The sequence below is a fragment of the Hyperolius riggenbachi genome, chromosome 7, assembly GCF_040937935.1.
Source record: "Hyperolius riggenbachi isolate aHypRig1 chromosome 7, aHypRig1.pri, whole genome shotgun sequence".
NCBI classification, from domain to species: Eukaryota; Metazoa; Chordata; class Amphibia; order Anura; family Hyperoliidae; genus Hyperolius; species Hyperolius riggenbachi.
In genome coordinates this window covers 157,429,873-157,718,230 of record NC_090652.1, presented here as the reverse complement: position 1 = coordinate 157,718,230, position 288,358 = coordinate 157,429,873, and the positions used below count along the sequence as shown (strand labels likewise).

The 288,358-nt window shown below is 44.0% G+C and overlaps 1 protein-coding gene across 1 annotated transcript; it reads right to left on the bottom strand.

The window, feature by feature from the left end:
• Positions 1 to 96,457: 96,457 nt before the first annotated feature.
• Positions 96,458 to 261,787, bottom strand: GPR139 (G protein-coupled receptor 139). The gene is made up of 2 exons (XM_068246861.1): positions 261,676 to 261,787; positions 96,458 to 97,392 (listed from the first exon to the last, which is right to left on the bottom strand). Exons 1-2 carry the CDS (start codon positions 261,785 to 261,787, stop codon positions 96,458 to 96,460), a joined length of 1,047 nt encoding a protein of 348 aa, XP_068102962.1.
• Between the last annotated feature and the right edge of the window lie 26,571 nt (positions 261,788 to 288,358).

The window sequence follows — 288,358 nt, the reverse complement described above, 5'->3', positions numbered from 1 at the left end:
GATTCTATTACGACATGATGGGGGGGCCCAAATCAGTTACTTTGCTTAGGGCCCCATTTAGCCTTAATCCGGCTCTGGCGCCAGCCTGAGTGCATGCAGCTCAACAGTAGGGCATGAAATTGTCATAAATGCCATAGACAGGGACATATCTTCTTCGGTAGAAGGATCTGTGCATGTACAGTGTCTAGCAGTATCATTGTGAACAACTGCTATTGGTGGCTCAGTCTTGCAGAGTGTTGTTAAGGGGCGACAGCCTTGTTTTAGCATAAATAAGGCTGCTCCTCATCTCGATTTTGGTCGAAACCCTGACAGGCACATATACCACGTACCGCAGAAACAAATTCAGGGGAGCCTCTACAGGGTGTATGTGACTACGCAAAATAATGCATTTTTTTTTCAGACTCAGATCTCTGCTTTTAACATAGCTGTAGGAATAGTAGTGGTTCCTGGATGGTTGGTCTGCAGTTAGTATTTGCATGAGAGAGTGCGAAGGGTTAGTTAATTTTGCTGTTTGATTGGCACATCCACCTTTAGCACTTCCATTCCACCTTACTGAAAGAGGAACTGTAACCACAGATTGAACTTCATCCCAATCAGTAGCTCATACCCCATTTCCCATAAGAAATCTCTACCTTCTCTCAAATAGAGAATCAGGGGAGTCTGTATAGTTGATATTGTGGTGAAACCCCTTCCCCCAGTGTCATGTCAGGACCTAGGTCTTGACAGTTTCTTATCTCTGGGCTAGATATATCAAAGCATTGCCAACAGTTTTTTTTTCTTCTTAAACAGTTCTAACCAGCAGGGGAAACTGTTCTGCATGATAATAAGAAACTTTTTAAATCCCACTTAATAGCGTCAGTTTAGTGTGGATTTCTAAAACTGCACTCCAGTTAAGAAAAGTGCAAATCCATTCCTAAACTGCCGCAGATTAAGAAGTGCTTAATAGCACTTCTATAGATTGCGCAGTGTAGCCTAGGTGGGATTTGTGAAGTGCTCCTCCCACCTGCTGAGTTCCTTACTCAGAGCCTGTTGGTATTAATACAGCAGATGTAGTGGTTACTTCCCCAACAACAATTTCCCTCACACACTGCACTCCTTACATCTTAACCACTTGCCGACCGCGCACTCATGACGCGCGTCGGCAAAGTGGCAGCTGCAGGACCAGCGACCAGCGACGCAGTTCTGCGTCGCCGGCTGCAGGCTAATTAATCAGGAAGCAGCCGCTCGCGCGAGCGCCTGCTTCCTGTCAATTCACGGCGGGGGGCTCCGTGAATAGCCTGCGGGCCGCCGATCGCGGCTCGCAGGCTAAATGTAAACACAAGCGGAAATAATCCGATTTGTTTACATTGTACGGCGCTGCTGCGCAGCAGCGCCGTAAGGCAGGTCGGCGATCCCCGGCCAATCAGCGGCCGGGGATCGCCGCCATGTGACAGGGGACAGCCTGTCACTGGCTGCACAGGGTGGATAGCGTCCTGTGCAGCCCAGATTGCCAGGGGGGACAGGGATGAGAGGGAGGGGGGGGATTTCGCCGCAGAGGGGGGATTTGAGGTGCCCCCCCTCGCAACACCCAGGCAGGCAGGAGCGATCAGACCCCCCTAGCACATCATCCCCCTAGTGGGGAAAAAAGGGGGGCGATCTGGTCGCTCTGCCTGCACCCTGATCTGTGCTGGGGGCTGCACAGCCCACCCAGCACAGATCAGCTAAAACAGCGCTGGTCCTTAAGGGGGGGTAAAGGGTGGGTCCTCAAGTGGTTAAAGGAAATTGCACTAGTAATTTCTTAAAGAGGAACTCCAGTGAAAATAATGTAATTAAAAAAGTGCTTCATTTTTACAATAATTATGTATAAATGATTTAGTCAGTGTTTGCCCATTGTAAAATCTTTTAAATCCCTGATGTACATTCTGACATTTATCACATGGTGACTTTTTTACAGCTGGCAGGTGATGTAGCTGCTGCTTGCTGTTTTGGCAGTTGGAAACAACAGCCTGTAAACATCTATTTCCCACAATGCAACAAGGTTCACAGACAGGTAACTGCCAGGAGTACCATGGTCCTGAGAGTTTCTTGTGGGAGGGGTTTCACCACAATATCACAATATCAGCCATACAGAGCCCCCTGATGATCCGTTTGTGAAAATGAATAGATTTCTCATGTAAAAGGGGCTATCAGCTACTGATTGGGATGAAGTTCAATTCTTGGTCACGGTTTCTCTTTAAGATGTCTGAGACAGTTCTTCTTGGATTTCTAAAAACCTACCAATATTTTCTGTCAGCCAATCTTGATAAATGTCCCTCTGTAAGCCTTGTTGCAATGTGGAAAATAACAGCTGTTTCCAACTGCCAAGCAACCAGTGTCTCCCTCTGTGCATATATATGCCTATTAAAAAACAACATTTTAGACTATCACATTGTTAGGGGTTGTGGTTATAGATAATGGCAGTTGGTGCTGTCTGGTTTTTCCATGTCTGCCAGCAGTAAAGATGATTATGTACAGGCTGATTGTGGATCAAAAAATATGAACAAATTACACAGCGACTATCAATCATTTCTTGAACTCTTTTCTATGTTTTAACTTCTCACTTTGCAATGTATTGATTATTTTTCCCCCTTTTCACTAAAATTCCTCTTTAAAGGCTTGTTCACACTATGAGCGCTTGTGTATTTTTCTAAGTGTTGGCGATTTGTGAAATTGCCCTAAAAGCGTTTGTGCATAGAGATGTCCCAAACGGTCCGGCCGAAAACTTATTTGCGCAAACATCACTGGTTCGTGTCGAATCGCGAACTTTTACGTGGGTTCGATCCGCCCCTATACTACATAATTGGGCTAAACTTTGACCCTCTACATCACAGTCAGCAGGCACATGGCAGCCAATCAGGCTGCACTCCCTCCTGGAGCCCCCTCCTTTATAAAAGGCAGCAGCGTCGGCCATGTTCTCACTCACAGTGCTGCTGTATTAGTGAGAGAAGGGAGAGGCATTGGATAGATAGGGAAAGCTTAGTTAGGAGGTCTGTTAGCTTGCTGCTTGCTGATACTTATTGGTAAAAAAACACCCCAAAACAGCTCTTTTGAGAGCTAATGTTCTTGTGATGTGTTTTTTTTTTGTGTGGCCCACTGACACTTGAATATACAGCCCTGTCTGTCGCAGCTGGCCCTTGCTAATTGCTATACTGTGCCAGGCTCAGCACATTCAGTGCCTACCTTTTCGCTGCACCTGTGTGTGTGGCAGCTGCACATTTGTAATACCAGTCTGTGCCGTGCATACCTTTCACTGCACCTGTGTAACAGCACGCAGTTTTATATACCAGTCACTGCATACCTGTTCACTGTACCTGTGTGTGTGACAGCTGCAAATTTGTAATACCAGTAACTGCATACCTTTTACTGCACCAGTGTGACCGCAGATTGTTGTACCAGCAGTCACCTTTTCATTGCACCTGTGTGACCGCACATTGTTGTACCAGCATTCACTGCAACCTTTTCACTGCATCTGTATAACCGCACATCGTATTAGTCAAGTCAGTGCATACCTTTCACTTCATCCCCCCCTAATATGGACAAAACAAAAGGCAAAGGCAGAGCCAGAGGCAGGCCACCAGCAGGTCTGTTCGAGGTCGTGCTGTCATGATTTCGTGCGGCCCTCGACCAACGTACAGTGTTCAGAAGAAGGCATGTGCCATCCACCCCCAATATTGTCAGGACGTAGTTTACTATTTAACACCGAACACCTCATCTTCCTCAGCTTCCGCATGGAAGCGTGACATATCTTCCTCCTCCTGCTCTGTTTCTGGCACCCCTCTTAACACTCCGTCGGCATCCATCACCAAAGTGCCAACATCCCAGGGCTCAGCGGTGTGGAAATTTTGTGTGTGTCTGCCTCAGATGAGAGCAATGCCATCTGTACTCTCTGCCACTGAAAATTGAGGCGTGGAAAGACCAAGACCCACATAGGGACAACTGCCTTATGAAGGCACATGATGAAAAAGCACAAACTGCAATGGGATGACCACCTGATGAAAAGCAGCACACAAAAGCAAAGCCACACACCGCAGTGGAAGATACCAGGCTGCAATTATTTCTCAAAAAAAGACGATACCCAAACTGTACCGTGATGTTGAAAGGCAAGTGGTGTCATCTCTGGCACACAGCGTTGGGCCAAGGGTCCATCTGATCATGGATGCCTGGTCTGCAAAGCACGGTCAAGCCTGCACGAAGACAGTCCCCACACACAGCATCTCTGCCTGCACGCCGTGTGACTGCCTGCCCCATGACTAAGTCGGTCCCCACACAGCATCTCTACCTGCAGGCCACTTGACTGCCTTCTCCGCCACCTCCAACAGGGTCCAGGACTCCAGATGGATTCCTGAATTTTTATAGCGGCCGCTATAATAATTTTTCTGGTGCGTGTACATGCCTGCCTAGTTTTTCTGGCTGCACTGCTGCTGCAACAACAAAACAAAAGGCATGTACATGTGTCAATTCCCCTTCGTGCCGCGGTGAAGGGGCTTGCGTATCACAATGAAGCAATGACCGGCTAAATTAGTGTGTTGGGGTTGGGGGGCATACTTGACCCAAGGAGATAATAAGGTTGTTGCTTCATTGCGCTATGTCGAGAAGAATAGGTAAGTGTGGCACTCCCAATTGGACAGATGGAGAATCTGTGGGAAATACTCTGTCGGGCCAAACAACCCCCACTGGACGTTCTCCTGTGCACATGCAATGCAATCACATAAGCCACTGACGTGTGCTTCGTACAAAAGGGTCAGGAAGGAGGAATGTCAAGTAAATCTTTGTTATGAAGAAGCAGCTATGAGCACCCTCCGTCATTCAACTTCATTTATTATGCAGAGTGGAAAACATGTGTGACATTGGAGACATCAAGCAAACATCACCTGATCGTGTAGCAGTTGCAAGTGCGGGGGTGGAAGTGGGTGTTCAGGGCTGCAAAGGGGTCGGCGACGGCCGTTTCGTGTCCAACAGGACGCTTAGTCACGCTGCGTTCCACACAAACGTTGCTTCATTGTGGACAAACCAAATTCGATTAGCTGGACACTCAGTCACTGTTCTGTCATTCAGCTACCTCAGCTCGACCATATGGGCTTGAAAACTGCCATCACCTGCACTCTCGCCATGGTGCGCACCAGTCGAGCACGGCCGTCACTACACAAACAGCTGTTTGCAGTGCGTTACACAGTGAGTTTAGTCTGTCAGTGTGAAACAGTACACTAATTACACTACCTGATTGATGTATACACATGCAAGATGTTTTAAAGCACTTTAGGCCTCCTATTTAGCAATGCAATGTGATTTCTGCCTTTAAACCCTGCTGTGCGTAAAATCCGGATTTTTCCCCTGGACTTTTAGCTTGTATCCCACTCCGCCAAGCCCCCCCCCTACAGGTGTTAGACCCCTTGAAACATCTTTTCCATCACTTTTGTGGCCAGAATTAGTGTTTCTAGTTTTGAAAGTTCGCCTGCCCACTGAAGTGTATGGTGGTTCGCGAAGTTCGCCGGTTAGTGAACTTTTTCGCATGTTCGCGTTCGAGGTTCACAAACCTAAAATCAGAGGTTCACGACAACTCTACTTGTGCAATGATTCCCTATGAGAGTGTTCACATATGAGCAGTTCGATTACGATCAGCTTCCAAAAGCGCTACCTGTACCATTTTCTGAGGGCTTTGGCTCAATGGAAGGTATAACGAAATCCTGAGTGATTTCGCAAGCGCTTTTAAGAATAAATACATTGTATTTATTCTTTTCCGGGTCAAAGAGTTCACTAACTGACTGATGTCAGGAAGTGAAAATCTCAATCGCTCATCAAAAGCGCTTACAAAAGCGATTACACAAAATTGGCCAATGCTCAGAAAATGCCAGGAATCGCTTGAAAAAATCATGCACAAAAACACTCAGCACTTGTGATCACGCTTGTGATTTATAATGTGAACATAGCCTAAGTGTCCTCACTTGGGGCGATTAGCCTGGAATCTGTGTCATTCTTGCATTTATAATCCTTATGGCTAAGATTAAATCCAAAGCTCCATCTCTCTCTGTCCTGTAACCATTGTCAGCATTTACACAGTTCATGCTGTTGTGTATATGGTGTAGTATGGATGTATATTGTAGTGTGTAAGTGGGATTAGTATGAAACACAATCTGTCCCAAGAGAGGATGTTGGGATATGTGCTCCTAAGCTTTTGATAGGTTGATGCACTGTATGCTTGCTTGTTGCATTATGCATGTTATAGGGCCAGAGTTAGGACACATACAAATTCAAGGACACCTCTACGTGGTGCATGTGACCATGTAAAATAATGCAATTTTTTTGTGTGCAAACCAAGACCTCTGCTTGGGTTTACTAGGAAGTTGTGACACAGTACTTGGGGTCACTGGATCAGTTTGCTCTTTAATCCAATTGTCCCCAGTCCTCTCCTGCATTACACACTGTAGACCGCATTTACCAATTGTTGGAGAAAGATTGCAAGGACAGTAAAACAATCAGTGACAAAATTGCTGTTTATGTTGCCTGGGCTACACAGAAGTGATAGATGACTGCTGCTTGTCATTCTGTGTTCTGACTAACCTTTTCACAAACAGCACATTACAAAGCATGCACTTCATCTCAGTACTGCCCCAAACATACCTTCCATTTTCCAGAAACCTTTTTTTTTGTTATAAAATGTAAGAATTTCAGTTATTATTGAGAATGTGAGGATTTCAGTCATTATTGTACCTATTGTCACCTCCGCCTGTACTTTCTGCCAGTATGTATTATTTCCATTCTTCCTTTACTTTGCTGATATATTTTGTAGTGCACACTAGTTTCTGCTGAATAAATTACTGAAAACCTCTCTTATATAAAATACAGAGTCTGCCCATTTGCCCACAGAAATAAAAATGCCTTACAAGGAAATATCTTGTTCTTTTTTTCCTGGTAAAAATAAATGGTTACTGTTGCTGTTTAAAAAAAACAAAAATACAAAAAAAAAAAAAAAAACATATGCATTTACCATGTATGCACACACATTCCCTCGACTGATATTAATTCCAGTGCTGTTTTGTATGTTGAATTTGACTGTGTGCTTCAGATCAGCTGGCATTTCTTGTGGTGTTACTACAACTATGCCATAAGGACATTGGAAAACAGAGGCACACAGGTAAGGTGTGCCACCCCACACTACTTTTTTTCTGGATGTATTTTAGAAGTTTACTCTGCTCAGAATGAAAACTGCATCCTCTACATTGTGGCCGCACTTGTGGCATTTTCTACCCAGAGGTTTTTAGTAAAGGTGCATACACACACCCAGTTTTGAATGGACAATGATTGGGCAATTTTATTTTAACAGATTTGAACTGCTATGAACAGATTGTGTAGGTAAGCTATCATACTACATAAAAGTTGAAAAATTGGCCAATCAATGGGCAATCAAAATTGGATGTGTCTACGTACCCTTAGAGTGGTGACACATAATACAAGAAAGCTGTTTGATTTTACTTTTTTTCTATAAAATCGATTAGTTTTTTCAAAAAGATAGAACGTTTTTTTTTTATTTGAGAAATTTGAGAAATGTAATCCTGTTTTTTTCTATATAAGGCAGGGGTGGTGGAAAATTCTCATCATTTTTTTCACAAAATGTAAAGAAATATTGTTAGTATCCTAATTTTTTGGACCCAAGCAATTTCTTTCACAATTTTTAAATCTTTTTTCAGATTTGAGGAAAAAATGTAACAGAGGTGTGTGATACTTTGGTCAGATTTTTCATATGTTGCAATCAATCTAAAAATTGATTGTAGTTCTTATATTGAGAACATTTATTAAAAAATAGAGTTAAGTGGACCTGATCACTGCAGTGATTTTATAAAATATATAAAACAACCCTAACCTAAAGTAAATAGAGGGGGCCAATAGGAAGGTGAAAAGCATTACTTTACCCTGTCTGTATGTACTCCACCATTTTCACATCCAGAGCTGCAGCAGTTTCAGATGCCTGCGCAGTATTGCGCATCACCGCAATGTACCCTGAGATATGTAGTACTGTATCTCCTTGCGGCATCGTGGAACATGTGCTACTGCCATGGACTCTTCAAATTGCGGTACCTGTGGGAGTGTATACAGACGGGGAAGGGGGGTGTAACTTCTCTTAGGAGTGGTTTGTTTTATATATTTTATTAAATCATTGCTCTGGTCCCTATAAACAAAGATTCAGATTGAGCAACGCTGATGCACTAGCCTATTAGAGCATACCACACGTTGCTTTGTCTGTCACTATGTTCTGTTATCTGTTGACAGTGCCTTTGTTAAAGCAGTAGGATCAGCCATACTATGCCAGGAAAAAAAAAACAAATATATAAGTAGATATATACTTGATCTACAGGATCTTCTCAAAAAATTTGCATATTGTGATAAAGTTCATTATTTTCTGTAATGTACTGATAAACATTAGACTTTCATATATTTTAGATTCAAAAATCCAAAAATCCAGAAACCAACACCAGGAGGAGGAAAAGGAAACACAGAGCGTGAAGTCTGGGACTATAAGCTGTAGCTTGCCTTGTCCTGATCTTCTACTCCCTTATATGGGTTCCCTTTCCTTTTCTTCCCTCCTTTTCTTTTTTTTTTCTTCTTCTGACACGCACCCTTCTTTATGATGGTGCCAGAACAGACTTGGGCGACTATGAACGAAGGTCCTGGTACACAGGACCCAAAAGTGCATTGGGCACTGTTGACCCATTAATAAATGGATCAATTGTAATATGTGCTGGGGATAGACTAGGAGGGGGCAGATCCGCTCCCTGTCCTGGAGACTCAGGCACATACAAAGTTTATGTAAGTCGCCCAGTCGGTGTTTCTGGCAAATCAGCTCGGAACCTGGGTTACGGTATATCCTCTTTCCCGGCCCCTCCCCCTCTTTTTCAACGTATAGGTAACATGGGTTTCGCGGCTATATGTAATAGACTGCGACCATGTACCCAGTGGGGATCTTCTCCCCTATTCCCTCCTGTTAGGGTCGTATGTAAACCCCCCCCCCCTTGTTTTCTGTAGTGTAGGACAAACGACACAAAAAACATAAAAAATAAGGCAAAGGAAAAAACCTTATAACCAAGAGGATCCCTCCGGGAACTTCAGTAGGTAGTTGGCAGCCGGAACTACATAAGAGATAATGTACCACAGGGTCTCCTTCGAGATTGGCAGGGTTACCCCCAGTCTTTTTAACAGGGTTTTGGGGTCCTTTAGGGACTTTTATAATAATAAAAAGGTGTGTTTAACATATTGGGCAATGTGTTAGTACAAGGACAGTAAGGGAACGTTACTTCATGTCATTATGGGCGTACACACTATGTTCACAAAAAGGTTTTTATTGCATGAAAATAAGCACAATGTTTAAACAAGCACAAGCCACTTTAATGTAGTTTTAAATGATCGATGTTATAGCACAGTAATGTTTATCCTGAGCACTTTGATTATGAGCACTGCAATTTTGTATTGTATGCCACTTGAAGTACACAATGTGTCTGTCGCCATAGCGACCAGAATCGCTGCATACGCTTGCTGCGTCTAGCTTATGCGGCGTACTATCATTCTTCGCCGCTGATACGGCGTGGCCCCGCCCCCTCACCCCCGACCCCTGTGACATCACTCCTTAGACCAATCACGAGCGCCGAGGGTGCGGCTTCCAGATCGTATACAGGAAGCCGCATGGCGCTATGATGATTACAAGACACAAGCACGTGAACAAGCACCAGTCAGGCGCGAAACGGCGTAGTGCAGTCTCCCCACCCTGGTCACCCAAATCCCGGTACACCTCAGCACAGATACCTGGAACAGGTTTGACACTATCAAGAGCTGCAATTATGTATGTATCATGTTTGGCATGAAGATGAATTAAAGCGGAACAAGGTGACAGTTGCCCGGCTCGTTTTGATGTACCAAAAGTGCGTCTTATACGGCGGAAAATAAGGTAAGTTTAGGACTTTTGCTAGTTTACTTCTGTAAGACTAGCGACAGGTATAGTTTAAAATCAAGCTTGCATGCAAACTTTCTATTTGCTCATCAATGAGAATAATATAGATTTTTCTGCTCTGTTGTACTAGATTCTGCTAGGAAACAGAGACACATTGGCTTATTTTGCAACATTATCATCAAACAATTTCAAGCCAGCACCAGAGAATAAACAAGCATATGGGCAACACTTAAGAAGTCTCTAAGCTGTTCTATACATATTGTCGATCTGCAAAAGATTCTCTCTGTCTTTTTCTGATAACAAATGCAGCATCTACTCAATAATAGTCAACTCCAAAAAATCATCATCAATCTCCATAAAGACCAAAAAGCAATTCTAGGCATGGGGATGTATTTGTGCTCCATAAATATGTATGAGGCAGCAGTTTCATTTTGTAGTGAATGATTAGTATGTAAATGCATGTGCCCATAATAGCATGTTTCCCCAAGTTATGTCACACAACTTCTTTCTTGTCTTGGTCTTAGAAAATAATTGGTTTTGCTCAGATTCTGGCATTTTTTATCGATGGAAAGTGTACAGTGAGACAATGCAGGAGTTTTTTCAAGGAACTTGACTGTTATGTGTATATTGCTAATAGCATATATCACATATAGTTTTGTCTGAGCAATCAGCCTCTTTGAAATATAAATTTTTCTAATCTTTTTCCAAAAGCAAAATAAGGTAGGTTAGCTAGTGAGTTTTTAGGAAAGCTAACCAGAAAATATGTGGGCAGTCAATGCCAACCTTGTATTTCAAGGCTAAATGTCCATGGCTGTTACCATCATCCCTAGTTCACTATTGAAGATAATCTGACTTATGTCTTTCAAAATGTTAGTGAAAAATGGCACCATCCTCTATGCAGTGTATAGGAACCAACCTGTGGCTGACTATTGGCATTAAGTGGCAGTACCACTTGGGATGTGTTTTCCATTTTCAGTTGTGGCAAAACGCAGCTGTAAAGTTTCCCATTCATTACTCAATTTGCGACATTGATATCCAGCTGATACGATCATAATGATCTGTCAAAAAAGGTTGTGACGATTGATCCAGCATGCAGGAAAGATTTCTCTCAAAATGGTTGGTTAGGTGCACCATGATAGCGGTGTTTGATATTCCGTGAAGTGTTGGACTTCCAGCCAGTATCCTCCCAAGCATAATATATCTCGCACTCCTCCTTACCTGGAATGTGGTGAATATGAGAGAAAACACACACAAACATGGGAAGAACATTTAAATTCCATGCAGATTCCTTGCAGATAATGTTCTGGCTCAGGAAAAAATACACGCAGTATTTTATTTCCAATTGATATTACAAACTACTAAATTATGATTGTTATTGATAGAATCTCGTTTTAGTAAATGCTGATATAGTAAACCTTTGGATATCGTAAACTCAATCTCCACAGTTCCAGACCATGCACCTCTATGCATAGACAATGTATGAGCAATTCTGATATAGTAAACTTAACCACTTTACCACCAGGGGCGTAGAAACACGTACCGCCCCTGGTGATACCGCCGCTGTACGCGCTTCCGCTCGCTCCCGCTCACGCTCGTGCACGCCGCCCGCCGCCCGCTCACCCGGAGATCAATGAACGGGAAAACCATTCCCGTTCGTCGATCTCAGCCCCCCAGCAATGATCGACTGCTTCTATGAGAAGCAGCGCGATCATTGTGATTTTCCCAGCCTCATTGTGCTTCCTGTAAGCGTACTTCCAGACGCTTACAAGTCGCATGAACAAAAAATTACTGTGGCCATCTTATGGCCAAATAGTAAAACTACATCCAAAACCATTTTTCATAAATAAATACCTAGTTTTACATTATACATTAACTCATTACCTCCCACACGCCCCCAATTTTTTTTTTTTGTAATAAAAAGAAAAAAAAAATGACAATTAAAAAAAAATACATAAATAGTTACCTTAGGGACTGAACTCTTTAAATATTTATGTCAAGAGGGTATAACACTGTTACTTTATAAACTATGGGCTTGTAATTAGGGATGGACGCAAAACTGAAAAAAATGCACCTTCATTTCCAAATAAAATATTGGCGCCAAACATTGTGATAGGGACATAATTTAAATGGTGTAATAACCGGGACAATGGGCAAATACAATACGTGGGTTTTAATTATGGAGGCATGTATTATTTTAAAGCTATAATTGCCGAAAACTGAGAAATAATGAATTTTTTCCGTTGTTTTCTTATTCTTCCTGTTAAAATGCATTTACATTAAAGTAGCTCTTAGCCAAATGTACCACCCAAAGAAAGCCTAATTGGTGCCTGTTCAGTAAGCCAGCACCTATTTAGTAGGAGACCTTGGGCAAAACTCCCTAACACTGCTACTGCCTATAGAGCGCGTCCTAATGGCTGCAGCTCTGGCCCTTTGAGTCCGCCAGGAGAAAAGCGCGATATAAATGTTCTGTGTCTGTTTGTTTGTTTGTTTTGTTTGTTTTGGTGGCGGAAAAAACAAGATATAGATCAATTCATTGTGATAAGTAATGATAAAGTTATAGACGAATTAATGGAAGGAGCGCTGAAAGGTTAAAATTGCTCTTGTGGTCAAGTGGTTAAGATATAGTGAATTACTTGATCAGGTCCCTTGAAGTTTACTATCAGGGGATTTTACTGTACAATCAATACTATGACCAATTATTTTATAACCAACTAAAAACTAACAAACCAAATCTTACTACAAAAGCCAGATGATCAGCAGCAGTGTGCAAGATCTGCTATCTTGCCTTCATTGGCCACCACATCTTTTCAGATGATTGTTGCTATATCTGTGGGTGTCGTATTGTTAGTGTTGCCACATATTCGCTTGTGGCTAGATAAGGCAATTGCAGCATGGCATTTCTTGCCACATTTGTATTTGTTGCATCACCTAGAACACATTTTTGAAGACACAAACTTGCCCAACATTCGTGACCCCTCTCAAACGCATCGAGCATCATCCACAGGAACAAAACAGGTTATTACATGTGGAGCTTGGTAGGTTGCAGGAGATACTGGCTTGTTCAGGTTGCACCCTACTGTCGCCACCGCTACTCCAGATCCATTGCCCCCTCTGCCAACATATGCCGCACCGAAGTCCATCTTCTCCGCAGTAGCTACAGTTAGGGTCTTTATCCCTAAGCATGGGGTCCACGTTATACCTCGTAAAACTGGGTGCCTGCCGAACTTAGCCACCCACACACTCCAGCCTACTAAAGTGAGGGGTGCCCACCCCTGTGGTGAGGACGCGCCAAATAGGAATCACCTGGGGGGGAGCAAATTTTATTTTAATCTATTCCTGTATTGCAGATCTATCTTTCAATCAAATATTATTGATCGTAATAGCAAAAACAAAATTAAGTGGTAAGTGAGTAGTATATGGCCATCTTAACACCTTTTTTGGAGCACTCTGCAGGGATTGTATGTCTATGAGAGGATAATTCCATCCAGGCCAGCCAGAAGAGCATCTGTCATCTGTTTTCCCTAGGTTTTTTACTGGCACAGGTTGATGTGTTTGTGTGAGGTTGTAATAGGGTTATGTTTTGAGGCTGCTGTAGATGTGGTTAAGTGTTTAGCAATATTCAGCTCAAGTTATTACACTGGATATAAAGAATGCAGATCTGCAAAGGTCTCTTGGGCAATATAATCCAACCTACAACACGAAATGAAAACTGCCCAGGTGCTTGAAGGAATATTGTGTGAACAATTGTCCTTTAAATTAAATAATGAAATTTCCATTTCATACTGAAGGATTTCATGTATAGAAATAGAAGCAGTTTGTGAGGTGATTACCCTTCTACTTCAGCTGCAATGCAATTTATATTGGAAACAATCAGATTTCTATTATTAAATTCTGCTTATGGCTTACCTATACTGTACTTCATTACCTAAAATAAAATTGCTTATTCAGCAGTGCACTATGCCATAGCATATTGTACATGCTCAATCTGGGCCAGAACATTATCTGTGCAGAGTTTGTATGTCCTTCCTGTGTTTGTGTGGGTTTCCCTTGGGCGTTTTTGTTTCCTCTCACATCCGTAAAACATACAATCGTGTGGTAAGTTATTGGTCTATTGATCTTTGATTATGATAGAGACAATGGGCTATGACTATGGTGAGGATTAGATTGTGGGATCCTCTGAAGGACTTTTAGTGACATGACTGTGGACTGTAAATTGCTGAAAAAATATGTCATTGCTACATAAATATATACTGTAACAATAACAAGACAAAAACATACTTGCAACCTGTCCTTATAACTGATCTTTCCAAACAATGACTAACCATAACCATTCTCCAGATGGCCAATCCTATCTTCTTTCTTATCTCTAACCCTAAACATCCACCCCAATGCCTAAGCCCTAACCTAACCACCACCCTCCAATGCCTAACCAGAACCAAGTTTACCTTCATACCAACTCTCATTAGACAGTGAAAAAACGAAATTAAAGCTAAAACCCCTGATTACTCACCAGGACGTAACTAAGACCAACCGGGCCCCCCTGCAGAAATTTTGAGCGGGCCCCCTACCCCCCTGTGGCCCGCTCGGGCCGTTTTAGGGGGGCTGGAGGGGTTGCAGCATGAGGGGAAAGCTATGGCCACGCTCGGCAGGGAAGGGGGGACGGCCCCCCCCTCCCTCACCTCGGGCTCTCCCCTCTGTGCTCCCCTCCAGCTTCAATAAAAATATGTGTACAGCGGCGGGCAGCGGCAGCTACATACCTTCTGCGCGCTCCAAGAAGGAAGTCGCGTCAGAGGCTAGAGAGAGAAGCGTCCACGCTGGAGCGCAAGGAAGGTATGTAGTATGTAGCTGTCACTGCCCGCCGCTGCACACATATGGTTATTGAAGCTGGAGGGGTGCGCAGAGGGGAGAGCCTGAGGTGAGGGAGGGGGAGGGGACCGTCCCCCCTCCCCGCCGAGTGTGGCCATAGCTTTTCCACTCATGCTGCAACCCCTCCAGCCCCCCCCCCCCCAAAAACGGCCCTGAGCAGGCCTCAGGGGTGGCCCGGGCCCCCCCGCGGGAGCATGGGCTGCAGCCCCTATTGTTACACCCATGTTACTCACCTAAGTCAAAAGTTCAGTTCTGAATCCAATAATGAAAGTGGTGCCAAAACCATCCCACTGAGACTTACTGAGCTGGGATCACACTGCATAGTACTGAGGCAAGGGAAGTATGTAAGTAACCACTCCCATTTCTTTCAGTGCTATATGATGTTGCCACTATGGCTGAGGTGCTGCATTCATTTCAATGTAGCATTTGCAGACTCTACACTGGAATATATGGAATTATCTTAAAGTACGCCTGAAGTGAGAGGGATATGGAGGCTGTCATATTTATTTTCTTTTAAACAATACCAGTTGCTGATCTCTTTGGTTGCAGTAGAATCTGAATCACACACCTGAAACAAGCATGGGGTTAATCCAGTCAGACTTCACTCAGAACTCCCTGATCTGCATGCTTGTTCAGGGTAGTAAACCGCTGCCCGATGTTTTGAAGTAATAAACTTATTTGTCAAGCTGCAAGAGCTGGCAGCTTGACAATGAAGTTTGTTACTTGCAAACAGCGGGCTGTAGATGTTTTCAAGCCCATCTCTGACATGTGATTTTAATTGCATGTTCACAATACTTTTTCTAAAGCAGTGGTGCTGGCAATTGTACTGTTTCTGATCCTGGAAGGCAACAGGATCTTATCAGCTAGAGCACGCTTTGTTTCCATTGGAGTGCTGATTCCAACACGTTTCGAATTTAGCAGGACAGACAGGCATTGTTTTAAAGAAAATACATATGGGGGCCTCTATATCCCTATTACTTCAAGCATCCTTTAATATGCTTTAACTGAAATTTGCTGAAAAGTTATTGATTTTGTTGGTGTTGTGCTATTGCAATTACCGTATTTTCTGGACCATAAGATACAGCAAGGTTTAGGTCTAGGTTTAGAAAACAAAACCAGGAGAACAAAAATATATACTAAACCTGGTGCGTCCATGGTGAAGGGGCATCCTGTGGATTATACCCCCTTTGTACCTCATGTCCCCTTGTGTCTCCCTGTGTCCTCCCCTCCCCCCTTGTATCCTCCTCTGTCTTCCTTGTGTCCTCCTCTATGTTTCTTTGTGTCCCCCTTGTGTCTTCCTCTATGTCCCTTTGTGTACCCCTTGTGTCCTCCTCTATGCTCCTTTGTGTCCCCTTGTGTCCTCCATTTGTCCCCCTGTGTTCTCCCCTGCATGGGCACAGTACACTGCGGCGGGTTGGAGGTTCGTATTGGCAGGCGTTCACAAGTTCACAAGGAACTCCCTGCATTTGGACTATAAGACACAGTGAGTTTTTTCTCAACTTTTGTGGGAGAAAAAGGGAGTCGTATAGTCCAAAAAATACAGTATGTGCACACAGAAAGAACTATTACTAAACCTAGACTGTCCAGGTGTTTTTTCCCCAGGATTTATTGAAAAAAGTGAGTGCACACTGCTGGAAGCCTCACTCGTTTATATGTTAAAGTATACCAGGGGCTTGATTCTCTAAAGAGTGCTAACTGTTAGCACTCACGTGGTAAGCAGTTAGCACGCGAGGTGCCGTGCGCGCATCTTTACGCACGCAAAGTTTCGCGCCCGCCCGGTAACTACTGTTTGCACGCGAAAGCACGGACTTTGCGCACGAACAGGCGCGCGCAAAGTCCGCACCTGACTCAGATAGGAAGTGACTACAGTGTGACCCTCACCGATAAGTAATTCCCCTTTTTATCTCTTTCTTGCTCTCAGAAGCCATTTTCTGCTAGGAAAGTTTTTTATAGTTGGAATTACTTATCAGGTTCACACTGTAGTCACTTCCTGTCTGAGTCAGGACTGAGTTAGCTACTTACATACCTGATATTTAACTCTTTCAGACAGAGAAAGAAAAAAAGGAGCACAGCCTAGTTATTTGTGTGCTAGGCATTGTACATACACATGTCTCTCTCATCATGTCACATGTCACTTCGGGTATCCTTTAAAAGGAATTTAATATGCCAGCCTTCATGTCCCTCTCACTTCAGGTGTGCTTGAACCTTTTGGCAACCATCTATTAACCTCCCTGGCGGTAAGCCCGTGCTGAGCACGGGCTATGCCGCCGGGAGGCACCGCTCAGGCCCCGCTGGGCCGATTTGCATAATTTTTTTTTTGCTACACGCAGCTAGCACTTTGCTAGCTGCGTGTAGCATCTGATCGCCGCCGCTACCCGCCGATCCGCCGCAATTCCTCTCGCCGCGGCCGCCCCCCCCCCCAGACCCCGTGCGCTGCCTGGCCAATCAGTGCCAGGCAGCGCTATGGGGCAGATCGGAGTCCCCTCTGACGTCACGACGTCGATGACGTCGGTGACGTCATCCCGCCCGTCGCCATGGCGACGGGGGAAGCCCTCCAGGAGATCCCGTTCTTTGAACAGGATCTCCTGATCTCCGATCGCCGGAGGCGATCGGAGGGGCTGGGGGGATGCCGCTGAGCAGCGGCTATCATGTAGCGAGACTTTGTCTCGCTACATGAAAAAAAAAAAAAAAAAATTAAAAAAAAAGATTTGCTGCCCCCTGGCGGATTTTTTGCAAACCGCCAGGGGGGTTAAGGTACTTCCTTGATGATAAAAAATAATTCAAAATGTTGCGCTTACCATAAGGACTGTGTTAGAAAAGAGAAGCTTAGGTGAGTGGATATCTAGGACACATAATAGAATGCAACTTATGTGCTGCATTTAGGAAATTAAGATCTAGCCTGTTATGAACATATTACATGTTCCACCAATGGCAATGACTTTCTGTATTGGGGACAGAAAACCTGGCAGTCTTGGCTGACTACAGCTTATCTGCGTTTTCTGAATGGTTTCCTGATATTCATAGGAACATGCCCTTGGGTGCTAAAATCAGAGGGGCAGGACTTGGAGAGATAGGAGGTATGAAGCTCGAGGGACATGCCTACCAATAAATCCAATTAGAATTCTTAGTAAAAAACATAATATTTTATGAAATACTCATCCTAACAACTATAAATCTAAATAGTAGCTGTGAAAAGAGGAGTGGCCAACTCTCATACTCATACAGCACTCACACTACACCACACAATAGTTGCCTACTCAGTTGCAACCATCAATACTAAATATAAATCTTAGCCAAGGCTTAGATTTTATATATAGGCCTATAAAGTCCTGGGTAATTGAATGCAACAAAAAAGCCACCCGCGGCCGCACGGCCGCAATAAATATAACGCCAGGGTGGATAATAGAGTTCTGAATGCAGCCTCTGTACTTTATAAATAATGCAAAGTTTTGTTCATTGTGCATATATTAGTTCATTATTGTTATTACCTGGTTTGCTTTGTTTTGCAAAGCTGTTTTCCTGTGTGAACTTTCGATGTAGCTTGAAAAGTTGAACTGCAGTCTGTGAACTCTGCAAATCTCAGAGGGGATGGGAGTGGCAACAGCCAGTCTTTCGCTGTGAACACAGAGCCGACCTTGCCCATCTCCTTTGTGATGCCAAGAGAGATTACCTCTTTGTGGTCAGCACTGCAATGCTATAGCTCTGCACATTCTTATCAATTTCTGTCTACTTCCTCCATGATCATTGTGTGATAAAGCTTGTACTATTCCCACACTCACCACTGTGTATTTATAACAAAAAATAGCCGTGAGGATGGGTTCTTATTCCAGGCAGGGCAAGTTGATGAGAGGTACAAATAGCTTTTTATAAAATTGTAGTGCCTACCACAAAGAGTTACTCTCTATTAGGGGTGTCAGGAGATCGGTTAGGTCATACACTTTGTGCTGTGGAAGGAACATCTTGCTTTCCATGCAAAAATGAGCTACGGGATGCAGCCTGCCAGAAGTCAAACAAATACTTTCAACATATTTTTTGCATAAAGTAAGCCCGGATTTCCACTTATGCTGAGTGGCCATCTCACCGAGATGGACGCCGGCACTTGTTTTCTGTGATTATGCATCCGAATCCCTCTAGCCATGTCATGCACAGCTATGGGGATTCAGATGTAAGAAGATCTGTGACAGTGCTTCAGTTTTTTCTGTCTTACTGGCGAATTCGGAAGCAGCCTATTGATTTCCTAGCACAGCAACAGTTTCTTCCCTTCCTTCAGGGGGGAGCTCTTCTTAATGCAGAACCACATTAATTCTGAAAAAGCTAGAACTTGAAAACATTATTGCACAGAACTGGAACTGGAAAATGAATGCGTCATCCCATTTTCCAATTACTGTAAAACCTTGGATTGAGTGTAACTTGGTTTAAAGAGACTCTGTAACAAATTTTTCAGCCTTAGTTCTTCTATCCTATAAGTTCCTATGCCTGTTCTAATGTGCTCTGGCTTACTGCAGCCTTTCCTAATTGCACTGTCTCTGTAATAAATCTTATCTTCTTTCCTCTGTCGTGTCTGTCGGGCTAAGGCTTGATTGTGTGGAATGTGCAGGGCTGCTTGTGATTGGATAGAAGCGATACACACCCTCTGCAGGCCCCCTGCACACTCTGTATGACTCACACACTCTGTTTATGTGAACCTATCACAAGCTGGTTAGTTTGTTTGTAAACACTGCCTAAAACTGTTAATTACAAGCCAGGATTGCAGCAGAGAGTGGCAGAAACAGCACAGAGGGGCCCAGGAGAAAATAAGGAATAGAATGGTATGCTTTTTAGTGTAAGAATATTAGAGTACAGATTCTCTTTAAGAGTGCTTTGCAATACAAGCAAAACTTTGTGAAATTTTGACTTGATATACAAGCAATATCTTTATATACTGTACAAGCAAGAACATTTTTTTTTTCATGCGTCACATCATCACAACTGAGCTGATAGTTCTTCTCCCTGGCGCTGCAGGAGTGTACTTAACCTCCCTGGCGGTTAATTTATTTTGCCAAATGGGCAAAAATCCTTTTTTTTTAATTTTTTTTTTGTTTCATGTAAAGCTACCAGAATCAGAATCAGAATCAGCTTTATTCGCCAAGTACGTGGAATGACGTACACGGAATTGTTTTTGGTACACATGGCATGGCAGTCGAACATATACAAACATAGCATAACCTCTTCCGCCGCTGCGCGCACAGCACTTTGAATGGGGCGAATCGCCCAAACAGAGCCTGAGAAATCCTCCTGCGCGGCATAGCCCGAGCTCAGCTCGGGCTTGCCGCCACGGAGGTTAATTGTACTTAAAGGGAACCTTAACTGTAAACAAATAATGAGTTTTACTTACCTGGGCATCTACCAGCCCCCTGCAGCCATCCTGTGCCCTTGCAGTCACTCATGGCTCCTCTGGTCCCCCGCTGCCAGCTAGTTTCATTTTTTGCCATCTGGGAGTCGGCCAACCGCCATGCGTACGTTTTTACGCATCCCTGCTGGTGCAGGAAGCTATTGCAGACATCAACAAGTACATTTTTACGCGTTGCGGGTATAATGCGTAAAATTACAACTGTAACGCCTAAAAATGTACTTGTTGATGTCTGCAATAGCTTCCTGCACTAGCAGGAATGCGTAAAAATGTATGCATGGCGGCCGAAACGAAACTAGCTGGCATCGGGGGACCAGAGGAGCCATGAGTGACTGCGAGGGCACAGGATGGCTGCAGGGGGCTGGTAGATGCCCCAGGTAAGTAAAACTCATTTTTTGTTTACAGTTAAGGTTCCCTTTAATCTGAGTGTAGAGACTGCAAAGTCACATTTCCATGAAATAGAAGTTCCTTAAAGCCACACTTAAGAAAAAGGTTGGGGAAAGCCAATAGATGGCAATGATTCCGTTAGGTACAGTGGAAGTCTTGTTTACATTTTTATTTTACACTATTTTAATAACTGTTTTTGGATGGTGGAACAAATCAACTAGGTTTCCATTAATTCTTATGGGGAAATTCACTTTGATATAAGAGTGCTTTGGATTACAACCATGTTTCCGAATCAAAATATGCTCGCAAACTAAGGTTCCGCTATATTTTAATTCCTATACTGCCCTTGATTTGTAATTATCTATACTGTCTATCCTTGTATCATTATGGCCTCAATTCACTAAGATAATGCTGGAGATAATAAGGCAAGCGAAAACTTACTACCACACATCGATCTTGCCTTATTAAAAATAATCTGTACTGTCCGATTTGTACAATAAAAAATATACTAATCGAGTCCCTGTGATCTCCAGGATCCCTCTTTGCTGTCTCCACCACTCCCCGTCACGATCCTGGCTTTTAATATAAAGTTTTAGGCAGTGATTACAAACAAAAAACATGGCCACACACATACACTACAGGGAGTGCAGAATTATTAGGCAAATTAGTATTTTGACCACATCATCCTCTTTATGCATGTTGTCTTACTCCAAGCTGTATAGGCTCGAAAGCCTACTACCAGTTAAGCATATTAGGTGATGTGCATCTCTGTAATGAGAAGGGGTGTGGTCTAATGACATCAACACCCTATATCAGATGTGCATAATTATTAGGCAACTTCCTTTCCTTTGGCAAAATGGGTCAAAAGAAGGACTTGACAGGCTCAGAAAAGTCAAAAATAGTGAGATATCTTGCAAAGGGATGCAGCACTCTTACAATGGCAAAACTTCTGAAGCGTGATCATCGAACAATCAAGCGTTTCATTCAAAATAGTCAACAGGGTCGCAAGAAGTGTGTGGAAAAACCAAGGCTCAAAATAACCCCATGAACTGAGAAAAGTCAAGCGTGCAGCTGCCAAGATGCCACTTGCCACCAGTTTGGCCATATTTCAGAGCTGCAACATCACTGGAGTGCTCAAAAGCACAAGGTGTGCAATACTCAGAGACATGGCCAAGGTAAGAAAGGCTGAAAGACGACCACCACTGAACAAGACACACAAGCTGAAACGTCAACACTGGGCCAAGAAATATCTCAAGACTGATTTTTCTAAGGTTTTATGGACTGATGGTCATTGATGGGCCAGATGGATGGGCCCGTGGCTGGATTGGTAAAGGGCAGAGAGCTCCAATCCGACTCAGATGCCAGCAAGGTGGAGGTACTGGTTTGGGCTGGTATCATCAAAGATGAGCTTGTGGGGCCTTTTCGGGTTGAGAATGGAGTCAAGCTCAACTCCCAGTCCTACTGCCAGTTTCTGGAAGACACCTTCTTCAAGCAGTGGTACAGGAAGAAGTCTGCATCCTTCAAGAAAAACATGATTTTCATGCAGGACAATGCTCCATCACACGCATCCAAGTACTCCACAGCGTCGCTGGCAAGAAAGGGTATAAAAGGAGAAAAACTAATGACATGGCCTCCTTGTTCACCTGATCTGAACCCCATTGAGAACCTGTGGTCCATCATAAAATGTGAGATTTACAAGGAGGGAAAACAGTACACCTCTCTGAACAGTGTCTGGGAGGCTGTGGTTGCTGCTGCATGCAATTTTGATGGTGAACAGATCAAAACACTGACAGAATCCATGGATGGCAGGCTTTTGAGTGTCCTTGCAAAGAAAGGTGGCTATATTGGTCACTGATTTGTTTTTGTTTTGTTTTTGAATGTCAGACTCAGAAATGTATATTTGTGAATGTTGAGATGTTATATTGGTTTCACTGGTAAAAATAAATAATTGAAATGGGTATATATTTGTTTTTTGTTAAGTTGCCTAATAATTATGCACAGTAACAGTCAGCTGCACACACAGATATCCCCCTAAAATAGCTAAAACTAAAAACAACTACTTTCAAAAATATTCAGCTTTGATATTAATGAGTTTTTTGGGTTCATTGAGAACATGGTTGTTGTTCAATAATAAAATTATTCCTCAAAAATACCACTTGCCCAATAATTCTGCACTCCCTGTAATATGTGTGTGCGTATATATATATATATATATATATATATATATATATATATATATATATATATATATATATATATATACAGAGGGTGCTGCAGCACACAACAGGAAAACAGTGACAGGGGCTCTTGGTTACGCTTTAACGCGTTTAAGCTCACCAACTGCGCCAAAGTGTCCCCGATCTGGTGAGTCCTACTCTAACCAGCCAAAAGTGCTAGTTTTTATCAATGGTTCCCACTAGAACGCTGATAAAAACTAGCATTTTTGCCTGGTTAGAGTAGGATTCACCAGATCGGGGACACTTTGGCGCAGTTGGTGAGCTTAAAAGTGTTAAAGCGTAACCAAGAGCCCCTGTCACTGTTTTCCTGTTGTGTGCTGCTGTACCCTCTGTATTTATATATTTCTTATGGAGTCTGGGGACCTCCAGTGCTGCGTGCATGCTTTGCATAGTATTGCATGTAATTTGGTTAGTGCTGCTCATCCCTCGGCTTATATTATTTTCCCCTGTGAGCGTGCATAACCACACCCATCTCTAGCACAGTTAAGCATATAAATTAGCGGTGCTCATAGTTCAGTTAGCAGCTAGTAGAAGGTGAGGTGTTTTTAATTTCATTTCTCCCATTTAGCTGACCCCTGGGCTTTTGGCATGGTTCCCACTAGAACGCTGATAAAAATTAGCACTTTTGCCTGGTTAGAGTAGGACTCACCAGATCGGGGACACTTTGGCGCAGTTGGTGAGCTTAAACGTGTTAAAGCGTAACCAAGAGCCCCTGTCACTGTTTTCCTGTTGTGTGCTGCAGCACCCTCTGTATTTATATATTTCTTATGGAGTTTGGGGTTCTCCAGTGCTGCGTGCATGCTTTGCATAGTATTGCAGAAAATTCTGTTTGTGCTGCTCATCCCTTGGCTTATATATATATATATATATATATATATATATATATATATATATATATATATATACAGGATCTTCTCAAAAAATTAGCATATTGTGATTAAGTTCATTATTTTCTGTAATGTACTGATAAACATTAGACTTTCATATATTTTAGATTCAAATACACACAACTGAAGTAGTTCAAGCCTTTTATTGTTTTAATATTGATGATTTTGGCATACAGCTCATGAAAACCCAAATTTCCTATCTCAAAAAATTAGCATATTTCATCCGACCAATAAAAGAAAAGTGTTTTTAAAACCTGAACCTCATAGAGAATCTGTGGGATATTGTGAAGAGGAAGTTGAGAGACGCAAGACCCAACACTCTGGATGAGCTCAAAGTGAATGTTTACCAATTAAAAAATAAAAAAGTCAGTGTGAGGCTTGGTGGTGTATTCTCCACAGTCAGCATGCAACGCATGAGCTGGCGTGGAGGAGGTACACACACCAGCACAAGGAAACAGGCTATCCCTAGTATAGTGGAGGGGAGGACTGACTCCAATAGGAGATTGTGGCGCACAGAGCCGGTGCTGATCTGACAGCCACAAACAATACTTTCGTTATAACGTCTCAGCGCAAAGTAGCGCTGAGCACATAAACCAGAACTGAGGAGATCAGGACAGGTAGACAGAATGAACGCTTGCTAGCTAGCGGCTACTTAGCGACAGCAAGCGTCCAAAACCAGACAGACTGGAATGAGGCAGCCAATGCGATGCGGCGATGGCGTGCCTCACAAAGACAGGACAGGATAGTCAGAAAATAGCAGGATTAAGATAGATGAACGTAACACAGATAAATATACAATAAGTATGTTTTCCTAGCGTATTACAATTACAGCTATCAATGAAACTATTTGTTACGTCTGACTAACATATGTATATATCGGCAATGAACCGATATATGACATAAGCAGGAACGCTGACTAGGAATGGAGTAACACAGGGAACAGGACTCAGAAGGATTCGCTATCTCTTCGCAGAGATGAACGCAATCCACAAACAGTAACAGAACAGGATTCAGAAGGATTCGTTATCTCTTCGCAGAGATGAACGCAATCCACAAACGGTACAGAACAGGATTCAGAAGGATTCGTTATCTCTTCGCAGAGATGAACGCAATCCACAAACAGGACCAGGAACAGGATAACTAGCTCAGCACGGGTGTTCACGGTACGCGCAAACTACCAAAACGTGCTGGAAAACTGACTAACTGAACACAGGATATAAACAGTTCGTGTACGTATACATCAGCGACACTGATGTATCACGTAACACAAATACAAGGAAAATAATAAACGTGCTGGTATGCATATATATTGGCAATGAACCAATATATGATGCAAAGACCAGCAAAGTATCTTTAACAAGAAACACGATCGGGGGCTAAAGCGACAGCAAGGCAGGCTTAAGCTGAAGCTATGAAAACCCAAGGAAACCCTGCAGGAAGCAGATCTTTATACTGAGGTCATCCAATGGGAGCAGACATGCAGATTCCCACACAGGTGAATGATAATCAGTCACAAGCTGACAGCAGGGAAAGACAGACAAAGCTATGCAACTTGCATGGAAAGACATCAGGACTACCTGAGCTGCAGCACTACTTCCAGCAATAGCTGCTGCAGCAGCGATCATTACAGTACCCCCGCCTTTAAAAGCGGATTCCAGACGCTTTTCAAAACTGAAATTTCCAACAAAACAGTCTGACTGATAATTCATGATGACCGGGACAGCCCGGCAAGACCGAATTCCAGAATCAGTCCCCACAAGACTGGACCCATCAGAACCAGAACCTACAGAACCATGGCCATCAGTACTACAAGCCCCAATGTGACACCCATCAGAACCATGATTTCCAGAAGAAAGCCCTCCGAAATTCCCTGAGCGATACCCACCGCCTTCCAGGAACCGTTCAGAAACGCCAAAGCCTTTGCAATGCCCACCGGTACTGTCTTTACCAACACAAAACCCACTGTTGAACCAGTCCAAGGCACCAGGACAAGTTTTCTCAGAGACCTCCCAGAACACCTTGAAGCTCCAAAGAGATCCCCATAGGTCAGAATGCCCCTTAGGCTCACATGGAGAACTATCAAGAACCCCTATGGAACCTAGGGCAATTCCCGAGTCAGGGCCACAAGGACAAACATCAATATCAGGGCTTTCAGGGACCAGAACCATCTCTGGGCATGCAGGCAGACTGGCAACATCAGAACATGTTCCCACTAAGGAAGCATCAGAGCACGCTAACACCTTAAACACACTTGGGCATTCTGGCACACAAAGAACATCTGGGCACACTGGCACAAGAGAAACCTCTGGGCATGTCAAGGAACTGTGAGCCTCAGGGTCAGCCAAGACAGGACCAAAACCAGGACTGGCCAAAAAAAAATCATCATGACTAGACTTCGCAACTACTGGATTTTTACACGAGAATGCAGGATCAGACTTAGATGTCGCTGATTCCAGCAAAGTCAGTAACAAATCAGATTCAGGGGCACTAACAAGACAGGACAAATCTTCTGATGTATGCACTGAACCAGATAGGGACTCCACAACTACCTCTGGACTGGACAGAGACTCATCTAATACACTGGATTGGAGATCATGAGGCGCTGCAGAACAAGTCAGCATTGCAGCAGCCCCCACTGGACTAGGCAAAACTGAGGAATTCCCTGGACAGGAAGGGGACTCTGGAACCTCTGCCACAGCGGCCAGAGAACCAGAATCTTTCAGGATACAGGGCTGGGTTTCAGGAACACACATCAGACCGGACTGAAATTCTGAGATTTCTATTATTTTGACCAGAGAATCAGAATTATCCATGTTACAGGGCAAGACTTCTGAAACATTCAGAGGACAGGGCTGGAGTTCCTCGGCTGTTACAACACTGGAGAGGGACTCAACATTGGTTAAATCAGACTGTGTACAGGGCAAGGTATCTAACACAATTGCTGACGAGGACAATATTTCAATGGCTTCTGCTTTGCTGGGCAGAAATTCACCAAGTTTTATTAGAGCAGACTGTAATTCCAAAACAGCTGCTAGACAAGTGAATATTACTGCAACACCAACTGAGGTAAGCAGTGCCTCAGACCCTTCTGCTAGAGGGTTTGAAATATCCAAAGTACTGGGTGAAGCATAAGACTCTGCGACCACAGCTTCACTGGACAGGATCACTGAACAGTCCATATTGCAGGGCAAAACCATGGAAGCACCTGCTGGACAGCATAATGATTCTGTGACCTGAGTTTCATTGGAGAGATCTACTGCACAATTCATGGTACAGGGCAAATTTACTGGAAGATTTTCTGAACAAGGTAATAATTCTGCGATTTCAGGTTCACATAGCAGATGCTCTGAGCTATTCATGAAACTAGAGTGAGGTGTAGAAACAGGAAGATCAAGACACAATGTTTGCGCATCTGAATCACCATTCATTTGTTAAATTGGAAAATTCAGATGCCGGGGTTCTGATGTTTCTAGACGGAATTGCTGGGACTCGGAAACTGATGTAGTGCATCTATTGGCATCTGCTGGATCAGACAGGAGTTGAACTTTATTAACACAGGTAATTTCTGCAGAAGTGTTTGCAGAGACAGGCAAGATTTTTCTGGTGTCTGTTTCACTAAACAAAGAGTCATGAGTACTGGCTAGGCTGGACTCGGAAGTCAGCAGGACCTCTGGATTCTCTGCTGAGAAATTTGCGCAGGGCAAGGTTAAGAATGTATCAGTGGCTTCTGTTTTACTGGGAAGTAACACTGAGTTATCCATGGTACAGGGTGGAATTGCAGGAACTTCAATTTCACACAAAAAGAGCTCCGAATCACCTGCTGAATCAGCCAAAGGTGCTGAAGCAGGCGGGTCAGAACGCCAAATTTGCGAATTCGGAGTCACATAAAAATCATCCAAAATCAGTTCCCACACATCAATCAAGGGAGCCACACAGTCATACCTACACACACCAGCCTCTATTAGGTTATAGGCTGACTTAATGCATGCGTTCAATACCATTTCACTTTTTGCACTGTAAAATTGACAAAATGAACTTGAATCATTCTTCCATTCACAGACCAGGGCTTCCATCTCTCCCCTCTCGAATGGAGGATCCCATGCATACTTAACAGCGAAACATTTAGGCTGATCACAGTCTGCAGATATGATTGTGGCAGGCACATGTATAGGGTTAATTAGCAGGTGATTGGCAGATTCCTTATTCTTAAGAATCTCCAATACCTGTAGCAAGTGTTGAACTGTAGTGTATGCAAACTTCCCTTGGTTCACAAATAAGTTGATTTGTTCAATACTCTGTAATATCTCATCATAATCATACTCAGATAATTCTTTTAAACAAAAATCTTTATTTTCCCTAGCCAGGGAGGAAAGTTCATTAGTAGTTTCATAAGTCCATTTAACTCCCCTGAAAGACAATTGCATTTCATTATCTGTTAATGGCAGAATCTCATTATAGGTCTCAGTCGCTAAGGATAACGATTCTGCAGATTGGACACGTTTCTTAGAACGTTTGCGTTTTGCCTTTGACCTTGCGGTTTTTGGTGATTTATTCAAAGCTGCAGGAAAATTATCAGTAACACTTTCTGCTTGCTGCTCATTCTTGCAAGCAATTGAAGGAGCAGCTGATTGGCCTGCTGCCAGGAGTTCATTAAGAGGAAAAGGCAATGGATCTATGCGCAACCAGTTATGGATCACAAACGCTAGAAATTCCAGTGGTCTCTCTTTCAAATCGGAATGATTGAGAACATCAAATGCCCACTGGAATAATTCCCCTTTAAACAAAATATAACTTAGTTGGAGTGCCCAGGTTGAAACAGGAGTCGCTTGGAGATCAGGATTGGTCAGGAACCTGGCACATTCAGAGAAAAACTCATTTTCTGTTTCAGAGCGAAGTTCTTCAAATTTCTTAAAGGAACAGGAACCATAATTAACAGTGTCATACTTTCTGGGAATCCCCCCCACAATGGGGATTGGTAATAGGGTTTTCATAATGTGAGGCTTGGTGGTGTATTCTCCACAGTCAGCATGCAACGCATGAGCTGGCGTGGAGGAGGTACACACACCAGCACAAGGAAACAGGCTATCCCTAGTATAGTGGAGGGGAGGACTGACTCCAATAGGAGATTGTGGCGCACAGAGCCGGTGCTGATCTGACAGCCACAAACAATACTTTCGTTATAACGTCTCAGCGCAAAGTAGCGCTGAGCACATAAACCAGAACTGAGGAGATCAGGACAGGTAGACAGAATGAACGCTTGCTAGCTAGCGGCTACTTAGCGACAGCAAGCGTCCAAAACCAGACAGACTGGAATGAGGCAGCCAATGCGATGCGGCGATGGCGTGCCTCACAAAGACAGGACAGGATAGTCAGAAAATAGCAGGATTAAGATAGATGAACGTAACACAGATAAATATACAATAAGTATGTTTTCCTAGCGTATTACAATTACAGCTATCAATGAAACTATTTGTTACGTCTGACTAACATATGTATATATCGGCAATGAACCGATATATGACATAAGCAGGAACGCTGACTAGGAATGGAGTAACACAGGGAACAGGACTCAGAAGGATTCGCTATCTCTTCGCAGAGATGAACGCAATCCACAAACAGTAACAGAACAGGATTCAGAAGGATTCGTTATCTCTTCGCAGAGATGAACGCAATCCACAAACGGTACAGAACAGGATTCAGAAGGATTCGTTATCTCTTCGCAGAGATGAACGCAATCCACAAACAGGACCAGGAACAGGATAACTAGCTCAGCACGGGTGTTCACGGTACGCGCAAACTACCAAAACGTGCTGGAAAACTGACTAACTGAACACAGGATATAAACAGTTCGTGTACGTATACATCAGCGACACTGATGTATCACGTAACACAAATACAAGGAAAATAATAAACGTGCTGGTATGCATATATATTGGCAATGAACCAATATATGATGCAAAGACCAGCAAAGTATCTTTAACAAGAAACACGATCGGGGGCTAAAGCGACAGCAAGGCAGGCTTAAGCTGAAGCTATGAAAACCCAAGGAAACCCTGCAGGAAGCAGATCTTTATACTGAGGTCATCCAATGGGAGCAGACATGCAGATTCCCACACAGGTGAATGATAATCAGTCACAAGCTGACAGCAGGGAAAGACAGACAAAGCTATGCAACTTGCATGGAAAGACATCAGGACTACCTGAGCTGCAGCACTACTTCCAGCAATAGCTGCTGCAGCAGCGATCATTACAGTCAGATACTCACCTAAGGAGAGGAAAGGCTCGGTCCTAATGAGCCTTCCCTCTCCTCTCCCGGTGCCCGGTCCCGCGCAGGATCCCCCGTAGCAGTATTCGACCAGTTCGGTCAAATACTGCCACTTCCGCAGCCGAAGGGAGCTTTCGGAAGCCTTCCGGAGCACTAGGGCTCCCGAAGACGGGCCGCTACATACTACGCATGCGCGAGCGCCCTCTATGACGCACTCGCGCGTGCGTAGTATGGAGCGGCCCGTCTTCGGAAGCCCAAGTGCTCCCGAAGACCTTCGAAGTCCCTGCGGCGTCGGACGCGAACGGGGGAGCCAGAGCAGCACCAAGGGCACCTGGAGAGGAGAGGGAAGGCTCATTAGGACCGAGCCTTCCCTCTCCTTAGGTGAGTATCTAACTTTTTTATTTTTTAATTGGTAACCACTGGCTTTAAGGCCGCTATCGAAGCATCCTGGGCCTCCATAACACCTGAGCAGTGCCACGGGCTGATTGCCTCCATGCCACGCCGCATTGAAGCAGTCATTTCTGCAAAAGGATTCCCGACCAAGTATTGAGTGCATAACTGAACATAATTATTTGAAGGTTGACTTTTTTTGTTTTAAAAACACTTTTCTTTTATTGGTCGGATGAAATATGCTAATTTTTTGAGATAGGAAATTTGGGTTTTCATGAGCTGTATGCCAAAATCATCAATATTAAAACAATAAAAGGCTTGAACTACTTCAGTTGTGTGTATTTGAATCAAAAATATATGAAAGTCTAATGTTTATCAGTACATTACAGAAAATAATGAACTTTATCACAATATGCTAATTTTTCGAGAAAATCCTGTATATATATATATATATATATATATATATATATATATATATATATAGCAACAAAATTGATACGCTGAATGGAAGGTCTCACTTACCAAGAAAGGTTAGATAAACTGGGTTTATTTAGTCTAGGGAAAAGACGCCTTAGAGGGGATCTAATTAACATGTATAATTACATCAGTAGGCAATATAAAAGCTTGGCGGGTGAGCTTTTCGTCCCTAGGCCTTCTCAAAGGACTAGAGGACATGATCTGCGCATGGAGAAAAAAAGTTTTAGCCATTTATTTAGGAAAGGGTTCTTTACAGTAAGAGTGATTAAGATGTGGAATGCATTGCCACAGGAAGTAGTTATGGCAAATTCTATACCTGCATTTAAAGGGGGCTTAGATGCTTTCCTTGCGTTGAAAGACATCCATGGCTACAATTACTAGGTAATGCTCAGGGATGTTAATCCAGGGATTTTATCTGATTGCCATCTGGAGTCGGGAAGGAACTTTTTTCCCTTTTGGGGCTAATTGGACCATGCCTTGTAAGGGTTTTTCGCCTTCCTCTGGATCAAAAAGGATATGTGAGGTAGCAGGCTGGTGTTGTACTTTGTTCTCTGATTGAACTCGATGGACGTATGTCTTTTTTCAACCCAAATAACTATGTAATACATATATATATATATACACTATATATATATATATATATATATATATATATATATATATATACACACAGGGGGTTGCAAAAGTATTCGGCCCCCTTGAAGTTTTCCACATTTTGTCATTTTACTGCCTCAAACATGAATCAATTTTATTGGAATTCCACATGAAAAACCAACACAAAGTGGTGTACACATGAGAAGTGGAACGAAAATCATACATGATTCCAAATATTTTTTTACAAATAAATAACTGCAAAGTGGTGTGTGCATAATTATTCGGCCCCCTTTGATCTGAGTGCAGTCAGTTGCCTAATAGACATTGCCTGATGAGTGCTAATGACTAAATAGAGTGCACCTGTGTGTAATCTAATGGCAGTACAAATACAGCTGCTCTGTGAGGGCCTCAAATGTTGTCTAAGGGAATATTGGGAGCAACAACACCGTGAAGTCCAAAGAACACACAAGACAGGTCAGGGATCAAGTTATTGAGAAATTTAAAGCAGGCTTAGGCTACAAAAAGATTTCCAATGCCTTGAACATCCCACGGAACACTGTTCAAGTGATCATTCAGAAATGGAAGGAGTATGGTACAACTGTAAACCTACCAAGACAAGGCCATCCACCTAAACTCACAGGCCGAACAAGGAGAGCGCTGATCAGAAATGCAGTCAAGAGGCCCATGGTGACTCTGGACGAGCTGCAGAGATCTACAGCTCAGGTGGGAGACTCTGTCCATGGGACAACTATTAGTCATGCACTGTACAAAGTTGGCCTTTATGGAAGAGTGGCAAGAAGAAAGGCATTGTTAATAGAGTTGGGCCGAACGGTTCGCCGGCGAACGTGGTTCGCGCGAACTTAGGTGGTTCGCGTGCGGGTACCGCACGCGAACGTTTTGCGGAAGAAGTTCGGTTCGCCCCATAATGCACCTGAGGGTCAACTTTGACCCTCTACATCACAGTCAGCAGGCCCAGTGTAGCCAATTAGGCTACACTAGCCCCTGGAGCCCCACCCCCCTTATATAAGGCAGGCAGCGGCGGCCATTACGGCCACTCGTGTGCCTGCATTAGTGAGAGTAGGGCGAGCTGCTGCAGTCTCTCATATAGGGAAAGATTAGTTAGGCTTAACTTCTTCCTGGCTGCATACCTGTTCTGTTCAGTGAGCCCTCAGCCCACTGCATACCTGTACTGTGATCCTGCCACTGCATACCTGTTCAGTGATCCTGCCACTGCATACCTGTTCTGTGAACCCACCCACCACCACTGCATACCTGTTCAGTGATCCTGCCACTGCATACCTGTTCTGTGAACCCACCCACCACCACTGCATACCTGTTCAGTGATCCTGCCACTGCATACCTGTTCTGTGAACCCACCCACCACCACTGCATACCTGTTCAGTGATCCTGCCACTGCATACCTGTTCTGTGAACCCACCCACCACTGCATACCTGTTCAGTGATCCTGCTGCCACTGCATACCTGTTCTGTGAACCCACCCACCACTGCATACCTGTTCAGTGATCCTGCCACTGCATACTTGTTCTGTGAACCCACCCACCACCACTGCATACCTGTTCAGTGATCCTGCCACTGCATACCTGTTCTGTGAACCCACCACTGCATACCTGTTCTGTGAACCCACCACTGCATACCTGTTCAGTGAACCCGCCACTGCATACCTGTTCTGTTCAGTGGACCCGCCACTGTATACCTGTTTAGTGAACCCGCCACTGCATACCTGTTCTGTTCAGTGGAGTTTGGTGTGTCAGTGTGAAGCAGTACCTTAATTACACTACCTGATTGATGTATACACATGCAAGATGTTTTAAAGCACTTTAGGCCTGTCATTTAGCATTCAATGTGATTTCTGCCCTTAAAACGCTGCTTTTCGTCAAATCCAGATTTTCCCGGGGACTTTTGGCGTGTATCCCACTCCGCCATGCCCCCCTCCAGGTGTTAGACCCCTTGAAACATCTTTTCCATCACTTTTGTGGCCAGCATAATTATTTTTTTTTTCAAAGTTCGCATCCCCATTGAACTCTATTGCGGTTCGCGAACTTTAATGCGAACCGAACCTTCCGCGGAAGTTCGCGAACCCGGTTCGCGAACCTAAAATCGGAGGTTCGGCCCAACTCTAATTGTTAACAGAAAGCATAAGAAGTCCTGTTTGCAGTTTGCCACAAGCCATGTGGGGGACACAGCAACCATGTGGAAGAAGGTGCTCTGGTCAGATGAGACCAAAATGGAACTTTTTGGCCAAAATGCAAAACGCTATGTGTGGCGGAAAACTGCACATCACTCTGAACACACCATCCCCACTGTCAAATATTAGCAATTTTAACAGTATCCAGCGCTCACCAGTATAAAACAGTGTACACTCCAGTAATATGGAGGAGCCTATAGAGTGATAATGGTTGTCGTCAACAAAAAATTGTCTCACTAAGTCTCAATTAACACTTCAAAATTTATTAATGTCTGCTTACAAAACCCACTACAAACCCTCATGAAAACGAGCCAAAGAGTATATACCAGCCTAGCATACACAGCCGGCCGTGTCAATCACACTGCACAAACATACAGCACCATACAATCACAGAGCTATACTCCCGGGAGTTTCCAGTTAAAGCGTCTCTCTATGATGTGTAATTTATGGCCTTGGATCTAGGTCGTATCCAGCAATGCGCATAAGTTATAATAAAGAGTCCCAGTAACTTCCAGATGCAATCTTCACATATAAATGTAAGCAATTGTCAACTGCTGCGCTGTCTTGCCGTATAGCGTCATATATAGATTCAGGGGGAGTGAGGGTTAGCATGCAATATTGTTAGTCCATGCAGCGGGGGAATCCCAGTTAGCAGTTATAACAACTTGTTCAAAGCCAGCATTCAAGCATTAGTTAAGCCAGTGACACTTGGAGGGCTCAGCCCAATCATCGCAGTGTTTACCACTTCTCTTATATGCATGCATATACTGTGCTGCAGTGCCCTGCGGGCTCTCACCACCTCCTCGGGTTTGTCAGTCGTTCCTTGTAACTCTTTGGGCCCCCTCCGGCTATTGCTCGCCTCCGCCTCCTCTCAACCCCATACAGCGCCAGCAGCAGTTCACGTATCTTTGGATCCATGCGCCATAACACGTGCAGCGTGTGACGTCACTCCAGCTCGTCCCCGTAACTAGTATCGCCCGCCCCACTGGCTTCCTTAGACGGTCACATGGGCAGCGCCGTCACGTTACTTTTAAAAGCCATCCTCTCCTGCCCATTTGCGTATCTCCGCCTCTGCCCTTCGGCAATTGGTCAGTCAGTTCCCCATCACATAGTGCAGCAACAGAAGATCAGAGCGCTGTATAGGGGGCTCTTTTGAAAAAGTGTCCACATTTTTGGACACAAATCTAAAGGGATACGTGAACTGGCACTGTATGGGGTTGAGAGGAGGCGGAGGCAAGCAATAGCCGGAGGGGGCCCGAAGAGTTACAAGGAACGACTGACAAACCCGAGGAGGTGGTGAGAGCCCGCAGGGCACTGCAGCACAGGATATGCATATAAGAGAAGTGGTAAACACTGCGATGATTGGGCTGAGCCCTCTAAGTGTCACTGGCTTAACTAATGCTTGAATGCTGGCTCTGAACAAGTTGTTATAACTGCTAACTGGGATTCCCCCGCTGCATGGACTAACAATATTGCATGCTAACCCTCACTCCCCCTGATTCTATATATGACGCTATACGGTAAGACAGCGCAGCAGTTGACAATTGCTTACATTTATATGTGAAGATTGCATCTGGAAGTTACTGGGACTCTTTATTATAACTTATGCGCATTGCTGGATACGACCTAGATCCAAGGCCATAAATTACACATCATAGAGAGACACTTTAACTGGAAACTCCCGGGAGTATAGCTCTGGGATTGTATGGTGCTGTATGCTTGTGCAGTGTGATTGACACGGCCGGCTGTGTATGCTAGGCTGGTATATACTCTTTGGCTCGTTTTTATGGGGGTTTATGGGGGTTTTTGTAAGCAGACATTAATACATTTTGAAGTGTTAATTGAGACTTAGTGAGACCATTTTTTGTTGACCACTGTCAAATATAGTGTTGGCAGCATCATGCTCGGGGGGTGCATCTTTTCAGCAGGGACAGGGAAGCTGGTCAGAGATGATGGGAAGATGGATGGAGCCAAATACAGGGCAAACTTGGAAGAAAAGCTCTTGGATACTGCAAAAGACTTGAGACTGGGTCAGAGGTTCACCTTCCAGCAGAACAATGACCTAAACATAAAGCCAGGGCAACAATGGAATGGTTTAAAACAAAACATATCTATGTGTTAGAATAGCCCAGTCAAAGTCCAGATCTAAATCCAATCGAGAATCTGCAGCAAGATCTGAAAACTGCTGTTCACAAACGCTGTCCATCTAATCTGACTGAGCTGGAGCTGTTTTGCAAAGAAGAATGGGCAAGGATTTCAGTCTTTAGATGTGCAAAGCTGGTAGAGACATACCCTAAAAGACTGGCAGCTGTAATTGCAGCAAAAGGTGGTTCTACAAAGTATTGACTCAGGGGGCCGAATAATTACGCACATCCCACTTTGCAGTTATTGATTTGTAAAAAATGTTTGGAATGATGTATGATTTTCGATTCACTTCTCACTAGCGTTGGGCGAACAGTGTTCGCCACTGTTCGGGTTCTGCAGAACATCACCCTGTTCGGGTGATGTTCGGGTTCGGAACGTTCTACTAGCGCTGTGATTGGCCAAACGGGTCACGTGTTTTGGACCCCTGTAACTCTGGTTTGCAGAGATGTAGGGACCCCATCTTTGGAATCCAAGTCTAACAATATGTCTTCTACCTGCATGAGACATTTCGTGAGATTCAGACTTTGCTAACGGCCATTGCTGCGATTTATGTACGTCACCATCACTACCATTGAAATAGCCCAAAAAACAGGTTTTTGTGACCCTAGGCTATGACCTCTTCGGCCTAGGGGCCCGAAACTCACCAGTCATGTTCCCCCTAAGGGTCCCTACAATGCTAGAAAATTTGGTACTGCTGAGCCATTGCCCTTTGAAAATATGTGAGATTTTGGAAAGTGAAATAGGGAGGCAATAAAATCCTATGGGGGATTTTACCAATTTTGGACCCCTGTAACTCTGGTTTACAGAGATGTAGGGACCCCATCTTTGGAATCCAAGTCTAACAATATGTCTTCTACCTGCATGAGACATTTCGTGAGATTCAGACTTTGCTAACGGCCATTGCTGCGATTTATGTACGTCACCATCACTACCATTGAAATAGCCCAAATAAACAGGTTTTTGTGACCCTAGGCTATGACCTCTTCGGCCTAGGGGCCCGAAACTCACCAGTCATGTTCCCCCTAAGGGTCCCTACAATGCTAGAAAATTTGGTACTGCTGAGCCATTGCCCTTTGAAAAGATGTGAGATTTTGGAAAGTGAAATAGGGAGGCAATGAAATCCTATGGGGGATTTTACCAATTTTGGACCCCTGTAACTCTGGTTTGCAGAGATGTAGGGACCCCATCTTTGGAATCCAAGTCTAACAATATGTCTTCCACCTGCATGAGACATTTCGTGAGATTCAGACTTTGCTAACGGCCATTGCTGCGATTTATGTACGTCACCATCACTACCATTGAAATAGCCCAAATAAACAGGTTTTTGTGACCCTAAGCTATGACCTCTTCGGCCTAGGGACCCGAAACTCACCAGTCATGTTCCCCCTAAGGGTCCCTACAATGCTAGAAAATTTGGTACTGCTGAGCCATTGCCCTTTGAAAAGATGTGAGATTTTGGAAAGTGAAATAGGGAGGCAATGAAATCCTATGGGGGATTTTACCAATTTTGGACCCCTGTAACTCTGGTTTACAGAGATGTAGGGACCCCATCTTTGGAATCCAAGTCTAACAATATGTCTTCTACCTGCATGAGACATTTCGTGAGATTCAGACTTTGCTAACGGCCATTGCTGCGATTTATGTACGTCACCATCACTACCATTGAAATAGCCCAAATAAACAGGTTTTTGTGACCCTAGGCTATGACCTCTTCGGCCTAGGGGCCCGAAACTCACCAGTCATGTTCCCCCTAAGGGTCCCTACAATGCTAGAAAATTTGCCACTGCTGAGCCATTGCCCTTTGAAAAGATGTGAGATTTTGGAAAGTGAAATAGGGAGGCAATGAAATCCTATGGGGGATTTTACCAATTTTGGACCCCTGTAACTCTGGTTTGCAGAGATGTAGGGACCCCATCTTTGGAATCCAAGTCTAACAATATGTCTTCTACCTGCATGAGACATTTCGTGAGATTCAGACTTTGCTAACGGCCATTGCTGCGATTTATGTACGTCACCATCACTACCATTGAAATAGCCCAAATAAACAGGTTTTTTGACCCTAGGCTATGACCTCTTTGGCCTAGGGGCCCGAAACTCACCAGTCATGTTCCCCCTAAGGGTCCCTACAATGCTAGAAAATTTGCCACTGCTGAGTAATTGCCCTTTGAAAAGATGTGAGATTTTGGAACTGTAAATAGGAGGCCCAATGAAGGCCTATGGGGGATTTTACCAAATTTGGAGCCCTGTAACTCTGGTTTGCAGAGATGTAGGGAACCCATCTTTGGAGCCCAAGTCTAACAATATGTCTTCTACCTGCATGAGACATTTCGTGAGATTCAGACGTTGCTAACGGCCATTGCTGCGATTTATGTACGTCAGACTCGCCACCATTGAAATTGCCCAAATAAACAGGTTTTGTGACCCTAGGCTATGACCTCTTCGGCCTAGGACTGCATTGAACGCGACCCACGCATTGTGCGCATTCTGGACAACACCAATTACTGGGTTTATACCCTTCTGGATCCACGGTACAAACACAATGTTCCAAAACTGCTTGAAGAAAGAGCCAGACAGGTCAAAATGGAAGAATACCAGCAGGCCCTTGTGGAGACTTTAGAGAGGAAATTGACATCCTCCCCCTCCTCTAGCCAGTTGTACGCCGACAGACTGACTTCCGCAAACCCAGGACGACCAGGAGGGCAGCAAACAACACAAGCCGCAGCTAGTGCCCAAAAGGGAATGGTATCGGCAGTGTCCTTGGAGTGGGAAAATTTTCTGACACCCATGCAGCAGCACACAGAACAGCAAGCGTGCAGATCCACCTCCAACACCGATCGCCTGGAGAAGATGGTCAAGGACTACATGTCAGATGGCGTAGCTGTGTTGAACAATCCATCTGCACCCTTCAACTATTGGGTATCGAAGCTAGACACCTGGCACAAACTGGCAATGTACGCAATAGAGGTGCTGGCTTGCCCGGCAGCCAGCGTTATGTCGGAACGCTGTTTCAGTGCTGCCGGAGGCATCGTCACAGATCGGCGGCATATCCGCCTCTCCACAGAAAATGCAGACCGTCTGACTCAAATTAAAATGAATCAATCCTGGATTGGAAACGACTACGCAACACTCCCGGACCCCAACCAAGTAACATGAACAATGAACATCTGTGATGGGTTAGCGTTTCCGGTCCCTGTTTATTGAACCTCTCATCTGTATTACATTTATGACTGCATGGCGACAAAATGCAAATTGCTATCCGCACGCTTCTTGTCCTCATGCAAGGCCTGGGTTGTTGTGTCTCAAAGCGTGGCCTTCTCCTCCTGCGCCATCCTCCTCCTGTTCCATCACGTGTGCTGCTGCTGGGTTAGCGTTACCGGTCCCTTTTCCTGGAACCTCTTATATGTATTACATTTATGACTGCATGCCGACAAAAAGCATGTTACCTGTGCAAAGAAAACAGACATTTCCCGCATTTAAAAGACAGTTTTCCCTTTGAAACTTTAAAATCGATTTTCTCAAAAACTATAAGCTCTTTTTGCTAAATTTTTTTTCCTCTTGTACCCACTCCCAAGCTGCACATACCCTGTAAATTTGGGGTATGTAGCATGTAAGGAGGCTTTACAAAGCACAAAAGTTCGGGTCCCCATTGACTTCCATTATGTTCGGAGTTCGGGTCGAACACCCGAACATCGCGGCCATGTTCGGCCTGTTCGGCCCGAACCCGAACATCTAGATGTTCGCCCAACACTACTTCTCACATGTACACCACTTAGTATTGGTCTTTCACATGGAATTCCAATAAAAGTGATGCATATTTGTGGCAGTAATGTGACAAAATGTGGAAAACTTCAAGGGGGCCGAATACTTTTGCAACCCACTGTATATACACAGTGAGAGAGTTATCTTTTCACTTCAGTCCTTAAGTTACCTCCTCTGTAGTTATTTTCACATGCAGTTAATTAACAGCCTGTCTTTAACTTTAGAATTCTGGAGTTTATTTTAAGGATTGAAGAGTTAACTTAGAGATCTCTCCTTAACTTAAAGACAGAAGAGTTAACTTTAGGATTGCCTGAGGTACACCGGCGTACCTACCGGGGATGCGACCCCCTCAGCTGCAGGGGGGCCCGGGGCTGCTCTGGGGCCCGCTCACTGTGCGTGGGGGGAGCGCTGCTCTGGACCCCCAGCAAGGTGCTTAACTGGCCGAAGCGTCTAATAGACGCTGCGCCAGTTCATTCCCCGCTCCAGCAGCCTGCATAGTCTCCGGCAGGCAGAGCAGGGCTACGGCAAGATGGCCGCCGAAGAAGCCCTGCACTGGAGACTATTTGTGCCTCTAGTACAGGGCTTCGGCAGCCATCTTGCCGTAGCCCTGCACTCTGCCTGTCAGCGCGGGAGATGTGCTGCAGGAGGACCCGGGGAGCTGCGAGCCAGATGCCGGGAGAGGAGAAGACTTCTGTCTGGTAAGTGAATTGTTTTTTTTTTACAGGTGCATTTTTTTTTCTAGTGTCTGCTGCCTACATTGCGATTTTCAGGTGCCTGCTTCCCACATTATGATTTTCAGGTGTCTGCTGCCCACATTGCGATTTTCAGGTGTCTGCTGCCCACATTGTGATTTTCAGGTGTCTGCTGCCCACATTGTGATTTTCAGGTGTCTGCTGCCCACATTACGATTTTCAGGTGTCTGCTGCCCACATTACGATTTTCTGATCACTGCTGCCCACATTACGATTTTCAGGTGTCTGCTGCCCACATTACGATTTTCTGATCACTGCTGCCCACATTGCGATTTTCTGGTGACTGCTGCCCACATTAGGATTTTCAGGTCACTGCTGCCCACATTGCGATTTTCTGGTCACTGCTGCCCACATTGCGATTTTCTGGTGTCTGCTGCCCACATTAGGATTTTCTGGTCACTGCTGCCCACATTGCGATTTTCTGGTGACTGCTGCCCACATTAGGATTTTCTGGTCACTGCTGCCCACATTGCGATTTTCTGGTGTCTGCTGCCCACATTACGATTTTCAGGTGTCTGCTGCCCACATTGCGATTTTCTGGTGACTGCTGCCCACATTGCGATTTTCTGGTGACTGCTGCCCACATTAGGATTTTCAGGTCACTGCTGCCCACATTGCGATTTTCTGGTCACTGCTGCCCACATTGCGATTTTCTGGTGTCTGCTGCCCACATTAGGATTTTCTGGTCACTGCTGCCCACATTGCGATTTTCTGGTGACTGCTGCCCACATTAGGATTTTCAGGTTACTGCTGCCCACATTGCGATTTTCTGGTCACTGCTGCCCACATTGCGATTTTCTGGTGTCTGCTGCCCACATTAGGATTTTCTGGTCACTGCTGCCCACATTGCGATTTTCTGGTGACTGCTGCCCACATTAGGATTTTCTGGTCACTGCTGCCCACATTGCGATTTTCTGGTCACTGCTGCCCACATTGCGATTTTCTGGTGTCTGCTGCCCACATTACGATTTTCAGGTGTCTGCTGCCCACATTGCGATTTTCTGGTGACTGCTGCCCACATTGCGATTTTCTGGTGACTGCTGCCCACATTAGGATTTTCTGGTCACTGCTGCCCACATTGCGATTTTCTGGTGTCTGCTGCCCACATTGCGATTTTCTGGTGTCTGCTGCCCACATTACGATTTTCAGGTGTCTGCTGCCCACATTGCGATTTTCTGATGCCTGCTGCCCACATTTGCGATTTTCTGGTGACTGCTGCCCACATTAGGATTTTCTGGTCACTGCTGCCCACATTGCGATTTTCTGGTGACTGCTGCCCACATTAGGATTTTCTGGTCACTGCTGCCCACATTGCGATTTTCTGGTGTCTGCTGCCCACATTACGATTTTCAGGTGTCTGCTGCCCACATTGCGATTTTCTGGTGACTGCTGCCCACATTGCGATTTTCTGGTGACTGCTGCCCACATTAGGATTTTCTGGTCACTGCTGCCCACATTGCGATTTTCTGGTGTCTGCTGCCCACATTACGATTTTCAGGTGTCTGCTGCCCACATTACGATTTTCAGGTGTCTGCTGCCCACATTGCGATTTTCTGGTGACTGCTGCCCACATTGCGATTTTCTGGTGACTGCTGCCAACATTAGGATTTTCTGGTCACTGCTGCCCACATTGCGATTTTCTGGTGTCTGCTGCCCACATTACGATTTTCAGATGTCTGCTGCCCACATTACGATTTTCTGGTGACTGCTGCCCTCATTGCGATTTTCTGGTCACTGCTGCCCACATTGCGATTTTCTGGTGTCTGCTGCCCACATTACGATTTTCAGGTGTCTGTTGCCCATATTATGATTTTCTGGTGTCTGCTGCCCACATTACGATTTTCAGGTGCCTGCTGCCCACATTACGATTTTCTGGTGTCTGCTGCCCACATTATGATTTTCTGGTGTCTGCTGCCCACATTGTGATTTTCTGGTGTCTGCTGCCCACATTACGATTTTCTGGTGTATGCTGCCCACATTAGGATTTTCTGGTGACTGCTGCCCACATTGCGATTTTCTGGTGACTGCTGCCCACATAAGGATTTTCTGGTGTGTGCTGCCCACATTATGATATTCTGGTGACTGACTGCTGCCCACATAAGGATTTTCTGGTGACTGCTGCCCACATTATGATATTCTGGTGACTGCTGCCCACATTAGGATTTTCTGGTGACTGATGCCCACATTGCGATTTATTGGTGACTGCTGCCCACATGGCGATTTTCTGGTGACTGCTGACCACATTGCGATTTTCTGGTGAACTCTGCCCACATTACGATTTTCTGGCCCACATTACGATTCTCTGGTGAACACTGCCCACATTACGATTGTCTGGCGAATGCTGTCCACGTTACGATTTTCTGGTGAACGCTGCCCACATTACGATTTTCTGGCCCACATTACGATTTTCTGGTGAACACTGCCCACGTTACGATTGTCTGGTGAATGCTGTCCATGTTACAATTTTCTGGTGAATGCTGCCCACACTACGATTTTCTGGTGAACTCTGCCCACATTACGATTTTCTGTCCCACATTACGATATTCTGGTGAACGCTGCCCACATTACGATTGTCTGGTGAATGCTGTCCACGTTACAATTTTCTGGTGACTGCTGCTCACGTTACGATTTTCTGGTGACTGGTGCTCACATTACGATTTTCTGGTGAACTTCTGTCATTAAGTTAACTCTTCAATCCTTAAAATAACTCCACAGTTAAAGATAGGCTGTTTATTAACTGCGTGTGAAAATAACTACAGAGGAGGTAAATTAAGTACAGAGGAGGTAAATTAAGTACAGAGGAGGTAACTTAAGGAATGAAGAGATAAAATAACTCTCTTACTGTGTGGAGGTAAGTTTTCTCTTGCCTTATTATCTCCAGCATGATCTTAGTGAATTGAGGCCCTTTGTCTGTGTCCGTTTAGCAACTTCCTAGTCAGATTCCTTGTAAGTGCAAGCTTATTTGGCCAAATACATGATTCTGATAGCAATGTAATCACATACAGTATATATGCATTTTTAAGTTCCTACAATGCAAAAGTGACTTCTCCAATTTTACGGCATGTAAAGGTGCGTGTACAGGCCATACCACCGCAAATGACGGGTCCGTCAGACTCTTCCGCTGGGCGGACGTTCAGCCGACAGTAGCACGTGTGTGTACACACGTGCTACTGTCGCCTTAAGACATGCGGTTGTTTAGCATGTAATAATCGAAGAGGTAGTTACAAAGAATTCCCATTGTGTAAGGTGGTGGTTATAAATTAGGAGCATTGCAAGGGAACGTGTTAATGGTGTCCATTAATTGCATTCAGTGCTCCTAATGCTGTGAAACAAATTCCTGCTTTTCTTTAACTGAAGTGCTTGCTTAAATTCTGGATACATTTGGCATGCAGTAATTACTTCCCTTGGCTTGTGCTATGTCAATGCCATAATTACCATGACAACTTCAATATCTTCTGTGTCTCTGTGGTCTACTGCTTTAAATTACACTAAAAGGCTAAGAAACAGAATTAAAACTGTATAGATATTTTCCAAGAAAGAAACAACAGCTTGCTTGATAAGATTGAGGGCCCTTTTGCGCTGGCTGAATCGCAAAAACGCAAACCGCTAGCGATTTTACAATCGCTACGGTTTGCTTTTTAACATAGGAATCGCGGTAGGTCATTTCCACTACCGCGATTCGCTTTTGACGGGAACGCGAACGCGCGGCGGAGCGATATTTGCCGCGATTTTGCTATGCAGTGCATAGCATAGCAAAATTGCGGCCGCGAACGTCGGGGAATCGCCGGTTTTGCGATTCAGCAATCGCTAGCGTTCAGCATGAACGCTAGCGACTGCAGGTGGAAAAGGGCCCTGAGGCTTTCCAGATACAGACTGTACAGCCATATTGAGAATATCCTGCCTCATACATAAACTGTAGAATATTTAATTGTTGCTGATGCTGTAAGGAGACCAGTGTGGTGCTACTGATATCTGTAATCAGAGAGTTTTTGGCAAACACTAAGATTTAGGTCTTCTCACAAAAAAGATTGCATTCTGAATGACAGCAGCTTATGTGGGCAAACACCCAACCACCAGCAGCTTGTTTCCCCAGATTAGCACCATAAATCTACAAGATACACCACACTGCTATAGTGTGTATAATAAATACATCACTTGCCTAATGCATTGTTATGTTTTATGTTGACATTCATATGCTAATGTGTTTTGCATTTATTCTCTCTCAAGAGTATTTTTTGACTGCTTTTTGACAGCCTCCCAGAGCATTACATTCGTTTGTCAGTTAACTAGTTATTAGCAAAAATCCACACTCACTTAAAAAGGATCTTTACTGAATGTCACTTAATTATTCAAATTGCTTATATTTTACAATATTAATTTACAAATTGTTTAATCGATGTTTGTCCATTGAAAAATATTCCTCTCCCTTATTTACATTAACTTAAACGTATTACTGGTGGCGACCTCTTTACTTCTGGCAAGGTGCATCATTGCTGAATGCTTGTTTGTTGTGAGAAGAAACAACACCTGGTCTCCCAGAGTTCCCTGGAGCAGAAGGCTGCATAATTGATTACCCTAGGCTAAACACATCACATACCAATAAACAGCAATATGTAGATATAGTAAGTGTCTCTGATGCTGAAACCAGGATAATAAACATAAAATTGGGTCTCCTGAAACATGTATTACATGTTACTGTATGTCATTGCAGTGTCTCTTTAAAGGATACCTGAGATGAAGCTAAAACAGAACACTTTACTCACCTGGGGCTTCTTCCAGTCTCTAGAAGTCTATCAGGTCTCATACTGAAGTTCCGTCATGCTCAAGGCCACAGCTCTTCCCTTTTTCATGATTGTGACCCACTGCTGGGTTGTGGTCTTCTGATCATGCGCGCTTCTTGTGATAGTTATCTCATAGCCAGGAGCGCTCTACTCTTGCGCAGTTCACATCGACCATGAGTGGGACAGGGCGTGGACACACATGCATAGATTACCCCGACCCAGCCAAGGGTCACTATCGTAAGGAGGGTACAGAGGTGGCCTTGAACATGGCGGAACTTCGGTGTGGTACCTGATAGACTTTTAGGGCCCACACAGCAATTGCTACAACATGCAGTGATTTGGAAATTTTATTTCATTAGTTATCTTTTCCATTTCAATTTTCCAACCAACTATGAATCTATAAAAGGGCTATAAGCTTAAATATATTGTAGTCATAAAATCATTACATTGTATTGCATTCTCTACAGTATATCCTGTCTAGTAATGCTTCAGTAACTCTCCGGTTCCTGCATGAGAACTAGCTGCACAGAGGAGGAAGCACTGAAATTCTGGAGGAATCCCCTGGGGTGATCAGCAAACCCAGACAACCAAAAGGATTGCTTTTTATAATCAACCCAAGTGGAGTCTTCTTAAGTGAATCTTGTCTTTTTCCTCCTCCTCCATATTTGTTTAGTCCCACTGTATGTGAGTTTTATTATAATGTGGCTGTTATATTTGGTGTTAATTTATTCCTTCTAGAGAGCAATCTGGATTTATATATTCAAGCACATACTGATCACATCTTCTTAAATGCTAAGGTATATTTAATAATTTTTTTCAACACTACAACCAAAAATCATCAATATTTCCTCCCAAAGACTTATTTATATTTCAACTTCAAAACCATATTGTATTGCTGGAACAACCATCACTTTAACCATCCTGCTATATATTTATAAAGTGATGTTTTAGTTTTTTAGCAAACGTTTATAGCTTGTCCATTGACAATTTGAGTAAATAGAATCTGCTTGTAGATTGTCATTCTGTCATCCATAGATGGGAATCCTCTAATTAAGATTGCTATAGATGCCATCCAATCTTGGTGAAGGCTGATTTAGCAGGGCATCCACTACAAAAGACAGAAGTGGTTTTTTTGCATCTTTTTTTCCGTAATACAATTTGCTTTGCCTGTTTTTTTCTGATGCATTTGTGTTTTTAGATTGTGTATATTTACGCAGTGAAAATAAATTGATAGCAATATTGTTTTTTGTAATTTTTCAAACAACATATCCCCTTACCATAATGCGGAATGTAGTGTATTTTGAAAATAGATTAAATTGCTAACAGCACTCTAACAGCATCCTCATGCAAGCTTTCCAGAAGTTTTACTGGAATTCCATCACTTTCTGGAGCTTTGTTATTAGCCGGACCTTCTAATGTCCACAAAACTTCACTCATCAGAATGCTTGGTTCTTGTTCAGCGTGTGTATTCAAAGTAGTGTCTATGTCCTTCTTGTATAGCTGCTCTGTATACTCTTGCCACCTTTTCTTGACATCATCTGCTTCTTTCAGATCCTTTCCATTTTGGTCTTTCACTTCCTATTTTTGCATGGAATCTTCTTAAAATAATCTCTCGTGTTTACCATTACATTTTCGGTTTCTATTTCCTTGCACTGTCGGTGCAGATAAGCTTCCTTATCTCCGCATGCTATTCTTTCGAACTCTGCATTCAACTGCACAAATTATTCTTTGTCTCTAATAGCTTTTGCTTTTATCCTTTCCTCAGCAACTTTTAAAGCTACAGTTTTGCTTTCTCAACCTTTCTTTGTTTTGGGATCTTATTTGTTGCAACCTCTTGGACCTCTTGGAATAATAACACATGCAGAAACGTTCCACATCAATGCATACTCTTATATTCTAATTTCCCCAACCAGGTCAAATTAGGTTGGTAATGAAATCTGATAGACCAACATGTCCATTAAATTGGGAGCATGACAGTAATTATCTGTGGAGGGGTGGCCTATTATAGCAGACAACTCTAAGTCTAAGATGAGAATACACAAATGTCTACTCAGTACGGGTAGCTCAACCAGTGGGTCCCATATTGTGTTATAATTCTCAAAAGACAATCCCAGTGCCTTTTTGACCACCGCATAAGTATGGGGGGTGTCTCTCAGGCCCTTCTTCCCCTTCTGCCTATGCCAGGGGTCCCCAAACGTTTTGGGTTGAGGGCCAGGTTAACATACTTCAGACTGCTGGGGGGCTGGAGTATACATAAAATGATGTGAAAGACTTTGCGGGCCAGACAGTGAAGCATACCCAGGTGACAACCTGCAGTCCAATTGTACAGCAGTGTCACCTGATGTGGAATGTGATTGGAAACCAGCGAAATTACTGCTTTCTGGCTTCCATGTGTATGGGTGGTGCCAGCTCTGCTATTCAATATGCAGGCTGTCAATACTTAAAGATATAGCTGACTGCATCTATAAGTAATATATTTTGTGGACCACTGGCCTATGCAATAAAAATGTAATCACTGTACCAGTAGTAAGCAGTACATGTTTTCTGCTAAATGTAGTGTTTCTGCTTGCTGGCACTGTGAAATCTCCCCTTTAGGTCAGCCATAAATAGATTTGCATACTGCAAATATACTACTCCCAGTTGCTCTTCCTGTGAGCTTTAGGTACAGTACATACAATTACCAGTTGTAGTTGTATGCAAGGGTGACATGGATAAGTTATGTAACAATATCAGCTCTGAATTATTTTGTTAAGTGAAGGTGATAGAAATCTATGACATGCCTCAGTCTTATACTTGTGGGGGATATTTCTATAAAGAGCATCTACAGTATATCCATGGTAACTAAAAGACCATTACATTTCAACTGATAAATGATGCAGACTTTGCTTGAAAAAAAATGTATGGAATCCTGCAGGAAATTTGCAGTCTCCCGAGACTTGTAGCTTCAAGAGATTCTCTACTGGGCTAGATGTTTGTCCAGTAAGAGTGTTCATACCTGTAATTAATGGCCTGCCAGGATTTTTGCAAAGTGCACATTTGGCAGCCTTTAGAATCTTTGTTACAATATGGTTAGGTTCTAGGTGTGGGTGGTCTGATAGAGACTTGATGAAGTCCTTGAGATTTTGAGAAAATTTCTGATAGTAATCATAATCCATTTTCTTGTATTAGTTGTCTGTGAATTGCCTATATATTTGTTGATGTCCATAAACAACAAAGCACCCGCTTTATCTGCAGGCATGTTTGTGATTGCCTAGCTGTTGTGCAGTTACTTCATGGCTGCTGGTTCTAATGATGAAATATTACAGCATTGTTTTCTGTTGGGTGGATAATAATGATGTAGCTTGCAGTCTAAAACTGATAAAGTAGGTGACAAACTCGAGGTTTCGTCCTGAAGGTGGTGTGAAGTTGATGTTGTTTTGGTGTGAATGTTGCCACATTCCAACATCTATAGGGCCAGCTCTCCTTTCTGTGAGAAAATGTTGTGTTTGATCCAATTTAGTGTTTGGGCAGAGCGAAAGGCCATTTTAGAGGACACATTTCAAAGGTTATTAGAGTCTCTAATAAGTTAGATTGATGATTACAAGTTGTTCTGTCATCTCTCTATTGCCAGTATTCTACATAGGCTGACATTGGTTTATTTGAGATGTTCACTAGTGTTGGGCGAACAGTGTTCGCCACTGTTCGGGTTCTGCAGAACATCGCCCTGTTCGGGTGCTGTTCGAGTTCGACCGAACACCTGATGGTGTTCGGCCTTTTAGTTCGGGTTCGCCCAAACTACTCAATGCCGCCCGAACAGGGCCCCTGTTCGGCCGAACAGGGCCCTGTTCGCCCGAATACGGCCCCCCTATGGGGTCGCAGGCATAGGGGGGGAGCATGCCCTGACCGCGCGGGGGGGGGGGGTCGGAAAAAAAGTTTGCGGAAAGTTAATAGTACCTGGTGGCTGGCAGTGACTAGGAGACGCGTTGAGGCCGGGCAGCGGGCGGTTCAGCGGTAGTACCCTTGTGGTACTTCCGCCCTTTCTCTGACCTCACGTCCTCTACGTGATGACGCATACGAGGGTACGCGTCATCACGTAGAGGACGTGAGGTCAGAGAAAGGGCGGAAGTACCACAAGGGTACTACCGCTGAACCGCCCGCTGCCCGGCCTCAACGCGTCTCCTAGTCGGACTCCTCCTCACTCATCTCACCCAGTGGCGTAGCTAAGGAGCTGTGGGTCCCGATGCAAGTTTTACAATGGGGCCCCCCTAGCTCTTTATACATAACAATTGATACGGCGCACCAAAACCTGCCAATGGCAACTACAGTGTCAGAGGTGCAAAAAGGGTATGGGGAACAGTTTGTTAATGAAACCACTATTCAAAGTATCTATAGAAGTGATTATTATGAGCACAGGAGCTATACAGAGCTAATACTGCAGTTGAGGGAGGGCCCTTCGGGGCCCCTCTGGCCCAAGGGCCCCGATGCGGTGGCTACCTCTGCAACCCCTATTGCTACGCCCCTGATCTCACCACTGCCAGCTAGCCAGCCAGCCACCAGGTACTATTAACTTTCCGCAAACTTTTTTTATGGGGAAGTGGGCAGAGGGGGGAGCGCTAGCGGAGGGGGTGGGGGGAATTTCTGACCCCCCCCCGCGATTGGGGCATGCTCCCCCCTTATGCCTGCGACCCCATAGGGCCCCCAAAATCGGCATGTTCGGGGGTCCCATTTACTTCCATTGAGTTCGGGGTTCGGGCCGAACATGCCGAACATCTGGCCCATGTTCGGCAGAACGGACCCGAACCCGAACATCCAGGTGTTCGCCCAACACTAATGTTCACACTGAGGTCACTAATGACACAGTAAGCAGGTTTTGCTAAAGCTTTATATACTTTTCACTGTGTTCAGAACTTTCTGTTTTTCCTGTAAAGCCCAGGGCCAGCACTTTCATAGGGACAACCTGAGCAAATGCCTCAGGGCCCTTACAACTATATAGTGGTCCCCAGGAAAGTTTTTGTCAGCATAGCAACTCACTTGTCGGGTCCAGTGTGCTCCTTCATTACTCTGTGCACTCCCATCTTCATCCCTGCTGGCTTCATCTTCTCAGTGACCAGGCCACAGATCATGGAGGGGAGGCACCCCTGCAAGGATGAAGTTGGGAGTGCACGGATGAATGGAGGAGAATGTCAGCTCAGACAGATGAGTTGCTATGCTGCTGAAATCTCTGTATGGGCTCCGTAGACTATTTAGTTGAAGGAGACCTGGGGAGGGCTGGCCCAGCAGCCATCTCGGGGGCTGTGGAGGGAGGGGGGGTTTGCCAGAAATAAAAGGGGACCCTACCCTAATGCTGCTTATGGGGGAACCCTATCCTATTGCTGTTTAAAGGGGGTCCACCAGGTTAATTTTGCCCTGGGACCCCATTGTCACTAGAACTTGCCCTGGTAAAGCTTGTGTGGTTTATTTTGCTTTTCATCATGGTTTGATTTTGTTGTTTTCTTTGTAGTATCCTCATTTCTTTTTTTAATTGATTGACATGATCACATGGCAATGACAATAATGTCAATCTCAAATCAATAAAGTTTTGACATTTGCAAAAGAGCGTTGTGAAGTGTGAACCCATGAAGTGAAGATTCCGGTGTAAAAGCATCTTCTGTGACAACTGACACCTGATGATGCCACTGTCTATTGGGGGCACTGGCATAATCGACTCTCATTGAAAACGTTTAAACAGGTTCAATTTAAGGTTCCCGACAAGTCTTGTAGATTTTCGCTTTCATGAATATTTATTTACCTTCTAATTTATATTCAACGTCTTTAAACAGTCTACATAAAAGGGAAATGAAAAATGCATGTTTCAATATTGCTAAAATATAAAACTACATTTTGTATCCACAGCAGAATACTAAACCAAACATTTTCTACAAGGGATGGAAAAATTATAATGATGAATTCTCCCAAAAACTAAATGACCTCTGAAGCAGATGCTGTCATATATCTGTTTAATATAGGCATCTGGTGCTGTCCTTTCCCTGCAGTATTTTATTAACCTCCTGAGCGGTCTGGACGAGCTCAGCTCGTCCATCACCGCCGGAGGCTGCCGCTCAGGCCCTGCTGGGCCGATTTTTATCAAATAAAGTGCAGCACACGCAGCCGGCACTTTGCCAGCCGCGTGTGCTGCCTGATCGCCGCCGCTCTGCGGCGATTCGCCGCGAGCAGCGGCGAAAGAGGGCCCCCCTAGCCGCCTGAGCCCTGCGCAGCCGGAACAAAAAGTTCCGGCCAGCGCTAAGGGCTGGATCGGAGGCGGCTGACGTCAGGACGTCGGCTGACGTCGATGACGTCACTCCGCTCGTCGCTATGGCGACGATATAAGCAAAACAAGGAAGGCCGCTCATTGCGGCCTTCCTTGTTTATTCTGGGCGCCGGAGGCGATCGGAAGATCGCCTCCGGAGCGCCCTCTAGTGGGCTTTCATGCAGCCAACTTTCAGTTGGCTGCATGAAATAGTTTTTTTTTTATTAAAAAAAAACCCTCCCGCAGCCACCCTGGCGATTTAATCAGAACGCCAGGGTGGTTAAGGTTGTTCCCTATCTTGTGATACAATAAAACCATACATGCTTTGTTCTCATGTAGCCTTCATACAGCAACTCTCTTAGCCATTTATTTAGCACAGCGTAGCAAAGGCAAAAAAGCCTGAATTTTGTATCGATCGCAGTGCCCTCTGGCAAAACTTCCAATTTAATACTCGCCAGTCGACAAACGTTTTGCAGGCCACTCTTGCACGTAAGGTTGTTTTTTTCCGTAGTGAAGAACATTGAGTCAGCCAAATACTTACTGTAGCTACATAGAGATAAGATACAGATCATTGTTCTGTAGTGACAGATTCATTGCTGAACTTTCTGTGAATATTACAGCATAGCTAGCGGCATGGCTGCACATTAGCGACATAGGGTATTTTAATCTAGTGATTATCTCTGTAATGGCAAGTATTGAATGCCATAGGGATGGGATGCTTGTGGTTCTTTTTTATCTGCCAGGATAGGGTTGTTTTAGCATTTTTTTTATTATACAACAATGCTGGGCAAAATCATGGAGCGGCCAGTGTAAATGAATCAAATGTTGTAATTTCCTGAAGTCCAGTAATTTTTATGAGCATGATGTGATTCAATAAATTCAGATTTAAAAGAATTATCATTATGCTGTTGGGTCTGCAGCCTCCTGTTGCAGGATTCAGTTGTAATGAGAGGAGCTGCTATGAATTAAAAAAAGGCAGTGGCTGTAACTAGGAAGTAAGATAGCTTGCATCCTTCACAGTCACGGTTAAGGCAGTTTTAGACGTTGCCAGCTGTAGAGCTTAGCTAGCAGAGCAGACGGCTGCAGTTTAAAAACGAGAACCACTCAACAAGAAAGCTGTGTTTCCTGAGACAATATTTATATGATTTAATGTCACTGTGTAATATTCTTCTGGTCAGTTTGGGAATCAGTACATTGAAGATGTTAGGCTAATGGAGGGGCGTAAGTATAAATCATGGGGTTCCCAGCAAAACTTTGATTGGTCTCCCTTAATGTTCACAACCCTTTCCTTGCCTCCCCTTGGAAACCCTTACAGCCAGGGGGCCTATCTTACAAGGGTAATATAACAGCATACATTTGTTTTCAACAACCGGTCACTTTGGCGCAGGGTGAGCCGCTGAAATTCCAGGCAACATTACTTACTATTCCCCCTTAGAGTCATAACAATTCGAGGGAGAAGTAATTTGGGGTCTGGCAATCGCCGGATCCCCAAATTACCCGTGCTGCTGTAGCCGCACCAAACTTAAGTGCTATGCTGTGCGCACTGAGAAGCCCTGCCTTGAATATAACAAGTGTGGCCTCAGGATTTTCACACCCATAACTTGCAGCCACAAAAATACCTCATCTGGAATATGGGGGGGGGGGGGAGGCATTGGTAGTTGGTCCCTGCAAGCTCCTGCCCCCCTGCAATCGTAGGGGCTGCTCCCCTGTATTTATGCCCCTGGGCTAATGCGATAGCGCTGCGTAATATGTTGGCGCTTTATAAATACAATAAATAATAATAATAATAATAATAGAGCTGTCTCAGCAGAACACATCCTGTTACAGTGACATGGGAGAGATTCTTCCCTCTTAGCTGCCTATGTGAGGTTGCAAAATAAGTGTGTTTGAGTGGGTCGGCAGCAGGTTAAATAAAAGGGTTGGAAACACAAGTGCACAAGGCAGTCAGTAGACACTTTGTTGCTATTCTATGCAGTCTATTGTCCTGGATGAAGAAGCAGCAAGTCATATGTCTGACTTTTGGATTTTGAAAACAATACTCCCTGCTCATGTTTTCACTTTTTAAAGTCTAATGTAAAGATACTTATGTTTTTACTCCACAGTTAATATTTTACTTGCATATTATCCAACATTTGTTCAGCAGCAAGTACATTTTGACCAACCCATGACTTGTCGGTAGATGATCTTTTGAAAACACTACAAGTTTAAAAGTGGCTATTTCCCATATTGATTATAGCGGTTGTACAGAAATCTTGACACGCACAGTATTAAACTGACGCCCGCCATATCTTAGCTGCTATTTTGTATGTATAGCCGCTGTTTGTCGTCGCAATTTGTAGCCACAATTTGTAGTCTTAATTCGGTGCCCTTTTAAACAATATGTTGGGGTTACGGTTAGTTGCCCACAAGGGGGGGGGGGGGGTAAGGGGGGGTTAAGGGTTAGGCACCACCAGGGGTGGAGTTAAGGTTAGGCACCACCAGAGGAGGGAGGTTAAGGTTAGGCACCAACAGAGGTGGGGAGGGGGGGTGTAAAGGGTTAGACACCACCAGGGGAGGGTTTTGTGTTAAAGTAGGGAGAGGTTAGGTCATAGTAAAATACAGGTAAATAATACAGATATTTTACTAAATGAATGCAGTAGAATATTGGTAAAACTACTGATATTCTACTACCATTATCCTGGGCCCTTTGCAGGATAATGCGGGTTTTTCAAATGTATGCTTAGGTAGACCATTCTCAATTAAGAAAAAAAAATGAACTTGAGCCAAACTGACCATTTCCATGTTACACACAGTGGGCTTGATCCAATTTACTTTTTCTCCTAAGTTTTCCTCTAAAGGAGATACGTTTTCATCTTCTGTTTAAATTCACTTCTGCACTCTACAATTGAAAAAGTACCAAACAGTACCTAATTGATTTTACTTTTTATTACATGTGTACCAAAGCTGCCTGGACACTATTTAAAGGGGATTTTTATGAACTGTAACTAGGGCTGATTTTTCGAGTAGGGCTTATATTTCAAGCATCCTGAAAAATCTTGAAAAAATCATTCTAGGGTTTATTTTTGGGCAAAGTCTTATTTTCAGGGAAATGTGGGTAGGTGAAAAAGTTCTGTCAAAAATATCCTGAGTATTTTTTTGCTTGCCAGCGGCTTCAAAGGTATATTATTTATAAAGTGAAAAAATCACCTAGGAGAAAATTTAGGAGAGAAAATGAAGTAGATTGAGTGTGACTATTGCTACTTATAGAGACTGTGACTATTCTGTGACCACTGGAAGCTAGAAATTGATCATTGACTATAAAATAGTACTGGCTATTAACAGGAAGATGCTACTGACAGGTTGATTCGTTGGGCACAAAATTACCATTGACATGCAAAATCTACAGATTTAGCCAGTTTCCAAAGACAGCCAGATGCTGTCTAGTCCTACTTAGTGATAATCGTAATCAGCTAATTACAATTACACAAATTTTCATGTAAATTTTCACCTATACATAATTATGATTTGTATATTTAATTGATTTTGTTTAGTCATTCGTAATTTCGCATAAAATTTCTTGTAATTTTTGCATAGTTTCATGCCGACTTTGGCAGTGGCAGTGAATAGCAAAGTCCCCGTATATGCTATTGGCACCAAAATTGCTATATATGTTAAGGAGACTAGTGGGTACAAGTAAATAAAAAATAGTTTTCTAAAAAGACCTTGAAGTTTTTGAGAAAATTGATTTAAAAAATGCAAAGAAGAAAATGTATTTTAAACTCAGAAAAATTACAATTTAAAAACCATTTTCCTTGGCATTTTTAAAATCGAAACTACAAGGTCTTTTTGAATTTTTTTTTGAGGTGTACCCACAATTCTCCTTAACATATGTAGCAATTTTGGTGTCAATAGCCTGTATGTGGGCGTTGCTATTAACCACTAAGATCGGCAAAAAAGTTTGCAAAATTTTGTGAAAATTACGCGGAAGTATGAAATATTACTATTACATACGAAATTAATTAAAATGTTCCCTGAAATTTTGCATTACGATTACAATGCGTAATTGCGAATTTCAATGTAAAAGTGAAATTCTGTCTGGTCCTACTGACAGACATATGGGGATGGTCCCGGTGACAGACCTGGAGTGATAGCTTTTCAGTGAGTACCAGTGAAATGCACCAGTGACAAACTATTGAAACAGCAGGTCCCAGTGACAGAGCTCTAGTGATAGACTATACCTTCAGTGAAAGTCCCCAATAACAGACTTCAAGAGACAAGCCCCAAACGAATGACATTCAGCAACAGACTTGACCCCAGTGATAGATCCCTATGGACAGATTAAACCTCACTAAAAGATTTGTTTTTGGTACTAAATTAGACACTCACTTACAAACCTGACTCGCAATAGATACGATCCTCAATGGCAAACCCAACCCCAGTGACAAAACCTCTGTGACATATCAGACCTCTAGGGACCGACCATAGTTCTAATGTTTTCAATCAGTCAGTCATTTATGTTTGTCTGTTTTGGGAATGAGTAATCTGTTAATTACAATTATGTGAAATTTTGTGTAAAATGTAGCAATTACAGCCTTACATAATTACGATTTGGAAATTCAACTGATTTAGCATATACTATTCATAATTTTGCATAATTATGTTTAATTTTGCATAATTTTGTACCTACTTTTAGCGGTTAACAGCAAAGCCCCCATACTTGCTATTGTCACCAACATTACTACATATCGGAACAAGTAAAAAAATTAAATTAAAAAAATTTAAATTGAAAAATGCAAAGGAACATTTTTTTTTAAACATAGCATAATGTAATTTTAGTACAAGGTGTTTTTTAAAAATGATTTCTTTATTTGTTCCTACTAGTAGACCAGTGTGGTTTTGTATGATCTGTGCTGGGTGGGCTCTGCAGCCCCCAGCACAGATCAGGTTGCAGGCAGAGCAATCAGATCACCCCCCTTCCCCCCCCCCTATGGGGATGATGAGCAGGGGGGGGGTCTGATCGCTCCTGCCTGCCTGGGTGTTGCGGGGGGGGGCACCTCAAAGCCCCCCTCCGCGGCGAAATTCCCCCCCTCCCTCTCCTACCTTTCCCCCCTGGTGATCAGGGCTGCACAGGACGCTATCCGTCCTGTGCAGCTTGTGACAGGCTGTCCTCTGTCACATGGCGGCGAACCCCGGCCGCTGATTGGCCGGGGATCGCCGATCTGCCTTACGGCGCTGCTGTAGCAGCAGCACTGTTCAATGTAAACAAAGGAGACATGCGTTTACATTTAGTCTGCGAGCCACGATCAGCGGCTCGCAGGCTATTCACGGAGACCTGCTCCGTGATCTAACAGGAAACGACTTTCCTGTTAAATTAGGGAGGCACCTGGTGACGCAGAAGTGCGTCGCTGGTTCTCCAGCTACCACTTTGCCGCCGCACGGTATGAGTGTGCGGTCGGCAAGTGGTTAAGTGGCAATAGCATGTATGAGGACTTCACAATTAGTTGGCACAAAGTTACGTGAAAATTACACAAAATTACAGTTCCTGATTATGGTTACAGGCAAAATTAATTATGGTTTTCTTCTGAAATGTCATATTACAATGTTGCATCTTAATTGTGCATTATAATGTGAATTAACAATCAAATTCATAGCATTTAATGAAACACCAGTGTCTGCACATACAATACCAGCCTAGTGGGGGTGATACAAGCAGTTTTGCGGTCTCCTGCTTCATCAGAAACCACATCCAATAATAACAATATTGTGTATGCCCTTGTATACCTATCTGGAGAAGGAAGTGCTGCAACTAGAACACAAGCTAGCTTGCATCCTTCAGGATTACATTTAACACAATTGAGATCTTGCTAATTATTGTGTTTGGAAGATAACAATAACTGAAGGTGCTTTCATAAGGTGCCAAAATAACTAGAACAATTAAAATCCATTTAAAAATGAAGTCAAGTGTTGGCTTACGTTCACAAACTCAACTCATCCTTATTATTTCAAAAAATTGCACAGTGTGCCGTCATTGAGGAGGTTCCTTCCTCTAACACAGTCGTTCTCAGTTCCCTGGAACCCCAGGGTCCATTGAGGACTTTGCAGGGGTTCCCTGGCATTTGTCTCCTTCCAGGTAAGCTGCCTCAGCTGGCAGGTAGGAAAATTTTCAAAATTACATCCCTAACTTCTCAATGTACTTTTCACTCATTTTCTGTCCATCATGTATTCTAGCTTTCCTACTTGTTCTTCACTGATGCAATGGCCACGGTACCGTTATGACATGTTACATTAGTGATGAATAAACACATGTGATGCCGGAACTAAGGATGTACAGTGGGTTGCAAAAGTATTCGGTCCCCTTGAAGTTTTCCACATTTTGTCATATTACTGCCACAAACATGAATCAATTTTATTGGAATTCCACATGAAAGACCAACACAAAGTGGTGTACATTTGAGAAGTGGAACGAAAATCATACATGATTCCAAACATTTTTTACAAATAAATAACTGCAAAGTGGTGTGTGCATAATTATTCAGGTCCCTTTGATCTGAGTGCAGTCAGTTGCCTATAGACATTGCCTGATGAGTGCTAATGACTAAATAGAGTGCACCTGTGTGTAATCTAATGTCAGTACAAATACAGCTGCTCTGTGAGGGCCTCAGAGGTTGTCTAAGAGAATATTGGGAGCAACAACACCGTGAAGTCCAAAGAACACACAAGACAGGTCAGGGATCAAGTTATTGAGAAATTTAAAGCAGGCTTAGGCTACAAAAAGATTTCCAAAGCCTTGAACATCCCACGGAGCACTGTTCAAGCGATCATTCAAAAATGGAAGGAGTATGGCACAAATGTAAACCTACCAAGACAAGGCCATCCACCTAAACTCACAGGCCGAACAAGGAGAGCGCTGATCAGAAATGTAGTCAAGAGGCCCATGGTGACTCTGGACAAGCTGCAGAGATCTACAGCTCAGGTTTGAGACTCTGTCCATAGGACAACTATTAGTCATGCACTGTACAAAGTTGGCTCTTATAGAAGAGTGGCAAGAAGAAAGGCATTGTTAACAGAAAGCATAAGAAGTCCCATTTGCTGTTTGCCACAAGCCATGTGGGGGACACAGCAACCATGTGTAAGAAGGTGCTCTAGTCAGATGAGACCAAAATGGAACCTTTTGGCCAAAATGCAGAACGCTATATGTGGCAGAAAACTAACACTGCCCATCACTCTGAACACACCATCCCCACTGTCAAATATGGTGGTGGCAGCATCATGCTCGGGGGGTGCATCTCTTCAGTAGGGACAGGGAAGAAGGTCAGAGTTGATGGGAAGATGGATGGAGCAAAATACAGGGCAAACTTGGAAGAAAACCTCTTGGAGACTGCAAAAGACTTGAGACTGGGGCGAAGGTTCACCTTCCAGCAGGACAATGACCCTAAACATAAAGCCAGGGCAACAATGGAATGGATTAAAACAAAACATATTCATGTGTTAGAATGGCCCAGTCAAAGTCCAGATCTAAATCCAATCGAGAATCTGTGGCAAGATCTGAAAACTGCTGTTCACAAACGCTGTCCATCTAATCTGACTGAGCTGGAGCTGTTTTGCAAACAAGAATGGGCAAGGATTTCAGTCTCTAGATGTGCAAAGCTCGTAGAGACATACCCTAAAAGACTGGCAGCGGTAATTGCAGCAAAAGGTGGTTCTACAAAGTATTGACTCAGGGGGCCGAATAATTACGCACACCCCACTTTGCAGTTATTTATTTGTAAAAAATGTTTGGAATGATGTATGATTTTTGATCCACTTCTCACATGTACACCACTTTGTATTGGTCTTTCACATCGAATTCCAATAAAATTGATGCATGTTTGTGGCAGCAATGTGACAAAATGTGGAAAACTTCAAGGGGGCCGAATACTTTTGCAACCCACTGTATGTACAGCAGATGAAAAGGAAAGAGAGAAAACCCTAACACCGGGCACCTATAATAGGTAGTGCAATAATGAAGGGCATGAAATGGGTGTCCTGTGAAGGAGAAACATGGAATGGGTACTATAACCTCACCAACTTTTAATGACCAATCTTATTATAAAATAAATCCCCTCTCCCTTTGTTAATGCAGGGTTCCCCTGAGATCTGAAAATGATTTTAAAGGAATACCATCAAGCCAAGTATTCTAAAATGACAATGTATACATAATGTCTAAGTAGCTGTGTAAACATTTTCCTACTTTTCATGTTAAATACCAGAGGAAAAAGCTTTAATTCATTTTGTGTAGATTTTGGAATGTTTCATTTGCAAATGTGAATCTCTGTTTCAATATTACACTGTTTTTGGCGTGTCAGACTGCAGAGTTATCATATCTGAAATGCCTCTGGTGTCTGGTTTCACACATAATTACACATGTTTTTATTGCACATGAGATACGTTTCCTCTGCTCTCTGCAGACAGCTTATTCAGAGACACAGACAGCTGCAGTTAAGCTGCTGAGAGCTTTCTCACACACAGGGTTAACAGATGTAGTGTGTGGGAATCCCCCTTCCTTCATGATTAAAGCGGAATATAACCCTGCATTTCAACTTTGCTCTAAAACATTATTTACAGCATATTATATGCAACCAGCATTTTTTTTTACTAGACCAGCATTGGAAGGGTTACACAGAGCTTTTAAGTTCCTGGAGAGAACTGCAGACACATCCGAAGCTTACATAGATACATTTTGTTTACATAAATGTATCTAAGTTTGGAATGTGACTCACTCTCTCTGACTGAGAAGGAGCTGGAGGACAGCCAAAGAGTGTGTAACATTTCTCACTTGTTACATTCTATTTAGTTAAATGTATCTATCTGAACTTCTGCATATCTCTCCATGGAACTTTAAACCTCTGTGTTTAACCCTTCCAATGCTGGTCTAGTAAAAAAAATGCTGGTTGCATATAATATGCTGTAAATAATGTTTTAGAGCAAAGTTGAAATGCAGAGTTATATTACGCTTTAAGTCACCCATCAGATTTGGCATCCGTGAAGTGTGAAAGGACTTTGATAACAGTAAACAAACAGATATGCAGTGAAACGTATACACCAGTACTTAGCAGCACTTCCCAAACAATTCATATCTCAATTGAAAAAAAAAATGTTAATTGAGTGTTCCTTTAAGGGTTCCCCTAGGAAAAAAAGGTTATGAAAGGCTGCTCTAACCAGACTCAAGTTTCAGACCCCATGTGACAAATCAGACCCTTTTATAGACCAGACCCCCAAGGACACATTAGTTACTGACCCCCGGTGACAGATCATACCCAGTAACAGGCTCCCAGTAATAGACAGACATACCCCCAATGATACACCTGCCACTTTTGACAGATTAGATGCCCAGTGACATACCACACTCTTATTGACAGACTCAAGTGTCATGCCCTTACTGACAAGCCGCAATGACAGGTTACATACCCCCAGTGACCCCAATGACAGGCCGGGAACCATGTAACGCACCAGACCTCAGTTATAGATTAGATCTCCATGCACAGATAAAGCCTCAGTGACATATTAAACTCTCAGTGTTAAGCAATTCACCTGCCATAGAATGGTAAAGGATCCAGTTTACAATATTTCTACCTCTATTATTGTTCCCATATGGTTTGCAGGAGACACAAGCAACCAGACAAATTGGTCTTCAGTTAAACCCAACTGGCCAGTCCTGACAGGTGGTGTCCAGAGGCAGGGCAGTTTATAGGCTAAATTGCACCCAGGGGCAGGGCGAGGGTGTAAAAATTGTGCTCCCTCTCCCCCCACCCTCGTGGACTCGCGAACCCTTACTCTTTAGTAGTGTTGGGCGAACACCTGGATGTTCGGGTTCGGGTCCGTTCGCCGAACATGGGCCAGATGTTCGGCATGTTCGGCCCGAACCCCAAACTCCCCCGAACATCCCGCTTTTGGGGGCCCTATGGGGTCGCAGGCATAAGGGGGGAGCATGCCCCGGTCGCGGGGGGGGGGGGGGGTCGGAAATTCCCCCCACCCCCTCCGCTAGCGCTCCCCCCTCTGCCCGCTTCCCCATAAAAAATTTTTCCGTAAAGTTCAATAAGTCCAAGTAGGACGCGTTGAGGCCGGGCAGCGGGCGGTTCAGCGGTAGTACCCTTGTGGTACTTCCGCCCTTTCTCTGACCTCACGTCCTCTATGTGATGACGCATACGAGGGTATGCGTGACGCGTACCCTCGTATGCAGAGGACGTGAGGTCAGAGAAAGGGCGGAAGTCCTACAAGGGTACTACTGCTGAACCGCCTGCTGCCCGGCCTCAACGCGTCCTACTCGGACTCCTCCTACTCACTCACACCACAGTGCCAGCCAGCCACTGAAGGCAGGGCCGGATTTGTACTTCTTACCGCCCAAGGCCGACTATTACCAGCCACCCCAATCGAAACCGTATCCTACCACCTCTATCTACACACACCCAAAAAACTTTGGGCCGATGGTGTCCACTATTGCGGCTAATGCCGAGGTCTCCATGGCAACGTGAAGTGAATCAATCACGTCACATGGGGGAACTGGTCAATCAAGCGATCTACAGGTGATGGGCGTGGTGGGAGCCATCCACCACACACACATAGTCAAAAGTGGCTCACAATTGGACATTGGGTGGGGTCAGAAACACGTAAAAGTGAGTCCTGTACCCACTGCTGTCTCCAGGTAACAGCGCTGGCCATCAATAATTAAGAAATGGGTACTGTAAGAGGCTGCTTTCTGTATTCTGTACTATTTGCTGGTGCTGCCCCTGGTCCTTTCATCCCCCACACCAAGTGCGTGGGACCCGGCCTTCTGTAACTGCCTGCAGCTGCTAATCATTGGACAAGGTCTGGCTTTTTGCTAGTCACACACTGTTCACAAATGTTTGGTTAACGCGGACTGCAGCTGCCTGTAGCACAGCACAGGCAAATGCCAGCTAGTACTAATAGTGTAGTTATCCTGATCACTTTCATTTGTTTGGACACTTGCAAATAATGCCCTGCAAATAATGCCCACTGTCTGCAGGCCGCCCCTTGTTTATCTGGTGCCCTAGGCCATGGCCTATGTGGCCTTGCCAGAAATCCAGCCATGACTGAAGGTACTATTGAACTTTACGGAAAATTTTTGTATGGGGAAGCGGGCAGAGGGGGGAGCGCTAGCGGAGGGGGTGGGGGGAATTTCCGACCCCCCCCCCCGCGACCGGGGCATGCTCCCCCCTTATGCCTGCGACCCCATAGGGGGGCAGTATTCGGCCGAACAGGGCCCTGTTCGGCCGAACAGGGGCCCTGTTCGGCTGGGCATTGAGCTGTTCGGGCGAACCCGAACTAAAAAGGCCGAACACCATGAGGTGTTCCGCCGAACTCGAACATCACCCGAACAGGGTGATGTTCTGCAGAACCCGAACAGTGGCGAACACTGTTCGCCCAACACTACTCTTTAGGGACAGTCACTCAACCACAGGTCACAAGTAGATCTGCCTACTTACTAGTGACCAGACGCTCATCTAGGAGGAAGCAGGGACCAGGACAACACACAGGCAAAGAGAGCCCAGAAAGCCGACTACTCCCTGGGCATTGCGCACTGACAGCCGGCAGTACTGCTACAGGATATCAGGTATCATCACGCAGTGGTGACGTGATGATGACTTGACGTTGGACACAGGTAGCCCAGGAGTCAAGGAAGGTGATTGCGCTGGTAATCTTCTTTCTTGTTCCATTTGGCTGCACCGCACTTATGTCCTTCTACATGCGCCCCCCTTCTTCTACTTGCTGGTCTGCACCCAGGAGGTCGCCCTGCCCACACTGCTCAAGAAACGGCCCTGTCCAGAGGCATTTTTACTAGGTAGCAACAGCAGGAATGAAGTTGTTGTAGTCAGTGATGCTCATCATGACGCCTCTGAATCACGGGTAACCTGTGATTACTGGCTGATTTGAGCAATTATGGGCTCAAAATCAGAATCCATGATCAGCCATAATCATAGATGGTAATTTCGAATGAATGTGTAATTTCATCTGCATTCGACCTGTAATCACGGCTTATGAGCCGTAGTCACGAGTTGGAATCTGTAATTAATGGTTAATAGCAAAGCCACGGGCGTGCTAGAAACACCAAATTTGCAGGGTAGGTAAAGAAGAACACTGGGAACAAGGGTAAAACATTTTCAAAAAGACCCTATAGCTTTTGAGAAAATTGATGCTAAAGTTAGAGTGAAAAAATAGCAAAGTCACTGTGCTAAAATGACAGATAATGTATTAACATGTATAAAAATGTATTTTTTTTAATGGTGTACGAATTTTTTTTTTTAAAATGACGTGGGGTCCCCCCTCCTTAGCCTCTTTAACCCCTTGACCCCCATGCAGGCTGAGATAGCCAGAATGCGGAGCCCCGGCCGAGTGGGGCTTCGCACCCTGAGCTATACCAGCCCGCATGGTCCATGGTATGGGGGGGCTCTGGGGTAGAGGAGCGGCCAAGCTTCCCCATCTCCCCTGGAGCCCTTGTCCAATCCATGGACAAAGGGCTCTACCTTACTGGGGTGGGGTTAATGGTGGCTACTGGGACTCCGCTTTAAGAAGGGGACCCTCAGATGCTAGCCCCCCTCCCAGGAGAAATGGGTATAGGGGTACATAGTACTCCTACCCATTTCTACAAAGGGTTAAGTGAAATAAAAACGCAACGTTTAGTTATTTTATTTTTCTTAATCAACCAGAAATACCTGTACCTTTAAAAAAAATTTCCCACGCCAATATCCTTGGAAAAGTCCCACGCCAATATCCTCTCCCAGTGTTCTTCTTAACATACCCTGATAATTTGGTGTTTCTAGCACTTACGGGGACTTTGATATTAACCATTAAAGTAATCACGAATTTCGACTCGTGATTATGGATATAATGAGAAACTCCGACTTGAAACTGCATTCAAATTTGGAACTCAGATTCTATCCGTAATTACGATCATGGTTGAATCGGATGTGGGTGGAGCCGTTATCGAAACCACTTGAACCTGGAATCTTGTGCATCTGAGCAACATTGCGTAACATCAGACAACTGCGCTGGCTCAGGACTGTATGGATGGGGAGGTCTCACCGTGCAGATGGAAAGTGACCCCCTTACGCCTGAGAAGAAGTTTTTGTGCTGGCTGTGTGGGGCTGCAGTGTGTGGAGCTGTATGTAGCCGTCATCCCCCCTCTTCCCTTCTTTCCTTCTTTCATCCAAATTCTGCCAGATATGCCTCTAATTTAAAATTAGGATGAGGTTAGTTACATTTGTTTGACTATATACAATATATCTGATTTTCTGTATATAAATGATATGTACTTTGCACGTGTTTGTGGGTATTTGCAGTGTGTATGTGTATAGAATGTATGTACAGTGTATGTGTGTATGCATAGATTGTATGTATAGTGTATGTGTGTGTGTGTGTATGTATATATTGTATGTATAGTGTATGTGTGTGTGTATGTATAGTGTATGTGTGTGTTTATGTATGCATAATTGTATGTATAGTATGTGCATCGGTTCTATGTATAATGTATGTGTGTGTGTATGCATAGATTGCATGTATAGTGTGTGCATAGGTTGTATGTATAGTGTATGTGTGTATGCATAGATTGTATGTATAGTGTATGTGTGTGTGTATGTATAGATTGTATGTGTAGTGTATGTATGTGTTTGTGTATGCATAGATTGTATGTATAGTGTATGTGTGTGTATATGCATAGATCATATGTATAGTGTATGTGTGTATTTGTTTATGCATAGATTGTATGTATAGTATGTGCATAGGTTGTATGTATAATGTATGTGTGTGTATGCATAGATTGTATGTATAGTGTGTGCATAGGTTCTATGTATATTGTATGTGTGTATGCATAGATTGTATGTATAGTGTATGTGTGTGTTTGTGTATGCATAGATTGTATGTATAGTATGTGCATAGGTTGCATTTATAATGCATGTGTGTGTATGCATAGATTGTATGTATAGTGTGTGCATAGGTTGTATGTATAGTGTATGTTTGCATGCATTGATTGTATGTATAGTGTGTGTGTAAATAAGTGTTTGTGTGCAGTGTGGGTATGTATATTGTGTGTGTGTGTGTGTGTGTGTGTGTGTGTGTGTGTGTGTGTGTGTGTGTGTGTGTGTGTGTGTGTGTAGTGTGTGTAGATTGTATGCATGTAATTTGATGTTCTCTCCCATGCAAGCCAGCACCCAGTGATTTGATGAAAGCCAGCACCCAGGGGTTGATTCTCCCACACCACCAGCACCCAGTGGTTAACCCTCCCACCCCACCAGAGTTTAACCCTACCTCTCACCCCACTGGCACTCAGCATTCAACCCTCCCTCTCTCCCCACCAGCAATCAGTGTTTAACCCTCCCACACAAACAGCACCCAGCATCTAAATACTGGTGGAGGGCTACGGTGACAGTGAGCCTTGGGCAGTATACAGTACAAATCCGGCCCTGAGTACATGTAGAGGAAAAAGCTACCTAACCTCCCTCCACCAGGGGCTAGTGACATCTCATCTTTGGGCCCAGTCAGGGTGCAAAAGAGGATGACATCAATTACTACGGTGTTGTAATGCATTGCGGAGATGCCGCCGCGCGGTCTGGCAGCGGGGCGGCTGTCTGCGCGTTCAGACCGGCGGTTTCCGCACAGCAGCATGCGTCTGTTTTGTCTGAGCCTTCTAGTGCACACAGATGGAGAGCTACGCGTGCGCGCGCTGGGAGGCAGGACCTTTATGCCACTAGGAGAGGGATCAGCTGATCAGGTTGATCAGCTGATCCCAGCGCAGGCTTTGATTGGCTGAGTAGCGCTGGATGGCGCTGAGGAGCGCTGCACTATATATAGATCTCGCTGGTTAGTCTCAAGTTGTCTGCCGTTGCGAATACATACGTGTGAGCATAGTCAGATCCCACAGTGTGTTAGAACCAGGTGGACCTGGGAATTCACACTTAGCCAGATTACGTTTGTGTTATACTTTAGACCAGTTCCAGGGTGTTGTGACCAAGGACCTCACACCCAAGCTTAGGATTACTGTGTCATTGCTGTGTTATACTTAAGACCAGTTCCAGGGTGTTGTGATCAAGGACCTCACACCCAAGCTTAGGATTACTGTGTCATTGCTCTGTTATTCATTAGACTAGTTCCTGGGTGTCGAGACCACGGACCTCACACCCCAGACTAGGACTCTGCTCTATTTCTGTTATGACTATTTGCTCTGACCTTTCTATTGCCTTCTGATTCGGTACCCCTGCATATCTGCCTTCCTGTTGCCAGACCCTGCCTGTACCCGGTATCCGAATCAGCCTTCTGTCTCTGTACCTTATCTGCTCGTGTGTTGTCGACCTGGCCTGCCCGACCTTCCAGGCTGTCACTCACTCCTTGAGTGCTCAGTCTATCTGTACTAGCAGTGACACAATTCCACCAAGTGTCAGTTGCAACTAGGACTCCTGCTCCTCAGGGAGTCCGGCCTGTTAGCAGCCAGTGGCCTCTTCTCCTGGAGCCCCCTGGCTGCAGTACAGTCTATTATCTGATCTCCAGATATCCCTGGCTGCCAGGTCCTCTCTATTCCCTCTCTCTAGGAAATAGTTCCTGCACTTCCCAGGGCCACCTGCCCCTCAGGTGGTTCTTGGCTAAGCTGCCTGTATCTCCCGCCTCACGGGAGATGGCCTACAGTTACACCAAACACTTACACTTTATTAGGTGTCCAGAGGTTAGTCATACTTGTATTATTGGTGATTCTGCAGATCATCCATAATCAGGTATACATCTGTATTGTTGATGATTCTGCAGATCATCAATAATCAGATTCTCTCTGTGTCTGCTGACACCGATCGTTACAGGTGTGTTGCAGAACAGTTCATAATTCTGCCCTGTGCCTCTGTCATGCCTATGTGGGCATTTGTCCTGGGTCTTTTGATGCACTTTGTCAGAGATGAGGTCTATTTCGTGGGGTTTATATTCCCTGTAGTCTCCATGTAATTTGTAGTCTCCTTGCAAAAGGCCCAAGTGCCTACTTGGGTATTTGTCCTGGGCCTTTTGATGCACTTTGTCAGAGATTGTCCTGGGCATTTTAATACACTTTGTCAGAGATGAGGTCTATTTCATGGGGTCTATATACCCTGTTGTCTCCTTGCAATCTGAGAAGTCAGGAAGGACTGTGTAGGACTGCTCCATCCATAGTCTACATTAAGTACTGGTATATGTTCTTGCAGGTTACAACCTTCAGTAATCTCCATAATATAGCAGGAGTAAACATCCCTCCGCACCCTCCCCATTAAAGAGTTATCAGTTGCAGCTATGGAAATCTGAGGGGCTGGTGAAAATTGTTTAGAACACCAAAGAAAAGAGTGACAGTTCAGTGTTAAAACACTGAATGTTTTAAGGCAGTGTTTCTCAACTGAGCCCTCCAGTACCCCCAACAGTGCGTTTTGCAGAAAACCACAAACATTCACAGGTGAGTTAATTAGTGTTTCAGCAGAGCTCATTAACTACTTCTGTGGTTTTCTGCAAAACATGCACTGTTGGGGGTACTTGAGGACCAAGTTGAGAAATACTGTATTAAGGTATGGTGTCCAGTTAGCACGTTGTCATTTGGTGTATGGTGTGTAAGCTCAATTGTCTCCCAAACCACTGAGGGTGGTTGGGAATCAATGGCTTCATACACCAGCAAGGGGACAACGACTAGAGATTGTTTGGTGGCACTGCTATGCAGTTTTTTTGTTGATTTTAAATGTTATGTTAACTGTTACTGCTACAATTACACACAACTGTAGCCAACAGTAAACCAATATCACTCTAACATTACGTGGTGAGAGTTATTCTGTGACTGTAAGGGCCTGTTTCCACTACACGCAGATTGGATGCAGAATGGATGCAGAAAAACTGACTCCAATGAATGCTTATGGGAAAATCTGCAGCAGAAGAATCGCGTTTAGTGGAAACAGGCCCATAGGCATTCATTGGAGTCAGTTGGAGTCAGTTTTTCTGCATCCATTCTGCATCCAATCTGCGTGTAGTAGAAACAGGCCCTAAGTACACTGAGTATAAGGAGAGCGATGTCTATTGCAGCTTTAGGTTGGATTGTGGTTAAAAGGGAAATTGAAAAGATAGTTTTAATTATGGGGGGGGGGGGGGGGGGGGGTTTGTTTTGGTTGAGTGTGAGTGTGTGAACGCTGTGGGGTCATCATCACCTAGACCTATAAATTGATGAAAGTTATGTAAAAAAATTATAATACAGAACTATGTGGACTTGTATTACAATCACATAGACTGTGTAAATCTGAAGTCACAACAGACACGACTGTACCCGTGTGGGTTGGGAAGTTTGTTCAACAGAAAGCTCTTGTCTGATTAGAGAAGGCTATGCAGAGATCATACATTTAATTATGATTTTTAGCAACATTTTAAAGCAGTTTGAATATTTATAGTTTAGTTCTAGGTCATTCCGTAAAGGGCTAATATTTTGTCAAGAGGCGCTATTCGTGACCTTGAGACTATACTGTGTACTCCTATCTGTTTATTGCCTGAGGAAGCGGGAACATACCCGTGAAACGCGGTGCACTGTTTGTTTTGGAGTATATTAATAAACCTTTTGTCATAAAACTGACGGTATCTTGTCTGCTTCGGGGAGGCGAGTCCACCACCACCTCCTGAGGGATTTTAAGCCTTTTAGAACCTTTTATCCTGCTGGCGCCTCTGTTCACTCTTACATTACCAATATCCACCCCTGGTGGAGGGGTTGATCCCCATTGTAATGATCCACTCAGCTGCCTGCGCAGGCAGGCAGCCTTTTGATCATTATTCAGGTCTGCATGCTGCAGGACTCTGGAAAGAAGACCTTCTGTCAGTTTTGCAGCTTGTGCTTGCTGAGGAATTTGCATACGTTGTCATGCAAATTGCCTGGCCACATTCATTGGAGGCGTGTACTATAAGTACTATGTGTGTCCCACAATGCTTCGCTGCTCATAAAGGTTTGTTCCTGCTGGACTCACCTGGAGTGTCAGCCACTGCTATCTTAGTATAGTTAATTCTTGGGGAGTGCTCCTTGCATTCCTAGCTAGTGCAGTCAGTTTGTGTATAATTTGTACTGCCTATTCTGTCCTGTCTTGTCTGTCGCGATTGCGCTGTCACCAGCGGCGGTTGATAGCGAATCGCTCTGTCTTGTTTGGATCGCACTAGCCTCTAGCGGTAGCGGCTGTGGATCCTTCTGATCTAGTTCCTGGAGTGTAAGCTGGAGCAGCGGTTGCTACCAGCTACCTCATCTGATCTGTCTTGTTTTAGATCGCACTAGCCGGTAGCCGCTAGCGTTAGCGGCTGTGGATCTTTCTGATCTGTGTTCCTGCTTGGATCACACTTGCTCTGGCGGAAGAGCGGTGTATCCTTTCTGCCTAGTTCCTGTTTCTCGTTTGTCTGTCTTGTCTGATACGGGCGCTTGCTGTAGGCTCGATGAGGTAACCGTTAAGCAAGCGTTCACGTTCTTTGTTTCGTGTTTGTCTGTTGATGGTTAGTTAGGCGTGCTTGTCTCTATTGTGCTTATCACGTGGAGACTGCGCATAACCACGTGCACTGTTGCGAATGAGTGCGGTGTTCGCGGTTAGCTAGCGTTTATTATTTTCCGTATCTTCTCATTGTATGATTTGCTGTGCCTTTGCTATCCTCGTATTCTGTTCTGATCTGCCTTGTGTCACTTCTGGCAATTGCCGTTCTTGGCGGTTGCGTTTCTGTTTCGCACCTGCTGTTGTGTGTGCGCGGTCGCGGGGTGGCGACTAGATTGGCGCACACACATACAACCTGTCCCTTTGCTCGTTCTCATTCGCAATCGCTTCTCTTGTGATTGCGTTCTGCGCTTCGTACAATTCCTGTCTGGCATTTGTGGAGGTACAGAGGATTGGTTCCTCTGCACTCCCCAGCGCCATCTGCCGACAGGAATTTCCCTCTACTGGTGCTTACACCAAAAGCTGGGTTCTAGTATCTTGACACGCTTGTGGAGGACCTCCGCAGTGTCAGCGCACATCTTTGTGCGCTGAACACGGAGATATCCCACAATCGTTACACCCATTTTTTCCTTATCTACAGAAAGCAACTTTTAATCCTGAGTGAGGACAGGTCTAATCTCCTCACCTGCCTATACAGTAGTTACCTAGGCGGTAACCCACATTTGTGAGTATATACAGTGGGTTGCAAAAGTATTCGGCCCCCTTGAAGTTTTCCACATTTTGTCATATTACTGCCACAAACATGCATCAATTTTATTGGAATTCCACGTGAAAGACCAATACAAAGTGGTGTACATGTGAGAAGTGGATCGAAAATCATACATCATTCCAAACATTTTTTACAAATAAATAACTGCAAAGTGGGGTGTGCGTAATTATTCGGCCCCCTAAGTCAATACTTTGTAGAAACACCTTTTGCTGCAATTACAGCTGCCAGTCTTTTAGGGTATGTCTCTACCAGCTTTGCACATCTAGAGACTGAAATCCTTGCCCATTCTTCTTTGCAAAATATCTCCAGCTCAGTCAGATTAGATGGACAGCGTTTGTCTACAGCAGTTTTCAGATCTTGCCACAGATTCTCGATTGGATTTAGATCTGGACTTTGACTGGGCCATTCTAACACATGGATATGTTTTGTTTTAAACCATTCCATTGTTGCCCTGGCTTTATGTTTAGGGTCATTGTCCTGCTGGAAGGTGAACCTCCGACCCAGTCACAAGTCTTTTGCAGTCTCCAAGAGGTTTTCTTCCAAGTTTGCCCTGTATTTGGTTCCATCCATCTTCCCATCAACTCTGACCAGCTTCCCTGTCCCTGCTGAAGAGATGCACTCCCCGAGCATGATGCTGCCACCACCATATTTGACAGTGGGGGTGGTGTGTTCAGAGTGATGTGCAGTGTTAGTTTTCCGCCACACATAGCGTTTTGCATTTTGGCCAAAAAGGTTCCATTTTGGTCTCATCTGACCAGAGCACCTTCTTCCACATGGTTGCTGTGTCCCCCACATGGCTTGTGGCAAACTGCAAATGGGACTTCTTATGCTTTCTGTTAACAATGCCTTTCTTCTTGCCACTCTTCCATAAAGGCCAAATTTGTACAGTGCATGACTAATAGTTGTCCTATGGACAGAGTCTCCCACCTGAGCTGTAGATCTCTGCAGCTCGTCCAGAGTCACCATGGGCCTCTTGACTGCATTTCTGGTCAGCGCTCTCCTTGTTCGGCCTGTGAGTTTAGGTGGATGGCCTTGTCTTGGTAGGTTTACAGTTGTGCCATATTCCTTCCATTTCTGAATGATCGCTTGAACAGTGCTCCTTGGGATGTTCAAGGCTTTGGAAATCTTTTTGTAGCCTAAGCCTGCTTTAAATTTCTCAATAACTTGATCCCTGACTTCTTGTGTGTTCTTTGGACTTCACGGTGTTGTTGCTCCCAATATTCTCTTAGACAACCTCTGAGGCCCTCACATAGCAGCTGTATTTGTACTGACATTAGATTACACACAGGTGCACTCTATTTAGTCATTAGCACTCATCAGGCAATGTCTATAGGCAATTGACTGCACTCAGATCAAAGGGGGCCAAATAATTATGCACACACCACTTTGCAGTTATTTATTTGTAAAAAATGTTTGGAATCATGTATGATTTACGTTCCACTTCTCATGTGTACACCACTTTGTGTTGGTCTTTCATGTGGAATTCCAATAAAATTGATTCATGTTTGTGGCAGTAATATGACAAAATGTGGAAAACTTCAAGGGGGCCGAATACTTTTGCACCCCACTATATATATATATATATATATATATATATATATATATATATATATATATATATATATATATATATATATATATATATATATACCAGGGGATGAGCAGCACAAACCAAATTATATACAATACTATGCAAATGCACACAGCACTGGAGATCCCCAGTGTTTATAAGAAATATATAAATACGGAGGGTCAACTAAATGGGAGAAAGGAAATTAAAGGTGAGGTGAGGTGTTTTTAATTTCCTTTCTCCCATTTAGTTGACCATTGGGCTTTTGGCATGGTTCCCACTAGAACGCTGATGAAAAACTAGCATTTTTGCCTGGTTAGAGTAGGACTCACCAGATTGGGGACACTTTGGCGCAGTTGGTGAGCTAAAACGCGTTAAAGCGTAACCAAGAGCCCCTGTCACTGCTTTCCTGTTGTGTGCCGCAGTCTCTCTCTCTCTCTCTCTCTCTCTCTCTCTCTCTCTCTCTCTCTCTCTCTCTCTCTCTCTCTCTCTCTATATATATATATATATATATATATGCCAGTTCTGAATTGCTGCTCATTTTTCAGGATAAAAGTTAGGGTTATTCTGCACACTTAAAGGGAACCTAAACTGAGAAGGGTATAGATTCTTCCTGTTAAAATAATACCAGTTGCCTGACTCTTCTGCTGATCCTGTGTATATAATACTTTTAGCCACAGCCCCTCAACAAGCATGCAGATCAGGTGCTCTGACTGAAGTCAGACTGGATTAGCTGCATGCTTGTTTCAGGTCTGTGATTCAGTCACTACTAGAGCCAAAGAGATCAGCAGGACTGACAAGCAACTGGTATTGTTTAAAAGGAAACATCCATATCCCTCTCAGTTAAGGTTCCCTTTAATCACTGGCTATGTCTTCAGCATGAGCTATGCATCTAGAACTACAGCACCAGTGTCCTTTCACTGAGAGAAATGCAGGAGAAAAAACACAAGATGACATGATGCAAAAGGAAATCAACATACTTGTTTCTCTTTATTATGTAACAGAAGAAATGAGAATACATTAGTACATCTCTCAAGTTGCACATCAATCAAGGATGCTTAACATAAAATAAGGCATACAATACAATGTCATTTAATAGCAGCTTTCAAAGACAAAGGGGTCTGGAGTCACAAAACATCCCTTGAGAAATATAATTAAAACCATTTCATAAAACAGCACGGCTGAACTAAGGATCTTGGGTGATTTATTTCTCTATTGTATCAGTGTAATTAAAAGTCTGAGCATGTTGCAGTGTCCCTCGTCAGCCGCGCTGTGCATTCCCAAACACAATGGCTGCAATAATCTGATCGGAGCCAGTTCATTCTTCTCCAGGAATTCCGGGAAGTTTGTGTGATGGGTTTTCCAATACATGTTATAGCTTAAAACCTAACGTTAAAAAACCTTTATCAAAATTCTTGTAATATGATATAAATATATCAATGCCATACAAGGAAATATCAAATAGCTATATTTATAAACAACATAACAAATAAAGGATCTATAATTATATTTTTCTGTTAAAGTTGCTTAAAAGACTACATGAATTTCTCACTTGAATCCACAGGTCTCCCCCTCCTGTTGCCCCATTCAGCAGCTCTCAGTCTCTTCAGGTACAACAGCTGCTACCTGCTGGTTCAAATTTCTCTTGCAGCAACTTTAGACAGGTGAAACCTCTTACTACACATCCTGTATATATTTATAGCGATGTAGGTGAAAGTCCTGTTGTTGCATACACGCTTTGTGCAAAATACCCTTTAAATAATAAGAAAAAAAACTATTACTGTTTTAAAAAAAAAATGTAAGTTCTATACCACAAGGATCTCTTACAACTTTTTGGCGCTATAAATGTCCCCTTCATTTTTGGTGTGGGATTTGGCATGTTTTAAGCCACTATCCAGGTTCAGGCCACCTTCAGTTGGCTGATGGTGTAATGGTTAAGGGCTCTGCCTCTGACACAGGAGACCAGGGTTCGAATCTCGGCTCTGCCTGTTCAGTAAGCCAGCACTAATTCAGTAGGAGACCTTTGGCAAGTCTCCCTTACACTGCTACTGCCAATAGAGCACGCCCTAGTGGCTGCTGCTCTGCTCTGGCGCTTTGAGTCCGCAAGGAGAAAAGCGCAATATAAATGTTATTTGTCTTGTCTTGTCTTCTACGCTGCTGAAAGATGGGTCAAGTGTGCATTAGTAAAAGTGTCTAGCAGACCCATTAGTTATGCTTAAATAATAACTTAACCATTATCCTCAGACCAATCACAGACCTCTTCTCCCTGAGAGACAGAGATGATAATATGGCTGTAAACATATGCTCTGACTGGCTAGATCTACTGGCCAATCAGGGTAGTGCCTTGGGCCACAATTTAATCCCTAAGTAGCTTCAAGCAGTTTGAGCACCCATTTATAAAATCTATCTTTAACCTTGGAGATTAGCACTAAGTTGCAGTTTCCAAAAAATAGAGGGCTTTCAGTCTTCTATTGCAATACCGTTTTGTCAATCAAGAAAAATGCAAACCTGCATGTTTTATGGCATAAATCAAACTAAGTTTTTCACTGTTATTTTTTTTTTCTTGTGTGAATGTGTGAGAAAGTCTGGCTCATCTCCATTTGTGATGTGCGAGGGATCCATTTATTTATTTTACATTAAAGAGTAAAACTAAATTTATTGTAAACAAGTTTTAGATGAGAGAACAACAGTTTATATTTTTTAAATAAAATTAAAATGATAAAAATATTTCCAGGTATAGAAAGTGCTGAAGAGTGGGGATACCCTTTCAAACACTGGTATTATTCTCCATGTTAGTATTGTGTATTTACATAGCTACCTTTTGAGGTACCAGCAATTATAGGGCAATGGCTACAAAGCTTATTCATTGGCTGTTTTACATTTCTCAGGGGAAATCCTAAGACAAAACAGGCTAGGTGGCTATTTGTCTTTGTGTCAGAGCCAGTCTATACATTCATTTCAATCACCTTGTCCAAGGTCAGGAGGAGTATACTTTTAGATAGAAGCCTAGTTTTTTTTTTATAATGAATTCAAAGAAGAGGTCATTTTGTGGCAAATACAATACTTTTAGCTAGGAAACCACTAGGGAACATTGTTGGTAAAATTGCATCCACTTCTTGTCTCTCGTGAAGACCTACTTCTGTAAACTAGTTGATCGCCTTCCCTCATTGAATGGTAGAAACAGGCTAAAAAATGTGGTGCAAGTTTTCAAATAAAAATGTTTGGCAAGTTTGAGAGGTGGCTGCTTAGCAGAGTGTAAGTTAGCTTGTAGTGAACAGTGTGACCAGCACTGAGGTTTTTCAATGAAGGGTTTATTCACATAACAATATGAATAAAACAGCCAACGTCAGATATTCATAGCAGTATGTAATCATAGCGCGTAAAGATAGTAATAGCTTTCTGCCGCTTGCAGCATGGTAAGGCACATACAGGAATGCAGCTAAGCAAACGGCACAACAAACTGTCGCTGTTTTGAATTTTTTCCCATTCTTTGTCAAGTGCAGTGGTACAAACCACCACTTCCTCTTTATATACCCAACCCCCAAAAATGCCTATCCATTTACTGCTCTGCCGCACCTGATGGAAGACGGGGTAAATATTTTACTTGTCCTGTGAGGGAGACGCCCACCGCTGTTCAAATGCACACCACTTTCTATTCAGGAGCCGTCCACAGCAGAATGTTGTGCTCCACTTCCAGGTATCAGGGTGATTTGGTGGCCATATCACATGGCCACCACTACGTCATCTTACGCTTGGCCTGCATGTTGGCAGTTTTGTTCACATTGTTATTACAGTATGTTGGCTGTTTTGTTCATATTGTTATGTGAATAAACCCGTCATTGAAAAAGCTCCATGTTGCTCACGCTGCTCACTTGAAGTTTAGAGTCTGTTAAGGCATACAGACTGGACCATGCACAAAAGAACATTTGTGAGTGAGGTGTGCCATTCAAGAATCACAAAACTAAGTTAGCTTGTAGTAGATTACTGATGGAATATGACTATCACCATTAGTGTTGAATAAATCACCCATTTCACATAGACCTCAAGCTTGGGTTATAGTCAAGTGATGGGCCTTGAGCTTTGGTTTATGTTAAATGCTATTGGGTAGTTGAGGTTATGGGTGTGTGTATATACTGTACGTTATAATTCATTTTTAAGGTTAATAACGGTAACCAAAAGATTACAAAGAGCACTGTTTATTAAAATAGTTAAAGTAAAACAGTTAATGCAAGACAAAAAGCCAATTTAAAGTATTTTAATAGGTTCAAGTGGCAAAACCCTACCACAAAACTACAATAACGCAATGACAACACGGGAGTAAGCAACAGAAAGGAGATTGGTCAGTAAATAAATATCTTCTCCAGTAATAAAGCAGCAAAAACTAAGCTACATTCACACACCAGATAAAACTTTGTAGTGCAAGAACGAGAGTCTAGCAGGTATACAGGTGTCCCATGTTGTCATTTACCGATCTGACACCCTGAATCTCTAAAGAAAATTTCCAAATAAGTGACAAATAAGCATATTCTATTGTGACTTGCCATGCCCACTGAAAGGTGGTTGCTTGTCTGCAGCCTTTCTTAATTTTTACATATTTTTCAGTTACAGATGAAAAATATCATTACTAGAATATGAAAATGACTGTTATAGTTGCTCTCCTTGCTCTGCTGTTCACTAAGTACCTTAGTTAAAGGCCTGTAGGTCTTTAGTGGTGAGATCATGGTATGATCCAAGTACTGGAGAGCTAGTTTTTAGCACATTTTTTTTTCTGCATTACTGTAAAGGTCAATGAGGCACAGACAATATTTAGTACTAAACAGGAGCTCTGTACTCCATATACAGTATAGCATTCCTCATTTTCTACAATGAAACTATCTAAAAGTCTTCTATAGCTTAGTGCAACTGCTTCCAGACTGGCCACTATTGAGTTCCTGTGTTTAATTACTGTGTAATATTTTATTGCTTTTGTAATTTTTTATAAACACAGATATTTGCTGTCAGTAAAGGCAACTTAATCAGGTGTTACATATTTATTTGTGTCTGTTACTGGTTGCTCGGAAATTACTGCAGTAAGCTTTTGCAATATGGAAGGAAACAGGCGCACTTTGAGGAAACTGATGCAACAAAGAGGAGAATTCACAAACTTCATATGTCAGAAATCACTTGTAGTGTAAACTAGAGAGCAATAATGTTATTATGAGCTGAATCATATTATAGTGATATGTTTGTTTTCTTTTAGCTAACTTCAATTTTTTCCCCACTGCTTTAACCTCTTGACGACCAGCTAACGCCGATTGGCGTAAACTGGTCATCTGCGGGTTACCATGGAAATGGCCGCTCGATCGAGCGGCCTTTCCATGTCAGTTCACGGAGGGTGTCTCAGTGAACAGCCGGAGAGCCGCCGATCGCAGCTCTCCGGCAAAATGTAAACAGGCGGGGAAGAAATCCCCGCTGTTTACATCATACGGCGCTGCTGCGCAGCAGCGCCGTAAGGCAGATCGGCGATCCCCGGCCTCTGATTGGCCGGGGATCACCGGCATATGATAGGCTGAAGCCTATCCTTCAATGCGCAGGACGGAACTCCGTCCTGCGCATTACGGAGAGAGGGAGGGAGGGAGGTAAGGAGGAAGAGGGCGGAAATGGCTGCGGAGGGGGGCTTTGAGAAGCCCCCCCCGCAAAACGCAGATGGCCGGCGGCGATCAGACCCCCCCAGCAGGACATCCCTCTAGTGGGGAAAAAAGGGGGGTAGTCTGATCGCCCTGCTGCACTCCTGATCGGTGCTGCGGGCTGTAGAGCCCCCTCAGCACCGATCAGTGAAAAATCCATTAGTCGGCAAGTGGTTAATTAAAAATAAATAAAATAAAATGGGTTGCCATCCCCAGTCCTGCTCACTTATGGTAATAGATTCTTAGACTAAGGGTGCATATACACATGCATTTTTTGGGGGGATAATCATTGACAATTTTACCACCTCTATGTAGTATGAGGGTCAGATGATGTAGGTAAGCTCACATACTACATGGGAGTGGTACAATTGGCCAACTATTAGCCACTTAAAATTGTATGTGTGTACCAGGCTTAATTGTCAGTTTTTCCTGTCCATTTTAGACGATAGAAAATCTAGCAGACCAGGTGAGATCATGCTGGTATGGAAAATAACTAGAAATCCAGATGAGCTAAACTTTGCTGTCAAAATTCAAAACAAACACATGAATAATGTATTATTTAGTCAAAACAATGTGTAGCAAGCACCTATGGAGGACCGAGGACAACGTGAGACGTGCTCTCCACTCCAGTCACCTGTGCACTGCAGGTGTCTTCACAAATAGACGTTTCCAATGAGTCAGCACCGTCTTCCATAAAAGCTCTTTTATTGGTATCAAAACATAAAAGCAAGGAGATCAAGCAATCAGCAGCGACAGCTCCGCTGTTTCGGGCATCTGCCCTTTCTCAAGCTGTTAAAGCTTTAACAGCTTGAGAAAGGGCAGATGCCCGAAACAGCGGAGCTGTCGCTGCTGATTGCTTGATCTCCTTGCTTTTATGCTTTGATACCAATAAAAGAGCTTTTATGGAAGACGGTGCTGACTCATTGGAAATGTATTATTTAGGTCACCAGCATCCTGTATCATCTTATAACTGAGATGTTTATTTTGGGTGAAACGATCCTCTGTTCTCAGCTGCTTCACTTACTATGTGTATAAATAACAACAACAAAAAAGTGCAAAAAAGCCTATTCATAGTTTTACTTTAATCCCAAGTATATTTGAATGCTTGCAAACAATAACATCTAACAGATCAAAGCCCTATATATCCCTGAAATAATAACAGTTTGTAAGATGCCAAGCTTAGTGCTAAAGTAGCTGAAAAAAACATGTATCGTAAAGTTTTTTTTTGTTTTTTTTTTAAGATATACTTCATACAAAAATGGTCACTATGAAATCTCTTAAGAATAAAATACACATTAAGAACTTTTTTTTTCTTTTACAAAAATGCATTCCTTTACGGTAAAATTGCACATCATATAATTTCATGTGTTACATTCCAGTATTGAACAGCATCAAATCAAAGTCTAGATATGTAATTGGTAAATACTAAGATACAAAAATCTTTGCTTGCAATCTGCGCTGTACTGCACTTAAATTCATACTACTATTTACATTAAGCTTTCACATTCTCAATATAGTCACAACTCAGTTCACTGTAGGATTTGCTGTGTTTTGCGTTCCTTAGCAAACAAAGAGTAAATACTGCTAATATGATCACATTAATGGAGAAAACAGAATGTCAAATTGTTCACAGCTGAAGTAATATTAAGATGACGTTTAGGTGTTATCAGCTTTTTAGGTATTACAGGTAACATTGTATGCGAGTGTGTATTAGCCAGATATATTATTGTCTAATAAAACAATCTGCATTAAGTGCATACAACTTTTTTCCTGAAAAAAATAAATAAAAGAAGTGGACATGTGATCTACAAATATCCCTTATTAAAATTATTCCTACCTCCCCCACATACATTTTTGGTCAAAAACATTTCATTGTTACAGAAGCCATCATGTAAAATTATCCTTCCATTTAAACTTGCATCCAGCTATGGCTTACCAAAATTTGCAAGAAGTTCAAATGTTACATCTTTGGAACCATGGTAATGGTACAGTGATGTAAAGAATGCCTAAACATTTCCATCCTATTACATATACAAGTTAGTGCTTGGAACAAAAGTACAATCTTAAAATTCCCTGGAAAGAGCCTTTTTCTGGTATACTTCAATAAATTATATGTGAAGAAAATGCATATGAAAAAGGAGTGTTAAAGCAGAAGGGAACTCTCAGCACACAATGAAAAGTTTTTTTCCACATGCAGTTGTTGAAGAAATCAGCAAAGCAGTGCTTTGTGTTTCTGTGTTTGTTTAGCCAGATCAAAGTGTCTAGTTAGTTCTTATCAGTAGCTGCGAATAGACTGCAGGGGCACAGTTACGTCTCTCTCCACATCCTGTAAACAGTGAACCTTAACCAATTTAGTGCTCCTTGCAAAGTGAAACCAACTTCTAAACTACAGCTGTTTTAGGATTTCCATAAATTGTAATGAATAAATATTTTTGTCCATGAAGATTATTATCATGCTGTGGCTAATGTTTTAGAGCAGAGAGGAAATTCTGAGTTTAGTTCCACTGTGAGTTACACACACCTTATTCAATTAACTTTTTTTCCCCTGATTTTTCTCCTAGAGAGTTTTCTCCTTCTTTAAAACAACTTTTCAACACTGTAATTGAACATGTACCACAAAGTAGGTGAAAAGGTACAATCAACATTATTTTAAGTATTTTCCTGCTAACTTAGATCTTAAAGGCTTTTTATTGATAAGGTGTGAAAATATCGCCTTGGAGAAAACTTATGGTGCCTATACATGATACAGTTTTTTCATCCCATCTTACTATTTCTATGTAGTATAAGGGTAAATTAAGTGAATATACTGATTCTGATTCTGATATTCATACTAATAGGATAATTTAGGCAGTTCGCTTATATTACATAGAAATGGTAAGATTGGATGAAAAAATTGTACCATGTATGGGCAACATTAAGAGAAAAGTTAAGTGAATAGGAGGCTAGATCTCTTAGAGATGGCCCGAACGGTTCGCCGGCGAACTTCCAGGGGTTCGCGATCGGGGAGAACCACAAACTTTTCCGGAAGTTTGGTTCGCCCCCATAGTGCATAATGAGGGTCAACTTTGACCCTCTACATCACAGTCAGCAGGCACATTGTAGCCAATCAGGCTACACTCCCTCCTGGAGCCACTCCCCCCCTTATAAAAGGCAAAAGGTGTAAGGCTTTTCACTCACTCGTGTGCCTGCATTAATTAGAGAAGGGAGAGCTGCTGTGCAGAGACCTATAGGGAAAGCTTAGTTAGGCTCTTGTAGGCTTGTTAGCTTGCTCCTTGCTGATTATTATTGCTAAAAAAAAGCACCCGTTAACAGCTCTTTTGAGAGCTAATCTTGTTCTTGTGATCTATTTTTTTTTTGTGTGTGGCCCACTTGCATTATATACAGCCTTGTCAGTCAGTCGCAGCTGGCCTTTGGCCCCTTGGTGGTGTAATTACTGCTGTGCCAGGTGCACATTATAATACCCATCACTGCATATACCTACTACCTGTTGTTCACTTCAGTGCACCCACCTACCTATGTGAGTGCATGCAGTGTCACTATGCCTGTCCGGTACCTGTGTGTGTGTAACAGGTGTACATTGTAATACCCATCGCTGCATATACCTACTACCTGTTGTTCACTTCAGTGCACCCACCTACCTACATGAGTGCACACAGTGTCACTGTGCCTGTCTGGTACCTGTGTGTGTGTGTGACAGGTGCACATTGTAATACCCATCACTGCATATACCTACTACCGGTTGTTCACTTCAGTGCACCCACCTACCTACGTCAGCGCACGCAGTGTCACTGTGCCTGTCCGGTACCTGTCTGTGTGTGACAGATGCACATTGTAATACCCATCACTGCATATACCTACCTGTTGTGTTCAGTGCACCCACCTACCTATGTGAGTGCACGCAGTGTGATATACCACTCCGTGCATACCTGTTAACTGCACCTGTGTGACTGCACATTGTATTAGTCAAGTCAGTGCAAACCTTTCACTTCATCCCCCCCCGATATGGACAAAACGGAAAAAACAGGTAGAGGCAGAGGTAGAGGCAGACCCAGAGGAAGGCCACCCAGCAGGTCTGTGCGAGGTCGTGCTGATGTGATTTCTTGAGGCCCTGGACCAAAGTACACTGCTCAGAAGAAGGCGCATCCCATCAACTCCCAAGATTGTCAGGACGTGGTTGACTATTTAACACAGAACACCTCATCTTCTGCAGTCACCAGCGCTACTCCAAGTACCACATCCACTACTTTTGACAGTTTGCAGGAGTTTTTTGGTGGGGAAATCACTGATGCACAGCCATTATTGTTACAACCAGATGAAGGCGCTAAGCAAGTTACACCACCTCGTATGTCTGAGTTAGGCGACACTATGGACGTAACGTGTGAGGAGAAGGATGATGAAGTACCTGCTGTTGGCGCAGGTTTGGAGGTGTCTGAGGCAAGCGAAGCTGGGCAGGATGATTATGATGATGACGATGATACGGATGCCACGTATGTTCCCAATAGAGGAAATAAACAGGGGGACAGTTGAGAGGGGGAGTCAGAGAGGAGTAGGAGGAGACAAGTTCCTGAAAGAAGCAGGGGGAGCAGGTCAAGGCAGGTACATTACTTACAGCACCCACTGGGTCAACCTGGTGACCGATGGCAAGCAGGGAGTACGTGGCTGTGCAGCGGACCAACTTGTGCCACCTCCACGGCTTGCAGGCAGGCCTCCTGCCACCTCCTCCTCCTGCTACATCCTCTTCGCTGTCATCATCCACCTCCTCCTTGGCTGAGTGGCAGTTCAACTCTATTGGTGCTGCAATCTCCTCTCCAGCTACACAGCTCCAGCTCCCCAGGGCCTATGCTGCATGCCAGGTACGACGGTGTCACGCCATCTTAGACATGTCTTGCCTCAAAGTGGAGAGTCACACTGGAGCAGCTCTCCTGGCTGCTCTTAACAAACCGGTGGATCAGTGGCTGACCCCGCACCAGCTGGAGATCGGCAACGTGGTGTGTGACAATGGCTGCAATCTCTTTTTCACTTTGAATTTGGGAAAGCTTAAACATGTACCCTACATGGCACATGTGCTGAATCTAGTCATTCAAAGATTTGTGTAAAAGTACCCAGGCTTAGAGGACGTCCTGAAGCAGGCCAGGAAGTTGTGTGGGCATTTCAGGCATTCTTACACGGCCATGGCACGTTTTGTGGACATTCAGCGGAGAAACAAGTTTCCGGTGTGAGACGCCTGATTTGCGATAGCCCGACTCGCTGGAATTCGACCCTCCTTATGTTCTCTCGCCTGCTAGAACAGGCGAAAGCCGTCACCCAGTACCTCTACAACTACAGTAGAAGGACATAGTCTGGGGAGATGGGGATGTTCTGGCCCAACAACTGGACATTCATGCGAAATGCATGCAGGCTCATGCTGCCGTTTTAGGAGGTGACCAACCTAGTGAGTCGCAGTGAAGGCACCATCAGCAACTTGATCCCATAATCTTACTTCCTGGAGCGTGCCGTGCGTAGAGTGGTGGATCAAGCTGTGGAGGAGCGTGAACAGGAACAGTTATAGGAAGAAGCATTGTGGGATAAATTCTCATCAGAACCAGATGTTTCCTCAACAAGTGTGGCAGCATAGAGGGGGGAGGAGGAAGAGGAGGAAGAGTCGTGTGGGGAAGAGGAGTCAGACTCGGATGATGAGGAAGGTGTTTCTTTGGAGGAGGATGCGGCAACAGAAGAACAACCGCAGCAGGCGTCGCAGGGGGCTTGTGCTTCTCAATGCTCTCGTGGTGTTGTTCATGACTGGAGGGAGGAGGAGGACTTACCTGACATCACTGAGGAAGAGCAAGAGGAGATGGATAGTACGTCTGGACCCAACTTTGTGCAGATGGCGTCTTTCATGCTGTCCAGCCTGTTGAGGGGTCCCCGTATAAAAAAAACTCAAGGGGAATGACAATTACTGGGTGGCCACGCTACTAGACCCTCAGTATAGGCACAAAGTGGCGGACATGCTACCAACTCACCTGAAGGCAGAAAGGATGCAGCACTTGCAGAACAAGCTGGCAACTATGCTTTACAATGCGTTTAAGGGTGATTTCACAGCACAACGCAATAAAGGTACCACTGCCAGTAATCCTTCACCCATGTCCACGCAGGCAAGGACAGGACGCTCCAGCGATCTCATGGTGATGTCGGACATACAGACATTCTTTAGTCAAACGCCTCGCCTTAGCCCTTCCGGATCCACCCTCCACCAACGCCTGGACCGGCAGGTAGCCGACTACCTGGCCTTAAGTGTGGATATAGACACTGTGAGCAGCGATAAACCCTTGGACTACTGGGTGCGCAGGCTTGACCTGTGGCCAGAGCTGTCCCAATTTGCCATCCAACTTCTGTCTTGCCCTGCCTCAAGCGTCCTGTCAGAAAGGACCTTCAGCGCAGCTGGAGGCATTGTTACTGAAAAGAGAAGTCGCCTAAGTCGCAAAAGTGTTCAGTACCTCCCCTTTATCAAAATTAATGAGGCATGGATCCCGGAGGGCTACTGCCCGCCCCAAGACTAAGTCAGACCCCACACACAGCATCTCTGCCTGCACGCCATGTGACTGCTTGCCCCAAGACTAAGTCGCTCCCCTCACAGCACCTCTGCCTGCAGGCCGCTTAACTGCCTTCTCCGCCACCACCAACAGGGTCCAGGACTAAGAATTTTTCTGGTGCGTGTACATGTCTGCCTAATTTTTCTGGCTGCACTGCAGCTGCAACAACAAAACAAAAGGCATGTACATGTGCCCATTCCCCTTCATGATCATTACCTTGCCGCGGTGAAGGGGCTTGTGTATCACAATGAAGCAATGACCGACGGCTATATGAGTGTCTCGGGGGGGGGGGGGGGGCACATGGGGGCACACCCAGGATAATAAGGTCGTTGCCTCATTGTGAACAGACCAAATTTGATCAGCTGGACAGTCACTGTTGTTCTATCATTGAGCTACCACAGCCCAGCGACCATATGGGCTTGAAAACCGCCGCAGCCTGCACTCTCGCCGTGGTGCGCACCAGTCGAGCACGGCCATCACTACACAAGCAGCTGTTTTTGGTGCATTACACAGTGAGTTTGGTGTGTCAGTGTGAAGCAGTACTCTAATTACACTCCCTGATTGATGTGTACACATGCAAGATGTTTTAAAGCACTTTAGGCCTGCAATTTAGCATTCAATGTGATTTCTGCCCTTAAAACGCTGCTTTGCGTCAAATCCATTTTTTCCCCCGGGACTTTGGGTATGTATCCCACTCTGCCATGCCCCCCTCCAGGTGTTAGACCCCTTGAAACATCTTTTCCATCACTTTTGTGGCCAGCATAAATGTTTCTAGATTTCAAAGTTCACCTCCCCATTGAAGTCTATTGCGGTTACGCGAAAGTATAGCGAACCGAAAATCGGAGGTTCGGGCCATCTCTAATCTCTATAACCCATCTCTTGCTTTTTATAAATCCGGTCTAGGGTTGTTAGATTACATAGGTTTTCTCCCATTTTTTGTTGTTCTATGAGCTTTGAAAATAAACATATGAACACTAATCCCCTTCTCAAACTTTTTAAATCTTTTTTTGTTTTGTTTTAGAGAATGAATGACCTAAATTAAATATAAATGGAACTTACACATAGTAGATACAGTAAGTTCAGATATGATCAGCTTGTATAATGCCAGGTTATTTGCACATTCATAGTCATTCTGGAGTTTATGAAAAAAATGACTAAATAAAATCAAGATCATGATGGCTTCCTGTACAACTAATAAATTACTGAAAACACCTAGATTAACATTCAAAAGCTATAACTCACATTCTTTGTAAAATAATATTTTAAAGTGCCCCATGCTGTTTTGGCTAGCAGCACATATACACTTTGCAAAAGCTAAGTGCTGTATATGACCTTTGACTTTCAAAGTATTCCGCCTTAGTAGAACATTTAGTTAGTTATAGCGATTTGTATTGATAAAATGGCATTTTTAATAGCTAAACTCTTATCTACAGGATGTCTGTTCAGTCAGTAGTTGTGTCTTTTTACATTCAGTGCCAGACTGGTAATTTCATATGTAGCCCTCATTTTTTGAACCCCTTTTAATAAGGCCATTTATATACCTTTCCAAGGACTGATATACACAAGATCATCAGAGCACTTGGAAATGGACATCCAGACCCTTAGCCAATCTTGTCACCAGTTAAAATTCACATTTCTATGCAGTTATACAATGTGACATTGGCTTCTAAACTGATGGGGGATTTTTCCGCCCCTCCAATAGCCGGGCAAGATGTTTCAAGCCGCTATGCCAAACTGCTCAAATGTTATTCACTGGAAAATTGTTCTGCCTGTCTGCCAATATCCTTTCCAGTGTCTAACTGTGTTTGTCTGTAGATGACCTGCTTTAGCCAGGTGGTAGCTTACCAATAGTGCATAAAAAAACCTATATGGGAATCACTCTTACAAATGGGAGGACATTGAAAGGAATACTACCAGCAGTATCTTCCCTTCTCTTATTTATACAATGGTAAGTATTTTGTTTTCAAATGACACCTGAAATGAGAGGGATATGGAAGCGTACATATTTATTTCTTTTGAAACAATAGCAGGGACCAGCAGGGGATCAGCAGGATGCCAGGCAACTCATTGTTTAAAAGAAAATAAATATAGCAGCCTCCATCACCTCTCACTTTAGGTATCTATAGGAAACACAATCATTTTTGAGTAACTCTCTGCAGGCAGTTGCAGGATGCTGTAAACCATATGGGCTACTGCCAGTATACTTGTGAGCATCTCACTTGCTATATTAATACCAGTCCTGGGGTTTTGTGTATTGGGTTCAGTGTAAAAAGCCTCAGGGACTTATTACAGATGGATTAGGTTTCCAACAAGACTAATTTCTGTTCTGGACAGCTAACAGAGGAATTGGAAGTGGACAGCTGCATTGTGATACGTTTAAAGACTATATACGTATTTCGTTGTCATATATAGTTTCTATTATATTTACCTTAAAATACACCCACCAAAACTGCCACCATGACTTCCTAAAAATGCTATTAATGCTCATCTTTTGTCTATAATAGTTCTGGAATCACATCTATGGAATAAGAATGCAGGCTAGGACAATCAGAAGATCTGGTCAGTGTACTTCCCTAATGCTGGGAATACACAATGAATTTGTATGGCAGATTTACTTTCTGATCGATTTTCTGCACGTTTCTCAAAAATTAGATTGGACCTGTCGGAAATTATCTGTTGAGCCATCTATCTGCTGAAAAATCTCATGGTGTATTCCCAGCATTAGGTTAGAGATTTAGATCAGCATTTGTGCCAGAAAAAGAGAAGGAGATTCAGATGGCAACCTCCATAGAACTTAACTTAAAGCTGTTCTTTATTGTATTTTTGCATACATGCCCATAGTCTCATCTGTGCAAAAATTTGTTTTGTTATGCCCAAAGATTTCAATGCTTTTGCCAAAAAATTGTTTTCTCTTGCCCACATTTTTTTTTACAAAAATTCTTATTTGTGTGAAATTGAGGTAAGTAAGTACAGGGTGGGCCCATTATATGGATACATCTTAATAATATGGGAATGGTTGGTGATATTAACCACTTCCCGACCGCCTAACGCACAGAGGCGGCCGGGAAGTGGAGCCCTTAAGGACCGGCTCACCCACAGAGGCGGCGGTCCATTTAAGGGCATGGGCGGAGCGATCGCGTCATCCGTGACGCGATCCTCCCCTGGCGCCTGTCACCGCTCGCCCGCCGCAACATCCCGCCGGCTATACGGAAGCGCCGGCGGGATGTGAACCCCGCGATCGCCGCATACAAAGTGCATAATACACTTTGTAATGTTTACAAAGTGTATTATACAGGCTGCCTCCTGCCCTGGTGGTCCCAGTGTCCGAGGGACCACCAGGGCAGGCTGCAGCCACCCTAGTCTGCACCCAAGCACACTGATTTCTCCCCCCCCTGCCCTAGATCGCCCACAGCACCCCTCAGACCCCCCCCCTGCCCACCCCCCACACCCCTGTTTGCACCCAATCACCCCCCTAATCACCCATCAATCACTCCCTGTCACTATCTGTCAACGCTATTTTTTTATCTCCCCCCCTGCCCACTGCCCCCTCCTGATCACCCCCCCACCCCTCGGATTCTCCCCAGACCCCCCCCCCCCAGACCCCCCCCCCTTGTGTACTGTATGCATCTATCCCCCCTGATCACCTGTCAATCACCTGTCAATCACCCATCAATCACCCCCTGTCACTGCCACCCATCAATCAGCCCCTAACCTGCCCCTTGCGGGCAATCTGATCACCCACCCACACCAATAGATCGCCCGCAGATCCGACATCAGATCACCACCCAAACGCAGTGTTTACATCTATTCTCTCCTCTAAACACCCACTAATTACCCATCAATCACCCCCTATCACCACCTGTCACTGTTACCCATCAGATCAGACCCTAATCTGCCCCTTGCGGGCACCCAATCACCCGCCTACACGCTCAGATTGCCCTCAGACCCCCCCTTATCAATTCGCCAGTGCAATATTTACATCTGTTCTTCCCTGTAATAACCCACTGATCACCTGTCAATCACCTGTCAATCACCCATCAATCACCCCCTGTCACTGCCACCCATCAATCACCCCCTGTCACTGCCACCCATCAATCAGCCCCTAACCTGCCCCTTGCGGGCAATCTGATCACCCACCCACACCAATAGATCGCCCGCAGATCCGACGTCAGATCACCTCCCAAGGGCAGTGTTTATATCTGTTCTCTACCCTAAACACCCACTAATTACCCATCAATCACCCCCTGTCACTGCTACCTATCAGATTAGACCCCTATCTGCCCCTAGGGCACTCAATCACCCGCCCACACCCTCAGAATGCCCTCAGGCCCCAGCCCTGATCACCTCGCCAGTGCATTGCTTGCATCTATTCCCCCCTCTAATCACACCTTGAGACACCCATCAATCACCTCCTGTCACCCCCTAGCACACCTACCCATCAGATCAGGCCCTAATTTGCCCCGTGTGGGCTCCTGATCACTCGGCCAAACCCTCAGATCCCCCTCAGACCCCCTTCCGATCACCTCCCCAGTGCATTGATTGCATCTATTTTCCCCTCTAACCACCCCCTGAGACACCCATCAATCACCTCCTGTCACCCCCCTAGCACTCCTATCCATCAGATCAGGCCCAATACAACCTGTCATCTAAAAGGCCACCCTGCATATAACCGGTTCCACAAAATTCGCCCCCTCATAGACCACCTGTCATCAAAATTTGCAGATGCTTATACCCCTGAACTGGGAGAAATATCTCTGTAAATGACAATTTGTTAATTTTTTTTACACACAATTGTCCATTTACAGAGATCTTTCTCCCACTCAGCATTGTCACAAGTTAGCGGAAAATGACACTTTGTGAAAAAACACAATTAAAATCAATTTCCGCTAACTTGTGACAAAAAAATAAAAACTTCTATGAACTCACCATACTCCTAACGGAATACCTTGGGGTGTCTTCTTTCTAAAATGGGGTCATTAGTGGGGTTCCTATACTGCCCTGGCATTTTAGGGGCCCTAAACCGTGAGGAGTAGTCTTGAAACAAAAATGACCTGTGAAATCCTAAAGGTACTCATTGGACTTTGGGCCCTTTAGCGCAGTTAGGGTGCAAAAAAAGTGCCACACATGTGGTATTGCCGTACTCGGGAGAAGTAGTACAATGTGTTTTGGGGTGTATTTTTACACATACCCATGCTGGGTGGGAGAAATACTGCTGTAAATGGACAATTGTGTGTAAAAAAATCAAAAGATTGTCATTTACAGAGGTGTTTCTCCCACCCAGCATGGGTATGTGTAAAAATACACCCCAAAACACATTGTACTACTTCTCCCGAGTACAACGATACCACATGTGTGGCACTTTTTTGCACCCTAACTGCGCTAAAGGGCCCAAAGTCCAATGAGTACCTTTAGGATTTCACAGGTCATTTTGAGAAATTTCGTTTCAAGACTACTCCTCACGGTTTAGGGCCCCTAAAATACCAGGGCAGTATAGGTACCCCACAAATGACCCCATTTTAGAAAGAAGACACCCCAAGGTATTCCGTTAGTAGTATGGCGAGTTCATAGAAGATTTTATTTTTTGTCACAAGTTAGCGGAAATTGATTTTAATTGTGTTTTTTCACAAAGTGTCATTTTCCGCTAACTTGTGACAATGCTGAGTGGGAGAAAGATCTCTGTAAATGGACAATTGTGTGTAAAAAAAAATTAACAAATTGTCATTTACAGAGATATTTCTCCCACCCAGCATGGGTATGTGTAAAAATACACCCCAAAACACATTATACTACTTCTCCTGAGTACGGCAATACCACATGTGTGGCACTTTTTTGCAGCCTAACTGCGCTAAGGGGTTCAAAGTCCAATGAGCACCTTTAGGCTTTACAGGGGTGCTTACAATTTAGCACCCCCCAAAATGTCAGGACAGTAAACACACCCCACAAATGACCCTATTTTGGAAAGTAGACCCTTTAAGGTATTCAGAGAGGGGCATGGTGAGTCCGTGGCAGATTTCATTTTTTTTTTTGTCGCAAGTTAGAAGAAATGGAAACTTTTTTTTTTTTTTTGTCACAAAGTGTCATTTTCCGCTTACTTGTGACAAAAAATAATATCTTCTATGAACTCACTATGCCTCTCAGTGAATACTTTGGGATGTCTTCTTTCCAAAATGGGGTCATTTGGGGGGTATTTATACTATCCTGGAATTCTAGCCCCTCATGAAACATGACAGGGGGTCAGAAAAGTCATAGATGCTTGAAAATGGGAAAATTCACTTTTTGCACCATAGTTTGTAAACGCTATAACTTTTACCCAAACCAATAGATATACACTGAATGGTTTTTTTTTAAATCAAAAACATGTTTGTCCACATTTTTCGCGCTGCATGTATACAGAAATTTTACTTTATTTGAAAACTGTCAGCACAGAAAGTTAAAAAAATCATTTTTTTGCCAAAATTCATGTCTTTTTTGATGAATATAATAAAAAGTAAAAATCGCAGGAGCAATCAAATAGCACCAAAAGAAAGCTTTATTAGTGACAAGAAAAGGAGCCAAAATTCATTTAGGTGGTAGGTTGTATGAGCGAGCAATAAACCGTGAAAGCTGCAGTGGTCTGAATGGAAAAAAAGTGGCCGGTCCTTAAGGGGTAGAAAGCCCTAGGTCCTCAAGTGGTTAACTTCCTGTTTGTGGCACATTAGTATATGTGAGGGGAAAACTTTTCAAGATGGGTGGTGACCATGGCGGCCATTTTGAAGTCGGACATTTTGAATCCAACTTTTAGTTTTTTTATAGGAAGCGGGTCATATAACACATTAAACTTATTGGTAATTTCACAAGAAAAACAACGGTGTGCTTGGTTTTAATGTAACTTTATTCTTTCATTAGTTATTTACAAGTTTATCTTTGTTTACAGCCATTGACATGTCACCGAATTAACACTTGAGGAGCGGATAGAAATTGTGTTGATGTCTGGTGAACGCAGTAACTGGGTCATTGCAGCAGATTTCAATGCAAGACACCCTATGAGACCACCCATCTCCCATGCTACAGTTAGCAAACTGCTTGCTAACTTTAGTGAAACTAGTTCAGTGTTGGATTTGCCAAAATGTGGAAGCATGAAATCTGTCACTAATGAAGAAACATCAGTGGCTGTCCTAGCTTCATTCAGCAAGAGCCCACAGCGTAGCACTCGCCGCATGTCACTGGAGAGTGGCATTAGTCGAACATCCCTTCGGCGGATATTAGCTACTTACAAATGGCACTCTTACAAACTCCAGCTACTGCAGCATCTCAACAAGGATGACCCAGATCGGCGCACTGAATTTGCAGAAAGAGCAAAACAAAAAGTGGAACAGGACCCTCAGTTTATGCAGAAGATTTTGTTCTGTGATGAGGCAAACTTTTATGTGAATGGTAAAGTTAGTAAACAAAACCACCGCTATTGGTCTGACACTAACCCACATTGGATAGATCCCTCCAAGACTGTTGGAACAAAAAAAAAAATGATGGTATGGTGTGGTATATGGGGTACAAAAATAGTGGGGCCATTTTTCATCAATGGAAACCTCAAGGCCACTGGATATGCAAAATTGCTACATGATGATGTTTCCCTCTTTATGCACTGAATTTGGCACGTTCCCTGAGTTTTTCCAGCAAGATGGTGCACCACCACATTATGGGTGTCAGGTCCGAGCATTCCTAGATGAACAGTTTCCTGGAAAGTGGATTGGTCATTGTGGTCCAGTTGAATGGCCCCCAAGGTCTCCCGATCTTTGGGATCATCTGAAGGCAATTGGGATCATCTGAAGGCAATTGTCTATGCTGTGGGATCATCTGAAGGCAATTGGGATCATCTGAAGGCAATTGTCTATGCTGTGAAGATATGAGATGTGCAGCACCTGAAACTACGGATACTGGAAGCCTGTGCTAGCATTTCTCCTGCGGTGTTGTTATCAGTGTGTGAAGAGTGTGCTGCCCAACACAATGGGCAGCACATTGAACACATTTTATAAGTGGTCAGAAACTTGTAAGTAACTCATGAAAGAATAAGGTTACGTTAAAACCAAGCACACCATTGTTTTTCTTGTGAAATTCCCAATAAGTTTGATGTGTCACATGACCCTCTTCCTATTAAAAAACAAAAGTTGGATTCAAAATGGCCAACTTCAAAAATGCTGCCATGGTCAACACCCATCTTGAAAAGTTTTCCACCCTCACATATACTAATATGCCACAAACAGGAAGTAAATATCACCAACCATTCCCATTTTATTAAGGTGTATCCATATAAATGGCTCACCCTGTATATATCCCAACTAAGCATTAGGCAGAATGTGGAATTAAGTGCCAATTTCCACACAGTAATGAATATACAATTTTTGTAGGCATCAGCGAGTTGAATTATTCACCAGCTTCTTGTCTCTCAGAAGTCAAACATAAAACAAGAGCACGATAACCAGGTATGTTCTAATACTGTGTAATCCATTCCCCATGGTGCTGCTTAACCCTCATACCTTGGCAGGGGCGTAACTAGGCCCCACCGGGCCCCCCTGCAGATTTTCTGAGCGGGCCCCCCCCCCCCCCGGGGCCCGCTCGCGGCCGTTTTGTGGGTGCTGGAGGGGTGGCAGCATGAGGGGAAAGCCTTGCCCACAGTCGGCGGGGAGAGGGGTAGTTCCCTGCTCTCCCTCACCTCGGGGCTCTCCCCTCCAGCTCGTAAGTGTCTGTGGGGCTGTAGTGGGTAGCGAGCGGCGGGCAGATACATACCTGCTTCCGTGCGTTCCATCGGAGACTTCTCCCTCTAGCGGCTGACGTCACTTCCGGAAGTGACGTCAGCCGCTAGAGGGAGAAGTCTCCGATGGAACGCACGGAAGCAGGTATGTATCTGCCCGCCGCTCGCTGCCCACCACAGCCCCACAGACACTTACGAGCTGGAGGGGAGCGCAGAGGGGAGAGCCCCGAGGTGAGGGAGAGGGGGGAACTACCCCTCTCCCCGCCGACTGTGGGCAAGGCTTTCCCCTCATGCTGCCACCCCTCCAGCACCCACAAAACGGCCCCGAGCGGGCCCCAGGGGGGGGGGGGGGGGCGGGCCCCCCCGCGGGCGCAGGGGCTGCAGGGCCTATTCCTACGCCCCTGTACCTTGGTTTGCTATAAATTAATATTATTATTACATATCTCTGCTGTCAATTTCCTGTTTTTTTTAAGAAGAAACCATTTTATTCATTGCCTGAGTTGTTGTTTTTGTGGATTAGATCAGTATCTTCACTCATGTTGCCGGCATTTGCTCTCCACAACATTAAAGAGCTTCACATTATAAATGTTGGTGAATGTAACATGTCAATAACTTATCTGTTGTTAAACTAAAAGCATACATTCCTGTTGTTCTTCGTCTCTCAGAAAGAACATTTTAAGGTATTCACTCTATTTGTTCACCCATGTATTTTATCTCAACTAAACAGACATCAGCTTTTTTCCAATAAGAGCATAATGCAGTTTGTAACACCTACTCACTTTCCAGGCAGTCAAGCCAATCAGTGTAAAGGCTTAATGAAAATAGCTGCAAGGGACACTGTTGAGGACACTCCTGTTGGATTCTCTAGCAATGTCTCCAGCTGTGACTCCATTTTCAAAGAATGTCAGCAGTAGAATTATGGACCCCACATCTGCTGGGCTGGCATCTGCAGCAACTGGTTAGTACACACATGGTGCGGTTATATATTTACTGGTCGTGAAACCTGAATAGTGTCTCAATAATTCATGTTGGAAGCATACCACCTGGCAAGTAATGATATATAGGCCCATATGCAATTCTCTTTTTCTCCTAGGTGATATTTTCACAGCTTATCAGTAAAATGCCTTTTAAACCAACAGCATGCAAGAAAATACTCAAACTCCCTTTGATAGTGCCTTTTTACCTACGGTTTGGTACTTTTCAATAGTAAAATGCTAAAAAGTTATTTTAAAGAGAAGATGAAAAATGATCTCCTAGGAGAAAACTTGAAATGCATATGGGCCAGTGTGTCTTCAAATATCTGTGAACCTTTGGATGGGAATCACTACTCTGGACAACACACCTAATTACCTACAATGCTTTTTTTCTGTGATACTCCAATAGACAGACTGCTTGGACTGTTAGAAGCAACAGCAGCACGGTGATGAGTCAACGCTGTATTCTCTTTAAGCAAGTTTATAGCGTAAAACTGAAAGCAAAATTATGCTCCTTTCCTATACCTCTAAAGTGGGCCATACATGAGATGTTGCGGGCCAATCGACCATCCAATTTGGTGTTTGGGCAGGCAACAGATCTTTCTTTGATTAGATTCGATCAGAAAGAGATCTGTCTCATGGACAATCGGCCCATATATGACCTGATGTATGGGCACATTAAAGGAAACCTAAACCTAACCTAAAAAAAAGTTTCACTTACCTGTGGCTCCTACCAGCCCAGTGCAGCCGCCCTTCGCTTGCGCCATCCTGGAGCGGCCCTCCGGTCCCATGCAGCAGCTAGCCAAGCCACAGAGCCTGCGGGGCCTTCCGCGCGCATCCCTACTCTAGCTCACTGCACAGCCAGTAGAAAACGAAACTTAGCCACAGTGGGGGACCGGAGTATCATTCCAGGGCAGCTGAAGGGGGCTGGTAGAAGCCCCAGGTAAGTGAAACTCTTTTTTTAGGTTAGTTTTAGGTTTCTTTTAAGGGTGCATACATACATGCAATTTTGATTGGCCAATAAGTTACCAATTTTACTACTTCTCTGTAGCATAAGGGCCAACTCATTTTGAATGCTATGATCAGATTGTGTAGGTAAGCTGACCATTGACCATACAGTTTATATATGCTTAGAGTTCAGCTTTCACAATAGCTTCTTCAGATTACCAGAAGAAATCTGCATTAACATGTAAGCCTTGCTATCTATTCATTGCTGTTCCTATATGCATCTATATCCATTTATCCTTTACAAAAGGATTTGGGGAAGACAATTAAGAATATTAAGAACTATAAAGGAAATAAGCCTCTATCATAATATACTCGATTTGCTATACAATGGAAAACCAATCATATAAGACCAGTTCACTTTAAGGTCAAAGGATACACCCATTGTAAATATAGCACAAAAATAGGAAACACCCTAGTATGTTGTACAAATGCTGATAATTATCAGTAAATTATTATTTTTTTTTTTAATTTTGATTGTTTGTGCTTAAATTACCCTAAACGAACAAAACAAAAAAACAAAAACAAAACAATCTTCACCTTAGTAAGGCTTGTTGTTTAACAACCAATTTGGATTGTACCATGTATGCACCAGAGGAAGTAATGAAAAGCGTGGCAACATTTAAAAGATTGCACTGAAGTAAAGCGTCCGTCTTTTCTAGTCTTAAATAATACCTTCATGAATAATTTAAAAGCACTAAAATGCACAGATGATTGGACTGCTTAATATATTCAGCCGGCTCTATGCGCGTGTAGCTTACATAAGGCATTGCAAAGCAGAAGCAGCAGCTTAAAGCATATACAAAACACAGTTACATCTGACATATCAGCACAAAGCAGTGCAGTCTACTATGTATGCAAAATGCTGTTCACCAAACACTTTGACCATTTTATACAAAACGCTTCGGAAGATTTTCTTCTGGCTGTACTAGTTGCTCTACATTACTATTTAAATGTAAGATCTTGTCCAACAAGATTACATATCTAAATATTTCAAATCAAAGTTTGTTTCTTTTTTAATTTGTATTACAATAGCTGCTAACTAGATTTTTATTTTTTTCAAACTAAGCACCATTAAGTGTCTTTATTAGATATTTTAAGACGCTTGTATTGCACTACTGCTTAAACATAGCATAATCCTAAATAATCTGCAGTTAAAACTCAAGCCGTCAACCTTGTAAAGCTTTCTGCTTAGGGAGGCTGGACTGCAGCGCAACATTCAGCTTGATGCTCTCAGCTCTCTCTCTCTTAGATCTCAACATCACTTCTGTGGCTGACCCTTTGCTTTCCGACAACAGCCACGTTAAAAGGGTTGAGGAGTGGAAAGCACCTACGCACCTGTGCGCAAAAGTAATATCAACCATTCCTTAAATTGACTATATCTCAAACCCCGCACCACTCCTGGATTTCATGGTGAAATCTTCAGCGGTTTGCCATTCTTGTCATACTGGTAAACAAACATTTTAATGCAATGTGAGTTAGCAGGCGAAATCCAAGGGCTACTAGTTATAGAGAAGTTATAGTTTGTATAAAACTGAACAGGTTGCTTCTGACATTTGAAAAAAGCTTTAAGGGTCCCTGCAGCCATTGTGCGAAACCTCTTGCTAATGAAACAGTAAAGGAAGAAATTGATAGCCGTGTTTAGGAGGGCTAACATGTTGGCAATGTCTGTCACTATGTGCACTACCCAGCTGTTATCAATAGGAGACACATAAAGGTGGTAGAGTATCATAATTATTCTTGGTGCCCATAGAATAGCAAAGATTGAGGTTATTGTAAACAAAATGGCGGTGGTTTTCCCCGTGGAGTAGCCTCGTAGTCGGAAGTTGCTTTTTCTCCGCAGCTTGTATACAATAATGCTATTTAAAATAAAGAAGATGGAGCAAGGGACTAAATAAACTGTAAAACAATGTATCCAGATAAGTATATGATGCAAAGAAGTACTTATGTAATCCTCCGTCCAAATGTTGGGCCACCAATAGTATGGGATACTAGTTAAGAAACAAGTGATGTAGACACTGAAGATGACTTTCCGTGTGCGAGCTGGGAATGAAACTGTATGGTATTTCAGAGGGTGGCACACTGCTATATATCTGTCGATGGTCAGTGGGACTGTTATCCAGATGGAAGTATGGATGGAAGAAAACTCCAGGACTTCAATGACCTTGTTCAGTATTAGAGGCATCTGCTTGTTAAGGATAAAGTCCTCTAAAAGAAAGTCCACAAACACAATGAAGAAGAGAACCATGATATCTGCTGCTGCCAGTGCTAGGAGATAGTTGTAGGAGGACTTCTGTCGTCGAGCCACTAGCTGGGACAAGATGATCACTGTCAGGATGTTGGCTTTGGGAAGAAAGAAAGAAAATTATAATTTCAGGCTAATTTTTTAAAAACTCTTTTTTTTTATTCTACATTAGTTAACACAGACAAACAAGTACACAGCATCAAATACAATAAAGGACATTTTTAACTGAACTTTCCACGTGTTCTATGTTAAAGTTACTGAAATTCTGTTTACATTTTGATACAACAAACTTGTTCATGGTTTTCTCAGCTGCTACCATCAAGACAGAGCATACAGTATATATGTGGCATAATTTCAGATGTATTTAAAGAGCACAATCCAGTCTTAATAAAAGCATGATATTGACCCAGGTGCATTAAAAACTTTTTTTACAAGCTTTCTTAACTTATTCTAATTTGATCTTAAACTTCACTATTTTATCCTTATTTGATCTTAAACTGAACTACTTTACCATTTTAAGCAAAAAAAAGTACTTAAAATACATTTGTTCCGATTTTCTTTCTTTTTAGCTCTTTCATGCTAGTTTTACAGAAAGCGTTACATGGTAAGAAACAGTTCAGTTTGAATCATATTGGCAGGGTACCTAGAGTATTGTAGTCCTGAAACCGCCTAGATGATAAGTAAGCAAGTATTTCTAGTTTTATAATTTTTCTGCAATTTTCCAGTGATTTTAATGTAAGTCAGTGGAAGCGTTTTTTTAAAAACAAAAACAACATACAAAACACTCTCCGGTGTGTCAGCGCCCTTAGTGTTTTACATATAAGATTTCAGAACATCACCCCATGCCATTAAAAGCTGTGCCTTTCGTAGCTGATGAATATACAAAAGTAAATCTTGTAAAACATATGCTGACCTCTGTCTGCAATTTAAGGAGTTATTTAACTACTGTATATACTATGTATCGACTTATACACGAGTAACATGCAATAACGAGCACACTGAATAATGTGTGTACTAACAGTGACATTCCCAGCAATTTACCTTGTGGTAAATGACACTTTGAGGAAAGGAAATGCCAAAAAAACACAGGTGGCCAAAACAATTAACAAGTAAAGGGGCAGTGGGAAATACTGGGCTGCATAAAAGGGAGTGAATAATTGCTGCGCTTGGGGGCCTGGAGGAGTTATTGGCTGCACTTAAGGGACAGGAGGCGTTAATGGCTGAAATACTGTATGCCGTGTAGTCATTAATCCCTCCTGAGCCCCAAGTGCAGCCATTAACTTTGCTGGGTAGACTTATACTTGAGTCAATAAAAAATTCCAGCTTAAGAGGGTTGAATATTGGGGTCGACTTATACACAAGGTCGACTTGTATTCTATCTAAAATATGATCTCCTTACACTATATGTATTACGTCATCCGCTAGAGGTAATATAGTAGCTTAACAACATCAAATACAATAAAGGACTTTTTCAACTGAACCATCCTGTGTACTTTGTTAAAGTTATTGCAATTCCATTTCAACAGTTTCTGTTACAAGAAAACTGGATCATGGTGTTCTCAGCTGCTAAGCTGCTACCATCAAAACAGAACATATTTACAGTATTTAACATAATTTCAGGCTTATTTCAAGAACACATTTTAGGCTTAATAAAAACATGATATTAACCCATGATATCAACCCAGCTTTCTCAACTTATCCTAGTTTATCTTATACTATCTTTTACCATTTTAAGCAAAAAAAAGTGTCCCAATTTTAGTGATGCTCAAATACCCCTTTTTAAAATTCGAGTTTGGTCGAATTCGAATAGTAAATTATTCGAGGTCAGTCGAATATTCGAGTCGAATAATTTTTACTATTCGATTCGACCTCGGACTTCGAGCTCACTATTCGAGTCGGTATTCGAGCTCACTATTCGAGCTGACTATTCGAATTGGCCTTAAATAGCTTCCAACACTTGTTTTGAGGGTGAATGATGCAAGAAACATCTTTTTTTCCAAGTAACAACAGCAAGTGATTATGTGGGGATGTTCCTTTAAAAAAAAATGTGGAAAGAGAAGTTGTGTCCTAAATTTTGTTCAGTAGTGTTACTGTATATACTTGTTCTTCTTCTTCTTTATCTTTCTTCTTCTTCTAGATCTTCTTCTTCTATATCTTCTTCTTCTTCTTCTTCTTCTTCATCATCTTCTTCTTCTTCTTCTTCTTCTTCATCATCTTCTTCTTCATCTTCTTCATCTTCTTCCTGATCTTCATCTTCATCTTCTTCTTCATCTTCATCTTCTTCATCTTCTTCTTCTTCATCTTCTTCTTCTTCTTCTTCTTCATCTTCTTCTTCTTCATCTTCTTCTTCTTCATCTTCTTCTTCTTCATCTTCTTCATCTTCTTCTTCTTCATCTTCTTCATCTTCTTCTTCTTCTTCTTCATCTTCTTCTTCTTCATCTTCTTCTTCTTCATCTTCTTCATCTTCTTCTTCTTTTTCATCTTCTTTTTCATCTTCTTCTTCATCTTCTTCTTCATCTTCTTCTTCATCTTCTTCTTCTTCATCTTCTTCATCTTCTTCTTCTTTATCTTCTTCTTCTTTTTCATCTTCTTCTTCATCATCTTCACGTATTTCTCTTTTCAATTTTTTTTTAAAGAAATGCAGCTATTTTTGAGCGTAACAAATAGCTGGTGGGCGCACGCATGTTGGAAGCGCCATTGTATGTGCTCCCTGGCAGTGGAAACACAAAGACAGCAGGAGGTAAATTCAGCAGCAGGAGGAGGAGGATGAGTGTGTGGCAGCAGGCAGTCAATGAGGCAGGCAGCTCGCCGTGACATAATAGCCCTGGTACCTAGCGGTGATACCAGGGCTGTAAATAAACACAACAGGAGGTCCCAGACAGCGGTCGTGCAGCCCACATTGTGTCCAATACACAACTGGGACAACACAGTTTTCAACCCGGGCACCTCAGAAAAATTAAACCTTTTTTTTTTTTTAATGGTTTTTTGGTTTTTGGTTTTACAACCAATATAGCTATTGTTTGACGTAATAGCTGGTGGCAGAGTGGCAGCAGAAGAAGGTAATGCTGTGTACCCTGGCAGTGGGAAACACAGACAGACAGCAGCAGCAGGAGGAGGAATGGAGGAGTAGGCGAGCAGCTATTGTTTGACGTAATAGCTGGTGGCAGAGTGGCAGCAGAAGGTAAATCATCTGTGTACCCTGGCAGTGGGAAACACAGACAGACAGCAGCAGCAGCAGCAGGAGGAGGTGTGGAGGAGCAGTGTGAGTGTGGCAGCAGGTAGGCAGCGTGACATAATAGCCCTGGTACCTAGCGGTGATACCAGGGCTGTAAATAAACACAACAGGAGGTCCCAGACAGCGGTCGTGCAGCCCACATTGTGTCCAATACACAACTGGGACAACACAGTTTTCAACCCGGGCACCTCAGAAAAATTAAACCTTTTTTTTTTTTTAATGGTTTTTTGGTTTTTGGTTTTACAACCAATATAGCTATTGTTTGACGTAATAGCTGGTGGCAGAGTGGCAGCAGAAGAAGGTAATGCTGTGTACCCTGGCAGTGGGAAACACAGACAGACAGCAGCAGCAGGAGGAGGAATGGAGGAGTAGGCGAGCAGCTATTGTTTGACGTAATAGCTGGTGGCAGAGTGGCAGCAGAAGGTAAATCATCTGTGTACCCTGGCAGTGGGAAACACAGACAGACAGCAGCAGCAGCAGCAGGAGGAGGTGTGGAGGAGCAGTGTGAGTGTGGCAGCAGGTAGGCAGCGTGACATAATAGCCCTGGTACCTAGCGGTGATACCAGGGCTGTAAATAAACACAACAGGAGGTCCCAGACAGCGGTCGTGCAGCCCACATTGTGTCCAATACACAACTGGGACAACACAGTTTTCAACCCGGGCACCTCAGAAAAATTAAACCTTTTTTTTTTTTTAATGGTTTTTTGGTTTTTGGTTTTACAACCAATATAGCTATTGTTTGACGTAATAGCTGGTGGCAGAGTGGCAGCAGAAGAAGGTAATGCTGTGTACCCTGGCAGTGGGAAACACAGACAGACAGCAGCAGCAGGAGGAGGAATGGAGGAGTAGGCGAGCAGCTATTGTTTGACGTAATAGCTGGTGGCAGAGTGGCAGCAGAAGGTAAATCATCTGTGTACCCTGGCAGTGGGAAACACAGACAGACAGCAGCAGCAGCAGCAGGAGGAGGTGTGGAGGAGCAGTGTGAGTGTGGCAGCAGGTAGGCAGCGTGACATAATAGCCCTGGTACCTAGCGGTGATACCAGGGCTGTAAATAAACACAACAGGAGGTCCCAGACAGCGGTCGTGCAGCCCACATTGTGTCCAATACACAACTGGGACAACACAGTTTTCAACCCGGGCACCTCAGAAAAATTAAACCTTTTTTTTTTTTTAATGGTTTTTTGGTTTTTGGTTTTACAACCAATATAGCTATTGTTTGACGTAATAGCTGGTGGCAGAGTGGCAGCAGAAGAAGGTAATGCTGTGTACCCTGGCAGTGGGAAACACAGACAGACAGCAGCAGCAGGAGGAGGAATGGAGGAGTAGGCGAGCAGCTATTGTTTGACGTAATAGCTGGTGGCAGAGTGGCAGCAGAAGGTAAATCATCTGTGTACCCTGGCAGTGGGAAACACAGACAGACAGCAGCAGCAGCAGCAGGAGGAGGTGTGGAGAAGCAGTGTGAGTGTGGCAGCAGGTAGGCAGCGTGACATAATAGCCCTGGTACCTAGCGGTGATACCAGGGCTGTAAATAAACACAACAGGAGGTCCCAGACAGCGGTCGTGCAGCCCACATTGTGTCCAATACACAACTGGGACAACACAGTTTTAAACCCGGGCACCTCCGAAAAATTAAACCTTTTATTTTTTTTAATGGTTTGTTTGGTTTTGGTTTTGCAACCAATATAGCTATTGTTTGACGTAATAGCTGGTGGCAGAGTGGCAGCAGAAGAAGGTAATTCTGTGTACCCTGGCAGTGGGAAACACAGACAGACAGCAGAAGGGCAGTACACAGCAGCCCACTGTAGGTGTAAAATGTGTGGCTGCAGGCGACGTAATAGTCAAAGTGAACCAGGCTGGCTTAGTGAGCAGGAGCCAGGAGGTGGTAAAGGGTGGTAAGGCACATTAACGATGGTTCCGGCAGCCAGTTCATGTCCCCCTCTCGCCGACAACAGGGGCCAGGAACTCGCCTTCCACCCACGCCTGGTTCATCTTGAGAAACGTCAGTCTGTCCACAGACTTGTGAGACAGACGTGAGCGTTTCTCGGTGACCACGCCACCAGCTGCACTGAAGCAGCGCTCGGACAGCACGCTGGAAGGGGGGCAGGACAGCACTTCCAGGGCGTACTGCGCCAGCTCGCTCCAGATCTCCATGCGCTTGACCCAATACTCCATGGGATCAACAGGGGCATCGCTGTCAAGCCCGCTGTACGACCCCATGTAGTCAGCCACCATGCGGGTCAGGCGCTGGCTGTGACCGGAGGAGGATGCTGCTGCATGCATCTCCTCTCTAGTCACTGCTGCCGGAGCCTCTACAGTCCTGTAGAGCTCGTGGCTGAGAGACAGCAGGTCTGTGGGGCGCTTGCTGCTGCTGGATGCAGGCACCTGCTGCTGCCTCTGTGCTGGCTGCTGGACAGTGGGGGTGGAAGGCTGGGGGAAGGCTTCCTCCAAGCGCTCAACAAGGGCCTGCTGCAAGCTCCTTATTTGTTGCGCTGGGTCTCCTCCTGCAGGCGGCAGGAACTGGCTCAACTTCCCCTTGAGGCGTGGGTCCAACATCATGCTGATCCAGATGTCCTCCCTCTGCTTCATCTGGATCACCCTGGGGTCCCTGCGCAGGCACGTCAGCATGTGCGCTGCCATTGGGAAGAGGCGGGCCACGTCTGCTGGCACATCGACGTCAGTGCTGTCCTCATCCTCCTCCTCTGCCGCCTCATCCTCTCTCCACCCCCGCACCAACTCAGCTGCGCTGTGCTGATCCCCCTCATCAGCAGCCAGGTCAGGGACCTCCACCAAGTCCTCCTCCTCCTCCCCCTCAGAGGTGGACTGCGCAGCTGGTTGCCGCTCCTGCTGGTCCAAGGCTGCCGCTCCCTGTTCCAGCAAAGCATCGAGGGCTCTGTTCAGCAGAGAAACCAGGGGCACCCACTCGCAGACCATAGCATGGTCCCTGCTCACCATGTTTGTGGCCTGCAGGAAGGGAGCCAGCACAAAGCACACCTGCTGCATGTGCCTCCAGTCATCATCGGGGACGATGGACGGGATGTTGCTGGTCTTGTCCCTTCTCTGAGCTGCGGAAACAGTGGCCAGGGCAAGGTACTGGTTGACAGCGTGCCTCTGTTCAACCAGACGCTCCAACATCGCCAGGGTGGAGTTCCAGCGAGTCGGAACGTCAAGGATCAGCCAATGGCGTGGCAGATCCAGCTCCTTTTGCACGTCTTCCAGGCTCGCACAGGCTGCAGCCGAGCGCCGGAAGTGACGCACAACATTCCTTGCCGTTTCCAGCAGTTCGCCCATCCCCTGGTAGGTGCGCAGGAACTTCTGCACCACCAGGTTCAGCACGTGGGCAAGACAGGGGATGTGGGTCAGGTTTCCCCTGTCTATTGCGGCAACCAGATTGGCCCCATTGTCGGCCACCACCTCTCCGACTCTGAGGCCTCTGGGGGTCAGCCAAATCCTCTCCTGCTCCTGGAGTTTGGCCAACACATGGGTTGCCGTCAGCTTGGTCTTCCCAAGGCTGACCAAGTGCAGCAGCGCTTGGCAGTGGCGGGCCTTCACGCTGCTGCTGAGGCGGGGGGTTTGGCCAGGTGTGCCGGAGGATGGCAGAGGATCGGAGGAACCTGCTGCAGTTCCCCTGACCCTGCGGGGTGGCACCACCCACTGTGTTGCTGCTGCTGCTGTGCCCGCTGCTGCTCTCCCATCCTCACCCCCTTCCACCAAGCTGACCCAGTGGACAGTGAAGGACAGGTAGCGGTCTGTCCCGAAGCGGCTGCTCCAGGAGTCCATGGTGACGTGGACTCTTTCACCAACCGCGTGCTCCAGCCCTCGCTCCACATTGGCCATCACAAAGCGGTGCAGTGCAGGAATGGCCTTGCGGGCAAAGAAGTGTCTGCTGGGGAGCTGCCAGTCTGGGGCTGCGCAAGCAAGCAGCGCACGAATGTCGCTCCCCTCCTGCACGAGCGTGTACGGCAGGAGTTGGGAGCACATGGCCCGTGCCAGCAAGCCGTTCAGCTGCCGCACGCGACGGCTGCTGGGAGGCAGAGCCCTAACCACCCCCTGGAAGGACTCGCTCAAAAGGCTCTGGCGTGGCCTTTTGCTGGCACGGGAATCAGCAGACACAGCGGAGGAGGCCACTGAGGACTGGCTGCCAGAACAGGCCTCAGTGTCGGCGGCAGGAGTTGCAGAGGGGGGAGGAGCAGTGCGTTTCCGCACTCCTGCTGGTGCTGCTGGAGGAGCAGGAGGGCGGGTGGCTGCTGTTGCTGCTGCTGCTGCTGAAGGCTGTGCAGTGATGGGTGTGGTGCCACTGCCAGCACCAGATGCCTTCAGCCTCTGGAACTCCTCATGCTGGTGGAAATGTTTAGCCGCAAGGTGGTTGATGAGCGAGCTGGTGCAGAACTTTAAGGGGTCTGCACCTCTGCTCAACTTCCGCTGACAGTGGTTGCAAGTGGCGTACTTGCTGTACACAGTGGGCATGGTGAAATATCGCCAGATTGGTGACTTAAACATACCCCTACGGCATGGAAGCGCTGCTGCCTGTCTCCCTGTGGTGGTTGGGGGGGGGGCTTGGGGGGCTTGGGTGCGGCTGGTGGTGGTACTGGCAGATGCTGCTGCTGCTGCTGCTGAGCCTGAGACACCAGCAGGCTGTGGGACCTGCCTACTGCTGCTGCCAATGCTTGCAATGATGCGCCTCCTTGCAAGGCCCACAAGAGCATCCTCCTCCTCCTCCTCAGAGCTGCTGAGGACGACATCCCCTGGAGGTGGTGGCACCCAGTCTCTGTCTGTCACCGGGTCATCATCATCCTCCCCCTCCTGAAACATGTCCTGCTGGGATGAGGACCCCCCAAACTCCTCTCCTGATGCATGGATGGGCTGCTTGACTGTCGCCACAGTCTTGCTGTCCAATCCCTCATCCCCCAAAGTGCCCATCAGCATCTCCTCCTCAAGATCGCCAACAACAGCAGACAATTTACTCATGATGCCTGGGGTCAAAAGACTGCTGAATGACAGGTCGGCGAGTGACGGTGAACTGGCCTCCTCCCCAGACCCTGCTGGGCGGCTGCTGCGAACAGGGGTGGTGGTGGTGGTGGTGGTGAGGGTGGAGGCCTCGGATGCAGAGCTGATGGCGGGCTGCTCATCCTCCGTCATGAGTTGCACCACAGTGTCTGCATCCTTTTCCTCAATGGGACGTTTCCGACCCGGCTGGAGGAAAATGGGAGCAGGTGCTACACGCTGCTGCTGCTGTGTCTCTGCAGCGTGAGTTGCAGATGCTCCTGCTGGGCGGCGCCCAAGGTGTCCACGGCCAGTGGCTATGGGAGGAATGTTAGCCACTGACGCTGCTGCTGCTGCTGCGGAACTGTGCATGGTGGCGCGCCCGCGGCCGTGGCTTGCCACAATGCTGCTCCCTCTCCTCCTGATTCCCTTGCTGCCCTTCCCCTTGCCCAAACCGCGCTGGCTGCCACTTCCAGACATCTTCAATGTTTTGGGCGTATAGAGAAAAGTTTTTTAAAAGGGCGGCTGAAAAGTGGGGTACTTTAATGGAGTGGGTTGGTTGGTGAGGTGACTGAGTGAGTGTCCCCTAGTACAGTAAGTAAGTAGTAACAGTCAGGAAGTACAACTAGCAGTTACAATAATCAGTAGTAATCACAAGTAAATTTAGTGTGTGTACACTCAGACAGTGAGTGCACGCACGCAGGAGCTAGTAGCCTATGGACAGTGACTGAGTGTCCTAGACTCCTAGTACAGTAAGAGTAAGTAGTAACAGTAAGTAGAACTAACTAATTACAATAATCAATCAGCGATCAGAAGGAAATGGAGTGTGGGTGTGTGTACACTCAGACAGTGAGTGCACGCACGCAGGAGCTAGTAGCCTATGAACACAGTGACTGAGTGTCCTAGACTCCTAGTACAGTAAGAGTAAGTAGTAACAGTAAGTAGAACTAACTAATTACAATAATCAATCAGCGATCAGAAGGAAATGGAGTGTGGGTGTGTGTACACTCAGACAGTGAGTGACCGCACGCAGGAGCTAGTAGCCTATGGACAGTGACTGAGTGTCCTAGACTCCTAGTACAGTAAGAGTAACTAGTAACAGTAAGTAGAACTAACTAATTACAATAATCAATCAGCGATCAGAAGGAAATGGAGTGTGGGTGTGTGTACACTCAGACAGTGAGTGCACGCACGCAGGAGCTAGTAGCCTATGAACACAGTGACTGAGTGTCCTAGACTCCTAGTACAGTAAGAGTAAGTAGTAACAGTAAGAAGAACTAACTAATTACAATAATCAATCAGCGATCAGAAGGAAATGGAGTGTGGGTGTGTGTACACTCAGACAGTGAGTGCACGCACGCAGGAGCTAGTAGCCTATGAACACAGTGACTGAGTGTCCTAGACTCCTAGTACAGTAAGAGTAAGTAGTAACAGTAAGTAGAACTAACTAATTACAATAATCAATCAGCGATCAGAAGGGTGTGTGTACACTCAGACAGTGAGTGCACGCACGCAGGAGCTAGTAGCCTATGAACACAGTGACTGAGTGTCCTAGACTCCTAGTACATTAAGAGTAAGTAGTAACAGTAAGAAGAACTAACTAATTACAATAATCAATCAGCGATCAGAAGGAAATGGAGTGTGGGTGTGTGTACACTCAGACAGTGAGTGCACGCACGCAGGAGCTAGTAGCCTATGAACACAGTGACTGAGTGTCCTAGACTCCTAGTACAGTAAGAGTAAGTAGTAACAGTAAGTAGAACTAACTAATTACAATAATCAATCAGCGATCAGAAGGAAATGGAGTGTGGGTGTGTGTACACTCAGACAGTGAGTGACCGCACGCAGGAGCTAGTAGCCTATGGACAGTGACTGAGTGTCCTAGACTCCTAGTACAGTAAGAGTAACTAGTAACAGTAAGTAGAACTAACTAATTACAATAATCAATCAGCGATCAGAAGGAAATGGAGTGTGTGTGTGTGTACACTCAGACAGTGAGTGCACGCACGCAGGAGCTAGTAGCCTATGAACACAGTGACTGAGTGTCCTAGACTCCTAGTACAGTAAGAGTAAGTAGTAACAGTAAGAAGAACTAACTAATTACAATAATCAATCAGCAATCAGAAGGAAATGGAGTGTGGGTGTGTGTACACTCAGACAGTGAGTGCACGCACGCAGGAGCTAGTAGCCTATCAACACAGTGACTGAGTGTCCTAGACTCCTAGTACAGTAAGAGTAAGTAGTAACAGTAAGTAGAACTAACTAATTACAATAATCAATCAGCGATCAGAAGGAAATGGAGTGTGGGTGTGTGTACACTCAGACAGTGAGTGCACGCACGCAGGAGCTAGTAGCCTATGAACACAGTGACTGAGTGTCCTAGACTCCTAGTACAGTAAGAGTAAGTAGTAACAGTAAGTAGAACTAACTAATTACAATAATCAATCAGCGATCAGAAGGAAATAGAGTGTGGGTGGTGTGTGTACACTCAGACAGTGAGTGACCGCACGCAGGAGCTAGTAGCCTATGAACACAGTGACTGAGTGTCCTAGACTCCTAGTACAGTAAGAGTAAGTAGTAACAGTAAGTAGAACTAACTAATTACGATAATCAATCAGCGATCAGAAGGAAATGGAGTGTGGGTGTGTGTACACTCAGACAGTGAGTGCACGCACGCAGGAGCTAGTAGCCTATGGACAGTGACCGAGTGTCCTAGACTCCTAGTACAGTAAGAGTAAGTAGTAACAGTAAGTACAACTAACTAATTACGATAATCAATCAGCGATCAGAAGGAAATAGAGTGTGTGTTGTGTGTGTACACTCAGACAGTGAGTGCAGTGCGCACACGCAGGAGCTAGTAGCCTATATGAACAGTGACAGTGAGTGTCCCTACGGGTACAGTAAGAGTAAGTAGTAAGTAAGTACAACTAAATAACAATAATCTATCAGTAATCAGAAGGAAATAGAGTGTGTGTACACACAGACAGTGAGTGAGTGCACACACGCAGGAGCTAGCTAGTAGCCTATAAACAGTGACAGTCAGTGAGTGTCCTACTCCTAGTACAGTATAACTACAATACTATTAGTAAAGGACAGCAGAAATACTGGTATAGATGAGAGAAATAAACAGAGGACAGCTGCCCACAGAGGCAAGGCCCCCCTGAGGCCTAAACCTGTAAGCTTGCAGCAGCTGCCTGTCTCTAATGTAACACACAAGCTACTAACTAAAATACAATGTCTATCTAACTAACAACAATATAGGTGTATATGGCAGGTGTAGGTGAGCAAAAACGCTAGGTAAATGATCACAATAGAGCACTTGCTAAGCCAAAGCACAAAGGAGCAACTCTCTCTCTGTACAAGTCTCAGGCAAGCATGGAGAAACGGAACATGGCGGCCGCTATTTATAGGGTAGGGGCTGGCCAGGGTCCCCCTCTGTGATTGGCTGCCGTCAGAGGGCCTGGGAGCCCTCTGATTGGCTCTAAGGACATCAATCTGGGCTATGACGCTATTCGAGCTCGGTACCGAGCTCGAATAGCGCCGGGTTGCTCGAATAGCTCGAATAGTGAATGGGCTATTCGAGTGTACTCGGATAGCCCATTCGAATAGCTCCAGCTATTCGGAGCTCGAATACCGAGCTCGAATAGCTGGAAAAGAGCTCGAATATTCGAGCTACTCGAATATTCGAGCTCTGCTGAGCACCACTGCCCAATTTGTTTTCAGCTCTTTCTTGCTAATTTCACAGAAAATGCCCCATAGTAAGAAACAGTTCAGTTTGAATAATATTGGCAGAGTATCTAGAGTATTGTAGTCCTGAGACAGCCTATGCAGATAAGTAACCAAGTATCTCTGGTTTTTGGGGATAGGAAACTCAGAGCAATATACAAAAGTATATCTTGTAAAACATTTGCTGAGGCCTGTCTGCAATGTAAGGAGGTTTCCAACTGTGTTTTATCCCACTTTGATCAACTTCAGTACATTATGCAGAGGGAGGAAAGCAGAAGTGAAAAATGGTCAGAATCATGCCTGCCATATTAGTAGAGAAGGATATAAAGAAGAGACACCGAGAGCCCAGTATAGTGTAGTATGTACTGGAAAGGTGGGTGTGATAAGGTAAGTATAATTAAATAATAAAAAACCAGGGTTACCATCCAGGCAACCACTATATAGGCAGGTGCGGAGAATTAGACCTGTCCCCACTCAAAATTAAGAAGTTGCTCTCTGTAGATCGGAAGAAAGGGGCTAAATCTTCAATATAAATGTAATATAAATATTTTGACAAAAATGTGTTTATTTACATACTCCAGACAAGTGCAACTTGTATCCCACTTCCTCAGGCTATAAAAGGAGCATATAACTCATGCAGGTCTATTACCAAGCTTAGTGCCTCTCACAGACAGACTTCGAAGGGGTAAGTCCACCACTGCTTCCTTCATTTTAAACATTTCAGTCAATTTTATTCTTCTTACGCCTTTGTACAACTGTACACATGCCTGCCATATTGTAATAGCATACATAACATACAATGCTTTCATGCATGTTTTAAAATGATCCATTTACTACAATCTCACTTACATTTTCTGGGTCTCCCATTCAATAATTAAATTGCATTTGTACAGAAGACAATGCCAATCAATCCGTTCACTCGCACATACAAGCAGATGTTTTTTGTTTTTTTTTAAACCATACATTTTTATTGTAATTTTTTTAAACATACAAGAAATATGCCTAAAAAGAGAAAAGTATTATCTTATATCCATAGCATACTACAACATATTAGCATCTAAAGAATTATAGCAATATCTAAAGGTGGATTTTAACAGATATTGATATAAATGTCTGAGGTGAATGGTGAAACTTGAACCAATATTTTGGTGAACACTAGTATGTATAAGAAATATAGAACATGCAGGAACATCTAGGAACATAAAAGGAAGGAAGAGAAAAAGAAAAAGAAAAAGGGTTCGTCCTCAATAATAATAAACTTGTATGGTTTATATTTACCTACATTGACCTGGGTCAGATATAGCCTTAATCATAGTGCCTAGTGGATATATGTACAAAATGGTCTTAAGATTTAGACTTTCTGTTGAGAGCTAGGCTTAGTAGTATATATTATATGTTAAAATTTATTCAAGGAATAGGTGGCTATATTATTGGAGTGCCATGGGACGTAGCAGGTGGGTTGGTTAGGGGTTTCTATTTGATTTCCATAGTTAGATTGAATTCTACACTCTGTTGAAGACGGGTCAGAGATGGTGGAGTGTCTAGTCCCCAGTGTGAAACAATTAAGGATTTTGCTATACTTAACAATAAAGAAATTCCTGGGCGAGAATAGGTAGGAAATTCATCTAGGCCTATATGCAGTAAGGCTAGTTTAGGTGATATTTTAATAGAGGTTTTGGATGTTAGCTGAAACATGCAGATGTTTTATATAGATGTCCCATTGAACAATGGAATTAAGTTACTTTTTTCAGGGGCAAGTTTCTATACTCAGGCATACAGATCAGTGACTCTCATTTGTGAAGTTGAAGAAGGAAGCAGATAAATACAAAGACTGTTATAATATATATACCATATTTTTGCCACACATGCTGTACTGCAATTTTTTGCAATTTTACGCTAAGGGTGACCTGGGTGTTTTAGAAGCCTGGCTGTGCTTGGTTGCCAATACTTTCAGAGAATTGATGTCTTCCAGTCTTCTAGTTATGTGCCTATAAATAGCGGCGCAGGATCCATTTGTGGCTGTCCAGCACAGCAACTTATATTTTGCCACAGTCAGAAATTATTGCTACCTTGTAAGAAGGCTAATGCTCTCTAAGAGATCTTTGACTGAACATTTAGTGCTCATCTTGTGACACTATTTTTCCTTCATTTAATCCTTGGAGAACAATTGACTTGTACAAGCAGCAGTTTGACCCATCAAAGTGCAGTAACAGCTCTAGCCGCGTTCACAAATGGTGCGGAAGATGAACCACTTTAGAATATTTATGCTTATTGCTTGTTTTTGTCCAGACACTGCTCTCTTCTCAATACATTTAAAGACAAACTGTCACAGTCCTAGTCAACAGGAAGAGATTTTATTATAACAAAGGATATGTAATTACATTACTTTCAGTGAAAACCTAATATTCCCCAGTTAGTATCCAAATTTTAACCTTTACTGGTAAAGATTGGTACTTTCACCTCTGAAATTAACCTATTGCTCTTTGCTTGTGACTTACTTGTCACTTCATGTTCCCTATAAACTCTTTGGCTTTCCTTTTGATCAATAAACTGGTGTTTAAATACTGTAACTGTTTTCATAGATTTAAAATCCTAAATAGGACTTTCTTGCAAGGATCAAGCTTTGGAGACTGCTTGCTTACATGACTTTTAATTCTTATTATTAAATTAGCTCCCGGACAGAGTAGTGATATCCCACTTAATTCTTTATCATTATCCTGCTATCAGAATTGCTTGTACAACCACATAGATGTTTTATGATCTCTAGTTAGTTACTGAGTAGAATAAGTTCTCCATCTGCAGAGAAACTGTGTCTTAAAGGTATGGTTTATTAATAATTAGGGCCTGAACAAATGTTTGCATTACTTTACCATGCAGGTGGCATTGTGCTGTACAGAAGCACATGGCACTTGTGTTGCTCTCTGTTGCAATGCTGACCCCACTACACTGCATGGGACAGCACTGCATTGCAGACGTGCAGCAGTGCATTCCTGGAATGCAGTGATGGTGGCTGAAGTATGATCATCAGACAATGCTTTCTAAGCTTTATTAAAAACTGCATTTTTAATTATTTTATGAGTCTGACTCTTTCACCATCTTCATGCAGCATCTGCTGTGGACGTGGTTTTGTTGCTGCTTTGACCCCATCCTCTATCGCTAAATGACCATGTTCCCAGATTCTGCATTGGTGCCAGAGACAGCTAAGACATTCATTGTCCTGCTCCCTCCTAACATATGATCACACCTGAACAGCATGAAAGAATGGCAAATGCATAAGGGTCACATGAGGACATGACACTGCAAAAGGTGGAGGGTTAGCATTAAAAGTGGATAGTAATGCTATGCAAATGCAGACCTGCTTTAACTAGGTACATTCTTGCTTGCAAAGTCTATACAACATTGTATAGGTAGAACTTTTTTATTTTTGGAAATCCTTCTGTAACTAAGAGTGCAAAGAAGAGCGACTTTAGCTGACTGCCAATTCAGGAAATTCATAGCTAGCTAAGATTGAAATGGAAATAGACTTAAGGAAAAAGGTAACACAGGCAAGATTTAAATAGGACTGGCACTATATATACACTCACCTAAAGGATTATTAGGAACACCATACTAATACAGTGTTTGACACCCTTTCGCCTTCAGAACTGCCTTAATTCTACGTGGCATTAATTCAACAAAGTGCATTCTTTAGAAATGTTGGCCCATATTGATAGGATAGCATCTTGCAGTTGATGGAGATTTGTGGGATACACATCCAGGGCACGAAGCTCCTGTTCCATCACATCCCAAAGATGCTCTATTGAGTTGAGGTCTGGTGACTGTAGGGCCCATTTTAGTACAGTGAACTCATTGTCATGTTAAAAAAAAACAATTTGAAATGATTCAAGCTTTGTGACATGGTGCATTATCCTGCTGGAAGTAGCAATCAGAGTATGGGTACATGGTGGTCATGAAGGGATGAACATGGTCAGAAACAATGCTCAGGTAGCCCATGGCATTTAAGCGATGCCCAATTGGCACTAAGGGGCCTAAAGTGTGCCAAGAAAATATCCCCCACACCATTACACCACCACCACCAGCCTGCACAGTGGTAACAAGGCATGATGGATCCAGGTTCTCATTCTGTTCACGCCACATTCTTACTCTATTGAGACTCAACAGACCAGGCAACATTTTTCCAGTCTTCAACTGTCCAATTTTGGTGAGCTTGTGAAAAATTGTAGCCTCTTTTTCCTATTTGTAATGGAGATGAGTGGTACCCGGTGGGGTCTTCTGCAGTTGTAGCCCATCTGCCTCAAAGTTGTGCATGTTGTGGCTTCATAAATGCTTTGCTGCATACCTCGGTTGTAACGAGTGGTTATTTCAGTTAACGTTGCTCTTCTATCAGCTTGAATCAGTCGGCCCATTCTCCTCTGATTTCTAGCATCAACAAGGTATTTTCGCTCACACGACTGCTGCATACTGGATGTTTTTCCATTTTCACACCATTCTTTTTAAACCCTAGAAATAGTTGTGCATGAAAATCCCAGTAACTGAGCAGATTGTGAAATACTCAGACAACCCTATCTGGCACCAACAACCATGCCACGCTTAAAATTGCTTAAATCACCTTTCTTTCCCACTCTGACATTCAGTTTGGAGTTCAGGAGATTGTCTTGACCAGGACCACACCCCTAAATGCATTGAAGCAACTGCCATGTGATTGGTTGATTAGATAACTGCATTAATGAGAATTGATATGGTGTTCCTAATAATCCTTTAGGTGAGTGTATACATATACACATTTTTACTCCTCAGACTACCATCAGTTTTTTTTTCCATTTTAAAGGGTAAATTAGGGATCAGTATCAAGAAGTGGATTTTAAGTTATGGTGGATCAGTTAGGCCTCTTTTCTATGGGATTCACAGAGTGAATGGTCGGCACGCCAGTTAAAAATATACAATCTTGAGATCATGATGATCTTATCCATATGCTTTGGAATTGCCCCAAAAGGTATGGGTGCCTTGAACCATTCTTGTGTGAACATCTTTTGAAGATGGAAGTGTATCTCACCATAGTAGAATTACGGTGATTAGGTCTCTCTTTGTAGCCAGAAAATGGACTCTCCAGGTGTGGAAGAATTCTTCCCCTCCTACTCCAAATATGTGGATTATGCAAATAATAACTTGCTAAAACTTGAAAAAGGTTATCTATGCACATGGACGTTCTGCTTCTAAATTTGAGCAAATTTGGGGTAACTGGTTAGTTGCACAGGACTATGTCGACCCTGACCTGGTTCAGGATTGTATTCTCGCTATGATAGGAGTATCTCGAAGACTGAATGTTAATATAAATTAATGTGAGTATGTAAAGAAAAAAAGAAATATACAATATTTATTGCTACATAATCAAATGTTCCAACGTCTTTAGACAACAGTGTCGCTGTGTATAACACAAAATCAACAATGAGTCACCTAGCACCAAAATAAATAAATAAATAAAAAAAACAAGAAAAAAACAAAAACAATAAAAGTACCAAGAACAGATAAGCTCCATAACAGTGGTGGGAATATTCTGCATGCTAACAACTGCTCCATACACATGCAATCAAAGGTTCTTATCTAAAATCCCCCGGAAGTGTGGGTGATTAGATCGCAATATGTCACAAGTGCCAGTGTTTAGCTTAAATCTGATGTGCACAACTGTGCCATACACATGCAATCAAAGTTCTTAATCTACAGTATCCCAGTAGTGTGGATGACAAGATATATCATAATATGCCACAAGTATCAGTGTTCACTATCCTGTGAGCAGTCTCTCATCATGGGCGTCCGCAGAAAATTTTCCAGGGGGGGGGCAAAAAGTGGGGAGCAAAAAGCGGGGCGGCAAATTTGGGCTGCTGTACGCGCGCCAAAAAATGGAGCTACGTGGGTGTGGTCATGAACCAGAATGTGGGTGTGGTCGTGGGTGGAGACAAGTTTACATGAACTAAGCAATGGTGGGACATTAGATTAGGACAGTGGTGGCGGAGGTCGAGTGTCCAAACTGCAAAGTCACTTTACTATCACAAAGTGCCAACAGCAATTTAAACTAAATACAAACGTTTTAACTCATACATGAACATTATGAAAAATTAAGTTGAAAATAAACTGTGAAGATAAACAATTTCATCCATCGTACTCCTGAAAAAAATTATTCATTTTTTTTAGAACCTCCCAGTTTCATTTTCTGTTTTAAAAAGCGGAAAAAGTAGGTTTAATGCTATTGTCTCATATGATGATGATTCAGCTTTTTCCATAGTCTCGCAGTTAGCAATCATGTGACCCCCAACAAGACAAATCCAGCAATCATGAGGCCCCCCCCCCCCATCAAGACAAATTCAGCAATCATGAGGCCCCCAACATGACCAACTCAGCAATCATGAGGCCCCCAATAAGACAAATTCAGCAATCATGAGGCCCCCAACAAGACAAATTCAGCAATCATTAGGCCCCCAACAAGACAAATTCAGCAATCTTGGGGCCCCCAACAAATCATGAGGCCCCCAACAAGACAAAGTCAGTAACCATGAGGCCCGCAACAAGACAAATTCAGCAGTCATGAGGCACATAAATAGACAGCTTTTCACATAAATAGGCAGAATGCCCCCTTAATATGTAGACACCTCTCACCTGGCAGCAGTTCCCCAAAATACACTCAATCTGACAGCAGTGGTTCCCCAAAAATAGGTAGCCCCAGGTCTATAGGTGTCCCCAGAATAGGTGGCCAGCGGTATTGATGTCCCCAGAACTGGTAGCCAGGGGTAGAGATGTCCCCAGAACAGGTAGCCAGGGGTATATGTGCCCAGTATATGTAGGCAGGGGTATATGTCCCAGTATATGTAGGCAGGGGGTATATGTCCCAGTATATGTAGCCAGGGGTATATGTCCCAGTATATGTAGCCAGGGGTATATGTCCCAGTATAGGTAGGCAGGGGTATATGTCCCCAGAAAAAGTAGCCAGGGGTATATGTCCCAGTATATGTAGGCAGGGGTATATGTCCCAGTATATGTAGGCAGGGGATATGTCCCAGTATATGTAGCCAGGGGGATATGTCCCAGTATATGTAGGTAGGGGGTATATGTCCCAGTATATGTAGGCAGGGGGTATATGTCCCAGTATATGTAGCCAGGGGGATATGTCCCAGTATATGTAGCCAGGGGGATATGTCCCAGTATATGTAGGCAGGGGTATATGTCCCCAGAAAAAGTAGCCAGGGGTATATGTCCCAGTATATGTAGGCAGGGGTATATGTCCCAGTATATGTAGGCAGGTGAATATGTCCCAGTATATGTAGGCAGGGGGTATATGTCCCAGTATATGTAGCCAGGGGGATATGTCCCAGTATATGTAGCCAGGGGGATATCTCCCAGTATATGTAGGCAGGGGTATATGTCCCAGTATATGTAGGCAGGGGGTATATGTCCCAGTATATGTTGCCAGGGGTATATGTCCCAGTATATGTAGGCAGGGGTATATGTCCCAGTATATGTAGGCAGGGGGTATATGTCCCAGTATATGTAGCCAGGGGTATATGTCCCAGTATATGTAGGCAGGGGTATATGTCCCAGTATATGTAGGCAGGGGTATATGTCCCAGTATATGTAGGCAGGGGTATATGTCCCAGTATATGTAGGCAGGGGTATATGTCCCAGTATATGTAGGCAGGGGTATATGTTCCAGTATATGTAGGCAGGGGTATATGTCCCAGTATATGTAGGCAGGGGGTATATGTCCCAGTATATGTAGCCAGGGGGATATGTCCCAGTATATGTAGCCAGGGGGATATCTCCCAGTATATGTAGGCAGGGGTATATGTCCCAGTATATGTTGCCAGGGGTATATGTCCCAGTATATGTTGCCAGGGGTATATGTCCCAGTATATGTAGGCAGGGGTATATGTCCCAGTATATGTAGGCAGGGGGTATATGTCCCAGTATATGTAGCCAGGGGTATATGTCCCAGTATATGTAGGCAGGGGTATATGTCCCAGTATATGTAGGCAGGGGTATATGTCCCAGTATATGTAGGCAGGGGTATATGCCCCAGTATATGTAGGCAGGAGTATATGTCCCAGTATATGTAGGCAGGGGTATATGTCCCAGTATATGTAGGCAGGTGTATATGTCCCAGGATATGTAGGCAGGGGTATATGTCCCAGTATATGTAGGCAGGGGTATATGTCCCAGTATATGTAGGCAGGGGTATATGTCCCAGTATATGTAGGCAGGGGTATATGTCCCAGTATATGTAGGCAGGGGGTATATGTCCCAGTATATATAGGCAGGGGTATATGTTCCAGTATATGTAGGCAGGGGTATATGTCCCAGTATATGTAGCCAGGGGTATATGTCCCCAGAAAAAGTGGTCATGTGTGCAGGAGGAGGGGAGCAGCGCAGAGAAGAGGGAGAGCTATGGGCACTTACCTTAGAGGGCTCTCCCTCCCTCTCTCGCTCTCCCCTCCGGAGTCCGGAATGAAGTGTGCAGCGGCTGGCAGCGGGCGGAACTTACCTCCTCTCGTCGCACGCGCCAGATGGATTAGCCGCTACTCTGGCCTGATCCAGACCAGAGTGCGGCACCAGAACTTCCGGCGCAAGAGCGAGAGGAGGTAAGTTCCGCCCACTGCCAGCCGCTGCACACTTCATTCCGGAGGGGACAGCGAGGGAGAGAGAGCCCCCTAAGGTGAGGGAAGGGAGGGGAGAATTCCGCCCTTCCCCACTGTGCCCATAGCTCTCTCTCTTCTCTGCGCTGTTCCCCTCCTGCTGGCTGCACGGGCACGCGGCCAGGGGGGGCAGCGGGCGGCCAGGCTCGGGCAGATGCCCGGTTTTGCCATATGTGCGGACGCCCATGTCTCTCATACAGACTGGGATTAGCTGCAGACTTTCATTCACATTCTTTTGTGCATGGCTTCAGAGACCTCTATTGTATGTCTCACTGTTGTTCCTGGCATCATATATAGTTTTTTTTTAGTTTTTTGTCTGTTTATGGCTCTTTTGATCAGTGGGCTTTTCATGTGCATATCAGGCTTTACCTGAATACTGATACTGGTGGCATATTATGATATTCAATCAGGGACTGAATAAGGGCATACAACCATTTCCCAGTCTAAATGCTACCTGCTGAATATAGTAGTCAAATAGCGTGACTGTGATATGTATGCCTGGAAAGGAGAATAATCACCTCATTAGTGGCAAGTGCAGCCAAAACCACTGGAAACAGTCACAGCTAGTATCGTTCCCCATGTCAGGGTGTAACCAGAGGAGAAGCTCCTGCAACCACAGGGGGTCCCAGGGGAGGCCAGAGCTGTTTTGGGAACAGCAACTACTAACCTTCCCTTCCTCCGATACAGGGGACTATATACTTCAGATCTGGTGTTTTTGTGGCTATACTTGTTATGGGTGTGAAGATCATGATGGCCACACTTGCTTTATAACCCTTGTGAGATGGGCCCCAAGGCCTTGCAGGACACCAAAGGGAGGCAAGGGAAGGGGTGCAAAAATGAGGGGGAAGCATCAATGTTTTTTGGGGGGCCCCAAGAATTGTAGTTACGCCTCTGCTACATTTCAAATTTTACCATTATAAATCTCCAGAAATCTTTTGATTCATCAAAATGAATCCATAATAGTGTTTAACATATTACATACATGCCCATCTTCCAGCTAAACCTCTATGCCTGATCCCACCAGCAGGCATACACCTATCCAGCCACTCTGTACTTCCAAGTTCTACATCTGCACTTATGGCCACTCCCCTTTGTATGACCTGTAGGCACCCATGCACAATGATCTGGAACCAGGAAGTGATGTATGGACGTACGATACGCACTGTATATACAGCCAAGGATTATTATGTTTACTACTATTGATCACAGTGCAGTATTTCTTGAGATGAGCTGACCTTGATTATAAGCTCTTCAGACAGCCTTTTCAAATGAAATTGTAGAAGAGAAGAGTATTGCCTTCAGCTGTGCCAAACTCCGGTTTAGCCCTTTAAATGTAATGCTTATTGAACACATTCCAGCCTTCACTTCCAAGGATACATTTACATTAATGACTAGGCTGCGCTATGGCTCACCTCTGGGTGTCAGCCACGCAGCAAGATTAATACACCCCCTAATTTTGTAGGATATTTGCAAATGAATTGTGTGTGGGGGACACGTTATGCAGAGATTGGCAGTGTTTCAGATCTTTCAGCTACACTAATATGTTAAATATACACAGAGTAGGATGATCATTAATATGTTAGTCAAGTCTAACAAAATGAATAAACATGTATTATTAAATACAGTTTGCTATGACATGATTACAGATCACCATTTCAGGCATTAGAGATGGAATTCAAACCAATGTATCTTTGTCAGATTTTGGTGGATTTGAAACACACAGGCTTTTCCACTGTTGTCCAGAATCCCTCCATCCCATGGTTGTAGCTTGGAACACCTGATGTTTCAGCTGCCATTGCTGCTGTGTGAAAAATTCATCTAGAATATAAATCTATGCTTAACTGCGACCTGGTGATTAGCAAATTAAAGGTGATACCATTTGATCAATCAGCCGGTGGCTTTATTAATGAATCATCTGGCAGTTAAGTGATGCATAGCTAGTGTGTTTAATTTGCTAGCCACTCTTCTGCTTCCTGGCCTGGGTGAAATTATATTTATATGTGTTTAAAGTGTACCTGTGTTTTTTTTACTCTTATTTTGAGATTCAGGATTGTCAGCCAAAGAAGCCACAATTTTATATGCTAAGCCTCATACATTTCCTAGACTTCTCTTAGCTGCCCCACGCATTTCCCACTACCATTTGCCCTCACCCTGTGGAACCCCTTTCCACCCCCCCCCCCCCTCAGACTCACCCCCTCCTTCAACATATTCAAGCAAAACCTCAAAACCCACCTCTTCAAAATGGCCTCCTCACCCCCTACCATGCAGTAACTCTCTCTGCTGAATACTTATTCTACAGACTTACCTAGTGTGTCCATTAGGTCTGAGTGTTGCAGGTCTCTGGAAAAGAGACCTGTCTTCGCTTTGCAACTTTCAGAGTTGCTCTGCTGGTGAGGAATTTGCATATACTTGTCATGCAAATTGTTTAGCTGCCTCCTTTGATGGCTTGCAGTATAAATACCTTTTTCTCCCAGAATTCCTTGCTGGTCATGATGGCTTGTTCCTGCAAAACTCTCCTGGAGTATCAGCCTTGCTATCGTTTGCTAAGATTATCTTAGAGTAATTTCTTGGGACTGCACTAGGCATCCCTTCTAGTGCAGTCAGGTTGTATTATCTGTATTGCCTTGTTCTGTCTCTCTGTCTCGATTGTCTTGTCGCCAGCGGTGGTCAACAGGAAATCGTTCTGTCTGTCTGGGAGTGTGGGGCAAGAGCTGCGGTTGCTACTGGCTGCTCCATCTGTCTGGATTGCATTCACCCTAGTGGTAGTGGCAGTGCTTCCTTCTGTATTCTGCCTTAGGGGTGCTAACCAGAGCAGCAGTTGCTACTGGTAGCCCCATCTGTTTGTCTGTCTGGATCGCATCCGCTCTAGCGGTAGCAGCGGTGGTTCCTTCTGTATTCTGCCTTAGGGGTGCTAGCCAGAGCAGTGGTTGCTACTGGTAGCCCCATCTCTCTGTCTTGTCTGGTACAAACGCTTGCTGTAGTCTCGGTGAGGTAGCCGTTTAGCAAGCGTTCGCGTTCTCTATTTCATGTTTGTGTTCCATTGGTTAGTTAGGGTGGCACGCTTATCACTGGGTGCCTAACGTGCGGTGATCGTGTCTTAAACGCATTCGCTGTTGCGAATGAGTGCGGTGTTCACGTTTAGCTAGCGTTTATTTTCTTTGATGTTCTGATTGTGGTTGCCTGCTGTGCCTTCTTGCTACTCTTGTGCTCTGTCCTGCTTGGTCTCGTGTCACTGTTGGCAATCGCCAGTCTTGCCATTGCGTTCCCACTTCGTTTCCGTTGTTGTGTATTCACTGTCGCTGGGTGGCGACCAGATTGGTGGACACACATACATTCTGTCTCTGTGCTCTTTCTCTACACTTGTGCCCAGTCTAGTTCGGTCTTGTGTCACTTTTGGCAATCGCCACTCTTGCGATTGCGTTCCCACTTCGGTTCTGTTGTTGTGTGTTCATCGTCGCTGGGTGGCGACTAGATTGGTGGACACACATACATTCTGTCTCTGTGCTCTTTGATTCGGTCTTGTGTCACTTTTTGCAATCGCCACTCTTGCGATTGCGTTCCCACTTCAGTTCCGTTGTTGTGTGTTCACTGTCGCTGGGTGGCAACTAGATTGGTGGACACACATACAATCTGTCTCTGTGCTCTCTCTCTTTAAGGGCTATCTTGCCCTGCATTGCTTCAACTCGTACAATTCCCATCTGGCATCTGTGGCCGTGCAGAGGCCGTGTTCATCTGCAGTCCACAGCTCCATCTGCCAGTGGGAATTACCCTCTACAGGTGCATTGCACCAAATCTGGGTTCTATCATTTAATACGCTTGTGGAGGACTTCCGCAGTGTCAGCACACATCTTGTGCGCTGACCACGGAGATAATTCCACAAGCGTTACAACCAGCTCCAAATGGCATCATCATGTATCTTGTACCCTGTTTGCCTTGTATAACGTGGTCCTATGTCCAGGGCTACGTAATATGTTGGTGCTTTATAATTTTAATAAAGATCACCAGGGAAAGCATGAAAAGCTATAAGGGGGTTAGGCACAAGTGTCCCCTGCTGAGTGTCTACTGCACATGCTAAGTGCTAGCATGGAAGTAGCTGAAAGGTGCCTTCAGACTCCCATTAAAATGAGGTCTAACATCTGCTGGAAGGACTTGTCAAAGACAAAGGGGAGATCATTTCTAATAATGGTAAATTATTAATTTTAGCTTATCCAACTGAAAAGCAATATTATTTTTACCATTTACTTACTACTGCAGATACACTATACATAAGTGACTGATAGAAATGCAGCAGCATCCTGAAATAATTGTCTTAAGATAGTGTATAATAATAACAATAACAGTGAAAAAATAATTAGAAAAAGGAGTAAAAGTATGAGTCCTTCCTGTGAATGTCCAGAAGTATGTGCTTTTCCAGTTTGTTTCCTAAATTTCAGCAGCTCAGCAGTGTGCTGCTTAATGCACTTGCTGGGGATAAAAGCCAGATTACATTTTAAAGTGACAGTTAACACAACAGCCCAGCCCTTGTCACTTCTGCACTTACATAACATCTCCAAATTATTTCAGTTACTTGAAAAGCCTTAACAGAAAAGAGCCAATCTATTTGAAAATTGCTTAAATGGTCCATTTGAAAAGCTGTGTCAAACTCATGGCAGCCAGACTCTCTCAGCAGTCAACAAGAGTAACTCTGCAGACTCCATCTACTGATGTTTTGTTTTAGGAAAAAATACATAAAAGCAAAAAAATAAATAAAAATAAAATCATTGTGCACACCTGTGGCAAATGCCTGGAAATAATGGAACCAAGCTGAAATAAATCACAGTTTTTCCCTAATAAGGTTTTGCACAGAATTTAACCAATTTTGCCCCAGGATACTAATAAGTAAAACAGCCTGTTAAACAAAAGCTCTGTTGGTCGCATGCATTAAGCAAGGAAACTTTGGGAGTTATTGAGTGTGTACATGGACCAGAGACAGCACGCCACTTAAATGTATTCCAGCGTGTGGGCTTTCCACTAAATGCTTGTATCAGTTTCATCTCTGACAACCCATGTCACAACAGTGCATTGTACTCATTTGGCATTTATCACACACTTATGCTTTGTGAAGGTGTTTTCCTACGGTTGATTAAGTGTCATTATCGTGATTCAGAGAGAAAGATATGATGCCATTCGAATAAATAAATATTATTTATGTGATGACACATTAGTCTAATCAGAATAGCCAGATAGGCTTAGCATATAACACTATAAAATGTTATTGCTTACTTAAAACAGAAAACATTTGCATGGTATTCCTTCCAACTCATGTTCAAAAGCTAGACCATAATGCATCACTTCAGGAAGACAGGAGAAAATGTGTACGTAATTTATGGCTTTATAAGCCAAGCAGTGCTGGGACACGGTCCTCTGTTGCCGAAGGCTAAGATGCAAGAGTGTTCAAACACCAAATAGGCAGAATACAGGCTGAAGTGTAGCTAGATAGAGCATAGTTTGCCATGTTATGAGTGGCAGCGATGAGTGCTGATTTTATCAGAAGATACAGCATTGCACTGGCGTTACAAAAAAACTGAGGAGATGAGTGTATATTTGGTTAGCTACAGGGTGGGCTGACCTTAGTGTAACAGAAGGTGGGAGGTTTAGTAATATTATGGACAGGGTAGTTCCACTGAATCAACACATATCCTATAAACACAAGTGGAGACATGCATACACACTAATGAGTCAAGCACACACTGCACACATCACATTTTCATATATATATATATATATATATATATAGAGAGAGAGAGAGAGAGAGAGAGAGAGAGAGAGAGAGAGAGAGAGAGAGAGAGAGAGAGAGAGAGAGAGAGAGAGAGAGAGAGAGAGAGAGAGAGAGCACTTATCCGTTAGCTGGGCGCATCCGGCAGGTGGCGACAAAACTCCACCAGAGTTGCATCCTTCCCTACTATCCATGGCGGCCTGGAGGGGGAATAGTAATTAGCGCCGCCTGGCGGATGTGCCCGGCTAACGGATAAGTACCATATATATATATATATATATATATATATATATATATATATATATACACACACACATAGTACACACACACAAATACAAACATGCACACTCCTGTGCAGTCACACAAGACACATGAGCGAGCGCACACATGCGCATACAAGCGACTCAGAAAGACATAGCATACTGTATACACACCATGGAGACACAAACTACTGAGAGAGATAACAATGGCTAGAAGAACTACACAGGCAGATAGACAAATTGTACACAGTCTCTTAGAATGTAAGTCTATTTGGCAGGGCCCTCCTCCCCGGGTGCTCTTTTCTGCAACCATATCGAATCAGTGACTCGTCAGCTATATCTATCCCTACATTTCATTCTGTGCACCATTGTTTATTATTACATTACTAATTTGTGTACTGTTGTTTAACACTATAATGCCGCTGTGTTTAGCTTTGTAATGTCTCCCCTATCTATTGTACAGCACTGCATAATATGTTAGCACTTTATAAATAAGGTTTATTAATAATAATAATACAGTCACACACACACAGAGTACACATACTCTAGAAAGGCATACTCACAGCACACTGTGCACGTTCACACACACTACTAATCTGTATGGATTGGGGATACTTTTTCCCAACCTTATGGCAAGGGGCTCATCCCCACCTTGGGATTGTAAATTGCAAAGATTAGGTTACATTTAGATTTTGTCCAGGGTCTCAAGAGATTCTCTATATAGCTTAGGGAGATTCAGTTATTAAAAAGTAAGAAGTAAGGCAGGAAAATGCTCACCATCATCTAAATGGAGCGCCGTTAAATAATATTGCCAGAAAGCAATATGTACTTTATCAGGGTGACTGGTGAGACCTCCGGCCTGGGTTAGCATTTTTAAAACAGAATTCACTTTTTCCTGCATTCTTGGTTTATGTGCCAGTCAAGTATCTGCCTTATTAGCCTTCTTGTAATACTTTGCTTTAGTCCAAGTAACTGCCTCCTCTATCTGCTGGGACACAACTATCTCTAATTGGAGAGAGATATTTTGGATTTGCATCTAGAGGGAGTTTGTTGGTAAAGTTCTGTTCTTGTTCTTGTTCTGACAAGGATGACAAAGACAAACACCTGGATTACCTGAAGAAGAATTTCATAAAACAGGGATACAATCCTTTAATGGCTGAGACCCAAATCAAGAGAGCTAACAACATCCCTAGGACTCAGCTCCTGGAGTACAAGCAGAGCCAGGAAGAGAGCCGTGTCCCACTGGTAGTAACCTACAACCCAAGCCTGGAAATCTTAAGGAAGATTGCAAAAGAACTTTATCCTGTTCTACACAAGGATCAGAGACTAAAAAAAGATATTCCCTGAACCTCCCCTCCTAGCGTTCCGACAGCCACCCAATCTTAAGCAGATGATAGTGAGGAGTGCCTTAAATAGGCAAGAACAGAATGGAACATTCCCCTGCCGAGGGAAAACGTGTGGGACCTGTAAACACATCCATTCCACTGACAGGATACTAATACCAGGTACACAACAGGAATACAAAGTACAAGGCACCTTTTCCTGCGACTCATCTAATTGTGGTATACGTGATCATGTGTGCAAAATGCCCCAAAGGAATTTATGTGGGAGAAACAAGTCAACCACTGCGTGATCGCATGACACACCACAGATCCACTATTAACAGCAGGAAAAAGGATATTACAAAATATACTGATCTCACAATACCAACACACTTTTGTTTACCTGGACACAGTTTAAGCGATTTTCGCGTCACTGTATTAATGGGTGGCTTCAAATCGGGAAACATGAGACTAACACAAGAAACTAAGTTTATACATTGGTTCAAAACTGTAGAAGATGGTTTAAACAAGGACTCTAACTTCTTGTGCTGGTACGATGGGTTTTAAATGCCACAATTCTTTTAATTTAAATTTTTCTATCTTTTCATTCATTTTGTGCCATATGCTGTGTAAGATGGAATTCACTGTCACTATTCATTTTATTGGCTTTCAGGTGCTGGCTTTAAATGCCACAATTCTCTTAGGGCTCGTTTCCACTAGTGCGGTGCGAATCCCTGGGATTCCACTGCTGACGAAATCGCATGCGGATGCGATTCTTGCGGGCGTTTTTTGCCGCGAATTCGCATGCGATTTCGCATAGGCAGGGTCTATGCGAATTTAACCATGTCACTGCCTGACTCAATTTGTATTACTTTTCATGCGAATTCGCACGCGAATTCGCGGCAAAAAACGCACATGCGTTTTCCCTATTAAATACATGGGCTGCGATTCGCCTGCATTCCTCACGCAGGCGAATTCTGCAGGCCCTACCGTGCAGAAAAATCCTGCACAGAAAAACGCATGAAAACAATGACAAGTGGAAACAGTCCCATCCACTTTCATTGCCTATGCGAATTCGCATGCAGGCCACGCATGCGAATTCGCCCTAGTGGAAACGGGCCCTTAAGCTTAGAATTAATGGTGCATGTAACCAGGCCAGTCACCATTTGAATTCGGAATTTACGATGTCTCCCCATCACCAGAGTCTGCTTTATGTCATGTTGAGGATTCTATTGATCTTATCAGTTTAGATAGGATGCCTGGGAAAGCCTCCTCAGTAACAGTTAAGGCATCCAATTACATTTATGTTTGCTAAAGAATGTTTCTCCTCTGTATGTCAGTGTATATAAGCTGTGTTTTTCAGTTCTGGTCAGGAACCAGTCCGACGAAGGCTTTTTATAAGTCGAAAGCTCACTGTTTATCCATCTCTAAGTTAGCCAATAAATGGTATCATCCTGATTCAAAACTTCTTGTTGGTAAAGTATAGTAAGCCTTTGAAGCCTATAGGAGAGATTAGTATAATTTTTGAATCTAAGAACTGCCTTTTGAGCAAGCCAAAGAGTAATCGAAAACATATCTTCAACATTATTCAATTCAAAATAACATCTTATGTCTTTGCCTATTTCCAGTCTTGGACTAGGGGTTATTAACAATAACTCATTTATTCGCCACTTGGTTTGTGTAAGGAATTGTGTAGACAGTCCTAACAAACCATCACTGTGCCATGGACAGACCAGCTGAAAAGGTATATGGCTAATGTATAAAAATGTACAATACAGAGTGAACTGAAACCAGTAAATAATATTTTTTGTATGTGTTGTGTGGAACTGATAAGAACGTATAGCCTCTCTTCAAACCGCTTAAAGTGACACTGAAGCGAAAAAAACCCTTATGATATAATTAATTCTATGTGTAGTACAGATAATTAATAGATCATTAGTAGCAAAGAAAATAATCCCATATTTTTATTTTCAGTTATATAGCTATTTTTTTAATAATATTGCATAATTCTCTAATATGTGCAGTTTACACATTACACTCAGGATTTTAAATGATTTCACAGAGCAGAGCTAATTACCTTTTCAACTTTCCTCTGCAGGAAAACCATAAACAAACAAGAAACTATGAGAGACACTTGAGATAAAAGCTTCAAAAGACAGTGCTGTCCACCACTTTTTGGATCACACTGCTCAGTGAAGCTCTTTTGCATAGATAACAACTGAAGTTTCTGACCTCTTCCTGTACTGGAAACAATATCAGACTCTATGCTGACTCTATGCTGCTAATGTTTTATTTCTTTGCTGTACTACACATACTATTCATTATATCATACGTTTATTTTCACCTCAGATTCCCTTTAATTCCCTCCAAGAGTCAATCAATGTTAGATCATTAAGCACTATGTTTAACTACTCTATGACCGCTCCACGCCAATGGGTGTGGCCGTGGCGGCAGCCCCAGGACCGCCTAACACCAATTGGAGTCAGGTCCTGGAGCCAGCTAATACAGGAGATCGCGCACAGGCTGTGCGTGCATCTCCCGCTTGGGGGGCAGAGCTCCGCCCCACCTTCAGTCTCGGGAGACTGTTAGACGGCATGATCGCCGTCTATTTACATGTACAGCGCTGCATCGGCAGCAGTGCTGTACTGGGGACAGCCGTGTGACACTGCTGTCCCCTCCATAGGCTAGGCAGTGCCCGGCTGTCATCGGCTGAAGCCTATGACAGCTGATCACCCTGATTGGCTGGCGGGGGGAGGGAGGGAGGGAGCAAGGGAATAGAAATAAAAAAGGCATTTTTATAAAAAAATAAATATTTATAAAAAAAATAAAAAATAAACAACTGTGGAGCGATCAGACCCCACCATCAGAGAGCTCTGTTGGTGGGGGGAAAAGGGGGGGGGGGGGAAGGGAATCACTCTGTGCTGTGTTGTCTGGCCCTGCAGCTTGGCCTTAAAGCTGCAGTGGCCAATTAAGTAAAAAATAACCTGGTCTGTAGGGGGCTTTAACAGTGCGTTCCTCAAGTGGTCAATTTTTGCCTTTTGATTTTAGATAATTTGTCGGGGGGGGGGGGGGGGGTTGGATTTATCCATCTTATCTGTGACAGTCAAAAATCACCTGCCCATATTATAGGAGTATGCATGAAGGAGAGGGTCATTTTCTGAATCTTTAAGAAAGTTAGAAGGGTTGATTATGCAAGTGAATAGCTATTGAAAAGAAGTAATTGTTTATTATGGAGTTCACAGTGAATTTTGTGAAACCGGCCTCTGAATAGGTAGAGAGGATGGTTAGTGGAAGCAAGTTTTTGATAATGGTCAGGACACCACTGTGCTTGCTAGTAGCCCTGGATACAAAATAGTATAATTTCTGTGGGGCACCATGCCTGGGCCTTTTTTACGACATGACTGCCACCCAGTGTCGGAGTGGGAGCTGAAAAAACTGAGGAAATCCACTTGCTGGCCAAGCAGCAGTAATCAGGTGTTGCTGCTCACAGTGAAGACTTGCTGCATGCTTCTATTGGGAGTGATAACACTGGGCTAGGGATGACCGGAACAGGCAATTTCCGATATCGCGGTAATTCCGCATTCCGCAGTAACGAAATTCCGTCACTGTTACATTCTGGCAGATCCCCGCGGTATTCCGCGGAATTCCGCATTCCGGCGGAACCATTTCCACAATGTTTACAGGAGTTGTCGAAGGCTGTGGGACCTAGAGGTGGTTTCACGGCTGTCATCACAATTTTTTTTATTAGAGCAGCAGGAGTTGTTGTAGGCCATGGGACCTAGAGGTGGTTCCACGACAGTCATTACAGCAAAATTTTAATTTAGTCTATCCAATCTTCATTGTGAATCAGTGAGAGGGGTCTAGTAATTATGACGACTCGTTCATTTTTATGAACTTTAGTATGTCCACATTGTCTGTGGACAGACAGGTCCACCCCACCTGCAGCACTAAATACTCGCTCAGAATTAACACTGGTGGCGGGGCATGCAAGAACCTCCAGTGCATACTGAGTGAGTTCAGGCCAGGTATCCAGTTGTTTTGTCCAATACTCCATGGGGTCATCATTACTCTCCATATTGTCTGGAGCACTGGCCGACCCCAAGTAATCATTCACCATACGGGCCAGCCGCTGGCGGTGACTACTTTGCCCGCTGATGATGCTGCTGCTAGAAGGAGTATCTGGCATTGGCTGATAAAATTCCTTCAACATACTCAGCAGGTTCACAGATTGGCTATTGGTGCTGCTGCTGGGAGTGGAACCACCAGACCTTTTCTAAGTATGATGAGGTTTGGTAGCTTGGGCCCTGGATACAGATTCAGGAAACACATCTTCTACCCAACAAAGAAGGGCATCCCGGATGTGGCTCATCCTGGCGTCTGCTTGGGAGGGGGGTATGAACGGCCGCATTTTCCCCTTGCACCGGGGATCTAAGATGGTGGCCACTCACATGTCGAGCCTTTATTTTAAAGTTTTAATCCGGGGGTGCTTACGGAGGCACTGGAGCATATGCGCAGCCATAGGGAAGAGATGTCTGCCATTAATCACCTCTTCCTGGCTGTCAGAAGAACTGTCGTCATGCTCCAGCTCCACATCAGAACCTTCTTCCCACCCCCGAACAATGGGCTCTTCCGCTTCCACAAGCTCTGCCTCCTCATCCAGGACTTGAGCATGCTCACTCACTCCCCCACTTGACTGACCACTGTTCAGTAGGGCTTCCTCCCCCTGTCCGAGCACTTTGTCAAGAGCCTTGTCTAGCATGGAGACAATAGAGAGCACTTCTGATATGCTGCAGTGCTCCTCACTGACCAATTTTGTTGCCTGCTCAAATGGCTCCAAGACTTTACACAACTGTCGAATCAGCTGCCACTGGTCCCCAGTAATGTAGTCCAGTGGCCCTGTTCTGGAGGAAGATGTCTGAGACAGGTATAGCCATTCGCTGCTCCCACAACCTCTCCAGCATGTGGTAGGTGGAGTTCCACCGCGTCGGACAATCAGAAATAAGCCTGTGCTGCGGCATGCTATGGCAGCGCTGCAGCAGTTTCAAGGCCGCAGTGGTGGTTGCGGAGCGACGGATGTGGGCTGACAGGTTTCTTGCTGAGGCCACAGCGTCCTTCAACCCATCAAACGTTTGTAGAAATTTCTGCACTACAAGGTTGAAGGCGTGGGCCAAGCAAGGTAAGTGACTGTAGCCACCTACCAAAATGGCGGCCAGCATGTTGGCACCATTATCAGACACCACTACACCTGTGTCCAGTTTTTCGGGGGAAAAGCCACTGCCGAATCTGATCGTGTAAGGCTGCAAGGATTACAGATCCGGTTTGCCTGTTCTCGGCCATGGATTTGAGTTTCAGCACTACTTGGCATCGATGGTGCTGCAGACCAGTGTAGGAGCGGGACCACTTGCTGGGAGGCTCAGCAATGGCGGACTGGCCTTGTACAGAATAGGTAGCAGAGGGAAGTACAACAGGCCTCCCCTTTAACCCCCGTGGCGGCACCACCAGCTGAGATGCCCCAGATCTTGCACCCTCCTAAGCAGCACCATGGAGGGTGACCCAATGGGCGGTAAAAGTTAGATACCTTCCCTGTCCATGCCTGCTGCTCCAGCCATCCATAGTGAAGTGCACCTTGCCACCAACAGCATGATCCATAGACTGGCAGACACACTGCACAATGTGCTGGTGAAGGGCAGGGATAGCATTCCTGGCAAAATAATGGCGGCTGGGGATCCGCCATTGTGGAGCAACACTGTTCATCAGTCTGCGAAGGGGGCACAGTCCACAAACTGGTAGGGCAGCAGCTGTTGGCTCAACAGCCTTGCCAGGAGCGCATTATTTTTCACAACAAAAGGATCAGTTGCAGGGAGCATCTGCTTCCTCTGCAACATTTCTGACACAGAGGCCTGACACTGGAACACTGGTGATTCAGAGGAAACCAACAAGGGTGATGATGAGGTGCTTGCAGAGGTCTTGAGTCCTCTTCCAGCCTGGTATGCAGAGGGATTTGAACTAGAATGGGACTGAGCATGTTGGATAGGGACAGGACGAGTAGAAAAAGAAGAGGATGGGCCTGTTGCTGCTTCTTTTCCTCCACCCATTTTATTGTAATTCTTTACATATTCAAACTCCCGTCTGTGGTGGTTGTGCAGATGGCTTATCAGCCCTGAAGTGCCGAACCCAGTGCCCGATTTGCCTCTGCTCACTGATTTACGGCACACAGATCAGACTGCCCTGGATTAATCCTCTTCCAGAACAGTAAAATAATTCTATGCAGGGGACGTGCGTGCACGTGGAGCAGTGGTGTGAGTGGTGCCACCTGTTCTAACACGTCGATGCTCAGCATTAGACTGGTGGCAGGTACTGACAGATGGGAAAGCACTTGCAGGCTGCCGGCCAACCGTCTGCTCTGTTTCTCCATGCTGCTCACACATGCTAGTGCCTAACCCACCAGATGGCAACCACGGTGGATCAGCCACCTCATCATCCAGTTCAACCAAATCACTGGAACCCATAAGTGACTTTTCTGGACCCTCCACCTGGCCATGAAACACCTCTGTAGTTGACTGGTGGTGATGTAGATTGGTGGTGACACAAGCTCCCAGTTGTGATGGATTACTACTGGATGAAGAAGAAAACACAGGGGCCATTTCTGTCACCACAGAACCCACCACTTCTTGGGACCTTGGTCCCATGGTCTCCTCCAATGCCTCATCCCAATCCTTCTGCACATCTCTCTCATCGACATGTGTGTGCTTTAATTCTGCAGGAGAGTACTGGGAGGAAGCAACCTCGTCAAGAGAAGCAGCTGCAGTTGGGTTCTGGACATGAGAAACCTGGCCACTACTGGTGCTGCTGCCACTAGCTTCAAGTTTTTCAGACTGGGTAGACGGTTCCTGATCAAAATAATCAACTACCCTGTTCGCCTGCTGCTCTGTCAAAATTTTCCTGTGTGCGAACACAGGGAAGACATCTCTCATCAGGTCGGAACGCTTCCTGCTGCTGCTGCCACCCTCAACCTGATCACGTACTTGACGTGATCCACCAACACCACCATCACTCCATTTTCTTTTAGGAGTGGCAGGAAATTGCTGCTGCTCTTGCTCCATTCTTTTGGGGCCAAAAACTTTATTGGGGAAGGGGTATGAGTGACCGAAGCAAAGTAAAATAAATCCAACTAACTTGAAATAAAAAACAGATAAGAAAATAAGGGGGTGAAATAAAGAAAATAAATCAAAAACAAAATAAAGAAAACAAAAAACAAACAAACAAAAAATGAACTTAGAAAACAAACAATAAGAACCTTGCACTACACTCAACTAATCTATCACCCCTCTCACTTTGCCAAACACTAAGCCTGCGGCCTGGCTGGCTCTGTCTAACCCTCTCCACACAGCAACTACTAGTACACTACACTACAATCTATCACTCAAACTAACAATCTACTGTCTCTCTCTCACAAATACACCTAGCTAGCTACTACTAATAATAGCTCACACTCAATCAAATTCTCTTTCACAGTCTTTAAAAAGAATTTTGTTTTATATAGTCTTTAAAGGAGTTGTGGTAAAATTGATTGCATCATTGGGTTGGTAGTAAGCAGCACATACCTCCTGTCCCTCCAGCCCCCCTCCGTCTTGTGCCGTTCTCACGCTATCCCTCCCGGTGTTGTGCGACTTGCTTGAACTTTGCCCCGGACATACTGCGCCCTGTGCGCACAGTATGTCCGGGGCAAAGTTCAAGCAAGTCGCACAACACCGGGAGGGATAGCATGAGAACGGCACAAGACGGAGGGGGGCTGGAGGGACAGGAGGTATGTGCTGCTTACTACCAACCCAGTGATGCAATCAATTTTACCACAACCCTTCGGTTGTGGTATCCTTTAAAAAGACTATTGTTTTATGTTGAAACAACTAATATGGGTCTGTCTCTCCTCTCTCCAACACCAAACTGAAACCCACAAGCTTCGTGACTGTCACACCTCTCTTATATACAAAATGGGTGGGATAGCTGATGATAGGTAGCTAGGAGCTGGTTGCTAACGTAGGATTGGTTGGTTTTTGTTAAGACTCGAATTGGTGCAGAAATTCTGTTTTTAATGCAGAAATCATCATGTTTTAAAGAGACTCTGTAACAAATTGTTTATCTTTATTTCTTCTATGCTATAAGTTCCTATGCCTTTTCTAATGTGGTCTGGCTTACTGCAGCTTTTCCTAATTGCACAGTAGCTGTGTTATCTCTGTTATATGATCTAATCTTCTCTCTATAGTCGGCACAGTCAGGCTGAGGCAGTCAGACTGGAATGTGCAGGGCTGCTTGTGATTAGCTAGAAGCTGTACACACCCCCTGCAGGCTCTGTGTGACTAACACACTCTGCTTAGCTGAGCCTATTAGAAGCTGGTTAGTTTGTTTGTAAACACTGCCTAAAACTGGCAATTACAAGCCAGGTTTGCAGCAGAGAATGGCAGAAACAGCACAGAGGGGACCAGGAGCACATAATGAATAGAATGGTATGCTTTTTATTGTAAGAATTTCAGAGTACAGATTCTCTTTAAGCTTCTGTGATGGGTCTATCCCCTTCTGATCCTTCTGATTGGCTAATGCAGCTTTTACACGCTTCTGATTAAATTCTGACGGAATTCGCATAGAAATTCCGCTATTTCCGGTTAGCGCTATAGCTTTTCCGTTCTCGTGATTCCGACCGGAATCGCGGAAATCTTTATTCCGCGGAATCCGACGAGCATCCCTACACAGGGCTACTGCTGCTTGGCCAGCAGATGGATTTCCTCAGTTTTTCCACCTTCTAGTCCAACACTGCTGCCACCTCAGTGGTAGCTTTTTGATGGAGACTGCAAAACTTGTCATATGCACTAATAAGGAAACTTTGGCTCAGTGCTTGGACTTCCTGATCATCTCATCCTTCTCATAGGCTGGAAAAAGTGCCTGTTCAGTTTGGCAAGGTGCTTAATTTAGCTGGAATTTCAGGTGAGGCACAGGGTTAGCTGGACTTCTATCATCTTGTGTGCTGCACATTTGCCCCCCCCCCCCACCCCTCCAAATCTAAAAGGCCCCAAAGCCTTAATAACCTTCTTTGCCCTATGCAAAATAAGAGCTCTATCCACTGAGGAATGTTTTTGTATTCAGGGATACTTTGCAAAGAGAGGGGGGCACAAAGCTTTCTTATCCATGACAAGGGAATAGAGGGGAATAGAGGGAAACTAGAAGAAAAAGAGCAATTTAATACTTAGAAGATCCCAAAATATCTATCCCCACCCAGAAAAATCGTAAAATGATTCATTAATGACCCTCTCCCTATTCAGCATACATGTTTTTACCTTTTAACATTTTGAGACGTACCTCACACATCCTGATCTGTGCCTCTATGTGTTCCTGGATGTATGAGGTGTGTCCAGTGCAGAATGCCGCCGTTCGCAAACCCCAGGCGTGCACGTCCCCATCACTCGTGCATTCTGCTGTTACCAGCAATTGTTCACATAAAGTTAGGTGACATTTTTTTTAAGTAACAGTGAGCCCATTAAATAATAAAGTGTATTCTTTTTATTTTAACCCCTACCAGACTAATAAACCCCTTTGTGTCACCTATACTTGGCGTATCAGATGCGATCACTAGGGCCACAGCTCAGGGACCCAATGCTATATACAGTAGATGCATTGAAATGTTGTTGCCTAGCAATACATCTATACAGTATTGGGGTCCCCAAACTGTGCACCCTAGCGATTGCATGCAATCACTACAGATACACAGGCTAGCGATTATGGTACGCTTTATGCCCAACTAGTGATGAAATATGGCATGTATGGTATCATTTTTACCAGGATGATCCAAGTAATGTATTTTGAGGTGTTTTACAATTGTGACACTTGTCATGTAAAAATTAGGAAGTGGGAAACATGAAAAAAAATGCATAATGCTTGTGTTTACTCCTAATTTTCTTTGATTAAGTGCCTGTGTAATTAAAAAAATACTTGGAAAAAGATATTACCAGAAGAAAGAAAGACTAGTTTTTCCTGAAAAACACAATGTATATTAGTTTGATGGCACAGGTAATAAAAAGTTATAGCTGTATCAATAGTGACACAGCTGATATGCCAAAATTGACAGGAACTTAACAGCTAAAACCCCCAGAACCTTAAGTGGTTAAAACCCTAAAACCACCAACAGCCTGAAGAAAGATTGTTTAATGAAAGCCTATCCATGTTTTTAAACATTTATTAAGATCCAGCTCCATTACTCACATCTATCCCCCCCCTTAAAAATAATCTTCATCTGTATACTTCTATATTCGGCCAGGAACCCACTAGCAGCACTTTTCTAAGCTCTCGTGGTTTGAAAAGTTCTTGCTAATGTTTTGCTCTGGGTAACTAAAAAAATTCACACCCCTCAAGTGGGATCACACACCTAGCATTACATTAGCATGGGCTTTTCAAATAACAAGTGTTTAGAAAAGCACTGCTAGTGGGTCCCAGGCCTTAATCTGTATACATTGATTTGCTGATCCATCATTTTTCTTTCTTCTTCTATATTTTTGTGTTTGTGTGTATTTCACAGTCTTCATCTGTAATCCATTTGTTCTTATCTGTATTCTCCTGTCCTTTTTTCTGTCTTGCTTAAAAAATCTCCCTGGCATTATGATACTTTTAAGACTTGGGCTTCCCATTATGATACTTTAAAGATTTGGGCTTCCCATAGCTCCATTTGTCTGGGCCAATGATTCATAAGCTGGAAATTCTAACAAGTCCTCAGCAGGAAATTGAAATCAGTTGCAGTGGGGCTTTACTTCATTTCTAGGCGAGCATCTGAATTAAACAGTTTAGGGGCCTTACTACAGGGGAGAAGGCCCTTGTGGCCAGAACTGTAAGTGGGCCCCACCAACTACTTCACTCCCTCTGATAAAGGGGTCCATCTTTCAGATCAGGTGTTTCTGTGGCTACACTTTTTATGGGTGTGAAGATTATAATGTGTTATGACCCTTTCAAGATTGGCCCTCCAGGCAAGGTGTTAGCATGGAAGAGGGTGTGAATTTTTGGGGACCCCATCAAAGTTTTGCTGAGGGGCCTCTTGATTTATAGTTACTCCCCTGGACGTAACAAAGTGTCATGAATGGACATATAGGTGACGTTACACATTAGTGGGAATCGGAGGGAGATCTAATTTTCAATAACACTTTGAAACAAGTGTATTTATTATTTTTGTACAAATAGAACATCACAAATGAATCTGGTCATGCCCCCAGGGTCAATTCATACTCCATTGAATTACAACACGGGCTCCTGGCTGGGAACATGGTGATCTCAGCGTTATGAGATTAATTTCTTATCTAAAACTTTATGTGTCTGACCTATGATATTTTGTGATGTAAAATCCTATATTATACATAATATTACAAGTTGCATTGTAGACATTATGTCTCTAGCTTCGCTGTCAGCAGTAAAAGGTTATCTCAATAAGTGGAAAATGTCAGTTCCTTTTCTGGTGCTCCCATGGGTTATATTTTTTCTTGCAGTGTCACCTACAGTATCAGTGACATAGGGTTTATAGTGCAGATTATTCAGACATTGTTCCTATTGTTGCTTAAAGGAAACTACCGCACACTCTATAATGTGTTACTCCTCTATCCATAAGAAAAAACAAGCATTTCGATCGGAGTAACTTTGAGTGGAGGCACCGATGTGGAAACGGGACGCCGGGACCACACAGAAGGATTGCTACCGCTGGGATGCATAGCCCAATAGCCCTAAATACTTCACATACTACGTGAGTGCGCTGTATTAGCACTGGGCAAAGTGCCATATTATAAGATTGTTTTACGCTATGTTTGTTTTTATTGTTTTTTACATGTGAATTTTGGGTTAAATATTTTTACTTCTGAAAATGGAGCATTGATCGGAAATTGGCTTATTGACATCAAATGCTAGATCCACCTGGATGTGAGGTGGTTATCATCTGGTGAGCTGTGTAGGTGTGTAGGGGTGTGCATAGACATTCACACAGAGTGAAGCAAGTTAAATCACTGAGCACTTGGGGTGCATGTATGAAAAATCCCAGTCTAACAGTAATGCATTATGTTTAGTTAATTTGAATTTTACAGATGATGGAGTATTGGTAATATCTTTATTTATATTACCTGGTGGTGCCTAACCCTAAGGCCCCCATAGTGATGCTCAACCCTAAGACCCCTCTGGTGGTGCCTAACCTTAAGACTCGTCTGGTGGTGCCTAACCTTAAAATCCTCCCTGGTGGTGCCTAACCCTAAGACTCCTCTGGAGGTGCCTAACCTTAAGACCCACCCTGCTGGCGCCTAACCTTAACTCCCCCCTGGAGGAACCTAACCTTTATCACCCATTTTGTGTGTGTCAAATAAATCTGTATATAATTGTTTATGGTATTATTTAGCATAGTGGTGCTCAACCCTAAGACTCCTCTGGTGGTGCCTGACCTTAAGACCCGTCTGGTGGTGCCTAACCTTAAAATCCTCCCTGGTGGTGCCTAACCCTAAGCCCCCTCTGGTGGTGCCTAACCCTAAGACCCCATTGGTGGTGCCTAACCTTAAGACCCCTCTGGTGGTGCCTAACCTTAAAATCTTCCCTGGTGGTGCCTAACCCTAAGACCCCTCTGGTGGTGCCTAACCTTAAGACCCACCCTGCTGGCGCCTAACCTTAACTCCCCCCTGGAGAAGCCTAACCTTTATCACCCATTTTGTTTGTGTAAAATAAATCTGTATATAATTGTTTATGGTATTATTCAGCATAGAATAAAAAAAATGGTAATTGAGAAGTCAAACATAAAAATAAACATTTTTATATATAAGTTTAAGTAAGTTTGTTGAGGAACAATAATTTGCAACAAAATAGCAGAAGCTGCTCGTTGTGGTGCAAAAAGTTAAATGTAAAAGATGTTTTTTTTTCTAAGAAAACACAGGGAACAATTTTAGAAACAATTATACAGTTTAGAAATGATTATTTGTAAAATGATGAATTATTGTAATCGATACATTTGGTATGGAAATGAAAGTTGAGGATAACAAGCAATTTATAAACGATACTATTGTTTTATATTAACTTGGCACCCTTTTTATTCAGTTATGGTCAAACAGAAAAATCGTAACATTGATGTCGATGGGGCACCCTTTTTTATAGACACTTTTATTACAAGATACCAGTATCATTATTACATCTTGTAGGTGGGGGCACACTGAGGAAAGAAGGGCACTATATTGTTCAGAACAAGCTCTAGATGAGTTCCACTGCTCATTTTCCAAAGTAATTGTTTTATAGGTGTAGGGATATGCCATGGATTACTTTCATGATTTTCTACCTTGACCAATCACCTTTAGGGGTGGTACCAGGCCAGCTTTAGTTAATGTGCTTGCATTTAAATGATGGAATGTAATGATTGGTGTCAGCAAGAAAAGATTTTCTGATTATTGGTGATCTGCAGTATCACCAATAATACAGATGCTATACCTGATTATGTGGTGATCTGCAGAATCACCAATAATGCGAGTATAGCGAGACACAGGACAACCAGATGTAAAGATAGGTGTTTGGTGCAACAGTATATATATAGAGATACTCACTACCCCAGAGGAGCTGCTAGAAGGAGATATCTCTATTGAACACAGGAATACAAACTCCAGCAAGCTGGAGATGCAGACAAGGTAGTGATCAGTTCACCCGAGGAGCGGGTGGTATACAGTAAGGCAAGGGTACTGATCACCCGAGGAGCGGGTGATTCAGACTGCACTGCAGCAGGAGATCACCTGAGGAGCAGGTGATTAAGACTGTACTACAGCTGTGAATCACCTGAGGAGCAGGTGATGAGGAGGTGATGAGGATAGTGCTGTGGTTGCTAGTCACCTGAGGAGCAGGTGATTAAGATTGTACTGCAGCCATTGGTCACCTGAGGAGCAGGTGATTCAGACTGTACTGCAGCTACTGATCACCTGAGGAGCAGGTGATTAAGACTGTACTGCAGCTACTGGTCACCTGAGGAGCAGGTGATTCAGACTGTACTGCAGCTACTAATCACCTGAGGAGCAGGTGATACTATACTGAGAATCCCTCACCAGTGACTAGGATCACTGGTGAGGACAGGAGAGTCAGACAAGCAGATTCGGCAACGAACGGACAGATACGGTACAGAGACAGAAGGCTAATCAGAGTAGTGTTCAGGCAGAGTCGGCAACATGATCAGATAGGCAGAAGCACAGAATCAGTAAGCAGAAGAGTAGTCAGAGCTAGCAGAAGGTCATAACAAATAATACAATTCAATTAGTACTTTAAGCTATCAACAGAGTGTGGATCCCCAGCTCCTGCTGGTTCTAGCACACTTTGGGATCTGAGTGCTAACACGCAGCATTCGCAACAGCAGACGCGGTGCTACTGACAGGCCGGTCCTATATATACTGAAAGCGCTCCACAGCGCCCCCCCCCCCCCCCAGTCACTCAGCCAATCCGGAGCACTGCTGGAGTCAGCTGACCGGCCGATCAGCTGACTCCCCTTCTACTCGCATAAAGGTCCTGTCGCCTGGCACGCGCGCGCGTAGCCCTCAGTCTATGTGCAACTGAAGGACCAGGCAAAACTCCAGCATGTAACTGCGCGGCGAAGGCCGCCGGCTGAGACACGGGGATAGCCGCCTTGCCGCTTACCGCTGCGGCGGTATCTCCGCTATCTATTACATGGTAAAAGGTTTTCTGGACAAGTTAGGCTGGGGTTTCCAGAGCCAGCACATCAACCCCATCATGAGTCCAAAAACAAAATGACTGTTGTGGGCAGGATTTATTATAAAACTCCTGGGTAGTGTTAGTATTCCGTGTGCATGCCACATGCTTATATAAGAAGGAATAAATCTCATCACGTTATGGCATCGTTTAGCTCTTATGAGTTATGAAACATAGTCATTTGGATCTTTGTAAATTAATAATGATGATTCTAAATACAGTAGTCTGATTGCCACAATGTTGAGTGTCTATTTCCCCTGTGCATGGTGTACAATTAAGAAGATTTTTAGATGGCTTGCTTGCCCCCTGCAAGGTGATAACCAACTCTATCAATCGGCTGCTTTGGCGGCTTCGGCAGTGGTGTGTTAAAATGTAATTTATGGTTGCTAGGGGTTACCACACCGGTCTTCGTCACCAGCAACCTGAATTGCTGCACTTAGCGGCTTGACACTCCACAGCTTGGCAGATAGTCTCTTAAAAGTAAGAGCAGACACCTCAAGCTTCATTTTGTTTGCAAGTACAGGCGTACAGTATACCTACGTATGGCGATTATTGCATTCATAAGCTGGTCAGATATAACCGAGTTATGTTATCATCTGCAACAGAGCATTATCATCTGGGAAGCCTGGAGGTTTATGGCTAGGCTTAGGTATAGGAGAGTTAGTGTTAGGTGGAGGTTAGATTCTTATTATTATTTAGTATTTATATAGCGCTGATATTTTCTGCAGCACTGTACAGCATATACATATACAGTATTGTCTTGTCGCTCAGAGGGGCTAACAATCTGAACCCTACCATAGTCATATGTCTATGTATTTATCATGTAGTGTATGTGTCGTAGTATAGGGCCGATTTTATAAGGAAGCCAATTAACTTATCTGTATGTTTTTGGGATGTGGAAGGGAACCAGAGTACCACCTTTCCTGATGCAAATGGAAATATTCAGTGTCACTACAAGAAGTACAAGTATATGATCATTGCACAATAACCCCTCTGTGTACAAGAGAGACAAATCCTATAGCATTAAACAACGAGGACAACCAAAAGAAAGGTGACTTTAACCTGGTCCCCGAGCTACATATCAACTCCTCTGGCAGGGCACAGACTATCTCCAAGACTGGTATGGTTCACTACAACAATACCATCATCTACCACAAACTCGTAGATGGTGCCCTGGCTGGATTGTGAACCAGGGACTCAGCGCTGCAAGGCGAGAGTATTGACCAGTGATAGGCTCAGACTGATTAAGTGTGTCTGTGTGTGGGGGGGAAGAGCAAACATTATTATTAATTATTTTATTAGTAATTAGGTTAGCAGCCCTGGTCACATGGTGTAATTCATTTGGAGACAAAAAAACGATTTGTCTCCTAGTGGCAGAAGTGGCTTTCTGAGTTACATCCATCACCAACTGCCGCTGTTCCCTAAATTGTCTATAGACCAACCGATAATTAATTTTGTCACCTGATCACCAAAAGGATGATGGCAATTGTCAACATAGTGAAAAACACAGTAATCAATATCTTGTCAAATTACAGGATGTTTTCACAAAATATGCTCAATCATTCAAAATGTTTGAAATAAATTCCGTGTGGGTTGTCATATCATTCAAATTGGTATATTTAATTATTCCATGCTGCAGAAGAAAACAGCATTTGATTGCTTAGCCTGAGCAACACACCGTTTTCCCTCACACACAAATGAATCCCTTTATCATTTATTTCAGGGCACATCATTGTCTGATGAAATTGCCAGAGTACACCTTGTCTCTTAGTGGTCAGTTAGCTACAAGGCCATTTGCTAAAGTGTATTCCTATCAGCCGGTGCATTATTGATTTTTCAGCGATGTGTCTTTTCTACAGAATTTGACAGTTTCTGCACGTCTTTCTTGAGCAATAGATGTAGTGTGGGCTATTAGTGTTACTTGTAGTGTTGTGTTACATGTAGTCATGTGCAAAAAAATGGAAATGCACTATTTTATATCCAATGGCTACTCTTTCTTGTGGAGTGGCTTCTATCTTTTTAATGGGAATCTCAAGAAACATGTAACATGATTAGATGAACATGTGTATGTACAGTCTCAATCCTACAAAAGGTGTGTACACATTTTCAACCAATGTCACCTGTAAAGACTGAACGTGACACTGCAGGCAATGAGAAATGTACAGACACATCACTTGACTATACCCAATATACCCAAATGGCCTGTACTGTTTCTTTGGAGAGGGGAGGAGAGATGACAATGCAGTGCATGCCAGAGAAGCTTCTGGTGGGAGTGTAAAGAGGGAAACAATGCACTCTTTCATTGGTGCCAATGACAAATCCAGCAGGCTGGATCTTTAAGCACCTTCTCACTTGCTACATTTTTTTTTTAACTTAGCATGTCAACTTTATTGATGCAAATGGAAATATTCAGTGTCACTACAAGAAGTACAAGTATATGATAATTGCACAATAATCCCTCTGTGTACAAGAGAGACAAATCCTATAGCATTAAACAACGAGGACAACCAAAAGAAAGGTGACTTTAACCTGGTCCCCGAGCTACATATCAACTCCTCTGGCAGGGCACAGACTATCTCCAAGACTGGTATGGTTCACTACAACAATACCATTATCTACCACAAACTCGTAGATATCTGGAGAATATTTAACCAAGGAGTAAGGGATTATTCCTATTACTCATGTGCACATAAAATGTACTCTAGAATAGTTATTTTCTTAATCCCACAAGCCCAGATTTTGGAGGTAGTAGACGTTAACATCGGGAACATCACTTTATCCGATCACGCCCTGATACAACTTCAGCAACTACAACAGTCAGAATTTCTACAACTAAACCCCAGAGTAGGCTTTGGAGGATAGAGTAGGCTTTGGAGAAATATCCTCCACTATTAAAGAATTCTATGAAATTAATGGAACTCCGGGTATAGCAGAACAAACTCTCTGGGATACCCTCAAGCGTGTCTTGAAGGGTGTCTTTATAAAAATCAAGTCTAGAATAAAAAAAACTAGAATCTAGAGTCATGCCATAAAGAATGCAAATACTTACAAACAGCTATCCAAGACTCGAACAGACCTGAACATTTGTTCATTTGCAGACCGTGGGAGGACGGCGAGGGACTCACATGTGCTTTTGGGGCTGGAGGAAGCCCTGGATACGTATCGATTCTTGCATTTTACTCAGCTTTGATCTACTTTAAGATTCAAAATAAGACAATGGGATTCCAGAAAACTCATAATTAGCACTAGGATTATCATTATAATTGTTTATCTCAGTAGTTTATTTTGACTTCAGGTTTTTGTTAAAAGATATTATGCATTTTTTTTCATCTAATGACACCAACATACCAAGGTAAATGCAGGTCTGCCTGCCTACATACTACACATGGGATGCAGGGACATGATGAAATGTTCCATTGAAGCAATACCAACTAATACAGTCCCAGAAACAATGAATCAGGGTTAAATTAACTTTTCTCCTGAGTTTTCTCCAAGGAGATAATTTCAAACCTTACCAATAAAAAACACCAAAGACTAGAGCACTACTCTCAGGGGTGTAGCAATAAGGGGTGCAGGGGTAGTGACCGCATCGGGGCCCTTGGGCCAGAGGGGCCCCGAAGGTCCCTCCCTCAACTACAGTATTAGCTCTCTATTGGTCCTGTGCTCATAATGATCACTTCTATAGATACTTTGAATAGTGGAAATCATTAACAAACTGTTCCCCATCCCCTTCTTGCACCTCTGACACTGTAGTTGCCATTGGCAGGTTTTGGTGCGCCGTATCAATTGTCATGTATACAGTGCTTGGGGGGCCCCATGTAAAACTTGCATCGGGGCCCACAGCTCCTTAGCTACGCCACTGACTACTCTTGTCTGTATGTGGAATGATCATGGTTGCCCTGTTCTGGTTTAGCAGCAGTCTAGTGCCATAAAAGACTAGATCAATTATCTGAACATTACTCTAATTTGTATGTGGAATGATCATAATTGTCCTGTTCTTCTGTTTCAGCTGCAGTAAATCCAATTCTGACATATCATATTGCATGTCTGTTCTTCGGGAAGTTGTTAATACCCAATAATGTTTGAATACAGTCACTATGTATATGTGAGAAAAGAATGTAATACTTGACACCTACAGGACATCTAAACTTTTTGTGAGGAAAAAAAAATCCATATCCCTTCGTAGTTTACTGTACTGATTGAGCACCTGAATAGAACTTGGTAACAAGGCATTCTACAGATGCTATTGCTCCGACTGGGGATGATTTAAAAACTTTAGGTATTGAGGTGCACAAATCTTATGATTCACACATGAGCAATGTTTTTGTGTTAATTTTGTGTGTTAATGAGCACACATATCCAAAAATGCTTTCTGTACAAATATTCATGCAGTTATCAAAATTACATCAGATGGTGAGTGCTGGAGCTCAAATAGTAAAGAGCTGTGTCTCTTCAAATATGTTAGGAAAAGGTTGCAAGCAAATTGAGAAGATTTTCTACACAGGATTACAGAAAACTTTAAGCAACTCTCAATTAAGAAGCCTCTATCAAGCTTCCTTGAGAAGTTGGATAAGGAAAGAAGAATGCCAAATATTTCAATCAATATGACTAAGTATTTACTGTAAGTTTACCCCTTTTATGGCTTTGTGCTTATTACAATTTACACTACTGGCAGCAAATACAGGGTCTGATGATAGAGCCCTGTATTCATTAGCTGCCAGAAAAAGGGCATATATGCTTCACTATTGGCATAATCAAGTAGCATCATGGCCCCAAAACTGGAAGGTAGTTGGCCAAAATGCTCCTATGCCTATATGAAATGGAGGTATTCTCTGTCTCCATTTGCAAAGCATTCTCCATTGTTAAAAGGCATTGGTTCATAGAGGTGGGAATGATCCACAGGTTCACCAGGTCCCTCTCTTCTTACTACCAGTCCCTTTGTCTACAGTGGGAGCTGGTGTTCCTCATTCAAGAAAGGCACACTGTGCAGTTTTTTTTCATTTATTTAAAAAAATAAAAAAATAAATACCTGTAAATGAAATACAAAAAACATAAAAACAAAACAAAAACTCAGTATAAAACATTCAGATCATAAGATAATGAGCAGTGTGGAAATGATGCACTTGTTGTCACATCAGATACATTTCATGTTAGCATAAGTGAATTAAGTGTTCCATGAGGTGTAGTACTGTGTGCTTATTAGTGAACAGGGTACCACGTCCTTACTTGACATTAATGAATCAAGCACAGAGGAAGGCGGGTCAGGGAGATAGTATCGAGGTGGTTAGGTTAGGTGCACAGCACAACGGCTGGTAAGAAAGGAGGAAAAGAGAGGTGGTTGAGTGCAGAGCACTGAGGCTGGTAAAGTAAGATGAGGAGAGAGAGAGCTGGGTGCACAGAACTGAGGATGTTGAGGGTGAAGATGGGTACATCTTCAGCATCAGCAGGTTTAAGCCAGGAGGACTGAAGGTGACCTTGAATACCACAAACAAAATGCCATACTGAACTCACCTGGGGCTTCCAGCAGCCCCTGTAGTCTGTGAGGTTCCTCTGCGTCCTCTGGGCTCTCTTTGTTCTCCCGCTGGTGGCTCCATATGTTGTGCGACTTGGCTGGGTGTTGTGCCCAATTACACATGTCTGTGTGCCCGCCTGGCCCGCGCACCAATCGCTGTGAGCATTCTACCCAATAGAGGTTCTAGAAAGAATGAGCCACGCATGTCCAAAACACTCACAAAAACAGACCTGCGGACAGGCCGCGCATGCGCATTTGTGCAGAACTCCTGGGCAAATCACGCAGCTGACAGAGCCACCAGTGGGAGAACGATGAGAGCCCGGAGGACGCCGAGGGACCTCAAAGATTACAGGGGGGCTGGAGGAAGCCCCAGGTAATTTCAGTATAGCATTCTTATTGTTGAATTCAGGGTCACTTGATAATCTGATTTTATATTATTGTTATTTAGTATTTGTATAGCGCCGACATCTTCCGCAGAGCTGTACAGAGTATATATATGGTCTTGTCACTAACTGTCCCCCAAAGGAGCTCACAATCTATTCCCTACCATAGTCATATGTCTATGTATGTATTGTGTAGTGCACGTCTATTTTAGTCTAGGGCCAATTTAGGGGGAAGCCAATTAACGTATCTGTATGGTTTATTTTGGGATGTGGGAGGAAACCAGAGTGCCCGGAGGAAACCCACGCAGACATGGGGAGAACATACAAACTCCTTGCAGAGGTTGACCTGGCTGGGATTCTAACTGGGGACCCAGCGATCAAGGCGAGAGCGCTAACCACTACGCCACCGTGCTGCCCTTATATTAGGAACATACTACATACACAGTTCTCCTTTATCTACAAAACTGTTCACGTAGCACTATGTTTTACTATGCTAAAAAAAAAAGAGAAAATCAAGTTTAATAAACTCCCCACCCAGCTAGCTGTATAAATTGCAGCCCATTATTTGTGTTTGGCTGCTTTCAAAAACATAGTCGATAGCGGTTCCTATAAATCAGATCATCCAGCATTGTAAAACATGGTTTGCTGTTTTTCTGCACATTACTTTCAGGAAATATGGTTAATGCATCCTGTGAGGACATAAATATGCAGGGATAGTGAAATAAGGAGGACAGGGAGAAGGTCACCCAGCCTACAGGAAAGATAGAATGAGCTTTCATGCACCATTTAGAGCATCATTCCAGCCCTTGCTGTGAAGCATTATTCTAGGACAAATTCCATCGCTGCTGCTAAGTGAATGATGAATGGAATGCACACATTTCAGCTTTCAAGATGATTGTATTGCTTAAAAATCGGATGGCACTTCAGTGCCATCTTCGCAGAGACTAAATGTGTATGTCTATTTTCTAATAACAGGAATTACAATTTCCTTTCTAAAAATTAGTTACTTTCTTCTCCTCCATGGATCTTGTTAGCACATAACAGACACTGTCACTGACATAATCAAACACCCAACTGGCACATATATATATATATAAAGATCCAATTCACTATACCTCAGACTGTTTGGAGCTGGGTAGCTCAGCATGGGGGCCCCAATTTATAACCTTCCCTTCCTCCAATACAGGGTTCTTTCCAGATGTTTTTGTGGTTTCACCTGTTATTGGTGTGAAGATCATTATGGCCACACTTGTTTTATGACCCTTGTGAGATCGGCCTCCAGGCTGTGATGGTTACAAAGGAAAGTGGTTTGAGAGGGGGCGGGGGGGCATCAAAGCGTTGCATGATTTGTAGTAACACCCCTGGCTCTGATACTTGTATTTCTGCTTCCTTATTTTACTGTCACATACAGTATGTCTGTGTTAAATGGAAGTCTAGTACTGGCAAATAATACAGTGAGGTCCACAAACTCATACATTCAGGGGTGTAACAATAGCACCCCATCCCCCACCATTGCAGTTGATCACGGAGGCTAAGGGGGTGTGGTCCTGTCTGTGGTAAGTGTAGAGCAGAGCATACATCACCTTCACCTAGTGGCTCAACATGATTTATTTGTTTCATGTATTTACATTTATATTTGCAAAAGTATAAATTATTACAAATAATTTTTTATTTTTTTTTAAGGTCCATCTGCTAGGTTAACTGGTGAGTTGTATTCCTGTCACTGGAAAAGTGTCTTGTTGCTATGCTACTAGCAAATCATCGGAATAGTTAATGATATTAATTGATGCACATGCATTAATGGATTAATAAACAATATTTATTTTTCAATATTGTACCATATTTTCTGCCATATAAGAAGCTATGGAATATGAGACACACCTATGTTTAGAGGGCAAAACCAGGGGAAAAAATATCCTAAACCTGGTGCTCCCATGTTCCAAGAGCGTCTTGTAGATGCCCCCCCCCCCACAATTGGTATCCTCCTGTGTCCCCCATATGTCCTCCTGTGTCCCCTTCTGACCCCAGGTGTCCCCTTCCATCCTCCCAGGTGTCTCCTTCTGTCCCCAGGTGTCCCCTTCTGTCGTTTCAGGTGTCCCCTTCTGTCCCCAGATGTACCCCCTTCTGTCCACAAGTGTCCCCATGTGGACCCTTCTGTTTTCTTTTCTGTCCCCTTCTGTACCCAGGTGTCCCCTTCTGTCCTTCTTTATGTCCGCAGGCGTCTACTTCTGTCCTCCCTTCTGTCCCCAGGTGTCACTTTCTGTCCTTAGGTGTCCCTCCTTCTGTCTCCATTTGTCCCCTTCTGTCCCCAGGTGCCTCCCTTCTGCCCCGTGTGTGCCGGGTCTGTCCTGCGCCTCTGCATCCCTCCCCTGTGTCCCTGCTACACTCTTTGTGTCCCCGCTACACTCCCTCGTGTCCCCGCTACACCCCCATGTCCCTGCTACACCCCCATGTCCCCGCTTCCTGTGTAAATGTATGGAGTGTAGCGGCAACTGTGTCTTACCTCTCCAGCAGTGACCATGGAGATAGCCGTCCTCTTCTACTCCACAGTTTTCCCTCTAGTTTTGGCTTGTACTAATGACGCAATCAGTATAAGCCGCATTCACTAGAGGGAGAACTGTGGAGGGGAAAAGGTCAAATATCGGCGGCGGTGATGTAGCGGAGACACGGAACGGGGGTGTAGCGGGGACACGGAGTGAGTGTAGCGGGGACACGGGCAGTGTAGTGGGGACATGTGGGAGGGGAGAGTAGGTGCAGGACAGAGCGGGCACACAGGGGACAGAAAGCAAGGCAAGACAAGACAGGGAATTCCCGATGTGGCGGCTGGTCATATCGACGGGCGATCGTAAGAGGGGGATTCCCTGCCTTTGCCGTATAAGATGCAGGGACTTTTTCTCACCAGTTTTTTTTTAAAAAAGTGTGTTTAATATGGTGGAAAATACAGTAGTTAAAATCAAGTAAGGAATAGAAAATAATACATTGGTGGCAGTATGGTTTTTAAAAGGGCTTTATTTACTTATTCTTTAGTCTTATCACGTATCTAAAAAATTCAGTGAGACTTTATTTGTTAGCCTTCCATTTTACCATCTCTCTATTTTGTTGGATTCTAATCCACAGAAAATTTAATAGAGATAATTTTTACATAGTTAATAAAAGTATTATTGTGCTGTGGGAAATGATTCATTTCTAGGTGGTAAAGCAAGATCGGGTCTTCTTTAGATTAAGATGAAGTTAAGATTTTCAAGGTTTAAAAGATTTCCAATTGACTGCTTGTAATAAAGATAGACAGATAACCTTTTCAAGGGCAAATATATAATGCTGGCTGAGCAAAAATATAATGTCTTTGTTAAGATCTAGGAACTATAAATTGTACATTACTGTCAAGACAGATAATCGGGTTCTATGGAGAAACACAGAGTCAAAAGATGTTTCATTTTTATTAACTTGTTTGTGTTATTTCCCTCACAGAGACTGGGTACTAAAATTGTTTAATGATATACTGATTTATCTTTCTGTATGAGCTGAGCTGACATTTACTTGGCTCTTCTCATCAGTAAGGACCTCTTTCACTGTCGCGTCCTGACAGTTGTGCTATTCTAGGAAGTAAAAGTGTGTGTATCCTGTGCAAACTAGAATTGATATACAGTGCAGCAGGTGGTTATGGTGCCCACACATATAAGGGATATTAAAATGCAATTCCAGCCCAAACATTTTATTGTAATATTGGATATTTTCGTCTTGATGGCACAACTAAAAGAAGGTGAGATGCAAGAGCTTCTTAGAAGAGTCACAAGAATCTCTGTAGCTGTAGTGATATACAGAAAAGGACATCTCTTTCGCTGTGAGGGGCGTAGTAATAGCCTTAGCAGTCATAGGTTGTGTTTCTCCACCCTCTGACATTATCACAGTGCCCATAGACTCTTTGCAGTGTACAGTGCATGGGAAAGAACATTGCCCGGTCAACTCATATCCCATAGTATGGGGCAGGCAGTACTGCTCAAGAGTTCCTAGTTCAGAGGAACTTACTGCTATGGGGCTCCATAATCTCTAGCTATGCTTCTAAAAGGCCACAAAGGTCCAGGTCCTAGGAGGCTTCTATAAAAAGAAGCTGCTGGCCATGGAAGAGAGGTTGTTGCATATAGAAGAGGAGGCTGAAAAAAGGGATGGGGGGAGGGGGGGATTGAAAATGAAATGGGAGGGCAGCTTCTGCACTTAAAAGGGGAGCCACAAAACTGTTGGGCTAGGGGCTTAGAAGGTATAAAACCGGCCTTGGTGCAGTCTAATGGCTGCTGTGCATAGAAAATGGAAAGCTTTACCTTACATTTTGTTGAAGAAAAAAACAATCCAGTCACTTCAGATCTACACATCACAAGGTTTTTTAAATCTGTGTCAGCTTTCTTATCTTGTTTTTATGTACAAATCAAAGTATAGTCATTCTGCATGGTTCCAAACATTAAAATGTCTGAGGGTTATGTCAGAGTTTAGGGATTATTTTAGGTGTTGCAATGATACCTGCTCTGTGCTAAGGCTGTGTCAGAAGATTCTGGGTCTTATACTGGGCAAACCTACAGGGCCCACCTCCCTACACTGTGCCCCCGAACACTGAATCACAATCTAATAGTTACATTGTAGCAGTAGGCAGGTAGTGATGATCGGTAGATTGTACATGCCAAAACAGGTGGCCATTAATGATACAATTGTTCGGATGTTTTTAGCACCAAAAAACGAGCAAGCATGACTAGGTAACTAATGTTACTCTAACTGCCATAATAGGCTAAAGCTCAAGGGTGGGAAAATAGATCACCAACCTCAAACAATACACTACAACAATTACAAGAAAAAATCCCTCTATAATTCTATATAGTGAAGATGAACAATAATTGTAAAAATTCAGGATGTAAGGTAAATGCAAAAAGTCTTTATTGAAAGCCAACTACAAAATTTCAAAACAATTAAAAACAAGGCAGCCAGACCTGGGCCTTAGGCCCCCTAATAGTGCAATAGTATGTTCAAAGTCCTATACTAATGATGCTGAAATTAATGGCTCACCCAGGAGTCTCTGTAAACTATTAATGATTAACAGTGCCACAAAAAAATGAGTAACAATCAATATGTAATATAGTGGAACTGTGCTTCAGAGATAATCCCTAGAGAGGCATATATACATATATATCGGTTATACACACCTTCAATACACTGCTGCTAATAAATAAAGTGCCAGTGCTCTAAACAACAAATTTGTAAACATATACTATAGCCAAAGAATTCATATTACCATATTGTGACGCCGGGCGACGCCCAGTCGGCCAAAACGCGATTGCGGTCGCTTTGCGACACAAATCGTTAAACCAAGATCTGATGTGTAGTATCCCTCTGCTTAAAAACAGCTGGGGAATCTGTCTTAGCTGAAGTGACAGGCTGGGGGGAAGGTGTTAATTAGCTTGGACATATTCCCTGTGGAAGGCACAATTTCCCTTTTGGCTCTGGGAACCAGGTGACACCTAGATGTTAATTAGTCAGCAGAGAACTCACTCTGCCATTTGGGGAAGACAGGATGAGCTCCCAGCAGGGGGCTATTCAAAAAATCTGCTCTGCTCAGACCGGCCGGAGCCATATTAGAAAGCATGGAGTTTAGTATTTTGAGCATGTTTAAGCAATACCGTTCAGGTGAGAAATGTGAAAGTTATATCATTCTGCTGGTCCGGATCTTGTGAGTGTTTTGATATTAAATTTGGGCCACTGTCCTAAACAGAACTCTGGGAATTCCACCGTTTTTTAACCAGGCATGCAAACATGCCCAAGTTTGATATCATATTAATCGGTAGGTTCTGGGGATCGAGAATATGTACTTATTATTTGTGGGCCGGCCGCGCAGGTCTGCCTAGGGAACATGTCAGGATTATGAGGTTGCTAAAGCCCCTGCCCACATGTGATTACCATAGTCCGGCCTGGAGGGCCGACTCTGGGAGCCCGCCTCTGAGCTCAGCTCCATAAAAAGTGAATGAGCTGCCTGGGAAGGAGTTTCCTCCCTTTACCATCTTCATGACAATCTGCTGCCAGCCAGAGGACATAGGGCTGGTGGCCATTTTGCTGACCCATCTGAACAAAGAACTCTAAGAACTTGAAACCGTTTTGCTTGAACTTGATTGGAAACCAGAACTCTGATTTTTCCCACAAACAGGACATCTTTCCAGGAACTAAGTATTTTTCTCCCTTCTTTTATTTTTCATACTGGCTATTACTGTTTAATAATTGTCTGTATATATTAATTATTTATATTGCGTGAATAAACGACTTTCTCCAAGTCATTCACTTTCCGCTACCCTGCTTATCAGCACACACAGAAATGATCCCGGGTCTCTGAAGATACGCTACTGTTTGTTTGTTGTTGGCTAGACAGAATATAGTGTGTTTAACCGTTTTATTCGCAGGATTAGTCAGTCAGTTAGTGGGCCCCACGGTCCCATAGTAACCGCGGTGGTGGCAGTTTACTCTGAACCAGTAGGTGACGTTGTAATTACCCGTGTCTCACAGGCTCCCTTCTGAGTTGTCTGCGGCTAATTCTTAACGGTTCCTGCGCATGGACTGCGACCAGAGTTCGCACGATCTGTGCGCTGGCACCGTTTAGAAGGCTAAGTGCGGTCAGCCACTGAGGGCTCTTGTGACAGTGTTAGGCAGCGGTTGGGATCTGTGTTGTGCTGAAAGTATCTGCGATAGCGCTAGCGCTATCGAGAAACGAACTAATTCGTTGGTGTAGCTGGAAGGCAATATATTTTTTATATATACAGAGAGACTGTGTAGCCAGTACCCCTTCCCCAAAGTTTTATTTTATTTGGCATGGAAATGTCCGGGAACTACCAGAACTGCCTAGCAGACCTGGAAAATCTTTGCGAAGAGAGGGGCATTGGCATCCTCCGCAAGACAAAACGGGACCTGATAGCAGACTTGTCCAGATGGGATGCCCAGCAACTGCGGGAGCCGGGAGTGTCCGCTGAGGTGGATACCAGCTCATCTGACAATCAAGGGGAACCAGAGGCTGAAGATCTTAGGTGTACAGAGGTTGAGCATCCTGCGGGCCCTGTTGCAACAGTTACGCCAGAGACTGTCAGTATGGACCCCAATCCCAGAGTTTCTGACATTACTCGCCCGGAACTGGCCAGTACTGGACTGTCCATGGGTGCTGACCCGGTAATGCAGCAGGCATTACAAAAGCTGATGGAGACTGACCTGGAAAAGTACATGCAGTACATGGAAGCACGAGAGGAACGGGAGCGCCAATCTGCAGAACGCAAAGCTGCTGCTGCTGCTGCTGAACGCCACGCGGAGAGGGATGCCGCAGAGGCGCGGGAGAGACGACAGCATGAGCTCAACATGGCAAAGGTGCAACAGGCCAGCCGGAGTTCACCGCCCAGCCTCCCTGCTGAAGGAGCTGCAGCACCCGTAAGTGCAAAATTTAAATTTGCTAATATTGAAAAAGACACTGACATTGACTTGTTTTTGCGGTCTTTTGAAAAAGCATGCCGTCAGTATCGTCTGTCCCAAGACCAGTGGGCCAGACATCTGACACCTTTGCTGCGCTACAAAGCGCTTGATGCTTTCGCAGAATTGCCTGCGGAAAAGGATAATGATTATGATGCTATAAAAGACGCTATCATTACTAAGTACCAGCTGACGCCAGAAGCCTATCGCAAAAAGTTCAGGGCCTGGCAGAAAAAGTCTTCTGATTCGTACCGAGATGTGGTCAGCAGCTTGCTCACCACACTCCGCCAGTGGACACTCGGCCTCACCAAAGGGTCTTATGGCGTCCTGGAGGACTTGATAGTCCTGGAACAATTTCTGAACATTTGCCCTGCTGATGTACGACAATTTGTGCTAGAACGCAAGCCGGCTTCAGCAACTGTCGCTGCAGACCTTGCTGAGACTTTTGCAACTACCCGGGTGGCTGATACCCGCAGGACTGTCCCATCCAGCTGGAGGGGAGGTCAGCCCAATACCTCGGCAGACTCTCCTGCCCCTGTGAGCCGTCCGCCACAGAGGCCACCCAGCACAGCTTCTGCACCCAGGTCTGCAGCCCCTGGAGAGGTCACCTGTCACTACTGCCACAAGACGGGACACATGAAGTTCACCTGTCCGGAGCGGAGGCAGGCCACCCCAGCACCTGGACCACCCGCACCTCGCCCGCGGCAGACACCACCCGCCAGCGTACCCCAACCAGGAGCCGCATCCAACCTGATGTTTGCAAAGGGGACAGGGAACTCCCCCATCACAAGCAATCACCAGCTGGTTACTGTGAATGACCAGCTTGTCACTGGTTTCCGTGACACCGGAGCAGATGTCACTCTGGTGCGTGCACACCTTGTCCCCGCAGAGGCCATCATCCCTGACCAGTACCTCACCCTCCTCTGGAGTGGGGGGCACTCTTTCTCACATTCCCCAAGCCCGGGTGTCCATCGACTGGGGGGTGGGGGTCCACGAGAAGGTTGTTGGGATCCTGGACCAACTGCCGGTCCCTGTTTTGCTGGGGACCGACTTGGGCACGCTGGTGTCGTACTATGAACCTGCACCAAGCCCTGTGGAATGCCAGAACGGAGACGGACTCTCTGCCCACACCTAGGTACTTTGCACCCAGGGGCAAGAACAGGGGGGAGGTGGGTTGAACGTGCCCAGTTCAAGGGAACCTGTGGTTGATGTACAAACTGTCTGTGATGAACATGTTCCTGTTACTGTTATTAATGCTTGTAACAATGATGTAGGTGATGCCAATATGTGCCATTCTGAAGGTATACCTGTGCTAGCAGTAACACGCAGCCGTACTGCTCAGAACCTGGGCTCAGAACAGGTGGAGGAGGTTCCGGCCTCCTCCCCCTCCTCTGACCACAGGGATGGTACCCTTCAGCCACTAACCTCATATGTCACGGGCCAGCTGGCTGAGAGTGAGAGTGCTGCATTTGTGCAAGCACTCCAGACTGACCCTAGCCTCGAGGCCCTCAGAAAACAGGCTTCTGAGCCCCTCACAGACGAGGCTACCTTCAAGGTATACTGGGAAGGTGGGAAGTTGTACAGTGAGCCTGTACACCCCACCGAAGGTGAAATGGGGATGGGTACCAAGTTGCTTGTGGTACCTAGTGCCTTCCGGGGGCATGTGCTGAAGTCCGCACATGACATTCCCCTGGCCGGGCACTTGGGGATCCACAGGACACTTGATCGTATCCGGGGACATTTCTACTGGCCTCAAATGCGGATAGATGTGACGAACTACTGCCGCTCATGTACCATTTGCCAAAAGGTAAAAAGGGCTGGGAATCCCCGCAAAGCTCCCTTGTGTCCACTGCCAATCATAGGTGAGCCCTTTCACAGAGTGGCGGTCGACATAATTGGACCATTGCCCACTCCCAGCAGCAGTGGCAAAAGGTACATCCTGACGGTGGTGGATTACGCCACCCGCTATCCTGAGGCCATGGCACTTTCCTCCCTGAGGGCGGACAAGGTAGCCGATGCGCTACTTAACATTTTCTCCCGAGTCGGGTTCCCTGCGGAGATGCTCTCTGATCAGGGAACCCAGTTTATGTCCGGACTCATGGAGGCCCTGTGCAAAAAGATACAGATGACGCACATTGTCTCCAGTCCCTACCACCCGCAGACCAATGGACTGTGTGAAAGGTTCAACGGGTCGCTGAAGCAAATGCTGACCACGTTTGTCGAGTCGCAAGGTGGGGACTGGGAACGATACCTGCCTCATCTGTTGTTTGCATACAGGGAGGTGCCGCAGGAATCTACCGGGTTCTCCCCGTTCGAGCTCCTGTATGGTAGGAATGTCCGAGGACCACTACAATTGATGCGGGAGACGTGGGAAGGCAAGGGGGACCCCACAGATGTCTCTGTAGTTGATTACGTCCTCAGGTTCAGGGACAAGATGGAGTCCCTCACAGAAATGGTAACGGAAAACATGGCCCAGGCTCAGGCCAAACAAAAACTCTGGTATGACCGCACTGCTGGAGAGAGGTCATTTGAAGTAGGTGACAAAGTGTATGCCCTTCTTCCAGTGAGGCAGAACAAGCTGCAAGCGGCCTGGGAGGGACCCTACACTATAGTGCAACGGTTAAACCCTCTGACATATCTGGTGAACATGGGAGGCAGGAAACAGAAAAGCTTTCATGTCAACATGCTGAAGGCCCACCATGACAGGACCAAGTATGTGCTGCCAGTGTGCAGCCGGTTAGAGCAGGGAGAGGCAGACCCCCTGTTAGACCTGCTGGCTGACATACGAGATGTGGACAGCGACCTAAGCGTCAACCCACAACTCTCCTCGTCCCAGCAAGAGCAGTTGCAGGAGGTGCTGGGTCCGTACCAGCACACCTTCTCCGGTGTCCCGGGGCGGACCAGTCTGGCAGTGCATAGGGTAGATACGGGCACCCATCCCCCCATCAGGCAATCCGCTTACCGCGTCTCCCCTGAGGTGCAAGCGGACATGCAGAAAGAGGTGAGGGAGATGCTGGAGCTAGGGGTGGTTCAAAAGTCCTGTAGTGCCTGGGCAGCCCCTGTTGTCCTGGTCCCCAAGAAGGACCAGACAACTCGGTTCTGCGTGGACTACAGGAAGTTGAACGCCATCACCACTACAGACGCCTACCCCATGCCTCGCATCGATGAGTTGTTGGATACGCTGGCGTCCGCCAGGTACCTATCAATCATGGATCTGAGCCGGGGGTACTGGCAGATACCACTTGCACCTGACGCGAGGCAGAAGTCGGCCTTCATCACCCCTTTTGGCCTCTTCGAGTTCACGATGATGCCCTTTGGGATGAAGAACGCTCCTGCCACGTTTCAGCGGGCCGTAAACGACCTGCTGGAGGGACTGCAAGGGTTCGCTGTAGCGTACTTGGATGACATTGCGGTGTTCAGCCCCACCTGGGAGGAACACCTCAAACACCTGTCCCAGGTACTAGAGAGGCTGGCTGCAGCCAATCTGACAGTTAAGCCGAGTAAGTGTCAGATTGGTATGACCGAGGTGCAGTACTTAGGTCACCGGGTGGGGGGTAGCACCCTGAAACCTGACACGGGAAAGGTTGACGCCATCCTGGCATGGCCTCGGCCTATCACGAAAAAGCAGGTCCAGGCGTTCCTGGGGACCGCCGGTTACTATAGGAAATTTGTTCCAGCCTATAGTACCCTGGCGAAGCCCCTGACCGATGCCACTAGCAAGAAACACCCCAAGGTTGTTAGCTGGACCCCCGCTTGCGAGAACGCCTTCCAAGCGTTGAAGCAGGCACTCGCGAGTGCCCCTGTGCTTCAAGCCCCGGATTTCAGTCGTCGGTTTGTTGTGCAAACCGATGCCTCTGACTACGGTCTCGGCGCAGTCCTCAGCCAGGTGGATGGAAGGGGAGATGAACACCCTATCCTCTACCTGAGCCGGAAGCTCCTGCCCCGAGAGGTAGCCTACTCCACCACTGAAAAGGAGTGCCTAGCGATCGTGTGGGCCCTACAGAAACTACAATCGTATCTGTACGGCCGCTCTTTCACGATCGTTACCGACCATAACCCCCTCAGTTGGCTAAACCGTACTGCTGGGACCAATGGCAAGCTCCTACGGTGGAGCCTGTCATTGCAACAGTACGACTTTACGATCCAACACAAAGCGGGCAGCCGGCACCAAAACGCCGATGGGCTGTCCCGGTGTCAGGGGGAACTAGACCCAGCAGCGCCAATGGCTGCTACGGCGGATGTCTTGCGGACAACCCCCTACACAGCGTCAGGAAGGGGAGGTGTGACGCCGGGCGACGCCCAGTCGGCCAAAACGCGATTGCGGTCGCTTTGCGACACAAATCGTTAAACCAAGATCTGATGTGTAGTATCCCTCTGCTTAAAAACAGCTGGGGAATCTGTCTTAGCTGAAGTGACAGCCTGGGGGGAAGGTGTTAATTAGCTTGGACATATTCCCTGTGGAAGGCACAATTTCCCTTTTGGCTCTGGGAACCAGGTGACACCTAGATGTTAATTAGTCAGCAGAGAACTCACTCTGCCATTTGGGGAAGACAGGATGAGCTCCCAGCAGGGGGCTATTCAAAAAATCTGCTCTGCTCAGACCGGCCGGAGCCATATTAGAAAGCATGGAGTTTAGTATTTTGAGCATGTTTAAGCAATACCGTTCAGGTGAGAAATGTGAAAGTTATATCATTCTGCTGGTCCGGATCTTGTGAGTGTTTTGATATTAAATTTGGGCCACTGTCCTAAACAGAACTCTGGGAATTCCACCGTTTTTTAACCAGGCATGCAAACATGCCCAAGTTTGATATCATATTAATCGGTAGGTTCTGGGGATCGAGAATATGTACTTATTATTTGTGGGCCGGCCGCGCAGGTCTGCCTAGGGAACATGTCAGGATTATGAGGTTGCTAAAGCCCCTGCCCACATGTGATTACCATAGTCCGGCCTGGAGGGCCGACTCTGGGAGCCCGCCTCTGAGCTCAGCTCCATAAAAAGTGAATGAGCTGCCTGGGAAGGAGTTTCCTCCCTTTACCATCTTCATGACAATCTGCTGCCAGCCAGAGGACATAGGGCTGGTGGCCATTTTGCTGACCCATCTGAACAAAGAACTCTAAGAACTTGAAACCGTTTTGCTTGAACTTGATTGGAAACCAGAACTCTGATTTTTCCCACAAACAGGACATCTTTCCAGGAACTAAGTATTTTTCTCCCTTCTTTTATTTTTCATACTGGCTATTACTGTTTAATAATTGTCTGTATATATTAATTATTTATATTGCGTGAATAAACGACTTTCTCCAAGTCATTCACTTTCCGCTACCCTGCTTATCAGCACACACAGAAATGATCCCGGGTCTCTGAAGATACGCTACTGTTTGTTTGTTGTTGGCTAGACAGAATATAGTGTGTTTAACCGTTTTATTCGCAGGATTAGTCAGTCAGTTAGTGGGCCCCACGGTCCCATAGTAACCGCGGTGGTGGCAGTTTACTCTGAACCAGTAGGTGACGTTGTAATTACCCGTGTCTCACAGGCTCCCTTCTGAGTTGTCTGCGGCTAATTCTTAACGGTTCCTGCGCATGGACTGCGACCAGAGTTCGCACGATCTGTGCGCTGGCACCGTTTAGAAGGCTAAGTGCGGTCAGCCACTGAGGGCTCTTGTGACACATATGGTGAAAATATACATTCATAGTAGTGAGGTAGTAAGTGTAGAAGTAGATAAGAGTGAGGTAGAACCATAGAGGTAAATAGCAGCATGAAGAAAAAGATGGTTGCATGGAGCGCACACAGTGAATAAATAGACGTAAAAAAGTGAAGATCGATAGCAGCAGGATGAGAAGTGTAGCAGCGCAGGGCTCACCTAATAAAATCGATAAGCGGTGTCAGGGCTGGCTGCAGCGGAGCTGCCTGCGCCGCCCTACTAGTTCCATCGAAGCTGCAAAGGGACTTTTATCTGCCAAGTTGGCGTGGTTTAAATAGATCCAAAGGACGCGGCTGCGTCACTGGCTTGACCCCACGTGCTGTCATACGTCAGCACGAGAGGTCAGCCATGTGTATGGTGGATCACATACGAGTCAATGGGACGCATAAGGAATGTAGAGATTTGCCATCTAGTGGGCAAAGTAGGTAAGACATATAGAATCCCTATTGAGAACTATAATAGAAATTTCAGTGGGAGTTCAGCCACCATCTAGTGGGTAAGAAAGAAATTGCAGGTGCAAATACATAGAATAAAGATTAAAGCATAAAACAAAACATCCTAAAAAGAAGCAAATACAACTGAAGAGATAAACAACACTTTCCATTATACAAATATATAATATATATTAATATATCTGAATAGATACATAATTAGTCTAATGAAGTGTCCATATAAGTAATGCTTGAGCAATCAGCTTCATGTGGATCAAATAGAAGAAAATCCAAAGGAGGAATAAGATTCCCAGATCATCTAAGTAGACGAATCCAATCATCCAGGATATCTAAGATCATCCTAATTAAAGAAAAAGGATTATTAGTAATTATTATATATTAAAGTCCATTATGAAGCATGTAGGATTGCATTCAAGGTATGGATAGCTCCACTCAGTGCACAAAGCAAGCATAATAAAATGCTAATTTAGGTTAAGTCAAAGAAATATAGTTTAGTCCAGTCTTCTCACCACAGACTGTAGAAACAGCACCAAGAGGCCTACATCTACTCACAATAGTAGGCAGAGTAGGACAAAACACAGTGAAAGTCATTAAAAGAAGCCCTCATCATATAGGATGTAACAGATGTATCACCTATAAGGTGTCAAAAATAGGGACTTAAAACAGTCCGGCTTCCTCACCTCGAAGCTGTAAAATATAGGCAAGAAACAGGATCAGATAAAATGTTATGTAAGGAGGGGAGAAATAGTCCAGCTTCCTTACCTCAAGCTGTAGAGCATATTTAAGAGAAGAGAGGAAAAAGGTCAGATAATAATAATAAAATAATATTAAAAATCCCCAAAGAGTGTACACTGTATAGCATGCAGTTATTGTAAGTAACAACCCAAACTAAAGTCCTCGTTGAGGCCCTGAGGGATCCTCGTACCTAGTCTAAATATCCAGCACAGCTCCCTTGTAGCATTTTAGTGATATGATTTCCACCTCTACTGTTTGGCTGTAACTTTTGGAGTCCAAACACCTTACAATGTTCTATTGTGAAGAAACACGGAAAAGCCGCCGCATGGACGCAGGATGAGGCGGCTGTTTCCGCGGCTGGCATAGCGGAACGCGGAGAAACCGCCACGTCTGATGCAGCGGTTTGCGCGCACAGGCCTGCTACTGACAGTCTGACCAGGCGCGGGGAGGCCACCGCATGTGCAGATAGCGGTGCGTCTCACCCCGCGTGCAGGCCAGCAGAGACATTGCAAAGAGCGACTGGTGTGGCTGGGATTGATAGTCCACACAGGTTCAGAATGACGTGCGCGCGCGCTGAGAGGCAGAGTTTATATGACAGCCAGAAGAAGGTCAGCTGACCAGGCTGGTCAGCTGACATTTCCACCACTTTTCATTGGTCCAGCACTTAGGGGAGGCGCTGGAAGCGCTGAGGTATATATACTGGGTGCTGGTCATTTCTCTGGTGTCTGGCGTTGCGATCACTACGTGGTAGCACTCAGACCTTGTCAGTATCTGTGCTCTAGCATAGTTTCCAAAGGTGTTGATGATCACGGAGCTCACACCTTAGCGTTAGGAATATTGAACTGTATTATTTGTTATGACCTTCTGCTTGCCTGACTTATCCTCCTGAACTCTGATTCTGTACCTTGCTATTTCTGATATCCTGTTGCCAACTCTGCTCGTTCCTGGACTCTGTATTTGCCTCCTGATTCTGTACCTCGCTATTCTGATACTCCGTTGCCAAACCCTGCCTGTTCATTGGATTCCGTATCTGTCTCCTGAATCTGTACCCTATCTGTCTGTGTGTTAACGACCTGGCTTGCCCGACCTCGAGAACTGGCCTTACTGTTAGGGGCAGTTCCCAGACCTGTTAGTGACACCCTCTCACTGGTGTCACTCACTCTCTGTCCTTCCAACTCTCAGCCTAGCTCCTCCCCCGGGAGAGTCTAGGCCAACGGAAGGAACATACTCCTGTGCAGTACTCTAAGTATTGCTGTTGCACTTAACACTCACTTGTTATCTCAGGTGTCCAGAGGTGAGTAGATATATCTGATTATCGGTGATACTGCAGATCATCAATAATCGGGTATATTCTGTATTTTCGGTGATACTGCAGTTCACCGGTAATCAGACCCTCTCTGTGTTACACCAATCGTTACATCTATCTTGCTTGATGGACATGTCAAAGAGTGCGCTGATGCTGAGCTGAGCTCGCTGTTGTAAATAATGAAAGAATGTCAGAGTTTACTGGCAGCAGACATGCATGAATAAATTAAAGACTGCTGCTCTTTGTTACTTTAAAACCAGCTGCTGTGTGCTCAGAGCACCTTTTACTGCTCCTGTCTGTTTATAGGAATGCAAGCATCTACGGTAATTGTCAGGTGTCTAAAGGTCACGTGTTCAGGCGTAGAGTCGCAGTCTAACTCTAGAGGACGTAGTAAAATTATTCCAGTCACCAATTCTTAATAGTGGCGGCGGCTGTGTTTCTGGGGTCAGTAATGAATATAGTTTAGTGGTAATTTTTTAGTGGTCGTGGCAGCCATGTTTTTTTAACTGATGGTTCCCATGCTTGAAGCCAAGGGTGTAGCAATCGCCATAGCAACCACTGCGTTGCTATGGGGCCCGCCTGAGCCCTACGTCACAGGGGGCCCGCAGCAGGATGCCCCGCTAGGTGCTGGAGGGGTCGCAGCATGAGGGGAATGCTTGGTGGCACGTCGGTGGGGAGGGGGGAAGGGGCCCCCTCCCTCACCTCGGGCTCTTCCCTCTGCGCTCTCCCCTCTAGCATTAAATAGTCTATATGCAGGCGACGGGGCAGCGGCGGCAGATACATACCTTCCGTGCGCTCCACGGATGCGTCTCTCTCTAGCCTCTGACGTGACTTCCTGTATAAACAGGAAGTCGCATCAGAGGCTAGAGAGAGACGCATCCGTGGAGTGCACGGAAGGTATGTATCTGCCGCCGCTGCCTCGCCGCCTGCATATAGACGATTTAATGCTGGAGGGGAGAGTGCAGAGGGGAGAGCCCGAGGTGAGGGAGGGGGGGCCCTTCCCCCCTCCCCACCGACATGCCACCAAGCTCTCTCCTCATGCTGCAACCCCTCCAGACCCCAAAAAACGGCCCTGAGAGGGCCCGAGGGGAGGGGGGCCTAACCTGGGGGGTGCCACCTTTCACTCACTACCTAACTGGGGGGCGCCTGTCACTCACTACCTAACTGGGGGTCCCTGTCACTTACGACCTAACCTGGGGTGCGCCTGCCGCTCACTACCTAACCTGTGGGTCCCTGTCACTCACTACCTAGCCTGGGGGGCCCCTGTCACTCACTACCTAACCTGGGGGGCCCCTGTCACTCACAACCTAACTTGGGGTGCGCCTGTCACTCACTACCTAACCTGGGGGTCCCTGTCACTCACAACCTAACCTGGGGGGCACCTGTCACTCACTACCTAACCTGGGGGTCCCTGTCACTCACTACCTAAACTGGGGGCTCCTGTCACTACATACACTGGGGGTCCCTGTCACTACCTGAACTGGGGGGCACCTGTCACTACTTACACTGGGGGGCTCCTGTCACTGCCTGAGCTGGGGGGGCTCCTGTCACTGCCTGAACTGGGGGGCTCCTGTCACTACCTTAACTGGGGGGCTCCTGTCACTACCTAAACTATCCGGGCCAGCCAGCCCAGCATCACCACCAGCCAATCAGCCTAGAATCACTGTTAAAAAGGCCACCACATCACCACCAGTCAGGCCAGCATTTACTTAGGCCAGCATTTACTTCAACCAGCCAAGCACAGCCCAGCATCACCGCCAGCCAGCCCGGCCACAGCATCACTGCCAGCCAGGCCACAGCATCACCACCAGCCAGGCCACAGCATCACTGCCAGGCCTTTCAGCCCACACATCATCCCAAATCCAGCCAATCACAGTATTGCCAGGCACAGCAGCCAGTACAGGAGAATTCAGAAGCCAGGTGAGAGGTGTCTACCATATTAAGGAGGCATTCTGCCTATTTATGTGAAATGCTGTCTATTTATGTGCCTCATGACTGCTGAATTTGTCTTGTTGGGGGCCTCATGATTGCTGAATTTGTCTTGTTTGGGGCCTCATGATTTGTAGGGGGCCTCATGATTGCTGAATGTGTCTTGTTGGGGGCCTCACGATTGCTGAATTTGTCATGTTGGGGGCCTCATGATTGCTGAATTTGTCTTGTTGGGGGCCTCATGATTTGTTGGGGGCCTCATGATTGCTGAATGTGTCTTGTTGGGGGCCTCACGATTGCTGAATTTGTCATGTTGGGGGCCTCATGATTGCTGAATTTGTCTTGTTGGGGGCCTCATGATTTGTTGGGGGCCTCATGATTGCTGAATTTGTCTTGTTGGGGGCATCACGATTGCTGAATTTGTCATGATAGGGGCCTCATGATTGCTGAATTTGTCTTGTTGGGGGTCACATGATTGCTAACTGCGAGACTATGGGAAAAGCTGAATCATCATCATATGAGACAATAGCATTAAACCTACTTTTTTAGCTTTTTAAAACAGAAAATAAAACTGGGAGGTTCTAAAAAAATGAATATATTTTTCAGGAGTAGGATGGATGAAATTGTTTATCTTCACAGTTTATTTTCAACTTGGATTTTCCATAATGTTCATGTATGAGTTAAAACGTTTGTACAGTATTTAGTTTAAATTGCTGTTGCCACAAGGGGACCCAGTGATTTCTAGTTACGCCCCTGACTACTACCTAAACTGGGTACACCTATAGACCTATAGACCTGGCTACTTATACTGTACTTAAAGGGGTATGGGAATGTTGGGGTGGAGGGTCCTGGAGGAATGTTTGGGTGGGAGGTTCGTGGTCCGTGGAGTTGGAAGGTCGTGTGTGTGTGTGGGGGGGGGGGCATAAAAAAAATTTCTATGGGGCCCAGTCATTTCTAGCTACGCCCCTACTTGAAGCACTGCTTGCGGGGCCCCAGACACACTTAGGCCCCATACTCCAGTGATCTCTGTGATGCCCTGACAGCAGCCCTGCTCTGAGTGGATGAAAATTACTGGAGTGTAACTGGGCAGTCTATAGCAGAGTTCCCCAACCCTGTCCTCAGGGTCCACCAACAGTACATGTTTTGCAGAAAACCACAAACCTGCACAGGTGAGGTAATTAGTGTCTCAGCAGAGCCAGGGCAGGCCCTAGACTTTTTGCCGCCTGAGGCAAATTTTGAAAAAATTATTGCTGCTGCCCACGCCCCCCCCCCCCCCGTGTGGGGGGGCGCCGCCGCCGAGCTGGAGGGGTAGCGGGCAGGACGGGGGTATTGGGCCTAGCGGCGGGGAGGGGGGTCGGACCCCCCCCTCCCTCGCCTGGGTCCCCCTTCCTCCGCTCGATCCAGCGTGCGCTCCACTGACGTCACAGTGGGCGGCGTTGCAGGAAGTGATGTCAGTGGAGCGCACGCTGGATTGAGGAAGAGGTGAGTCCTCCCCACCCACTGCCTCTTACGAGTAGCGCTTCTGATCTATTTAAGGCTGGAGGGGAGCGGAGGACGAGGGACACAGGCCACGGAGGGGGGGGGGTCCAACCCCCCTCCCCGCCGCTAAGCCCAATACCCCCGTCCTGCCCGCTACCCCTCCAGCTCGGTGGCCGGCTCCCCGCACCCACCGATGTCGCCCCTAGAAATGTGCCGCCTGAGGCAAAAGTTTCACCCCGCCTCATGAGCGGGCCGGCCCTCAGCAGAGCTGATTAACTACCTCCGTGGATTTCACAAAACATGCACTGTTGGTGGGCCTTGAGGACAGGGTTGGGGAACACTGGTCTATAGAACACAATGAAAATGCAAGAGTCATATGGTTGGAAAACATCCGTATTTGAGTTTACAGACATTCACTTAAACAAGGGGGTATGAATCAGAGCATATGATTAAAATTATGTAACTTAATTTCCAGTAGCTCCAGAAAGAAGAAAGGAAATGGGAGTACCATGACCACATTGGTCAGTAAAACCATCCATCACATTAAAGGTGGCCACACATGATACAATAAAATGATCTGAATTTGTACAGAAAAATCGAAAGCTTTTTTTTTTTTTTTTTTATTTGAGTGAAAATTTCCGATTGGATTTCCCTTTTTTTTTCAATATTAGTTGATCGGGAGTGGCAGAAATCTCTAATAATTTTTTTGCAAGATTGTATGGTGTGCGGTAGATTGACAATTTCGTAATGTAGAGACGCAAGTCATTTTTTTTCAATTTTTATTTTGTTCATACTTGGGGAAAAATTTAACACATTGCTCAGATTTTTCAAATGATACAATCAATCAAAAAATGTATTGGAAATCTTGAAATGAAAAAAAAAATGTAAAAAATTGTATAGTGTGTGGCCACCTTAAAGGATACCCGAGGTGACATGGGACATGATGAAACAGACATGTGTATGTACAGTGCATAGCACACAAATAACTATGCTGTGTTCCTTTTTTCTTTCTCTGCCTGAAAACATTAAAACATCAGGTATGTAAGTTACAATTCATGTCTGAATAAGGACTGGGTCAGACTACAGTGTGACCCTCACCGAAAAGAAATTACAACTATAAAGCACTTTCCTAGCAGAAAATTGCTTCTGAGAGCAGGAATGAGATAAAAAGGGTCAATTTTAGCTTTTAGATTTTAGCTCTGGTATACTTCAATAAATGTATCATTAAGCAAAAACGATTAAAACAGTAAAAACTTAAAAAGTAGATTTAAATATAAAATACAAATGTGGAATATCTTAAAAAGTCATTTTTAGGAGATGTATGATAGATAAAATTGTTTATTTCATTTGTTTATTTTCACCTTGGGTGTCCTTCAAAAGACAAAAAAGGAAGCTTGAAAGAAGAAAAGAGAGGGACTCCCTTCTAACTCCTGGTATGCCAAAATAAATACTGTATATCTGCATGTAATTCCCCTGATTACATTGTATTTCTTAAAGAAAAAAATGTTTTGTAATGTGGATTTATTTATATTTTTATAATTTAGTTTATATTCAAATATAAATGTACTCTTTTAAAGTTTTGCGTAAGTTAGGTACAGGTTAGAACCATTGCCAGACCATTTTTGCACTGTGAATCTCTATTGGATATAAGGAATAACTTCATCTTGTAGGGAAGTCAGTCTGTAATATAAGTCCAGGGTACCTCAATCAGAACCGGGATATTAGTAAATTACAGGCTATCTGCGCTAACTGGTAAGTAACAAACATTTTCTGGGCAGAAAAAAACTCCCATAACTAAAATGCATGCAGTTTCCCAAGGATCACCCTTGTTTCATAAGAGACCGTTTTTTTGGAACTATTTTACAGTATTTGCCAAGTGAGCTCCCCTATGGAATAGGTGTTTGATATAACATTTTAGTAATGAACAGGCATTTGAGAGTTCCCGGTGTAAGCATTTACAGAGGAATTAATGTGTAAAATTTTCTGCAGACGGGCATAAGCATCCGCCTACACTACGCTTCGCACTACACGTAATTGAGTATTTTAACGCGTAGTCTACGAAAATATAACAAAGCGAATTTATTTGATTTCAAAGCCGTAGTTTGGCGAAGCGTAATTGCATAAAACTACGCGTAGTTCCAGCGTAGCGAAGTTGGCTGACTACGACCATCCCTGAAATTTGAAAGACTCTGTGAAATTCCTATTTTAATAAAGATATGCACAACTATGAAAGATGTTTGACTTGCCATTTAATTATGCAGCCTATCCCACACTGCAGCTCAGTATGAAGCTGCAAGAACCTGTGCAAGGTCTGCCTATTTTACTGCTTGACTTCTGTGTTTCTGATACACCCTTTGCTGATAACTGCTACATAACAAAACTTTTAATTTGTTTCATGCACCACAAACAGACAAACTTTATTCTGAGAGTTGTTTTCAATAAAGAGCTCAGGGTGCTTAGTGGAACACCTCTGTTCAGAGTTGTTTCTTCTCAAGTAATATGTGTAAATAAACAGTGAAAACAGTAGTGCCTTCACTTAAAGCGGAATATAACCCTGCATTTCAACTTTGCTCTAAAACATTATTTACAGTATATTATATGCAACCAGCATTTTTTTTTTTACTAGACCAGCATTGGAAGGGTTACACAGGGCTTTAAAGTCCCTAGAGATTTCTGCAACCGAATCCGAACTTGAGTTAGATACTTTTTGTTTACAAATATGTGTTTATTATGACTCATCTCTCTCACTGAGAAGGAGCTTGGAGGACAGCCAAAGAGATGTATCTATTGATAAACAGTTACACACTAACTAAATAGAATGTAACCATCTGAATGTCTGCACGGAACTTAAAACCTCTGTGTTTAACCCTTCCAATGCTGGTCTAGTAAAAAAAAAATGCTTTTTGCATATAATATGCTGTAAATAATGTTTTAGAGCAAAGTTGAAATGCAGGGTTATATTCCGCTTTAAGAATGGAGTTTCAGATGTTTGCCAACCCTCAGTCATGAATGATGTCCTATAACACTTACAATAGTGTCAGTAGTGTAAAAAGGAAAAGCACATAAATACTTTGCATTTTATTATTACTGTCCTCTCTTACAACAGATTCATTTTCTGTAAATATTAAAGCAGTTTCTCCAGTACTTTATTAGCCTGAAACTGTGTTATATTTTTAACTGCATATATTAGAATGCTAGTAATTTTGCTGTTACAAATATGCCCATAGGCTTGGGTTGCAGTAGAACTTATGTATTTTTTTTTTCATTGTAAATTCCAAAACATGATCTTAAATGACAACCTCACTTAAAGGGGAACTGAAGAGAGAGGTATATTGATATTGAGGCTGCCATGTTTATTTCCTTTTGAGCAATACCAGTTGCCTGCCAGCCCTGCTGATCCTCTGCCTCTAATACTATTAGCCGTAGCCCCTGAACAAGCATGCAGCAGATCAGTTGTTTCAGACTTTAAAGTCAGATCTGACAAGACCAGCTGCATGCTTGTTTCTGGTGTTATTCAGATACTACTGCAGAGAAATAGACCAGCAGGGCTGCCAGGCAACTGGTATTCTTTAAAAGGAAATAAATATGGCTGCCTCCTTATACCTCTTACTTCAGTTCCCCTTTAAATCACAAATGCCATGTGCTTTCCACATGCTATATGAAATAGCTGCAGTGAGTTAAGTTGAATTCCATCAAAGCCCCACTTCAAGGTTAATGTATATCTGCACTCCAGCTTTATGTCCACATACTCGTTTATGGTCATAATAATCCATGGGCAGTAGACCGATTTTTCTTGACATGTATTCTTATAGTAGATAGAACTCTGCGTTTGGTGAATGGGAGTTGTTACACTTAACACAAGCATGCTCAGAGGCAAGGGCTAGTTCATAAAACTTGCTGCCATGAAAACATTAGAAAAAGCCTCAATTCACGTGATGGACTAAATGACTTCAATATTAACTAGAGGAGATCTCTGGGATTTACTTAAAGTGAACCTCCGGACTAAAAATCGACTCAGCAGCACTGAAAAGGCTTTGTGTTTCTTTAACAGTTTCACAGCATCAGAACTTTGTTTCTCTTATACAAGTCTCATTTTTAGCTGTACAGAAGAAAACTGCCCGGGCTTTTTTCCCCTGATGCTGTGCAAAGCATGATGGGATTTCTGATTTTGTTGTTCTCATTCTGCTGTTTTGGTGCAATTTTTTTTTTACATTTTGAATTTGACATTTGAAGCCTAGCGTGTGCAGCTGGGAGAGGTAATCAGGACACAGGATAGTTGGAACTGTGTCTCCTGCTCCTTGTCACCTCCTTTCAACCAAAAAGATGGCTGCCCCATGACAAAGATGTCAGCCCCCATGAATCACAAACATTTGCCTGTTCTTTTAAAACAGGGTGGGTAAGAGATTATATTACCTATCTATTCTAATTAACATAACTAATGTAACTTGATGACAGTATGTTTGTTTAGGCTGAAGTTCCCCTTTAATATAAAAATGTAATAATAAATATTCTTGACAGGCTCTTTTCCAATCTATGAAAACAAAACCAAGTCTGGAATGTCTCACTCCAGCTTATTGATCTGGGGCTCTCAAACCATTGTTCAGTTAATGGCGGAACTACTTAACTGGAGGTTAACACATGCTGTGATTGGCTAAAGCTAATGGTTCATTGCAACGTGGTCTCTTTAATTGGCTAACAATAAAGGGCATAAGTACAAATCATGAGGCCCCTCAGCAAAACTTTCATGGAGCCCCTTAGTGCTCACAACCCTTCCTCTGCCTCTTCTTGGTGACCTCACAGCCTGGGGGCCCACCTTACAAAGCTCATAAAACAAATGTGGCCATCAGAATCTTCATACCCATCCCAAGTGTAGCCACAAAAACACCTGCTCTGGAGTATCAGAGAAAGGAAGGTGGCCACTAACTATACAATCTTTTTCATCCAATCTTACCATTTCTATGTAATATAAGACAACTGCCTAAATTATTAATTCCATATATTCACTCAGTTTACCCTTATACTACAGTTTTGGTAAAACTGGATGAAAAAGATTGTATTGTCAGTGGCTTCCTTTAATAGTTGGGCTTCCTTTAATAGTTGGGCTTCCCTCCCATGTCTGGTCTCCCCTGCGGTCACCGTGAGCCCCTCTGAGGGACAGTTAGTAATGGTGACAAGACTATGTACTCTGTTCAGCACTGTGGAACGTGTCAGTGCTATATAAATACAAAATAAATACATTAAATAGAAAATAGGAAGCATTTAAAGTTCTCTGTGTCAGAGCTATGATGCCCACTTTGGCATGTTTTTTTTGATCCTTTTGGCACTCCCATACACTCTTCCCTCAAACTGTGACTGACTTTTCTACTGACTGCAGTCTCCCTTCTTGCAGAAGCATGTACATGTATGTGGGATGACTGGGAATACATGTTTAGGGAAACCTATGACAGTGCCGGCATGTCAATACAAATTGAATGTTTTTGCCCATTAAATAACTGCTATTTAAACTCCTCACTTTTCCCCTGCCTGTCTCAGTTTAAAGAAATAAAACTGATACAAGTTAAGTGTGTGTTTATTTGTGTTAAATTGTTTTATTGACTGTATTTTAACAGTAATACACTGTTTATGGTGTGGGTATAATAAGAGATATTACAGTAGTAGTTAGTCCTATTTAATATTCAATAGTAACTCACAAGCATCCAGAAACTGCATTTATCCTGCATATACCAATCCCAGGAGGTGCCAGAGACACTATTGCAATAATGATATAACAACATCATCTCACCGTCCTTGGCACTATGCTGAGTAGAAATCTGTGTACTTTACATACAAAAGTCATGCTCAGAATGCAGTGATAGAATGCAGTTGTTGCAGTTCCCATTGGCGCTATGCATGTTGAATTGTTGGTGCAATTGTGCTTGCGTCCCAGAAAGCACACCGAGAAAATACTTTTGCATTGGGTATTCTTTTGTCCAGAACTTTGGTTTTGTACGCTGTTTAGATTCACTTATCAACATAATTTGATGTGGAATTTGAGCCTTTGACCAGGGTTTTGAATCCTGGCTCAAGCCAGTATGTAAAACAGTAAGGAGTCTTTGGTCAAGGCTCCCAAATGATCTCAGTTGCCCCTGGAGAGTGTCCTAAGTGGCTGCAGCCCTGAAGTGCCTTGAGTCCACCAGGAGAAAAACGTGATCTAAATGTCTTGTCATACTTCTCTGCCATCTCAGCCGCCAACCCATCTTACCTTAATGGTCAGAGTCAGGCAAGGAGCATTTAATGTGTGCTACTACTTTAAGAGAATTCTTTTTTTCATGTATTTTCTTTTCTCCAGGGGAAATTTATCAGCTCTGTGTAGCTGCCAAGCATAAGATTTCCAGAAGACACCAGGGTATGGTGAATCAGTGCTTACAGGGGATATCTGTCAAAAAGAATGATGTGTTTATATATTTTCTAATAATGTTATTTATTGAAGCGACTGCAGGAGTTCAATACAGTACCAAAGTCTGTCCAGTAGTTTCTGAGATGAGTAAGTGACAGAGCAGGAACGCTAATCGCCTGCCACTCGCTCTGATAGCAATGATGGGGCAGCTACTCTGGTGACTGATAAACAGAGGGAAAACGGGATGATTTAAAGCATAAATTCATGATGTCAGTTGAATGGGTAATGAATGCAAGATGTACAACAGCTAGCTGGAAAACGTAATACACATTTATTGATTTAATTGATTCTAATGTTCAAATAATTTGGCTACTGCATTAAAGTGACACTAAAGCGAAAACAAAAACATATGATATAATGAATGTGTAGTATGGATAAATAATAGCATTAGTAGCAAAGAACAGAGTCTCATATTTGTTTTCAGTTATATAGCTTTTTTTTTTTTCTTTCTTAGCTGTACTACACATACAAATCATTATATCATAAGTTTATTTGCAATTCAGATTCCCTTTAACCACTTCCCGACCGCCGTATTGACAATTGGCGGCCGGGAAGTGGACCTCGCAAGGACCGCCGTATAGACAAATGGTGGCGGTCCTTGTAGGGGCATGGGCGGAGCGATCGCGTCGCGGATGTTAACCCGACGATCGCCGCATACAAAGTGTATAATATACTTTGTAATGTTTACAAAGTGTATTATACAGGCTGCCTCCTGCCCTGGTGGTCCCAGTGTCCGAGGGACCACAAGGGCAGGCTGCAGCCACCCTATGTCGCACCCAAGCACACTGATTTCTCCCCCCCCTGCCCCAGATCGCCCACAGCACCCCTCAGACCCCCCCTGCCCACCCCCCAGACCCCTGTTTGCACCCAATCACCCCCCTAATCACCCATAAATCACTCCCTGTCACTATCTGTCAACGCTATTTTTTTTTTACCTCCCCCCCTGCCCCCTGCCCCCTCCTCATCACCCCCCCACCCCTCAGATTCTCCCCAGACCCCCCCCCCCCCCCTGTGTACTGTATGCATCTATCCCCCCTGATCACCTGTCAATCACCTGTCAATCACCCGTCAATCACCCCCTGTCACTGCCACCCATCAATCAGCCCCTAACCTGCCCCTTGCGGGCAATCTGATCACCCACCCACACCGATAGATCGCCCGCAGATCAGACATCAGATCACCACCTAAGCGCAGTGTTTACATCTATTCTCTCCTCTAAACACCCACTAATTACCCATCAATCACCCATCAATCACTTCTATGAACTCACCATACTCCTAACGGAATACCTTGGGGTGTCTTCTTTATAAAATGGGGTCATTAGTGGGGTTCCTATACTGCCCTGGCATTTTAGGGGCCCTAAACCGTGAGGAGTAGTCTTGAAACAAAAATGACCTGTGAAATCGTAAAGGTACTCATTGGACTTTGGGCCCCTTAGCGCAGTTAGGCTGCAAAAAAGTGCCAATCATGTTGTATTGCCGTACTCGGGAGAAGTAGTATAATGTGTTTTGGGGTGTATTTTTACACATACCCATGCTGGGTGGGAGAAATACCTCTGAAAATGACAATCTTTTGATTTTTTTACACACAATTGTCCATTTACAGAGTTATTTCTCCCACCCAGCATGGGTATGTGTAAAAATACACCCCAAAACACATTGTACTACTTCTCCCGAGTACGGCGATACCACATGTGTGGCACTTTTTTGCACCCTAACTGCGCTAAGGGGCCCAAAGTCCAATGGGTACCTTTAGGATTTCACAGGTCATTTTGAGAAATTTTGTTTCAAGACTACTCCTCACGGTTTAGGGCCCCTAAAATGCCAGGACAGTATAGGAACCCCACAAATGACTCAATTTTAGAAAGAAGACACCCCAAGGTATTCTGTTAGTAGTACGGTGAGTTCATAGAAGATTTTATTTTTTGTCACAAGTTAGCGGAAATTGATTTTTATTGTTTTTTTTCACAAAGTGTCATTTTCCGCTAACTTGTGACAAAAAATAAAATCTTGGGGTGGGAGAAATCTCTCTGTAAATGGACAATTGTGTGTAAAAAAAATTAAAAAATTGTCATTTACAGAGATATTTCTCCCACCCAGCATCGGTATGTGTAAAAATACACCCCAAAACACATTATACTACTTCTCCTGAGTACGGCAATACCACATGTGTAGCACTTTTTTGCAGCCTAACTGCGCTAAGGGGCCCAAAGTCCAATGAGCACCTTTAGGCTTTACAGGGGTGCTTACAAATTAGCACCCCCAAAATGTCAGGACAGTAAACACACCCCACAAATGACCCTATTTTGGAAAGTAGACTCTTCAAGGTATTCAGAGAGGGGCATGGTGAGTCCGTGGCAGATTTCATTTTTTTTTGTCGCAAGTTAGAAGAAATGGAAACTTTTTTTTTTGTCACAAAGTGTCATTTTCCGCTTACTTGTAACAAAAATTAATATCTTCTATGAACTCACTATGCCTCTCAGTGAATACTTTGGGATGTCTTCTTTCCAAAATGGGGTCATTTGGGGGGTATTTATACTATCCTGGAATTCTAGCCCCTCATGAAACATGTCAAGTGGTCAGAAAAGTCATAGATGCTTGAAAATGGGAAAATTCACTTTTTGCACCATAGTTTGTAAACGCTATAACTTTTACCCAAACCAATAAATATACACTGAATGGTTTTTTTTAATCAAAAACATGTTTGTCCACATTTTTCGCGCTGCATGTATACAGAAATTTTACTTTATTTGAAAAATGTCAGCACAGAAAGTTAAAAAAATCATTTTTTTGCCAAAATTCATGTCTTTTTTGATAAATATAATAAAAAGTAAAAATCGCAGGAGCAATCAAATAGCACCAAGAGAAAGCTTTATTAGTGACAAGAAAAGGAGCCAAAATTCATTTAGGTGATAGGTTGTATGAGCAAGCAATAAACCGTGAAAGCTGCAGTGGTCTGAATGGAAAAAAAGTGGCCGGTCCTTAAGGGGGGTAAAGCCCATGGTCCTCAAGTGGTTAAACCATTCACTTTTTCTCCTAGGAGATACTTTTTAATCTTCTGTTTAAAATAACTTTTCAGCACTTTGCAATTAAAAAGGCACCAAAGAGTAAACTAAAAAAATATGTGTTGGTGCAATCAGAGGCGGGACAAGGCCCTCCAGCACCCAAGGCTGAGACACCAAAGTGCACCCCTCTATCCCTCCCACCCCAGCTGTCACACACTGATTGCTATTAGACTAAGAGGTGCCCCAGGGGCAGGCCCCAACACCTTAATCTCTAGTGATCTGAATTGCAGTCACTGCCATGTATCCCATTTTGTTATTTCTCTCTGCTTCAAACACAATAGGGGAATGATAGTGTGCCCCCTTCTACACCACGCCCTGAGGCTGGAGCCTCTGTCACCTCTGCCTCAGCCCGGCCCTAGGTGCAATCATATACGTTTCAACAACTCCTACAGGTCTGAATATAAAAATATTGTATAAACAATAATCTGCTTTCCTAAAACATCCAATTATAAAGAATCAGTACATGTACTGATGCTGACCAAATGCAGTGTTTTCTCCTGGTTAGCACCTGATAAAGGTCACTAGACTGAAATGTTGTACTTGCACATTATGGTGTTCATGCTATAAATTGGAGAATCTTCTTCCCATGTAAAGTTCAGGTGAGTCTTTTGTATTACGTTTTTTTCTTGCCCCAAGTAACAGGGACAAGTAACTATTATTGCATAATAAACAGAACAAGACCCACTGGAAAAACACCTGTTACTATCCTATATAATAAAACCCCTGTGTCTCTGCGTCCTGTCCCTGTGTGTGTGTGTCCATGCTTCCAGACTTGACAGTTTGCTTTCTGTGAACCTTATTGCATTGTGGGAAATAACAGCTTTTTTCAACTGCCAAGCAAGCAACGTCTCCCTGTGTGCATATACTTCGGACTTCGATGGGGGATGAGCAAGTGGGACACGTCTGTGCGCGCATAGCGGGTGGTAGTGGCCGTGGCCTAGCACCCGTTTTTTAATGGGCTGCCTTTTTACTAGTACCAAATTTGATCTACATTCAAACATACCAACTATTTCCTCTTCTAATCCTTTCTGGAAAAGTCATATAGACCAGTCTATAAAAAAAGTGTGGAATAGACACATTTTATCCACTTTCCACTTCCACTTCTAAAAACCGGATCACAAACGTTGCTTTTTTGTTCATGGGAGCAGGAATATACCAAAGTCAGCAATTAGGCTATACTTCTTTCTTGCTCATAATTCCTTGTACATCTATCAATAAGGCTAGATGAATGAAGGAAGTAATTCTATACATAGAAAGTGCACTCCTGTGCACTCCTGTGAACCCTTTAAAGTCAGCCAATAAATGGTATACTTGAAATGCAAAACCTTCTACCTTAGCTGATGTAATGAAATTGCTGTTTACAGTTTCCCTGAATGCCATTGACTGGAAAGTATTCCTTACATTCCCGATTTACTAAGGAATTGGTCACATTTTAAGGTGATCAGTTTATGTTAGTCCTGTCATCATACACAGTAAATGGCCCCATGTGAACATTACACTTACAATGATTTATTATTGTTATTATTGTATTTATAAAGAGTACTTAACCTACTCTTCTCATCCCCTCCTAGACTTGGTCCACACTATGCTTGTGTTTTCACAGTGTATCCTGAGCAGATATGCTAGCCTACATCACAGTGCCCGGCAAGATGTTCACATTCACCACCGTTGTGTCCGGTGCACCGCTTCCATCGACACTGACATTCGTGTCCTCCACTGATGTTGGTAACGACGCTGGACTCGGTAAAAAGTGCTGGTATATAGCCCAGAGCCCAAGCAGAAGTATAGGGCTCCCGTTAGATTGCAAAATACCAATGGGAATCCTCCCAAGAAACAGGAAGGATTTTCATTGGTCCACCATGAACAAATAAGAATCCTTCCTGGTGCTAGATGCCTGCAGAGGTGGAGGACCCCAGTGGCAGCAGAAGACACAGAAGACAGGGGAGAAGATTTGGAATGTAGTGGGAAAACGGACGTCACCCATTCTCATAGGCTTGCATGGATTCTGTGAGCATCCACAGTATCTGCAAATCGGGAATGTGCATTCTACTCCCCCCCCCCCACTCCATTTTAAGTGGAAAGTATGAATGGATCCTATGATTAACATAGAAGCCGTTTACACATCCGACTGCACCCACTGAATCTGAGCTTTTTTTTACTCTAGTGTGAACCGTCCCTTACACCCGCAAAGGCATCTGCAGTAGCACAGTTATATGTGATACACACTACACTTGTTGCAATGAGCAGTAGGTCCCCAGTACTTTGCAGAGTATCAGAAGGCTGTGACTAGCATTTAAGATATGTGTGCTTTAAAGGACATCCGATCCAAGGTGACATGTGACATGACAATAGACGTTTATGTATAGTACCAAGCACACAAATAACTTTGCTGTATTCCTTTTATTTCTTTCTCTGCCTGAAAGAGTTAAAAAGCAGGTAAGCAAGTGACCAAAGCATAACCCTCACTGATAAGAAATTGCAGCCATAAAACACTTTCCTTGCTATATATGCCTTCTGAAAGCAGGGATGAGATAAAAAAGGGTCAATTGGGCAGCATGGTGGCACGGTGGTTAGCACTCTTGTCTTGAAGTGCTGGGTCCCTAATTTGAATTGTTTACATACACTACACGATACATACTGTACATAGACACATGACTATGGTAGGGGATTAGATTGTGAGCCCCTCTGAGGGACAGTTTGTGACAAGACTATACTCTGTACAGTGCTGTGTAATATGTCGGCGCTATATAAATATTTAAAAAAATAATAATAGTTTATAGATTTTAGCTCTGTCATACTTCAATGAATGTATCATTGAGAAGAGGCCCTGAAACAGTAAAAACTTAAAAAGTAGATTTAAATATAAAATAAAACTGTGGGATAACTAAAAAAAAAGAAGTAATTTTTAGAAGAAGCAGGATAGATACAATTGCTTAACTCATTATTTTATTTTCACCTCCGATGTCCTTTAAGATTGAACCATTTAAATAGAAATCTTTAATATTATTTTTCTTAAAACATGTTAATTATGAAGGTCTACAGATAATATTATACTTACATTTCAAATCATATTTGTACTGTACAAACGGAATGAAGGCCACCTCAGATAGCCTTAGCTTGTGAATAGATAAAGATTAAACCAGCATGGAGGAATAAGCTACTCCATTATTGCACTGAGGTAGCTACACTAGAAACTGTCATAGAATAATATGGTATATCTGATAATCAGTGGCTGAATAGTACGATAGTCATTTATGCAAAAAAATAGTATTCTATGTCCAATTTTTACTATGAAAATAGTGAGTTTAACTTACACTTGGATTCAACTACTTTCTTGGTTGGAATTAGGTGTGAAATATAGATTCCATCCCCTTCAATGTGAGTGATACAGAAAAGCATTGGAAAAGGTGTTATAGTCACCTGACACATTAAGAGCTGCACTCCCTTTACTTCCATTAGTCTTCCCTCTCCAGGCTGTTCTTCTCCTGTGCCCATCTATCTTGCATTGGCTTCTGTGTGACATCAAATGGTCAGCAATGAGAGAGGAATGCCAATGGGAGTAGAGAGAATTCAGCCAGGGATGTGTCAGTGAACTATCGCTCTGTCCTAATATGCTCCCCTACACCACTCTGCATGGGGGAGGCAATGGGGTCAATACTTGTTTGGGTGATATGGCTATAATTGTGGGAAGAAATAGTTATACTTGGAGTGGGTGGGGTGCATGGCTGTATACTTTTATCTTGGGGGAAGGGGGGAGTTATACTTGAATTTGGGAAACATAGCTAGACTGGTGGGTGGACATTGCTAAACTTCTTAGGTGTGACTGATATACTTGTTGGGGCACATGGCAATACTTGTTGTTGAGGGACATCAAAATCGTTTGGGGGGATAGAGGGTGGAACATGACTATCCTTGCTAACAGGGGCGTAACTAGACTGGGAGCGTCACTGGGATTGGGAGCCAGCACATGACAGCAGAGACTGATCTGCTCTGAAGCAGCCTCTGGAAGCAAGAAACAATTACACAGGCTCCTGCACACATGTTTTGTTAGTGAATGGAGAGGTTTCTTTGCTTATTGGCTACACTTGTGGTTGGGAAGAGGGAAGTGGAGGGGCCCCCAAAGCCTTAGGGCCCCCTTGCGATGTCAGGAGTCGCAGGGGTGATTGCTACACCCATACTTTAAGGTTCTTTTAAGACCTGTGGCGCTATCCTTCCCAGTCGCCTCTTATCAAATGGAGCCTTGAATGCAGAAACTTCACAGAGTAGTCCCTTTGGTGACCACTGAGACTGAGTGTAGGAAATAAAGGGATTTGGTCTTGTAAAATAAATACAAATCTTCAATGACTGGTATTTGTAGCTTACATAAAATGAGTAAGATACTTATATATATGTGTCCTAATGCAATTAGGACCCAAATGTACCTTACCTGATATGAGATTGGTGGATGGCTGGAACTGATTGGTTTGGGAGCGGGTAATGTCATTACATTTTATGCCACCGTATGTGGAAGGGGCATTTATGCTTCAAATACCTATCCTTAAAGATTTGGATTTATTTTACAAGGGCAAATCCCTTTATTTTCCATAATAGGTGGCTGCAGAGCTAGGGGTGGGTGGTAGCAATGCAGGTGGGGGTGGCCACAGAGCTTTAGAGCACTAAGGATAAAACAGCCGCTTCAGTCTTGTCAGTGGAGGGAATTTCAGACTTCTTTTAAGTTGCAGATGAGCGGGTGAGTTATTGCCAGTGACACCCCCCAATCCTTGCAGCTCTTTACCACATTTTGTCCACCGAACCCTTTTCCAATGCAATCAAATTTTTTGTGCTCTTCCCTTGTGTTATCATTATTAGTTTTATGGTGCATAAACTTTGCACAATATTTGTATCCTGAAAGCGACAATTCAGGAGCCAGGATGCGTCTATTGCTGGGGGAGGGATGACGAGTTGTGCACTAAGGAGCTGTTTTCCGCAAAAGCAGTAAGGAGGGGAACAATGGATTCAATGGACAGATTGGTAAGTGACCTTGGCCAACCTTGGAGGACACCTGTACACATGCTACTATGCTAGATTCTTGGCCAAGACTGTACCGATCAGCCCAGAGCAGCCCATTGTATCTATAATGCTTTATGCTCAAAATCACTTAGACATGTTCACTCTGTTGCAGATGCTCAGGTTTTCTGCTCTTTGAATTCTACATTACAGAGGAAAAGTTTCTTTGTAATTTGGTTTATTTTTTTTTAATCATTTCTATGCTCTAATAATCAGACTGTCATTGTTGGGAAATGCAACATTAGTGGATAATACTGGCTAAACGGTAATTACTGATTATAATTGTTATTATTGTGTGTCTGCCACTTCTTGACAATGCTTCATAAGCAAATTACTCTACAAAAAAAAATAATAGATCTAAAAAGACTACTACACATATCAGTGGTTGATAATTATCTTCAAGAACAAGCGTATGTAGCAGTAGCAATGCAAACTGTCAACTTAACACTAACTAGTACTGAATTTGCTAAGCAATTTATGTTCTTTGTGTAATCCAAGTGTCATGTATAAGAACAGACTTTGTAAGGAAAAAGACTATTTACATGTATATATAAAGTGTAGAACAAAAATGATCTTCATTAGCATTACAAAAAAATAAATCAATTAACCTAAACTGAGATCATTAAAAAAATTAAAGGGTCACTATAACAAGAAAATGTAGAATGCATATATACACACCTACAATTAAGATGTACATTTGACCCAGAGTAAATGGGTTATAAATCTTTTACTTCCTATATAGCTGTCACTTACAGTAGGCATTTTAATCTGCCAAGTTTGAACCTCTTACCCACAGGTTTTGGACTAGCCCATCCCCTCAGGATTCTCAGAATGTATTTTATTTTCTGAAGCACTCTTTGAATGGCAATGGCAAAGTCCAACAGTCCAACTGCCAAAATAGTGTGCACATGATTAGGCAGCCTGGCAGGTATCCATCCTTGCCAAGGAGTGCGTTTTAAAACAAATGGAAGAAATTCTGAGAATCCCCCGTAAGGATATAGACTAATCCAAAGCCTGGCAGGAGGGGGTTCAGACCTGTCAGATTATAATATTTAATGTAAATGACAGCTAAAGAAATGACAATGTGTCTGCACTGGGAGTCTGGGACAAGTGTATGTGTGTATACAAACAGTATGTATTTAAAATGTTGCAGTTTTACATAGTGCCCCTTTAGCTAAACTTTAAATTTAGCAGCTTCCCTATAGGTTGCTATCTCTCTGAACTCATAAGACAGAACTGTCTCCATGCAGCTACTAAGAGCAACATTGTAAGTGGAGACCCTGTAGAAGTTCAGTGAAAAACAGAAATTCTGGATCCTAACTCTCTGACATTATCTGTGACATGCATACTTTCTATCCATATCATGACTATTCAGAAGTATCAGTTTATCTAGTGCAAAGCTAAACTGTTGGTAGTTAATTTCCTTGAGTATAATAGTACTAACAGTCTTTAGTGCTCACCACCAAACATGCCAATACTAAACCAAAAACAAGAAAGACCCAGGTTTTAAGGTCTGAGTCACACAATTTACAGGATACCCAGACGCAGTATTGAGCCTGGAGACTCAATCCTCACCTGTAAATTCATATGTCAGGTGGCGTTCTAGCAAGCACATAGACAATATAAATGATTGTGCTTTGAGTGCAGACAATGAGGGCCTGTTTCCACTAGCCGCCATGCGGCACTTACTGTTGTGTGAGTGCGCAGCTGAATCCTGGAAGCAGTGCCATGCACGGCTATGGGATTCGCTGCCCCCCGCACGGAAAAATGCTGCAATGTCAGCCAAATTGCTATGGCAAGCAATTCGGAGGGCAGCATCATTATCCCCTATGGCAGAGTTACCCTGCGCAATTTGCCTGCGGGGGAAATTCTGCGGATTCAGCCCGATTTCCACTGTAGTGGAAACTGACCCTTAGGAAAAAGGGTGCATCAGATACACGTTAAATAAAAGACCTTTTGTTCTACACTTCCTTTAAACAACTTTGTACACTTACATCCAGGGTCTGTATACCATGGACCCTAACACATATCCAGTTTTCTTACTTAATCAGGGATTGAAACTGTTTGGGTGGAGGGGCACTTTCTCGTTGTACCCTTGTGTCTTTGTGTTGGGTGGGTGCTGAAGACTATTAATATTATTGCACACCTGGAACAGAAATAACAACTGTCCAGTTTTGAGCTAAATAAACTGTATTACTACCCAATACTACTAATATAGGAGACAAAGCAGCTAATGAGGCCATTCTGAGACCGCTAGTAACATTATTGCCTATATTTAAAGTTCAGCTAAATAATAGTCAAGCCCAGCAATCATAACAAAGTCCCCTCTCCTCTAAGAAAAAACCCCAACTACCATACAAAGAGCAATATGAGACACAAAATAGACTGTGTGTGTGTGGCTTTCCACAATAAAACCTTTTAGCATCTTAGATCATAACTAAATAGGCATATCCCAAACAACATTTAGCCAGCATGTCCCTCCAAACAACATACTGTAATTAGGCAGTATATCCCTGTGAACCAGTCGCATAGCTAGGGTATTTGACACCCGGTGTGGGTCATTTACAGACATCCCCCTCAAAAAAAAATGCATCAAATGTTCCACCCACTGGTTGCTGGTGGGGTGGAATTGAGTTGCTGAGTGGGGTGGGAGGGGGACATTGGGTGCTGCTGGGAGGATGCCATTGGATGGGGAAGGTGACACTGGGTGGGAGGAGGGTGACATTGAGTGGGAAGGGTGGCACTGGGTGGGTGGAAGGTGACACTGAGTGTGGAAGGTGACACGAGGTGGGAGGAGGGTGACACTGGGTGGGAGGAGGGTGACATTGAGTGGGAAGGGTGGCACTGGGTGGGTGGAAGGTGACACTGAGTGTGGAAGGTGACACTAGGTGGGAGGAGGGTGACACTGGGTGGGAGGAGGGTGACAATGAGTGGGGAGGGAGACACTGAGTGGGAAGAGTGTGACACTGGGTGGGGAGAGTGACACTGGGTGGGAGAAAGGTAACACTGGATGGGGAGAGTGACACTGGATGGGGAGGGTGACACTGGTGGGAGGTGGGTGACACTGGGTGGTAGGTGGGTGACACTGAGTGGGAGGAGGGGGACACTGGGTGGGGAGGGTGACACTGGGTGGGGAGGGTGACACTGGTGGGAGGTGCATCCACCCATGGCTCCACCCCTTTGGGCATAGCTCCACCCCCTCACCCACAAGTGGCGGAAATTGCCTCTGTAAGGTAATCACCCCTTCAGCAGTGCCATACAGGTGCGGCTCGCCCCCCCGCCCCCCCCCCCCTTGTGACGCCAGTGTCGTGAACAGCACAATTAGACAGCATGTCTTTCCAAATAGCATTATTAGTAGTGTGTAACCCCAAGCATGATGATCAAGCAGTACAAGAAAAAACAGAGCAACCTAAACTATTTTTTTTAGCTTGGTCTGAGTCAAATTATGCTGCAACAACTGTGAAGTGGTTCATGTAAATGGACTGATAGGTCAGGCTATGATCCCCACAGCAGCCATATCGCCTTGGTGACTGTGACAGCCAATGAACATGCTGTCAGTAAGTAAGATGCCATGGCTGTGATGGGTAACACCGTCGGATCTACCAGTCTATGAGGATCATGCCACTACTGTTACTATGCCACTTTGTAAGGTGAGTTCTAAATGTAAAAGCAGGGAGGGGAGTTTAAGTGGATTCAGACTGCTGGCGGCTGGTGCAAAGATGTTGGACAATTGTGAGAAATTTGTAGAAGTAAATTTGATATCCTATATGCCAAGGCTAAAATGTTTCTGTAATTTACAGATAGTTTGATCTCATTTTAAATTTACATTTTCATGCATATGCAATTTAATTCTAATTCTAAAATTTGTACAGTGCTTTTCTCCTATCAGCCTCAAAGCCTCAAAGCGCGAACACCATAGCCACAGCCTATGGTGTTCGGTACTGGCTTAAAGAGAGAAGAGATTTGAACCCTGGTCAGAGGCAGTGCCTTAACCAGTACACTATCCAGCCACCTAATCACATTAAAAAGAGGCAAGCTAGGGCTTTAAAGCAAACCTGAAGTGAAAATAAATGTATGCAATTATGAATTGTATTACTAAAGGTAAATAGAACATGTAACTGAGTCTTAAAATTTTATTTTCAGTGCAGGCTTCATGTTTAAGCCTGTTTTGGAGCTGCAAAACAAACTGAAATAATGGCCTTTGAAAACTTTCAGCATTATAACATTATCATAAGCCCTTTTTCAGATAGATAAAATCTTATGGCTTGTATTTACTTTTCAGCAAACAGACTGAAATAAACAAGCTGTTCAACAAGCTAATTTGAAAAATCTCAGTTGCATGTGCCCAATTGAGTGCATGGCAGTAACGGCACACAATATCGCAATGACAGATGTACGCAATGTACCCTCGTCCACTGTTCCATCAAGTGTTAAATGCCCGTTACTAAAGGTAGTCCAAAGAAGGACATTTGGCAAAGCAGTGGCAGGGTGTAACGATTGTGGAATTCTCTCCGTGATCAGCGCACAAGTCTTGTGCGCTGACACTGCGGAAATCCTCCACAAGCGTGTAATTTGAGGGAACCCAGCAAAAGGTGCAATGCACCTGTAGAGGGAAATTCCTGTTGGCAGGTGGAGCTGTGGAGTGCAGAGGAACAGCTCCTCTGCCCTGCCACAGACGCAAGACAGGAATTGCACGAAGGGAAGAAACGCAGGGCAAGATAGTCCTGAAGGAGAGAGAGCAAAGCGACAGAGGGTATGTGTGTGCACCAATCTAGTCGCCAACCCGCGACAGTGCATACACAACCATGAAGAACAGGAGAGAAGGCAATCGCCAGAGATGGCGATTGCTAACAGTGACACAAGACTGAATAAGCACAGATGAGGAATGTATGTATGTCCACCAATCTAGCCGCCACCTTGCGACGGCGGACATACAATAAAGGAAACCAAGTGAGAACGCAATCGCAAGAGAAGCGATTGCAAAAGAGAATGAGCACAGGGACAGATTGTATGTGTGTGCACCAAACTAGTCGCCAACCCGCGACGGTGCATACACAACAGCAGATATGAAGTAGGAACGCAATCGCGAGAGAGGCGATTGCCAGAGGTGACACAAGGCTACAGCAAGGCAGAGCACGAGAGTAGCAAAGGCACAGCAAATCATACAATGAGAAGATAAGTAAAATAACAAACGCTAGCTAAACGCAAACACCGCATTCGCAACAGTGCACGCGTTTATGCGCGGTCTCCGCGTGATAAGCACAACAGAGACAAGCACGCCTAACTAACCACCGACAGACAAACATGAAACCGAGGACGCGAGCGCTTGCTTAACGGTTACCTCACCAAGCCTCCAGCAAGCGTTCGTAGCAGACAAGACAGATACACGAAACCAGGAATAAGTGAGAGAGACGGATCCACAGCACTAGCGCAAGGCGAGTGCGATCCAGGCAAGACAAATTAGAGGAGATAGCTGGTAGCAACCGCTGCTCCAGCTATACTCCAAGAACAAAGATCAGAACGATCTCCTGTCGCCCACCGCTGGGACAGGACAATCGCAACAGACAAACAAAACAGATATGCAATCCTAACTGCACTAGGGAACCTGCCTAGTGCAGTCCCAGGAATTACTCTAGGCTAATCTTCAAACAAAGAGCAAGGCTGACACTCCAAGAGTGTTCCACAGGACTAACCCTTATGACCAGCAAAGGACTCTGGGAAACATAGCTCTTTATACTGCCAGTCATCAAAGGAGGCAGGTAGGGGATTTGCATAACGAGTGTATGCAAATTCCTCAGCAGCAGAACAGACCAGAAACTTGTAATGGAAAGACAGGTCTCTCTTCCAGAGACCTGCAGCCCACAGACTAGAGGAATGGTCAAACAGCTGTCTGCCAGTGCATCCAGCTGAGTGGATCATTACACAGGGTCATTATGGCATTGGGCACTCAAGGCTCACTGATGAAAATGGGATGAGAGTAAAGGATAATCTGTCTGGTCAGAGCCCATAGAAGAGCTTTTGTAGAACACATTGTTTGAAAAACTTGCTGCCTTGAGAAAAAGAATCAGAATATGCAGTGCAATCTAGCTAGTTTTATATGAGTCTTTATATGAGGCTGTGTAGCCAAAGAGCAGTCAGAGAGTGCTCATGCTGACTCTGGTCCACCAATGTTAGTAAATATAATGAGCAGGTGAGTGTGAAAGCCAGATCACAGAGTAATAGAGGAAGCCTGGTCTGATGAATCATTTGCTTTGTTAGCTTCCAAATAACACAGATTTTAATCCAATCCAGTGTCTGTGGGATACACTGGAGTAATAAGTCCCATATATGGAGGCACCACCTTGCAGATCACAGGACTTAAACTCCTGCTGACGCCTTGGGCCAGGCAGATAGCACAGGACACCTTCTGAAGTCTTGTGGAGTCAATCGATGAATGGAACAGAACTATTTTAGTGGGGAAAGCTTGGACTACACAATATTCGGGATGTGGTTTTAATTTTTTGGATAATCAGAGTAAATATCTGCACACTGGAAAGTATGCAAGGAGCAGAAATGACCCAGTAACCAATGCTCTGTTTTAGTCAGAAAATGCCCCTTCTCCAAATATGAGTTTAATATTCACTGTGATGTGGATAATCCAAACCTGATGTGTCCTCTAGTCTAGTTTTGCAAACTGGAGCACAGAAAAAGCTATTTTTTATGATACATATTTGTCTTCTTTACTTTATTAAACTCTTCAGTGATAGCAATAGCATTTGGCAATAACGGAGATTCCTTACCACTTATACAAAAATGAGCAGCGGCGTCTAACCTGTAGCTGATAAGCAGAGTACAGAGACACTCCTGTACTATATTCCTGGAAATATATAGTAATTTCCCCAAGGCAGCTAGCAGACATAACAGTTCTTGAAGTAATTGGTTAATTGCAAGTGGCTGCTACTAATGAGAAGAAGCAGTAAGCAATGAAGCTAGTGAAGTCTCAGACTGCCAGAATGAAAATGTGAAAATGCGGCGCAGTGACAGCAATGTCATCATTAGGACTAACAGGTTTTATTTCAGTACATGGCAGAAAATTGCTCCTAGTTGTGGGTAGGAACCAGTCTTATTCCACTTTTATTCTCACAGGAAAGAGGCTTATCTCACTAGAGTTGCAAGCAGAAACCTGTATACGCATGTTTGCAGTGTTGATGAAACATTTGTAATAATAGTTGTTTTAGAAAAGGTGTCTTTTTCTTTTTCTGATCCAGTAATAATAAAAATAATGAATAACTCAGCAAGCCATCTCAGTACACCATATACACAAAACAGAACATTCACGCTAGCCTAGGTTCACACTAAGCTGGATGAACAATGATGCATTCAAAGCGTAATCTCAGTGGAGAACAGTGTCCAGCAATAAGTTCACACTCTCCACCATAGTGAATCCGGTTTGCCATCACGGCCGCCATTCGAGGTCCTCTACTGCAGCTGGGCTCAGAAAACAGCTTGATATATATCTCAGAGTCCCAGCAGAAGCATAGGGCAGACATTGGATTGAAAAAGATCAATGGGAAGCCTTCCTAACAACGGGGAGTATTCTCATTGGTCCTCCATGAAGCAATGAGAATTCTTCCTGGTGCATTCGTTTTTGCAATCAAATGGAAGCCCCATGCTTCTGCTGGGGCTCTGCCTCTAAGCTATATACTGAACTTGTCCCCAAGCCCAGCAGCAGTGCCAACATGGAGGAGGGGTAGGGCCCAAATGTTGGTGGAAGATTCAGAAGAAAGGTGTGCACAAACGGAACGGAGGGGAAAACAGCCTAGTAAAAACAGACACTGTCCATTCTCATATGCTTGTATGGATTTCGTAAGCTTATTCAAGAAAAATTGTGCCTGTGTCGAGAACATGCTCTCTTCTCCCCCTCTCGCTACTGTACTTCTCTGCACTGAATCAGAGTATTTTTTACTCAAGTATGAACCTAGCCTAATTCCCACCCACTAGTGCAAGTCACATACCTGTCATCCAACATGAAAAGTGAATAGTGAAAGAATGACTAAAAAGTTAATGTCTAGATAGTATAGTGAATTAGCTGCTTGGTGCCAGAAAGCCAGAGTTAAAGCTACGGAGACAACAAAACCATCAGCACCAAAACTTACAATGAATAATCATGTATGTAACATTTATGGAACATATTAATGCAATAAAATATTTTGAAATCAATAACAATCATTATTCAACAGGACCAAAATGCCCACAAGAATATGATAAACCATTGTTGGTATACAAAACATCCTTAGGACTCTTCTTTAGATGCTTTTTCTTTCTTTAAAGGAAATCTAAAGTGAAAATAACTTATGAAATAATGCATTGTATGTGTAGTACAGCTAAGAAATAGAGCATTAGTAGCAAAGAAACAAGTCTTATATTGTTTCCAGTACAGGAAAGAGATAAGAAGCTTCAGTTGTTATCTATGCAAATGAGCTTTTCTGAGCTTTCTGACCCAACTTGGGTTAGAGACAGTCTTATTTTCTGACGCACTTATACATCAAAGAAACAGTGAGAGGCAGCTTCAGATAAGATTTTATTGCAGGGGAGTTCAAAGGGTCATTAGCTCTTCTCTGTTTCATAGTGTAAAATACAGAGTGTGGTTTGTAGTTGCAAATATGAGAGAATTATGAGAGAATTAAGCAAAAGCTATATAACTGAAAATAAAAATATGATACTAATTTTCTATTAATTATCCGAACTCGAAGCAGTAAAAAAGGGCGCATATGGCTGAGTGACAAAAAGGCGGCACCCTTTTTGTCACTCAGCCATATGCGCCCATTTTCATCAAGACTGCAATGCAAAATATTGGCTATTGGGCGCCTGACAGGAAATGTGGGCGCCCGAGAAATAGCGGTTGCAGGGATCGTGTTAACAAAAGTTTTCGTTTACAGAATATGGTTTAATACAAATATCGTTTACAAATTCATTTTGACTTTGTGTTATACTTATTTTTTCATTTTTAAATTTCGCTTTCAGGACTGTAATAAGTAAATTTTCGTTTACATTTTAAAATTTGTTTTCATACGTATATTGCTTAAATATCGTTTTCAACCTTATTCTATTAGAAATACATCGCTTTTGGTATTAACTTTGTTTTTTAGACTTATAATGCGTCAATTATAGTATTTAGATTTATTATCTTACTAATATATCGCTTTTAATATTACCGTTATTTTAAGATTTTTATATATATATATATATTAGACACAGGTCCTTTCCTCCCTGTATTGGAGGAAGGGAAGGTTAGTAGTTGGGGCCCCCACAACTCTGGGACCCCTATGTTCGCAAAGGGCTGCTCCCCTCTAGTTACGGCCTGACCAGTACCTATATCTGCATCTTCTGTCTATAAGCACACACAATAGCCACTATCACTTCTTCAGTGCTGATACCAAGTTGTCATCATTTGTAATACAGTGCTGCAGCTCATGCACAGTTCTGCTTTCATCACAGTGCTAAAATGTTTAATAAAGTGTACGATAACTTGTGACACATTTAAAGTTTGCAGAGTAATTTTCCTTTAGCCATCACCGTCAACATTTTACAGTATTATCAGAGATTTGGGAATTTCATTTTCAGCAATCCACCAATTTCATATCTACGCTCTGTTATCACCTGCTACAAGCCAAAAGTTTCCTAGCTGTTAGAGACAGGGAATAAAACTTAAGAAAACTATGATAAGTTTCTGTGGCTGATAACATATATTGAAGTTTTACCTAATCATATTCTGCTTCTGCAGTTGTTATCATGATGTGATTTACACTGTCCATTTCCTTGTTCAGGACTCGGAGCTGAGCATATATAGATAATTGTATGTCTGATTCTGTTGTATTGCTTTTACAGCTAAATCAGTGAGGTCATATAAGACAATGTTCAACGTGATGGGAGGAATCCAGGCAAAAGAAGCTTCATGTAATCATCATTAACTAGTACATGTTGGCCTAATTGTAGAGGTGTTGATTGGCTGATAGACAAAAAAGTGACATCTCTGTAGAAATAACAGTACATTTCAGTTTACTAACATCTAATTTCAAAAGATAAGATCAATTCTCTTTAGACTGATCTCTATGTATTAATAAAGTAAAGTATAAAAGTGATGAGCAGTAACTTTTAATGCAGGTTGCATAGTGTAAATAAATATAAAAGTTAAATTCTTGCCTCATTAGTTGAATGCCTCTGAGTAGTCCCGGAGCATGCATGAAAAAAGGGCGCCAGTAAAAAAGGGCCTGGCTGGAAAACGAAATGACGCTGGTGGATAACGAAATCTCAATAACGATAAACATTGTTAACAAAATTAGTTCATGATAAATACGGTTTTAAAACAGATGGGAGTTGATAACGAAGATATATTAACATTAAAAATCGTAACGTTATTCAACAATACAGCTTAACCCAACCCTACTCTCACACAGAACCCTCCCCTCGTGGTGCCTAACCCTAACCACCTCCCATGGTTGTAGATACTTTTCAAGATAAAAACCGTGGCGCCCCAATTGAGTTAGAGTAGATTGCTGCTGTGTAGGGATGAATCCTCACATCCAGAAAGTCAGTAATATTAAAGTGACACAGCACAGATATACTCTTCTTAGCAGATAGTGTATCTCTCCACTTCTCCACCTGTATGCACTCAATGTGCGAACAGAGTAAACAGGGATACTTTCAGTGGAGTATACAAATTCTTTTATTACTGGATAAAAGGCAATGCAGGCAATGCGAGGTAGGGCACTTACTTCCAGAGGGTCCTAATCCACTTAGGACCCTCCCTGGCTGTTTGCGCTTCCCACACAATGTAGTACACAGGCCCCTTAACTCGATCCTGTGTCCGTGCTGCCCGCTCCTGTCCCAACTAGTTTCGGCTACTACCGTCTTCAGGGGGAAAAAAAAAATGTCGTCTTCAGGGTATAAAAAAAACTTTTTTTTATCCCCTGAAGACTGCAGTAGCCAAAACTAGTCGGGACAGGAGCGGGCAGCACGGACACGGGATCGAGTTGAGGGGCCTGAGTACCACATTATGTGTGAAGCGTAAACAGCCAGGGAGGGTCCTAAGTGGAATAGGACCCTCTGGAAGTAAGTGCCCTACCTCGCATTGCCTGCATTGCCTTTTATCCAGTAATAAAAGAATTTGTATACTCCACTGAAAGTATCCCTGTTTACTCTGTTCGCACATTGAGTGCATACAGGTGGAGAAGTGGAGAGATACACTATCTGCTAAGAAGAGTATATCTGCACTGTGTCACTTTAACACCCCCCCCATGGTGCCAAACCCTAACCCCCCCCGGTGGTGCCTAACCCTAACCACCCCCCCTGGTGGTGCCTAACCCTAACCACCCCCCCAGTGTTGCCTAACCCTAACCGTGCCCCGGGTGGCGCCTAACCACCCCCCCTGGTGCTGCCTAAACCTAACCACACCCCCTGCAGAAACACCCTTTTACACATAGAAACGATAATATCTTTGATAACGTAAAAACTGTATATACAAACAAAATAATATGACAAAAACTATAATGTTGCAAGCTTCTAAAACGACAATATACTTAAAAAATGTTAATGTTCTAATGTTGTTAAGGATATTTATCGCGCACCCTTTTTCAGCTTTTTTGCCGTATTAACGTTAATTGCATTAGAGTCTATGGCGGTGCCATTTTCGTCCACTAGCAGCCGGCACACTTTTTCCCTACTACTGTCCCGGATCCTTCTCCAGCCCACTGATACAGTGTTGAATCCCTCTTTATCTTCTGGTTGGGAGTGGGACCATGAACAATCACATCCACACTGGGCATGTGTGAGTTTGGTCTGTGCAAGACCAGTACAAGGAAGTGCTCATACACATCTTTTTTCCTCTGTGCAGGAGCCCTTACCTTACCTCTACTGAGCATGTGCAGACAGTACTCGCACATGCACAGTGTGGATGCGCTTATTCACGACTGTGTGTGTCCGGCCAGAAGAAGCCTATTTGACCCACTGAGTCGAAAAAGCCCCCCCCCCACACACACACACACACACTCTTCAGGATCACTTTAAGAAATAACAACTAGACATGAATTTTGAACTCAAAACCTACAAGTAAAATGACCAGTAAACTGTGTGCTATTCTTGCAATTTTTAACTCCTTCCTTTAAAGGATACCTGAAGTGACATGTGACATGATGAGATAGACATGGGTATGTACACTGCCAAACACACTAATAACTATGCTGTGTTACTTTTTTTCTTTCTCTGCCTGGAAGAGTTAAATATCAGGTATGTAAGTGGCTTACTCAGTCCTGATTCAGACAGGAAGTAACTACAATGTGACCCTCACTCATAAGAAATTCCAACTATAAAACACTTTCCTAGCAGAAAATAGCTTCTGAGAGCAGGAAAGAGATAAAAAGTTCAATAGTTCATAGATTTTAGCTCTGGCATACTTCAATGAATGTGTCATTGAGCAAAAACAATAAAACAGTTAAAACTTACAAAGTAGATTTAAACATAAAATACAACTGTGCAATATCTTAAAATGTCATTTTTAAGTGAAGGAAGATAGATACAATCATTTATTTCATTAGTTTATTTTCGCTTCGGGTGTCCTTTAAAGGATATCAGAGCCGAAGGACTCTGATTGAGCCAGCATATGTTGTGGTTGGTGTGGTATAAGCATATACTTAATGCACTTTCTGCTCCTCTCTGTAGCTCGCCGTCCTACACCAGACCCCATTCAGCTTGCTGACCCAGGGGACTCAGTCCGGAAATACTGCTTTTCTGCTCCACTGTGTCTGCGCTAAGTGATGTAACAGGCACACTCGCTCCCCCACACTCCTGCATCCCAGCCAGTGTGTCTTCACAGCATGTACTGCAGTACAGTAGAGGGCACACACTGGGACACAGGAGCTGGGGGAACGAGCGCACCTGTCTGTTATGCACCATAAAAGTACACTCCATATCTTAACCACTTTACCCCCAGCAGTACGAATTTCTCCGCCCCTTTTTTCTCCCCTAAAAAACCAGGGACGGAGAAATCCGTACCTTCCGCGCTACCGCCGCTGTCCGCGGTCCCGCCGCTCGTGCACGCCGCCGCCCGCTCGCCCGGAGATCAATGAACGGGAAAATCCATTCCCGTTCGTTGATCTAGCCCCCGCAATGATCTGCTGCTTCTTTCAGAAACAGCGAGATCATTGTGAGTCTCCCAGCCTCCTACTGCTTCCTGTAAGCGTCCTTCCAGACGCTTACAGGTCGCATGTAAACAAACACTCTGTGGCCATCTTGTGGCCAAATAGTAAACTACACCCTAAAAGCATTTTACATATTCAAACATTACATTTACACAATAAATTAACTTATTACCTCCCACACTCCCCAATTTTTTTTTTTTTTTGTAATTAAAAAAAAAAAAAAAATACAATAAAAAAAAACATAAATAGTTAGCTTAGGGACTGAACTTTTTAAATATTTATGTCAAGAGGGTATAACACTGTTACTTTATAAACTGCGGGCTTGTAATTAGGGATGGATGCAAAACTGAAAAAAAATGCACCTTTATTTCCAAATAAAATATTGTCGCCAAACATTGTGATAGGGACATAATTTAAATGGTTTTATAACTGGGACAAATGGGTTAATACATTTCATGGGTTTTAATTACAGTAGCATGCTTTATTTAAAAACTATAATGGCCGAAAACTGAAAAATAATAATTTTTTCCCACATTTTTTCCTATTTCCCCATTAAAACACATTTAGAATAAAATAATTCTTGGCATAATGTCCTACCTAAAGAAAGTTTAATTGGTGGCGAAAAAAACAAGATATAGTTCATTTCATTGGGATAAGTAATAATAAAGTTATAGACAAATGAATGGAAGGAGTGCTGAAAGGTGAAAATTGCTCTGGTGGTCAGGGGGTAAAACCCCTCAGTGGTGAAGTGGTTAAATGTTAGGCTCCCCTCTTGTTATGAACCCACTGAAAAGCACATATACGGTAAATATTGCTACATTTTACCCAAGGAGATGGTTTCAAATGTGTTTCACTTCGATACCACAAGATGCTTTAAGATGACATTTTACTTATTCTTGTTAACTGACATTTATGTATCCAAGATCAAAGAGGGAAATATTTTGTCTCCATGATCAATAAGTCCCTGAAAATCTTCCTGACCTTAGACTACTTCAAACATTTTGTCATCTGTGGCATTTCGGCAGCAGTTTCCACCTCTGCCATACCGTATCCTCCAGCCTATCCATTCTGTAGTTTGTTTTCTATAAAATAAACAAATAAATAATGTCAAACTTTTGCAGAAAATGGTGAAAAGAATCATACCGGGGCAATTTGCTGTCTCCCTGCATGCAAATTTGGATTGGGAAATGCAGCCTATTGAAATCAATAGGCTGCTGCTGTCTGATTCGCATGCGGGAAAGAAACGGATGCACACAGCAACAAATTGCATCATGCTCACGAATCCCTATAGCCATGCTGACATGCTGGAGGGCTTCGGATGTGTTACTACATCACAGCAAGGGCCGGCATGCGACTCAGAGACCCACGCTAGCTACAGTGAAAAAGACCCCTTAAGTCATTCCCTGTGAAATTACATTTTTTTTAATAGATATAAGTTCAATAGCTGTAAATCCAAAGGCGTGTACTGTACATGCAGTAAACATTTACTGGCCAAATGTACTTTTACCGTGCCAATCAGGTGTTTCAACATTTAACTGGTACAGCATTGATTCAGAAAAGTGGCTTATTTAAATTCCAGCTCCAGATCTCCAGACTGAAAGGTTGTACTCATACTAAAGACCACCTCAGTAGATAATCTAGTGTTATTACAGGAGCCCCACCCTCCCCAACGCGTCATTGAAAGATTCAGCCTTCCACTTCATCTCAACCCAACATTGCCTGAAACCATTTTTCTCCCTCCTTACCTATCGTATACCACTCATTGTCCCTCTGCCCCCTTCTGTAGTAACAGAACGACTCACTAACCAGCATCGTGCCCTGAAATGTCACCTGAGAACTCCCTTCCCCTGTGGATGATAGTGATCACATGTGTGTACCTAGACTTAGTGTCACAGTTTTATTTAATCTGTGTATAAACTTATTAGTTGATGTGAAATAAATCATTTTTACAGCTTAAAGGAGTTATCAGGGAAAATTTAATAAAATAAGTGCTACTTACCGGGGGCTTCCTCCAGCCCCAAGCTCCCAGCATGTCCCTCGCCGCAGCTCTCCCCGCAGCCGTTCGCCGCAGTCCGCTCAATGTCAATAAACGTTAAAAGTCTCTACACAAGTATTCCTCAAAAGAAAGGGGTAGAAGTTATTGGAAGGCTCCGTCCAGAGGAGAGCAAGGGCAATAAGTGGGTGGGTTATGTGGGAGAATGCCTTTCATGTGTACTTACCCACAATGACCCATATGCAATTCACTTTTTCTCCTGAGTTTTATCCTTGGTGATATTTCTACACCTTGTCATAAAATGCTTTTGAATCCACCAGCAAGCAAGAAAAGACTCAAAATAATTTTGATTGTACGTTTTTACCAACTTTTGGGTACTTTTTCAAATGTAAAATGCTTAAAAGTTATTTTAAAGAGAATATGAAAATTACTGTATCTCCTAGGAGATAACTCAGGAGAAAAAGTTAATTGCATAAGGGCCAGTGCCTTTCTCTTTAAAGAGACACTGAAGCGAAAAAAAATTATGATATTATGATTTGTATGTGTAGTACAGCTAAAGGTGGCCATACGCTGGTCGATTTGCCATCAGATTCGACCAACAGATAGATCCCTCTCTGATCGAATCTGATCAGAGAGGGATCGTATGGCTACCTTTACTGCAAACAGATTGTGAACCGATTTCAGCCTGAAATCGATCACAATCTGTTGTGGTGGTGGTGCTGCTGCCGCCGCTCCCCCCCGCCGCATACATTACCTGCTCCGCCGGCGCGACTCCCGGGTCTCTCTCCGCTCTGGTCTGCTCTGGTCTCCGGCTCCAGCATGCTTCACTTCTTCCTGCCCGGCAGGAAGTTTAAACAGTAGAGCGCCCTCTACTGTTTAAACTTCCTGCCGGGCAGGAATAAGTGAAGGCATGCTGGAGACCAGAGCAGAGAATAGCGGAGACGAGCGGGGGCAGTCGCGCCGGCGGAGCAGGTAATGTATGCGGGCTCTATTGCGTCGGTCGTCGGGCACTCGAACGCCGCTAGCGATGCGCTCTTTGCCCGCGGGCGATCGACGGTAATTTTCCGCACGGCGCGATCGACGGGATCGGACGAAATGAATCGAAATTCGGCGTGTAGCGCGAACGATTGGCAGCAGATTCGATCCCAGTGATCGAATCTGCTATCGAAATGGTGGTAAATTGGGCCAGTGTATGGCCAGCTTAAGAAATAAAACATTAAGATCAGATACATCAGTCTAATTGTTTCCAGTACAGGAAGAGCTAAGAAACTCCAGTTGTTATCTCTATGCAAAAAAGCCATTAATCTCTACGACTAAGTTAGTCGTGGAGAGGGCTGTTATCTGACTTTTATTATCTCAACTGTAAGTGAACTGTTTTCTTTTTATCTGCTAGAGGTGAAGTCATTACTTCACAGACTGCTCTGAAAGACTCATTTTGAAAGCTTAGTGTTGTGTAATCTGCACATATTAGAGAATGATGCAATGTTAGAAAAAACACTATATACCTGAAAATAAAAGTATGAGAATATTTTCTTTGCTGCTAATCTTCTAGTAATTATTCATAGTACACAACCAATTCATTATATCATATTTTTTTTCGCTTCAGTGTCTCTTTAACCACTTCGCATCCAGACCTTGTTTCCCACTTATTGACCAGAGCAGTTTTGACAGTTTAGCTATGTCCTTATTTAATCAGAAATAACTTTATCCCTACTTATGACACAGAAATTAAATATATATTGTTTTTTTTCAAGACAAACTAGGCTTTCATTGTATGCCATGTTTTTCCTCGAACAATTTTGTTTTCTATGACTTTTAATGGGAAAACAAAGAAAAACATAGAAAAAACATTTGTTTCTCAGTTTTACCAATTCCAGTTTAAACATAAAGGGCTTGATTCACAAAGCGGTGCTAACCTACTTAGCACGTCTAAAGTCTTTAGACGCGCTAACCAGGGTGCTAAGTAGGTTAGCACCGGATTTCTCAATCAGATCGCGCGCTAACTTTGCGCGCACAAAGTTTTACGCGCGCAAAGTTTTACACGCGCTAAGTCCCATAGGCTTTAATGGGCACTTTGCGCGGTGCGCCCTGTGCTCTGTGCAGTACGCGCGTAAAGTTTTACGCGCATAAAGTTTTGCGCGTAAAGTTTTAAGCGCGAAAAGCTTGTTTAGACGTGCTAAGGGGGTTTTCACAGGCGTGCTAACAGTTAGCACCGCTTTGTGAATCAAGCCCAAAAAGTGGTACTGTAGATAAAAAACACACATTTTGTTTGGCTATTCTTACTGCTTATCACAAAACTTAGATTATGTTCCGGTCACAATTTATGGTGAAGATATTTGATTCTGAAATAATGCTACAGTGTGTATTTTTCACTATGAAATGAGAAAATAAAAGTATTTTTAATAGTAAAAATCAATCTCATTAGCTCAGGAAACATATATTCCCATTCACAAATTAGTGCTGCATTAGATAGTGCCAGAAATGTGCACAGGAGCAAGCCCAATCCTGCACAGCACTGCTTCTGTACAAGTCAGTAGATTCTACTGACTTGTGGCTTAGATGAAGTCACAGAGGACGAATATCTACTGATCTGTGGATAAAGTGGTTAATGATCAGTGCTACAGGCAGGTCTCTGGCATGGCGATGGGGACATCTTTGGCCAGCTTATTGGAAGAGCCACTACATACAGTATATAATCCAGTCATCCCCTATTGCCATGCCATTGTCTCCTGGTTCTGCTGCAACGTCCTTCTGGTTTGGTATGGAGGTGAATCCCTTTTTCTTGAGTTTATGGACTTGCTGGGTCGTGTACGTTGTTATTTTTGCATGTAGAGGAACAATACAGGTGGTGTCCTGTATGTTCTAACAGATACAGTTGGTGTCTGGTTTAGTGGAGTGGCTACCCTGTTAACCTTGTCTATGTTTTTGTCCTCAATTGAGGCATCTAGTAACCTAGGTTACCTCCCCTTACTTATGACATTTCCCCCAGTGTCCACCGCTGCATTTTTTTTTCGATAGGGTCTCAGTCCTATGCAACAGCAGTATTTCCTCCTCGTGAAGTGATGATGCACAGCTAAGGGGGGTAACTCACATTACCCACCTGGAAGAGGCAAGTCCTATCCTCCAGGTGAGTTGGAAGCTCGATGCTGCGCTTTTCACGCAAAGCGCGTATTGCAGTGGGGAGGTTCTGAGTACTGGTAAGCTCTCATTTATATGATCTACTGTATAAAATATGGTGTTCTGCATTGAGAAATATATATGTTTATGCCTCATATGAAGCGTGTATAGCCCATGAAACGGCTGTTAGGCCATGTATTATTCAATTCATGTCAGTTTGTTTGGGGATGGAATAAAGGTTAATGATAATAAGATTGTGGACTTTGCTTGGCCGGTGCTTGGATTCTTTCAACTCCTGGGAATAAGATTCATTTCTGCCGGTTGCAAATTGAAATGGAAAAATATTGGGGTGTGGCAGGGACGCCACCATATTTTTGCTTGGTGGCCCCAAGGGCTGTTGTTACAGGGCACAGGTATTGCAGTTAATCTCAAGCTCTTAATTAATGAATAATTCAGTGATAGTTATCATGAAGGGGTCACACGTGGACTTCATTAGTACATTCTACTTTTTGCTGTATCTGTCAGGTAACATGATAGATTGATTGGGCAGAGTCCACTTTGTTCATGTTATATTTCCATATGCCTAAGGCAGCAGCTCTGTGTATTTCTTGTTATCTCTGTTCCTCCTTATAATGCTTCACCAGTCTTGGCAATAATGTCTGCTATAGCTAAATGGATTTGTGTGACAAATAGTTTGGTATTTATTAGCTTTACAGATAACTGCTAAGCATCTTTTAGCATTCCTCAGTATATGTGATATACTGTGTATAACCTTTGCATTTATGTATAATTTTTGAACAGTAGAATGATTCCTTTGAAGGGAGTGAGGATCATGTTTTCTTCATGATTGGTTGCTTGTTTTGTAAATAATTTTAAGCTTGACTGCGAAATTTTCCAGACCGATTGGTGCTACACATTTTCTTTGCTCATTTCCTTTCTCGTGGGTCCCTACTGTTGTCATTTATACATCACACACAACTGGCCATAAATGTAAAGCTGAATTTCACAAATACTGTAATTCACACGGGACCAGTCCCTAGCCCTCAACCAGCACATTGATAGTTGCATCGGTTTAAACAATCACGCAGCTGCTGTGTTCTTTTAGTCTCCGCAGCTCTGACTGCCAGTAAGGTCCTGGACATACTGTCGTGTTGCTGAGTGGATTTCAGCAATGTATTCCAATGTGAAATACTCAGAGACACAGACAGACACAGGCAGTGCATAGACAGGACTGTCTGATGGACACACTTATGCACTGCGCAGCTGTGTGTTCTGAAAATGCACTGCTGCATGCATTTGTGCTCAACATAGAGCTCTCTCATTTAGTATAAACGAATGGAGTCAGCTATGGAACGGATCACAGTGCAGGTGCCATGTGTTTGTGTAAAAAGCATGGTACCTGTATTGCAATCAGAAAAGGATTAAGACGAATTGGGGACCTAGGCAAGTTAGCAGTTTTTTCCAACCGCTGATGATCATCTGGTCTTTTAATAAGATTTGGTGGGGCTGGCGTCCACCAGGCCCCAAGACCCTCTCCAGACCTTAGGCAACTGCCCAGGGTTGCTTTGTGGATAATACAGCTCTGGCTGCAATGTGATAGTGTGCCCAGGTGAAGCAGGTTGTTTGTGTCTTGTGCTGAGTAGCAAATCTGGGTGCCGCTATAGCACTGATGCTACACTATGAGCTCAAGGCTCAAGTAATTCGGGGTTTGGATGACCGCGGACCCTGATCCCTCCCCTCCCCCCCAAAAAACAAACAAAAACAAAACAAAAAAAACAAACCCAAACAAACAGAGAAGCTACATTTGAGAGACTGATACCCATTTCTGATGTCTGGACTGAAGTAGGAAGGGATTCCACCCTCAGCAGAAACATGGCCCACATTTTACCTCTACTCTTAAAATATATGTATAGTTTCCAAGGTGTTATACAAATCCCCTTCCTAGGCACCAACACAAGTTACATTTGATTCAGAAAACGACAGTGTTTTTGAAGTCATATCACATATACACTGCACATGCTGCATCTGTGCCCCACAATGCACAATTCGCATAACATATGTTATAGAAGTAATGCACTCGTTTCATATATACCGTGCATTGTACTATGTGCTCAACACATGTTATGTCAGTTGTGTAAACACTGGTAAAACTGCTATACCTGTACAGAGTGGCTTTCCCTGGAAAGCCAGTTTTAGTGGTCTGTACCATGCAGTTATTATATGTACAGTGCTGGGCGGTGGCCTCGTGTAAATTTTGCACTGGGGCTGGTGACTTTGTAACAACACCACTACTGGGTATCATGCAATGGAGTTCTTGCACTTTCAGGTTATAGTCACATCCAACTGCTTATCAAGTGCTTGATAGAGATGGCCCGAACCTCTGATTTTCGGTTCTCAAACCGGGTTTGCGAACTTCCGCAAAAAGTTTGGTTCGCGCGATCTTCCGCGAACTGCAACAGACTTCAATGGGGAGGCGAACTTTGAAAAATAGAAAAAATTATGCTGGCCACAAAAGTGATGGAAAAGATGTTTCAAGGGGTCTAACACCTGGAGGGGGGCATGGCGGAGTGGGATACACGCCAAAAGTCACGGGGAAAAATCTGGATTGGACGCGAAGCAGCGTTTTAAAGGCTGAAATCACATTGAATGCTAAATTGCATGCCTAAAGTGCTTTAAAACATCTTGCATGGGTATACATCAATCAGGGAGTGTAATTAGAGTTCTGCTTTATACTGACACACCAAACTCACTGTGTAACGCACCACAAACATTTGTTTGCGTAGTGACTGTCATGCTGGACTGGTGCGCACCATGGCGAGAGTGCAGGCCATGGCGGTTTTTAAGCCCATATGGTCGGGCTGAGGTAGCTGAATGACAGAACAACAGTGACTGAGTGTCCAGCTGATCGAATTTGGTCTGTCCACAATAAAGCAAAGACCTTATTATCTTCTTGTATGTAGGTAGGCATAGGTAGGTGCCCCAGTATAGGTAGGTAGGCATATGTAGGTGTCCCCATATAGGTAAGTAGGTACCCCAGTAGTTAGGTAGGCATAGGTAGTTGCCCCAGTAGTTAGCTAGGCATAGGTAGGAGTCCCAGTATGGGTAGGTAGGCATAGGTAGGTGTCCCAGTATAGGTAGATAGGCAGGTGTCCCAGTATTTAGCTAGGCATAGGTAGGAGTCCCAGAATAGGTAGGTAGGCATGGGTAGGTGTCCCAGTATAGGTAGGTAGGCATAGGTAGGTGTCCCAGTATAGGTAGATAGGCAGGTGTCCCAGTATTTAGCTAGGCATAGGTAGGAGTCCCAGAATAGGTAGGTAGGCATGGGTAGGTGTCCCAGTATAGGTAGGTAGGCATAGGTAGGTGTCCCAGTATAGGTAGATAGGCATAGGTAGGTGCCCCAGTCAGGGCCGGCCCTAGACTTTTTGCCGCCTGAGGAAAAAATTATTGCTGCCGCCGCCCCCCCCCCCCCCGTGGGGGGGAACACCGCCGCCGAGCTGGAGGGGTAGCGGGCAGGGCGGGGGTATTGGGCCTAGCGGCGGGGAGGGGGGGGGGGGGTGGGGTCGGACCCCCCCCCTCCCTCGCCTGGGTCCCCCGTCCTCCGCTCCCCTCCAGCCTTAAATAGATAAGAAGCGCAACTCGTAAGAGGCAGTGGGCGGGGAGGACTCACCTCTTCCTCGCTCGATCTAACGTGCGCTCCACTGACGTCCCTTCCTGCAGCACCGTCCACTTACAATACAGTGGGCGGCGTTGCAGGAAGTGACGTCAGTGGAGCGCACGCTGGATCGAGCGAGGAAGAGGTGAGTCCTCCCCGCCCACTGCCTCTTACGAGTTGCGCTTCTTATCTATTTAAGGCTGGAGGGTAGCGGAGGACGGGGGACCCAGGTGAGGGAGGGGGGGTCCGACCCCCCTCCCCGCCGCTAGGCCCAATACCCCTGTCCTGCCCGTTACCCCTCCAGCTGGGCGGCCGGCTCCCCGCACCCACCGATGGGCGGATGCCGCCCCTAGAAATTTGCCGCCTGAGGCAAAAGTTTCACCCCGCCTCATGAGCGGGCCGGCCCTGGCCCCAGTAGTTAGCTAGGCATAGGTAGGAGACCCAGTATAGGTAGGTAGGCATAGGTAGGTGCCCTAGTATAGGTAGGTAGGCATAGGTAGGTGTCCCTGTATAGGTAAGTAGGTACCCAGTAGTTAGGTAGGCATAGGTAGGTGTCCCAGTATAGATAGTTAGGCAGGGCCTGGCTGGCACAGTAATAGCAATTACCAAGGTCCAGCTGCAACAGATAGGGCTGCATAATGCAGTGTCAGTGGGCAACACAAAAAAAAAACACACATTAGGAGAACATTAGCTCTCAAAAGAGCTGTTGAGGGGTGCTATTTTAGCAATAACAATCAGCCAGGAGCAAGCTAACAAGCCTACAAGAGCCTAAATAATCTTCCCCTATGACAGTCTGCCAGCAGCTGTCCCTTCACTAATTACTGCAGGTACACGAGTGAGTGTAATAGCCAGTGCTGCCTGCCTTTTATAAGGGGGGGAGTGGTTCCAGTAGAGAGTGTAGCCTAATTGGCTACAATGTGCCTGCTGACTGTGAGGTAGAGGGTCAAAGTTGACCCTAATGGTGCATTATGCGGGCGAACCGAACTTCCGCAAAAGTTCACTTTCGCTGGCGAACGCGAACCACCAAAAGTTCGCCTGGAACTGTTCGCCGGCGAACCGTTCGAACCATCTCTAGTGCTTGATAGAGCCTACTGGAACCCCATTTTTAACAAACCAATGCCAAAAATGTGTTTAAGGCTGCAGTTTAATGAGACACTATAGTGACATATAGTCGAATACAGTAAACTATTCCGGATAGCCACTTTTACTGCAGCATCAGAAACACTTCCTATATATATATATATATATATATATATATATATATATATATATATATATATATATATATATATTGCTGTACAGTATATTGGTATGTAGCGGTAGCCCTGCCCTCCCAGTGATGCTTAGCCTCCCTGACCCTGGGAGACCTTAGACCAGGCTTTATTTTATTGGCTTCAGAATACTCAGAAACAAACAATCCACAGAGCTGCACCTGACAGGACTAAAGATGTCACCACCACCTGTGATACATTTCACAATGTAAATCCAGGTGAAGAAAGATTTTTTTTTAGGAGCAAAACATTGATAATCTGTAATGAATATCACATAAAAATAAACAATTTTATAAATTACATTATTTTTACTACAGTTCCTCCAGGTTTTTTTCAGTAGTAACTAATTCTTATTCAAGTTTTCAAAGTGTGCATTTCCAGCACATGTCTGAATGTGAATAGCTGTCCCAGGACAACTCTGACAATTATTTTGGAAAGATGTAAGGTGGCCATACACTGGTTGATTTGCCATCTGATTCGACCAACAGATAGATCCCTCTCTCTGATTGAATCTGATCAGAGAGGGATCGTATGGCCACCTTTACTGCAAACAGATTGTGAATCGATTTCAGCCTGAAACTGATCACAATCCGTGGAGCTGCCACTGCTGCCCCCCCCTCATACATTACCTGCTCCGGCCGGCGCGAGTCCCCTGCTCTCTGCTGTCTTCTTCCCCGCTCCGGACCGTTCCTGCAGTTACTGAACTTCCTGTCCATGGGAAGTTTAAACAGTAGAGGGCGCTCTACTGTTTAAACTTCCTGCCGGGACAGAAGGTTCTGCGCAGCTGCAGGAACGGTCCGGAGTGGAGAAGAAGACAGCAGAGACCAGGGGACTCGCGCCGGCCGGAGCAGGTAATGTATACCCGCTGTATTGCGTCGGTCGTCGGGCGTTCGAACGCCGCTATCGACACACTCCCGACCCGCCGGCGATCGAGAAAAATCTTCCGCACGGATGGATCAACGGGAATCGACAGGAACGATCGATTTCGGGCGGAAATCGATCGTTCTGTCAACGGTGTGCGCGGCGATTTCACAGCCGATTCGATCACTGTGATCGGATCGGCTGTATATCGGCGGGAAAATCGTTAAGTGTATGGGCCCCTTTATAAGAGCAGTAGTGGTCCCCAGAAGCTAGTCCATGCCAGCAAGATGAATGATGAGTTCAGCAGAGGCCCTGTAGATTACAGATTACAGTCTCTACAATTCCCCTACTTGAGAGTTGCTTGGCTATTATTTCCATATCTGAACCCAAACGCAGCACAAATCTTGCTCCTAGTGTAAACATCTCTACCAAAGCCTGATTTACACTGCTTCCCTAGGCCAAATATTTTGTGCAGCCTCAGCTCATTGACAACTGTTTAGTGGTTGACACTGACAAGGTAAACATGAAATAAAAAGACTGAAGATCTACTCAATCTGCATGCAAGGTGAATAGATGTCCTCCTAAATCCCAAAGACAAACTGGTAGGTTAATTGTTTCACTACAGTTGGAACATTAAAATTCCCCAAATAACCATGCTTATCCTTGGACTCTTTGCTTTGAACTTAATATTTGTAGACACTTGGGTGCTGATTTTTGAGATCGCTCCAATGCAGTACATTATATAAACTATAAGCTATTACCAGCATAACGCTGGATGGAAATAAGAGAGCAGAGCATTTACATTGTGCATTGGGTTACAGTATTTTGTCATGTTTACTTGTCTTTCTAAGCCTTGATTGTAGCATAGTGATTATGTGATTGTGTGGACATTGAGGGACCTTTCACACTGTGGCTTTGTTTTACGGCAATTTGCCACAGCTTAGTGCTAGTCTAATGAAAGTCTATGGGTAAAATCATATTACCTGCGATGTGCCAGGGGTCCTCAATCTGATACGCGTCGCTTCCAAAACTAGGTTACAGCGCATGTCTGCGTGGATGTGCAGTGGTCTGGAAGTCATGTAAGTCTATGGCGAGACGTCAGTGTGAATGCCTGCCGCAGGTTTTATGAGTTGCGCATGCGCAGAAGTGTATTTTTTTGCAATAGGCTTCTGCACACTTCATCAGTTGGCCAGCAGGAAGTGAACATCATTTCCTGCTTGGCCGGATACCAACAGGGAATACTGCACAGTAACATGGTATTACCCAAAGGCCTGTTTTTGTCAGTGTAGTGCGTTGGGCGTGCAGCACCACAACGCTGACGCCAAATTATAGATTGCCTGAGCATTGCAATCTGTTTTTCATTAATGAAACAAATAAGTTTCCTCATGTCCCGTGCTTTGCTGCATATACAGTAGTGCACTGGAATGTAAATAAAGCTTTTCTTTCCAGTTTAAGCATGTGTACAATTTATGCTTAAAGCGGACCTAAACCCAGGACTTCCTCTCTGCTCTAAAAGATGAGAAATAGCATAATAACCAGAAAAATATTTCTTTTTTACTGCTTACAGAGCTCCTCAGAGGTGTTGCAGTGTAGTTACTTCCTGGTTTCATGGAAGCACATATAGGGTTAACCTCCTGTGATAGGTCAAATTACAGTGATTTATTACTAGCAGATAAGGGAGAATTAGAGCCTGTTATTTCTAAATACAAACAAGGTGGGTTTCTCTCTGTTTTCCTTCTCTCCTGTAATAGAGTTTAGGTCCTCTTTAAATCAGAAAACCAGGTACCGCAAACACACACAAAAGTATGTATGAAGTAATTTAGGATACCCAATTTTACGGTAATCATCATGGTTTCAGCATCAGCAAGGCATGTTATAGTCTATATAATGCTGTATATTGGTATAATGGAGATAATTTTTCATCTTGTATTTAAAATAACTTCAGCATTTTGGAATTGAAAAAGTACCAAAAACTAGTTGAAAAAGTACCATCAAAATTATTTTGAGTATTTTCGTTAATTAAAATGCATTTTATTTACATGCATTCATGCATTTAAGTTATGAAAATATCACCTAGGAAAAAATTCAGGTGAAAAAGTGAATTGCATATGGGCCCAGGTGTTGTTTCTGCTCACTTTGGAGCACACAACAACAACATTCCACAGTGATGTGCCTTACCCTATACAAAGATGTCACTATGTGTGATACATTTAAGAGTGTAAAACAAGACGAGGAAAGATTTTGCAACGGGTTAACATTTACCAAAGTGTTTATAAATTAATATTGTAAAAATAAATAAATAAATAAGCAATTGTATTCATTAACTACCTGCGGACCGAGCGAGTACGAATCTACGTCGGGCAGGGGGCGCTGCGGTCCTGACCGGACGTAAACTCTACGTCCCATTGACCGAGCCCCCCAGGCCGTCCGCGTCGCTCGGTCCGCTCTGCCCCCGCCGCAATCAGCTGCCCTGCCGCCTCTATGACGGCAGAGCACTGTGAGCCGGGCAGGAGCCGTTTTTTATTGGCTCCTGGCCCTGTCATTCCTGTAAGCCGTTCCCATTGGCTTACATGAAGTAACAGGGTCAGGAGCCAATGAAAGTAGCTCCTGACCGGCGCACAGCGCTCTGCCGTCATAGCGACGGCAGAGAGAGCAGCCTGCGGCAGGGACAGAGCGGCGTGTACGGCAGGAGCGACGGTAACTTGCGGCGATTCGTCGGGAAGCGGCGGTTTGCTGGACCAGCACCCTCTGGTCCTTAAGGGGGCAGAGGGTGCTGGTCCAGAAAGGGTTAAGTTACATTCAGTAAAGTTCCTCTTTAAGACGGTAATGGAGATGTGCAGACAAAATATCTCTCTTATTTTCCTGTATTTCCATGAGATTAAATCCATGCCATTTTGACCAACCTTGCCATTACACCATACCTGCCTCTAATCACATCACACATGCTGTATCCTTTGCAAGGAGTGCATACGCCTGACCTATTCTGTCAAGGATTACATTACTATATATCTCTGGAAGAAAATGAGGCCAGTTCTGTAAAGGAATACAACTTTTTATTATGGGCAAAGATGGAGACTAAATGGTGTTTCAAAGAGTAATAAGCCTTTAAGCAGATTTATTTGAGCGTTTGTAAAATGCAGAAATCCAGGGACAAAAAGGCATTTACCTGCTAAACCTTTAATATTTTGGTAGAGAAAGGCCATGATGAAAAACATTAATGTGATGTCAAAATACATTTAGGGATAATTTCTCTTGGTTTGCAGTCAATTTTACTGTACTTCTTTGTATAGAGGTTATAGTAGGTTAACCATCTCCCAGACAGGTCATTGTGCTAGGGGTCCAGTAATATGCATCTCACAGCTGAGTGTCTGCTACTGCCACTCTTGACAGTGCTAGAATCTGGCTGCTGTAGCTAATTCTGCGGTGCGTTAGAGAGGTGACTGGTACACTTTATAAAATGGACCAAGCATCTGTAATTAATGTTTTTTTTAAATGAACCTGCCAATGAGGGAATTTTGTAATAGTGTGTCATTTTGGGGTGGGGTTGGTGGTAAGAGTGGCTCCTGTGGCCTCTTGTCCATTTAGAGATGTGGTAGCATCCAGGTCTACATCTTCTGGCATGCATAGCCGCAAGTGCCAAACGCCAGAAAAACGAAAGTGCTGCACTGTGCACACTCTCTGTGGAGAAGATGGTGAGAGGCCACAGGAGTAACCGCCCATAGGTAAGTAATGCCGATCACCCCAACTGTGACACCCCTTCCAATGCACACTCCCTTATCGGGAGGTTCATTTTAAAATAAAGTAATTACTGGTGCTCAGTTCTCTTTCAAAGGGAAGCTTAAGGCAAAAAAACCCTGAGGCTTCTTTCAGCCCCCTGGACTTGTTCTGTGCCCACAACATCCTCCTGATGCCCTCCACCAGCGGCTGTTCACCCCCAGTTGGCGGCTACTGCACATGTGCAGAAAGCTCCCAGCCATGGGAGCATGATCGGGGCACGCTTGGCTCAGGGCCATGCATGCGCACAATAGCCAGGTTTGCAGGGATCCTTGACGCCACTGGTGGCCGGAGGGGATCCAGAGGATATCGTGGGCACAGTGCGAGTCCAGGGGGCTGGAAGAAGCCCCAGGTAAGTTAGAAATAATTTTTTTTGAGCCTTAAGCTTCCCTTTAAAGTGAGCCTGAGGTGAAAATAAATTATGAAATAAACATTTGTATTTATCCTCCTACTCATAAAAATGACTTTTTTAGATATCCCATAGTTTTACTTTATATTTAAAGGATACCTTAGCCCTAATTTTAATTTAAAAATGATGCCCTGTGTGTGTGGAGAGGTGTGCATAGGCTTACCGCACCTCCCATGGCCCGGCATCTTCTATGGTTCGCCTGCTGTGCCTCCCGTTCCTCATTTCCTGGTCAGCACGGTCGGCACCCTTTGACCTGGACATACTGTGCTGCACAGGCACAGTATGTCCTATTGGGCTTTTTGTGACAGTGCTCACTGGTGGAGTGCATGCATGTTGGGTGCATCCTCACACTGGCATGCTCCACGGGTGAGGGCTGTCACAGGAAGCCCAATAGGACATACTACGCATGCGCAGTGCAGTATGTCCAGGTCAAAGAGTGCCAACTGCACGACCAGGAAATGATAAATGGGATGCCTAGCGGGGGAAACTTAGAAGATGCCGGGCCATGGGAGGTGCGATAAGCCTACACACCTGCCCACAGACACACAGGGTGTCATTTTTTAAATTTAAATTAGGGCTAAGGTATCTTTTAATTATAAAATAAAACTAAGGGATATCTAAAATATCTATAGGGCTAAGGTATCCTTTAAATATAAAATAAAACTATGGAATATCTATAAAATATCTAACATTTTAAATTAGGCCTATGGTATTCTTTAAACATTTACAAAGTAGATTGTATGTTTTTGCTCAATGACAGTCTATTAAGTGTCCCAGAGTTAAACTACATGAACTATTGACCTTTTTCTATTTCTCCCCTTCCCTCAGATATTGTATTCTGCCAGGAAAACTTTTATGGCACTAATGTAATTATCAGTGAGGTTTACTATATTCCGGACTAGGTATCAACAACACAGAAGCTGTCATATACACGCCTGAAAATTAACTCTTTCAGCCAGCAAAATAAAAAAATCAAAACAGCCTGCCTGGTTACAAATATGTTTTGCTGTACATACACATGTTTATCTCATCATGTCACATCGCCTCGGGTACACTTTAAGCACTGTAGTCCTTTGCTTTTATTTTCTTAAAGGAAAAACCTCAAGTTTATTATAATATATTCACATTAAAGTAGAAAAAGGGATCACATGGACTTCTCAGTATAGGCATTTCATTAAATATGTAGAAATTAATGCTGTGCTTTCTATAAGATTAGTTCCTCGTTCCTACATGAGGTGTATTGTGTACAAGATGGAAATGTAATTGCATCAATTATGTACGCCTTTTTTAATTATATGATCTAAATAAAGTGATACTAGGAAGCCAATTCCTAGAATGGTATAGCAGCATCTTGATGACATCACAGACATCTGGAAAACAGATTAATTTACATGCACATGTGGTCACTTACATCATTTATGGTACCATGGCAATAAATGATCCTTTGAATATCAAAAACATGAACCAAAAGATTCAGGACATAGAGTGCTATTTAGTCTGTAATGGGTGTTCTTATAAAAAGAGTTTCTGTATGAATTTTTCTCTTCTATTGATCTACCTTTTCCATTTTTTTTTGTAAAATAAATAAATAAATAACTGTATTTTTAAAGGAAAATAATCCATTCTCTAAACAATATTTAACTACTATAACGCTGGAATGCTCCATTATTTTTTTTAATGATGAATAGGGTAGAACATAATTTGCTGTTACCTTGGCAGTTCATGGCAGCTGTTGCCTAGGCAACCTAACAGACTGCACAAGAGTTGAGCTGATTGTACATTTTAACATCCCAGACTTAATATTTCAACTGCCTACATCTGCTGAACACTAAAGATTTAATAAGAAAGTGTCCTCTGAAAGTCGAGAGGAGGCAAGACAATAAAATTGCCTGATGGACCGAATATATCATTTATATCATTTTAATAAGGCAAAGCTTAATTTCTTAATTTCTCTTATCACAAAAATGTCACAGAAAGGCAGTAAAACACATGCAAAATTAGGATATTTGAAATGTGAACTTTTATACCCATGTTTCATAATAAACCCATAAATTCACATTATTCATAATTATACTCTAGACTAGAACACATTCCATTCTCTTTCAAGAAACCGATTGGCACTCCACTTAGATGGTGTAATGTGCATAGTAATCGGAAAAAGAGAATCTGATTGATTTTTAGAAGGGGAAAAGGATGTGCTCCACTGTCAAATTCTCCACGTATGTGACCTAAAAACTGAGAGGATTAAGCTTTACAGGACATACTACAACTTTTATGGTCTTCATACACATAATGCAAGGACTACAATCCCGCATAGGATTGTAATACTCAAGGGTTCAGATTGTTTTTTTTACAAAGATAATTATTTTGAAAAAACAGGTCTGTAAAGTCTCCAAACCCCCAAATGGATCTAATCTTGTTAAAAGTAAAATAAACCCTTCCAGCAATTTGACCAGTTTGTGTAGAAAGGGTGAAAAATCTTAGGCCCGGTTCACATTAGCGGTCGCCGTCTGGAATCGCCGTGCCGGAGCCGGACCGCATGCGGAACGGACGGAACGGACGCACGGCATAGCAATGAAAGTCTATGCGTCCGTTCACATGCGTCCGTTTCGTCCGGACCGGAGCAAGAACCGGATCCGGACTCCGGCATAAGATCCAACATGCGCTTTTTTTTGGTCCGGCTCCTCCGGCAGACGTATCCGGAGCGGAGCCGGACTGTTGCATGCGGCCAATACAAAACAATGAGAACCGGAGAGCGCACAACACACTGGCTATAAAAACCGGACGTTCTACCCCACTTCCTATGCTTTTTCTAGTGGCCATTTTGGATGGGGACCACATGGGTCCAGCGTTCACAGAGTGGAGCAGCAGGGATTTCATGCTTGGCAGCAACATGTCTGATGATATGTCTGATAACGAGGAGGTGAAGCCTTCTCCCCACATAGTAGTAGGTGAACAACAGGAAGGAGAGAATTCCCAGGTACGAGTAAAAAATGACTGGATCCATGGTCCCAACTGCAGTCTCTGTATCCACGGATGGTCTCCACACGTCCACCTGTCTCCAACAATGACCCCAGAGCTTCTGCTGACCTCCCAGACCCCAGGTATTTACAGGTTGTTATCTCTTTAAGAAACCGGATCCGGACCGCAACCGTGTTCATACCGCACGGAAAACGGATGCAAACGGACCGGATCCGGACCTGATCCGGATAGGAACCGTACGGATTAGGTCCGGTCCGGATCCGGTGCGGTCCGGACAGCCGTTCTGGTTTTTACAAAACCGCAAGTGTGATCAGGGCCTTACTGATCCAGTTTCCTGGGCGGAAATGTTAGTTTGCCAAACCTTTATATTAAAAACTGAGGTTTTTGAAGCAGATAATTGACTTACAAAGCTGAGCAATTAGTACAGTGAAGCATATTTATTTGACAAATAGAAAAATCTCACATATAAAAGGTGACTTTGTATTATTAATGATTGCTATGCTTAAAATCAGTGAGAAAGTGGAGAGCAGTTCTCTATTTTGTGGAATTACACACACAATATACGGTGCTCACAAATAGCATAAAATAGACAGTAAAGTCTGCATCCATCAGAAGCACACCTTCAATTAGAAACACACAATAGAGATATGTAAATAGTAAAAAAAAAGATGCACACATACATTCACAGTAGCAATTTTCAACAATCAAATGTAAAAAAAAGTGCCAGAGGAACACACAATAGAAGGCAGGAAGGTGGATCAAAAGATGCACAGACTTAGGGCCCGTTTCCACTACTAAGTGATGCGAATGCGGCTACCTAGCTACATCGCATCACTTCCGCCGCCCGGCCGCATCACTTCCGCATCTCCCGCTGCGGAAGTGTATTGGAGGAGATGGGACGCGGCTGCGGCCGTGCGAGAATCTGCAGCATGCTGCAGATTCTCGGATCACTCCGCACCGCTCCGCACAACATGCACACAGTGGAAACTTTTCCATTGCTGCGCACGTGTTTCAGGACACCTGCGGTGCGATGCGGCTATGTAGCCGCATCGCACTGCTCCTAGTGGAAACGGGCCCTTCAGTGTTTATATGGTGACCTAGTATGATCCTAACTCATGTAGACCCAACAATGCGGTGGCCATTAGTCTTTATGAGACTGGACACAGTACCCACCTTGTGTCTAGCAAGGCACACCTCACAGCACGTGGCAGTCACTAGTTCTAGCAGCCCAATTGCCTAGTCATCTATAACTCATTCATCTTCACTGATGTTTTTCAGTAGTGATGATCACCTTTATGTGTACTTTACATTAAAGTAATTATAGTTATCTAACCGTCCCCCTCCTCTGCATATACCTTTTTTGGCAGTTTGGCAGTCTTCAGGTTTTGGTACTGCGTATCATGTGATTGTCTGTCATCTACACAGTGCTAGAAAGGGCAAAATATAAAACTTTTACTGTGAAAGCTGGAGAACATATGGCTAACTCTGCACAGATTCCACGTCATGAACCTCATCAGGGGCATAACTAGAAGTCCCCGGGCCCCCCTGCAAGATTTTGAACACCCCCCCTTCCCCCTGGGGCCAGCTCTCCCCTCTGTGCTCCCCTCCTGCATCTAAGTGGCAGCAGCACTTGCGGCAGCAGCTATAATTACCTCCATTCCGTGGTTTATGGAGGTAATTATAGCTGCTGCCTCCGCCGCTGCTGCTGCCACTTAGATGCAGGAGGGGAGCACAGAGAAGAGTGCCCGAGTTGAGGGAGGGGGGGAATGTCCCCCCTCCCCGCTGATGTGCAAAGCTCTCCCCTCATGCTGCAACCCCTCCTGCTCCCCCAAAATGGCCATGAGCTGGCCCCAGGGGGGGGGGGGGGTACAGGGCTGCTTCCCCTATTGTTACGCCAGTGAACCTCATATTCCAGCCCTTTCTTTCTATCTCGCCAGGCCTTCAGCCACTGTTTCAGAAGGCCAGAAAGATGTTAGCACATTTTCACCAGTTGTACACAACCACTGCTAGGAGGAATTACAGAAAAACCTCAATATTAAGGTGCAGCGGTTATTTGCGATCCAGCCACTCGGTGGAATTCCACTTTTTATATGCTGCAGAGGCTCACTGAACAACAGAAAGTGGTAATAGAGTATTGTGTGTCAGAGTTCGACCGAGACATTCAGTTGCACTGCCTTATTTCTAACTTGTGGAGTGGCTGCAAATTGAAGACCTTTGTACAGTATTGGTGACACCTTTTGAAGCAGCAACCAGGATGAAGAGCAGGGATCAGGCCTCTATTAGTGATACCATCCACATCATTTGCCTGCTGAAACAGATGCTGGTGGAGTTCGGTGACAAAGATACAGGGCCACCGCTGCAGGAAGAGATAATGTTGTCCCTGCCACTGATGCAAGTCCTAACGCCTTCATCTCGGACGTGCATCTCTAGGCATACAGTGCCACAAATCCTGGAAAAAGAGGAGGAGGAAGAGGATGAAGAGGAAATTGCAGGTCCAGGAGAAGAGGAGGAAGGCTGAGAGGAGGATATGGATGCAACATGGCCTCCATCCCATAGACAAGTTATTTCCTATGAATAGCAAGACCAGGCAGAGAGGGAAAAGGGACATGTGCTTCCATACAGCCCACAGAAATGTGGGTCCAGATTTCCTTCAGATGTGGGCCCTTTGACCCACATGACTGCCTTCATGCAGGAGTGCATCCAAAAAATACTCTCACCTACAGCACATTAAAAACAACACTGACTACTGGATTGCTACACTGCTTCATCCATGCTACAATCCTGAGATGGCACAACTCATCTCACCACAAAAGAGGGAAGCTAAACTGAAGAGTTAGGCCTTATGACACACCAAAATATAACCTTTATTACGTTATTTAAAAATATGGGGCAGCAACACATCGCCATTAGTTACCATACATACTGTACACACACAGACACACACACAGACACACGCATATATAGTAAAAACCCCATTTTTCTGCACCAACAGGGATTGGCTGATGCTGGATAAGTGGTTGCTTGAGAATCAATGTTAAAAGTTAGGGCCTAGCTAAAAAAACCAACAGTACTATACTCCACACAGAACTCCAGTCAATAGTAAAGAAATTATGCACAGGACCGTAGCTATTGCAGCCTGAGTGCAACTTCCCAAGTATACTCACTGTACATTGATTGCAGAGAAAAGAAAGCGGTAGTGCACATCCGGCTAAAACATAGCATTTATTCCAAAGTCGTTAAAAACTGTTTCAAGGCAATACAAAAATGGAGAGAGGTACAGGCAGACAGAAGGTCAACAGCCGTTTTGCGCCTATATAGCGTGGCGCATCATCAGGACAATTTGCCCCATAATACATACCCCCTTATATAGCATTTATCTTACCTATTTAGGTGGGCGGGTGACACTGGCGGCTACCCGGCTTCCGCCATTTGAAACGCACGCCACACTGAAATCACTGGCTAAATTTCCCCGTAGACTACATCCGGGTGGAGAGAAGGCGTCACTTCCGGGTCGCGGTTAATGTGGTTGGACGCAGGCGCCGCGTTGTGAAACGCAGACGTCGTGTAACTGATGTAATATATGTGACACACTATACGCGTCCCTCCACCCCTCTATATGCCTAAGCCATCTTGTGGCCATTTCGCTAACTGCACAATTAAAAAACAAATGTAATTTTCCCCTTATTTTGTTTTTTAATTGTGCAGTTAGCGAAATGGCCACAAGATGGCTTAGGCATATAGAGGGGTGGAGGGACGCTTACAGTGTGTCGCATATATTACATCAGTTACGCGACGCCTGCGTTTCACGACGCGGCGCCTGCGTCCAACCACATTAACCGTGACCCGGAAGTGACGCCTTCCCTCCACCCGGATGTAGTCTACGGGGAAATTTAGCCAGTGATTTCAGTGTGGCGTGCGTTTCAAATGGCGGAAGCCGGGTAGCCGCCAGTGTCACCCGCCCACCTCAATAGGTAAGATAAATGCTATATAAGGGGGTATGTATTATGGGGCAAATTGTCCTGATGATGCACCACGCTATATAGGCGCGAAACGGCTGTTGACCTTCTCTCTGCCTGTACCTCTCTCCATTTTTGTATTGCCTTGAAACAGTTTTTAACGACTTTGGAATAAATGCTATGTTTTAGCCGGATGTGCACTACCGCTTTCTTTTCTCTGCAATCAATGTACTATACTCCACACAGTATACTTTAGAGATGTTGCGAACATCAAATTTTGAGTTTGCGGACTCCGAATTCGAACTTCCGGAAAAGTTTGAGTTTGGGTGAACCGGGCGAACTGCCATAGACTTTAATGGGCAGGCCAATTTAGAAACCTACGGGGACTCTTTCTGGCCACAAAAGTGATTGAAAAGTTGTTTCAAGGGCCCTTACACCTGGACAGTGGCACCTCAGAGATGGATCCATGCCAAAAGTTCCACCAAAAATTACAGAACTGACGCAGAGTCGGATTTTAATCACTAAAGGGCAGAAATCACAGTGCATTTCTAAATTTGAGGAGTAAAGGGCTGCTTTTAAATGTCCAGAGTGGTAATGTAAGTGTTATGCCCACTTTACACTGACAGACCAAATGCTGCATTTACAGAGATTACGCGCTAGCAGGTCTTTGAGGCCCTTAGATGTGTAGTGGCTGCATGCGCGCTCAACTGAACGGACTGGCATTGCAACAAGTTTTACCAAACAGACAGGCTTAGTGTACAGCCTAATTTTTATTTTTGTTTTTTTAGCCTATTTGTAAATTCCACCATGTTTACTAGTTAGGTGGCCATGCAGCCACGCGAGATTGAGTGTAACAGGTCTTTGAGGCCCTTAGATGTGCGGGTGCTGCATGTGCGCTCAACTGAATGGACCAGCGTTGCTACAAGTTTTAACAGACAGACTGTGTGTACACGTGGTAGTAAAACAAAAGTTTGCTTTCCTAAAACAGAAAGAATTTGCGATAATTCAGGTTGTAGTGAGCTTGAGATGTCTCCCAGAGCACCACTGCACGTGGTAGTGTAAGAGTTATGTCGGCTTCACACTGTGTTAAGCTTGGGGGTGTAATCTCCACAGTCAGCATACAACACATAAGCTGACGTGAAGGAGGTACACACACCAGCACAAGGGATCAGGATATCCCCAGTTTAGTGGAGGAGAGGACTGACTCCAATAGGAGATTGTGGTGCACAGAGCCGGTGCAGATCTGAACAGCCACAAACACTTTCGTAATAACGTCTCAGCGCAAAGTAGCGCTGAGCGCATAAACCAGGACTGAGGAGATCAGGACAGGTAGACAGAATGAACGCTTGCTAGCTAGCGATTACTTAGCGACAGCAAGCGTCCAAAACCAGACAGACTGGAATGAGGCAGCCAATGCGTTGCGGCGATGGCGTGCCTCACAAAGACAGGACAGGAGAGACAGGAAATAGCAGGATCGAGATAGATGAACGTAACACAGATAAATATACAATAAGTATGTTTTCCTAGCGTATTACAATTACAGCTATCAATGAAACTATTTGTAAGGTCTGACTAACATATGTATATATCGGCAATGAACCGATATATGACATAAGCAGGAACGCTGACTAGGACTGGAGTAATACAGGGAACAGGACTCAGAAGGATTCGCTATCTCTTCGCAGAGATGAACGCAATCCACAAACAGTAACAGAACAGGATTCAGAAGGATTCGTTATCTCTTCGCAGAGATGAACGCAATCCACAAACAGGACCAGGAACAGGATAACTAGCTCAGCACGGGTGTTCACGATACGCGCAAACTACCAAAACGTGCTGGAAAACTGACTAACTGAACACAGGAAATAAACAGTTCGTGTACGTATATATCAGCAACACTGATATATCAACGTAACACGGATACAAGGAAAATAACAAAATGCGCAAGTATGCGTATGTATTGGCGATGAACCAATATATGACACAAGACAAGCAAGTAACAACTTCTAGAACAAGAGCAGAACTAGGAGGACTCGCTGACCCCTTCGCAGGAGTCAGCGCAGTCCACACAGACCAGGAACGAGGTGGGGCACGAGCAGAGTAACAGATAGAGTCTGAGACTATGGTAGTCCATGAGACATTGCAGGAAGCAGTTCTTTATACTGAGGTCATCCAATGGGAGCAGACCTGCAGATTCCCACACAAGTGAATGGTAATTAATCACAGGCTGATAGCAGGAAAAGGCAGACAATGATATGCAGCCTGCAGGAAAGGGACTGCCCCTCCACTGCAGCAGACAATGTTTGTTTACACAAGAGCATGTCAAACTGTCATTAATTTCAGAGTGACTGCAGATGGAATCAGCAACTAGTTCAAGTGCAAACCAAACTATGCAAGAAAATGCATGTAATGACATCAGAACTGCTTGGGTTACAATACCACTGCAGCCAGCAATAAACGCTGCAGACATGATCATAACATTACCCCCCCCCCCTTAAAAGCGGATACCAGACGCTTTTTGAAACTGAAATTCCCAACAAAACAATCTGACTGATAATTCATGATGACCGGGACAGCCCGGCAAGACCAAATTCCAGAATCAGTCCCCACAAGACTGGACCCATCAGAACCAGAACCTACAGAACCATGCCCGTCAGCACCACAAGCCTCAGTGTGATACCCATCAGAACCACGACTTCCAGAGAAAAGCCCCCAGAAACTCTCTGAGCGATACCCACCGCCTTCTCGGGACTGTCCAAAAACGCCAAAGCCTTTGCAATGCCCACCGGAACTGTCCCCACCAACACAAAACCCACCGTTGAACCAGTCCAAGGTACCAGGACAAGTTTCCTCAGAGATCTCCCAGAACACTTGGAAGCTCCAAAGAGATCCCCACAGGTCAGAACGCCCCTTAGGTTCACATGGAGAACCATCAAGAACCCCTATGGAACCCAGGGCAACTCTAGAGTCAGGGTCACAAGGACAAACATCAAGATCAGGGTTTTTAGGGACCAGAACCATCTCCGGGCATGCAGGCCAACCGGCAACATCAGAACATGTCTCCACTAGGGAAGCGTGTGAGCACGCCAACACAGACACACTTGGGCACTCTGGCATACGAAGCACATCTGGGCACACTGGCACAAGAGAGACTTCTGGGCATGTCAAGGAACTGCAAACCTCAAAGTCAGTCAAGGTAGGACCGAAACCAGGACTGGGCAAAAAAAAATCATCATGACTAGACTTCACAGTTACTGGATTGTCACTAAAAAATGCAGGATTAGACTTAGATGTCTCTGATTCCAGCAAAGTTATTAACAAATCATGTTCAGGGGCATTTACAAGACAGGACAAATCTTCTGATGTATGCACCGAACTAGACAGGGTTCCCATAACTTCTTCTGGACTAGACAGAGACTCATCAAATACACTGGATTGGAGCTCATGAAGGGCTGCAAAACAAGTCAGTAGTGCAGCAATCCCCACTGAACTAGGCAAAACTGAGTAACTCACTGGACAGTAAGGGGACTCAGGAACTTCTGCCACACCGGCCAGAGAACCAGAATTTTCCAGGATACAGGGCTGGGTTTCAGAAACACTCATTAACCCGGACTGAAATTCTGAGATTTCTATTATTTTTTCCAGCGAGTCAGAATTATCCATGTTACAGGGCAAGACTTTTGAAACATTCAGAGGACAGGGCTGGAGTACCTCGGCTGTTACAACACTGGAGAGGGACTCAACAACATTGGTTAAATCAGACTGTGTACAGGGCAAGGTATCTAACACACTTGCTGACGAGGACAATATTTCAATGGCTTCTGCTTCGCTGGGCAGAAATTCATCAAGTTTTATTAGAGCAGACTGTAATTCCAAAACAGCTGCTAGACAAGTGAATATTACTGCAACACCAACTGAGGTAAGCAGTGCCTCAGACTGTTCTGCTAGAGGGTTTGAAGTATCCAAAGTACTAGGTGAAGCATAAGACTCTGTGACCACAGCTTCACTGGACAGGATCACCGAACAGTCCACACTGCAGGGCAAAACCATGGAAGCACCTGCTGGACAGCATAATGATTCTGTGACCTGAGTTTCATTGGAGAGATCTACTGCACAATTCATGGTACAGGGCACGTTCACTGGAACATTTTCTGAACACGGTAATAATTCTGCGATTTCGGGCTCACATAGCAGACGCTCTGAGTTATTCATGAAACTAGAGTGAGGTGTAGAAACAGGAAGATCAAAACACAATGTTTGCGCATCTAAATCACCATTCAATTGTGAAATTGGAAAATTCAGATGCTGGGGTTCTGAGATTTCTGGACAGGATCGCTGGGACTCAGAAACTGATGTAGTGCATCTATTGGCATCTGCTGGATCAGACAGGAGTTGAACTTTATTAACACAGGTAATTTCTGCAGAAGTGTTTGCAGAGACAGGCAAGATTTTTCTGGTGTCTGTTTCACTGAACAAAGACTCATGAGTACTGGCTAGGCTGGACTCAGAAGTCAGCAGGACCTCTGGGTCCTCTGCTGAGAAATTTGTGCAGGGCAAGATTAAGGAAGTATTAGTAATTTCTGTCTTACTGGGAAGTAACACTGAGTTATCCATGGTACAGGGTGGAATTACAGGAACTTCAATTTCACACAAAAGGAGCTCTGAATCACTCGCTGAATCAGCCAAAGGTGCTGAAGCAGGCGAGTCCTCAGGAACTGAGGAAGTGGAACAATCTCCACTTGACAGTGTGTCTTCCCTGGTATCAACTGATTGAATCGCATAAAATTCGTCCAGAATCATTCTCCACACATCGATCAATGGAGCCACAAAGTCATACCCACACACACCAGTTTTTATTAGGTTATAGGCAGACTTAATGCATGCATTCAATACTAATTCACTTTTTGCACTGTAAAACTGACAAAATGAACTTGCATCTTTCTTCCATTCATAGACCAGGGCTTCCATCTCTCCCTTCTCAAATGGAGGATCCCATGCATATTTAACAGCTGAGCATTCCGGCTGATCATAGTTTGCAAATGTGTTAGTGGCAGAAACATACATTGGGTTATTTAGCAGGTGATTGGCCGATTTCTTATTCCTAAGGATCTCCAATACCTGTAGCAAGTGTTGAACTGTAGTGTATGCAAATTTCCCTTGCTGCACGAATAAATTGATCTGTTCAATACTCTGTAATATATCTTCATAATCATATTCAGATAATTCATTTAAACAAGAACTTTTATTTTCCCTGGCTAGCAATGAAAGTTCATTAGTAGTTTCATAGGTCCATTTGACTCCCCTGAATGGTGACTGAATTTCATTATCTGCTACTGGCGGAGTCTCATTACAGATCTGATGCGCAGTCGCCAAGGGCAACGACTCCGCTGATTGTAACGCTTTTCTTTTGGAGCGTTTACGTTTGGCTTTAGACCCTGCTGCCTTAGCAGAAGAAAAGTTATCAGAACAATTATCTGCTTGCTAATTATTTTTGTAGGCAGTAGAAGGAGCAGCTGATTGACAAGCTGCCAGGAGCTTATCAACAGGGCTAGGCAAATCAGTTTTGCGCAGCCAGTTATGGATCACAAACGCTAGAAATTCCAGTGGTCTTTCTTTTAAATTGGTATGATCCAAGACATCGTAGGCCCACTGAAACAATCTTCCCTTAAATAAAACATAAACTAGCTGGGGGGCCCACGTTGAAACAGGAGTAGCCTGGAGCTCAGGATTGGCCAGGAACCTGGCACATTCAGAAAAAAACTCATTTTCTGTTTCAGAATTGAGCTTCTCAAATTTCTTAAAGGAACAGGAACCATAACAAACAGTGTCATTTTTGCTGGGAACCCCCCCCCCCACAATGGGGATTGGTAATGGGGCTACCATAATGTTAAGCTTGGGGGTGTAATCTCCACAGTCAGCATACAACACATAAGCTGACGTGAAGGAGGTACACACACCAGCACAAGGGATCAGGATATCCCCAGTTTAGTGGAGGAGAGGACTGACTCCAATAGGAGATTGTGGTGCACAGAGCCGGTGCAGATCTGAACAGCCACAAACACTTTCGTAATAACGTCTCAGCGCAAAGTAGCGCTGAGCGCATAAACCAGGACTGAGGAGATCAGGACAGGTAGACAGAATGAACGCTTGCTAGCTAGCGATTACTTAGCGACAGCAAGCGTCCAAAACCAGACAGACTGGAATGAGGCAGCCAATGCGTTGCGGCGATGGCGTGCCTCACAAAGACAGGACAGGAGAGACAGGAAATAGCAGGATCGAGATAGATGAACGTAACACAGATAAATATACAATAAGTATGTTTTCCTAGCGTATTACAATTACAGCTATCAATGAAACTATTTGTAAGGTCTGACTAACATATGTATATATCGGCAATGAACCGATATATGACATAAGCAGGAACGCTGACTAGGACTGGAGTAATACAGGGAACAGGACTCAGAAGGATTCGCTATCTCTTCGCAGAGATGAACGCAATCCACAAACAGTAACAGAACAGGATTCAGAAGGATTCGTTATCTCTTCGCAGAGATGAACGCAATCCACAAACAGGACCAGGAACAGGATAACTAGCTCAGCACGGGTGTTCACGATACGCGCAAACTACCAAAACGTGCTGGAAAACTGACTAACTGAACACAGGAAATAAACAGTTCGTGTACGTATATATCAGCAACACTGATATATCAACGTAACACGGATACAAGGAAAATAACAAAATGCGCAAGTATGCGTATATATTGGCGATGAACCAATATATGACACAAGACAAGCAAGTAACAACTTCTAGAACAAGAGCAGAACTAGGAGGACTCGCTGACCCCTTCGCAGGAGTCAGCGCAGTCCACACGGACCAGGAACGAGGTGGGGCACGAGCAGAGTAACAGATAGAGTCTGAGACTATGGTAGCCCATGAGACATTGCAGGAAGCAGTTCTTTATACTGAGGTCATCCAATGGGAGCAGACCTGCAGATTCCCACACAAGTGAATGGTAATTAATCACAGGCTGATAGCAGGAAAAGGCAGACAATGATATGCAGCCTGCAGGAAAGGGACTGCCCCTCCACTGCAGCAGACAATGTTTGTTTACACAAGAGCATGTCAAACTGTCATTAATTTCAGAGTGACTGCAGATGGAATCAGCAACTAGTTCAAGTGCAAACCAAACTATGCAAGAAAATGCATGTAATGACATCAGAACTGCTTGGGTTACAATACCACTGCAGCCAGCAATAAACGCTGCAGACATGATCATAACACACTGACAGACCAAACTCAGCATTTAACACACCGCAAACAACAGCAAAGAGTTGTTAATAGTTGACACTCTCAGGACTTAAATGTTAGTCCTCTCAGCGGTGATCTTTGTGTAGTGGTGGCCATGCTTGTGCCCACATTAGAGAGAGTGCAGGCAATGGCAGTTTTCCAGCCCCTATGGTTGGGCTGAGGTAGTTCACAGTAAAGTGACCAAAAAACTCCATTGATTCTGCAGTGTGGGCCCAGTGTTGGCTTAGTAGGCTTTATTGAATGATCGCCTGAGGTGACCATAGAAAAAACGGTTTTCACAAAACTTATCCAGCCGATTGAATTTGGTCTGTCCACAATAAAGCAAAGACCTTATCATCTTGGGTGTGTCCCCAACACACTCATATAGGTCATTACTTCATTCTGATATGCAAGCCCCTTCACCACGACAAGGTAACGATCATGAAGGGGAATTGACATCACGTACATGCCTTTTTTTGGTTGTTACAGCCACTGTGTAGCACCAGAGGCCAGAAACATTGGGCAGTCAGTCACATGCCAGATAAATCAGGTTTTGTAGCAGCCGCTGCTATAGCAGCAGCCTTAAAAATGGTTGTTGGTGGCGGAGAAGTCACGCGGCATGCAGAGAGGAAGTACAGCTGTATGGGGACTGATTTACAAGTCTTCCGGCAGGCAGTAACCCTCTGGGATCCATGCCTCATTCATCTTAATAAAGGTTAGGTAGTCAACACATTGGTGACCTAGACGACGTCTCTTGTCAGTGACAATCCCTCCTGCTGCCTGACAGGTCCTTTCTGACAGGACGCTTGATGCGGGGCAAGACAGAAGTTCAATGGCAAGTTGTGACAGCTCAGGCACAGGTCATGCCTGCGCACCCAGTAGTCCAGGGGTTCATCGCTCCTCAGAGTGTCGATATCCACGGTTAAGGCCAGGTAGTCTGTTACCTGTCAGTCGAGGCGCTATCTAAAGGGTGGATCCCGAAGGACTGTGGCAATGCACTAGACTTAAGACAGTGCCCTTGTCTGACATCACCAACACATCGGAACAGCATCCTGTCCTAGCCGGCGTGGCCGTGGAAGGAAGGAGGCTTACTGACACCTCTTCCCCTGTTAGATTCCGGTTGAGCTGTGACATCACCCTTGAACACAGTGTACAGTATACTTTGTCGGCTGTTGTGCAACTGCTGCATCCTTTCCGACATCTGGTAGTTCGACAACATATCTGCCACTTTGTGCTTATACCGAGGGTCTAGTAGCGTTGCCACCCAGTACAGGTCATTCCCCTTGAGTGTTTTTATAGGGTGATTCTTCAACAGACAGGACAGTATGAAAGTCCCCATTTGCACAATATGATATGGTGTAACATCCTTATCGCCTTCATCTTCTGACAATAATGCTTGTGCATCACTAAATTGATCACACAAATGTGTGAATAACTCATCTGACATATCAAGTGGAGTGGCTGTGGTGCTAGTAGTGGTGGCTGGCGGGCAAGTGGTAAGTTGTTGTGGGGTGCCCAAATCAGAGCACGCGGAGGATGGTGCAGTCAACCTTGTAAACCAACCTTGTAAACCAGTCAACTACGTCCTTAGAATTTTGAGGGTTCAGGATATGTGCCCTCTGAACACTGGGCAATATTCGAAGGGCCACAGGAAATCACAGCAGCATGACCTAGAGGACCCCTGTGGGGTGGCCTGCCTCTGCCTGTCATTTTTTTTATTTGAGTTAATGCACCTGTAACAAGTGAAAAACAATGCACTTGAGACTGGAGTGGTTCTGTGCCTGCAACTTAATGTGGCAACTGGCAACAATACCAGTAGTGTGCACAGCTCTCAGTGTCAGTGGGCTGGGTAGTGTCACACACAGAGAAATGCAATAGTACTATCAGAATACAGTGGGAGAAAAAACTCTGGAGTGGTACTGTGCTTGCAACTTACTGTAATGTGGCAAACAATATCAGTAGTGTGCACAACTCTGGGTGGGTGCCATTGGGCTCTGGGGTGTGGCACACACAGAGATATGCAATAGTACTGGTGCTTCTGTCCATACTCTGAGCATGCAACACAAGATTTACGCATTGGGAAGTGGCTGATCCTTTCTTCTTTACTGATGTGTTTTTAAAAGCTAAATAAAGGTTTTTCATTTTTTTAAATACTATTATTAATGTGAATTTGATTTTCTCTGTCTTTTGTTGTTGTTGTTCCCTCATCCTTAATATTGAGTACTGCTGCTTAGATTAGGGTACCCAGTAGATTGTTAATTAGTATTCTTAAATGCTTCTCCAAGTCTGTTTTCTTCAGCTGTATTCCAAACACAGCGTATAGCACAGTCTACATTTATCAACAATGAACAGGTTACTCAACAGTTTTCATGACAGATTCCCCTATTCCTCCATTTGAATGATTAAGAATCTTGGCTGCTTTGGGAACATTTTTCATGTGAATCCACTCTCTGATTAAAGATATGCTACAAACATAAAGCCATGAATGCTTTTTTTTTTACAAGGAAGTCTTTCCCCAGAAATATTCAATAGCCTGTTGTGTGCAGCATAAAATCACATGCATTGGGAATTAGAACTGAAGAGGACAGGAATACAATCTAATATTATTATTTTTGTAACTATAATAGTATTCCAGGCAATTAATCATAGCTAAAATGAGAAACCCCATCTGCCATGCTGCAAGTCCATATCCAAGCCATACAATGCCATTTCACATAATAATCATGTGACTGATGCCTCTTCTTGCTGTACTTGTACTTCAAGGATTAGAGATGGCCTGAACAATTCGCTGGCGGACAGTTTTAGGCAAAATTGGGCTGTTCCCCGTTCGCATTTATTGTCAAAAATTTGTGTTCGCATTTAACATTTAAGTTAATGGCCGCCGACTTTAGCGGTTAATAGCAAAGCCCCTGTACGTGCTAGAAGCACCAAATTTGCTGAGTATGTTAAGGAGGACAGTGGAAACAAGTGGAATTTTTTTCCCAAAAAGACCTATATGGTTTTGGAGAAAATCTATTTAAAATTTACGATAGGAAAAAGTATATATTTAACCACATGCTGCTACCAAGGCAGTATATCACGCCCCGTGGGAGGACGCATTACTTCCTGTTTGCATACTTATAGTACGCTAATAGGAAATAATGTGTGAGGACATCTTGTGGCCAAATAGTAAATTTACACCTACATACATTTATTTTGATAAAAAAGACCCACACTTACATTTCAAATTTAAAATGAACTCCTTCCCTTCCACACTCTCCCATAGGAACAACCCCCCCCCCCCCCCCCCCAAAAAAAAAGACAATTAAAAAAATACATAAATAGTTACCTTAGGGACTGAACTTTTTTAATATGTATGTCAAGAGGGTATATTACTGTTCATTTTTAAAGTATGGGCTTGTACTTAGTACCGTATATACTCGAGTAAGCCAAACCAAGTATAAGCCGACCCCCAACCTTTACCTAAAAATACAGGAAAAATTGATTGACTCAAGTATAAGCCGAGGGTAGGAAACCATGGGGGCTGGAAGAGGCCCAGGTAAGTAAATTGCAACTTTTTGGTGGTGCTCGCAGAATGTAGCATGACTGATCAGATTGATTGCTGTAGTATTAAGAATGCAGTTTTGATGAATAAGATCTACAAGACCTTTACATCTTCTAATGTGGAGTGGCACCGGCATATGTAGAGTGGTGGCAAGAATGTAAAAACTGATCATCGTGACTCCTGCAATTGCATTGTAGAATGTGAACAGCAAGCCGGGCTTCTTTCACCTTTAAGCTGACTATTCACTACAAATTACATATTGCACATTCTTTCATTTGCAGGTCAGCATCGCACTTGGATTCCTCAGCCTATGTCTTATCTAGAGATGTCGCGAACCTTCGATTTTCGGTTCATGAACCCCGTTCGCGAACTTCCGCTGAAGGTTCAGTTTGCGCGAACGTTCGCACACCGCAATAGACTTCAATGGGGAGGCAAACTTTGGAAACTAGAAAAACTTATGCTGGCCAGAAAACTGATGAAAAATATGTTTCAAGGGGTCTAACACCTGGACCCCCAGGTGGCGGAGTGGGATAGACACCAAAAGTCCCGGGGAAAAATCTGGATTTGCCGCACAGCAGCGTTTTAAGGTCAGAAATCACATTGATTACTAAATTGCAGGCCTAAAGTGCTTTCAATCATCATGCATGTGTATACATCAATCAGGGAGTGTAATTAGAGTACTGCTTCACACTGACACACCAAAATCACTGTGTAACGCACCGCAAACAGCTGTTTGCGTAGTGACGGCCGTGCTGGACCTGTGCGCACCATGGCCAGAGTGCAGGCCGTGGCAGTTTTCCAGCCCATATGGTCGCCGGGCTGTGGCGGCTCAATGATAGAACAACAGTGACTGTTCAGCTGGTCAAATTTGCTCTGTCCACAATGAAGCAACGACCTTATTATCTTCTTGTATGTAGGTAGGCATAGGTAGGAGTCCCAGTATAGATAGGTAGGCATAAGATAGGTGCCTCAGTAGTTAGCTAGGCATAGGTAGGAAACCCAGTATAGGTAGGTAGGCATAGGTAGGTGTCCCAGTATAGGTAGATAGGCATAGGTAGGTGCCTCAGTAGTTAGCTAGGTATAGGTAGGAGTCCCAGTATAGGTAGGTAGGCATAGGTCGGTCCCCCCGTATAGGTAAGTGTGTGCCCCAGTAGTTAGGTAGGCATAGGTAGGTGTCCCAGTATAGATAGTTAGGCAGGGCCTGGCTGGCACAGTAATAAAAATTAACAAGGTCTAGCTGCAACAGATAGGGCTGTATAATGTCAATGTCAGTGAGCAACACACAAAAAAAAACACATCAGGAGAACATTAGCTCTCAAAAGAGCTGTTGAGGGGTGCTATTTTAGCAATAACAATCAGCCAGGAGCAAGCTAACAAGCCAAGAGCCTAACTAATCTTTCCCTATGAGAGGGTCAGATGCAGCTGTCCCTTCACTAATTACTGCTGGCACACAAGTGAGTGTAATGGCCGGCGGAGGCTGCCTAATATAAGGGGGGGGGGGGGGAGTGGCTCCAGGACTTAGTGTAGCCTGATTGGCTACAATGTGCCTGCTGACTGTGATTTAGAGGGTCAAAGTTGACGCTAATGGAGCATTATGGGGCGAATCGAACTTCCGAAAAAGTTTGCCTTCACCGGCGAACGTGAACCACCCAAAGTTTGCCTGGAATCGTTCGCCGGCGAACCGTTCGGGCCATCTCTAGTCTTATCTGTATGATGCCCTCATTTCCATGACTTTCTCGAGTGTTGCCGTGGCATATACAGAGTGGTGCAGGGCAGCGCAATTGACCTTCGGCATATGAAGAATGTGATCAGCGAGCTGGGCTTCTTTAACTCACATGTCAGCCCCGTGCACCTGGATTCCCCTCCATCACCATGCTCATTTGCCATCATCTGCTGCCATTCGCCAAACATGGAGCACAGCACAAAGACTTGAGCCAATCAGGAATGCACACTCTGCCGCTAAATAGTCACCTAATGAGCCATGCTATCAGCCGTGCACGCAGATCTGGCCATCGCTTCCCCTTTGTGAGCGGGACGCGTCTCCTAGGTTTCAATTTCGTCATGAGGTATGTTCCCACCCTTCAGGCGCCTGATTGGTTGGCTGTGTTGCTGACAAGCAAAGGGGAAGTGATGGCCAGAACTGCGAGCACGGCTGACAACACGCCTCTTTAGGTGACTATACAGTGACAGAGTGTGCAATCCTGATTGGCTCCAGTCTTTGTGCTGTGCTCCATGGTTGTAGAATGGTAGCAGCTGATGTGAGCATGGAGTGAGCATGGTGATGAAGAGGAATCCAGGCGCGCAGTGCTGATATGTGAGTGAAAGAAGCCCTGCTTGCTGTTCACATTCTCCATATACCAGAGGTCAATTGCGCTGCCCTGCACCACTCTGTATATGCCGCAGCAGCACTCAGGGGAGAACTAAACACATAGCAGAGTGGCTCTAGGTAAGGTGACTCGAGTATAAGCTGACCCCCCCACTTTTGGGTCACTTTTTTGGACCCAAAAAGTCAGCTTATATTCGAGTATATACTGTAATTGATGCAAAACTGAAAAAAATGCACCTTTATTTCAAAATAAAATATTGGCTAGGACAATAACTGGGACAAATGGGCAAAAAAAATGTGTGGCTTTTATCCACAGTAGAAGGTTTTATTTAAAAACTATAATGTCCGAAAACTAAGAAATAATGATTTTTTCCATTTTTTTCTTATTATTCCCATTAAAATGCATTTAGAATAAAATAATTATTAGCATAATATAATACCAAAAGAAAGCCTAATTGGTGGTGAAAAAAACAAGATATAGATCATTTTGTTGTGATTAGTAGGGATTAAGTTATTGGTGAATGAATGGAAGGAGTGCTGAAAGGTGAAAATTGCTCTGGTTAAATGCTGGCGGTTAAATGCAGCCAAGCCTCTCCCCCAGAGCCCTGGTTCAATCCATGGACAAGGGGCTCTTCCCCACCTTCAGTGCCCCAGGAGGAGGTGGGGACCGATGATGCCCTGGGGGGGGGGGGTTCTTGATGGCATCTGGGAGTCCCCTTTTAGAAGGGGACCCCCAGATGCCAGCCCCCTCCCCAGGAGAAATGAGTATAGGGGTACATAGTAAGTAAAGGAATAAAAACGCAACAAGTAAAGTATTTTATTTGTCTAAATTACCCATGAATACTTACCTTTAAAAAAGGTTCCCATGCCAATATCCTCAGAAATGATCCCATGCCAATATCTTCTAAACTTGCATCCTTGATTGAAGATCTCCATCGGCAGACACTACACACCGCCCCTCCCACCACAGCTCTAGCTATACTAAGTATATCAAGAGCAAAAGCATCTTTAAATTGGGCTCCAAGGTTTCCCATTGGTCTTCTAACAGACCAATGGGATCTGGATTTAAAGATGCTTTTGGCTCTAGCTGTACTTAGTATAGCTACAGGTTCACTCCGTCCACCCTCCTGTGCGGCTCCCACTCTCCTCCCTGCAGCGCCCACTGCACCTATTGCACCTACCCATGCCAGCACCTTCGAGCACCCACAGTACTCAGGGTGCTGTGGGTGATCCAGGGTGCCGGCATGGGTGGGTGTGATAGATGCGGTGGGCGGGGGGCATGGCAATAGGGCATGGGTATGGCAATTACTGTACATGCAGCTGAATGGCAGCACTGGTAAACTGACATATGTTAGTGTGTCACCTTTGAGTGCACCTGTGACCATGCTCAGATGTACCTCCATGGGACAGACACCTGTCCTCTGCCCATGTCGAGCTCCTGCAAGCACCCAGCTGGTGCAGGGAAGGTGGCAAATTCATTCAGCTGCCCATGTAATGTGTATGCTGTCTTTGCAGTGCTGTGCACCTCAAAGATGACAACGAATGATACTTAGGTATGTGTGACTGCATGACAGCTTGTGATTGGCAGCAAGAACAAGCCCCCTCCCACTCAGAGAGTTGGCCATTTGGCAACTGCTGGCTTCCAACTGTTGCTGTCTATTCAATAAGGTGGTGAGATCATTTCCAAATCTCTCAGGCCTATAAAGAACTGGCAACCAGAAGAGAAACAATGCTGCTCATTGTAGTGGTATTTTATAAATAAGTCTTTTTTTGCCATGAGCAGGGATGCGGGGTGAGCTACAAAGCACAGCATTACAAATATACTCCTGAATGTTACACATATACAGGTAGTCCCGGGTTAATAAACGAGTTAGGGGCTGTAGGTTCGTTCTTAACCTGAATTCTGATTGCTGTCCCACCTCTATTCTCTTAGCCTTCTATGTGCCCCCCTTTGCCTCCAGAGTCCCTGCTGTGCCTCTCTGTCCCCTTCTCTGCCTCTCTGTTCTTCTCTATGCCTGCTTGTCCCCTTCAGTGCCTCTCTGTCCCCTTCTGTGCATCTCTTCCCCCTCTGTGCCTCTTAATCCCTCTCTGTGGCTCTGTACTCCTCTGTTCCTCTCTCCTCCCTCTTTCCACTCTGTGCCTTTTTGCCCCCTCTGTGCCTCTTTGTCCCCTCTGCACCTCTTTGTCCCCTCTGTCTTTCTGTCCCTTCTGTACCTCTCTGTCCCCTCTGTGCCTCTGTCCCCTCTGTGCATCTTTGCCTCATCTGTGTCCCTCTATGCCTCTTTGTCCCCTCTGTCCCCTCTGTGCCTCTGTCGCTCTGTTCCCCAGCCTTGTGAAGCTCCCACCATAGCCACAGCAGTGCTGGACTCACCTTCCAGCCTGAGTCCAGCATTGTTAATGTATCCACTCCACCTTCTGGAGCCTCTAGTGTACCGCACCGCTTCCGGTATGTGACATACAGGTAGCCATGCCATGTGCAAGAGCTAGCAGGTGGTGGAGAGAGGGGGACGCACTGGACTTGGTTCAGAGGTAAGTCCAGCACTATTGCGGGTGACATGCGACGGGACTCAAGGAAGTTTATAGCTGTTTCTTAAAACTTCCCCATGTGGTAATGATGTAATTGCAATGAGATCAGGTCATTCATATTGACGGGTGGTATATAAGTCGGGTGTTTGTAAGTCAGGGATTGTATGTACTATTCTTCCATGTACATACAGACACACACACAGGCGTCTCACCCACCAGGCAGCTATAAATTCTTGCCTAGAGTGGCAGGAGGAGCCAGGAGCGCTGCTGAGTAGTGAGAGAAGAAATGCCTCTCAGCCCACTCAGGTTTCAGGTTACACAGCAGCAGCTAACAGCAGCACCTGCCTGGACTCATAACTGATTCGCTGACTAATTTAGTTCCTTCAGCTCAATGATTCAAAGAACCACAGTAATGAGCCAGTGAAAGAAGGCTCCGAGTACAGCATCAGCTCCTGAGTCCTGACTCTTCACTCTGATTCACTGATTCATTCAGTTCCTTTCTCTCTGCTACTGGTAACTGCGTGGATGTAGAGACTGAGCATAGCAGGATTAGCAGCCAGGCATGGACTGCCCCCCAGGCCGCCTTTTATTCAGTGATTTAGGGCTGGTCTTGTGTCTGGTGTATTCAGGTTTGTTGTTGTGTGGCAATGTGAAACACTAGGCTAGCTGATAAAAGTGCAATTAGAGGACAGGCAATCTGGTAAATATACACAGCACATGCAGAGCTTGCCTGGAGGGTCCGTGGGAAAACATCTGTCTTGTCTCTCCCCATTATTATAATGACTGCATGTGCAGATAAGGTGTTAAACAGGTTGAAAAGTTTTGACAGTCCCTAGACTCCAGGAGGGCTGCTTTCTGACTTGTGTGGGAGACTGGCAGGGACAGCAGTCCTATTACTGGCAAGTGGCAACTAGTCTCTGTGTAATGTGGGACTGCAATACAGAAGAGCTCTCTGCTCCATCTCCTGCTATTCTCAGTCTCACTCCACTCCTCCTCTCTCTGGGCTAGTGCACGACAAACATCACAATAGCAATCACTAGCAATTTGCAAATGCGACTTGATAATTTGGGCTGAGGCTGCCATGATAACGGGCCTCAAGTCTGTTTCCCCACAGGCCAAAAGGTCCCAGTCCTCCCCTGGTAGCAGCATAGTGTGTGTGTATAGTGTATATCTACTGTGTGCTGTGTGTGTATAGTGTGTATGTGTGTGTGTGTGTGTGTATGTGTATGTATAGTGTGTGTGTGTGTGTACTGTGTGTGTGTACTGTGTATAGTGTGTGTGTGTGTGTGTGTGTGTGTGTGTGTGTGTACTGTGTGTGTGTACTGTGTATAGTGTGTGTGTTGTGTGTACTGTGTGCATGTGTATATTGTGTGTGTGTGTGTGTGTGTGTGTGTGTGTGTGTGTGTGTGTGTGTGTGTGTGTGTGTGTGTGTGTGTGTGTGTGTGTGTGTGTGTGTGTGTGTGTGGTGTGTGAGTGCATGCCGCAATAAGTATATTTTATGGTGAAACGCTCTGCTGCATTACAACTATTTTCTGGTGAACCCATGCCGCAATAAGTGGTGAAACGCTGCTGTATTATGATTTTCGGGCGTCTTGAGGGTGGGGTTCACCACAGGGGTGGTGTTCACCACGGGGGTAGGGGGTATGGGGCTGGGGGGGAAATCACGGGGGGGGGGGCCGCCACAGGATTTCTCGCCTGGAGTGACAAAATGGCTAGAGACGCCCACACGAGTCTGTGAGCCTGATTTCCTAATGCACCTGCAGAGTGCAGACATCTCCAAGCATCTACAGTGAGGATTTTTATAAGTGATCAAGCTAACCTGGACTACATGAATAAACTGTTGTCTGCCATTTCTGGAGATGCCATAGAAAATGCATACCGTATATACACACACACAAACTGTGCAAGCCTGAATGTTACACACAAACACAATCTGTGAAGATGTAGCATGATTTATCTGTAATATTTGAATATATTTTCTTTCAATGGCCCACGCAGATGCTTGACACTGTTCCCAACTGAATTTAATATTACAGCTGAAACTGGATGAATGACATATAAACTATGATTGTTCAAAAAACATTCATTTTATTGTTCATGCTTCGTTGCATTAAAAATTTACAGAAATTTGTGTTTTCATTTCAACTCAGTCAAAAAAGGAGATTGAAATTGCCCCTAAAGTAATTGTATTTTTATAGATCTGATCAAAGTGTTGGAAAAATACGAATATTAAAGCACACCTCAAGAAGCAAAAAGAGAGAGAAAAAGAGTAACTGTAATCTGCATACGCAAATAAATCTGTGCCTGCCCAGAACCATATGGCTTTTGCTTCCGTGCAGGAGCAGCTTCGTGCTACTGCGCATACGTGGACCTTACTTCTGCAGGAGCAGCACGGCCGTGCTCGTATATGAACAGGAGTGTGGACCTGAAGAAGAAGAGGGTCATAAGCCGCAGGGGTGGGCTGGGCACAAAGACCATCTGGGAACAGGAAGCCTCTGGAGCATGCAGGGCTTTCCCACTACTTACGTAAGTATCTAAATTAACTTTTTCTCCTAACAGGTATGCTTTAAGTGATTTGACTGCAGCCAATGTGGGCACCATTACATCAAGGTTTGGGTAATTCCATTGGTCATTTTGAACATTTTGGTTATAACTGATTAGAGCAGATGGTCAGTGAGATGCAAATCATCCAGAGTAAATGCAGGATTATGCAAATGTATGAAGCTTTTAAATTGACCAATCAAATTCCACCAAGTTGAAATTTGATCCAATTTTGGTCCAGTTTCAATATGCATACATTTGTATATAACATTTGCCTAGTTCTGCATTATTATTATTCCTATTATTATTATTATTATTATTATTATTATTATTATTATTAATATTATTGATTTATAAAGTGACCATATATTCCATTGTGCTGTGCAAAGTAATAAAACCAAACATGGGGTAAATAGTAATACAGACAATGATATACATCAAATATGGACACTGGTACAAAGTACAGAAGTAGTAATTACAGTGACAAATGTAACGTGATGAATAATATGTATAACAGATTGCAAGATACAAAAAGAATAACAAATTCGGAGACACAACAGGGTGAGGGAGCCCTGCCCTTGTGAGCTTACAATCTGAAGGAACTCTCAATGGGCATCCCTTGTTAGTACAAATAGGTAATATTCTTCATTTTACAGAAGCCACATGAGGCTGCCTATAACATTTATAGTGGGTGGAGCCATAGGACACAGCAAAGAGAAAAATCCTAAAAAAAGCAGGAAAACGGATGTTATACTTAAAAAAATCACAATTCCGGGAATATGCTACACAGTGAAGCTGTACTTTAGATTAGAATGTGAACCTACAATCTATCAGTCTTTTTTATACAACGTTAAATCTGTCACGGAAGTGCACTGAGTTTATTAGAAAAAAACTGGGTAATAATTCCAATTTTCCATTCTCTCGCTGTCTTTTGAATGCTATTTCTTTTCATTGCCTTGCCAGTGCAGGATTTCTGGGAACTCCAGCATACAGCGCTCATAAAAGAACAGCTACACAGCATCCAATACACTTCTGTATGTTCTGAGGAATGTGAAATGACAGGAAACATGATAAAAGATTGCCAGGCAGCACACACTGGCTAATTGGCCAGCGCTCGTGCCTTGCTACTTTAGCCCCAGCAGCTAATTTCCCCGATAACGAGAAAAAAAAAAAGAGAAACAAACAAACATAACAGTAGGTATAATAGCTCCAGACTGTAGTGGGGACATTAGACTTGGAACAAATAGAATGGATTGTTTAATGTTCTCTGTAAAGCACCCTAGTGGTGCTATATAAATACATAATAGTAATAATAAGAGAGAAATAGAAAAAGTGTCATTTGCATGCAAGTAGAAATAAGCTGTAATCTGTGAAAACACGTGAATACTGAAACTACTGTAAAGTTAGAAAGTCGACTCAGTCTACTATAATATGAATTGTATGCAGTCTAGTACAGCTAGAAGCCACAGATGTACCTCGCAGCTCCTAGCTGTCCTGCTTTCGGAGGGACAGCCCCTCTTTGGGAATCAAATCCCTCTGTCTTCCTCTGATCTTCCTTATTCGTCCCTCTTTCCAGACTGATGTACAGATCTGTATTAATATATTTATTTTTCTACTGAAAAATGTGTTTAACTGGATGTAAGCTTCCATCAATAAACTGTATATATTTAATATTTTCAAATGTTAAAATTAAGAAAAATGATGATAGAAAGGACCAGAGTGGTTTGAATGAAAAAAAACGACATCTATTGCTTGTGAATTAATTGTGGTATGTGTGGTAGGGGTGTGGTAGGGGCGTGGTTAGGCATGTGGCAGGGGCATGTTTTAAAGTGTCCCTCCTTCTGATCTCAAAATGTTGGGAGGTATGTGTACCTCATGATGGTTTGCATCCTTGGGTCACATGATTTGTTTTTGCCATGCAACGTAAAAAATATGGATAGGAAATAGGGGACATCCAGAAGCAGTATATTATGTTTTATCAGCAATATCCAGACACTTAGGTGTATTGATACTGGCACTGAATAATAGCATTGATATGTAGGGATGAAGCAATGTTTTGTGTAAATATCAATCTTATGGTGAAAAAAAAAAAACTATTTACTCTCCTATAGAGGCCCACAATGCCGACCCAGTTGTACTAAAATGGAGTTTTAGCAATCTCTCTATCGGCTTGCAATCCAGGTATGTTAAAATGTGCTGTAGACAATTTTCAAACATCTGATCTGCATGCTTGTTCATGGTCTTTGGCTAAAACGTATTAGAGGCAGAGGATCAGCAGGACAGCAAGGCTATTTGCATTGTTTAAAAGAAAATGCAATTGACAGCCTTCATATCCCTCTTACTTCAGCTGTCCTTTAAGGGAACTTGCAATAAATCTTGCATTTCATAAGCATAGCTATAGGACTTTAAAAGACCCTGAGCAGCATTCGTTAAATTGTTCTATATGTTGTGGTGTGTTGCTATCCCTCCTAAAAGGATTGCAATATCTAACTTTTCTTATGCCAGCAGTGAGAGCTGCCATGTGGCTATCCAAACTAAGAGTCATATGCTAGCGGCCATCTTAAAACAAGTCAATGGCCTCGATTCATAAAGCATTTCCGCATGAGGAAATGCAGAAAGCCGCTCGCTTTACCGACCACACAGCAAAATATGTATTCATAAAGGCTTTTTCCGCATGAAAAGCCGACATCCACGAGCAGAGTGATCAATCACCGCCTTGCGCGGTGATTATCACAGCAAAAGTAACAAATGTCAATTCATAAAGATTAGAGGTAGCGGTATGCGGACGGGTATTACCGCTACCTCTGATGTGGCGAGAAGCGTGCGGAATCCGTTGCAGTGAATGGGACAGACCTCCCAAGCAGCTGCAGAGAGAACACCGCACGGAGGGATTCCGCCTGCTTCCCCTGTTTCCGCACGTCTCCCGACAGCCTAACGCCTGCCTACAGCGGAGTATCTCCGCACGTATATCACAAGTAGCTAAATTTTTATGAATTACCACCCTGAAGGCGGAAATACCGACAGCGGTGTTTCCCCGCTCTACTTTCCCCGCTCGCAGGCAGTTTTATGAATCGAGGCCAATGTTTCAGGTTTAAATGGTAGAAATTCAGTAAAACAATCTTCGCATCATATGTGATAATACCCTCTAAGTTTCACTGTGACTGGCTCCATCTATTCATTAAAGGTGTTACCACAAATCTTTATCAAGTAATGGACCTGGACACAAAAATACACATTTTTTTTTCATTTACAGAAAGTAGTAACTACATGGATGCTTACCAGAGAAGAAATATCAAACACATTTCAGAAGCCTATTCATGAACAAGATAATAACAAGATAATAATTGTCTTGACTTTGATAAATGCTGCCCCATAAAACTATATTTAGCAGGGCAGTATAAAGTAATCAAATGTGGCTTTGTTCCTTCTGAGGTCATTCTGTGTCCTCCCTTAATGTCACCACTGCTTAAGCTGGTGACATGTTGGGAAACCCCAGCATTTATCTGACATTTATTTATTTATTGTATTTATAAAGCATTACCTCCGATCAGTCAGTACTACTGAGTACTTAGACCTACCTGTATGTGTGGCTGCCTTGTACAGCACTGAACACGCCACAAGTCTAACACTGATGCACTGATGAAAAATATCACTGAAACATAGCTAATCCAATATTCTGGTCTGGCACTGCTAAAACTAACTCACTTACCCCTGACCCCAGGTCCTGACCTTCCAGAATCAAAAAAGGTCATTTACATCAGGCACTCCAGTGATTCCATTCTCTGGCAATGCACTGAGCTCTTATAACTTGCTTTCACAAAGTAGCTTAATGAAAAAGGTGTATTTGTGTTCATCTTAATGCACATGGTAAGAAATAGACCATTTGGGGCAGCCTTTCTCAATCTTTGTACCCTGGAGGAACCCTACAATTAACTTTTGGATCTCAAGTAACCCTTGCAAATAATTTTATGGTCTTGAGGAACCCCTGCATTTATTTTGCAGGAGGCATGGTCTTTAAAAGTATTTTTTTCACAACCCCCTATTACACTGCCAATCATTATACTGTCTCCTTATCCTAGTGCTTTTTATTAACCACTTAATGACAAGCAGACTTATAAAAATGTCCTGCTAGAGCCTCTTAACGGCTCCAGGACATTTGTATAAGTCAAACAGCGCTGCTGCCGCAGTGCCATGTTCTGATGCACGTGCACGTGAGATTAGTGAAAAAAAAAAACATAGAAAAAATACACCTTTATTTCTAAATAATATATTGTCACCATACTTTGCTTTGTACTAGGGACATAATTAAAATCTTGTGATAACCAGGACAAATATGCAGATAAAATGTGTGGGTTTTATGGACAGTAGCAGTGTTTAAATTAAAACTATAGGGGATGAAATTGGAGAATTAGTGTCTTTTTCATTTTTTCCTTGTTTTTCCCTTTAAAATGCAGAGAAAATAAAGTAATTACTGAAAACAAATATCAAACCCAAAAAGCTTAATTGGTGGTGAAAAAACAACATATAGATCATTTCATTGTGATTAGTAGTGATTAAGCTATTGGCAAATGAAAGGGATGAGCACCGAAAGGTGAAAATCGTTCTTGTCCATTAGGGTAAAAAAACGATTTGAGGTGAAGTGGTTAATGTGCTCAATATTAATCTGACCCCCAATTTAATGCTTCTTTTTACAGTAACTCCTATTATAATGTGCTTTATTTTATTTCTTCCCCCCACGATGGGAGAAACTGCCAAAGAACCCCTGCAGAGTACTCAAGGAACCTTGGGGTTCCAGGGAAACCTGGTTGAGAAAACCTGATTTGGGGAATGTGTTTTGCTTGCAAGAGTTCTTTTTTTGTTTTGGTCAGCATCACACCTGATTAAACTATATCATTTAATATACCATATATACTTGAATACAAGTCGAACTTGTGTGTAAGTTGACTCCAATATTCAACCCTCTTAAAGTGGATCCGAGAAACTTTTATTCATTGCATAATTGTGTTCCTTTCATATAGTTTATAGGGCATTCCTCAAGCCAAATACTTTTTTTCTGTTTTAATACACTAATACCCTATAAACTAAACAAGCCTTGCCCACAGCTTCTCCAGAGAGCCTTCACATTCTGAACCTTAGTAGCAAGGGCTTATGGGAGCTTAGTCTGGGCAGGAGGAGGAGGAGGAGGTTACTAGCCAGAGATTTCAGAGGCAGAAGGGAGGAGGGAGGAGGAGAGGGGAGTGAAGTTTTCACAGGTTGAGGCCTGGAGATACAGATCAGCTTGCCTGGGTGTAATGTGACAAACAGAACATGGCCACTCTCACTGTATCTCAGGAATAAATAATCATAAACTGTTGAAGCTGTTTGCAGCTAGATTTGCTGTGTAAACTATCTAAACTTTAGATAAGATATATAGACAAGTTACTTGTTATAGTTAGTCTTCCATCTCGGATCCGCTTTAAGCTGGAATTTTTTATTGACTCAAGTATAAAAGTCTACCCAGCAAAGTTAATGGCTGCACTTGGGGCTCAGGAGGGGTTGATGTCTACACTGCATACAGTATACAGCATACTGCATACAGTATTGCAGCCATCTTTAACCCCTCCTGTCCCTAAGTGCAGCTAATAACCTCTACAGACCCCCAAGTGCTGCAATTATTCACTCCCTTTTATGCAGCCCAGTATTTCCCCCCTGGCCCTTTCCTTGTTAATTGTTGTGGCCAGGACTTTCAGACTTGTGCTTTCCTCGCATTTCCTTTCCTCAAAATAACACTTACCGCAGGGTAAATTGCTGCAAAAGGGAATGTCACTAATAGTACACACATGACTGTGTGCTCAATGTTGCCCGTGACTCTTGTATAAGTCGACCCCTATACTTTTATGAAGTGAATCAGACCTAAATTTCTAGACTTATGCTCAAGTATATACAGTAATACAGTCTGAATATTAAAATTAAATATTACATAACAAAATTGACAGAAAATGGCACTGTGTATTAATGTATTTATGTATGCCATATGGTCTGTTGCTCTTTGCTGTTAGTTCTATTTTACACCCTTCTTGATATTACCATGTGATTACTTTGTACTTCTCTGATTGGCTGGTCATGCCAATCAGAAAAGTACACATTCATCTCACAGTAACATCAAGAGTGGTGTGAAATAGAACCAACAGAAAAGTGCAGCAGACCATATATATATATATATATATATATATATATATATATATATATATATATATATATAAATATGAGAACGTGTCTCATTAGTTTCCAGTGTAGGTTGATCAGTAACTAACCAGAGAGGTACAAATCAGCCACCTGATAAGCTGATCATGTGCTTATCCAAGAATTCTCCTGCAAAGAGGCATTCTTCTAGAACCCTCTTTATTTCAAAAGATTATTAAAGGTACTAATCAACTTAAAGAGGAACTGTATTGAAAATGCAATGTAATAAATAGTGTACTGTACTGAAAATCGAATGTAATTAATAAAATGTTTTTTTTTTTTTTCAAAATCCATCTCTAAATTATTTAGCCAGTGTTTGCATGTTGTGAAATATTTCCTCACCCTTTTTTCACCTTGATGAAGTCTGAAATATATCACAGGTAATTGCAGCCAGGTGCATCACTGAGGCAGAATGTTTGTTTACTCTGTGTTACGAAGCAAGTAGAAATATCTCCTAGGAGATCATTTTCATATCCTCTTTAACCACTTGCCGACCGCGCACTCATACCGTGCGTCGGCAAAGTGGCAGCTGCAGGACCAGCCGGCTGCAAGCTAATTAATCAGGAAGCAGCCGCTCGTGCGAGCGGCTGCTTCCTGTCAATTCACGGCGGGGGGCTCCGTGAATAGCCTGCGGGCCGCCGATCACGGCTCGCAGGCTAAATGTAAACACAAATGGAAATAATCCGCTTTGTTTACATCCGTACAACGCTGCTAACAGTAGCAGTGTTGTACCAGATCAGCGATCCCCGGCCAATCAGCGGCCGGGGATCGCTGTCACATGACAGGCAGGAACCTGTTAGAGGCTGCACAGGACAGATCCGTTCCTGTGCAGCCTCGGATCTCCGGGGAAGGGAGGGAGGAGAGGGAGGGGGGGAATTTCGCCACGGAGGGGGACTTTGAGGTGCCCCCCCGCAACACCAAGGCAGGCAGGAGCGATCAGACCCCCCCCAGCACATCATCCTCCTAGTGGGGAAAAAAGGGGGGCGATCTGGTCGCTCTGCCTGCACCCTGATCTGTGCTGGGGGCTGTAGAGCCCACCCAGCTCAGATCAGCTAAAACAGCGCTGGTCCTTAAGGGGGGGGGGTAAAGGGTGGGTCCTCAAGTGGTTAAACTAACTTTTCAGCGTTTTACAATTTAAAAAGTATCCAAAAATTAGTGAAAAAGTACTATCAAATTTGTTTTGAGCATTTTCTTGCTTGCTGTTGGCTTAAAAAAGCATTATATGACAAGGGGCGATATGCAATTCACTTTTTCTCCCGAGTTTTCACCTAGGAGATCATTTTTCATCTTCAATTTAAATTAACTTTTCAGTAGTTTGCATTGGAAAAAGTACCACAAAGTAGGTGAAAAAGTACTCTATAAATTGTTTTGAGTATTTGTTTGCTTGCTGGTGGTGTAAAAGGCATTTTATTTACAAGTTGTGAAAATATCACCATGGAGAAAACTCAGGAGAAAAAGGGAATTGCGTATGGGCCCTGGTCTCCCAGAGTACACAGGGGGAGAATTCAGCATATCTGAACAGCTGAGGGTAAGCATCACTGGGAGGGTGGGGGCTACATACCAATATACAGCATTGTATAGATATGGGAAGTATTTCTGATGACGATTCTGATGCTGAAATTAGTATGGGTCTCCTGAATAATTTACTACATTCTAATATATGTCATTACAGTACCTCTTTAAATCACAGACATATATTCCACTTTCCAGTTAAGTTTCATGCTTATATGTAAAAGGAGCACAGTTCTTGTTACCCTTATCAGCTATGATCTTAGTTTTTCTTCATTTTCTAAGACAGCACAGTCTAGGGAATGAACATAAGAATCTAATTGGATACTGTAAGTAACAGGAGCAGGTCTTCCCTTCAGATACTTAAATAAATAAGGCTCATGCTTAATTAGAATGTCACACTAGGCAGGGAGGATTAGCACCTCTGTCATGTAGCTTGTCATTTTCCTGTGACTGGAAGAGAGCCTGACATTCAAGGGTTACCACTGACCTTTCAGTCTGAGTCTGGATCCTACCCCCATGATGACTTTACTGACTCCAAACCGATTACATATTGTGTGACTTGGCTCTGGAGTTTATTTTATGTTACTGATCAATGGCACATGGAGGGCAGCATTACATTGCAATCTCATTAGTACTTCACACCAAAGGCAATAATCAGACTTCGTCATCACCAGGAAGGCAGCGCTAAGAACAGTCATGCACAATAGCCTATAGCATAGGCAAGTTTAGGAGGGATTATTTGTGTCCAGACTCCCCCTCACACTGGGGACGATGCAGTGTGTGGGAACAGGCACAAGCTGAGATACTAGAATATCTGCATGCATCCTGCAGCTCACAACATCATGCTGCTGCTTACACTATGAGCTGTCACACTTTCTTTATTTCCTGGTTACAGTTGATTTTAGATGGAACAGCAGCATGTGTACAGAGCATGGAGCAGCTCTGGGGAGTTTGACAGAGTGCAGAAGCCAGGTATGAGCACAGCCCTGTGCCCCTGCTGTGTGCTAGTAAAAAAAAGAAAGTCGGGAGTCGGGACCTTGCAGAAGGCTTCACTTCCACCTTCATTACAGACGTTGGCTGTGCTCATTATTATCTGTATTCACTGGCTTCTGTAACACCAAACTTAATATGCTGCAGAGGCCAGTGGATACAGATAACAATGCTTACCATCACCTAACTTTTGTAGTGATAAGAGAAGACACAATGAGGGAGGTCTGGACGGCTAAGCCAATTAAATACTTCCTGGTTTCTTGTTGCCCATGCGATAGGCCTCTTAAATCCAGTCACCTCTATGTTTCACTGAAGTGTATGTCTCACTCTCGCTCTCCCCATGTCTTTCTCACCCTCTCTCCCTAGTATATCCTCTCTCCTCTTTACTCCCTGTCTCTCCTCCACAGTGTAACATGCCTGTGTTTTTTCTCAGAATGGCCCTGCAAAATAGAATATAGCAATCCTGGTCAGGTATGTCTCACCTGTTTCTGTGTTGCCATCCATTCCCTCTGTCCTGTCCCTTTCTCTCTCCTATGTTGTCCTGTTTGGGTGTGTGTCTCTGTCTCCCCCATTCCTGTCTCTAATTCTTCCCCCTCTCCTCTTTCTCTTTCCCTCTATCATACATTTCCCCACTCTCTTATATCTCTCTCTCCCATTCTGCTCACTCCAACAAAAATAAAACATTGAACATTGTCTCATTCTAACTACTATTATGTATTTACATATATAGCCCTGACGTATTCTGTGGAGCTTTACAGAGTACATAGTCATGTCAATGACTGTCCTCAGAGAAGGTAACAATCTAACCCTACCATAGCCATACTTGAATGTCCTACTATATTATTATATTGTGTGTGGATGAGAAAGTCCTTTCAAGAATCCCTCCCTTGAAAATCCTGTGTTTGCCCCCTATCCTAGCAACCAACCGCCACTGAGCACACTGAATGAAGATGATTGATAGGTTGATAAGGTGAGTCGCTCACCCTCTGCACATGTGCTTATTACAACCCCTACCACTGGGTTAGCTGTTTGGATAACCACATCCAGTTGAGGTATTGGAGTTATTCCTATTCTGATGCAGATGATACTTCTGCTGTGAACTGGCTGAAATATTATTTACGAGTGCTCATGTTCTCAAATAGCATTAGCAGCATGCCAGAGAATCTGTATCAGTGTCACAACCTGTTACGCATGTCCACCCTCAACTTCACACCTCAGAGTCTGCACTGTTCAGTAGAAAGCAAAAAAACATGTTTGCCATACTCATTTTATTCTCGTACTACAGGTCTACTATATAAGAACATTGATGACAAAGGTTACTCTGCTCCCTGGTACCCTTACCATAGTCACTAGCATTCAAAAGCAACTTCCAGCAAACTTCAGCAAAGTGTGTATGTTTATAAACAGTAGCATTTCTGTTGGATTTCTGCATTAAAGTGTTGTGATTCAAACACCCAGTGGTATAGCTATAGAACCATTGTTTACTTTGCTTACCATTCAGTACTGTATAAATAACAATAGTATGATAAGATATGCCACAATCTGCTTTTCATATACAGCTGCAGTGTGAGAGAGGTGTAGTTTAATTATTATCGCTAGAATATGTGCGCATGGATAAGGAGCTGGTTAGTGGACAAAAGGCATAGAGTTGTGTTCAATGGATTCAATGGATCATATTTAAAATGACTGTTAGCAGTGGGGTCCCACAAGGGTCGGTACTGGGTCCAGTGCTCTTCAATGTATTTATTAATGACCTAGATAGAACGGTATGCAGAATGATCAGCACACAGGAAGACAGTGACATACTGCAGAAAGATCTGGATTAAATGGCTGTATGGACAAGAACATGGCAGATTACAATTCAAGTCATGCATTTTGGCCATACTAATAGACTAGCTTCTTAAACATAAATGGGATACAGATGAGGACATTAAACTGTTTTATCTGTAGGGTTGTACTAGAAACAAGGATAGATGATCTGCTTACAGAGGAAAAAAAGTTTTTGCTATCTATTTAGAATGGGGTTCTTAGAGTAAGAGTGGTTAAAATGTTGAATATCTTTAATATAATGTTAATCTTACCACTGTAAGTAGTTATGGCTAATTCTATGTCTGCAATTAGAAACAGCAACTCGCGCTAAAAATACAGATCTCTTTATTATTCCAATTCAAAGCAGATCCCTAACACATAAATTACACCATCAACTTCACCATAAATCCTCCCCTATAATTTCAAACAACATCCAATCCACATACGCACCATTAAAAAACCTCTCATAGAAGGGCCCTTCAAAAATTAAAAAATAAAAAATGTAAAAAATAGGTATAATTATGTATTTAGATACTTCATAAAAATGTGTATTAATATATAAAGTTTCTATACATCCATCGTATCACTTGGTCTCCTTTAAATTCCTAATGTCCAAGTCCTGTCCTGTTTCCAAGCAAGAGGACCAAAGGGAGTCCAAAAAAAGATTATCTCCAAAGTATCACAATATACTGAGTGTATATCTCACAGCTCCATGAATTCCCTGCAGAAAAGTGCTGTGTTACTTATATACAGTTGTTCAATCCGGCTATTTGCCTTTTTCCTCACTCACCAGATCTGTGCAAGCAATAAATCCAGTCTGGACAGATAACTACTGTACCGGTCTCCGCTCGCTGCCTTCCCAACCTGGTTCTCCGTGGCGGCTTACATCACTTCCGTTTGTTAAACCCAGAGTTCCGCCCGCTGCTCACCCTCTCAGCTGGTCTTCAGCTAGCTCTTGTTGGTGACGTCACCTCGGATCACTGGACCTTTGTGTCAAGGCAGTCGCTGCGCGCTAACGAAGCTGCCTTAGTACAGGACCCCTCAGCGGATTTCTTTATGTAAATCTGATAAACCTCTACGCGTTTCAGCCGATATCGTTGGCCCTCGTCAGGAGGATTTACTATTATGGAGTAGCCGGCCATCCTTCACAAGTATATATACATGCACCATTCCTCTTAGATCCGCCCATATGTTAATGACATGGGATGTTCATTATTCTTAAAGATACATTGTCTAATTCCCACTGCTTTATCCGCAGGATTGTCCAACCAGTTTCCCATTAAACAATTTGTGGAGATTATTTATAATAAAAGGATATACATATATATGTTAAAAAATCAGTATACTGAGAGGACTCCCACACAATCATACATTCATCATTATTTAAAAAAAGCAAATAACTCAATCTCACTATTTAAGCCCTTTGGGGCCAGTGTGTCCAATTGATAAATCCACTTAGATTCATTCTGAGACATCTTCCGTATATAGTCCCCACCTCTTCTATCATGTTGTATTATTTCCAACCCAAAGAAAATAGTGCCCATCAGACTCCCTCCATGTTTTTCTTTGTAATGTTTGTATAATGGGTGCCCCTCATTCTTCTTTTCTATATTATTAAAGTGTCCCCCTATTCTTTTATGTAGGGCCCTTTTCGTTCTCCCCACATACCTTTTATGGCAGGGGCACTGGATACAATATACAACCCCACACGTAGTACAGGTTATCTGATCCTGTATTTTGTACTTAATTGAGTCCAGTGCCTCTATTTCCAGAATTCTTCCTGGATTCTTAGTTCTCCTGCAGTTGACACAAAAACCACATCTGGTGAAGCCAACTTTGCCCATCTTTTTCTGTTCCTTATTTCCCTTATTACTTGCTTCAGTGGCTGCTGTGGCTACAGTTAACCCTACATTTGGGGCCTTTTAAAAAACAAATTTAGGCTGAACTGGCAATAGTTCCCCCAAAATTTTGTCTTCCCTTAGGACCTCCCAATGTTTCCGGACAATCCCAGCAACTTTATTTGAATGTGAACTATGTTGAAATATCATACTAAAATCATTATCCTCCCATTCTATTTTGTTCTTTTTAATAAGCAAATCTTCCCGGACTATTTGTCTCACTGCTGCCTCTGACTCCTCAACCATTTCAATAGGGTAACCCTTTTCCATGAAGCAATTAACCAGCTTTTCCGCCTCCACGTCATATTGATCAACCTCAGTGCAATTGCGGCGGAGTCTGGTAAACTGTACCTTGGGAATATTATTCAGCCACCTCGGAAGGTGGCAGCTAGTATATAAAATATAACTATTCACATCAACTGCCTTCTGATATGTTTTAGTGTTGAGAGAGTCACTTCCCATGTATAATTCCAAGTCCAGGAATTGGATATTGGTTTTACTCATATTCACCGTAAAATTAATACCCCAATCGTTTTCACCAATCACCTCAATATATTTTTTCAGAGATGCTTCATCTCCCCTCCATATTAGGAGCACGTCATCAATAAATCGACGCCAGAGGACCATACTCGCACCCGGACCATGCCTACCGAATTCTATGTCTGCATTTAAAGGGGGCTTGCATGCTTTCCTTGCATTGAAGAATAGTCACAGTTATAATTAATAGGCAGTTATTGTCAGTGTTGATCCAGGGAAGGGTTTTCACCTTCCTCTGGATCAGCTGGGATATGTGAGCATGTAGGACAGTGATGTACCAATTTTTCTGGTTAAACTTGATGAGCAGATGTCTTTTTTCAACAAACTATGTTACTTTTTAAAGTACAGATAGAGGTGACAATTAGCACCACTACAGGAAGGCCAAAGATGAGTCCTTTGGTCTAAGGGTTTCCACTGAGAACACAACCTTTGCATCCTATATTGCTTATGCTACATTCCTTTAAAGACTGTACAACAAACATAGATAATACCTTTATTTCCCATTACAGTTTTGTAATTTCTCATGACATTTCTCATAACATAGGTAAGTCATTGTCCAGCGAGTAGGCAAGTTAACCAGGAAATGGACCTGATTATCAAAACTACGTATTATGTAAATTGCATATTACGTGTCATGGAAGTAGTGTAAGTGCCCTGTGTGTATGTTATGGGATCTGTCTGGCCAATACGCAAAGTGGCCGAGCTGCTGCGGCCAATGTGAGAATTGGCGACGAATTGTGTCCTCCTCTCACATCTGTCTGCAGGGAGGTTATATACAGGGTAGCCCGTGCCTGAACTCTGTCCCTTCCTGCTTTGTGTGTGCGTGTGTGATGTCTCCAGCTTTCATTGCGGCCTGTGTTACAGCAGCGAATACCGGCGGTGACACAGGCTGCAATAAAAGTCTACAGAGACAGCACACACAGCAGGGAGGGTGCCCTGTATATAGCCTCCCTGCAGACAGATGTGAGAGGAGGAGGCAGGGGGAGGAGTCGGGCAAAAATTCAGATCACGCTGCCGAACGAAATATGTTTAGTGGCCAGACTTTGGGTTCTGACTGTAACATATACAATGCATATGCTGCACCTATAATGGCACATATAAGGGCACCTGTTGGCTGACCGGGTCAGCATTTGCCTAGTACACAGAAAACTGAAGCAGAAGTGAAGTACCATATTTTTCAGACCATAAGACACACCTAGGTTTAAAGGACAAAAACCAGGGGAAAAAATGTATACTATACCTGGTGCATCCATGGTGAAGGGGCATCTTGTGGATTATGCCCCCTTTGTACCTTATGCCCCCTTGTACCTCTTGTGTCTCCCTGTGTCCTCCTCTGTCCCCCTTGTGTCCTCCTGCGTTCCTCATGTGTACTCCTGTGTTCTCCATCTGTCCTCCTCTATGCCCCTTTGTGTCACTCGTTTGTCCCCCTATGTCCTCCTCTGCGTGGGCACAGTACAGGGAGTCCCCAACATTGTGGCAGGTTGGAGGTTCGTATTGGCAGGTAGATATGTTATGAACATAGAATTTTCTGTTCGCGAACAGCGAACGCAAACTTCCGCAAAATGTTTGCGAACAGGCGAATCTGGCGAACAAGCCATAGACTTCAATGGGCAGGTGAATTTTAAAACTTACAAAAACTGTTTCTGGCCACAAAAGTGATGAAAAAGTTGTTTCAAGGGGACTAACACCTGGACTGTGGCATGCCAGAGGGGGATCCATGACAAAAGTCTCACCAAAAATTACAGAGTTGGCGCAAACTCAGGTTTTAAACCCTAATGGGCAGAAATCACATTATGCACAGCTCTGGGTGTCAGTGGGCTGAGGAGTGTCTAACACAGAGAGATACAATAGTCCTATCAGAACACAGTGAAATAATAATGCATTGGAGTGGTTCTGTGCCTGCAACTTAATGAGGCAACAGCAGTAGTGTGCTCCCAGCTCTGGGTGTCAGTGGTCTGTGGAGTGTTACACTTATATGCTAGCCCTCAAAAGGGCTGTTTGGAGGGATTTCACAGCAAGTAAGGAACAAGAACACAGGCCTACCTAATACTTTCCCTACCTATCTGCAGCAAGTCTGACCCTGCTCTCACTAACAGTCAGCAGCCAGCAGAGAATTGATCCAATATGGCCACCGCAACTGCTTTTTGATAGGGGGTGGGGGGTCCAGGAAGGGGTGCTAGCTGATTGGCTTTCATGTGTCTGCTGACTGTGAGGTAAGGGGTCAAAGTTTAGCTCAATGATGATGTATAGGGGTGAATCAAACACGCCAAATGTTCATTGTTCGCATTAAATGCCGAGGTTCGCAGAATACTGCTCGCTGGCGAACTGGTCGGGCCATCTCTATTGGCAGGCATTTACAAGTCAGGAACTCTCTGCATTTGGACTACAGTATAAGATGCAGTTACTTTTTTCCCCACTTTTGGGAGAGAAAAAGTGAGTCTTATAGTCTAAAAAATACAGTACTTGCCCAGAACTTGTAATTAAAAACTATAAAAAGTAAATGTTTGAAATCTCTGCTTTCACTTTTCATGAAGGTATATCACTTTGTAATGGCATATTTTATTAAACAAAGAAGGGCATTTTGTGGTTAGTTGACTGTGTCAGATGCACTGATCAGAAGCAAGATAATGATATTTGTCTTACATATGCAGCGTCCTCTGAACAGGCAAACATATAAAAATGCAAATGGCTGCTGCCGTCTCTAACTGGCCTGCGAAATGTCTTTACACAGATGACATTAGCTTGGATCAAAGGCAATTAGGATAAATGTTGGCTGAAGGTGTAATGGTTAAGGGCTCTGCCTCTGACACAGGAGACCAGGGTTTGAATCTCGGCTCTGCCTGTTCAGTAAGCCAGCACTAATTCAGTAGGAGACCTTTGGCAAGTCTCCCTTACACTGCTACTGCCAATAGAGCGCGCCCTAGTGGCTGCTGCTCTGCTCTGGCGCTTTGAGTCCGCAAGGAGAAAAGCGCAATATAAATGTTATTTGTCTTGTCTTGTCTTGTCTTGTGTGCAATATGGTGCTGGGAGACATGTTTTTTGTATGCTATGCTTGACTGAAATTCTGATCCAAATATATAAGCAATTAACTAAGTCTAAAATCCACATATCTAGGAACAAGAAATAAAAACATCCAGTCATTGTCCTGAAAGTAGACAAGGAAGTCAAAAAGATTAACTATTAGAATAAAGCAGTCCTGTCCTGTCACAAGCCTGAGAAATAGAAAAGTAGCATCAGAGGCGGGACAAGGCCCTCCAGCACCCAAGGCTGAGACACCAAAGTGCTCCCCTCCATCCCTGCCACCCCAGCCGTCACACACTGATTGCTATTAGAGTAAGAGGTGCCACAGGGCCCACAACCTCCCCAACACCTTAATATCTAGTTATCTGGCTTGCAGTCACTGCTATGTATCCCCTTTTCTTATTTATTTATGCTTCAAACACAATTAGGAATGACAGCTGAATGAATTGTGCGCCCCCTCCTACACTGCGCCCTGAGGCTGGAGCCTCTCCAGCCTATGCCTCGGCCCGGCCCTGCCTAGCATATATGTTCAACAAGTAAAAGTAAAGTGAAGTAACAGCTGCATATTATACCACCAGCTATAACTCAGTAACCACTGATTGTTTTGACATGTAGGTTGCACTTCAAGTAAGCTTTACTATGTGTTTTTTCATGACACGCTCACGTTTGCGTTAACTATGGCATCACATTATGCTCCTGTGCCAGAGACAAACAGCAGTCTGCTGTAGCAGTTTATAGTAATCACAGATGTTATGACTCGCACTAGTACGAGTCATCAGAAAAGCTTTCCAACTACTTGCTCTAAACCTAAAGCAAATAGCTCCTTAATAAGTGGCATTTCAATATCTTGATTATTAGACGATCCTGGAACAGGCCAGTTACCATTACCACAGCCAGAGCGGTCCTGTCATGAGTAGGCCTGTCAAGAAGATATTGGCTTCAATTCACTAAGCCTTACCACATTCGGTAATGCAGAAAACAGCTGATTTTTCCGAACATCTTGCTAAACATCAATTTACTAAGGCTGTCACCACGCTGGAAAGTAGAATTCCTGTCTAATGAGGTAAATACCTCATGAAATTTCAATTCACAAAGAGCATTCAGTAAAGCAAGTAACAATGCTTACCTGAGGAAGTCCAAAGGATACAACTACAAAAAATGCTTACCTGAGGGCAATGAGAAGCCTCCTCGTGGCGCCCCTGGATAGTGCTATGTAGCATGAACTAATTCCCGCAGGACGATTGTTTTGCGGTTTTGGTTTTTGACCCTGCATATTTAGGCATGCGAAAGCAAATGCATATTTGCATGAGCAATGTCTCGTGATTAGCCAATAGGCCAAATTTGCAAAGCCAGATTTGTCAGGTTCACTTGGTTGATGCACACATTTTCTCTCTGTTGTAATTAGCAAGCAAGTAACAATGTTCGATATTTAAGACCAGCTCTGACCTGTTGGTTACTAACAATCAGCATGCAGTGCAGTGTTACGGATAAATGAGACAGCCAAAAGGAAGAGTCGCCTCCTCCTGCTACTCACCCCATTTGATCTGATGCACTTCTAGACGGGACAAAGAGACTTTTCTGTATCCATTTAGATGTGCAGATCTATATGGTGACAAAAAGAAGGGAGCCCTCTAGTGGCATACATGCACATTTAAAGTGATGCAGAAAGTATTTTACTCTCTTGTAAGGTGTCACAGGACACAGGAACAGCATGCAGACCAGCTGAAGGAAAAATCACAGCTTGCTGCAAAAACCTATTCCTCTGGTGAGACTTCTACATTGCCGAGTAGGTCTGAGTGAATTGAAGAAACATTTTTTTGGTATGTTACCAAACTATTACTGCATGTGTGGGAATCTTAGCGAGGTGGTTCCTTGGAGGGCAGATGGGACACAGAGGCATGTTCTCTGCCTCATGACATGCCTCTCTGTCCCCACACCACTGGTCTCTGCCCCCCCACCTCTGTGCTATAGCCCCATTAAATTAGCGACTATATTTGTCACTCTGTAAATAGAGGAGAGGGGCATTCCTACAGGCTGTCTAGAGCTGCAGTTGGGCAGCTTTCACTCCCTGGCTGCGCACCCTGCCGTTCCCTCGCCTCCCTGCATGCTGGGAGAGAGATCTCTCTCTCCTTCTGGCATCATGACCCAGAGGCCACAAAAGTTAAAGTGGGCCACTGTGGCCCACAAGAGCGGCGTAAATCATCGGTTTTGGCAGCTAACTGATCCTCCCAGCCCCCCGGGATCAGGTAGCATATTTTGTTTTTTAATTTTATGAGCCCACCTCAGGCTCTCTTTAAAATGGTCATGACAGCTATTTTAAATTGGAAGAAGAAAGTCAACCAAAAGGTTTATTTTAGTTTGGGCTGTCTCAGAACTTCTGCAGGTTTTTGTTGTATGAATGCGTCTTTGCGTAGAATATTTCCTCTCACTCACATTGGCGTGATTAACAGGAAATGAGTGACTCTCTGCAGTGATAGCATGGGCAGCAAGCGGTAAAGGTTATTATGGCCTCCATGGGAGAGATTCACTAAATATCTGTTGTGTCAGGAAGAGAAGTGACAGACAAAAATGAACTTGATAGAGTTTCAAATATTGCCTGAAGTAGAACTGTATAAAGCAGAAGTGATTTCTTACATGACCGGCCCAGATAGTACATGTTGTACAGATAGTCCCTTCCTCGCATCATATACATTTCACACATTCAGAAATTGTCTTCATTGTCCAAAATATACTGTACTGCTTGTTATTTCACATTTTTTGTTGTTACATATTAAAGTATTGTATAAACTCTTGTTAGTACAATAAAGCACATTGAAAAAAAAACAACTAAAATACATTGTTTACACTGTATGTCATGTCCACATCTCAAGTTTTCCAACAGTAAATGATTTATCCACCTTTCACCATGTTTTAAAATAATTTTGACTTATAAAAAACTTCTCAGGAGAGAATCTGTTTGTAAGTAGGGACCAGGGCAAAATAATAGCCTCCTTGAACCCCACGATTGCAGGGAGGCCCAGGGACTGTCCTCCTCCCTTTCCCCACCCCCATGCAGAGTCTTATAGGGAGCAGTGCAATAATCACCTGCTCCAGCCTCTTACATGCATCACAGCTGCAATCTCTCTGCTGCCATTCGCTGGCTCACGTTCACATGATTGATAGTCACGTGATCAGGAGCTAGCCAATGGCAGCAGGGAGTGTGCGGCTGTGATGCATGTAAGAGGAGACCCACAGAGCTGGAATCAGGTAAACATAACTCTGCTCCCTGAACTACTCTGCAGTTGTCTCGGGGAAGAGTGGGTCGGGGAGGGGGCATTGGGGGATCAGTTGCGGCGGGGAGAAATTTGGATCTCAGGGGCCCCATGACAAATTTGCAGGGTGGACTTCTGGGTCACTGGTAGTATGCTTCTGGGTCCAGAGAAAGGGGAGTTGATATTCGTGGAGAATTTAAACAACCCAGAGCTTGTTTGCTGATATATATGTAAATCTAGATGTTTTTCAGGTCAGCAGATGTGTTATAATAGAAACAAAAGAGTTCTTTCCTTATTAATAGTTGTGATAACTGCTCATTAAAGAAGTACCTCCAGCTTTTTAATGAAGGGGCACAACGGCAACCAGTACAAATTGCAGTGAAAGTGATGAATTCAGTACAAGATAAACTCTTTGAGCCTCCGCACTCTGGACATAGCTTTCTATCTCATTGTAAAATGCTGCATGTACTGAAGGTGCAAAACCCTTGCGGCTGACAACATTGACCTGACATGCTCCTTGCAATTTCCTGAAGATTTTGGAGTTTGCAGGCTGAATCCTCAAGCAATCCATTTCTAAGTAGATCACTCAGACCTAGATGAACTTGGGGCATGTGGGTGTGCGAGATGATCAATATATTGTAAAACAGGCAATCAGAACCATGCTAGGTGTAGGTTTTCTAAGAGGCTGCTTAAATTACTTTTCACTATAGGATCTCTGGAAAACATATCAAGGTTAGTGTTTTCTTAATGCATCTCTATAATCTCTTACAGAGCAGAGAGGCAGAAAATTGAACAGAGGAAGTGTGTGGCGTGATTTTTAATCCAGACGTCATGACTACTGGACTGTAACCTGATAAAACATCCCAATATCAATGTAGATCAAGAAACCTAAATGTAAATCAAGTTTCTGATTTAGCATTTTAATAAAAGCATATTGTTTCTTCAAGAAATGGGTCTGATTTTACATCTGCTCTAATATAATTGATTATAATTGAGGTTATACTCCCAAAATTAAAACTTCAGCAACTACACTTAGTTACATAAAAGAACATTTGAAAGCATTCCCACATATTCCCTGTGCACAGGCGTCCGAGCCATTAGGCAGCTATAAATTTTCGCCTAAGGCGACAGGAAGAGGCAAGGGCGCTTCTGCACTGAGTAGTGAGAGAAGAAATGCCTCTCAGCTGACTCAGGTGTCAGTTTACACAGCAGCAGCGGGGCTGACTGGACTTCAGCTCAATGATTCAAAGAACCACAGTAATGAATGAGTCAGTGAGAGAAGGCACTCATCCTAGTCAGGGATCCGAGGAGTACAGCATCATCAGCTCCTGAGTCCAACTCCTGAGAATTCAGTCCCTCTCTCTCTGCTACTGCTAACTGCGTGGATGTAGAGACTGTGTAGCAGCCAGGCATTGACTTCCCCCCAGGCCACCTTTCATTCAATGATTTAGGGTTGGTCCTGTGTCTGCTGTATTCAGGATTGTTGATGTAAGGCAATGTAAAATACTAGGCTAGCTGATAAAAGTGCAATTAGAGGGCAGGCTAGCTGGTAAATATACACAGCATGATGTAGAACTCGTCTGGAGGGTCAGTGGGAAAAAATCTGTCTGGTCTCTCTCCATTGTTATAATGACTGCATGTGCAGATAAGGTCTTAAACAGGTTGAAAAGTTTTGACAGTCCCTAGACTCCAGGAGGGCTGCTTGCTGACTTGTGTAAGAGATTGGCAGGGACAGCAGTCCTATTACCAGCAACTAGTCTCTGTGTAATGTGGGACTGCAATACAGATAAACTGCTCCATCTCAGGCTATTCTCAGTCTCACTCCACTCCTCCTATCTCTGTATGTGTATAGTGTATGTCTACTGTGTGCTGTGTACAGTGTGCTCTGTGTGTGTGTGTGTGTGTGTGTGTGTGTGTGTGTGTGTGTGTGTTGTGTGCAGTGTGTGTACTGTGTGTGTGTGTGTATGTTGTGTGCAGTGTGTGTACTGTGTGTGTGTGTGTGTGTGTGTGTACTGTGCTGTGCGTGTCTAAAGTGTGTGTGTGTGTGTGTACTGTGTATAGTGTGTATGTTGTGTGCAGTGTGTGTACTGTGTGTGTGTGTGTATGTTGTGTGCAGTGTGTGTACTGTGTGTGTGTGTATAGTGTGTGTACTGTGCTGTGCATGTCTAGTGTGTGTGTGTGTGTGTGTGTGTGTGTGTACTGTGTATAGTGTGTATGTTGTGTGCAGTGTGTGTACTGTGTGTGTGTGTGTATGTTGTGTGCAGTGTGTGTACTGTGTGTGTGTGTGTGTGTGTGTGTGTGTGTGTGTGTGTGTGTGTGTATAGTGTGTGTACTGTGCTGTGCATGTCTAGTGTGTGTGTGTGTGTGTGTGTGTACTGTGTATAGTGTGTATGTTGTGTGCAGTGTGTGTACTGTGTGTGTGTGTGTGTGTACACTGTGTGTGTGTGTGTATAGTGTGTGTGTGTGTACTGTGTGTGGTGTGTGTGAGTGCATGCCGCAATAAGTATATTTTATGGTGAAACGCTCTGCTGCATAACAACTATTTTCTGGTGAACCCATGCCGCAATAAGTACATTTTCTGGTGAAACGCTGCTGCATTATGATTTTTGGGGGTCTTGGGGGTGGGGTTCACCACAGGAGTGGTGTTCACCATGAGGGGTGCGGGGTATGGGACTGGGGGCAATCACGGGGGGGGTGCCACAGGATTTCTCGCCTGGAGTGACAAAATGGCTAGAGACGCCCCTGTCCCTGTGTATGAAAATGTATACTTTTCACTGCAGAGGGCAGTACAGACTTGCTTACATCTGGCTAGTGAAAAATGTAATCATTGCTGGCTGAAACACTCTGAAGGCATGTGCCTTCATTCTACCCCTCTTCTTTTCTGCCAAAGTAACCCATCTGTTGCCGGTGTGATGCATCTGTTCAGCAGAGGTAGGGAGGAGGGGGAGGAAGGAGGGGGAGGGAGGAAGAAGCAGAATCAAAACAGCGGCAGAGAGTGTCTTCAGCATTTGCTGATGAGACAGAGATAAGCTATCTTGTACTGTTCTCTGCAGCGAAAATACCGGTATACATTTTGACACAGAGAATGTGTGGTAATACTTTCAAATGTTCTTTTATGTAGTTACTGAAATTTTAGTTTTGGGAGTATAATACCACTTTAACCACCTTGGCGGTATAATTCTGGATTTTTGCATCTAAAAGCGGTACCATTTTTTTCTGCTTTTAGACCCTGAAATACAGGAAATGAATCAAAGAGTTCCCCAAGCAGCCTCTGCAGATAACTCACCTCCACGGGATCCAATGGCGCATTTCCTCCTACTGTCCTCCTGGGGGCACTCTATCTCTATGGTCAGTTCACTGTCTGTCATCATTTGACAGATGCCGATCTCACCCGAGAGCCTTGGAGGACCCAAAGAAGACAGGCTGTGACTGTCCGGATCCCAGAAGGGCAGCTCTGCAGAATACTCCGCTGCACGCTCTGCATATCCTGCCCAGAGGTCACCCCGAGCCAGGCTTTTTCACCCCGCACCTGGAAATACTAGCTTTGAGTTTAAATGAAAAGTCTGTGCAAATAGTGAATCTGGTCAGTATGTACCCTGTGTCATTAGTAAGCCTGAAACACCAAAGTAAATACACAAGTCCAGACTCTTTGCTGAACTGACTTCATAAAAAGAGTGAGCGGTAGCAGCACGACACAAAGGATTTTATAATCCAGTACTGGAACCAGCAAACAATTAATAGCAAGGACTTTATCTGTAGAATAGCTAGTTTTCTCTGTTTTCTTGCTAGCCCTTACTTTACAAGTGTTGTTCCACTTTCACGTCTGAAGGGCAGGCGTTAGGTGAAGCTCAAACAATAGACGGTAATACAGCAGTAGTGCCTTTATAATAGTAAGTTCTTGAAGATCTACAAGTGCCATAAAGAGAAAACACAACTGTCCTTCAATAACTGGGTGCATCAGCTAACTCAGCTTCCTTAAGGCAGCACATTTTGTGCTTCGAAAGGATTATCAAACATAATTCTTGTTAGTTAGCAACAAAGCTGGCAGATGCATACATTTTTAGAGGATAGAGAAAATAGTTCTGCTGCCACCCATTATTGCAAGTAGTTACTTCTCATTAATATTGTTAGTTTAAAGTATTCATTTTGAACAATGCATTAGCCCTTCAGATGGTGGAAGCAATCGCTGTAAAAACAGCGCAGGAGATTTGGGTGCAGAGCAGCCGGCTCCACCATAGACTGTAATAGAAATTACAGCTATAGTGGTGCTCAGTGAGTAATTTGGGGCGGCTTCAAAAGATGGTGCACAGATTATTCTAAAAACACTGTAATTTGGCCGCCAGCAATAGCTGTAAGCCGAAATACATCATTCCACACTATCCTGGAGGGGGAATAGTAATTAGCGCCACCGGGCTTTACTCTGCGCCCAAATCTACCGGCGGCTAAATCACGTGTATGTGCTGGAAGGTCTCTTAATGATTAAAGTTTGGGCCCACTAGAAATCACAATTTTGGGGGCATTGTTCGGAGTGATTTCTGATGTTTTTGAAGCATTTTTTCCATTAATTCTAGCAATTGTACTGCAAATGTTTTTTCATTTTTTTATGTTATGGCTAGTAAAATTGCTGCAAAATGACTTTTGTACAGCAATTGAAAACTGTTTTTACAGTGATCCTATACTTTGTATTGGAGCACAAATTCTCCCTAAATACTGCACATTGGCAAACGCAGGGGGGGGGGGGGGGGATACAGCTGCCCAGAATCCCCCCTCAGACCAGGGCCGGTGCAGTGTCTGGGGAAAAACGCAAGTTGAGACACCAGAATATCTGCAGGCATCCTGCAGCTCACAGCACTGCCCCCTTTCTTTCCATGATACAGCTGACTTTGGATGTAGCAGCAGCGTGTGTACAGAGCATGGAGCAGCAGCGTTTGTACAGAGCATGGAGCAGCAGCATGTGTACAGAGCATGGAGTAGCTCTGGGTAACTTAGAGTCAGGTATGAGCACAACCCTTTGCCCTGCTGTGTAAATGCTTCACTTTCCCCTTCATTACCAATGTCAGCTGTCCTCATTATTATCTGTATCCAAACTGCTCCTGATCGATCCCATTGTCGATTGAGAGCAGAGCAGACATTTAGGAAATAATCGTCAGATCCTGTCAGTTGGGTGGTAAATTGCATTGTGTGTACCCAGCATGACAACGTCCTACCATATTATTAAACTGTATTGTGCGTGACTGAGGGAGACCTTTCAGGAATCCCCCGATTGAAAATCATGGGTTTGTCCCTGCTGCAAGTCATCGCAATTGCTCTTGTGAGTTAACCTACATTAACTTTCATTAGCCATGAACTTTTGGAATCACTAGTGATTCCAAAGTGTGGCGAAGACAGCTTCTGTGAGCCCCAGGCCTGAAGTGCATATTGGGTTACATGGTTGCTACATTTGGGAGTGGCCAAGTGTTGTAAGCAGTACTCTTTCTGCTTTAGCTGGGCAGGGGATGTAGTTGTGACTGATGATAGAACATGTCTCCTACTCTCTCTGTACCATGTTTCCACTCTCTCTCTCAGTATTGTACCTACAGTTCTTCAGCTGTACCTACAGTACCTACAGTTCTGCTGAATGGGGAGCAGGATTCCCAGGTTTTCTTGCCATTGGACGTGACTCTGTGACATTGAATGGAGCATTTATGACTTGTTGATGTCAGTGGGTATGTGTTTTTTTCCCCATGTCCCAATGAGGCAATAACATACAGGGCTCTATAAAGGCAGACAATGGAGGTTTAAATGGAATGGCTCATGTAAGTAAGTTTACTCCCACTGGTTCATATATAGCTAGCATTTGAATGGTTGGCATACAATCTCCTATCAGATCTGGTCCTGTGGCCTGTTTTAACACCTGCTGGTATATTACATCATATGAGGGTGGTATATAACTGTGAATAAAATGTACTCTTATAGCTGAAAGCAATACATTATTTAGGCTATTAGTGATATTGATCCTAGGCTATGATGTCATGCAGTCTTTTCACCCCGAGTACTCTGGGAGATCAGGTAATGTTCATGCTCATTTCACAAGAGGAAAGGGGAGGGGGAAACATTTTATAGTGATTCACCCTGCCAGCAGTAAAGATGCCGGTATCTGTGATAAAATTGTGAATGCAAATCTAATACTTTACAATAGGCAAACATTTACTAAATAGTTTAGAAAAAAATTATTTGAAAAAATAATCAGCTTTATTATAAAGTTCCTCTTTAAATGCTATTTTTATACAATAAAGGATTTGCATTGGATGCTCACTACTCCATTTGTACACAAATCAATAAGAGAAATAAAAGACTAGAAAACCACTTGAGATCCAGTCTTTATATTCTGGGTTGTTATTGTGAGGCAACAGAGGCAAACAAGGCAACCAACTCTGGAGCACATCTGAGAAAAGAAAAGGACTGGGCTTTGCTAACAATCAGTCTTCTGAATAAGTTAATATCATTAGACAGGATATGCAATTATGTAATTTATAGCAGTACTGTCTTTTTTCAACAGAGAAACTCTCCACTGTAGGGGTTGCCCCTTCCATGAGGTGAAGAGGAGAAGTAGGCAGCAACACCAAAAAAGTCTAGACCCAAACCTAACAGTAAGTGATTACACATAGAAGGCATAGAAAATGGAAGTACTATGGTCAGAAGACTCTATGTGGGGGATACTCCGAAGAATCCCTTCATTAAATCAATATGAAGCAACCGTTTCGGGAGGTAGAAGTAGGTCCTTTTATCATAGCAATATAGAAGGAAAGGGTATCCCACTTCCTCAAAAGCAGTCCATGTTTCAGTTGCCCAGATAATGCAACCTGCGCTGATTTTGAGGAAGCAAAATATAATTTATTATTTATTGCCTTGATAAAGGGACCTACTAACTCCTGAAACATTGCCTTGGTATTTCTTAAAAAATGTCTTAGTTTGGAGTGCTGGCTTAACTTTACTTGTTAAATGACCCTGTAAAATGAATAAAAGGCATTGGCTCTATGGCAGTGCCTGGATATTACGTGTTTCCATCGAATGTCCTTGTAATTGAAGTCAGATATTTTCTTCAAGTAGATCAAGAATAATCTTCATGAGTGAGGAAAATCTAGTGGGTACATGTAGCTTAAATTAGTATATAATTAGAATGAATGGTGTCTCTAACTACTGGCATACACTTGTTGGTAAATTATATTGATTTGATAGCCAAGGTTTCATGCAAAATTTAAACATTTATGTGAGCAGAATCATGCAACATCTCTGTGGAATGTATTGAAATACATGCACAGCATTATCCCTAATGTAGACGTGGTGTTCCCTTTTATAAGTAGCATGGTTGTACAATTTTCTGGTGGTTAAATTACATTTCTGGTGAGCCTTTTTTACCCCCTGCCCATTTTCTAATTTCAGGGCTAGTTGTTGCTGGGTAAAGTTATCCCTGAGAAGCAGGCACCGTGATTGGCTGTTTTACCATGAGATACCAGGCTCAGTCAGATCCAGTCCTTCAGCTGGGAGGAACTTACCCATCAATTACCCCTCCCTTTAGTTATGAATTTTATCCTTGGCTATTTTCTGTTGTGTAGTCATCATTCTCGGTGGGTGTGTGTAAATGGGCACTTGTCTAAAAGTTATGCTACATTTGCTGTGCAGGGTGGTGCAGGGCTGTGATATTTTGATATTTGATGTGTATTACTGATTTATATTGCTTGCTATTAATATGCCAATCAATAAAATAGCCATGTCAATTTTACTTGCCCTTCTGTATGTCAGTGTATTTTAAATACAGTATATTGTTAGGAGTGTCACCTGCATTTCAATGGGGAGTCCCAACTCTTAATGGCTAGCTACATTACTACCACGTGCCACGCTTTAACCATTTTTAGTATCTGCAGCACTGTCATATGACCCTCCAGGGCCATAGCACTCTGCCACTTATCAGCCTGCATCACCGCACCTATCACCTTTTTAGTTGGCTGCAGTACAGAATGCAACAGGTCAATGGATCATCTTTTTTCTTATTTCAGCTATTTTCAAGAAATATCTTTTAGAAGTAACCTAATTTTTGGTAACTGCTTAAGAACAGTGGTTGCTTTTGTAGTTGCTTTAAGGTAGGTTTTAACCTGAGATTTTATGCAGGCTTGTTGAAGAGATTTTCTACCTATAAGCCCTGAATGCAGCATCTTGTCACATGTTTCTCTACTGAGCAATCTCTAGAGCTGAAGAGGGCAGAGTTCTGAATCAGCTGTGAATCACTGACCTGCATTTCTGTATGCAAGACTTTACAGCCACTTAGAAGATGAGTATACCGGCTGCTGCAAGGACACTTTAGTCAATACCACCAGGTGCACAGTGTGAATGCCAGGATGAAAAATGAGATATTTTTAAGATTTGAATGCTAGAGTGTTTTCTTAATGAATGTATTTTTTATGTTATCTATACTTTTCTTTAATTGCATTACCCTCAATATAAGTCGTGCAGCCTAATTGAAGACACATTACAAAGCTCGGTCATATATCCTGTATTGTGACTGATGGCAGCACAGCTGTTGGCTACAATAAGGAAATGAAAAGGTCTGCTTGGTTGCTAAGGGATACTGCAAACTAAGGCTAATTTATCAAAGCAGGTGCAAAGGAAGTTAGAGAAAAATTGGAGCAGCTACCCAGTACATCCAATCATGTTCCAGATGATAGAATGTGGAGAGTGATTCTGATTGGTTGCTATGGGGAAATGTTCCATTTCCTTGTATCTGCGTCCATAGATCATCTCCACTGTTTTATCCTAGTCAGCTGGATTCAAGTACCAATCCATTAATCCTATGCAATCTTTACAAAGAACAATTTAAATATTTGAACAATTTATATATAATGCAATTGATATAAATTACAATCCCAACAATTAGTGTTTAAAGAGAGTAGCAGAATTTGTAATACATTATACAGAAGTTGCAAATAATGTCACACATCTTCAAAAGCCGCCCATTTATTTGCATCCCTTTCTTACTTTGATCCACAAGTTCCTAGAAATCTCGTACATCGTTCTACATCTTTAATTATTGAGGCACTGGCTTCATGAACCAACATTAACTGAGTATTAATTATTAATTATGGTTAATTAACTCCACATTTTGCAAAACTGATACTTGAATTAGAACAGCACACTTTTACTGAACACCATTTAATGTTTTCAGATCATCCTCTAATTACCAGCAATATATAATACACTCTAATGACTTGCTTGAAAGGCTTACAATCTATATATCCTGACAGGACTACTGTTAGCCTCTACACAAAAAGAACCTGTCACTGGGTACTACACCCTAGTTCATTCTCTTGGCCTCATTGTCTCCTGCAGATCTTATCACATAGTTACTTCCTGTAGCTGTGCCACCTCTATGCCAGCTCCTGCAGATGAACATCAAGCATGCTTCCCAATACACTGCATATGACAAAAGTAGAATGAGCCTCTATAAGGCAGGATATTAAAAAATACACTTACCTGGCAGTCCTAGACAAAGCAGGATACTGTAGTATATAACAGGTACATATCCCAAGCCACAGCCATACTTAGGAGAAAGGAGAGAGGTGTTGTAGATGTGATTGTGCTCCATTTACTTGCCTTTTCCCTTAGCTTGGAATGAGTTCTTTCAGAGCATAGCGTAAGTGAAAGATGCAGAGAGATGTTAGTTTTCCTATTCTTAGGAGAGCCGTGTATCCAGCAAGAGGCTTTGTCCTTCAGAGCATCCCTTCATCCCAGGATTCCCTCCACCTGCTGCTCACTGTAATAATTAAGAGAAAGTGCTCTGCTGCTGCTGCCTGCTGCATGCTTTACACACAGGAGAAAAGAGCTGAGCTGTCCTTAGGAGGACCAATTTGTAATGAGGATTGTGGATGAGTGAGCAGTTCTGTGCGCTGGATGTGACCATGAGTGGGGGAGAAGGCTGCGCGCTCTGCCAGAAGCACAAAAAGCCACCTCTGCACCAGGTTGCAGAAGAACTGGGCTCAAGTGCTGATAAATGAATTAGCCATTTAGCCTCTCCTCCCCCCTCTACTGACTTTATCGCTACTCACAAATTTATGTCTGTGATTAATGCAAAATTCATGTACTGCCGTGAACCTGATACACAAATCTGGCGGTAATAAATACATATTTTAATAGCAACATGCATTATTAAACATCATCTATAGGTCGGTCTATAATGCACCGCACATAAATTAGCTATGATGTAAACGTGAGGTTGCTGGAGCATTACCCAGAGTGGACTGTTTGCCTTAAATTGTTAAACTTATTATAAAGATTTTAAAGTTGCTCTTGCAAGACCTGTATAGTGATGGGCTTTTGTTTTGTCACATGAATGCTAGTTTTTTTCTTTTCTTTTTTTAGTTACAAAGTTACATTATTATTATGTCATTTGGAAGCATCACATTAGTACAGGTACAGTAACAGGTAGTTAGTGCTGGTTTACATGGCTATTTTTCACCTGACTAAATGCCATTTTAAAGTGATTAAAGGACACCATCTAAAGTGAGAAGAATATGGAGGCTGACTTTCATTACCTTTTAAACAATACCGGTTGCCTGGCTGTCCTTCTGATCCTCTGCCTCCTTAAGCCATAGACCTTGAGCAAGTATACAGATCAGATGTTTCTGACTGGATAAAGGTGCCCATTCCTCTAGCAATCTTCCAGCCTGATAGACCATCCGATTCAATAATTTTATCAAATTGGATGAAAATTGGTAGACAATTAATGGTGTGCCCGATGGACAATTCAAACGGTTTTAGGCTGTAATTCATTGAATGTATCACTCAAGCCGGAAAATCTGGTGCCCATGTGGTGGATCAGGTGCGCAGAGGTAACAGCATGTCCTATTGGTACAAGCTGCAAATGCGATGGAACCCCTGGCTGCTGTCCCCCCAAATGTTAATGTGTCATCCCATGTATTAAAATCTCTCACCTATCCAGCCACAGTGAGTGTCCAGCTTCTCCTGCTTGCGCCACTTGCTTCCCAAGTGAATGCCAAACAGTACTGGAGTGTATGTGACGTTATAGACGCACCACATGCCATATCTGGCAGTCACCTGTAATGCAAATGGAGGATGCAGGAGGAACTGGACACTTGCAGCAGCTGGACAGGTGAGAGATTTTAATGCACAGCCAACCGGGGGGGGGGGGGGGAGTCATATTTATTTACATTCGGGGGATAATGGCAAATGTGGCATTGCGAGGCCGGTGGTTCCCAAGAGATTTCATGCTAAAATTGATCGGGAATCAGCCTGTGGTGTATGGACAGAGCAGATTTGGTCAGAGAGAGATCTGACTCTTGGTCGACCTGCCTATTTATTGCTGTCAAAAATCACCCATAGCATTGTGCTTAGAAAAGTGCTGCTAGTGGGTCACACTGGGGATTCATGTTGCGTTCACTGTAAAAACAGGAACAAAACACGATGGAAGGAAAAGTTACAAAGTATGCCTCACTGCAACTGTTAATGCACATGCTATGCTGTACTGCTGCACTGCATGTATTGCACTATCGCCAACAGATCTGGCGCACCACCCTGCTAATGCACCAATGTGAATGTACAATTACAATATCACTGCATCACATTAGCAATGGAATCATATTGTCCCACGCACCAGTGTGAAAGTAGCCTTAAAGTCCATTTTTAAGAAACAATGATATAACACTTCACTTGTCAATGCAATATATACAGTGTATTGTAATTAAATATTATCCAAAGCAATTTTTTCAATATACTGTACAGCCAGTAATGCTTTTCTAAAATTGAAGGGTCATTCACATTTAACTTCTTTGCATGTGTGGTAACAGTATTCTGGTGTACAGACCATTGTGTACAGATTATCCCTAAATTCTCATATTTTATTATTATTATTATTATTATTAATAAACAATTCACTGCATAGAGCAAAAACAGAACTATTAGGCTGGATTAACACTGTGCGTGTTGCATGATGCATGCATAATAACGAGTGTGAAATGCATTGCAATGCTCACTTTAACATACACTTTAATTCAAAGCCTGCATGCAGTGAGTTAGTATAATGACTGAGATCTGTTACAACGCAGAGACGTGAACAAGCCCAAAGAATTGAAAAGGAGAATGCTGTACTGACATTTTTTCTAGGGTAAAAATAAATAAATATAAATAATATAAATAATTAATACAATTGTCCAATTAGAAAGTGCACTAAAGTTCCACATATGTCCGGAGAAAAATAAATACACATGCAGTTGAAACAATAATCTTCCAGCAAGCCAGAGTGCCAGGCAGGAGCATGCTCTATGACACTTCGGTGAGAAAAGCTGTCACCTCACCCTATGAACGCGGCACTCACTATTTACAATTGACAGGCTCAATCCTGTACACACTTACTAAGAACCACTGAGGCACAGAACTATACATAAGATTATGCAAACATTTTTATACAAAACAGAAATGTACCTTCTTAAAACAGAAGGTATTTGCAATTATTCAGGTTGGTGAGAGCATGTAATGTCTCATACAAATTTTAAGTTTTAAGAAGGCATATTTCTGTTTTGCATAGCGTTTTTAGTAAGAACAAGAAGGCATTTTGGTCCTTTCTAGCCCCTTACACACTCCTAGGAGTTCTGGTTTACCATGATGAGCTGGCTGGTCAATCTGTAACACAAACAGTTTTATAATTAAAATGCAAATAAGCATTTCACCATGCTGGCCAATTGCCTTAAAAATAAGACCCCCACCTCTCCTATCCTCAATGAATGGGCCAAAAATGGCCAAGTCAGTGAGGTCACTGCCAGCCCCAGAACCACAGTTGACATTTTTGAACAGCTTTTGCAGGAACTATGCTCTTAACCTCAAAATGTCTTTACTTTCGTAGCAAAAAATGTATTTTGCTACATCCCTTTTTGAAATGCCTCTCTGTCCCTGCTCGAAGCCCTCAATAATGATATCTCAGTTGAAGAGGTCCAATAAACCTCCATGCCTAGATGGCTACTCTGTCCCTATCTTGTCCTCCTTCTTTAAAACAGTCAGAGAGAGTATTTCCTTTACAGACACCAGGTTGCAGGCCTCAGTGGCCGTGATCCCAAAAGTAACTCAGGACTCTCTCGACCCAAAGCAGTCCAGGCCAATTTTCCTCATTAGCATGGACCACAGAATACTTTTCAAATTGTTCGCTAGCCAGCAGCCACAATAATTCTCTACTACCCTCTATAATACATAGGACATATTTGGGTGTCCTTCTAGGGAGATTAGAAAGTAATAATGCCAGTTGAGTGGTTTATTTGATGCATCTTTTGAATCAATCATGGAAACCTGGCATGGTCCTGTCACTAGATATGTATAAGCAGGGCCGGCCTTAGATTTTACAGCGTCCTGAGCGAAACCTGAATTTTGTGCCCCCCTTCATCCTCTTTGCGTGTGCACACACACACACACACACACACACACACAAGCACATATGCAATTCACCTTTTTTCCTGAGTTACCTCCTAGGACAGTGGTTCCCAACCTTTTTGAAGTCGTAACACATCACGCTAAATGCTCAAATCTCTGTGATACATCCCATATGTTACATAGTTACATAGTTATTTTGGTTGAAAAAAGACATACGTCCATCGAGTTCAACCAGTATAAAGTACAACACCAGCCTGCTCCCTCACATATCCCTGTTGATCCAGAGGAAGGCGAAAAAACCCTTACAAGGCATGGTCCAATTAGCTCCTAAAGGGAACAATTCCTTCCCGACTCCAGATGGCAATCAGATAAAATCCCTGGATCAACATCATTAGGCATTACCTAGTAATTGTAGCCATGGATGTCTTTCAACGCAAGGAAAGCATCTAAGCCCCCTTTAAATGCAGGTATAGAGTTTGCCATAACGACTTCCTGTGGCAATGCATTCCACATCTTAATCAATCTTACTGTAAAGAACCCTTTCCTAAATAAATGGCTAAAACGTTTTTCCTCCATGCGCAGATCATGTCCTCTAGTCCTTAGAGAAGGCCTAGGGACAAAAAGCTCATCCGCCAAGCTATTTTATTGCCCTCTGATGTATTTATACATGTTAATTAGATCCCCTCTAAGGCGTCTTTTCTCTAGACTAAATAAACCCAGTTTATCTAACCTTTCTTGATAAGTGAGACCTTCCATCCCACGTATCAATTTTGTTGCTCATCTCTGCACCTGCTCTAAAACTGCAATATCTTTTTTGTAATGTGGTGCCCAGAACTGAATTCCATATTCCAGATGTGGCCTTACTAGAGAGTTAAACAGGGGCAATATTATGCTAGCATCTCGAGTTTTTATTTCCCTTTTAATGCATCCCAAAATTTTGTTAGCTTTAGCTACAGCGGCTTGGCATTGAGTACGATTATTTAACTTGTTGTCAATGAGTACTCCTAAGTCCTTCTCCAAGTTTGATGTCCCCAACTGTATCCCATTTATTTTGTATGGTGCTAGACCATTAGTACGTCCAAAATGCATGACTTTACATTTGTCAACATTGAATTTCATCTGCCATGTATGTGCCCATATAGCCATCCTATCCAGATCCTGTTGCAATGTATATTAGAAAAAATACTATTAATAACCATGAAATGGATGAAAAGAGTGCATTATCCTGAATAAACTTAAAAATGAAGTCTAGAACCTTTCAGGAATGTATATCTGCCCCAGTATAGGATCTCATGTGTAGGTGCCCTCAACATAGGTAGCCAAGCATAGGTGCCCCCAGCATAGGAAGTCAGTTGTAGGTCTCCCCCAATAGGTAGACAGGCATAGGTGCCTCCAATATAGGTAGCCAGGTGTCGGTGCCCTCAGTATAGGTAGCCAGGAGTAGGTGCCCTCCCTCAGTAAAGGAAGCCAGCTATAGGTCCACCCAGTATAGGAAGTCAGGTGTAGGTGCCCTCGGTATAGGTAGCCAGCTATAGGTGCCCCCTTGAATGCCGGTGCCCTGAGTGACCGCTTCGGTCGCTCAGGTAAAAGGCCGGCTATGTGTATAAGTCATTTGACAATTACCCCTAGGACAACCTAAAATTTGCTCTAAATTAATGGGAGGTCGGGTTTAAATGTCCTTAATTGGATATGTGCCTCATATTGTAACCCTAGTGGCACCAATCAAATACCTAGGACTTTTATAACTATCCTTTTCAATTCACAGAGGGAATAGACAGATCTGAGCTACCCTCTCTCTCATATCCTGTTCATACTAGCATACTAGGCATTACTGGTCATAATCCCCTTCTATTACCTCAAGCTCAAAACAAAATGTTGGCATTTCTCTGGAGCAAGAAGTGACCTAGAGTTCAAAGGCGCATGATATACATACATAGGTTTGATGATGGACTAGGAAACCTGCAGGTCTGACCTGTAACTAGAGATGTCCCGAACGGTCCGCCGGCGAACTTCGGTGGTTTGCATTCGCCTGCTAAAGACGAACTTTCCCGGAAGTTCGATTCGCCCCATAATGCTCTATTGAGCAGAACTTTGACCCTCTACATCACAGTCAGCAGGCACATTGTTGCCAATCAGACTGCACTCACTGCTGGAACCCCACCCCCTTTATAAAAGGCAAGGTCCTTGAGCCATTTGACTCACTCGTCTGCCTACACTAATTAGTTAAGGGACAGCTGCTACACACTCTCTGCTAGGGAGAGTTTAATTAGCCTCCATCTCCCTCCTCCTTTTCTACCTATTCCCTCCTCCCTCCTACCGGAGGGAGGAGGGTCTCATCTGCCAGGGAATTCCAGTATTTCAAAAGCCAGCTTACATACCGTGGCTGGGAATTGAACCCAGGTCTCAGTGTATGGTAGGTAACTAACATATCCATTATACCACCAACACTACTAGCTGAAGCTAGCCTAGCATGTACCATTTATGCTCAATCCAAAAGAAAAATTAGACAAGACAAATAACATTTATATCACGCTTTTCTCCTGGCAGACTCAAAGCACCAGAGCTGCAGCCACTAGGGCACGCTCTATAGGCAGTAGCAGTGTCAGGAAGACTTGCCTAAGGTCTCCTACTGAATAGGTGCTGGCTTACTGAACAGACAGAGCCGAGATTCGAACCATGGTCAATGACACTGTACCACCAACACTACATGCTGAAGCCAGCCTAGCATGTACCATTTATGCTCAATCCATTTATGCTCAAAAATAAGCGGTGACCGTCCCTACTAGAAAGAGAGAGAGAGAGAGAGAGAGAGAGAGAGAGATGAATCTACCTGGCTATCTGGGGTTCTCTTTGGACAACGGTTGAACACAAAAGGCAAGGCCATGCCTGGCTACAAATCCTTAAGCAGTGGCTGGATGGTGTAATGGTTAAGGGCTCTGCCTCTGACACAGGAGACCAGGGTTCGAATCTCGGCTCTGTCTGTTCAGTAAGCCAGCACCTATTCAGTAGGAGACCTTAGGCAAGTCTTCTTGCTACTGCCTATAGAGCGTGCCCTAGTGGCTGCAGCTCCGGTGCTTTGAGTCCGCCAGGAGAAAAGTGTGATATATATGTTATTTGTCTTGTCTAATTTTTCTCTTGGATTGAGCATAAATGGTACATGCTAAGCTAGCTTCAGCTAGTAGTGTTGGTGGCCTAATGGATATGTTAGTTACCTACCATACACTGAGACCTGGGGTCAATTCCCTGCCATGGTATGTAAGCTGGCTTTTGAAATACTGGAATTCCTTGGCAGATGAGACCCTCCTCCCTCCGTTAGGAGGGAGGTGGGAATAAGTAGAAGGGTAGGAGGGTCTTCCAGGTATTAGATCTCTTGAAATATGTTTTATATCATTTTTCCAGCCAGTAGAAATTTTTAAAAATTTTTAAGTTCGCCTCCCTATTGAAGTCTATTGCGGTTCACGAACTTTTTCGCGAACCGAACTTTCCGCGGAGGTTCGTGAACAGGGTTCGCGAACCGAAAATCGGAGGTTCACGACATCACTATCTGTAACTACTACAAGGTGGAAGATAGCTCAGTTGATACCCATGTTCAAGCTTAGAGACCCCCTACTATGGAGTTTCTTAGAAATACCCAAGTAATAAACCCACAATGATTAGCCTTTACCACTTAACTTTTCATCTAAGCCTGTTAAAATTACTTTACAATGACGTACACTACACAGTCTTAACACCACCTGTGAGTAGTATTAAAGAGGAGAGGGGGTATAAGGTACACAAGGAAACTATCCTATAGTATAGTAATTAAGATAACATATATGTAGTTCAATAGTTAAATTAACCTATCACATAACAACATCCCAGTCTACCTAACACAAAACATATATCACTTTTTGACTCTATGTTGGCAGGAAATGTATCCAGAATGCGGTTTGAAAGCAAACCAATAGAGTACAAGGATCAGGAATCTAACTTACATACCACAGTCTCTGGCTGGCCTCAAATTCTATACAGAACAGAATTCAACCACAGGGTTGTTCGTAAACTACGCCAGCGCGAATCTACGCATCGTAGTACGCAACTACGCATCGTAGTTCGTAGGCGAAGTTAAAAAACTACACTTACGCATTTCCGCGTAGTCGTAGTCCCGCTATGCGTAGCTTCGCCCGCTACGCGTAGTTGACGTATGTATTGCGAAGTCAACTACGCGTGCGGTAACTGCATTGATATGGGTCATTGCGCATGCGCAGAAATTGTATTGCCCTTTGTACGCATACAATTTCGCATTGGATGTTGGAATGTATGCTTAAATTAGTTTGTGTATGCGCATAGTTAGCAGATTATTGCGTACATTTTTCCGCATAAGGGCATAAGCGGTCGCATCAACTACGCTACGCAATACGTGAAGCTTGCGTATTTTAATGCGTAGTCTACGGTATGCTAACGTAGTGAAGTGGCTGATTTCGGAGCCGTAGATTGCGAAGCGTATTTGTGTAAAAATACGCGTAGTTCCAGCGTAGCGAAGTTGGCTGCCTACGACCATCCCTGTTCAACCAGCTAAAAATTACATGAAGTGCATCTCATTGGCCCAATTACAAGATGTATAAAATTTGCATTTGTATGCAGGTCAGAATAATTTGCATTTTACACTTACCGTATATACTCGCATATAAGCCGACCCGCATATAAGCCGACCCCCCAACTTTTACCTGAAAAGCCAGGGGAAAATGATTGACCCTCATATAAGCCGGGGGTAGGAAATGCTGGATTGGTGCAGGCGCGTGATCCCCCCAGTGTGTCCCAGTATAGCTAGTATAGTGCCCAGTATAGCTAGTAAAGTGCCCAGTATAGCCAGTATAGTGCCCAGTATAGCCAGTATAGTGCCCAGTATAGCTAGTAAAGTGCCCAGTATAGCCAGTATAGTGCCCAGTATAGCCAGTATAGTGCCCAGTATAGCTAGTATAGTGCCCAGTATAGCCATCAAAGTGCCCAGTATAGCTAGTATAGTGCCCAGTATAGCCAGTAAAGTGCCCAGTATAGCTAGTATAGTGCCCAGTATAGCTAGTATAGTGCCCAGTATAGCCAGTATAGTGCCCAGTATAGCTAGTATAGTGCCCGGTATAGCTAGTAAAGTGCCCAGTATAGTGCTAGCTAGTAAAGTGCCCAGTATAGCCAGTATAGTGCCCAGTATAGCTAGTATAGTGCCAAGTATAGCTAGTAAAGTGCCCAGTATAGCCAGTATAGTGCCCAGTATAGCCAGTATAGTGCCCAGTATAGCTAGTATAGTGCCCAGTATAGCCAGTAAAGTGCCCAGTATAGCTAGTATAGTGCCCAGTATAGCCAGTAAAGTGCCCAGTATAGCTAGTATAGTGCCCAGTATAGCTAGTATAGTGCCCAGTATAGTCAGTATAGTGCCCAGTATAGCCAGCATAGTGCCCAGTATAGCAAGTATAGTGCCCAGTATAGTAGCAAGTATAGCCAGTATAGTGCCCAGTATAGCCAGTATAGTGCCCAGTATAGTAGCCAGTATAGCCAGTATAGTGTCCAGTATAGCCAGTATAGTGCCCAGTATAGCCAGTATAGTGCCCAGTATAGTAGCCAGTATAGCCAGTAAAGTGCCCAGTATAGCTAGTAAAGTGCCCAGTATAGCTAGTAAAGTGCCCAGTATAGCCAGTATAGTGCCCAGTATAGCGCCCCCCCTCCTCCTCCTCCTCCCCCTCCGTGGCCACCGCTGCTATTACCTGCTTTAGGAAGCGTCCGCTTCCTAATCCGGGTTCCCCTCTTTATCATGCGTATACCGTAAGTGTATCACAGCAGCTCGCCCGGCGCTGCTGCTGTGACGATGCAGGGGGCAGGAAAGAGTGCAGCTTCCTGTAACTGCAATGTGTATTGCCGTTACCAGGGAAACCGCTCTTTCCTTCCCCCTGCATCGTCACAGCAGCAGCGCCGGACGCGCTGCTGTGATACACTTACGGTATACGCATGATGGAGAGGGGAACCTGGATTAGGAAGCAGCCGCTGCCTAAAGCAGGTAATAGCAGCGGCGGCTGCGGAGGGAGCTGGCGGGGGGAGCGAGCGGGCAGGCAAGCGGGGGGATGCGGACCACGGACCACCACCCACGACTCACATACAAGCCGACCCCCCAACTTTTGGCCCCCTAGTTGTTTTTTTTATACTGTTTTTGTAAATTATTTGACTTTTTGAGATGTGAAGTTAATTTTGGCAGTCATTTAGGTTTTAGCACCTGGTTGGTATGGTAACATTCCTTTTTTATTACCTTCTGTTTTTTTTAATAAATAATTCTCACGGTATTTATGAAGCATATGCTCTGGGAAGATTAGCAAACAAGCCAGATGATGATTAACATAACATAAAAAGTGTTTAATGAATATTGCATTTCTCTTGTTTATACTAGTGCTTTTATTTTCATTTAAATGGACTTTTATGGGACCTGTTTTGAAATATATTTGTTATATACTGTGAAGGATGGGGATCGTGCAGCTGCTATTAGAAGAATTGAGTATTCCTGATGTTTCCTGATGTTCTGATAGAAGTGGACTGCAGGCGTTGCATACATGTTTGCCTAGACTTAAAGAGGAACTGTAGAGAAATAGGGGAAAAAAATAAATCAATTCATTGCAAAGTGAGACATTAAAAAAGAGATATCAAGAAATGATTTATTTTCGCTATGTAATTTGTTCATATTGTTTGATCCACAATCAGCTTGCAAGTAATCAACTTTACTACTGGCAGACATGAAAAAAACAGACAGTACCAACTGCCATTATTTATAACCACACCCCCTAACATTGCGATTGACCAAAAGGTTTCTTTTTCTAGATATACATATGCACAGAGAGAGATGCTGGTTGCTTGGCAGTTGGAAACAGCTGTTATTTCCCACAATGCAACAAGATTCACAGACAGGAAACTGTCAGGATCAAGGTCCTGACATCACATTTTTGAAGTGGTTTCAGCACAATATCAGCCATACAGATTCCCCCTGATTATCTATTTGAGAAAAGGTAAAGATTTATTATGGGAAAAGGCATATCAGCTACTGATTGGGATGAAGTTCAATCCTTAAATACAGTCCCTTTAAAAGAGTGCCTGTAGGGGAAAAAAAGTGGCTCTACAATATACTTGCCTCGGGAGGAGGAAGGCTCTGGATCCTCCAGAGGCTTCCTTGTCCTCCTCCACTGGCTCATAGCCTCATACCAGCACTGGGTCCCCCTCAAAAATTGCCTTACAGGTTTGCTTTAAGTGACACCTGAAATGAGAGGGATATGTAGGGAGAGACATATTTATTTCCTTTAAAAACAAAATTGTCTGGTAGTCCTGTTAATCCTCTGCCACTAATACTTTGAGCCATAGAACCTGAACAAGCATGCAGATCAGATTAATCTGACAGAAGTTTGATTAGATTAGCTGCATGCTAGTTTTAGGTATTTTGATTCAGACACTGGTTGTACTGGTGAATGAACGATCAGCGGGGCACTAGGAAACTGGTATTGTTTAAAAGAAAATAAATAGGGCAGCCACCATATCCCCAAGTTCAGGTGTCTGTTAAGTAGGCATTCAGCAGCAGAACTTTGTTTTTGTCACTGTTTAAAGCGGACCTGAAGATATTAAAAAAAAAAAAGAAAAAAGAGTTTTACTTACCTGGTGCTTCCTCCAGCCCCTGCAGCCGTCCTGTGCCCGCGCCATTTCCACACAATTCTCCGTTCCACCGACACGGCTCACTTTCGCTTGTGGCAGTCGCTGTCCACTGCGCCTGCGTGGCCCTGAATGGATGCAGGGGGCTGGAAGAGGCCCCAGATAAGTGGAACTCTTTTTTTAATATAGATATCTTAAAGTCCTCTTTAAGTTATTAAATTAAATTTAAAAAGGCATTTGGTGAAGAGCCCTTTAACTGATCACTTTGTGTAGCACAGACTTCCACCACGTTTGGCTACAATATTTTCAGAAAGTTCTGTCTGTGCCCCACCATCTAGCAGTGCGAACAGCATGATAAATGCTTAGGCTCTCCAACCAAATGCAGTAGACCTGCCCATGCCTTGCCCACACAACCTCCTATTAGTTCATCCAGCTGTGAAGCTTCAGGTCACACTCACAATAACTCATTTTTTAAAACCTGCCATTTTGGGGCCTTCTTCCACACAAAGATACATTTTGATACATTTTCTTTCTATTTGCTTATATATTTTGATTTGTACTACTACTACTGCTACTGAGTATTTCCTTTAAACAGGAGAGACAAAATAGGATTTACTAAGACACAGTAGGTGAATGCCTCTAATTGCAAAGCATTAGAATTCAGAAACTATTAAAGCTATACATGCAATCTGACATTTAACCTTCCTGGCATTCTGATTCCCGCGGCCCTGCAGCCGCGGGAACGTTTTTTTTGTGCATATTTTCTTTTTTTATCATGTAGCTAGCCTAGCACTAGCTACGTGATTCCCCCCTCCCTGCAGCGTCCCTCCCACCCCTCTGATTGCCGCCGGCGCAAAGACCCGTCCGGAAAGCCCGTTTTGAACGGGATTTCCTTCAGTGCTTCCCCCGTCGCCATGGCGACGAACGGAGTGACGTCATCGACGTCATCAACGTTGTGACGTCACAGGGAGTCCCGATCCACCCCTCAGCGCTGCCTGGCACTGATTGGCCAGACAGCGCACGGGGTCTCGGGGGGGGCCCTGAATCACGGCATATTGGCGGCGAGCGGCGGCAATCGGGTAGGACACGCAGCAAGTAAAGTGCTTGCTGCGTGTTTTAAAAAAAAAAATATTCAAATTGGCCCAGCGGGGCCTGAGCGGTGACCTCTGGCGTCTCTGGGCGAGCTCAGCTCGTCCAGAACACTAGGGAGGTTAACGGACCACTGTCGTTAAAATCTTCAAATTTAAAATATATGTATGTAAACACATACAAATAAGAAGTAATAAGAAGTAGAAATCTGACACAATTGACAGGTTTTGGACTAGCCCATCTCTCCATAGAGGATTCTCAGCATGGTCGGTTCTGTCAGATTTGTACTACTTACTGTAAGTGACAGCAACATAGGAGAGAAGTAATGTATGGCTCATTTTACTCTGGAAGAAGCATACTTCTTATTTGTATGTGTTTAAATATATTTTAAAATTTTTATATTTTCACGACAGTGGTCCTTTAAAAAAGAAAATATGACTCTGAAAGGTGCAAATGATCACTGAGTGTGATGCGACTATTTATTCACTCTTTAAAGTGAACCTCCGGACTAAAAATCGACTCAGCAGCACGGAAAAGGCTTGGTGTTTCTTTAACAGTTTCCAAGCATCAGAACTTTGTTTCTCTTATCCAAGCCTCATTTTTAGCTGCATAGAAGAAAACTGCCCGGGCTTTTTTCCCCTGATGCTGTGCAAAGCATGATGGGATTTCTGATGTTGTTGCTCTTGTTCTGCTGTTTTGGTGCAAATTTTTTTTTTTGACATTTTGAATTTGACATTTGAAGCCTAGCGTGTGCAGCTGGGAGGGGTAATCAGGACACAGGACAGTTGGAACTGTGTCTCATGCTCCCTGTCACCTCCTTTCAACCAAAAAGATGGCTGCCCCCATGACAAAGATGGCAGCCCCCATGAATCACAAACATTTGCCTGTTCTTTTAAAACAGGGTGGGTAAAAAATTATATTACCTATCTATTCTAATTAACATAACTAATGTAACTTAATGACAGTATGTTTGTTTAGGCTAAAGTTTCCCTTTAAGGTCCTTTAATTTTCACAATAATTTGAGCTATTTTTATTTTATTTCTAATGACGTGGTAGAATATACTAAGCTGCAGTTTTTGAGCAAGAAATGACGCTAATTTCTATGCAGCCAGATCTCCCAGCAGGCACCTGTAAGTGCACGTGTGTCGTATAAATGTCTCTAGCTGTGTTCTTAATGCTGTGGACTCCCCTCCCACAGATGGTTTGCATAACTCTTCCCTAGTCCTAATTATTACATCTACTACTCCTCTGTGGCCTTGCAAATACCATAAGAGAGGAAAATTAGAATATTTCATTCAGCCATAAAATCTAAGATATTAATAAGGAAAAAACACTGCTATTATGTCTCCTAGTCATTAAAATAATGTATAAATAAGATATAATTAGCAAATCTGTGAGGATTTTAAAAATGTGTGAGCTTATGCTAATATGAAGGAACCAAAATGGTCCCACGGGGCTGTTTATAAAGAGGCATTACAAATGCAAACTGTCAGTTTGTATTTCTAACTCAGAAAATAGCTGCTAACTTATTTATAAAGAAGTGAGGAAGCAGATTGCTAGAGCCATATCGCATCTCTTCGCATGCATAGATTGGTTGTAAGGTGTTAAACACTAATTAAGTTGAAGGGGCTGCAGAGGAGCTTGTGATTTACAGAGATTACAAGCTCCTCCCACTCAGGGGGCTTAAAGGACATATAATTAATTGATTGATAAACCCTTCAGGCAGGGGTCACACTTGTCTTTCAGTTTCTACACTTTTCAGAAAACTGAAAGACAAATGTGACCTCTACCTTACAACAGCTAATGTAATTTATAGAGAAAACTGACAAATTGCGCAAGATGTCAGTTTTTTTTCTGCGTGTGCGAAATCTGCATTCAAGTGTGACCTAGCTCATTGATTAACATGAGTTCTCAGTTGAAAACAGTTTTTCTGTGCAGAAAACGCGCACGAAAGCCGACAAGTGTGACCCCTGCCTCAATGAATTTGTGAACGGAAGTAAACAATCGATATCGGTATCATTAATGGGCACCTTAAAGAGTAACTGTCAGGCTGCAGAAGCTAATTTAAACCTCTATTCTCCTGTGTTAAACAGTTTAGACGGAAGCCAAAAAGGCAATAGTGAAGATAAAAATCTCTCTTACATTTGATGTGTGCTTATCAGCAAAGCTGTTAGACCCAAGAGGACGCAAGCCGCATACCATACTGCAAAGCATTCTGGGGCCCTCCCCTCGGCTGCTAAGGAGAAGTTACAGGATCAAGTTTCAGCAGCTTCTAACTCAGTCCAGCGCACAGCACTGATAAATCTCGGGCAGAGTACACTGCAGGAGTCCGCTATTGTTCCTAGCCACATGGCTAATTAATATTCACTGCACACTAGTGTTATTCAGTACGAGCTTTTCTGTGATCAGGAAGCAGGCAGGACATGACGACACATTTGGCTTCATAGGAGACAGACAAACATGGAACCTGCCATGAGCTGTCAGGAGCATCAATCTCTGCATATACTATATACAAATTCTGTGAAGTACAAACGTGGACAGTGAAATGCATATGTAATGTATGTACAGCCAATCTTTAGCTACTGATATATGTGTTTATTTTCTCTGAGACCTTATACCTAACAGCTCCTCTTTAAGTGAATATGTACTAAAGGATCATACAAGAACTTTTAGTAATGACAGTTGTCTATGTTAGGACTAGTAGTACAATACAGCTCGGCTAATTAAGAGACAATAGGCTCTATTCACAAAACTTCTCATACATGACTTATTTATCTCCTAATTGATAAAAATAACCTTTCAGCACATTTGCAGGCAAAATAATCACCTTTCAGCACATTTACAGGCAAAATAATCATTGCTTGTTCACTCTATGCTTTTTCGTTTTGTTTTTTAAGTGCTGGCGATTTTTGAAATCGCTATAAAAGTGTTTGTAGAATGATTTCCTATGAGAGTGTTCATATTTAAGCGCTCCACTTTCTATTGAATCGTAAACGCGGCTCCTGTACCATTTTCTGAGCATTTGAGGTTAATAGAAAGTATAGGGAAATCACAAAGCGCTTGAAAAAGTGATTTGAATAACAATTTTCCTCAAACAGTTCACTTCCTGTCTAACGTCAGGATTCAGGAAGTGTAAAAAATTGTTGCTCCACAAAAGCGCTTAGAAAAGCACTTTTCTAAGTGCAAAGTGCAGGGAAAAGCACTTTTAACCACTTGCCGACCGCATCACGCCGATGGGTGTTGCCGCGGCAGTAGTACCACTACCAGGACCGCCTAACGCCAATTGGTGTAAGGTCCTTGGGGCGGGTATTACAGGAGATCATGCTCGCTGCCGCCATCAGTCTCCCAGCGGTGATCGCTGCAATCTAAGGCAGCGCTGTACTGGGGACAGCCATGTGACACGGCGGTCCCCTCCATTGGCTCAGGGGAGATCCGCTGTCATAGGCTGAAGACTATGACAGCCGATCACAGTGATAGGCTGGCAGGGGGAGGGAAGGGAACCTAGAAAAAAAAATTCATCATTTTATTTAAAAATAAAACAAATAATTATTTATAAAACACAAACAAACATTGGAGGAGCGATCAGACCCCACCAACGAAGAGCTCTATTAGTGGGGAGAAAAGGGGGCATCACTTGTGCCCTGCAGCGAGGCCTTAAAGCTGCAGTAGCCTGTAAGGCCTGACAGGTTATGTCCCCAATCGGTCTCTATGCCCCAATCTATTGCCACGGCTCTGAGCCAGGCCCACGGTCTTCACATATAAACAAGCCCCGGGTGAACAGGACACAATATTTGTCTCCTGACTACGGTTACCCCCAGGTCTTTACGTGCAAGGCATACAGACTGAAGTAAAGAGGACAATAACCCGCCAGAACCCCAGTAAGGCTAGTAACACAGTTTAATAGTTTATAAGTATCACACAGGGCTATTACCTTGATTCAGGAGGATGAGGCCCTCAGCGTTGATTGTCAGTAATGACAGATGTATCAGGAACAGGCAGTGAAGGATCCAGGTATATATGAGAGAGTTCATTCAAAGTCAACATGCAAGGTTATTCAACAAGCAGGGAATGATCCAGGTAATGAGAGAGTTAACCTCCTTGCCGGTTATCCCGAGCTCAGCTCGGGGTAACCTGCGCAGGAGGATTTCTCAGGCCCCGCTGGGCCGATTTGCATAATTTTTTTTCCCTACACGCAGCTAGCACTTTGCGTGCTAGCTGCATGTAGTACGCGATCGCCGCTGCTCGCCGCCGATTCGCCGCTACCCGCCGCACCGAGCCGCCCTCCCCCGCCCCAGACCCCATGCGCAGCCTGGCCAATCAGTGCCAGGCAGCGCTGAGGGGCGGTTCGGGATTCCCTGTGACTTCCCGACGTCCATGACGTCGGTGACGTCATCCCGCCTCGACACCATGGCGACCGGGGAAGCCCTGCAGGAAATCCCGTTCTCAATGGGATTTTCTGCATACTCTGATCACCGAAGGCGATCGGAGTGAGCGGGGGGATGCCGCCGCTCAACGGCTATCATGTAGCGAGCCCTGGGCTCGCTACATGATTTAAAAAAAAATAAATAAAAAAAAAGTGCGGCGCTGCCTCCTTGCCAGATTTTTTAGACCGGCAAGGAGGTTAATACAAAGTCCATATGCAAGATTATTCAACAGGCAGTGAATGATCCAGGTAATAAGAGAGTTCATGCAAGCTCCCTATGCAAGGTTATTCAACAGGTAATAGATGATCCAGGTATTATATGAGAGAGTTCTTGCAATGGCAGCATGCAAGGTTAATAAAGCAACAAACAATGATTAGTTCATGTATACTTAGTGTCCAGTCAAGGTAGAATGCAAGAGTATCCAGTAAACAGGCAGTGGTTGGTCCAAGCGGCAGACAGGAGTGTACAGTAACAGGCAGAGGTCAGTCCAGGCGGCAGGCACGGGTATCTAGTTAACAGGCAAAGGTCGGTCCAGGCAGCAGGCAAGAGTATCCAGGAATCAAAGCAAGGGTTTATCACAGCAGACAAGAATAGTCAATACAAGCCAAAGGTCAAGATCCAGTAATCTAACAATGTAAGAGCGCATCCAGCAACTAGCCACAGTTATGCTTATCATGGGCGATGACTGGGAGTACTCTGCGAGTTTAAATACAACTTCCATCCAATCAGTGGCCGGCCACACTCCGCACATCCAATCACACAGTAGTACACCTACCTAGGTGTCAGCTGTAACGTCAGCTGACACCACACCGGAGTCAGCTGACTATTGTTTACATCTGCAGAGGGCATACTGAGAAAGCGCCCTCCACCTATCAGAATGTGCGGCCTCAGCGGGTGTTTTGCCTCACGGGAAGGGTTTTTAAACCCTCTAACTTCACTCACCACCGTAGTGGGTAAAATGTAGGGGTGGGACGACGAATCCTGTGAGTCCACGAATCCCTCGAATATTAGGAAATATTCGAGATTCGTGGATTCGAATCCCGACGCCATTTTCCACTACACGAATCCGATGAATCCCGACGCTGCATCCGCCGCTCGCACTCGCCCTCCTCCGACCCCCCCCCCCCCGCGCCTCCTCCGCCCGCCCGCATACTGTAACAACTCACCTATCCATAGCGGAGCGCAGAGCGGCAGACCTCTCGCTGACTTCCTGGTTCCCCCTAGTGACCGGCTCTTACAATGACGTCATCAGTAAGAGCCGGTCCGGCCACTAGAGGGAACAGGGAAGTAACGAAGAGGTCTGCCGCTCTGCGCTCCAAGGGAAAGGTGAGTAGATTCTAATGCAGGGGTGAGTGGAGGAGGCACGGGGGACGGAGGGGGCCGTGGGGCGGGTTGGCGGTAAGAGGAGGAGGCACAGGGGGGGGGGGGGGGGTTCTACCTACCGGACACTATCCTTATCTACAGGCCGCTATACCTACCTACCTACCTACAGGCCGCTATACCTACCAACCTACAGGCCCCTATACCTACCTAAAGGCCCCCTATACCTACCTAAAGGCCCCCTATACCTACCTAAAGACCCCTATACCTACCTACCTACCTAAAGGCCCCTATACCTACCTACCTACCTACAGGCCACTATACCTACCTACAGGTCTCAATACCTACCTACCCACCTACCTACATGCCCCCTATACGTACCTACCTACCTAAAGGCACCTATACCTACCTACCTACCGGACACTATACCTACCTACCTACAGGCAACTATCCTTACCTACCTACCTACAGGCCGCTATACCTACCTACAGGCCGCTATACCCACCTACCTACAGGCCCCTATACCTACCTAAAGGCCCCCTATACCTACCTAAAGGCCCCCTATACGTACCTACCTACCTACCTAAAGGCCTCTATACCTACCTAAAGGCCCCTATACCTACCTACCTACCTAAAGGCCCCTATACCTACCTACAGGCCACTATACCTACCTACAGGCCTCAATGCCTACCCACCTACCTACAGGCCCCCTATATGTACCTACCTACCTAAAGGCACCTATACCTGCCTACCTACCTATACTTAAGGCCCTATACCCTGCTACCTATACTGAAGGTCCCTTTACCTACCTACCTAAAGGCCCCTATACCTACCTACATACCTACCTATAATTAAGGCCCTATACCCTGCTACCTATACTGAAGGTCCCTTTACCTACCTACCTACCTAAAGGCCCCTATACCTACCACCTACCTATACTTAAGGCCCTATACCCTGCTACCTATACTGAAGGTCCCTTTACCTACCTACCTACCTACCTACCTATACTGAAGGCACATGTACCTTACTACCTATACTGAAGGCCCCTATACCTAGCTACCTACCTCTACTGAAGGCACATATACCCTGCTACCTATACTGAAGGCACATATACCCTGCTACCTATACTGAAGGCCCCTATACCTAGTTACCTACCAATACTGAAAGCACATGTACTGTGCTACCTATACTGAAGGCCCCTATACCTTGCTACCGATACTGAAGGCACATGTACCTTGCTACCGATACTGAAGGCCTCTATACCCTGCTACCTACCTATACTGAAGGCACATATACCCTGCTACCTATACTGAAGGCCCAAATACCCTGCTACCTATACTGAAGGCCCATATACCCTGCTACCTATACTGAAGGCCCACATACCCTGCTACCTATACTGCAGGCCCCTATACCTTGCTACCTATACTGAAAGCTACCAATATTGAAGGCACCCATACCTAGCTAGCTATACTGAAGGCACCTTTACCTCGCTACCTTTGCTTGGGTACCTATACTGCGGGCAACTATACCATGGATCGCACAATTCTTATGTGCAGGATTCGTTAGATTCGGGATTCGAAAGGTTCGAGATATTCGAGAACCTTCTCAGATTCGGATTCGGATTCGAAAAAATTGTGGATTCGTCCCATCCCTAGTAAAATGAATTGCAGCAAAACATGAGGAAAAAATTCAATAACAATATTTATTGAGTTACAATCCTGTTATAATAATTATCTAGGCTTGCAGAATCATAGTTACATTGTATTTGAGTAATTAGTGAACATCAATATTATTTCTTACAAAGTATTGCAGCATCACCCAGAGAAGATCGGGGGACCTCAGCGACCTCGGAGGGGAAATACTTGGCTACACCAACAGACGGCATGTCTGCTTGTCCTTCGAAAGCCCCCACCTCGAAAGCATTTTCCCTCCTTTATATAGACAGAATTCAATGTCTGCGCAGGCGCAGAACATGTTTCATCCATGCACCTGTGCAGATAAAGGTGCGTGATCACCATGTGCTTTTTTCATTGCGCCTGTGCGGACAAGGCACATGACTGCGTGATCACAACGTGCTTTAGAGGTGTCACAGAACACGTGCTTATGTGAGAACTTTGCACAATATCTCATATTTTAAGATAGCAACATTCCCATGGTCAGTATCCCATGAGAATGAAAAAACATGTTTACTAAAATAACCACTAGTGTTGTGACTAGCAGCATTTCATGGTCAGTCTTCCATGAGAATATAGCAACACTCTCATGGTCAATCCTCTATGAGAGTGTTACGGTTAGAAATATCTCATAGCCAGTTTTTGATGGGAATGAAGACATTTGTGTTATTTTATAACTGCCAGTGTTGTAATGAACTATCATAGCACATCCAGTACTTATAAAAGAATCTAACATATATACAGTGAACAGTAATCTCTTATCAATCAATCAGACATTCATGTCACTTTTGTATCTCAGCGGGGAACAAGCGCCAAGACCTGGAAGCCATGGATTTCACCCGGGTCTTGGTGGAAACACCATCAGAGACTGGCAGGTTCCTTATATGGCCCTTTTTGTGAAAAATGGCCTGGTCTTTAGGGGGGGGGGGGGTTAACACTGTGGTCCTCAAGTGGTTAAAATCACTAGCCAAATAGCTCAGCGCTTGTGATAGCACTGGTGATTTGTAATGTGAACAAGGGTTTAAAATAGATTGTTCCTGATTAACGTAATTTCAATATTACTTTTCTTGCCTTAATTATATTATATTTTTGCTCTTTGGCAGCTTAAAAAAGTGACATAGGTAAGGTAAAAACAGGAGAAAACAGGTGAAAAAGCTTAGTGAATTATGCCCAATGTGACCTTGCAGTGGTATAGTGCTTAACCAATTAATACACATGTCTACCTAAGTTACTCTAAGTTACTCTGCAAAGCAGCACTCAAGGACTGCTACAACTGACAGTTCTTCTCACAGTACTAGGTGTAGTGTACAGCTAGCAAGCAAGCAAGAGGACAACAAGGAGTCATAATGGGGAAAGGGGGTAAGAAGGAGAAGAACATACAAAGTACACAGGTACAGTGGCTTGCAAAAGTATTCGGCCCCCTTGAAGTTTTCCACATTTTGTCATATTACTGCCACAAACATGAATCAATTTCATTGGAATTCCAAGTGAAAGACCAATACAAAGTGGTGTACACATGAGAAGTGGAACGAAAATCATACATGATTCCAAACATTTTTTACAAATCAATAACTGCAAAGTGGGGTGTGCGTAATTATTCAGCCCCGAGTGAATACTTTGTAGAACCACCTTTTGCTGCAATTACAGCTGCCATTCTTTTAAGGTATGTCTCTACTAGTGTTGGGCGAACAGTGTTCGCCACTGTTCGGGTTCTGCAGAACATCACCCTGTTCGGGTGATGTTCGAGTTCGGCCGAACACCTGACGGTGCTCGGCCAAACCGTTCGGCCATATGGCCGAACTAAGAGCGCATGGCCGAACGTTCCCCGAACGTTCGGCTAGCGCTGTGATTGGCCGAACGGGTCACGTGGTTCGGACCCGAACGCGCTCTGATTGGCCGAACGGTCACGTGGTTCGGGTAAATAAATACCCGAACCACGTCATATCTCCGCCATTTGTCTGTGGGTTTAGCTTTGGGTAGGCAGGCAGGGTAGTTCGCGCTCCAGCCACGCTAGCCAGGGTCCCCCCTGTCATTGTGTCACTGCTGGGAACAGTAGTACACCGCTTGCTCAGCCACACTATATAGCATTCTGTTTACTGCCACTCTGTGTACCTCGCTCAGCCACACTATATAGCATTCTGTTTACTGCCACTCTGTGTCTGCTGGGAATAGTAGTACACCGCTTGCTCAGCCACACTATATAGCATTCTGTTTACTGCCACTCTGTGTACCTCGCTCAGCCACACTATATAGCATTCTGTTTACTGCCACTCTGTGTCTGCTGGGAATAGTGGTACACCGCTCGCTCAGCCACACTATATAGCATTCTGTTCACTGTTCTGTGTCTGCTTGGAATAGTGGTACACCGCTCGCTCAGCCACACTATATAGCATTCTGTTTACTGTTCTGTGTCTGCTGGGAATAGTGGTACACCGCTCGCTCAGCCACACTATATAGCATTCTGTTTACTGTTCTGTGTCTGCTGGGAATAGTGGTACACCGCTCGCTCAGCCACACTATATAGCATTCTGTGCACTGTTCTGTGTCTGCTGGGAATAGTGGTACACCGCTCGCTCAGCCACACTATATAGCATTCTGTTCACTGTTCTGTGTCTGCTGGGAATAGTGGTACACCGCTCGCTCAGCCACACTATATAGCATTCTGTTTACTGTTCTGTGTCTGCTGGGAATAGTGGTACACCGCTCGCTCATCCACACTATATAGCATTCTGTTCACTGTTCTGTGTCTGCTGGGAATAGTGGTACACCGCCCGCTCAGCCACACTATATAGCATTCTGTTCACTGTTCTGTGTCTGCTGGGAATAGTGGTACACCGCTCGCTCAGCCACACTATATAGCATTCTGTTCACTGTTCTGTGTCTGCTGGGAACAGTAGTACACCGCTCGCTCAGCCAGAGTATATAGCATTGTGTTTACTGCCACTCTGTGTACACCGCTCAGCCAGACTATATACCATTGTTTACTGACACTCTGTGTACACCGCTCAGCCAGACTATATACCATTGTTTACTGACACTCTGTGTACACCGCTCAGCCAGACTATATACCATTGTTTACTGCCACTCTGATTCTGCTGGGAACAGTAGTACACCGCTCGCTCAGCCAGACTATATAGCATTGTGTTTACTGCCACTCTGTGTACACCGCTCAGCCAGACTATATACCATTGTTTACTGACACTCTGTGTACACCGCTCAGCCAGACTATATACCATTGTTTACTGAAACTCTGTGTACACCGCTCAGCCAGACTATATACCATTGTTTACTGCCACTCTGATTCTGCTGGGAACAGTAGTACACCGCTCGCTCAGCCAGACTATATACCATTGTTTACTGACACTATATAGCAGACTATATAGCATTGTGTGTACACCGCTCAGCCAGACTATATACCATTGTTTACTGACACTCTGTGTACACCGCTCAGCCAGACTATATACCATTGTTTACTGCCACTCTGATTCTGCTGGGAACAGTAGTACACCGCTCGCTCAGCCAGACTATATACCATTGTTTACTGACACTCTGTGTACACCGCTCAGCCAGACTATATACCATTGTTTACTGCCACTCTGATTCTGCTGGGAACAGTAGTACACCGCTCGCTCAGCCAGACTATATACCATTGTTTACTGACACTATATAGCAGACTATATAGCATTGTGTGTACACCGCTCAGCCAGACTATATACCATTGTTTACTGACACTCTGTGTACACCGCTCAGCCAGACTATATACCATTGTTTACTGCCACTCTGATTCTGCTGGGAACAGTAGTACACCGCTCGCTCAGCCAGACTATATAGCATTGTGTTTACTGCCACTCTGTGTACACCGCTCAGCCACACTATATAGCATTGCGTACTCTGCCAGTCAGTGTGTATATTGCTGGGATCAGTAATACTCCACTCACCGTCAACCACTATATGAGCTCAACATGAGTTCCCCAGAGACCTCCGCTGTGAGCAGCACTCCCAACAACAGCAACAGCCAACGCCCCACGCAAGCTATAACATCCACCCCAGCAGCCAGTGGTCAGCAGCAGCCCTCCCCGGAGGAGAACGTTGTGTCCATCAGTCCGTCGCCAGAGCGATTAATGAGGGCTGCCATTGAGGAGATGATGGGGCCTGATGTGGAGGAGGAGGTCTGGCTCAGGCCAGCATCCCAAGTTAATGTTGAGGACGATGAGGGGTCTGTGTCTGGGGATGTTGGGGTGGCAGAGGTGGTGGGTGGGTCAGACTCAGGAGAAGAGTTGTATGATGAGGATGATGATCGGGACCATCTGTATGTGCCTCAGAGTCCGACCCCGGAAAACATGTTGTATCGTGTGTTTAGGTACTAAAATCTGCGTTCCCTCCCAGTAGTGTTGGGCGAACAGTGTTTGCCACTGTTCGGGTTCTGCAGAACATCACCCTGTTCGGGGTGACTATATAGCAGACTATATAGCATTGTGTTTAATGCCACTCTGTGTACACGGCTCAGCCACACTATATAGCATTGTGTTTACTTCCACTCTGTGTCTGCTGGGAACAGTAGTACACCGCTCACCCGCCACTGTATAGCATTGTGCTCTGTGTCACTGCTGACAATAGTGGTACACCGCTCACCCACCACTGTATAGCATTTCTGTACTGCCACTGTACTGCTGCCAGTCAGCGTGTACTTTAAGGATAAGTGAAATGAGGAAGAAATCCGTTGAAAGAGGGAGGGGCAAGGGAAGAGGTGTTTCCCCTGACGGTTCACGTACAGGCCACAGGGGAGCACCCAAGAAAACCCACTCAATACTGCCCATGTTGTCCAGGACAACAACCCTCACAGATCCAAAAGAACAGGACCAGATAATTACTTGGATGACCTCTCAAGCGTCCAGCAGTGGGTTAAGCAGCACCAGCACATCACGCACGAGGTCCGAGTCCTCAGCCAGTTAAAGTCTGGGCTTTCTTTGAAGACTGCACTGAGGATGTTACCATGGCGATTTGCAAGGTGTGCAAGACCCGCCTGAGCAGGGGGAAAAGTATTAACAACCTCTCCACCACCAGCATGAGCCGCCACATTCTATCCAAACATCCCACTCTGTGGGCAAACGCGGCAGGACAGGGTACCACCAGCAACACTGCCTCCCTTGGGTTCACCAGACTCACCACCAGACCCGCCTCAGCAGCAGCAGTAGCCCAGCCATTGCGTGGTTCACAACATTCACAAACATCAGACGATGCTGACACTGTCACTTTCCGGACTAGTGCTCTTGAGGTCTCCCAGTGTTCATCAAACACAACAACCAACAGCCCTTCGGTGTGCAGCGCTACGGTTGAGTTGTCTGTCTCTGAGATGTTTGAGCACAAGAGGAAATTGCCAGCAAATGACCCCCGGGCCGTGGCAGTAACAGCCAGCCAGCATAGCCAAGCTTCTGGCCTGCGAAATGCTGCCATATCGAGTGGTGGAGACAAACAGCTTCAAGGGCATGATGTCAGTGGCCATCCCACGTTACGTTGTTCCCAGCCGCTACCACTTTGCGCGCTCTGCAGTGCCTGAGTTGCATGAGCACGTGGTCAGCTAAATAACCCGAAGCTTGAAGAATGCCGTTGCCTGCAAGGTTCACCTCACCACTGACACCTGGACGAGTTCGTTCGGCCAGGGTCGATACATCTCCCTTACCGCGCACTGGGTGAACCTTGTGGAGCCTGGCAGCGATTCCTCACCTGCTACGGCGCGGGTGTTGCCCACGCCGCAAACAGCTGGATAACAACAGCAGCACCTACCTCTCTGACTCCTTCTCCTCCAACGCATCTCAAAGCTGTACCTCATCCGGAAATGCTAACCCAGCACCAGCAGCAGTAGGATCGTGGAAGCAGTGCAGCACAGCTGTTGGCATGCGTCAGCAAGCGTTGCTGAAGCTGATCTGCCTTGGGGATAAGCAGCACACAGGGGAGGAAATTTGGAGGGGAATAAAGGAACAGACGGATTTGTGGCTGGCACCGCTGGACCTGAAACCGGGCATGAAGCTAGACACCTGGCACGAACTGGCAATGTACGCAATAGAGGTGCTGGCTTGCCCGGCAGCCAGCGTTATGTCGGAACGCTGTTTCAGTGCTGCCGGAGGCATCATCACAGATCGGCGTATCCGCCTCTCCACAGAAAATGCAGACCGTCTGACTCAAATTAAAATGAATCAATCCTGGATTGGAAACGACTACGCAACACTCCTGGACCCCAACCAAGTAACCTGACCGATGAACATCTGGGATGGTTTAGCGTTTCCGGTCCCTGTTTATTGAACCTCTCATCTGTATTACATTTATGACTGCATGGCGGCAAAAAGCATTGCTGCTATATCCGCACGCTTTTTGTCCTCATGCAAGGCCTGGGTTGTTGTGTCTCACAAAGCGTGGCCTTCTCCTCCTGCGCCTCCTCCTGTTCCATCACGTGTGCTGCTGCTGCTGCTGCTGCTGCTGGGTTACCGTTGCCGGTCCCTGTTTATGGAACCTCTTATCTTTATTACATTTATGACTACATGGCGGTACAAAGCATGCTATCCGCACGCTTTTTGTCCTCATGCAAGGCCTGGGTTGTTGTGTCTCACAAAGCGTGGCCTTCTCCTC

What these genes read in the sequence shown, in the direction of transcription:
- GPR139 (XM_068246861.1), bottom strand. Translation starts at nt 261,787, where the DNA reads ATGGAGCACAATCACATCTACAACACCTCTCTCCTTTCTCCTAAGTAT. An exon ending in GCTTTGTCTAGGACTGCCAG is followed by an intron (nt 97,393 to 261,675) that starts GTAAGTGTATTT and finishes TTCTTCCCAAAG; the next exon opens with CCAACATCCTGACAGTGATC.